The sequence below is a fragment of the Trichomycterus rosablanca genome, chromosome 11, assembly GCF_030014385.1.
Source record: "Trichomycterus rosablanca isolate fTriRos1 chromosome 11, fTriRos1.hap1, whole genome shotgun sequence".
NCBI lineage: Eukaryota > Metazoa > Chordata > Actinopteri > Siluriformes > Trichomycteridae > Trichomycterus > Trichomycterus rosablanca.
This window is the reverse complement of record NC_085998.1, coordinates 25288716-25577073: the sequence shown is the minus strand read 5'-3', so window position 1 is coordinate 25577073 and position 288358 is coordinate 25288716. Positions and strand designations below refer to the sequence as shown.

At 36.9% G+C, this 288358-nt stretch overlaps 1 protein-coding gene across 3 annotated transcripts; it reads right to left on the bottom strand.

The window, feature by feature from the left end:
- Positions 1-95237: 95237 nt before the first annotated feature.
- Positions 95238-259725, bottom strand: si:dkey-119f1.1 (Structural maintenance of chromosomes protein 6-like). 3 transcript variants are annotated; one of them, XM_063004092.1, is made up of 28 exons: positions 259646-259725; positions 257731-257833; positions 255903-256031; positions 254597-254714; positions 248867-248972; positions 248600-248736; positions 246664-246725; positions 246460-246540; positions 228910-229011; positions 213028-213147; positions 206172-206270; positions 205863-206009; positions 195352-195440; positions 195100-195264; positions 191679-191857; positions 176598-176799; positions 172666-172780; positions 172372-172532; positions 171418-171553; positions 171238-171318; positions 169836-170006; positions 155385-155522; positions 144570-144715; positions 141724-141849; positions 114963-115068; positions 112876-113028; positions 112537-112634; positions 95238-95537 (listed from the first exon to the last, which is right to left on the bottom strand). In XM_063004092.1, exons 3-28 carry the CDS (start codon positions 256029-256031, stop codon positions 95426-95428), a joined length of 3279 nt encoding a protein of 1092 aa, XP_062860162.1. In that variant the 5' UTR covers positions 257731-257833; positions 259646-259725; the 3' UTR covers positions 95238-95425. The 3 variants fall into 3 exon arrangements, with proteins under 3 accessions (XP_062860162.1, XP_062860163.1, XP_062860164.1); XM_063004093.1 differs by lacking the exon at positions 257731-257833 and having other exon boundaries at positions 259646-259711; XM_063004094.1 differs by lacking the exons at positions 95238-95537; positions 112537-112634; positions 112876-113028; positions 114963-115068 and adding an exon at positions 132579-132628.
- Positions 259726-288358: the final 28633 nt, after the last annotated feature.

The window sequence follows — 288358 nt, the reverse complement described above, 5'->3', positions numbered from 1 at the left end:
TGTCTTAGGCTTAAAATGTTTTATTAGTATTGTCAATATAAACAAAGTAATGCGATTTAAAAAAACACGTTAAAAGACTAAAGAACTGTGTTTCTAACTCTCCTAAGAGCTTGTCTGATGCTAAAAATTCTTTTTGGAGAGTCACTGTCAACAAAATAATGAGAACATTAAAACACTTTAGAACTGTGTCTAAAGCATGTCTTTGAGCTTTTCTGACGCTGAAAATGCATTTTGCAATTTCCTTACCAACAAAGTATTAGGATGTTAGAAAAATACGAAACCACTACAGAACTGTGTTTAGATAATTTCTTTGTTTGTCTTAGGCTTAAAATGTTTTATTAGTATTGTAAGTATAAACAAAGTAATGCGATTTAAAAAAACACGTTTAGAGACTAAAAAACTGTGTTTCTAACTCTCCTAAGAGCATGTCTGATGATAAAAACGCATTTTGGAATGTCACTATCAACAAAATAATGAGAACATTAAAACACTTAAGAACTATGTCTAAAGCGTGTCTTTGAGCTTTTATGACGCTGAAAGTGCATGTTGCAATGTCTTCATTAGTATTAGGAGTTTAAAAGTTTAAAACACATTAAAAGACTCAATAACTGTGTTTTTAACCCTCCTAAGAACTTCTCTGATGCTGAAAATTGTTTTTGGAGAGTCACCATCAACAAAATAATGAGAACATTAAAACACTTAAGAACTGTGTCTAAGCGTGTCTTTGAGCTTTTCTGACGCTGAAAATGCATTTTGCAATTTCCTTATCAACAAAGTATTAGGATTGTAGAAAAATTCGAAACCACTACAGAACTGTGTTTAGATAATTTCTGTGTTTGTCTTAGGCTTAAAATGTTTTATTAGTATTGTCAGTATAAACAAAGTAATGCGATTTAAAAAAACACGTTAAAAGACTAAAGAACTGTGTTTCTAACTCTCCTAAGAGCTTGTCTGATGCTAAAAATGCATTTTGGAATGTCACTATCAACAAAATATTGAGAACATTAAAACACTTAAGAACTGTGTCTAAAGCGTGTCTTTGAGCTTTTATGACGCTGAAAATGCATTTTTCAATTTCCTTACCAACAAAGTTTTAGGAGTGTAGAAAAACACGACACCACTACAGAACTGTGTTTAGATCATTTCTTTGGTTGTCTTAGGCTTAAAATGTTTTATTAGTATTGTCAGTATAAACAAAGTATTGCGATTTATAAAACACGTTAAAAGACTAAAGAACTGTGTTTCTAACTCTTTTAAGAGCTTGACTGAAGCTAAAAATGCATTTTGGAATGTCACTATCAACAAAATAATGAGAACATTAAAACACTTTAAAACAGTGTCTAAAGCGTGTCTTTGAGCTTTTCTGACGCTGAAAATGCATTATTCAACTTTCTTATCAAAAAAGTTTTAGGAGTGTAGAAAAACACGAAACCACATCAGAACTGTGTTTAAAACGCTCCTATGAACGAACTTACGAAACCACTACAGAACTGTGTTTAAATAATTTCTTTGTTTGTTTGAGGCTTAAAATGTATTACTATTATTGTCAGTATAAACAAAGTATTTGGTTATTAAAAACACAATAAAAGACAAAAAAACTCTGTTTCTATCTCTCCTAAGAGCTTGTCTTATGCTTTTTGTAGAGTCACCATAAACAAACGAACATTAAAAGATTTTAGAGCTTTTTATAAAGCTTTTTTATTAGCCTTTCTTGCGTTTCAAATACATTTTGCAATGTAATGTTCAACAAAGTATTAGGTGTGTAGAAAAACACGAAAACACTACAGCCGTGTGTTTAAAACGCTTCTATGAGCTTGTCTAATGCTGAAAATGCTTTTGGTAGAGTCAATATTATGAAATGAATGAGAATGTTCCAGAACATTAAGAAACCGTTTCTTTGAGCTTCCCTTCTCTGAAAATGATTTTTATAATGTAATTTTGTAATATCAACAAAATAATGAGAACATTAAAACACTTAAGAACAATGTACGCGTCTTTGAGCTTTTATGACGCTAAAAGTGCATGTTGCAATGAAATAATGAGAACATTAAAACACTTTAGAACTGTGTCTAAAGCGTGTCTTTGAGCTTTTCTGACGCTGAAAATGCATTTTGCAATTTCCTTAGCAACAAAGTATTAGGATTGTAGAAAAATACGACACCACTACAGAACTGTGTTCAGATAATTTCTTTGTTTGTCTTAGGCTTAAAATGTTTTATTAGTATTGTCAGTATAAACAAAGTAATGCGATTTAAAAAACACGTTAAAAGACTAAAGAACTGTGTTTCTAACTCTCCTAAGAGCTTGACTGAAGCTAAAAATGCATTTTGGAATGTCACTATCAACAAAATAATGAGAACATTAAAACACTTTAAAACAGTGTCTAAAGCGTGTCTTTGAGCTTTTCTGACGCTGAAAATGCATTATTCAACTTTCTTATCAAAAAAGTTTTAGGAGTGTAGAAAAACACGAAACCACATCAGAACTGTGTTTAAAACGCTCCTATGAACGAACTTACGAAACCACTACAGAACTGTGTTTAAATAATTTCTTTGTTTGTTTGAGGCTTAAAATGTATTACTATTATTGTCAGTATAAACAAAGTATTTGGTTATTAAAAACACAATAAAAGACAAAAAAACTGTGTTTCTATCTCTCCTAAGAGCTTGTCTTATGCTTTTTGTAGAGTCACTAAAAACAAACGAACATTAAAAGAATTTAGAGCTGTTTATAAAGCTTTTTATTAGCCTTTCTGGCGTTTCAAATACATTTTGCAATGTAATGTTCAACAGTATTAGGTGTGTAGAAAAACACGAAAACACTACAGCCGTGTGTTTAAAACGCTTTTTTGAGCATGACTAATGCTGAAAATGCTGTTGGTAGAGTCAATATTATCAAATGAATGAGAATGTTCCCGAACATTAAAAAACCGTTTCTTTGAGCTTCCCTTCTCTGAAAATGATTTTTGTAATGTTACTATCAACAAAATAATGAGAACATTAAAACACTTAAGAACTATGTCTAAAGCGTGTCGTTGAGCTTTTATGACGCTGAAAGTGCATTTTGCAATTTCCTTATCAACAAAGTATTAGGATAGTAGAAAAATACGACACCACTACAGAACTGTGTTTAGATAATTTCCTTGTTTGTCTTAGGCTTAAAATGTTTTATTAGTATTGTCAATATAAACAAAGTAATGCGATTTAAAAAAACACGTTAAAAGACTAAAGAACTGTGTTTCTAACTCTCCTAAGAGCTTGTCTGATGCTAAAAATTCTTTTTGGAGAGTCACTGTCAACAAAATAATGAGAACATTAAAACACTTTAGAACTGTGTCTAAAGCATGTCTTTGAGCTTTTCTGACGCTGAAAATGCATTTTGCAATTTCCTTACCAACAAAGTATTAGGATGTTAGAAAAATACGAAACCACTACAGAACTGTGTTTAGATCATTTCTTTGTTTGTCTTAGGCTTAAAATGTTTTATTAGTATTGTAAGTATAAACAAACTAATGCGATTTAAAAAAACACGTTTAGAGACTAAAAAACTGTGTTTCTAACTCTCCTAAGAGCATGTCTGATGCTAAAAACGCATTTTGGAATGTCACTATCAACAAAATAATGAGAACATTAAAACACTTAAGAACTATGTCTAAAGCGTGTCTTTGAGCTTTTATGACGCTGAAAGTGCATGTTGCAATGTCTTCATTAGTATTAGGAGTTTAAAAGTTTAAAACACATTAAAAGACTAAAGAACTGTGTTTTTAACCCTCCTAAGAACTTGTCTGATGCTGAAAATTCTTTTAAGAACTGTGTCTAAGCGTGTCTTTGAGCTTTTATGACGCTGAAAATGCATTTTTCAATTTCCTTATCAACAAAGTTTTAGGAGTGTAGAAAAACACGACACCACTACAGAACTGTGTTTAGATCATTTCTTTGGTTGTCTTAGGCTTAAAATGTTTTATTAGTATTGTCAGTATAAACAAAGTATTGCGATTTATAAAACACGTTAAAAGACTAAAGAACTGTGTTTCTAACTCTTTTAAGAGCTTGACTGAAGCTAAAAATGCATTTTGGAATGTCACTATCAACAAAATAATGAGAACATTAAAACACTTTAAAACAGTGTCTAAAGCGTGTCTTTGAGCTTTTCTGACGCTGAAAATGCATTATTCAACTTTCTTATCAAAAAAGTTTTAGGAGTGTAGAAAAACACGAAACCACATCAGAACTGTGTTTAAAACGCTCCTATGAACGAACTTACGAAACCACTACAGAACTGTGTTTAAATAATTTCTTTGTTTGTTTGAGGCTTAAAATGTATTACTATTATTGTCAGTATAAACAAAGTATTTGGTTATTAAAAACACAATAAAAGACAAAAAAACTCTGTTTCTATCTCTCCTAAGAGCTTGTCTTATGCTTTTTGTAGAGTCACCATAAACAAACGAACATTAAAAGATTTTAGAGCTGTTTATAAAGCTTTTTTATTAGCCTTTCTTGCGTTTCAAATACATTTTGCAATGTAATGTTCAACAAAGTATTAGGTGTGTAGAAAAACACGAAAACACTACAGCCGTGTGTTTAAAACGCTTCTATGAGCTTGTCTAATGCTGAAAATGCTTTTGGTAGAGTCAATATTATGAAATGAATGAGAATGTTCCAGAACATTAAGAAACCGTTTCTTTGAGCTTCCCTTCTCTGAAAATGATTTTTGTAATGTAATTTTGTAATATCAACAAAATAATGAGAACATTAAAACACTTAAGAACAATGTACGCGTCTTTGAGCTTTTATGACGCTAAAAGTGCATGTTGCAATGAAATAATGAGAACATTAAAACACTTTAGAACTGTGTCTAAAGCGTGTCTTTGAGCTTTTCTGACGCTGAAAATGCATTTTGCAATTTCCTTAGCAACAAAGTATTAGGATTGTAGAAAAATACGACACCACTACAGAACTGTGTTCAGATAATTTCTTTGTTTGTCTTAGGCTTAAAATGTTTTATTAGTATTGTCAGTATAAACAAAGTAATGCGATTTAAAAAACACGTTAAAAGACTATAGAACTGTGTTTCTAACTCTCCTAAGAGCTTGACTGAAGCTAAAAATGCATTTTGGAATGTCACTATCAACAAAATAATGAGAACATTAAAACACTTTAAAACAGTGTCTAAAGCGTGTCTTTGAGCTTTTCTGACGCTGAAAATGCATTATTCAACTTTCTTATCAAAAAAGTTTTAGGAGTGTAGAAAAACACGAAACCACATCAGAACTGTGTTTAAAACGCTCCTATGAACGAACTTACGAAACCACTACAGAACTGTGTTTAAATAATTTCTTTGTTTGTTTGAGGCTTAAAATGTATTACTATTATTGTCAGTATAAACAAAGTATTTGGTTATTAAAAACACAATAAAAGACAAAAAAACTGTGTTTCTATCTCTCCTAAGAGCTTGTCTTATGCTTTTTGTAGAGTCACTAAAAACAAACGAACATTAAAAGAATTTAGAGCTGTTTATAAAGCTTTTTATTAGCCTTTCTGGCGTTTCAAATACATTTTGCAATGTAATGTTCAACAGTATTAGGTGTGTAGAAAAACACGAAAACACTACAGCCGTGTGTTTAAAACGCTTTTTTGAGCATGACTAATGCTGAAAATGCTGTTGGTAGAGTCAATATTATCAAATGAATGAGAATGTTCCCGAACATTAAAAAACCGTTTCTTTGAGCTTCCCTTCTCTGAAAATGATTTTTGTAATGTTACTATCAACAAAATAATGAGAACATTAAAACACTTAAGAACTATGTCTAAAGGGTGTCGTTGAGCTTTTATGACGCTGAAAGTGCATTTTGCAATTTCCTTATCAACAAAGTATTAGGATAGTAGAAAAATACGACACCACTACAGAACTGTGTTTAGATAATTTCCTTGTTTGTCTTAGGCTTAAAATGTTTTATTAGTATTGTCAATATAAACAAAGTAATGCGATTTAAAAAACACGTTAAAAGACTAAAGAACTGTGTTTCTAACTCTCCTAAGAGCTTGTCTGATGCTAAAAATTCTTTTTGGAGAGTCACTGTCAACAAAATAATGAGAACATTAAAACACTTTAGAACTGTGTCTAAAGCATGTCTTTGAGCTTTTCTGACGCTGAAAATGCATTTTGCAATTTCCTTACCAACAAAGTATTAGGATGTTAGAAAAATACGAAACCACTACAGAACTGTGTTTAGATCATTTCTTTGTTTGTCTTAGGCTTAAAATGTTTTATTAGTATTGTAAGTATAAACAAAGTAATGCGATTTAAAAAAACACGTTTAGAGACTAAAAAACTGTGTTTCTAACTCTCCTAAGAGCATGTCTGATGCTAAAAACGCATTTTGGAATGTCACTATCAACAAAATAATGAGAACATTAAAACACTTAAGAACTATGTCTAAAGCGTGTCTTTGAGCTTTTATGACGCTGAAAGTGCATGTTGCAATGTCTTCATTAGTATTAGGAGTTTAAAAGTTTAAAACACATTAAAAGACTCAATAACTGTGTTTTTAATCCTCCTAAGAACTTGTCTGATGCTGAAAATTCTTTTAAGAACTGTGTCTAAGCGTGTCTTTGAGCTTTTATGACGCTGAAAATGCATTTTTCAATTTCCTTATCAACAAAGTTTTAGGAGTGTAGAAAAACACGAAACCACTTCAGAACTGTGTTTAAAACGCTCCTATGAACGAACTTACGAAACCACTACAGAACTGTGTTTAAATAATTTCTTTGTTTGTTTGAGGCTTAAAATGTATTACTATTATTGTCAGTATAAACAAAGTATTTGGTTATTAAAAACACAATAAAAGACAAAAAAACTGTGTTTCTATCTCTCCTAAGAGCTTGTCTTATGCTTTTTGTAGAGTCACTAAAAACAAACGAACATTAAAAGAATTTAGAGCTGTTTATAAAGCTTTTTATTAGCCTTTCTGGCGTTTCAAATACATTTTGCAATGTAATGTTCAACAGTATTAGGTGTGTAGAAAAACACGAAAACACTACAGCCGTGTGTTTAAAACGCTTTTTTGAGCATGACTAATGCTGAAAATGCTGTTGGTAGAGTCAATATTATCAAATGAATGAGAATGTTCCCGAACATTAAAAAACCGTTTCTTTGAGCTTCCCTTCTCTGAAAATGATTTTTGTAATGTTACTATCAACAAAATAATGAGAACATTAAAACACTTAAGAACTATGTCTAAAGCGTGTCGTTGAGCTTTTATGACGCTGAAAGTGCATTTTGCAATTTCCTTATCAACAAAGTATTAGGATAGTAGAAAAATACGACACCACTACAGAACTGTGTTTAGATAATTTCCTTGTTTGTCTTAGGCTTAAAATGTTTTATTAGTATTGTCAATATAAACAAAGTAATGCGATTTAAAAAACACGTTAAAAGACTAAAGAACAGTGTTTCTAACTCTCCTAAGAGCTTGTCTGATGCTAAAAATTCTTTTTGGAGAGTCACTGTCAACAAAATAATGAGAACATTAAAACACTTTAAAACAGTGTCTAAAGCGTGTCTTTGAGCTTTTCTGACGCTGAAAATGCATTATTCAACTTTCTTATCAAAAAAGTTTTAGGAGTGTAGAAAAACACGAAACCACATCAGAACTGTGTTTAAAACGCTCCTATGAACGAACTTACGAAACCACTACAGAACTGTGTTTAAATAATTTCTTTGTTTGTTTGAGGCTTAAAATGTATTACTATTATTGTCAGTATAAACAAAGTATTTGGTTATTAAAAACACAATAAAAGACAAAAAAACTGTGTTTCTATCTCTCCTAAGAGCTTGTCTTATGCTTTTTGTAGAGTCACCATAAACAAACGAACATTAAAAGATTTTAGAGCTGTTTATAAAGCTTTTTTATTAGCCTTTCTTGCGTTTCAAATACATTTTGCAATGTAATGTTCAACAGTATTAGGTGTGTAGAAAAACACGAAAACACTACAGCCGTGTGTTTAAAACGCTTTTTTGAGCATGACTAATGCTGAAAATGCTGTTGGTAGAGTCAATATTATCAAATGAATGAGAATGTTCCAGAACATTAAAAAACCGTTTCTTTGAGCTTCTCTTCTCTGAAAATGATTTTTGTAATGTTACTATCAACAAAATAATGAGAACATTAAAACACTTAAGATCTATGTCTAAAGCGTGTCTTTGAGCTTTTATGACGCTTAAAGTGCATGTTGCAATGTCTTCATTAGTTTTAGGAGTTTAAAAGTTTAACACACATCAAAAGACTGAATAACTGTGTTTCTAAACCTCCTAAGAACTTGTCTGATGCTGAAAATTCTTTTGGGAGAGTCACTGTCAACAAAATAATGAGAACATTAAAACACTTTAGAACTGTGTCTAAAGCGTGTCTTTGAGCTTTTCTGACGCCGAAAAGGCATATTGCAATTTCCTTATCAACAAAGTATTAGGATTGTAGAAAAATACGAAACCACTACAGAACTGTGTTTAGATAATTTCTTTATTTGTCTTAGGCTTAAAATGTTTTATTAGTATTGTCAGTATAAACAAAGAACTGTGTTTCTAACTCTCCTAAGAGCTTGTCTGATGCTAAAAATGCATTTTGGAATGTCACTATCAACAAAATAATGAGAACATTTAAACACTTAAGAACTGTGTCTAAAGCGTGTCTTTGAGCTTTTATGACGCTGAAAATGCATTTTTCAATTTCCTCATCAACAAAGTTTTAGGAGTGTAGAAAAATACAAAACCACTACAGAACTGTGTTTAGATCATTTCTTTGGTTGTCTTAGGCTTAAAATGTTTTATTAGTATTGTCAGTATAAACAAAGTATTGCGATTTATAAAACACGTTAAAAGACTAAAGAACTGTGTTTTTAACCCTCCTAAGAACTTGTCTGATGCTGAAAATTCTTTTAAGAACTGTGTCTAAGCGTGTCTTTGAGCTTTTATGACGCTGAAAATGCATTTTTCAATTTCCTTATCAACAAAGTTTTAGGAGTGTAGAAAAACACGACACCACTACAGAACTGTGTTTAGATCATTTCTTTGGTTGTCTTAGGCTTAAAATGTTTTATTAGTATTGTCAGTATAAACAAAGTATTGCGATTTATAAAACACGTTAAAAGACTAAAGAACTGTGTTTCTAACTCTTTTAAGAGCTTGACTGAAGCTAAAAATGCATTTTGGAATGTCACTATCAACAAAATAATGAGAACATTAAAACACTTTAAAACAGTGTCTAAAGAGCTTTTCTGACGCTGAAAATGCATTATTCAACTTTCTTATCAAAAAAGTTTTAGGAGTGTAGAAAAACACGAAACCACATCAGAACTGTGTTTAAAACGCTCCTATGAACGAACTTACGAAACCACTACAGAACTGTGTTTAAATAATTTCTTTGTTTGTTTGAGGCTTAAAATGTATTACTATTATTGTCAGTATAAACAAAGTATTTGGTTATTAAAAACACAATAAAAGACAAAAAAACTCTGTTTCTATCTCTCCTAAGAGCTTGTCTTATGCTTTTTGTAGAGTCACCATAAACAAACGAACATTAAAAGATTTTAGAGCTGTTTATAAAGCTTTTTTATTAGCCTTTCTTGCGTTTCAAATACATTTTGCAATGTAATGTTCAACAAAGTATTAGGTGTGTAGAAAAACACGAAAACACTACAGCCGTGTGTTTAAAACGCTTCTATGAGCTTGTCTAATGCTGAAAATGCTTTTGGTAGAGTCAATATTATGAAATGAATGAGAATGTTCCAGAACATTAAGAAACCGTTTCTTTGAGCTTCCCTTCTCTGAAAATGATTTTTGTAATGTAATTTTGTAATATCAACAAAATAATGAGAACATTAAAACACTTAAGAACAATGTACGCGTCTTTGAGCTTTTATGACGCTAAAAGTGCATGTTGCAATGAAATAATGAGAACATTAAAACACTTTAGAACTGTGTCTAAAGCGTGTCTTTGAGCTTTTCTGACGCTGAAAATGCATTTTGCAATTTCCTTAGCAACAAAGTATTAGGATTGTAGAAAAATACGACACCACTACAGAACTGTGTTCAGATAATTTCTTTGTTTGTCTTAGGCTTAAAATGTTTTATTAGTATTGTCAGTATAAACAAAGTAATGCGATTTAAAAAACACGTTAAAAGACTATAGAACTGTGTTTCTAACTCTCCTAAGAGCTTGACTGAAGCTAAAAATGCATTTTGGAATGTCACTATCAACAAAATAATGAGAACATTAAAACACTTTAAAACAGTGTCTAAAGCGTGTCTTTGAGCTTTTCTGACGCTGAAAATGCATTATTCAACTTTCTTATCAAAAAAGTTTTAGGAGTGTAGAAAAACACGAAACCACATCAGAACTGTGTTTAAAACGCTCCTATGAACGAACTTACGAAACCACTACAGAACTGTGTTTAAATAATTTCTTTGTTTGTTTGAGGCTTAAAATGTATTACTATTATTGTCAGTATAAACAAAGTATTTGGTTATTAAAAACACAATAAAAGACAAAAAAACTGTGTTTCTATCTCTCCTAAGAGCTTGTCTTATGCTTTTTGTAGAGTCACTAAAAACAAACGAACATTAAAAGAATTTAGAGCTGTTTATAAAGCTTTTTATTAGCCTTTCTGGCGTTTCAAATACATTTTGCAATGTAATGTTCAACAGTATTAGGTGTGTAGAAAAACACGAAAACACTACAGCCGTGTGTTTAAAACGCTTTTTTGAGCATGACTAATGCTGAAAATGCTGTTGGTAGAGTCAATATTATCAAATGAATGAGAATGTTCCCGAACATTAAAAAACCGTTTCTTTGAGCTTCCCTTCTCTGAAAATGATTTTTGTAATGTTACTATCAACAAAATAATGAGAACATTAAAACACTTAAGAACTATGTCTAAAGGGTGTCGTTGAGCTTTTATGACGCTGAAAGTGCATTTTGCAATTTCCTTATCAACAAAGTATTAGGATAGTAGAAAAATACGACACCACTACAGAACTGTGTTTAGATAATTTCCTTGTTTGTCTTAGGCTTAAAATGTTTTATTAGTATTGTCAATATAAACAAAGTAATGCGATTTAAAAAACACGTTAAAAGACTAAAGAACTGTGTTTCTAACTCTCCTAAGAGCTTGTCTGATGCTAAAAATTCTTTTTGGAGAGTCACTGTCAACAAAATAATGAGAACATTAAAACACTTTAGAACTGTGTCTAAAGCATGTCTTTGAGCTTTTCTGACGCTGAAAATGCATTTTGCAATTTCCTTACCAACAAAGTATTAGGATGTTAGAAAAATACGAAACCACTACAGAACTGTGTTTAGATCATTTCTTTGTTTGTCTTAGGCTTAAAATGTTTTATTAGTATTGTAAGTATAAACAAAGTAATGCGATTTAAAAAAACACGTTTAGAGACTAAAAAACTGTGTTTCTAACTCTCCTAAGAGCATGTCTGATGCTAAAAACGCATTTTGGAATGTCACTATCAACAAAATAATGAGAACATTAAAACACTTAAGAACTATGTCTAAAGCGTGTCTTTGAGCTTTTATGACGCTGAAAGTGCATGTTGCAATGTCTTCATTAGTATTAGGAGTTTAAAAGTTTAAAACACATTAAAAGACTCAATAACTGTGTTTTTAACCCTCCTAAGAACTTGTCTGATGCTGAAAATTCTTTTAAGAACTGTGTCTAAGCGTGTCTTTGAGCTTTTATGACGCTGAAAATGCATTTTTCAATTTCCTTATCAACAAAGTTTTAGGAGTGTAGAAAAACACGAAACCACTTCAGAACTGTGTTTAAAACGCTCCTATGAACGAACTTACGAAACCACTACAGAACTGTGTTTAAATAATTTCTTTGTTTGTTTGAGGCTTAAAATGTATTATTATTATTGTCAGTATAAACAAAGTATTGGGATTATAAAAACACAATAAAAGACAAAAGAACTGTGTTTCTAACTCTCCTAAGAGCTTGTCTGATGCTTTTTGTAAAGTCACTATAAACAAACGAACATTAAAAGATTTTAGAGCTGTTTATAAAGCTTTTTTATTAGCCTTTCTGGCGTTTCAAATACATTTTGCAATGTAATGTTCAACAGTATTAGGTGTGTGGAAAAACACGAAAACACTACAGCCGTGTGTTTAAAACGCTTTTTTGAGCATGACTAATGCTGAAAATGCTGTTGGTAGAGACAATATTATCAAATGAATGAGAATGTTCCCGAACATTAAAAAACCGTTTCTTTGAGCTTCCCTTCTCTGAAAATGATTTTTGTAATGTTACTATCAACAAAATAATGAGAACATTAAAACACTTAAGAACTATGTCTAAAGCGTGTCTTTGAGCTTTTATGACGCTGAAAGTGCATGTTGCAATGTCTTCATTAGTATTAGGAGTTTAAAAATTTAAAACACATCAAAAGACTGAATAACTGTGTTTCTAACCCTCCTAAGAACTTCTCTGATGCTGAAAATTGTTTTTGGAGAGTCACTATCAACAAAATAATGAGAACATTAAAACACTTAAGAACTGTGTCTAAGCGTGTCTTTGAGCTTTTCTGACGCTGAAAATGCATTTTGCAATTTCCTTATCAACAAAGTATTAGGATTGTAGAAAAATTCGAAACCACTTCAGAACTGTGTTTAGATAATTTCTGTGTTTGTCTTAGGCTTAAAATGTTTTATTAGTATTGTCAGAATAAACAAAGTAATGCGATTTAAAAAACACGTTAAAAGACTAAAGAACTGTGTTTCTAACTCTCCTAAGAGCTTGTCTGATGCTAAAAATGCATTTTGGAATGTCACTATCAACAAAATAATGAGAACATTAAAACACTTAAGAACTATGTCTAAAGCGTGTCTTTGAGCTTTTATGACGCTGAAAGTGCATTTGGCAATTTCCTTATCAACAAAGTATTAGGATAGTAGAAAAATACGACACCACTACAGAACTGTGTTTAGATAATTTCCTTGTTTGTCTTAGGCTTAAAATGTTTTATTAGTATTGTCAGTATAAACAAAGTAATGCGATTTAAAAAACACGTTAAAAGACTAAAGAACTGTGTTTCTAACTCTCCTAAGAGCTTGTCTGATGCTAAAAATTCTTTTTGGAGAGTCACTGTCAACAAAATAATGAGAACATTAAAACACTTTAGAACTGTGTCTAAAGCATGTCTTTGAGCTTTTCTGACGCTGAAAATGCATTTTGCAATTTCCTTACCAACAAAGTATTAGGATGTTAGAAAAATACGAAACCACTACAAAACTGTGTTTAGATAATTTCTTTGTTTGTCTTAGGCTTAAAATGTTTTATTAGTATTGTAAGTATAAACAAAGTAATGCGATTTAAAAAACACGTTTAGAGACTAAAAAACTGTGTTTCTAACTCTCCTACGAGCTTGTCTGATGCTAAAAACGCATTTTGGAATGTCACTATCAACAAAATAATGAGAACATTAAAACACTTAAGAACTATGTCTAAAGCGTGTCTTTAAGCTTTTATGACGCTGAAAGTGCATGTTGCAATGTCTTCATTAGTATTAGAAGTTTAAAAATTTAAAACACATTAAAAGACTCAATAACTGTGTTTTTAACCCTCCTAAGAACTTGTCTGATGCTGAAAATTCTTTTAAGAACTGTGTCTAAGCGTGTCTTTGAGCTTTTATGACGCTGAAAAGGCATTTTTCAATTTCCTTATCAACAAAGTTTTAGGAGTGTAGAAAAACACGAAACCACTTCAGAACTGTGTTTAAAACGCTCCTATGAACGAACTTACGAAACCACTACAGAACTGTGTTTAAATAATTTCTTTGTTTGTTTGAGGCTTAAAATGTATTATTATTATTGTCAGTATAAACAAAGTATTGGGATTATAAAAACACAATAAAAGACAAAAGAACTGTGTTTCTAACTCTCCTAAGAGCTTGTCTGATGCTTTTTGTAAAGTCACTATAAACAAACGAACATTAAAAGATTTTAGAGCTGTTTATAAAGCTTTTTTATTAGCCTTTCTGGCGTTTCAAATACATTTTGCAATGTAATGTTCAACAAAGTATTAGGTGTGTAGAAAAACACGAAAACACTACATCCGTGTGTTTTAAACGCTTCTTTGAGCTTGTCTAATGCTGAAAATGCTTTTGGTAGAGTCAATATTATGAAATGAATGAGAATGTTCCAGAACATTAAAAAACCGTTTCTTTGAGCTTCCCTTCTCTGAAAATGATTTTTGTAATGTAATTTTGTAATATCAACAAAATAATGAGAACATTAAAACACTTAAGAACAATGTACGCGTCTTTGAGCTTTTATGACGCTGAAAGTGCATGTTGCAATGAAATAATGAGAACATTAAAACACTTTAGAACTGTGTCTAAAGCGTGTCTTTGAGCTTTTCTGACGCTGAAAATGCATTTTGCAATTTCCTTAGCAACAAAGTATTAGGATTGTAGAAAAATACGACACCACTACAGAACTGTGTTCAGATAATTTCTTTGTTTGTCTTAGGCTTAAAATGTTTTATTAGTATTGTCAGTATAAACAAAGTAATGCGATTTAAAAAACACGTTAAAAGACTAAAGAACTGTGTTTCTAACTCTCCTAAGAGCTTGACTGAAGCTAAAAATGCATTTTGGAATGTCACTATCAACAAAATAATGAGAACATTAAAACACTTCAAAACAGTGTCTAAAGCGTGTCTTTGAGCTTTTCTGACGCTGAAAATGCATTATTCAACTTTCTTATCAAAAAAGTTTTAGGAGTGTAGAAAAACACGAAACCACATCAGAACTGTGTTTAAAACGCTCCTATGAACGAACTTACGAAACCACTACAGAACTGTGTTTAAATAATTTCTTTGTTTGTTTGAGGCTTAAAATGTATTACTTTTATTGTCAGTATAAACAAAGTATTTGGTTATTAAAAACACAATAAAAGACAAAAAAACTGTGTTTCTATCTCTCCTAAGAGCTTGTCTTATGCTTTTTGTAGAGTCACTAAAAACAAACGAACATTAAAAGAATTTAGAGGTGTTTATAAAGCTTTTTATTAGCCTTTCTGGCGTTTCAAATACATTTTGCAATGTAATGTTCAACAGTATTAGGTGTGTAGAAAAACACGAAAACACTACAGCCGTGTGTTTAAAACGCTTTTTTGAGCATGACTAATGCTGAAAATGCTGTTGGTAGAGTCAATATTATCAAATGAATGAGAATGTTCCCGAACATTAAAAAACCGTTTCTTTGAGCTTCCCTTCTCTGAAAATGATTTTTGTAATGTTACTATCAACAAAATAATGAGAACATTAAAACACTTAAGATCTATGTCTAAAGCGTGTCTTTGAGCTTTTATGACGCTTAAAGTGCATGTTGCAATGTCTTCATTAGTTTTAGGAGTTTAAAAGTTTAACACACATCAAAAGACTGAATAACTGTGTTTCTAAACCTCCTAAGAACTTGTCTGATGCTGAAAATTCTTTTAAGAACTGTGTCTAAGCGTGTCTTTGAGCTTTTATGACGCTGAAAATGCATTTTTCAATTTCCTTATCAACAAAGTTTTAGGAGTGTAGAAAAACACGAAACCACTTCAGAACTGTGTTTAAAACGCTCCTATGAACGAACTTACGAAACCACTACAGAACTGTGTTTAAATAATTTCTTTGTTTGTTTGAGGCTTAAAATGTATTATTATTATTGTCAGTATAAACAAAGTATTGGGATTATAAAAACACAATAAAAGACAAAAGAACTGTGTTTCTAACTCTCCTAAGAGCTTGTCTGATGCTTTTTGTAAAGTCACTATAAACAAACGAACATTAAAAGATTTTAGAGCTGTTTATAAAGCTTTTTTATTAGCCTTTCTGGCGTTTCAAATACATTTTGCAATGTAATGTTCAACAAAGTATTAGGTGTGTAGAAAAACACGAAAACACTAAAGCCGTGTGTTTAAAACGCTTCTTTGAGCTTGTCTAATGCTGAAAATGCTTTTGGTAGAGTCAATATTATGAAATGAATGAGAATGTTCCAGAACATTAAAAAACCGTTTCTTTGAGCTTCCCTTCTCTGAAAATGATTTTTGTAATGTAATTTTGTAATATCAACAAAATAATGAGAACATTAAAACACTTAAGAACAATGTACGCGTCTTTGAGCTTTTATGACGCTGAAAGTGCATGTTGCAATGAAATAATGAGAACATTAAAACACTTTAGAACTGTGTCTAAAGCGTGTCTTTGAGCTTTTCTGACGCTGAAAATGCATTTTGCAATTTCCTTAGCAACAAAGTATTAGGATTGTAGAAAAATACGACACCACTACAGAACTGTCTTCAGATAATTTCTTTGTTTGTCTTAGGCTTAAAATGTTTTATTAGTATTGTCAGTATAAACAAAGTAATGCGATTTAAAAAACACGTTAAAAGACTAAAGAACTGTGTTTCTAACTCTCCTAAGAGCTTGACTGAAGCTAAAAATGCATTTTGGAATGTCACTATCAACAAAATAAAGAGAACATTAAAACACTTTAAAACAGTGTCTAAAGCGTGTCTTTGAGCTTTTCTGACGCTGAAAATGCATTATTCAACTTTCTTATCAAAAAAGTTTTAGGAGTGTAGAAAAACACGAAACCACATCAGAACTGTGTTTAAAACGCTCCTATGAACGAACTTACGAAACCACTATGTATTACTATTATTGTCAGTATAAACAAAGTATTTGGTTATTAAAAACACAATAAAAGACAAAAAAACTGTGTTTCTATCTCTCCTAAGAGCTTGTCTTATGCTTTTTGTAGAGTCACTAAAAACAAACGAACATTAAAAGAATTTAGAGCTGTTTATAAAGCTTTTTATTAGCCTTTCTGGCGTTTCAAATACATTTTGCAATGTAATGTTCAACAGTATTAGGTGTGTGGAAAAACACGAAAACACTACAGCCGTGTGTTTAAAACGCTTTTTTGAGCATGACTAATGCTGAAAATGCTGTTGGTAGAGACAATATTATCAAATGAATGAGAATGTTCCCGAACATTAAAAAACCGTTTCTTTGAGCTTCCCTTCTCTGAAAATGATTTTTGTAATGTTACTATCAACAAAATAATGAGAACATTAAAACACTTAAGAACTATGTCTAAAGCGTGTCTTTGAGCTTTTATGACGCTGAAAGTGCATGTTGCAATGTCTTCATTAGTATTAGGAGTTTAAAAATTTAAAACACATCAAAAGACTGAATAACTGTGTTTCTAACCCTCCTAAGAACTTCTCTGATGCTGAAAATTGTTTTTGGAGAGTCACTATCAACAAAATAATGAGAACATTAAAACACTTAAGAACTGTGTCTAAGCGTGTCTTTGAGCTTTTCTGACGCTGAAAATGCATTTTGCAATTTCCTTATCAACAAAGTATTAGGATTGTAGAAAAATTCGAAACCACTTCAGAACTGTGTTTAGATAATTTCTGTGTTTGTCTTAGGCTTAAAATGTTTTATTAGTATTGTCAGAATAAACAAAGTAATGCGATTTAAAAAACACGTTAAAAGACTAAAGAACTGTGTTTCTAACTCTCCTAAGAGCTTGTCTGATGCTAAAAATGCATTTTGGAATGTCACTATCAACAAAATAATGAGAACATTAAAACACTTAAGAACTATGTCTAAAGCGTGTCTTTGAGCTTTTATGACGCTGAAAGTGCATTTGGCAATTTCCTTATCAACAAAGTATTAGGATAGTAGAAAAATACGACACCACTACAGAACTGTGTTTAGATAATTTCCTTGTTTGTCTTAGGCTTAAAATGTTTTATTAGTATTGTCAGTATAAACAAAGTAATGCGATTTAAAAAACACGTTAAAAGACTAAAGAACTGTGTTTCTAACTCTCCTAAGAGCTTGTCTGATGCTAAAAATTCTTTTTGGAGAGTCACTGTCAACAAAATAATGAGAACATTAAAACACTTTAGAACTGTGTCTAAAGCATGTCTTTGAGCTTTTCTGACGCTGAAAATGCATTTTGCAATTTCCTTACCAACAAAGTATTAGGATGTTAGAAAAATACGAAACCACTACAAAACTGTGTTTAGATAATTTCTTTGTTTGTCTTAGGCTTAAAATGTTTTATTAGTATTGTAAGTATAAACAAAGTAATGCGATTTAAAAAACACGTTTAGAGACTAAAAAACTGTGTTTCTAACTCTCCTAAGAGCTTGTCTGATGCTAAAAACGCATTTTGGAATGTCACTATCAACAAAATAATGAGAACATTAAAACACTTAAGAACTATGTCTAAAGCGTGTCTTTAAGCTTTTATGACGCTGAAAGTGCATGTTGCAATGTCTTCATTAGTATTAGAAGTTTAAAAATTTAAAACACATTAAAAGACTCAATAACTGTGTTTTTAACCCTCCTAAGAACTTGTCTGATGCTGAAAATTCTTTTAAGAACTGTGTCTAAGCGTGTCTTTGAGCTTTTATGACGCTGAAAAGGCATTTTTCAATTTCCTTATCAACAAAGTTTTAGGAGTGTAGAAAAACACGAAACCACTTCAGAACTGTGTTTAAAACGCTCCTATGAACGAACTTACGAAACCACTACAGAACTGTGTTTAAATAATTTCTTTGTTTGTTTGAGGCTTAAAATGTATTATTATTATTGTCAGTATAAACAAAGTATTGGGATTATAAAAACACAATAAAAGACAAAAGAACTGTGTTTCTAACTCTCCTAAGAGCTTGTCTGATGCTTTTTGTAAAGTCACTATAAACAAACGAACATTAAAAGATTTTAGAGCTGTTTATAAAGCTTTTTTATTAGCCTTTCTGGCGTTTCAAATACATTTTGCAATGTAATGTTCAACAAAGTATTAGGTGTGTAGAAAAACACGAAAACACTACATCCGTGTGTTTAAAACGCTTCTTTGAGCTTGTCTAATGCTGAAAATGCTTTTGGTAGAGTCAATATTATGAAATGAATGAGAATGTTCCAGAACATTAAAAAACCGTTTCTTTGAGCTTCCCTTCTCTGAAAATGATTTTTGTAATGTAATTTTGTAATATCAACAAAATAATGAGAACATTAAAACACTTAAGAACAATGTACGCGTCTTTGAGCTTTTATGACGCTGAAAGTGCATGTTGCAATGAAATAATGAGAACATTAAAACACTTTAGAACTGTGTCTAAAGCGTGTCTTTGAGCTTTTCTGACGCTGAAAATGCATTTTGCAATTTCCTTAGCAACAAAGTATTAGGATTGTAGAAAAATACGACACCACTACAGAACTGTGTTCAGATAATTTCTTTGTTTGTCTTAGGCTTAAAATGTTTTATTAGTATTGTCAGTATAAACAAAGTAATGCGATTTAAAAAACACGTTAAAAGACTAAAGAACTGTGTTTCTAACTCTCCTAAGAGCTTGACTGAAGCTAAAAATGCATTTTGGAATGTCACTATCAACAAAATAATGAGAACATTAAAACACTTCAAAACAGTGTCTAAAGCGTGTCTTTGAGCTTTTCTGACGCTGAAAATGCATTATTCAACTTTCTTATCAAAAAAGTTTTAGGAGTGTAGAAAAACACGAAACCACATCAGAACTGTGTTTAAAACGCTCCTATGAACGAACTTACGAAACCACTACAGAACTGTGTTTAAATAATTTCTTTGTTTGTTTGAGGCTTAAAATGTATTACTTTTATTGTCAGTATAAACAAAGTATTTGGTTATTAAAAACACAATAAAAGACAAAAAAACTGTGTTTCTATCTCTCCTAAGAGCTTGTCTTATGCTTTTTGTAGAGTCACTAAAAACAAACGAACATTAAAAGAATTTAGAGGTGTTTATAAAGCTTTTTATTAGCCTTTCTGGCGTTTCAAATACATTTTGCAATGTAATGTTCAACAGTATTAGGTGTGTAGAAAAACACGAAAACACTACAGCCGTGTGTTTAAAACGCTTTTTTGAGCATGACTAATGCTGAAAATGCTGTTGGTAGAGTCAATATTATCAAATGAATGAGAATGTTCCCGAACATTAAAAAACCGTTTCTTTGAGCTTCCCTTCTCTGAAAATGATTTTTGTAATGTTACTATCAACAAAATAATGAGAACATTAAAACACTTAAGATCTATGTCTAAAGCGTGTCTTTGAGCTTTTATGACGCTGAAAGTGCATGTTGCAATGTCTTCATTAGTATTAGGAGTTTAAAAATTTAAAACACATCAAAAGACTGAATAACTGTGTTTCTAACCCTCCTAAGAACTTCTCTGATGCTGAAAATTGTTTTTGGAGAGTCACTATCAACAAAATAATGAGAACATTAAAACACTTAAGAACTGTGTCTAAGCGTGTCTTTGAGCTTTTCTGACGCTGAAAATGCATTTTGCAATTTCCTTATCAACAAAGTATTAGGATTGTAGAAAAATTCGAAACCACTTCAGAACTGTGTTTAGATAATTTCTGTGTTTGTCTTAGGCTTAAAATGTTTTATTAGTATTGTCAGAATAAACAAAGTAATGCGATTTAAAAAACACGTTAAAAGACTAAAGAACTGTGTTTCTAACTCTCCTAAGAGCTTGTCTGATGCTAAAAATGCATTTTGGAATGTCACTATCAACAAAATAATGAGAACATTAAAACACTTAAGAACTATGTCTAAAGCGTGTCTTTGAGCTTTTATGACGCTGAAAGTGCATTTGGCAATTTCCTTATCAACAAAGTATTAGGATAGTAGAAAAATACGACACCACTACAGAACTGTGTTTAGATAATTTCCTTGTTTGTCTTAGGCTTAAAATGTTTTATTAGTATTGTCAGTATAAACAAAGTAATGCGATTTAAAAAACACGTTAAAAGACTAAAGAACTGTGTTTCTAACTCTCCTAAGAGCTTGTCTGATGCTAAAAATTCTTTTTGGAGAGTCACTGTCAACAAAATAATGAGAACATTAAAACACTTTAGAACTGTGTCTAAAGCATGTCTTTGAGCTTTTCTGACGCTGAAAATGCATTTTGCAATTTCCTTACCAACAAAGTATTAGGATGTTAGAAAAATACGAAACCACTACAAAACTGTGTTTAGATAATTTCTTTGTTTGTCTTAGGCTTAAAATGTTTTATTAGTATTGTAAGTATAAACAAAGTAATGCGATTTAAAAAAACACGTTTAGAGACTAAAAAACTGTGTTTCTAACTCTCCTAAGAGCTTGTCTGATGCTAAAAACGCATTTTGGAATGTCACTATCAACAAAATAATGAGAACATTAAAACACTTAAGAACTATGTCTAAAGCGTGTCTTTAAGCTTTTATGACGCTGAAAGTGCATGTTGCAATGTCTTCATTAGTATTAGAAGTTTAAAAATTTAAAACACATTAAAAGACTCAATAACTGTGTTTTTAACCCTCCTAAGAACTTGTCTGATGCTGAAAATTCTTTTAAGAACTGTGTCTAAGCGTGTCTTTGAGCTTTTATGACGCTGAAAAGGCATTTTTCAATTTCCTTATCAACAAAGTTTTAGGAGTGTAGAAAAACACGAAACCACTTCAGAACTGTGTTTAAAACGCTACTATGAACGAACTTACGAAACCACTACAGAACTGTGTTTAAATAATTTCTTTGTTTGTTTGAGGCTTAAAATGTATTATTATTATTGTCAGTATAAACAAAGTATTGGGATTATAAAAACACAATAAAAGACAAAAGAACTGTGTTTCTAACTCTCCTAAGAGCTTGTCTGATGCTTTTTGTAAAGTCACTATAAACAAACGAACATTAAAAGATTTTAGAGCTGTTTATAAAGCTTTTTTATTAGCCTTTCTGGCGTTTCAAATACATTTTGCAATGTAATGTTCAACAAAGTATTAGGTGTGTAGAAAAACACGAAAACACTACATCCGTGTGTTTAAAACGCTTCTTTGAGCTTGTCTAATGCTGAAAATGCTTTTGGTAGAGTCAATATTATGAAATGAATGAGAATGTTCCAGAACATTAAAAAACCGTTTCTTTGAGCTTCCCTTCTCTGAAAATGATTTTTGTAATGTAATTTTGTAATATCAACAAAATAATGAGAACATTAAAACACTTAAGAACAATGTACGCGTCTTTGAGCTTTTATGACGCTGAAAGTGCATGTTGCAATGAAATAATGAGAACATTAAAACACTTTAGAACTGTGTCTAAAGCGTGTCTTTGAGCTTTTCTGACGCTGAAAATGCATTTTGCAATTTCCTTAGCAACAAAGTATTAGGATTGTAGAAAAATACGACACCACTACAGAACTGTGTTCAGATAATTTCTTTGTTTGTCTTAGGCTTAAAATGTTTTATTAGTATTGTCAGTATAAACAAAGTAATGCGATTTAAAAAACACGTTAAAAGACTAAAGAACTGTGTTTCTAACTCTCCTAAGAGCTTGACTGAAGCTAAAAATGCATTTTGGAATGTCACTATCAACAAAATAATGAGAACATTAAAACACTTCAAAACAGTGTCTAAAGCGTGTCTTTGAGCTTTTCTGACGCTGAAAATGCATTATTCAACTTTCTTATCAAAAAAGTTTTAGGAGTGTAGAAAAACACGAAACTACATCAGAACTGTGTTTAAAACGCTCCTATGAACGAACTTACGAAACCACTACAGAACTGTGTTTAAATAATTTCTTTGTTTGTTTGAGGCTTAAAATGTATTACTTTTATTGTCAGTATAAACAAAGTATTTGGTTATTAAAAACACAATAAAAGACAAAAAAACTGTGTTTCTATCTCTCCTAAGAGCTTGTCTTATGCTTTTTGTAGAGTCACTAAAAACAAACGAACATTAAAAGAATTTAGAGGTGTTTATAAAGCTTTTTATTAGCCTTTCTGGCGTTTCAAATACATTTTGCAATGTAATGTTCAACAGTATTAGGTGTGTAGAAAAACACGAAAACACTACAGCCGTGTGTTTAAAACGCTTTTTTGAGCATGACTAATGCTGAAAATGCTGTTGGTAGAGTCAATATTATCAAATGAATGAGAATGTTCCCGAACATTAAAAAACCGTTTCTTTGAGCTTCCCTTCTCTGAAAATGATTTTTGTAATGTTACTATCAACAAAATAATGAGAACATTAAAACACTTAAGATCTATGTCTAAAGCGTGTCTTTGAGCTTTTATGACGCTGAAAGTGCATGTTGCAATGTCTTCATTAGTATTAGGAGTTTAAAAATTTAAAACACATCAAAAGACTGAATAACTGTGTTTCTAACCCTCCTAAGAACTTCTCTGATGCTGAAAATTGTTTTTGGAGAGTCACTATCAACAAAATAATGAGAACATTAAAACACTTAAGAACTGTGTCTAAAGCGTGTCTTTGAGCTTTTCTGACGCTGAAAATGCATTTTGCAATTTCCTTATCAACAAAGTATTAGGATTGTAGAAAAATTCGAAACCACTACAGAACTGTGTTTAGATAATTTCTGTGTTTGTCTTAGGCTTAAAATGTTTTATTAGTATTGTCAGTATAAACAAAGTAATGCGATTTAAAAAACACGTTAAAAGACTAAAGAACTGTGTTTCTAACTCTCCTAAGAGCTTGTCTGATGCTAAAAATGCATTTTGGAATGTCACTATCAACAAAATAATGAGAACATTAAAACACTTAAGAACTATGTCTAAAGCGTGTCTTTGAGCTTTTATGACGCTGAAAGTGCATTTTGCAATTTCCTTATCAACAAAGTATTAGGATAGTAGAAAAATACGACACCACTACAGAACTGTGTTTAGATAATTTCCTTGTTTGTCTTAGGCTTAAAATGTTTTATTAGTATTGTCAGTATAAACAAAGTAATGCGATTTAAAAAACACGTTAAAAGACTAAAGAACTGTGTTTCTAACTCTCCTAAGAGCTTGTCTGATGCTAAAAATTCTTTTTGGAGAGTCACTGTCAACAAAATAATGAGAACATTAAAACACTTTAGAACTGTGTCTAAAGCATGTCTTTGAGCTTTTCTGACGCTGAAAATGCATTTTGCAATTTCCTTACCAACAAAGTATTAGGATGTTAGAAAAATACGAAACCACTACAGAACTGTGTTTAGATAATTTCTTTGTTTGTCTTAGGCTTAAAATGTTTTATTAGTATTGTAAGTATAAACAAAGTAATGCGATTTAAAAAAACACGTTTAGAGACTAAAAAACTGTGTTTCTAACTCTCCTAAGAGCTTGTCTGATGCTAAAAACGCATTTTGGAATGTCACTATCAACAAAATAATGAGAACATTAAAACACTTAAGAACTATGTCTAAAGCGTGTCTTTAAGCTTTTATGACGCTGAAAGTGCATGTTGCAATGTCTTCATTAGTATTAGAAGTTTAAAAATTTAAAACACATTAAAAGACTCAATAACTGTGTTTTTAACCCTCCTAAGAACTTGTCTGATGCTGAAAATTCTTTTAAGAACTGTGTCTAAGCGTGTCTTTGAGCTTTTATGACGCTGAAAAGGCATTTTTCAATTTCCTTATCAACAAAGTTTTAGGAGTGTAGAAAAACACGAAACCACTTCAGAACTGTGTTTAAAACGCTCCTATGAACGAACTTACGAAACCACTACAGAACTGTGTTTAAATAATTTCTTTGTTTGTTTGAATCTTGAGCGTGTCTTTGAGCTTTTATGACGCTGTAAGTGCATGTTGCAATGTCTTCATTAGTATTAGGAGTTTAAAAATTTAAAACACATCAAAAGACTGAATAACTGTGTTTCTAACCCTCCTAAGAACTTCTCTGATGCTGAAAATTGTTTTTGGAGAGTCACTATCAACAAAATAATGAGAACATTAAAACACTTAAGAACTGTGTCTAAGCGTGTCTTTGAGCTTTTCTGACGCTGAAAATGCATTTTGCAATTTCCTTATCAACAAAGTATTAGGATTGTAGAAAAATTCGAAACCACTACAGAACTGTGTTTAGATAATTTCTGTGTTTGTCTTAGGCTTAAAATGTTTTATTAGTATTGTCAGTATAAACAAAGTAATGCGATTTAAAAAACACGTTAAAAGACTAAAGAACTGTGTTTCTAACTCTCCTAAGAGCTTGTCTGATGCTAAAAATGCATTTTGGAATGTCACTATCAACAAAATATTGAGAACATTAAAACCCTTAAGAACTGTGTCTAAAGCGTGTCTTTGAGCTTTTATGACGCTGAAAATGCATTTTTCAATTTCCTTACCAACAAAGTTTTAGGAGTGTAGAAAAACACGACACCACTACAGAACTGTGTTTAGATCATTTCTTTGGTTGTCTTAGGCTTAAAATGTTTTATTAGTATTGTCAGTATAAACAAAGTATTGCGATTTATAAAACACGTTAAAAGACTAAAGAACTGTGTTTATAACTCTTTTAAGAGCTTGACTGAAGCTAAAAATGCATTTTGGAATGTCACTATCAACAAAATAATGAGAACATTAAAACACTTTAAAACAGTGTCTAAAGCGTGTCTTTGAGCTTTTCTGACGCTGAAAATGCATTATTCAACTTTCTTATCAAAAAAGTTTTAGGAGTGTAGAAAAACACGAAACCACATCAGAACTGTGTTTAAAACGCTCCTATGAACGAACTTACGAAACCACTACAGAACTGTGTTTAAATAATTTCTTTGTTTGTTTGAGGCTTAAAATGTATTACTATTATTGTCAGTATAAACAAAGTATTTGGTTATTAAAAACACAATAAAAGACAAAAAAACTCTGTTTCTATCTCTCCTAAGAGCTTGTCTTATGCTTTTTGTAGAGTCACCATAAACAAACGAACATTAAAAGATTTTAGAGCTGTTTACAAAGCTTTTTTATTAGCCTTTCTTGCGTTTCAAATACATTTTGCAATGTAATGTTCAACAGTATTAGGTGTGTAGAAAAACACGAAAACACTACAGCCGTGTGTTTAAAACGCTTTTTTGAGCATGACTAATGCTGAAAATGCTGTTGGTAGAGTCAATATTATCAAATGAATGAGAATGTTCCCGAACATTAAAAAACCGTTTCTTTGAGCTTCTCTTCTCTGAAAATGATTTTTGTAATGTTACTATCAACAAAATAATGAGAACATTATAACACTTAAGATCTATGTCTAAAGCGTGTCTTTGAGCTTTTATGACGCTGAAAGTGCATGTTGCAAAGTCTTCATTTTAGGAGTGTAGAAAAACACGAAACCACATCAGAACTGTGTTTAAAACGCTCCTATGAACGAACTTACGAAACCACTACAGAACTGTGTTTAAATAATTTCTTTGTTTGTTTGAGGCTTAAAATGTATTACTATTATTGTCAGTATAAACAAAGTATTTGGTTATTAAAAACACAATAAAAGACAAAAAAACTGTGTTTCTATCTCTCCTAAGAGCTTGTCTTATGCTTTTTGTAGAGTCACTAAAAACAAACGAACATTAAAAGAATTTAGAGCTGTTTATAAAGCTTTTTATTAGCCTTTCTGGCGTTTCAAATACATTTTGCAATGTAATGTTCAACAGTATTAGGTGTGTAGAAAAACACGAAAACACTACAGCCGTGTGTTTAAAACGCTTTTTTGAGCATGACTAATGCTGAAAATGCTGTTGGTAGAGTCAATATTATCAAATGAATGAGAATGTTCCCGAACATTAAAAAACCGTTTCTTTGAGCTTCCCTTCTCTGAAAATGATTTTTGTAATGTTACTATCAACAAAATAATGAGAACATTAAAACACTTAAGAACTATGTCTAAAGCGTGTCTTTGAGCTTTTATGACGCTGAAAGTGCATGTTGCAATGTCTTCATTAGTATTAGGAGTAGAAAAGTATTAGGATTGTAGAAAAATTCGAAACCACTACAGAACTGTGTTTAGATAATTTCTGTGTTTGTCTTAGGCTTAAAATGTTTTATTAGTATTGTCAGTATAAACAAAGTAATGCGATTTAAAAAACACGTTAAAAGACTAAAGAACTGTGTTTCTAACTCTCCTAAGAGCTTGTCTGATGCTAAAAATTCTTTTTGGAGAGTCACTGTCAACAAAATAATTAGAACATTAAAACACTTTAGAACTGTGTCTAAAGCATGTCTTTGAGCTTTTCTGACGCTGAAAATGCATTTTGCAATTTCCTTACCAACAAAGTATTAGGATGTTAGAAAAATACGAAACCACTACAGAACTGTGTTTAGATAATTTCTTTGTTTGTCTTAGGCTTAAAATGTTTTATTAGTATTGTAAGTATAAACAAAGTAATGCGATTTAAAAAAACACGTTTAGAGACTAAAAAACTGTGTTTCTAACTCTCCTAAGAGCTTGTCTGATGCTAAAAACGCATTTTGGAATGTCACTATCAACAAAATAATGAGAACATTAAAACACTTAAGAACTATGTCTAAAGCGTGTCTTTAAGCTTTTATGACGCTGAAAGTGCATGTTGCAATGTCTTCATTAGTATTAGAAGTTTAAAAATTTAAAACACATTAAAAGACTCAATAACTGTGTTTTTAACCCTCCTAAGAACTTGTCTGATGCTGAAAATTCTTTTAAGAACTGTGTCTAAGCGTGTCTTTGAGCTTTTATGACGCTGAAAATGCATTTTTCAATTTCCTTATCAACAAAGTTTTAGGAGTGTAGAAAAACACGAAACCACTTCAGAACTGTGTTTAAAACGCTCCTATGAACGAACTTACGAAACCACTACAGAACTGTGTTTAAATAATTTCTTTGTTTGTTTGAGGCTTAAAATGTATTATTATTATTGTCAGTATAAACAAAGTATTGGGATTATAAAAACACAATAAAAGACAAAAGAACTGTGTTTCTAACTCTCCTAAGAGCTTGTCTGATGCTTTTTGTAAAGTCACTATAAACAAACGAACATTAAAAGATTTTAGAGCTGTTTATAAAGCTTTTTTATTAGCCTTTCTGGCGTTTCAAATACATTTTGCAATGTAATGTTCAACAAAGTATTAGGTGTGTAGAAAAACACGAAAACACTACATCCGTGTGTTTAAAACGCTTCTTTGAGCTTGTCTAATGCTGAAAATGCTTTTGGTAGAGTCAATATTATGAAATGAATGAGAATGTTCCAGAACATTAAAAAACCGTTTCTTTGAGCTTCCCTTCTCTGAAAATGATTTTTGTAATGTAATTTTGTAATATCAACAAAATAATGAGAACATTAAAACACTTAAGAACAATGTACGCGTCTTTGAGCTTTTATGACGCTGAAAGTGCATGTTGCAATGAAATAATGAGAACATTAAAACACTTTAGAACTGTGTCTAAAGCGTGTCTTTGAGCTTTTCTGACGCTGAAAATGCATTTTGCAATTTCCTTAGCAACAAAGTATTAGGATTGTAGAAAAATACGACACCACTACAGAACTGTGTTCAGATAATTTCTTTGTTTGTCTTAGGCTTAAAATGTTTTATTAGTATTGTCAGATTAAACAAAGTAATGCGATTTAAAAAACACGTTAAAAGACTAAAGAACTGTGTTTCTAACTCTCCTAAGAGCTTGACTGAAGCTAAAAATGCATTTTGGAATGTCACTATCAACAAAATAATGAGAACATTAAAACACTTTAAAACAGTGTCTAAGGCGTGTCTTTGAGCTTTTCTGACGCTGAAAATGCATTATTCAACTTTCTTATCAAAAAAGTTTTAGGAGTGTAGAAAAACACGAAACCACATCAGAACTGTGTTTAAAACGCTCCTATGAACGAACTTACGAAACCACTACAGAACTGTGTTTAAATAATTTCTTTGTTTGTTTGAGGCTTAAAATGTATTACTATTATTGTCAGTATAAACAAAGTATTTGGTTATTAAAAACACAATAAAAGACAAAAAAACTGTGTTTCTATCTCTCCTAAGAGCTTGTCTGATGCTTTTTGTAGAGTCACTAAATACAAACGAACATTAAAAGAATTTAGAGCTGTTTATAAAGCTTTTTATTAGCCTTTCTGGCGTTTCAAATACATTTTGCAATGTAATGTTCAACAGTATTAGGTGTGTAGAAAAACACGAAAACACTACAGCCGTGTGTTTAAAACGCTTTTTTGAGCATGACTAATGCTGAAAATGCTGTTGGCAGAGTCAATATTATGAAATGAATGAGAATGTTCCCGAACATTAAAAAACCGTTTCTTTGAGCTTCCCTTCTCTGAAAATGATTTTTGTAATGTTACTATCAACAAAATAATGAGAACATTAAAACACTTAAGAACTATGTCTAAAGCGTGTCTTTGAGCTTTTATGACGCTGAAAGTGCATGTTGCAATGTCTTCATTAGTATTAGGAGTTTAAAAATTTAAAACACATCAAAAGACTGAATAACTGTGTTTCTAACCCTCCTAAGAACTTCTCTGATGCTGAAAATTGTTTTTGGAGAGTCACTATCAACAAAATAATGAGAACATTAAAACACTTAAGAACTGTGTCTAAGCGTGTCTTTGAGCTTTTCTGACGCTGAAAATGCATTTTGCAATTTCCTTATCAACAAAGTATTAGGATTGTAGAAAAATTCGAAACCACTACAGAACTGTGTTTAGATAATTTCTGTGTTTGTCTTAGGCTTAAAATGTTTTATTAGTATTGTAAGTATAAACAAAGTAATGCGATTTAAAAAGACACGTTTAGAGACTAAAAAACTGTGTTTCTAACTCTCCTAAGAGATTGTCTGATGCTAAAAACGCATTTTGGAATGTCACTATCAACAAAATAATGAGAACATTAAAACACTTAAGAACTATGTCTAAAGCGTGTCTTTAAGCTTTTATGACGCTGAAAGCGCATGTTGCAATGTCTTCATTGGTATTAGAAGTTTAAAAATTTAAAACACATTAAAAGACTCAATTACTGTGTTTTTAACCCTCCTAAGAACTTGTCTGATGCTGAAAATTCTTTTAAGAACTGTGTCTAAGCGTGTCTTTGAGCTTTTATGACGCTGAAAATGCATTTTTCAATTTCCTTATCAACAAAGTTTTAGGAGTGTAGAAAAACACGAAACCACTTCAGAACTGTGTTTAAAACGCTCCTATGAACGAACTTACGAAACCACTACAGAACTGTGTTTAAATAATTTCTTTGTTTGTTTGAGGCTTAAAATGTATTATTATTATTGTCAGTATAAACAAAGTATTGGGATTATAAAAACACAATAAAAGACAAAAGAACTGTGTTTCTAACTCTCCTAAGAGCTTGTCTGATGCTTTTTGTAAAGTCACTATAAACAAACGAACATTAAAAGATTTTAGAGCTGTTTATAAAGCTTTTTTATTAGCCTTTCTGGCGTTTCAAATACATTTTGCAATGTAATGTTCAACAAAGTATTAGGTGTGTAGAAAAACACGAAAACACTACATCCGTGTGTTTAAAACGCTTCTTTGAGCTTGTCTAATGCTGAAAATGCTTTTGGTAGAGTCAATATTATGAAATGAATGAGAATGTTCCAGAACATTAAAAAACCGTTTCTTTGAGCTTCCCTTCTCTGAAAATGATTTTTGTAATGTAATTTTGTAATATCAACAAAATAATGAGAACATTAAAACACTTAAGAACAATGTACGCGTCTTTGAGCTTTTATGACGCTGAAAGTGCATGTTGCAATGAAATAATGAGAACATTAAAACACTTTAGAACTGTGTCTAAAGCGTGTCTTTGAGCTTTTCTGACGCTGAAAATGCATTTTGCAATTTCCTTAGCAACAAAGTATTAGGATTGTAGAAAAATACGACACCACTACAGAACTGTGTTCAGATAATTTCTTTGTTTGTCTTAGGCTTAAAATGTTTTATTAGTATTGTCAGTATAAACAAAGTAATGCGATTTAAAAAACACGTTAAAAGACTAAAGAACTGTGTTTCTAACTCTCCTAAGAGCTTGACTGAAGCTAAAAATGCATTTTGGAATGTCACTATCAACAAAATAATGAGAACATTAAAACACTTTAAAACAGTGTCTAAAGCGTGTCTTTGAGCTTTTCTGACGCTGAAAATGCATTATTCAACTTTCTTATCAAAAAAGTTTTAGGAGTGTAGAAAAACACGAAACCACATCAGAACTGTGTTTAAAACGCTCCTATGAACGAACTTACGAAACCACTACAGAACTGTGTTTAAACAATTTCTTTGTTTGTTTGAGGCTTAAAATGTATTACTATTATTGTCAGTATAAACAAAGTATTTGGTTATTAAAAACACAATAAAAGACAAAAAAACTGTGTTTCAATCTCTCCTAAGAGCTTGTCTTATGCTTTTTGTAGAGTCACTAAAAACAAACGAACATTAAAAGAATTTAGAGCTGTTTATAAAGCTTTTTATTAGCCTTTCTGGCGTTTCAAATACATTTTGCAATGTAATGTTCAAAAGTATTAGGTGTGTAGAAAAACACGAAAACACTACAGCCGTGTGTTTAAAACGCTTTTTTGAGCATGACTAATGCTAAAAATGCTGTTGGTAGAGTCAATATTATCAAATGAATGAGAATATTCCCGAACATTAAAAAACCGTTTCTTTGAGCTTCCCTTCTCTGAAAAGGATTTTTGTAATGTTACTATCAACAAAATAATGAGAACATTAAAACACTTAAGAACTATGTCTAAAGCGTGTCTTTGAGCTTTTATGACGCTGAAAGTGCATTTTGCAATTTCCTTATCAACAAAGTATTAGGATAGTAGAAAAATACGACACCACTACAGAACTGTGTTTAGATAATTTCCTTTTTTGTCTTAGGCTTAAAATGTTTTATTAGTATTGTCAATATAAACAAAGTAATGCGATTTAAAAAACACGTTAAAAGACTAAAGAACTGTGTTTCTAACTCTCCTAAGAGCTTGTCTGATGCTAAAAATTCTTTTTGGAGAGTCACTGTCAACAAAATAATGAGAACATTAAAACACTTTAGAACTGTGTCTAAAGCATGTCTTTGAGCTTTTCTGACGCTGAAAATGCATTTTGCAATTTCCTTACCAACAAAGTATTAGGATGTTAGAAAAATACGAAACCACTACAGAACTGTGTTTAGATAATTTCTTTGTTTGTCTTAGGCTTAAAATGTTTTATTAGTATTGTAAGTATAAACAAAGTAATGCGATTTAAAAAAACACGTTTAGAGACTAAAAAACTGTGTTTCTAACTCTCCTAAGAGCATGTCTGATGCTAAAAACGCATTTTGGAATGTCACTATCAACAAAATAATGAGAACATTAAAACACTTAAGAATTATGTCTAAAGCGTGTCTTTGAGCTTTTATGACGCTGAAAGTGCATGTTGCAATGTCTTCATTAGTATTAGGAGTTTAAAAGTTTAAAACACATTAAAAGACTCAATAACTGTGTTTTTAACCCTCCTAAGAACTTGTCTGATGCTGAAAATTCTTTTAAGAACTGTGTCTAAGCGTGTCTTTGAGCTTTTATGACGCTGAAAATGCATTTTTCAATTTCCTTATCAACAAAGTTTTAGGAGTGTAGAAAAACACGAAACCACTTCAGAACTGTGTTTAAAACGCTCCTATGAACGAACTTACGAAACCACTACAGAACTGTGTTTAAATAATTTCTTTGTTTGTTTGAGGCTTAAAATGTATTATTATTATTGTCAGTATAAACAAAGTATTGGGATTATAAAAACACAATAAAAGACAAAAGAACTGTGTTTCTAACTCTCCTAAGAGCTTGTCTTATGCTTTTTGTAGAGTCACCATAAACAAACGAACATTAAAAGATTTTAGAGCTGTTTATAAAGCTTTTTTATTAGCCTTTCTTGCATTTTAAATACATTTTGCAATGTAATGTTCAACAGTATTAGGTGTGTAGAAAAACACGAAAACACTACAGACGTGTGTTTAAAACGCTTTTTTGAGCATGACTAATGCTGAAAAGGCTGTTGGTAGAGTCAATATTATCAAATGAATGAGAATGTTCCAGAACATTAAAAAACCGTTTCTTTGAGCTTCTCTTCTCTGAAAATGATTTTTGTAATGTTACTATCAACAAAATAATGAGAACATTAAAACACTTAAGATCTATGTCTAAAGCGTGTCTTTGAGCTTTTATGACGCTTAAAGTGCATGTTGCAATGTCTTCATTAGTTTTAGGAGTTTAAAAGTTTAACACATCAAAAGACTGAATAACTGTGTTTCTAAACCTCCTAAGAACTTGTCTGATGCTGAAAATTCTTTTGGGAGAGTCACTGTCAACAAAATAATGAGAACATTAAAACACTTTAGAACTGTGTCTAAAGCGTGTCTTTGAGCTTTTCGGACGCCGAAAAGGCATATTGCAATTTCCTTATCAACAAAGTATTAGGATTGTAGAAAAATACGAAACCACTACAGAACTGTGTTTAGATAATTTCTTTATTTGTTTTAGGCTTAAAATGTTTTATTAGTATTGTCAGTATAAACAAAGAACTGTGTTTCTAACTCTCCTAAGAGCTTGTCTGATGCTAAAAATGCATTTTGGAATGTCACTATCAACAAAATAATGAGAACATTAAAACACTTTAGAACTGTGTCTAAAGCGTGTCTTTGAGCTTTTCGGACGCCGAAAAGGCATATTGCAATTTCCTTATCAACAAAGTATTAGGATTGTAGAAAAATACGAAACCACTACAGAACTGTGTTTAGATCATTTCTTTGGTTGTCTTAGGCTTAAAATGTTTTATTAGTATTGTCAGTATAAACAAAGTATTGCGATTTATAAAACACGTTAAAAGACTAAAGAACTGTGTTTCTAACTCTTTTAAGAGCTTGACTGAAGCTAAAAATGCATTTTGGAATGTCACTATCAACAAAATAATGAGAACATTAAAACACTTTAAAACAGTGTCTAAAGCGTGTCTTTGAGCTTTTCTGACGCTGAAAATGCATTATTCAACTTTCTTATCAAAAAAGTTTTAGGAGTGTAGAAAAACACGAAACCACATCAGAACTGTGTTTAAAACGCTCCTATGAACGAACTTACGAAACCACTACAGAACTGTGTTTAAATAATTTCTTTGTTTGTTTGAGGCTTAAAATGTATTATTATTATTGTCAGTATAAACAAAGTATTGGGATTATAAAAACACAATAAAAGACAAAAGAACTGTGTTTCTAACTCTCCTAAGAGCTTGTCTGATGCTTTTTGTAAAGTCACTATAAACAAACGAACATTAAAAGATTTTAGAGCTGTTTATAAAGCTTTTTTATTAGCCTTTCTGGCGTTTCAAATACATTTTGCAATGTAATGTTCAACAAAGTATTAGGTGTGTAGAAAAACACGAAAACACTACATCCGTGTGTTTAAAACGCTTCTTTGAGCTTGTCTAATGCTGAAAATGCTTTTGGTAGAGTCAATATTATGAAATGAATGAGAATGTTCCAGAACATTAAAAAACCGTTTCTTTGAGCTTCCATTCTCTGAAAATGATTTTTGTAATGTAATTTTGTAATATCAACAAAATAATGAGAACATTAAAACACTTAAGAACAATGTACGCGTCTTTGAGCTTTTATGACGCTGAAAGTGCATGTTGCAATGAAATAATGAGAACATTAAAACACTTTAGAACTGTGTCTAAAGCGTGTCTTTGAGCTTTTCTGACGCTGAAAATGCATTTTGCAATTTCCTTAGCAACAAAGTATTAGGATTGTAGAAAAATACGACACCACTACAGAACTGTGTTCAGATAATTTCTTTGTTTGTCTTAGGCTTAAAATGTTTTATTAGTATTGTCAGTATAAACAAAGTAATGCGATTTAAAAAACACGTTAAAAGACTAAAGAACTGTGTTTCTAACTCTCCTAAGAGCTTGACTGAAGCTAAAAATGCATTTTGGAATGTCACTATCAACAAAATAATGAGAACATTAAAACACTTTAAAACAGTGTCTAAAGCGTGTCTTTGAGCTTTTCTGACGCTGAAAATGCATTATTCAACTTTCTTATCAAAAAAGTTTTAGGAGTGTAGAAAAACACGAAACCACATCAGAACTGTGTTTAAAACGCTCCTATGAACGAACTTACGAAACCACTACAGAACTGTGTTTAAATAATTTCTTTGTTTGTTTGAGGCTTAAAATGTATTACTATTATTGTCAGTATAAACAAAGTATTTGGTTATTAAAAACACAATAAAAGACAAAAAAACTGTGTTTCTATCTCTCCTAAGAGCTTGTCTTATGCTTTTTGTAGAGTAACTAAAAACAAACGAACATTAAAAGAATTTAGAGCTGTTTATAAAGCTTTTTATTAGCCTTTCTGGCGTTTCAAATACATTTTGCAATGTAATGTTCAACAGTATTAGGTGTGTAGAAAAACACGAAAACACTACAGCCGTGTGTTTAAAACGCTTTTTTGAGCATGACTAATGCTGAAAATGCTGTTGGTAGAGTCAATATTATCAAATGAATGAGAATGTTCCCGAACATTAAAAAACCGTTTCTTTGAGCTTCCCTTCTCTGAAAATGATTTTTGTAATGTTACTATCAACAAAATAATGAGAACATTAAAACACTTAAGAACTATGTCTAAAGCGTGTCTTTGAGCTTTTATGACGCTGAAAGTGCATGTTGCAATGTCTTCATTAGTATTAGAAGTTTAAAAATTTAAAACACATTAAAAGACTCAATAACTGTGTTTTTAACCCTCCTAAGAACTTGTCTGATGCTGAAAATTCTTTTAAGAACTGTGTCTAAGCGTGTCTTTGAGCTTTTATGACGCTGAAAAGGCATTTTTCAATTTCCTTATCAACAAAGTTTTAGGAGTGTAGAAAAACACGAAACCACTTCAGAACTGTGTTTAAAACGCTCCTATGAACGAACTTACGAAACCACTACAGAACTGTGTTTAAATAATTTCTTTGTTTGTTTGAGGCTTAAAATGTATTATTATTATTGTCAGTATAAACAAAGTATTGGGATTATAAAAACACAATAAAAGACAAAAGAACTGTGTTTCTATCTCTCCTAAGAGCTTGTCTTATGCTTTTTGTAGAGTCACTAAAAACAAACGAACATTAAAAGAATTTAGAGCTGTTTATAAAGCTTTTTTATTAGCCTTTCTGGCGTTTCAAATACATTTTGCAATGTAATGTTCAACAGTATTAGGTGTGTAGAAAAACACGAAAACACTACAGCCGTGTGTTTAAAACGCTTTTTTGAGCATGACTAATGCTGAAAATGCTGTTGGTAGAGTCAATATTATCAAATGAATGAGAATGTTCCCGAACATTAAAAAACCGTTTCTTTGAGCTTCCCTTCTCTGAAAATGATTTTTGTAATGTTACTATCAACAAAATAATGAGAACATTAAAACACTTAAGAACTATGTCTAAAGCGTGTCTTTGAGCTTTTATGACGCTGAAAGTGCATGTTGCAATGTCTTCATTAGTATTAGGAGTTTAAAAATTTAAAACACATCAAAAGACTGAATAACTGTGTTTCTAACCCTCCTAAGAACTTCTCTGATGCTGAAAATTGTTTTTGGAGAGTCACTATCAACAAAATAATGAGAACATTAAAACACTTTAGAACTGTGTCTAAAGCGTGTCTTTGAGCTTTTCTGACGCTGAAAATGCATTTTGCAATTTCCTTAGCAACAAAGTATTAGGATTGTAGAAAAATACGACACCACTACAGAACTGTGTTCAGATAATTTCTTTGTTTGTCTTAGGCTTAAAATTTTTTATTAGTATTGTCAGTACTAATAAAAAGTAATGCGATTTAAAAAACACGTTAAAAGACTAAAGAACTGTGTTTCTAACTCTCCTAAGAGCTTGACTGAAGCTAAAAATGCATTTTGGAATGTCACTATCAACAAAATATTGAGAACATTAAAACACTTTAAAACAGTGTCTACAGCGTGTCTTTGAGCTTTTCTGACGCTGAAAATGCATTATTCAACTTTCTTATCAAAAAAGTTTTAGGAGTGTAGAAAAACACGAAACCACATCAGAACTGTGTTTAAAACGCTCCTATGAACGAACTTACGAAACCACTACAGAACTGTGTTTAAATAATTTCTTTGTTTGTTTGAGGCTTAAAATGTATTACTATTATTGTCAGTATAAACAAAGTATTTGGTTATTAAAAACACAATAAAAGACAAAAAAACTGTGTTTCTATCTCTCCTAAGAGCTTGTCTTATGCTTTTTGTAGAGTCACTAAAAACAAACGAACATTAAAAGAATTTAGAGCTGTTTATAAAGCTTTTTATTAGCCTTTCTGGCGTTTCAAATACATTTTGCAATGTAATGTTCAACAGTATTAGGTGTGTAGAAAAACACGAAAACACTACAGCCGTGTGTTTAAAACGCTTTTTTGAGCATGACTAATGCTGAAAATGCTGTTGGTAGAGTCAATATTATCAAATGAATGAGAATGTTCCCGAACATTAAAAAACCGTTTCTTTGAGCTTCCCTTCTCTGAAAATGATTTTTGTAATGTTACTATCAACAAAATAATGAGAACATTAAAACACTTAAGAACTATGTCTAAAGCGTGTCTTTGAGCTTTTATGACGCTTAAAGTGCATGTTGCAATGTCTTCATTAGTTTTAGGAGTTTAAAAGTTTAACACACATCAAAAGACTGAATAACTGTGTTTCTAAACCTCCTAAGAACTTGTCTGATGCTGAAAATTCTTTTGGGAGAGTCACTGTCAACAAAATAATGAGAACATTAAAACACTTTAGAACTGTGTCTAAAGCGTGTCTTTGAGCTTTTCTGACGCCGAAAAGGCATTTTGCAATTTCCTTATCAACAAAGTATTAGGATTGTAGAAAAATACGAAACCACTACAGAACTGTGTTTAGATAATTTCTTTATTTGTCTTAGGCTTAAAATGTTTTATTAGTATTGTCAGTATAAACAAAGAACTGTGTTTCTAACTCTCCTAAGAGCTTGTCTGATGCTAAAAATGCATTTTGGAATGTCACTATCAACAAAATAATGAGAACATTTAAACACTTAAGAACTGTGTCTAAAGCGTGTCTTTGAGCTTTTATGACGCTGAAAATTTATTTTTCAATTTCCTTATCAACAAAGTTTTAGGAGTGTAGAAAAACACAAAACCACTACAGAACGGAGTTTAAAACGCTCCCTCTTTTTGGAGAGTCACTGTCAACAAAATAATGAGAACAATAAAACACTTTAGAACTGTGTCTAAAGCGTGTCTTTTAGCTTTTCTGACACTGAAAATGCATTTTGCAATTTCCTTATCAACAAAGTATTAGGATAGTAGAAAAATACGAAACCACTACAGAACTGTGTTTAGATAATTTCTTTGTTTGTTTGAGGCTTAAAATGTATTATTATTATTGTCAGTATAAACAAAGTATTGGGATTATAAAAACACAATAAAAGACAAAAGAACTGTGTTTCTAACTCTCCTAAGAGCTTGTCTGATGCTTTTTGTAAAGTCACTATAAACAAACGAACATTAAAAGATTTTAGAGCTGTTTATAAAGCTTTTTTATTAGCCTTTCTGGCGTTTCAAATACATTTTGCAATGTAATGTTCAACAAAGTATTAGGTGTGTAGAAAAACACGAAAACACTACAGCCGTGTGTTTAAAACGCTTCTTTGAGCTTGTCTAATGCTGAAAATGCTTTTGGTAGAGTCAATATTATGAAATGAATGAGAATGTTCCAGAACATTAAGAAACCGTTTCTTTGAGCTTCCCTTCTCTGAAAATGATTTTTGTAATGTAATTTTGTAATATCAACAAAATAATGAGAACATTAAAACACTTAAGAACAATGTACGCGTCTTTGAGCTTTTATGACGCTAAAAGTGCATGTTGCAATGAAATAATGAGAACATTAAAACACTTTAGAACTGTGTCTAAAGCGTGTCTTTGAGCTTTTCTGACGCTGAAAATGCATTTTGCAATTTCCTTAGCAACAAAGTATTAGGATTGTAGAAAAATACGACACCACTACAGAACTGTGTTCAGATAATTTCTTTGTTTGTCTTAGGCTTAAAATGTTTTATTAGTATTGTCAGTATAAACAAAGTAATGCGATTTAAAAAACACGTTAAAAGACTAAAGAACTGTGTTTCTAACTCTCCTAAGAGCTTGACTGAAGCTAAAAATGCATTTTGGAATGTCACTATCAACAAAATAATGAGAACATTAAAACACTTTAAAACAGTGTCTAAAGCGTGTCTTTGAGCTTTTCTGACGCTGAAAATGCATTATTCAACTTTCTTATCAAAAAAGTTTTAGGAGTGTAGAAAAACACGAAACCACATCAGAACTGTGTTTAAAACGCTCCTATGAACGAACTTACGAAACCACTACAGAACTGTGTTTAAATAATTTCTTTGTTTGTTTGAGGCTTAAAATGTATTACTATTATTGTCAGTATAAACAAAGTATTTGGTTATTAAAAACACAATAAAAGACAAAAAAACTGTGTTTCTATCTCTCCTAAGAGCTTGTCTTATGCTTTTTGTAGAGTCACTAAAAACAAACGAACATTAAAAGAATTTAGAGCTGTTTATAAAGCTTTTTATTAGCCTTTCTGGCGTTTCAAATACATTTTGCAATGTAATGTTCAACAGTATTAGGTGTGTAGAAAAACACGAAAACACTACAGCCGTATGTTTAAAACGCTTTTTTGAGCATGACTAATGCTGAAAATGCTGTTGGTAGAGTCAATATTATCAAATAAATGAGAATGTTCCCGAACATTAAAAAACCGTTTCTTTGAGCTTCCCTTCTCTGAAAATGATTTTTGTAATGTTACTATCAACAAAATAATGAGAACATTAAAACACTTAAGAACTATGTCTAAAGCGTGTCTTTGAGCTTTTATGACGCTGAAAGTGCATTTTGCAATTTCCTTATCAACAAAGTATTAGGATAGTAGAAAAATACGACACCACTACAGAACTGTGTTTAGATAATTTCCTTGTTTGTCTTAGGCTTAAAATGTTTTATTAGTATTGTCAATATAAACAAAGTAATGCGATTTAAAAAACACGTTAAAAGACTAAAGAACTGTGTTTCTAACTCTCCTAAGAGCTTGTCTGATGCTAAAAATTCTTTTTGGAGAGTCACTGTCAACAAAATAATGAGAACATTAAAACACTTTAGAACTGTGTCTAAAGCGTGTCTTTGAGCTTTTATGACGCTGAAAGTGCATGTTGCAATGTCTTCATTAGTATTAGGAGTTTAAAAGTTTAAAACACATTAAAAGACTCAATAACTGTGTTTTTAACCCTCCTAAGAACTTGTCTGATGCTGAAAATTCTTTTAAGAACTGTGTCTAAGCGTGTCTTTGAGCTTTTATGACGCTGAAAATGCATTTTTCAATTTCCTTATCAACAAAGTTTTAGGAGTGTAGAAAAACACTAAACCACTTCAGAACTGTGTTTAAAACGCTCCTATGAACGAACTTACGAAACCACTACAGAACTGTGTTTAAATAATTTCTTTGTTTGTTTGAGGCTTAAAATGTATTATTATTATTGTCAGTATAAACAAAGTATTGGGATTATAAAAACACAATAAAAGACAAAAGAACTGTGTTTCTAACTCTCCTAAGAGCTTGTCTGATGCTTTTTGTAAAGTCACTATAAACAAACGAACATTAAAAGATTTTAGAGCTGTTTATAAAGCTTTTTTATTAGCCTTTCTGGCGTTCCAAATACATTTTGCAATGTAATGTTCAACAAAGTATTAGGTGTGTAGAAAAACACGAAAACACTACAGCCGTGTGTTTAAAACGCTTCTTTGAGCTTGTCTAATGCTGAAAATGCTTTTGGTAGAGTCAATATTATGAAATGAATGAGAATGTTCCAGAACATTAAAAAACCGTTTCTTTGAGCTTCCCTTCTCTGAAAATGATTTTTGTAATGTAATTTTGTAATATCAACAAAATAATGAGAACATTAAAACACTTAAGAACAATGTACGCGTCTTTGAGCTTTTATGACGCTGAAAGTGCATGTTGCAATGAAATAATGAGAACATTAAAACACTTTAGAACTGTGTCTAAAGCGTGTCTTTGAGCTTTTCTGACGCTGAAAATGCATTTTGCAATTTCCTTAGCAACAAAGTATTAGGATTGTAGAAAAATACGACACCACTACAGAACTGTGTTCAGATAATTTCTTTGTTTGTCTTAGACTTAAAATGTTTTATTAGTATTGTCAGTATAAACAAAGTAATGCGATTTAAAAAACACGTTAAAAGACTAAAGAACTGTGTTTCTAACTCTCCTAAGAGCTTGACTGAAGCTAAAAATGCATTTTGGAATGTCACTATCAACAAAATAATGAGAACATTAAAACACTTTAAAACAGTGTCTAAAGCGTGTCTTTGAGCTTTTCTGACGCTGAAAATGCATTATTCAACTTTCTTATCAAAAAAGTTTTAGGAGTGTAGAAAAACACGAAACCACATCAGAACTGTGTTTAAAACGCTCCTATGAACGAACTTACGAAACCACTACACACTGAAAAAAATAACTTGTAAGATTTACTTGATAAAATCCTCGTAACAATTTGCACTAGCATTTTTTAAGTAAATTTTACTGCTAGAATATAAAGTAAAACTTACTTGCAAAAATCACGTAACATGTACTTACCACTAATCCTAACCTCTCTGAAGACATTAAGTAAATTTTACTTAATTATATAGAATTCAAAAGTTATATGTACTTAAAATGATTATGTAAATCTCATTTAGTTTTTCTTCATAGACAGAAAGGTCATTACAAAAAAAAAAAAGTTAATCTGTTATGAATTAACTACTTAAATTATATGCTTTTTTGTGTTTTACATTTTAAATTATTTGGTTGTATAAATGTATATTAATCAGTATATTTAAGTAAATGTTACCAAATGATGTCTATATACACAATGTAAAACAAATCACCACAAAAATACAATACATTTCAACCATTTATTCAATCAACATTAGAAACACACGACCGATATTTAAAAGTGAATGCAGTAAAAAAATGCAGTCCAATTAAAACATTCAAACACACTGAACCACTCTTACCCCTCTCAACTAAATCTAAATAATAACTTTATCACTTGTAGATGTTCAAAAAGTCAAATTGCATTTTTACAGAGACGGGTAACTGTGCTGGTTAGCAATACTTGAGAATATACTTAATTTGGCTTTTTCTCCCATTATATTTCTCAATATAAGATTTTGACCTTGCTGACTGGAAGCTCCCTTCATGCCTTCCACTGTTAATTTTAAGGTTAACTTGCACATCAATTTTAAACTGTTGAAATCAGAAAAGAAAAATAGAAAACAAATTACCAGACAATCTTTAAAAAGTTCTTCTTCTTTCTCACCAAGGTACAGTACTTATATGTACTCAACTGATTCTAAGGAATAACTATCACTTGTAGATGTTCAAAAATGTTTTAAAGTCAAATGGTTCACTGTAGAGAAACAACTTCTTTACAATTGTAGCAATAGGAACCTGGGCAAAAGTCAGGGCTTAACAATAGAAAAGAGCTTAGAGGCATGACTTGACAAGCAAACTTGAAAGACTGGAGAAAATTGGGCAATGTCCCACAAAACAGTCAAGAAAAGTAACTCAGAATCCTGTTAATTATACACAACAATGCAAACAGTACATCACTGCAGCCATTGGGGCCAAGCACATACTTCAAAATTGAAATTCAAGTCTCTTCGAGGACAATGGAAGTTCCGTGGAAAGACAAACTGCAGTTTGTGAGAGAAAGGTCCAGTGTAGTGTTCAGCAAACTGAACTGAACTGCTGACCAGTAAATCAGAATGTACCATCAGCAGAGTAGTATGTGCCATTGCAGTAGTATTTAAGATAGCAACTTCAACTTTAAAGCTTGTACCTTCGGGGATAGTTTAATTACATCCAGCTCAAGGAAAAGCTTCTGGAACACCTCAAAAGTGTATCGCAGTGCCAGAGGGTATGCCAGATTCAGAGCATAAATTAGCCCCATGAGCAGCGCACAAGCTTTAGCAGTGTTGCAGCATCCCGGCAAGATCTCTACACCATCAAGAAGGATGGAGACATCCACTGGATCCTCTCCATCAGCACCATGGATGACCAATATCTTAAGGATGTGTTCAGTGACGTCACTGCGGTTATCCTCCTGCACAACATTTACAAGAAAACAAAAATGCAATGAGAAACATGCAGAATCATTTGAAATAAAATTTTCCCAGCACAGCTTGCTAAAATTAAAAAAGAAAAAAAAAAAGAGAGAGAGAGAGATTAAATCTATTTTCAGTTAAATTTGTAGAGACTTGGAACAAGATGGCTTAATAGTGAATCTTGTCCACATATTCTGTGTCTGCATTTTTACAGAGACGGGTAACTGTGCTGGTTTGCAATTCTTGAGAATATACTTAATTTGGCTTCTTCTCCCCCCTCAATATAAGATTTTGACCATCGCTGACTGGAAGCTCCCTTCATGCCTTCCACTGTTAATTTTAAAGTTAACTTGCACATCAATTTTAAACTGTACTGTTAAAATCAGAAAAAAAGTTACCAGGCAATCTTTAAAAAGTTCTTCTTCTTTCTCACCAAGGTACAGTATGAGGCTGCGGATAACAGCATCTCGTTTCATTTCAATGCTTTGATCCTGCAAACATATGAAGACAATGATTCATTATTCATGGCTCATACAAGTGAGCACACACGCATTTATTTGCAAGGAGCAGTGATTTAGGAAACACAGAGTACAAGGTCTCAGAAGTTATAGAGCGAGAGGATTTGTGCTGTATGTGCATGCATGGGCTAGTATTTATGTACCTACATGTTAGAGAGACAGTAGGTTTGTCAAGAAAATGAACAAGGACAAATTAGGGGAAAAAAACAAACAAAAAAAAACAACTAAAACACACACACACACACACACCTGACACATTTTGTCCAAGTGTGGCCTCAGCTTGGTCCCTACAACACCGTCCTTGGCCTTCATCAGGACAAGAAGTTTTGGAGTGTAGTAGTCAAGTTTGGACATGAAGGTCTGCTCTAAGGAAACTGTAGTTATTCTCCTGAATTCCTCTTTGATCTGAAATGACAAAAGAGTGAAGAGTACATCAGGAACTGGACCACATGATCTGATACAAAAAGAGAGCGTAAATTCTACATATGCCATTCTAAATCCTACTGCTGAATACTACTGAACTGCTATGTAGATGTTTTAACCTATAATGCTTTAATAGCTCTAAACGTTTTGATGCCCTAAAGTCGCAAATTTTGCAAAACCATAAGATAACATGATCTCATAATACTGGAGGTCTACTATTTCTCTCTGATGACACCAGCGTTCAAACCTGTCAAATTTGTCCTCCTCCTAAGCTGACCTAACACCTGCAACAGGTTGTCCTGAAAGTAAGGAAACGCTGTAAAAAAAAAAAAAAAAAAAAAAAAATTATAACAATCTAAAACACATAGCTACAGTTTTATCATTGTATTATGCAGTGTCAGTGATATAATACTCAAAGGTCCTTACTTGCCAGAACAAGATGAATGTTGGAGTTCTCCACTTGCACAGCCCTCAATTTACACCTCCACTGCCCTGCAGGTATCATGTTAATTGAAACAAATGTTAATATGATTTTGATCAACAAATTACAAATTAACTTACACCAGAGTAATAAAAACTAAATTACAAGACTAAACTGGATAACCAAAATTGTAATATGATAAAAAGCAGCCTAATGCATGAAGCACTCCACATCAACAAATGTTTATGAAAAAATAAGAATGGTTAATATTTTAATTTAAAAACATTTCATTTGTGTATTTTCACTAATCTTATCAATTAGAACCCAATACATACATTTTCTATCTTTACCATGAACCGTGAAGCATTACACCTGTATATATGCACGGTTATTTGGTCAGTCATTTTCACATCTGCAGTGAAACACTTATTATTTAATAACATATTTCATAAAGTATTGTTTAATAATGTTCATTTGGTAACCGTCAAATTCTGTGACACTTGATTTAATTAAGTTACTAAAACAGGGCAATGCATCCAGAGCATTTTCTAGGCTAACAAACAGTTTTAAATATCTTTTTAGTATACTGTTTCCATAACACAGTTAAGGGCACTTTTTCCTGACTGCTCCAACCTTTCCTCCAGGGCAACAGGGTGGTCGACTCTATACACCTGTTACAATACTTTTATGTGCATACATAATAGCAAATGTTCTGTTAAAATTAACTAAATTTCGATACAGCTATATAGCCTTACTTTAAAATGGAGATATATAAACCAACACCAGATAAACAGTGAAATGACTAACCTTAACCCTAAGAAAATAACTTATCAGAAGATAAAATGCTTTAGCCAAAAACGTAAATTTTCTCCCCACTACTTAACAACGGCATTGGCCATGCCTGGTACCTAGCGGGCAGTGCCTGGTAAATAGGGGGCAGAATGCGACTTAAGCCGTGCCTAGAAGCCTGCACAAGGTCATCTTTAAAGAAGCAAAGCAGGAGCTTACCTAACACCCGACAGGATCCAGTCGTGCAGCAGCACCTCTGTGCTAGCTCTAAACAGCTTTGCTTGAAGAAAAAAAAAGAAATTGGCGCGTATCAAGCCTAGTTGAACGCGCATGCGCGGAGTTAAATGCGATGTACTTTTTGATTAAAATTTACTTAGTATTTCTAGGTTTATGTGCAGTGACAAAAAACATGTAAATATAACTACGATGTTTCTAATAAGATTTACTCACACAACACAGTAAATTTATTACATGAATAAATTGTGTATATATTTATATTCTTACTTTTTTTTTTTTAGTTTTCACTGAATATTAATATTACAGTGTAGACTGTATCAAAGTTAATTAAGTATATTTTACTATACCAAAAAGTTAGTTTTTTCAGTGCAGAACTGTGTTTAAATAATTTCTTTGTTTGTTTGAGGCTTAAAATGTTTTACTATTATTGTCAGTATAAACAAAGTATTTGGTTATTAAAAACACAATAAAAGACAAAAAAACTGTGTTTCTATCTCTCCTAAGAGCTTGTCTTATGCTTTTTGTAGAGTCACTAAAAACAAACGAACATTAAAAGAATTTAGAGCTGTTTATAAAGCTTTTTATTAGCCTTTCTGGCGTTTCAAATACATTTTGCAATGTAATGTTCAACAGTATTAGGTGTGTAGAAAAACACGAAAACACTACAGCCGTGTGTTTAAAACGCTTTTTTGAGCATGACTAATGCTGAAAATGCTGTTGGTAGAGTCAATATTATCAAATGAATGAGAATGTTCCCGAACATTAAAAAACCGTTTCTTTGAGCTTCCCTTCTCTGAAAATGATTTTTGTAATGTTACTATCAACAAAATAATGAGAACATTAAAACACTTAAGAACTATGTCTAAAGCGTGTCTTTGAGCTTTTATGACGCTGAAAGTGCATTTTGCAATTTCCTTATCAACAAAGTATTAGGATAGTAGAAAAATACGACACCACTACAGAACTGTGTTTAGATAATTTCCTTGTTTGTCTTAGGCTTAAAATGTTTTATTAGTATTGTCAGTATAAACAAAGTAATGCGATTTAAAAAACACGTTAAAAGACTAAAGAACTGTGTTTCTAACTCTCCTAAGAGCTTGTCTGATGCTAAAAATTCTTTTTGGAGAGTCACTGTCAACAAAATAATGAGAACATTAAAACACTTTAGAACTGTGTCTAAAGCATGTCTTTGAGCTTTTCTGACGCTGAAAATGCATTTTGCAATTTCCTTACCAACAAAGTATTAGGATGTTAGAAAAATACGAAACCACTACAGAACTGTGTTTAGATAATTTCTTTGTTTGTCTTAGGCTTAAAATGTTTTATTAGTATTGTAAGTATAAACAAAGTAATGCGATTTAAAAAAACACGTTTAGAGACTAAAAAACTGTGTTTCTAACTCTCCTAAGAGCTTGTCTGATGCTAAAAACGCATTTTGGAATGTCACTATCAACAAAATAATGAGAACATTAAAACACTTAAGAACTATGTCTAAAGCGTGTCTTTAAGCTTTTATGACGCTGAAAGTGCATGTTGCAATGTCTTCATTAGTATTAGAAGTTTAAAAATTTAAAACACATTAAAAGACTCAATAACTGTGTTTTTAACCCTCCTAAGAACTTGTCTGATGCTGAAAATTCTTTTAAGAACTGTGTCTAAGCGTGTCTTTGAGCTTTTATGACGCTGAAAAGGCATTTTTCAATTTCCTTATCAACAAAGTTTTAGGAGTGTAGAAAAACACGAAACCACTTCAGAACTGTGTTTAAAACGCTACTATGAACGAACTTACGAAACCACTACAGAACTGTGTTTAAATAATTTCTTTGTTTGTTTGAGGCTTAAAATGTATTATTATTATTGTCAGTATAAACAAAGTATTGGGATTATAAAAACACAATAAAAGACAAAAGAACTGTGTTTCTAACTCTCCTAAGAGCTTGTCTGATGCTTTTTGTAAAGTCACTATAAACAAACGAACATTAAAAGATTTTAGAGCTGTTTATAAAGCTTTTTTATTAGCCTTTCTGGCGTTTCAAATACATTTTGCAATGTAATGTTCAACAAAGTATTAGGTGTGTAGAAAAACACGAAAACACTACATCCGTGTGTTTAAAACGCTTCTTTGAGCTTGTCTAATGCTGAAAATGCTTTTGGTAGAGTCAATATTATGAAATGAATGAGAATGTTCCAGAACATTAAAAAACCGTTTCTTTGAGCTTCCCTTCTCTGAAAATGATTTTTGTAATGTAATTTTGTAATATCAACAAAATAATGAGAACATTAAAACACTTAAGAACAATGTACGCGTCTTTGAGCTTTTATGACGCTGAAAGTGCATGTTGCAATGAAATAATGAGAACATTAAAACACTTTAGAACTGTGTCTAAAGCGTGTCTTTGAGCTTTTCTGACGCTGAAAATGCATTTTGCAATTTCCTTAGCAACAAAGTATTAGGATTGTAGAAAAATACGACACCACTACAGAACTGTGTTTAGATACTTTCTGTGTTTGTCTTAGGCTTAAAATGTTTTATTAGTATTGTCAGAATAAACAAAGTAATGCGATTTAAAAAACACGTTAAAAGACTAAAGAACTGTGTTTCTAACTCTCCTAAGAGCTTGTCTGATGCTAAAAATGCATTTTGGAATGTCACTATCAACAAAATATTGAGAACATTAAAACACTTAAGAACTGTGTCTAAAGCGTGTCTTTGAGCTTTTATGACGCTGAAAATGCATTTTTCAATTTCCTTACCAACAAAGTTTTAGGAGTGTAGAAAAACACGACACCACTACAGAACTGTGTTTAGATAATTTCTTTGGTTGTCTTAGGCTTAAAATGTTTTATTAGTATTGTCAGTATAAACAAAGTATTGCGATTTATAAAACACGTTAAAAGACTAAAGAACTGTGTTTCTAACTCTCCTAAGAGCTTGACTGAAGCTAAAAATGCATTTTGGAATGTCACTATCAACAAAATAATGAGAACATTAAAACACTTTAAAACAGTGTCTAAAGCGTGTCTTTGAGCTTTTCTGACGCTGAAAATGCATTATTCAACTTTCTTATCAAAAAAGTTTTAGGAGTGTAGAAAAACACGAAACCACATCAGAACTGTGTTTAAAACGCTCCTATGAACGAACTTACGAAACCACTACAGAACTGTGTTTAAATAATTTCTTTGTTTGTTTGAGGCTTAAAATGTATTACTATTATTGTCAGTATAAACAAAGTATTTGGTTATTAAAAACACAATAAAAGACAAAAAAACTCTGTTTCTATCTCTCCTAAGAGCTTGTCTTATGCTTTTTGTAGAGTCACCATAAACAAACGAACATTAAAAGATTTTAGAGCTGTTTATAAAGCTTTTTTATTAGCCTTTCTTGCGTTTCAAATACATTTTGCAATGTAATGTTCAACAGTATTAGGTGTGTAGAAAAACACGAAAACACTACAGCCGTGTGTTTAAAACGCTTTTTTGAGCATGACTAATGCTGAAAATGCTGTTGGTAGAGTCAATATTATCAAATGAATGAGAATGTTCCCGAACATTAAAAAACCGTTTCTTTGAGCTTCTCTTCTCTGAAAATGATTTTTGTAATGTTACTATCAACAAAATAATGAGAACATTAAAACACTTAAGATCTATGTCTAAAGCGTGTCTTTGAGCTTTTATGACGCTTAAAGTGCATGTTGCAATGTCTTCATTAGTTTTAGGAGTTTAAAAGTTTAACACACATCAAAAGACTGAATAACTGTGTTTCTAAACCTCCTAAGAACTTGTCTGATGCTGAAAATTCTTTTGGGAGAGTCACTGTCAACAAAATAATGAGAACATTAAAACACTTTAGAACTGTGTCTAAAGCGTGTCTTTGAGCTTTTCTGACGCCGAAAAGGCATTTTGCAATTTCCTTATCAACAAAGTATTAGGATTGTAGAAAAATACGAAACCACTACAGAACTGTGTTTAGATAATTTCTTTATTTGTCTTAGGCTTAAAATGTTTTATTAGTATTGTCAGTATAAACAAAGAACTGTGTTTCTAACTCTCCTAAGAGCTTGTCTGATGCTAAAAATGCATTTTGGAATGTCACTATCAACAAAATAATGAGAACATTTAAACACTTAAGAACTGTGTCTAAAGCGTGTCTTTGAGCTTTTATGACGCTGAAAATGCATTTTTCAATTTCCTTACCAACAAAGTTTTAGGAGTGTAGAAAAACACGACACCACTACAGAACTGTGTTTAGATCATTTCTTTGGTTGTCTTAGGCTTAAAATGTTTTATTAGTATTGTCAGTATAAACAAAGTATTGGGATTATAAAAACACAATAAAAGACAAAAGAACTGTGTTTCTAACTCTCCTAAGAGCTTGTCTGATGCTTTTTGTAAAGTCACTATAAACAAACGAACATTAAAAGATTTTAGAGCTGTTTATAAAGCTTTTTTATTAGCCTTTCTGGCGTTTCAAATACATTTTGCAATGTAATGTTCAACAAAGTATTAGGTGTGTAGAAAAACACGAAAACACTACATCCGTGTGTTTAAAACGCTTCTTTGAGCTTGTCTAATGCTGAAAATGCTTTTGGTAGAGTCAATATTATGAAATGAATGAGAATGTTCCAGAACATTAAAAAACCGTTTCTTTGAGCTTCCCTTCTCTGAAAATGATTTTTGTAATGTAATTTTGTAATATCAACAAAATAATGAGAACATTAAAACACTTAAGAACAATGTACGCGTCTTTGAGCTTTTATGACGCTGAAAGTGCATGTTGCAATGAAATAATGAGAACATTAAAACACTTTAGAACTGTGTCTAAAGCGTGTCTTTGAGCTTTTCTGACGCTGAAAATGCATTTTGCAATTTCCTTAGCAACAAAGTATTAGGATTGTAGAAAAATACGACACCACTACAGAACTGTGTTCAGATAATTTCTTTGTTTGTCTTAGGCTTAAAATGTTTTATTAGTATTGTCAGTATAAACAAAGTAATGCGATTTAAAAAACACGTTAAAAGACTAAAAAACTGTGTTTCTAACTCTCCTAAGAGCTTGTCTGATGCTAAAAACGCATTTTGGAATGTCACTATCAACAAAATAATGAGAACATTAAAACACTTAAGAACTATGTCTAAAAGCTGTCTTTAAGCTTTTATGACGCTGAAAGTGCATGTTGCAATGTCTTCATTAGTATTAGGAGTTTAAAATTTTAAAACACATTAAAAGACTCAATAACTGTGTTTTTAACCCTCCTAAGAACTTGTCTGATGCTGAAAATTCTTTTAAGAACTGTGTCTAAGCGTGTCTTTGAGCTTTTATGACGCTGAAAAGGCATTTTTCAATTTCCTTATCAACAAAGTTTTAGGAAAGTAGAAAAACACGAAACCACTTCAGAACTGTGTTTAAAACGCTCCTATGAACGAACTTACGAAACCACTACAGAACTGTGTTTAAATAATTTCTTTGTTTGTTTGAGGCTTAAAATGTATTATTATTATTGTCAGTATAAACAAAGTATTGGGATTATAAAAACACAATAAAAGACAAAAGAACTGTGTTTCTAACTCTCCTAAGAGCTTGTCTGATGCTTTTTGTAAAGTCACTATAAACAAACGAACATTAAAAGATTTTAGAGCTGTTTATAAAGCTTTTTATTAGCCTTTCTGGCGTTTCAAATACATTTTGCAATGTAATGTTCAACAAAGTATTAGGTGTGTAGAAAAACACGAAAACACTACATCCGTGTGTTTAAAACGCTTCTTTGAGCTTGTCTAATGCTGAAAATGCTTTTGGTAGAGTCAATATTATGAAATGAATGAGAATGTTCCAGAACATTAAAAAACCGTTTCTTTGAGCTTCCCTTCTCTGAAAATGATTTTTGTAATGTAATTTTGTAATATCAACAAAATAATGAGAACATTAAAACACTTAAGAACAATGTACGCGTCTTTGAGCTTTTATGACGCTGAAAGTGCATGTTGCAATGTCTTCATTAGTATTAGGAGTTTAAAAATTTAAAACATATCAAAAGACTGAATAACTGTGTTTCTAACCCTCCTAAGAACTTCTCTGATGCTGAAAATTGTTTTTGGAGAGTCACTATCAACAAAATAATGAGAACATTAAAACACTTAAGAACTGTGTCTAAGCGTGTCTTTGAGCTTTTCTGACGCTGAAAATGCATTTTGCAATTTCCTTATCAACAAAGTATTAGGATTGTAGAAAAATTCGAAACCACTACAGAACTGTGTTTAGATAATTTCTGTGTTTGTCTTAGGCTTAAAATGTTTTATTAGTATTGTCAGTATAAACAAAGTAATGCGATTTAAAAAACACGTTAAAAGACTAAAGAACTGTGTTTCTAACTCTCCTAAGAGCTTGTCTGATGCTAAAAATTCTTTTTGGAGAGTCACTGTCAACAAAATAATGAGAACATTAAAACACTTTAGAACTGTGTCTAAAGCATGTCTTTGAGCTTTTCTGACGCTGAAAATGCATTTTGCAATTTCCTTACCAACAAAGTATTAGGATGTTAGAAAAATACGAAACCACTACAGAACTGTGTTTAGATAATTTCTTTGTTTGTCTTAGGCTTAAAATGTTTTATTAGTATTGTAAGTATAAACAAAGTAATGCGATTTAAAAAAACACGTTTAGAGACTAAAAAACTGTGTTTCTAACTCTCCTAAGAGCATGTCTGATGCTAAAAATGCATTTTGGAATGTCACTATCAACAAAATATTGAGAACATTAAAACCCTTAAGAACTGTGTCTAAAGCGTGTCTTTGAGCTTTTATGACGCTGAAAATGCATTTTTCAATTTCCTTACCAACAAAGTTTTAGGAGTGTAGAAACACACGACACCACTACAGAACTGTGTTTAGATCATTTCTTTGGTTGTCTTAGGCTTAAAATGTTTTATTAGTATTGTCAGTATAAACAAAGTATTGCGATTTATAAAACACGTTAAAAGACTAAAGAACTGTGTTTCTAACTCTTTTAAGAGCTTGACTGAAGCTAAAAATGCATTTTGGAATGTCACTATCAACAAAATAATGAGAACATTAAAACACTTTAAAACAGTGTCTAAAGCGTGTCTTTGAGCTTTTCTGACGCTGAAAATGCATTATTCAACTTTCTTATCAAAAAAGTTTTAGGAGTGTAGAAAAACACGAAACCACATCAGAACTGTGTTTAAAACGCTCCTATGAACGAACTTACGAAACCACTACAGAACTGTGTTTAAATAATTTCTTTGTTTGTTTGAGGCTTAAAATGTATTACTATTATTGTCAGTATAAACAAAGTATTTGGTTATTAAAAACACAATAAAAGACAAAAAAACTCTGTTTCTATCTCTCCTAAGAGCTTGTCTTATGCTTTTTGTAAAAACACCATAAACAAACGAACATTAAAAGATTTTAGAGCTGTTTATAAAGCTTTTTTATTAGCCTTTCTTGCGTTTCAAATACATTTTGCAATGTAATGTTCAACAGTATTAGGTGTGTAGAAAAACACGAAAACACTACAGCCGTGTGTTTAAAACGCTTTTTTGAGCATGACTAATGCTGAAAATGCTGTTGGTAGAGTCAATATTATCAAATGAATGAGAATGTTCCAGAACATTAAAAAACCGTTTCTTTGAGCTTCTCTTCTCTGAAAATGATTTTTGTAATGTTACTATCAACAAAATAATGAGAACATTAAAACACTTAAGATCTATGTCTAAAGCGTGTCTTTGAGCTTTTATGACGCTTAAAGTACATGTTGCAATGTCTTCATTAGTTTTAGGAGTTTAAAAGTTTAACACACATCAAAAGACTGAATAACTGTGTTTCTAAACCTCCTAAGAACTTGTCTGATGCTGAAAATTCTTTTGGGAGAGTCACTGTCAACAAAATAATGAGAACATTAAAACACTTTAGAACTGTGTCTAAAGCGTGTCTTTGAGCTTTTCTGACTCCGAAAAGGCATTTTGCAATTTCCTTATCAACAAAGTATTAGGATTGTAGAAAAATACGAAACCACTACAGAACTGTGTTTAGATAATTTCTTTATTTGTCTTAGGCTTAAAATGTTTTATTAGTATTGTCAGTATAAACAAAGAACTGTGTTTCTAACTCTCCTAAGAGCTTGTCTGATGCTAAAAATGCATTTTGGAATGTCACTATCAACAAAATAATGAGAACATTTAAACACTTAAGAACTGTGTCTAAAGCGTGTCTTTGAGCTTTTATGACGCTGAAAATGCATTATTCAACTTTCTTATCAAAAAAGTTTTAGGAGTGTAGAAAAACACGAAACCACATCAAAACTGTGTTTAAAACGCTCCTATGAACGAACTTACGACACCACTACAGAACTGTGTTTAGATCATTTCTTTGGTTGTCTTAGGCTTAAAATGTTTTATTAGTATTGTCAGTATAAACAAAGTATTGGGATTATAAAAACACAATAAAAGACAAAAGAACTGTGTTTCTAACTCTCCTAAGAGCTTGTCTGATGCTTTTTGTAAAGTCACTATAAACAAACGAACATTAAAAGATTTTAGAGCTGTTTATAAAGCTTTTTTATTAGCCTTTCTGGCGTTTCAAATACATTTTGCAATGTAATGTTCAACAAAGTATTAGGTGTGTAGAAAAACACGAAAACACTACATCCGTGTGTTTAAAACGCTTCTTTGAGCTTGTCTAATGCTGAAAATGCTTTTGGTAGAGTCAATATTATGAAATGAATGAGAATGTTCCAGAACATTAAAAAACCGTTTCTTTGAGCTTCCCTTCTCTGAAAATGATTTTTGTAATGTTACTATCAACAAAATAATGAGAACATTAAAACACTTAAGATCTATGTCTAAAGCGTGTCTTTGAGCTTTTATGACGCTTAAAGTGCATGTTGCAATGTCTTCATTAGTTTTAGGAGTTTAAAAGTTTAACACACATCAAAAGACTGAATAACTGTGTTTCTAAACCTCCTAAGAACTTGTCTGATGCTGAAAATTCTTTTGGGAGAGTCACTGTCAACAAAATAATGAGAACATTAAAACACTTTAGAACTGTGTCTAAAGCGTGTCTTTGAGCTTTTCTGACGCCGAAAAGGCATATTGCAATTTCCTTATCAACAAAGTATTAGGATTGTAGAAAAATACGAAACCACTACAGAACTGTGTTTAGATAATTTCTTTATTTGTCTTAGGCTTAAAATGTTTTATTAGTATTGTCAGTATAAACAAAGAACTGTGTTTCTAACTCTCCTAAGAGCTTGTCTGATGCTAAAAATGCATTTTGGAATGTCACTATCAACAAAATAATGAGAACATTTAAACACTTAAGAACTGTGTCTAAAGCGTGTCTTTGAGCTTTTATGACGCTGAAAATGCATTTTTCAATTTCCTTATCAACAAAGTTTTAGGAGTGTAGAAAAACACAAAACCACTACAGAACGGAGTTTAAAACGCTCCCTCTTTTTGGAGAGTCACTGTCAACAAAATAATGAGAACAATAAAACACTTTAGAACTGTGTCTAAAGCGTGTCTTTGAGCTTTTCTGACACTGAAAATGCATTTTGCAATTTCCTTATCAACAAAGTATTAGGATAGTAGAAAAATACGAAACCACTACAGAACTGTGTTTAAATAATTTCTTTGTTTGTTTGAGGCTTAAAATGTATTATTATTATTGTCAGTATAAACAAAGTATTGGGATTATAAAAACACAATAAAAGACAAAAGAACTGTGTTTCTAACTCTCCTAAGAGCTTGTCTGATGCTTTTTGTAAAGTCACTATAAACAAACGAACATTAAAAGATTTTAGAGCTGTTTATAAAGCTTTTTTATTAGCCTTTCTGGCGTTTCAAATACATTTTGCAATGTAATGTTCAACAAAGTATTAGGTGTGTAGAAAAACACGAAAACACTACAGCCGTGTGTTTAAAACGCTTCTTTGAGCTTGTCTAATGCTGAAAATGCTTTTGGTAGAGTCAATATTATGAAATGAATGAGAATGTTCCAGAACATTAAGAAACCGTTTCTTTGAGCTTCCCTTCTCTGAAAATGATTTTTGTAATGTAATTTTGTAATATCAACAAAATAATGAGAACATTAAAACACTTAAGAACAATGTACGCGTCTTTGAGCTTTTATGACGCTGAAAGTGCATGTTGCAATGAAATAATGAGAACATTAAAACACTTTAGAACTGTGTCTAAAGCGTGTCTTTGAGCTTTTCTGACGCTGAAAATGCATTTTGCAATTTCCTTAGCAACAAAGTTTTAGGAGTGTAGAAAAACACGACACCACTACAGAACTGTGTTTAGATCATTTCTTTGGTTGTCTTAGGCTTAAAATGTTTTATTAGTATTGTCAGTATAAACAAAGTATTGCGATTTATAAAACACGTTAAAAGACTAAAGAACTGTGTTTCTAACTCTTTTAAGAGCTTGACTGAAGCTAAAAATGCATTTTGGAATGTCACTATCAACAAAATAATGAGAACATTAAAACACTTTAAAACAGTGTCTAAAGCGTGTCTTTGAGCTTTTCTGACGCTGAAAATGCATTATTCAACTTTCTTATCAAAAAAGTTTTAGGAGTGTAGAAAAACACGAAACCACATCAAAACTGTGTTTAAAACGCTCCTATGAACGAACTTACGACACCACTACAGAACTGTGTTTAGATCATTTCTTTGATTGTCTTAGGCTTAAAATGTTTTATTAGTATTGTCAGTATAAACAAAGTATTGGGATTATAAAAACACAATAAAAGACAAAAGAACTGTGTTTCTAACTCTCCTAAGAGCTTGTCTGATGCTTTTTGTAAAGTCACTATAAACAAACGAACATTAAAAGATTTTAGAGCTGTTTATAAAGCTTTTTTATTAGCCTTTCTGGCGTTTCAAATACATTTTGCAATGTAATGTTCAACAAAGTATTAGGTGTGTAGAAAAACACGAAAACACTACATCCGTGTGTTTAAAACGCTTCTTTGAGCTTGTCTAATGCTGAAAATGCTTTTGGTAGAGTCAATATTATGAAATGAATGAGAATGTTCCAGAACATTAAAAAACCGTTTCTTTGAGCTTCCCTTCTCTGAAAATGATTTTTGTAATGTTACTATCAACAAAATAATGAGAACATTAAAACACTTAAGATCTATGTCTAAAGCGTGTCTTTGAGCTTTTATGACGCTTAAAGTGCATGTTGCAATGTCTTCATTAGTTTTAGGAGTTTAAAAGTTTAACACACATCAAAAGACTGAATAACTGTGTTTCTAAACCTCCTAAGAACTTGTCTGATGCTGAAAATTCTTTTGGGAGAGTCACTGTCAACAAAATAATGAGAACATTAAAACACTTTAGAACTGTGTCTAAAGCGTGTCTTTGAGCTTTTCTGACGCCGAAAAGGCATATTGCAATTTCCTTATCAACAAAGTATTAGGATTGTAGAAAAATACGAAACCACTACAGAACTGTGTTTAGATAATTTCTTTATTTGTCTTAGGCTTAAAATGTTTTATTAGTATTGTCAGTATAAACAAAGAACTGTGTTTCTAACTCTCCTAAGAGCTTGTCTGATGCTAAAAATGCATTTTGGAATGTCACTATCAACAAAATAATGAGAACATTTAAACACTTAAGAACTGTGTCTAAAGCGTGTCTTTGAGCTTTTATGACGCTGAAAATGCATTTTTCAATTTCCTTATCAACAAAGTTTTAGGAGTGTAGAAAAACACAAAACCACTACAGAACGGAGTTTAAAACGCTCCCTCTTTTTGGAGAGTCACTGTCAACAAAATAATGAGAACAATAAAACACTTTAGAACTGTGTCTAAAGCGTGTCTTTGAGCTTTTCTGACACTGAAAATGCATTTTGCAATTTCCTTATCAACAAAGTATTAGGATAGTAGAAAAATACGAAACCACTACAGAACTGTGTTTAAATAATTTCTTTGTTTGTTTGAGGCTTAAAATGTATTATTATTATTGTCAGTATAAACAAAGTATTGGGATTATAAAAACACAATAAAAGACAAAAGAACTGTGTTTCTAACTCTCCTAAGAGCTTGTCTGATGCTTTTTGTAAAGTCACTATAAACAAACGAACATTAAAAGATTTTAGAGCTGTTTATAAAGCTTTTTTATTAGCCTTTCTGGCGTTTCAAATACATTTTGCAATGTAATGTTCAACAAAGTATTAGGTGTGTAGAAAAACACGAAAACACTACAGCCGTGTGTTTAAAACGCTTCTTTGAGCTTGTCTAATGCTGAAAATGCTTTTGGTAGAGTCAATATTATGAAATGAATGAGAATGTTCCAGAACATTAAGAAACCGTTTCTTTGAGCTTCCCTTCTCTGAAAATGATTTTTGTAATGTAATTTTGTAATATCAACAAAATAATGAGAACATTAAAACACTTAAGAACAATGTACGCGTCTTTGAGCTTTTATGACGCTGAAAGTGCATGTTGCAATGAAATAATGAGAACATTAAAACACTTTAGAACTGTGTCTAAAGCGTGTCTTTGAGCTTTTCTGACGCTGAAAATGCATTTTGCAATTTCCTTAGCAACAAAGTTTTAGGAGTGTAGAAAAACACGACACCACTACAGAACTGTGTTTAGATCATTTCTTTGGTTGTCTTAGGCTTAAAATGTTTTATTAGTATTGTCAGTATAAACAAAGTATTGCGATTTATAAAACACGTTAAAAGACTAAAGAACTGTGTTTCTAACTCTTTTAAGAGCTTGACTGAAGCTAAAAATGCATTTTGGAATGTCACTATCAACAAAATAATGAGAACATTAAAACACTTTAAAACAGTGTCTAAAGCGTGTCTTTGAGCTTTTCTGACGCTGAAAATGCATTATTCAACTTTCTTATCAAAAAAGTTTTAGGAGTGTAGAAAAACACGAAACCACATCAAAACTGTGTTTAAAACGCTCCTATGAACGAACTTACGACACCACTACAGAACTGTGTTTAGATCATTTCTTTGGTTGTCTTAGGCTTAAAATGTTTTATTAGTATTGTCAGTATAAACAAAGTATTGGGATTATAAAAACACAATAAAAGACAAAAGAACTGTGTTTCTAACTCTCCTAAGAGCTTGTCTGATGCTTTTTGTAAAGTCACTATAAACAAACGAACATTAAAAGATTTTAGAGCTGTTTATAAAGCTTTTTTATTAGCCTTTCTGGCGTTTCAAATACATTTTGCAATGTAATGTTCAACAAAGTATTAGGTGTGTAGAAAAACACGAAAACACTACATCCGTGTGTTTAAAACGCTTCTTTGAGCTTGTCTAATGCTGAAAATGCTTTTGGTAGAGTCAATATTATGAAATGAATGAGAATGTTCCAGAACATTAAAAAACCGTTTCTTTGAGCTTCCCTTCTCTGAAAATGATTTTTGTAATGTTACTATCAACAAAATAATGAGAACATTAAAACACTTAAGATCTATGTCTAAAGCGTGTCTTTGAGCTTTTATGACGCTTAAAGTGCATGTTGCAATGTCTTCATTAGTTTTAGGAGTTTAAAAGTTTAACACACATCAAAAGACTGAATAACTGTGTTTCTAAACCTCCTAAGAACTTGTCTGATGCTGAAAATTCTTTTGGGAGAGTCACTGTCAACAAAATAATGAGAACATTAAAACACTTTAGAACTGTGTCTAAAGCGTGTCTTTGAGCTTTTCTGACGCCGAAAAGGCATATTGCAATTTCCTTATCAACAAAGTATTAGGATTGTAGAAAAATACGAAACCACTACAGAACTGTGTTTAGATAATTTCTTTATTTGTCTTAGGCTTAAAATGTTTTATTAGTATTGTCAGTATAAACAAAGAACTGTGTTTCTAACTCTCCTAAGAGCTTGTCTGATGCTAAAAATGCATTTTGGAATGTCACTATCAACAAAATAATGAGAACATTTAAACACTTAAGAACTGTGTCTAAAGCGTGTCTTTGAGCTTTTATGACGCTGAAAATGCATTTTTCAATTTCCTTATCAACAAAGTTTTAGGAGTGTAGAAAAACACAAAACCACTACAGAACGGAGTTTAAAACGCTCCCTCTTTTTGGAGAGTCACTGTCAACAAAATAATGAGAACAATAAAACACTTTAGAACTGTGTCTAAAGCGTGTCTTTGAGCTTTTCTGACACTGAAAATGCATTTTGCAATTTCCTTATCAACAAAGTATTAGGATAGTAGAAAAATACGAAACCACTACAGAACTGTGTTTAAATAATTTCTTTGTTTGTTTGAGGCTTAAAATGTATTATTATTATTGTCAGTATAAACAAAGTATTGGGATTATAAAAACACAATAAAAGACAAAAGAACTGTGTTTCTAACTCTCCTAAGAGCTTGTCTGATGCTTTTTGTAAAGTCACTATAAACAAACGAACATTAAAAGATTTTAGAGCTGTTTATAAAGCTTTTTTATTAGCCTTTCTGGCGTTTCAAATACATTTTGCAATGTAATGTTCAACAAAGTATTAGGTGTGTAGAAAAACACGAAAACACTACAGCCGTGTGTTTAAAACGCTTCTTTGAGCTTGTCTAATGCTGAAAATGCTTTTGGTAGAGTCAATATTATGAAATGAATGAGAATGTTCCAGAACATTAAGAAACCGTTTCTTTGAGCTTCCCTTCTCTGAAAATGATTTTTGTAATGTAATTTTGTAATATCAACAAAATAATGAGAACATTAAAACACTTAAGAACAATGTACGCGTCTTTGAGCTTTTATGACGCTGAAAGTGCATGTTGCAATGAAATAATGAGAACATTAAAACACTTTAGAACTGTGTCTAAAGCGTGTCTTTGAGCTTTTCTGACGCTGAAAATGCATTTTGCAATTTCCTTAGCAACAAAGTATTAGGATTGTAGAAAAATACGACACCACTACAGAACTGTGTTCAGATAATTTCTTTGTTTGTCTTAGGCTTAAAATGTTTTATTAGTATTGTCAGTATAAACAAAGTAATGCGATTTAAAAAACACGTTAAAAGACTAAAGAACTGTGTTTCTAACTCTCCTAAGAGCTTGACTGAAGCTAAAAATGCATTTTGGAATGTCACTATCAACAAAATAATGAGAACATTAAAACACTTTAAAACAGTGTCTAAGGCGTGTCTTTGAGCTTTTCTGACGCTGAAAATGCATTATTCAACTTTCTTATCAAAAAAGTTTTAGGAGTGTAGAAAAACACGAAACCACATCAGAACTGTGTTTAAAACGCTCCTATGAACGAACTTACGAAACCACTACAGAACTGTGTTTAAATAATTTCTTTGTTTGTTTGAGGCTTAAAATGTATTACTATTATTGTCAGTATAAACAAAGTATTTGGTTATTAAAAACACAATAAAAGACAAAAAAACTGTGTTTCTATCTCTCCTAAGAGCTTGTCTTATGCTTTTTGTAGAGTCACTAAAAACAAACGAACATTAAAAGAATTTACAGCTGTTTATAAAGCTTTTTATTAGCCTTTCTGGCGTTTCAAATACATTTTGCAATGTAATGTTCAACAGTATTAGGTGTGTAGAAAAACACGAAAACACTACAGCCGTGTGTTTAAAACGCTTTTTTGAGCATGACTAATGCTGAAAATGCTGTTGGTAGAGTCAATATTATCAAATGAATGAGAATGTTCCCGAACATTAAAAAACCGTTTCTTTGAGCTTCCCTTCTCTGAAAATGATTTTTGTAATGTTACTATCAACAAAATAATGAGAACATTAAAACACTTAAGAACTATGTCTAAAGCGTGTCTTTGAGCTTTTATGACGCTGAAAGTGCATGTTGCAATGTCTTCATTAGTATTAGGAGTTTAAAAATTTAAAACACATCAAAAGACTGAATAACTGTGTTTCTAACCCTCCTAAGAACTTCTCTGATGCTGAAAATTGTTTTTGGAGAGTCACTATCAACAAAATAATGAGAACATTAAAACACTTAAGAACTGTGTCTAAGCGTGTCTTTGAGCTTTTCTGACGCTGAAAATGCATTTTGCAATTTCCTTATCAACAAAGTATTAGGATTGTAGAAAAATTCGAAACCACTACAGAACTGTGTTTAGATCATTTCTGTGTTTGTCTTAGGCTTAAAATGTTTTATTAGTATTGTCAGTATAAACAAAGTAATGCGATTTAAAAAACACGTTAAAAGACTAAAGAACTGTGTTTCTAACTCTCCTAAGAGCTTGTCTGATGCTAAAAATGCATTTTGGAATGTCACTATCAACAAAATATTGAGAACATTAAAACACTTAAGAACTGTGTCTAAAGCGTGTCTTTGAGCTTTTATGACGCTGAAAATGCATTTTTCAATTTCCTTACCAACAAAGTTTTAGGAGTGTAGAAAAACACGACACCACTACAGAACTGTGTTTAGATCATTTCTTTGGTTGTCTTAGGCTTAAAATGTTTTATTAGTATTGTCAGTATAAACAAAGTATTGCGATTTATAAAACACGTTAAAAGACTAAAGAACTGTGTTTCTAACTCTTTTAAGAGCTTGACTGAAGCTAAAAATGCATTTTGGAATGTCACTATCAACAAAATAATGATAACATTAAAACACTTTAAAACAGTGTCTAAAGCGTGTCTTTGAGCTTTTCTGACGCTGAAAATGCATTATTCAACTTTCTTATCAAAAAAGTTTTAGGAGTGTAGAAAAACACGAAACCACATCAAAACTGTGTTTAAAACGCTCCTATGAACGAACTTACGAAACCACTACAGAACTGTGTTTAAATAATTTCTTTGTTTGTTTGAGGCTTAAAATGTATTACTATTATTGTCAGTATAAACAAAGTATTTGGTTATTAAAAACACAATAAAAGACAAAAAAACTCTGTTTCTATCTCTCCTAAGAGCTTGTCTTATGCTTTTTGTAGAGTCACCATAAACAAACGAACATTAAAAGATTCTAGAGCTGTTCATAAAGCTTTTTTATTAGCCTTTCTTGCGTTTCAAATACATTTTGCAATGTAATGTTCAACAGTATTAGGTGTGTAGAAAAACACGAAAACACTACAGCCGTGTGTTTAAAACGCTTTTTTGAGCATGACTAATGCTGAAAATGCTGTTGGTAGAGTCAATATTATCAAATGAATGAGAATGTTCCCGAACATTAAAAAAACGTTTCTTTGAGCTTCCCTTCTCTGAAAATGATTTTTGTAATGTTACTATCAACAAAATAATGAGAACATTAAAACACTTAAGAACTATGTCTAAAGCGTGTCTTTGAGCTTTTATGACGCTGAAAGTGCATGTTGCAATGTCTTCATTAGTATTAGGAGTTTAAAAATGTAAAACACATCAAAAGACTGAATAACTGTGTTTCTAACCCTCCTAAGAACTTCTCTGATGCTGAAAATTGTTTTTGGAGAGTCACTATCAACAAAATAATGAGAACATTAAAACACTTTAAAACAGTGTCTAAAGCGTGTCTTTGAGCTTTTCTGACGCTGAAAATGCATTTTGCAATTTCCTTATCAACAAAGTATTAGGATTGTAGAAAAATTCGAAACCACTACAGAACTGTGTTTAGATAATTTCTGTGTTTGTCTTAGGCTTAAAATGTTTTATTAGTATTGTCAGTATAAACAAAGTAATGCGATTTAAAAAACACGTTAAAAGACTAAAGAACTGTGTTTCTAACTCTCCTAAGAGCTTGTCTGATGCTAAAAATGCATTTTGGAATGTCACTATCAACAAAATATTGAGAACATTAAAACACTTAAGAACTGTGTCTAAAGCGTGTCTTTGAGCTTTTATGACGCTGAAAATGCATTTTTCAATTTCCTTACCAACAAAGTTTTAGGAGTGTAGAAAAACACGACACCACTACAGAACTGTGTTTAGATCATTTCTTTGGTTGTCTTAGGCTTAAAATGTTTTATTAGTATTGTCAGTATAAACAAAGTATTGCGATTTATAAAACACGTTAAAAGACTAAAGAACTGTGTTTCTAACTCTTTTAAGAGCTTGACTGAAGCTAAAAATGCATTTTGGAATGTCACTATCAACAAAATAATGAGAACATTAAAACACTTTAAAACACTGTCTAAAGCGTGTCTTTGAGCTTTTCTGACGCTGAAAATGCATTATTCAACTTTCTTATCAAAAAAGTTTTAGGAGTGTAGAAAAACACGAAACCACATCAGAACTGTGTTTAAAACGCTCCTATGAACGAACTTACGAAACCACTACAGAACTGTGTTTAAATAATTTCTTTGTTTGTTTGAGGCTTAAAATGTATTACTATTATTGTCAGTATAAACAAAGTATTTGGTTATTAAAAACACAATAAAAGACAAAAAAACTGTGTTTCTATCTTTCCTAAGAGCTTGTCTTATGCTTTTTGTAGAGTCACTAAAAACAAACGAACATTAAAAGAATTTAGAGCTGTTTATAAAGCTTTTTATTAGCCTTTCTGGCGTTTCAAATACATTTTGCAATGTAATGTTCAACAGTATTAGGTGTGTAGAAAAACACGAAAACACTACAGCCGTGTGTTTAAAACGCTTTTTTGAGCATGACTAATGCTGAAAATGCTGTTGGTAGAGTCAATATTATCAAATGAATGAGAATGTTCCCGAACATTAAAAAACCGTTTCTTTGAGCATCCCTTCTCTGAAAATGATTTTTGTAATGTTACTATCAACAAAATAATGAGAACATTAAAACACTTAAGAACTATGTCTAAAGCGTGTCTTTGAGCTTTTCTGACACTGAAAATGCATTTTGCAATTTCCTTATCAACAAAGTATTAGGATAGTAGAAAAATACGAAACCACTACAGAACTGTGTTTAGATAATTTCTTTGTTTGTTTGAGGCTTAAAATGTATTATTATTATTGTCAGTATAAACAAAGTATTGGGATTATAAAAACACAATAAAAGACAAAAGAACTGTGTTTCTAACTCTCCTAAGAGCTTGTCTGATGCTTTTTGTAAAGTCACTATAAACAAACGAACATTAAAAGATTTTAGAGCTGTTTATAAAGCTTTTTTATTAGCCTTTCTGGCGTTTCAAATACATTTTGCAATGTAATGTTCAACAAAGTATTAGGTGTGTAGAAAAACACGAAAACACTACAGCCTTGTGTTTAAAACGCTTCTTTGAGCTTGTCTAATGCTAAAAAATGCTTTTGGTAGAGTCAATATTATCAAATGAATGAGAATGTTCCAGAACATTCTCGCTCGACTTGAGCCTCCATCCAGGACTAGAGGAAGACAAGCATCAAGGCTCTTCTCTGTTCTAGCGCCCAAATGGTGGAACGAACTTCCTCTGTCTGTCCGAACATCTGAGTCTCTTGCTGTCTTTAAAAAACGATTAAAAACCCACCTTTTTACTAAACACTTAGGCTGACTTGTACTTATTTACTAACAATCTTTTCCATTAAAAAAAAAAAAAACACTTTGGTTCTAACAGGTTTTAGCAGATTTGTGGTCTTCGACTGTTGTTTACCTAAACTTGAGAAATGAAATTTTCACTATAGAAGCACTTCTGTAAGTCGCTCTGGATAAGAGCGTCTGCTAAATGCTGAAAATGTAAATGTAAACATTAAAAAACCGTTTCTTTGAGCTTCCCTTCTCTGAAAATGATTTTTGTAATGTTACTATCAACAAAATAATGAGAACATTAAAACACTTTAGAACTATGTCTAAAGCGTGTCTTTGAGCTTTTATGACGCTGAAAATGCATTTTTCAATTTATTATCAACAAAGTTTTAGGAGTGTAGAAACACACGAAACCACTTCAGAACTGTGTTTAAAACGCTCCTATGAACGAACTTACAAAACCACTACAGAACTGTGTTTAAATAATTTCTTTGTTTGTTTGAGGCTTAAAATTTATTATTATTATATTATTATAGTATAAACTAAATATTGGGATTTTAAAAACACAATAAAAGACAAAAGAACTGTGTTTCTAACTCTCCTAAGAGCTTGTCTGATGCTTTTTGTAGAGTCACTATAAACAAAAGAACATTAAAAGATTTTAGAGCTGTTTATAAAGCTTTTTTTTTTAGCCTTTCTGGCGTATCAAATACATTTTGCAATGTAATGTTTAACAAAGTATTAGGTGTGTAGAAAAACACGAAAACACTGTAGTGTTTAAAACGCTTCTTTGAGCTTGTCTAAAGCTGAAAATGCTTTTGGTAAAGTCAATATTGTAGCGTCAGTGGGAGGAGCCGTGGTATCCAGGCTTACCGTCAGCGTGTATCCCAGTGTGGGAGACTGGGTGGCTGCGGTGAGAGCTGGATAGGTAGCTTATATGTTTGTCTGTTGTATGAATGTATGTGTGTATGTATGAGTGTACGTCCTAAACCACTGAGAGATCTGCCAAGGGCAGCTCACTCGAGGTCCCGACGCTCGCGTTCCTGCTCGCCGGCGCCACAATATTATCAAATGAATGAGTATGTTCCAGAACATTAAAAACCCGTTTCTTTGAGCTTCCCTTCTCTGAAAATGATTTTTGTAATGTTACTATCAACAAAATAATGAGAACATTAAAACACTTAAGAACTGTGTCTAAAGCGTGTCTTCGAGCTTTTATGACGCTGAAAGTGCATGTTGCAATGTCTTCATTAGTATTAAGAGTTTAAAAGTTTAAAACACATTAAAAGACTGAATAACTGTGTTTCTAACCCTCCTAAGAACTTGTCTGATGCTGAAAATTCTTTTTGGAGAGTCACTGTCAACAAAATAATGAGAACATTAAAACACTTTAGAACTGTGTCTAAAGCGTGTCTTTGAGTTTTTCTGACGCTGAAAATGCATTTTGCAATTTTCTTATCAACAAAGTATTAGGATTGTACAAAAATACGAAACCACTTCAGAACTGTTTAAAACGCTCCTAAGAACGAACTTACGAAACCACTACAGAACTCTGTTTAGATAATTTCTTTGTTTGTCTTAGGCTTAAGTGTTTTATTAGTGTTGTCAGTATAAACAAAGTAATGGGATTTAAAAAACACGTTAAAAGACTAAAGAACTGTGTTTCTAACTCTCCTAAGAGCTTGTCTGATGCTAAAAATGCATTTTGGAGAATCAGTATCAACAAAATAATGAGAATGTACAAGAATCTTGAACAAGTTAATATCTGTGTCTAAAGCATTACCTTCCGCTGAAAATGCAGTTTGTATTGTAATTATAAACAAGATATTAGGATTGGACGAAAAGGGTTTATATTTTATCTTTGTTAGTCTGAGGCTTAAATTTTTTTTTTTTTATTGTCTTGTATGAACAACGTAATTAGAATTAAGAAATACAACAAAAGACTAAAGAAATTTTTTTCTAACACTTCTAGGAGCTTGTCTGATGCTTTAAATGCATTTTGTATGAATCATGAAACAACTTTAAAACTGTGTTAATATCATTTCTTTGAGCTCCTGAAAATGCATTCTGTAATGTGTTGATCAACATCATTCCTTTTTTTGTCTGAGGCTTAAAAAGCTTTTTTTGTATTGTCAGTATGAACAATGAATTGAGAATTAAAAAAACACATTCAAAGACTATAGAATTGTGTTTCTATCGCAAGTTCTTACTCTTGCTTGACGTGCTGAAAATGCTTTTTGAAGAGTCACTATTAACAAAATAATGAGAATGTACAAGAACTTTAAACAAGTTAATAACTGCGTTTAAAGCGTTTTTTTGAGCCTGTTTTCAGCTGAAAATTCATTTTGTAATGTAGCTAAATATAAAGTATTAGTAATGAACGAATGCACGAAAACTCCCCATAACTGGGTTTATATCAATTTTTTGTTTGATTAAGGCCTATATTGTTTTTTTTCATTGTCAGTATTAACAAAGTATTGAGAATAAAAAAACGCATTAAAAAACTAAGAACTGTGTTTCTAACCCTCCTAAGAACTTATCTGATGCTGAAAATGCTGTTTGGAATGTGACTATCATCAAAATTATGAGAGCACTTAAGAACTGTGTCTAAAGCGTGTCTTTGAGCTTTCATGACGCTGAAAATGCATTTTGCAATGTCTTTTTCAACAAAGTATTAGGAGTGTAGAAAAAAACAAAAGCACTACAGAACGGTGTTTAAAACGCTCCTATGAGCGAATTTACGAAACCACTACAGAACTGTGTTTAATAAACTTCTTTGTTTGTCTGAAACTTAAATTGTTTTAATTGTATTGTCAGTATGAACAAAGTAATGAGATTTTAAAAACACATTAAGAGACTAAAGAACTGTTTTTCTAACGCTCCTTTGAGCTTATCTGATGCTGAATATGCTTTGTGTAGAGTCACTATAAATAAATTATTGAACGTGTTCAAGAAAATTAAAAGACTTTAGAACAAAGCGTTTCTTTGAGCCTGTCTGGAGCTTCAAATACCATTTGCAATAACATGTTCAACAAAGTATTAGAAGTGTAGAAAAACACAAAGACACAACAGAACTGTGTTTAAAACGCTGCTTTTTGTTGAGTCAATATTAACAAATTAATGAGAATGTACCAGAACATTAAAACACTTTAGAAGTGCGTCTAAAGCTTTTCTTTGAGCTTACCTTCCGTTAAAAATGCAGTTTGTTATGTAATTTATTAACAAAGTATTAGGATTGGACGAAAAGGGTTTATATTTGTTCTTTGTTAGTCTGAGGCATGAAATATATTTTTTTTATTGTCAGTATAAACAAAGTAATAAGAATTAAGAAATACAATAAAAGACTGAAGAAATGTTTTTGTAACACTCCTAAGAGCTTGTCTGATGCTTTAAATGCATTTTGTATGAAATATGAAACAACATTAGAACTGTGTTAATATCATGTCTTTGAGCTCCTGAAAATGCATTCTGTAATGTGTTGATCAACAAAGTATGAGGAATAAACAAAAACACAAAACTACTACAGAACTGGGTTTTATCATTTCGTTGTTTGTCTGAGGCTTAACATTTTTTTTTGGTATTGTCAGTATGAAAAAAAAAATATTTCAAATCACTTTAAAAGATAGTTTGATGCTGAAAATGCATTTTGGAGATTCACTATCAACAAAATAATGAAAATGTACAAGAACATTAAAACACTTCAGAACTGTTTCTAAAAATTTGCTTTGAGCTTGTGTTACGCTGACAATGCATTTTGCAATGTCATGATCAACAAAATTTTAGGAGTGTAGGAAAACACGAAAACATTGCAGAACTGTGTTTAAAACACTCTTATGAGCGAACACACTAAACCAGTACAGAATTGTGTTTATATTATTATTTATTTTGTAATGTAACTATAAACAAAGTATTAGGATTGAACGAAAATACTCCCAAACTGGGTTTGTATTATTTTGTCGTTTGACTGAGACTTAAAATGTTTTCTTTTTTATTGTCAGTATTAACAAAGTAATGAGAATTTTAAAACTGTGTTTCTAACTCTCCTAAGAACTTGTCTGATGCTGAAAATTCTTTTTGGAGAGTCACTGTCAACAAAATAATGAGAACATTAAAACACTTAAGAACTGTGTCTAAAGCATGTCTTTGAGCTTTTATGACGCTGAAAGTACATGTTGCAATGTCCTTATTAGTATTAGAAGTTTTGGGAGTGTAAGAAAAACACGAAATCACTACAGAACGGTGTTTAAAAGGCTCCTATGGCCGAATTTACGAAACCACTACAGAACTGTGTTTAAATAATTTTTTTGTTTGTCTGAGGCTTAAAGTGTTTTAATTGTTTTGTCAGTATGAACAAAGTAATAAGATTTTTAAAACACATTAAAACTGCTTTTCTAACGCTGTTTGAGCTTGTCTGATGCTGAAAATGCTTTTAGTGTAGTCACTATAAACAAATTATTGAAAGTGTTCAAGAAAATTAAAAGACTTTAGAACTATATATTAAGCGTTTCTTTGAGCCTGCCTGGCGCTTCAAATACAATTTGCAATGTCATGTCATTTGCAATGTCAGGAGTGTAGACAAACACTACAGAACTGTTTTAAACGCTCATCTCTGAGCTTGTCTAATTCTTCAAATGCTTTTTGTAGAGTCAGTATTAACAAATTAATGAGAATGTACCAGAACTCTAAAACACTTTGGAATTGCGTCTAAAGTGTTTTAAACGCTCATAGAGCTTCCCTTTAGACCCTTTAGACCAGACCTGGGCATTGTACGGCCCGCGGGCCACATCCGGCCCGCGAGACATCCCTAACCGGCCCGCATGAGGTTCGAGGCAATAAAAAATTAGATGTAAATAAATGTACATCAAACATGCAATACAACAGGATTGATTTTGACGGGAGCGCTGTGTGTCTTTAAATATCCGTAAGTTTCGTTTTGGTGTGTGCGAGTGTATCCAGCTTTCACCGTGATGCGAACAGAACTGAGTGTGACTGACGGTGGAGTTTTTAACAAGACATGAACTTCCGAAGTATTTATTTACTGAAGTCAGGTGTAAAGCTGTTTAACGATCACAATTTAGGCTTTAAATCGCGGTACTAAACAGAGAAATACAAGAACATGAACGATGCAGAGCATCACACCTGAAGCCTCACTAACTAAACTGCAAAAGCAACAAGGACTTTTTATAAAGTTTAACACATCCAGCAGTCAGGACCAGCTTTGTGATTTTAAAAAGAATATCCAACAATAACAAAGGACTGAAAAACAAATGTGGTAATTAGACTCAAAACAAAATAGTTTAAAAACCTGCACATTTGTTCACATTTGTTTTTTTTTGTTTTTTTTGTGCTTTTTATTTGTTTAAAAAGTAAAATAATGTTGATGTTTTTTCTCTGCCTACTTTTAATTTTCTGATTGTAACATCTAAACATTAACAGCTTATTAGAACTGTACAATTTACTGCTTCTCATAAAGAGTGGGCAGTTGTAGTCTAGTGCTTAAGGTACTGGACTAGTAAATACAAGGTCGCTGGTTCAAGTCCCTCCACTGCTTTTGGGCCCTTGAGCAAGGCCCTTAACCCTCAATTGCTCAGACTATAGTGTAACTGTAATGTAAGTCGCTTTGGATAAAGACGTCAACGCTATATGCTGAAAATGTAATGTAAATGTAAATAAAGAGATAAAATTAATATTGAGCAGAATTAAGTTCACCTTATTGGTCCGGCCCTCCACAACAGTCCCAGTTTCTTATGCGGCCCCTTGGAAAATTTAATTTTTCACCCCTGCTTTAGACCCTTGAGCTTCCCTTGAGCTTAAAATGCAGTTTGTTATGTAATTATAAACAAGGTATTAGGATGGGACGATAAGGGTTTATATTGTTTCTTTGTTTGTCTGAGGTTAAAATATATATTTTTTATTGTCAGTATGAACAAAGTAATAAGAATTAAGAAATACAATAAAAGACTGAATAAATGTTTTTGTAACACTCCTAAGAGCTTGTCTGATGCTTTAAATGCATTTTGTATGAAATATGAAACAACATTAGAACTGTGTTAATATCGTTTCTTTGAGCTCCTGCAAATGCATTCTGTAATGTGTTGATCAACAAAGGATGAGGAATTTTCGAAAACACAAAAACACTACAGAACTGGGTTTATATTATTTCGTTGTTTGTCTGAGGCTTAAAATTTTTTTATGGTATTGTCAGTAAAAACAAAAAATAATATTTAAAAGCACTTTAAAAGACTGAAGAACTGTGTTTCTTATGCACATTGAGCTTGTTTGATGCTGGAAATGAAATTTGGAGATTCACTATCAACAAAATAATGAAAATGTACAAGAACATTAAAACACTTCAGAACTGTCTCTAAAAACGTTTCTTTGAGCTTGTCTGACGCTTAAAATGCATTTTGCAATGTCATGATCTACAAAGTTTTAGGAGTGTAGAAAAACACGAAAACATTGCAGAAGTGTGTTTAAAACCCTCCGATGAGCGAACACACTAAACCAGTACAGAATTGTCTTCATGTTATTATTTATTTTGTAATGTAACTATAAACAAAGTATTAGGATTAGACGAAAACACACCAAAACTGGGTTTATATTATTTTTTTATATTATGCATATCATGGATTTTCCCTTCGGCTGAAATTGCATTTTTTAATGTAACTATAAACAAAGTATTAGGATTGGACGAAAGCACGAAAACACTACAGAGCATGGTTTACATTTTTCTTTTTTTGTCTGAGGCTTAAAATATATTTTTTTATTGTCAGTATGATCAAAGTGATAAGAAATACAATAAACAACTGAAGAAATGTTTTTCTAACACTCTTAAGAGCTTTTCTATGCTTTAAATGCATTTTGTTATGTTACTAGAAATATGAAACAACTTTAGAACTATCATTTCCTTGAGGCCTTTAAAATTCTTTTTGTCATGTCTTGAGCAGCAAAGTATGAGGAGTGTACGAAAACACAAAAGCACTACATAACTGCAACTAAGAGCTTGACGTGTTGAAAATGCTTTTTGTAGTCACTATTAACAAAATAATGAGAATGTACAAGAACTTTAAACTAGTTAACTGCGTTTAAAGCGTTTATTGGAGCCTGTCTTCAGCTGAAAATGCATTTTGTAATGTAGCTATACACAAAATATTAGTAATGGACGAAAGCACGAAAACACTCCATAACTGGGTTTATATCCATTTTTTGTTTGACTGAGGCCTATATTGTTTTTTTTTTTCATTATCAGTATTAACAAAATATTGAGAATATAAAAAACCCTTTAAAAGACTAAAGAAATGTGTTTCTAACCCTCTGAACTTGTCTGATGCTGAAAATGCTGTCTGAAATGTCACTATCAACAAAATAATGAGAACATTAAAACACTTAAGAACTGTGTCTAAAGCGTGTTTATGAGCATTTTGCAATGTCCTTATCAACAAAGTATTAGGAGTGTAGAAAAACACGAAACCACTACAGAACTGTGTTAAAATTATTTTTTTGTTTGTCTGAGGTTTAAAATGTTTTATTAATATTGTCAGTATGAACAAAGTAATGGGATTTAAAAAAACACATGAAAAAACTGAAGAACTGTGTTTATTACGCACCTATTAGCTTATTTGATGCTGAAAATTAATTTTGGAGATTCACTATCAACAAAATAATGAAAATGTACAAGAACAATAAAACACTTCATAACTGTTTCTACAAACGTTTCTTTGAGCTTGTCTGACGCTGAAAATGCATTTTGCAATGTCATGATCAACAAAATTTTAAAAGTGTAGGAAAAAAGGAAAACATTGCAGAACTGTGTTTAAAACACTCCTATGAGCAAACACTCTAAACCAGTACATAATTGTTTTTATATTATTATTTATTTTGTAATGTAACTAAAAACAAAGTATTAGGATTGGACGAAACCACTCCAAAACTGGGTTTATATTATTTTTTCGTTTGACTGAGGCTTAAAATATTTTCTTTTTTCATTATCAGTATTAACAAAGTATTGAGAATTAAAAAAACACATTGAAAGACTGTGTTTCTTACCCTCCTAAGAACTTGTCTGATGCTGAAAATTCCTTTTGGAGAGTCAGTGTCAACAAAATAATGAGAACATTAAAACACTTTAGAGCTGTGTCTTTGAGCTAAAGCGTGTCTTTGAGCTTTTCTGACGCTGCAATGATTTTGCAATGTCCTTATTAACAAAGTATTAGGAGTGTAGAAAAACACGAAACCACTACAGAACTGTGTTTAAATAATTTCTTTGTTTGTCTTAGGCTTAAAATGTTTTAATAGTATTGTCAGTATAAACAAAGTAATGGGATTTATACAACACATTAAAAGACTAAAGAACTGTGTTTCTAACTCTCCTAAGAGCTTGTCTGATGATTTTTGTAGAGTCACTATAAACATATATATATAACAATATTGAGAGTGTACAAGAACATTAAAATATTTTAGAACTGTGTATAAGGCTTTTTTTTTAACCTTTCTGGTGCTTCAAATAAATTTTGCTATGTCATGTTTAATAAAGTAAGTAAAGGAGTATAGAAAAACACGAAAACAATACAGATTTGTATTTGTAACGCTCCTTTGAGATTGTCAAATACTAAAAAGGCTTTTTGTAGAGTCACTTTTAACAACATAATGAGAATGTACAATAACATTATAAAACTTTATAACTGTGTCTAAAGTGTTTATTTGAGCTTGTCTGCTGCTGAAAATGCATTTTGTAATGTCATTATAAATAAAGTATTAGGAGTGTGTTAAATTAGAAAACACTAAAGAACTGTATTCACATCATTTTCTTGAGTTGGTCTGACGCTTAAAATGCTTTTTTTTGTATTGTCAGTAATAAGAATTTAGAAATACAATAAAAGAGTGAAGAAATTTTTTTCTAAGATATTTAAAAGCTTGTATGATGCCTATCTTGGAGCTTCCCTGCCGCGCATTTTGTTATGTAACTATAAACAAAGTATTAGGATTGGATGAAAACACGAAAACACTATAAAACTGGGTTTATATTATTTTTTCGTTTTACTGAGGCTTAAAATGTTTTCTTTTTTCATTGTCAGTATTGACAAAGTAATGACAATTAAAAAAAACAAATTAAAATGCTAAAGAACAGTGTTTCTAACCTTCCTAAGAAATTGTCTGATGCTGAAAATGCTGTTTGGAGAGTCTTAATTAACAAATTAATGTGAACAATAAAACACTTTATAACTGTGTCTAAAGCATGTATCTGAGTTTTTCTGACGCTGAAAGTGCATTTTGCAATGTCCTTATTAGTATTAGAAGTTTTGGGAGTCTAGAAAAACCCGAAACCACTTTAGAACTGTGTTTTAAACGCTCATTTGAGCTTGTCTAATGCTGAAAATTCTTTTTGTATAGTCAATATTGTCAAATGAATAAGAATGTACCAGAACATTAAAAAACCTTAGAACTGCGTGAAAAGCGTTTCTTTGAGCTTCCCTTCTCTGAAAATACGTTTTGTAATTTTACTATCAACAAAATAATGAGAACATTAAAACCCTTAAGAACTATGTCATGAAAGTTCATGTTGCAATGCCCTGATTGAAATAAGAAGTTTTGGGAGTGTAGAAAAACACGAAACCACTACAGAACGGTGTTTAATACGCTCATATGAGCGATTTTACGAAACCACTACAGAACTGTGTTTAAATAATTTATTTGTTTGTCTGAGTCTAAAAGTGTTTTAATTGTATTGTCAGTATGATCAAAGTAATGAGAATTCTAAAACACACTAAAAGACTAAAGAACTGCTTTTCAAACGCTCCTTTGAGCTTGTCTGATGCTGAAAATTCTTTTTGTAGAGTCACTATAAAAAAATTATTGAAAGTGTTCAAGAAAATTAAAAGACTTTATAGAAAGCGTTTCTTTGAGCCTGTTTGGCGCTTTAAATACAATTTGCAATGTCAGGAATTTAGAAAAGCACGAAGACACTACAGAACTGTGTTTAAAACGCTGCTTTGAGCTTGTCTAATGCTTCAAATGCTTTTTGTAGAGTCAATATTAACAAATTAATGAGAATGTACCAGAACATTAAAACACTTTAGAACTGCGTCTAAGCGTTTCTTTGAGCTTACCTTCCGCTGAAAATGCAGTTTGTAATGTAATTATCAACAAGGTATTAGGATTGGACAAAAAGGGTTCATATTTTTTCTTTGTTTGTCTGAGGCTTAAATATGTTTTTTCATTGTCTTGTATGAACAACGTAGTAAGAATTAAGAAATACAACAAAAGACTAAAGAAATGTTTTTCTAACTCTCCTAGGAGCTTGTCTGATGCTTTAAATGCATTTTGTATGAAGTATGAAACAACTTTAGAACTGTGTTAATATCATTTCTTTGAGCTCCTGAAAATGCATTCTGTAATGTGTTGATCAACAAAGTATGAGGAATGTTCGAAAACACAAAAACACTACAGAACTGGGTTTATATCATTCTTTTGTTTGTCTGAGGCTTAAAAAGCTTTTTTTGTATTGTCAGTATGAACAATGAATTGAGAATTAAAAAAACACATTCAAAGACTATAGAATTGTGTTTCTATCGCAAGTAAGAGCTTGACGTTCTGAAAATCCTTTTTGAAGAGTCACTATTAACAAAATAATGAGAATGTACAAGAACTTTAAACTAGTTAACTGCGTTTAAAGTGTTTATTGGAGCCTGTCTTCAGCTGAAAATGCATTTTGTAATGTAGCTATACACAAAGTATTAGTAATGGACGAAAGCATGAAAACACTCCATAACTGGGTTTATATCAATTTTTTGTTTGACTGAGGCCTTTATTGTTTTTTTTTTCATTATCAGTATTAACAAAGTATTGAGAATATAAAAAACCCTTTAAAAGACTAAAGATCTGTGTTTCTAACCCTCCTAAGAACTTGTCTGATGCTGAAAATGCTCTTTGGAATGTCACTATCAACAAAATAATGAGAACATTAAAACACTTTGTGTCTAAAGCGTGTCTTTGAGTTTTTATGACAATTAAAATGCATTTTGCAATGTCCTTATCAACAAAGTAGAAAAGTGTAGAAAAACACGAAACAACTTCAGATCTGTGTTTAAATAATTTATTTGTTAGTCTGATGCTTAAAATGTTTAATTTGTATTTTCAATATGATCAAAGTAATTAGATTTTTAAAAACACATTAAAATGCAATCGAACTGTGTTTCTAACGCCTCTATGATCTTGTATGATGCTGAAAATGTTTTTTCTAAAGTCACTATTAACAAATTAATGAGAATGTACCAGAACATTAATCCACTTTAAAACTGCGTCTAAAGCGTTTCTTTGAGCTTCCCTCCCTGTTTGTTATGTAATAATAAACAAAGTATTAGGATTGCACAAAAAGGGTTTATATCTTTTCTATGTTTGTCTGAGGCTTAAATATATTTTTTATTGTCAGTATGAACAAAGTAATAAGAATTAAGAAATACAATAAAAGACGGAAAAAATGTTTTTATATATGAATTTTGTATGAAACATGAATTAACTTTAGAACTGTGGTAATATAATTTTTTTGAGCTCCTGAAAATGCATTCTGTAATGTGTTGATCAACAAAGTATGAAGAATGTCCGAAAACACAAAAACACTACAGAACTGGGTTAATATAATTTCGTTTGTCTGAGGCTTAACATTTCTTTATGGTATTGTCAGAATGAACAAAAAATAATATTTAATAGCACTTTAAAAGACTAAAGAATTGTGTTTCTTACGCACCTATGAGCTTGTTTGATGCTGAAAATGCATTTTGGAGATTCAACAAAATAATGAAAATGTACAAGAACATTAAAACACTTTAGAATTGTTTATAAAAACGTTTCTTTGAGCTTGTCTTAAACTGAAAATGCAGTTTTAATGACAAGATCAACAAAAGTTTAGAAGTGTATTAAAACATTGCAGAACTGTGTTTAAAAACCTCCTATGAGCGAAAACACTAAACAAGTACAGAATTGTCTTCATGTTTTTTTTATTTTGTAATGTAACTATAAACAAAGTAGTAGGATTGGACGAAAACTCTCCAAAACTGGGTTGATATTATTTTTTTGTTTGACTGACGCTTAAAATGGTTTTTTTTTTCATTGTATTTTTCTACAATCCTAATACTTGGTTGATAAGGACATTGCAAAATGCATTTTCAGCGCCAGAAAAGCTCAAAGACACGCTTTAGACACAGTTCTAAAGTGTTTTAATGTTCTCATTATTTTATTGACAGTGACTCTCCAAAATGAATTTTCAGCATCAGACAAGTTCTTAATACAAATATTTAGATATATAAAAGTATTGAGAATTAAAACAACACATTAAAAGACTGAATAACTGTGTTTTTAAGAACTTGTCTGATGCTGAAAATTCATTTTGGAGAGTCACTGTCAATAAAATAATGGGAACATTAAAACACTTTAGAACTGTGTCTAAATCGTGTCTTTGAGCTTTTCTGGCGCTGAAAATGCATTTTGCAATGTCCTTATCAACCAAGTATTAGGAGTGTAGAAAAACACGAAACCACTACAGAACTGTGTTTAAATAATTTCTTTGTTTGTCTGAGGCATAAAATGTTTTAATAGTATTGTCAGTATAAACAAAGTAATGGGATTTATAAAACACATTAAAAGACTAAAGAACTGTGTTTCTAACGCTCCTAAGAGCTTGTCTGATGCTTTTTGTAGAGTCACTATAAACATAATATTGAGAGTGTACAAGAACATTAAAAGATTGTAGAACTGTGTATAAAGTTTTTCTTTAGCCTTTCTGGCGCTTCAAATACATTTTGTTATGTCATGTTCATTAATGTAAGAAAAGGAGTATCGAAAAACACGAAAACACTACAGAACTGTGTTTAAAACGCTCCTTTGAGCTTGTCTAATGCGAAAAAGGCTTTTTGTAGAGTCACTATTAACAACATAATGAGAATGTACAATAATTTTGCATTTTGTAATGTTATTATAAATAAAGCTTTATAACTGTGTCTACAGTATGTCTTTGAGCTTCTCTGCCTGCTGAAAATGCATTTTGTAATGTTATTATAAATAAAGTTTTAGGAGTGTGTTAAATTAGAAAACACTAAAGAACTGTATTCACATCTGTGAAGATGGCGCCGCGAGTGGCAGCTCTCTAGTACTTTCCTTGTTTTTGTTTATTGTTTGTGTTTTTTGTAACCCAAACCCGATCAGTTACACCAGAGACGAACTGTAGAACTTAAGACAGTTCACTTCAAGCGGTTTTTCACCAATTTTTACTGATTCTGGGAGTTTTTTTGAGATCCTTGTTGGTGGAGCAGCGGCTCTGTGGGGAACACGGAGGAGATGCAGGAGAGGGACGCGCGCCGGCAGAGATGTGAAGCTCAGACAGCGGGACTTTCGCACCACGCTCCCATCGATTCATCTCGCGAACCTCCGCTCTCTGCCCATAACTGGACTGAATGACTACAGACCGGTTGCTTTGACATCAGTAGTCATGAAGTCATTTGAACGATTGGTGCTAGCGCAGCTGAAGGAAATCACTGGACACCTACTAGACCCACTGCAGTTTGCATATAGGGCTAACAGGTCAGTGGATAATGCAATCAACATCGACCTTCACTACGTCCTGCAACACCTCGACTGCCCTGGGACTTATGTAAGGATCCTGTTTGTGGACTTCAGCTCAGCTTTCAACACTGTCAACCCTGGAATTCTCTCCCACAAACTCTCTCAGCTCACTGAGCCCCCTGCCATGTGTCAATGGATTACCAGCTTCCTGACAGGCAGAACACAGCAGTGAAGCTAGGAGAAGTCACTTCTCACACTCAGACAGTCAGTACTGGTACTCCTCAGGGAAGTGTTATCTCACCACTACTGCTCTTTTCAATCTACACCAATGACTGCATCTCCAGTGACCCATCTGTGAAACTCTTGAAGTTTGCAGATGATACTGTAATCATTGGTCTGATGTGCGACAAAGACGAATCTGCTTACCGGCGAGAGGTCGACCAGCTGGTACACTGGTGCAGTCAAAACAACCTGGAGCTTAACACGCTCAAGACTGTATGACAGTGGACTTCATGAAACACTCACCAGCACGGCTCCCACTCACAATTTTAAGCAGTCCTGTTTCAACTGTGGAGTCCTTCAAGTTTTTGGGCACTATTATTTCCCAGGACCTGAAGTGGGAGTATAACATCAACTCCACCATCAAAAAAACCCAACAGAGAATGTTCTTTCTGCGGAAAATGTGAAAGCTAGAACTGCCACAGAAGCTGCTAAGACAGCGGCCATCGAATCAGTTCTGTGCACTTCCATCACAGTCTGGTTTGGTGCAGCCTCAACACAACAAAGGAACAGACTGCAGCGACAGGTGAAGTCAGCTGAAAAAATCATTGGTGCTCCTCTGCCCTCTCTCCAGGACTTGTATACTTCAAGAACCAAGAAACGGGCAGAGAAAATTATCACTGACTCCTCACACCCTGGCCATTACTTTAATCAACCCCTCCCCTCCGGCAGGCGCTATAGATCCATCCACATTAAAACCACCAGATTCAAGAGCAGTTTCTTCCCACAGGCCATAAATAAATGACTGATAATACAGACCTTAGCGTAACAATATTCATCTGCTGCCAATTGACTACACTGTAGTACTCATCCTACATGCTGTGCACTTTACTGTTTTGTAAATATTTCACATGCTGCTAAATTACATATCTGTATATTGCCTGTATATACAGGCAATATACAGATATGTAATTTAGCAGCATGTGAAATATTTACAAAACAGTAATCTTATAGTTTGTATATTTTTTGTGTTTTTGTGTTTAATGTTTAATGTATACATTGCCTGTACACTATATTATTACTAGAGAGATACCATCAGCCGGAAACAAATTTCTTGTGTGTATCCACATACTCGGCCAATAAATCTGACTCTGATTCTAATTATTTTCTTGAGTTGGTCTGATGCTTAAAGTGCTTTTTTTGTATTGTCAATATGAACAAAGTTATAAGAATTAAGAAATACATACTTGTCTGATGCCTATTTTGGAGCTTCCCTTCCGCTGAAAATGCATTTTGTTATGTAACTTGTTAGGAAATTAAAATAATAGTGAATTGTTAAGAAATTAAAATTATAGTTGTTGGGAAATTAAAATAATACCCTCTACTTTTAGGCTCTGATTGACCGTGACAGAGAGTGACAAAAGATAGTAGCTGTACGTGCTGAACGCACACAATGTTCCACCACAACCATTGTTTTTTGGCACGTGGTGATTGCTTAACTATCAAGGCCACTAGAGGCAATTGCAGATTGTGAAAAACATCTTCGTATATCATAATAAATTCCGCTCTCCCCTGGACCAAGGGAGGGCTAACTGATAAAAGACACACATGCATTCTGCTCAGGGTGAGTTCTCCTTTTTCACTCGCTGAGACAGGGAAAACTACCCGTGGCCACGTAGAGACTGGGATTGCCGTTTCTGTTTTAAAATTCAGTAAATGACTAAACTAAACTTTTGTGTTGTGTGATCAATCAAACCAAAGATTCGTCGTTAACAAACTATAAACAAAGTATTAGGATTAGACGAAAGCACGAAAACACTACAGAGCAAGGTTTACATTTGTCTTTGTTTGTCTGAGGCTTAAAATATATATTTTTTACTGTCAGTATGAACAAAGTAATAAGAATTAAGAAATACAATAAAAAATAGAAAAGTGTTTTTCTAACACTCTGTAATGTGTTGATCAAGAAAGTATGAGGAGTTTACGAACACACAAAAACACTACAGAACTGTGTTTATATCATTTCTTTGTCTGAGGCTTAAAATGCTTCTTTTTTTTTATCAGTATGAACAATGAAATGAGAATTAAAAAACAAATTCAATTACAATAGAATTGTGTTTCTAACGCTACTAAGAGTTTGACATGCTGAAAATGCTTTTTGTAGAGTCACTATTAACAAAATAATGAGAATGTACAAAAACATTAAACAGGTTAATAACTGTGAGCTTTGCTGACGCTGAAAATGCATTTTGCAACGTTATTAGTATTAGGAGTTTATAAAACAAAACCACTACAGAACTGTGTTTAAACGCACCAATGAGCGAACTTACGAAACCACTAAAGGTCTCTGTTTAAATAATTTCTTTGTTTGTCTGATGCTGAAAATGCTTTTTCTAAAGTCACTATTAACAAATTATTGAGAATGTACAAGAACATTAAAACACTTCAGAACTGCGTCTAAAAACGTTTCTTTGAGCTTGTCTGACGCTGAAAATGCATTTTGCAATCAACAAAATTTTCGAAGTGTAGGAAAACACGAAAACATTGCATAACTCTGTTTAAACCTTTCTAACCTGTTTAAAACGGTCCTAACCTCTACAGAACTGTGTTTATATAATTTCTTTGTTCGTCTGAAGCTTAAAATGTTTTATTTGTATTGTCATTATGAACATAGTAATTCACTATTAACAAATTAATGAGAATGTACCAGAACATTAACTTAATAACTTTGTCTAAAGCGTTTCATTGAGCCTGCCCTTCGCTTAAAAATGCATTTTGTAATGATGTCGTAAACAAAGTATTAGGATTGGACAAAACACTACTGAAGTGGGTTTATATCATTTATTTGTTTTGGTGAGGCTTAAAATGTTTAATTTGTAATTTTAGTATGAACAAAGTAATTAGATTTTTTAAAACACATTAAAAGACTAACGAACTGTGTTTCTATGATCTTGTCTGATGCTGAAAATGCTTTTTCTAAAGTCACTATCAACAAATTAATGAAAATGTACCAGAACATTAAACCACTTAATAACTGTGTCTAAAGTGTTTCATTGAGCCTGCCATCAGCTTAAAACTGCATGATATTGAACTGTAATGATATTGTAAAAAAAAAAAAAATTAGGATTGGACGACAACAGGAAAAACACCACTGAACTGGGTTTATATAATTTCTTTGTTTTGTCTGAGGCTTAAAATGTTTTTTTATTAAATTATCAGTCAAAAAACTAAGAACTCTCTTCCTAAAAATTGGAGAATCACTATTAACAAAATAATGAGAATGTACAAGAACATAAAACATGTTAATAACTGTGTCTAAAGCGTTTCTTTGAGCTTGCCTTCAGCTGAAAATGCATTTTGTAATGTAGCTATATACAAATTATTAGGATTGGATGAAAACTGGGTTTATATTATTTTTTCGTTTGACTGAGGCTTAAAATGTTTTTTTTTATTGTCAGTATTAACAAAGTAATGAGAATTAAAAAAACAAATTATTAGACTAATGAACTGTGTTTCTAACCCTCCTAAGAACTTGTCTGATGCTGAAAATGCTGAACAATAAAACACTTTATAACTGCGTCTTAAGCGTGTCTCTGAGCTTATCTGTCGCTGAAAGTGATGTCCTTATTAGAATTAGAAGTTTTGCGAGAGTAGAAAAACACGAAACCATAGGAGCGTTTTTAAAAACGCTCCTATGAGCGAACTTACGAAACCACTACAGAACTGTGTTTAAATAATTTATTTGTTCGTCTGAGGCTTAAAGTGTTTTAATTGTATTGTCAGTATGAACAAAGTAATGAGATTTTAAAAACACATTAAAAGACTAAAGAACTGTTTCTCTAACGCTCCTTTGAGCTTGTCTGATGCTGAAAATGCTTTTTGAAGAGTCACTTATCAACAAAATAATGAGAAAGTGAAAGAACATTAAAACACTTTTTAACTGTGTCTAAAGAGTTTCTTTGAGCTTGTCTGCCGCTAAAATGCATTTTGTGATGTAACTATAAACAAAGTATTAAGACTGAACGAAAGCACAAAAACACTACAGAACTGGTTTATATCATTTCTTTGTTTGTCTTAGGCTTAAAATGTTTTTTGTACTGTCACAATAAACAGTGTAATGAGAAATAATAAAAAAAAACACATTAAACGACTAAAGAACTGTGTTTCTAACGCTCATATGAGCTTGTCTGATGCTGCTTTTTGTAGAGGGATTATCAACAAAATAATGAAAATGTACCAGAACATTAAACCACTTAATAACTGTGTCTAAAGTGTTTCATTGAGCCTGCCATCAGCTTAAAACTGCATGATATTGAACTGTAATGATATTGTAAAAAAAAAAAAAAATTAGGATTGGACGACAACAGGAAAAACACCACTGAACTGGGTTTATATAATTTCTTTGTTTTGTCTGAGGCTTAAAATGTTTTTTTATTAAATTATCAGTCAAAAAACTAAGAACTCTCTTCCTAAAAATTGGAGAATCACTATTAACAAAATAATGAGAATGTACAAGAACATAAAACATGTTAATAACTGTGTCTAAAGCGTTTCTTTGAGCTTGCCTTCAGCTGAAAATGCATTTTGTAATGTAGCTATATACAAATTATTAGGATTGGATGAAAACACGAAAACTGGGTTTATATTATTTTTTCGTTTGACTGAGGCTTAAAATGTTTTTTTTTTATTGTCAGTATTAACAAAGTAATGAGAATTTAAAAAACAAATTAATAGACTAATGAACTGTGTTTCTAACCCTCCTAAGAACTTGTCTGATGCTGAAAATGCTGTTTGGAGAGTCTCAATCAACAAAATATTGTGAACAATAAAACACTTTATAACTGCGTCTTAAGCGTGTCTCTGAGCTTATCTGTCGCTGAAAGTGATGTCCTTATTAGAATTAGAAGTTTTGCGAGAGTAGAAAAACACGAAACCATAGGAGCGTTTTTAAAAACGCTCCTATGAGCGAACTTACGAAACCACTACAGAACTGTGTTTAAATAATTTATTTGTTCGTCTGAGGCTTAAAGTGTTTTAATTGTATTGTCAGTATGAACAAAGTAATGAGATTTTAAAAACACATTAAAAGACTAAAGAACTGTTTCTCTAACGCTCCTTTGAGCTTGTCTGATGCTGAAAATGCTTTTTGAAGAGTCACTTATCAACAAAATAATGAGAAAGTGAAAGAACATTAAAACACTTTTTAACTGTGTCTAAAGAGTTTCTTTGAGCTTGTCTGCCGCTAAAATGCATTTTGTAATGTAACTATAAACAAAGTATTAAGACTGAACGAAAGCACAAAAACACTACAGAACTGGTTTATATCATTTCTTTGTTTGTCTTAGGCTTAAAATGTTTTTTGTACTGTCACAATAAACAGTGTAATGAGAAATAAAAAAAAAAAACACATTAAACGACTAAAGAACTGTGTTTCTAACGCTCATATGAGCTTGTCTGATGCTGCTTTTTGTAGAGGGATTATCAACAAAATAATGAAAATGTACCAGAACATTAAACCACTTAATAACTGTGTCTAAAGTGTTTCATTGAGCCTGCCATCAGCTTAAAACTGCATGATATTGAACTGTAATGATATTGTAAAAAAAAAAAAAAAATTAGGATTGGACGACAACAGGAAAAACACCACTGAACTGGGTTTATATAATTTCTTTGTTTTGTCTGAGGCTTAAAATGTTTTTTTATTAAATTATCAGTCAAAAAACTAAGAACTCTCTTCCTAAAAATTGGAGAATCACTATTAACAAAATAATGAGAATGTACAAGAACATAAAACATGTTAATAACTGTGTCTAAAGCGTTTCTTTGAGCTTGCCTTCAGCTGAAAATGCATTTTGTAATGTAGCTATATACAAATTATTAGGATTGGATGAAAACACGAAAACTGGGTTTATATTATTTTTTCGTTTGACTGAGGCTTAAAATGTTTTTTTTTTATTGTCAGTATTAACAAAGTAATGAGAATTTAAAAAACAAATTAATAGACTAATGAACTGTGTTTCTAACCCTCCTAAGAACTTGTCTGATGCTGAAAATGCTGTTTGGAGAGTCTCAATCAACAAAATATTGTGAACAATAAAACAGCGTCTTAAGCGTGTCTCTGAGCTTATCTGTCGCTGAAAGTGATGTCCTTATTAGAATTAGAAGTTTTGCGAGAGTAGAAAAACACGAAACCATAGGAGCGTTTTTAAAAACGCTCCTATGAGCGAACTTACGAAACCACTACAGAACTGTGTTTAAATAATTTATTTGTTCGTCTGAGGCTTAAAGTGTTTTAATTGTATTGTCAGTATGAACAAAGTAATGAGATTTTAAAAACACATTAAAAGACTAAAGAACTGTTTCTCTAACGCTCCTTTGAGCTTGTCTGATGCTGAAAATGCTTTTTGAAGAGTCACTTATCAACAAAATAATGAGAAAGTGAAAGAACATTAAAACACTTTTTAACTGTGTCTAAAGAGTTTCTTTGAGCTTGTCTGCCGCTAAAATGCATTTTGTAATGTAACTATAAACAAAGTATTAAGACTGAACGAAAGCACAAAAACACTACAGAACTGGTTTATATCATTTCTTTGTTTGTCTTAGGCTTAAAATGTTTTTTGTACTGTCACAATAAACAGTGTAATGAGAAATAAAAAAAAAAACACATTAAACGACTAAAGAACTGTGTTTCTAACGCTCATATGAGCTTGTCTGATGCTGCTTTTTGTAGAGGGATTATCAACAAAATAATGAAAATGTACCAGAACATTAAACCACTTAATAACTGTGTCTAAAGTGTTTCATTGAGCCTGCCATCAGCTTAAAACTGCATGATATTGAACTGTAATGATATTGTAAAAAAAAAAAAAAAATTAGGATTGGACGACAACAGGAAAAACACCACTGAACTGGGTTTATATAATTTCTTTGTTTTGTCTGAGGCTTAAAATGTTTTTTTATTAAATTATCAGTCAAAAAACTAAGAACTCTCTTCCTAAAAATTGGAGAATCACTATTAACAAAATAATGAGAATGTACAAGAACATAAAACATGTTAATAACTGTGTCTAAAGCGTTTCTTTGAGCTTGCCTTCAGCTGAAAATGCATTTTGTAATGTAGCTATATACAAATTATTAGGATTGGATGAAAACACGAAAACTGGGTTTATATTATTTTTTCGTTTGACTGAGGCTTAAAATGTTTTTTTTTTATTGTCAGTATTAACAAAGTAATGAGAATTTAAAAAACAAATTAATAGACTAATGAACTGTGTTTCTAACCCTCCTAAGAACTTGTCTGATGCTGAAAATGCTGTTTGGAGAGTCTCAATCAACAAAATATTGTGAACAATAAAACACTTTATAACTGCGTCTTAAGCGTGTCTCTGAGCTTATCTGTCGCTGAAAGTGATGTCCTTCTAGAATTAGAAGTTTTGCGAGAGTAGAAAAACACGAAACCATAGGAGCGTTTTTAAAAACGCTCCTATGAGCGAACTTACGAAACCACTACAGAACTGTGTTTAAATAATTTATTTGTTCGTCTGAGGCTTAAAGTGTTTTAATTGTATTGTCAGTATGAACAAAGTAATGAGATTTTAAAAACACATTAAAAGACTAAAGAACTGTTTCTCTAACGCTCCTTTGAGCTTGTCTGATGCTGAAAATGCTTTTTGAAGAGTCACTTATCAACAAAATAATGAGAAAGTGAAAGAACATTAAAACACTTTTTAACTGTGTCTAAAGAGTTTCTTTGAGCTTGTCTGCCGCTAAAATGCATTTTGTAATGTAACTATAAACAAAGTATTAAGACTGAACGAAAGCACAAAAACACTACAGAACTGGTTTATATCATTTCTTTGTTTGTCTTAGGCTTAAAATGTTTTTTGTACTGTCACAATAAACAGTGTAATGAGAAATAAAAAAAAAACACATTAAACGACTAAAGAACTGTGTTTCTAACGCTCATATGAGCTTGTCTGATGCTGCTTTTTGTAGAGGGATTATCAACAAAATAATGAGAATGTACAAGAACATTAAAACACTTTAGAACTGTGTCTTAAGCGTTTCTTTGAGCTTGTCTGCCACTGAAAATGCATTTTGCAATGTTATGATTAACACAGTATTAGGAGTATGGTAAAACACGAAAACACTACAGAAGTGTGTTTAAAACGCTCCTATGAGCGAACACACGAAACCACTACAGAACTGTGTTTATATAATTTCTTTGTTTGTCTGAGGCTTAAAATGTTTTTTGTATTGTCAGTATGAGCAAAGCAATGAGAATTAAAAACACATTAAACGACTAGTGTTTCTAACGCTCTGATGAGCTTGTCTGATGCAGAAAATGCTTTTTGTAGTGTCACTATCAACACTCAAGTTATTGAGAATGTACAAGAACATTAACACACATTAGAACTGCGTCTAGAGCGTTTCTTTGAGCTTGTCTGCCGCTGAAAATGCATTTTGTAATGTCATGATCAAAAAAATATTAAGAGTGAACGAAAAAACATTAAAACAATAAAGGACTGTTTCAAACGCTACTTTAAGCTTGTCTAATGCTGAAAATGCCTCTTGTAGAGTCACTATTAACAAATTAATGAGAACGTACCAGAACAATTAAACACTTTAGAACTGTGCTTAAAGTGTTTCTTTAGGCTTACCTACCGCTGAAAATGCATATTGTAATGAAACTATAAACAAAGTATTAGGATTGGACGAAAACACGAAAACACTACAGAACTGTGTTTATAATTTTTTCCTTGAGCATGAGTGACGCTATAATGCCTTTTTTGTTGTCACTAATAACAAACTAATAGGACATTTAAAAAAAATCAACAACATACTAAGTAGTAGTAATTAAGTTCGTAATGCTCCTATGAGCTTGTCTGCTGCTAAAAATGAATTTTGTAATTTCACTATAAACAAACTATTAGGATTGTGTGAACTATAAACTTCAGAAATGTGTTTATATCATTTCTTTGAGCTGCTAAAAATGCATTTTGTAATGTCATGATCAACAAAGAATTAGGATTGAATTAAAATGCGTTTAATGTCGTCACTATTAATAAAGTAATAAGAAGTTTTTAAAAAATCATAACTGTGTCTAACTCTCCTAAGAGCTTGTCTGCTGCTGTAATTGTTTTTTTTTGTAGCGTCACTATCAACCAATTAATGAGAATGTACAAGGACAGTAAAACATTTTAGAAATGTGCCTTTCTGCAGATGAAAATGCATTTTGTAATGTCATGCTCAGCAAAAGGATTGAACTAAAACATTACAAAACTGTATTTAAAACGCTCCTTTGAGCTTGTCAGATGCTGACAATTCTTTTTGTAGTCACTATGAACGAAGAAAAAGATATTTTAAAAAACAATAAAGTACTTCAGAACTGTGTTTAAAACGCTCCTAAGAGATTGTCTGATGCTGAAAATGCTTTTGTAGTCACTGACAACAAACTAATGAGAATTTACAAGAACGTTAAAAACCCATAGAACTGTGTTTTAATCATTTCTTTGAGCTTGTCAGAGCTTAAAATGCTTTTTTAAAATTTTGAGTATGAACAAAGTAATACAAATTAAGAAATATTTTAAAAGACTGAAGAACTGTGTTTCTAACGATCCTAAGAGCTTGTCTGATGCTGAAAATGCTTTGTGTAGAGTCACTATAAACAAGAGTGTGCTAAATATGAAACCAGTACAGAACTGTATCAACATCCTTTCTTTGAGTTTGTCTAAAGCTTTAAATGCTTTTTTGTCTTGTCAGAATGAACAAAGTAATAAGAATTAAGAAATACATTAAAAGACTGAAGAAATGTTTTTCTAACGCTCCTAAGATCTTGTCTGATGCTTAAAATGCATTTTGTAATTTTACTATAAACAATGTATAAATATTGTGCGAAAAATGAATTAATTTTAGAACTGTGTTTATATCATTTCTTTGAGCCCTTAAAAATGCATGAAAATAATTAAAATAATTGTTTGTATTGTAAGTATGAACAAAGTAATGAGAATTAAAAAACACATTAAAAACCCTTCACTTTAACTTCAACTCATCTTCTAAAACTAAGTACATTTCTCTATTATAATGGCCCCAGCAGGAGCTTTATATCCCCGTTCCGAGTGCAACATGTTCAGTTATTCCTTCTCCGTGTTTAGTGATAACTTTATATGTGATAAGTGTAGATTAGTTGTTAGTCTGATGGAGAAGAGCTCAGTGTTAGAAGGGCACATTCGGGTGTTATAACAGACTACTACTAGTGAGGGCTTAGATTTAGCTGTAGCAGTCCCGAACGGCAGCAGTTCAGATACAGAACCCCAGACTCCGGCATTAGAGCCCTCGCAGCGGGGCGACTGGGTGACGTCTCAGCGACATAGTCGTAGGGCAAAGCACCGACCATTTGAGTTGCACGTGTCCAACAGGTTTTCCCCACTTAGTGACCCACCCGCTGAGAAGCCTGTTAATGTAAGTGCTCTAGTTATAGGAGATTCTCAGCTCCGACACGTGCGTATTGCAACCCCCATAGAGACACCAGCAACCATAGTCACTTGTATTCCGGGGGCCAGGGCGCCTGACATCAGAGCAAATCTGAAAGTGCTGGCTAATGCTAATCGTAGATTTTCGAAGATTGTTATCCACGTCGGCACTAATGATGTTCGTTTACGGCAGTCTGAGGTTACTAAGAATAATGTTAAAGAGGTGTGTGAGTTAGCTAGGTCGATGTCTGATGCAGTAGTGTGCTCTTGCCCCTTATCGATTCGACCCAGTGGCGAAACCTACAGCAGGTTGTTGTCGCTGAACCGCTGGATGTATAAATGGTGCTCAGAAAACTGCATTGATTTTGTAGATAATTGGTCCCACTTTTGAGGGAAGGCCTGGTCTTTTGAAGCGGGATGGTGTCCACCCCACGTGGGAGGGTGCTGCTCGCATTTCTTGCAGCATAGGTGACAGGCTTCACCACCGTGTTAGTGTAGCGACAGATAGTGTTAAATGACTACCCAGAGCCAAGACCAGGCAGCAGACAAACAGGCCTAACCGACTGTCTGCGAGTCGCCATCGGACGTCACCTGGAATCCTTAGGTCACAAACCATTGAGACTGTGTCTGTTTACTGTGGCAGGTGTAAGCCAAAACTACTAAATCAAAAAGTATGGTAGCGTCGCCACTGGGGGGCCGGCACAGGCTTTACCCAGAAAGTCTGGCGGCCGTGGTATCCAGGCTTACCGTAGCCGTGTAGCCCAGTGTTGGGGATGGGTTGGCTGCGGTAAGGGCTGGATAAGCAGCTATTTGTTTGTCTGTCTGTTGTGTGAATGTCTATGTGTATGAATGGTTGTCTTCAAATAACCGTCTGGCGGCCCCGACGCCGGCGCCACATTGGTGTCAGAAGTGGGATCGAGAAGTTTCTCCAGCCGAGAAACTGCATCGAGCCCTGAACGAAGTGGAGCAAGCCTTGGAGGAACAGGAGGCGCAGTTGCAAGGTACTCTCGCAAGTTTCGGTGCAGAGCATCGTGCCTGCTCAGTCCCCAGGGATGTCCGCGGGACGCGAGGGCACCGAGACCCATTCTCTATAGCAGTGGTTCTCAAACTTTTTAGACCGAGTACCACCCATTGTCAAATCAAAACTTCCAAGTACCACCTATGTCTCTCATCACAGAACCACATATAGCACACATTAATTAGGTGTGTGTGTGTGTATGTATATGTATATATATATATATATATTAGGGCTGTCGAAGTTAACGCGATAATAACGCATTAACGCAATCTCAATTTAACGCGATTATAAAAATTAGTGCCGTTAACGCAAATTCTAGTTCATGTTGAGACTTGACTGGTAGAACAAACGTTTTAATGTCGGACTTGCCACCGTTTTTTATTTGCGGTTTGTTAACATAATGTTACCGAGCGTGGTAGTGTCGTAGTAATGCACTTGCATAATAAAGAAGCTGCCAGTCCTCCATTCACGTAACGCTAGGACGGACACTTAAAAATCCTCCTTTTGGAGTGAACTGGTTTCATTTTTGATCAATATTATTTACCATTGGCTCAGGTACATGTCGAAACAAATGCTTTGTATTTCATTGGTTTAACAGCCTCATTTGACTCCTTATAGAGCTACCACTGGCCAATCGGAGAAGGTCCGCCCTCTAAATGCTAGTCTGTGATTGGGTGGTTGAATTTCGCCCGCCCTCTTTGTTTTGTAAACACCGCGCTACCTGAGTCAATCACTCAGCTCTCATGATCAGGAACGCGGTGAAAATGCCAAAAAGTAAACTTTTGAGGCAGCGATGAACGGACCTAAATATGAAAAGACACAACATTTAGTGAGTAAAACAGTCATTTGTTATATAATTCTTGCTTAAATTGGTCAAAAACTGTTATATGGGTTCTGGATTCATTCTGTGTGTTGCAGTAGCATGTCCCCCTGTTCCTAATAAGATGTCCGGCTTTTTGGGGTGTAATGTCCTCCTTTTTGTTACTATGAATCTGGCCACCCTAGTCTAAACACACTCAGTTCGTGTAGAAACGTCCATTAAACCACTGGATAGTATTACTGCCTAGTATGTGAGTGAATAAAACTCCCTTACAGTTTTCTCTTGTCCCAGCAGTTTTTAACATTAGTACATTTAGCATAAAATGTGTTCACCATTGTAATTGTAACATTTCACTTAAAAATCCTTGTTTTCTATAACATTTACACAGATTTTTTTAAATGCGATTAATCGCGATTAACTATATGAAATTCTGAGATTAATCGCGATTAAAAATATTAATCGTTTGACAGCCCTAATATATATATATATATATATATATATATATATATATATATATATATATATATATATATATATATATATATATATATACAGGGGTTGGACAAAATAACTGAAACACCTGGTTTTAGACCACAATCATTTATTAGTATGGTGTAGGGCCTCCTTTTGCGGCCAATACAGCGTCAATTCGTCTTGGAAATGACATATACAAGTCCTGCACAGTGGTCAGAGGGATTTTAAGCCATTCTTCTTGCAGGATAGTGGCCAGGTCACTACGTGATGCTGGTGGAGGAAAACGTTTCCTGACTCGCTTCTCCAAAACACCCCAAAGTGGCTCAATAATATTTAGATCTGGTGACTGTGCAGGCCATGGGAGATGTTCAACTTCACTTTCATGTTCATCAAACCAATCTTTCACCAGTCTTGCTGTGTGTATTGGTGCATTGTCATCCTGATACACGGCACCGCCATTGGATGCACATGGTCCTCCAGAATGGTTCAGTAGTCCTTGGCAGTGACGCGCCCATCTAGCACAAGTATTGGGCCAAGGGAATGCCATGATATGGCAGCCCAAACCATCACTGATCCACCCCCATGCTTCACTCTGGGCATGCAACAGTCTGGGTGGTACGCTTCTTTGGGGTTTCTCCACACCGTAACTCTCCCGGATGTGGGGAAAACAGTAAAGGTGGAAGCATCAGAGAACAATACATGTTTCACATTGTCCACAGCCCAAGATTTGCGCTCCTTGCACCATTGAAACCGACGTTTGGCATTGGCACGAGTGACCAAAGGTTTGGCTATAGCAGCCCGGCCGTGTATATTGACCCTGTGGAGCTCCCGACGGACAGTTCTGGTGGAAACAGGAGAGTTGAGGTGCACATTTAATTCTGCCGTGATTTGGGCAGCCGTGGTTTTATGTTTTTTGGATACAATCCGGGTTAGCACCCGAACATCCCTTTCAGACAGCTTCCTCTTGCGTCCACAGTTAATCCTGTTGGATGTGGTTTGTCCTTCTTGGTGGTATGCTGACATTACCCTGGATACCGTGGCTCTTGATACATCACAAAGACTTGCTGTCTTGGTCACAGATGCGCCAGCAAGACGTGCACCAACAATTTGTCCTCTTTTGAACTCTGGTATGTCACCCATAATGTTGTGTGCATTGCAATATTTTGAGCAAAACTGTGCTCTTACCCTGCTAATTGAACCTTCACACTCTGCTCTTACTGGTGCAATGTGCAATTAATGAAGATTGGCCACCAGACTGGTCCAATTTAGCCATGAAACCTCCCACACTAAAATGACAGGTGTTTCAGTTTCATTGTCCAACCCCTGTATATACAGGCAGTGATGGGAATTATGGCTTCTTGACAGGAGCCGGATATTTTGGCTTGGTTCCTTTTAAAGAGCCATTCAAAAAGTGAATCTTCGCGCTGCTAGGTAAACTATAAGACATCCCCGATATTAACATCAAATTTGCATTAAATGTAGGCCTAATTCAAACATCATTTAAATAAGAACGATTAATTTCAAAAGGCAAAAAACTACAGGGAAGAGACAGACTGTGGTTGCATTTCATTAAGTTTTAGAAAAATCCTTTCTTGTACAAAGATGTGACTGAGTTTGATTCTGCTTTAAAACATAAGCACAAAAAAATAATCAGATTTAACCTAATTAAACAAGTTTATAGTTTATTTCTGAATTATTTGTCATTATACTACTAGCTCTCTCTCTCTCTCTCTCTCTGTGTGTGTGTGTGTGTGTGTGCGTGCATGTGTGTGTGTGTGTCGCTCGCTCATTCTCCGCGATACTGAAAGTGTTTTCGGATTTGAGTGAGTGCGCGTGTTTAGCGGAGCAGCCTGGTGATGTCAGGAACGAGATCAGTGAGATTCAAACACAGATCTGCTCTGACAAAAGCGAGAGAGCTACTGATAACGTTACTGATAACTTTACTGATAACTTTACTAATAACGTTTCGGAAATTTCGAGATGGAAACTGCGAACGTGAAGTATAGACTTAATGAAGTACGGTGTCTGCGTAGCCCCGAATATTTTTTAAAAACACATTAGTTTAAATACAACTTGTTTTAATTAAACTGATTTTATTAAAACAGAATTATAAGAACTTTGAATTAGATTTTATTAGTAATTTACACATTTTGTTTCATATTATTTTTTATTTATAATTATTAAATGATTTATTTTTTCGGTACATGTAATTACTTTTCCGAGATTATCTGGCGTACCACCTCATGCTGCTTCACGTACCACCAGTGGTACGCGTACCACAGTTTGAGAACCACTGGCTTAGACAATATACTGTCACAGTGCTGTAAGTCGCTTTGAATAAAAGTGTCTGCTAAATGCTGAAAATGTAATTGTAATTCGAAATTTGTTCGTACGTTATATTGAAAAAGATCACTCGTAACCCGAAATATTCATATGATAAACCGTTCGTAACTCAAGGGTCTACTGTATTATGTTTAACCGCTGATTTAACTTACAAGTGCAGATTCGCTAATCCTACTTGCTTGCAGCCTGTCACAGATCTTACATCATTTAGCTACCAAATTTCTTGCCATTTTATTTTGAGTATAGGAGTAAAAGTATACAGTCCACTAAATACAGGAAATTTAGTGGACTAAAAGTTGCCAAAAAAGTAAAGTACAGATACTTGTTACATTACACCACTGACACAGCTGCATGATTACCAGGCTCTTAGTGTTCCTCTACTACTTGTGTCACACCAGACATCATAGAAGTCACGGTTGCAATGTCAGGAAGCTGATGTTGTCTGACACAGCCAATTATATCTGTAGAGTACATGACTGTTAACACCAGTGAGACTTGAATGTCTACTCTTAGTCTCAAGAGTAATTTGTGTGAGATTAGGAGCTTAATGAATGATTTAAGACCCAAGTGAGGGAACTGGTTGATTGAGTGCCAAAGGGGGTAATTACTTGTTCACACAGGGCTAGTTATTGTGTTGTTATAACCTTTTCCTTTAATAATTAAAATAAAATAAAAAAAACGTGGTGTACATAAGAAGTGTGTCAATTGCATTGTATAACATCCAAAACCCAGTTCTGGCTGGTTTAGAACAGTTCCTATGTTGTAGCTAAGAATTCTCTGTTAACTGTGGAATCTTTCACTGTCCTACAAGGACACTGAAGAGAGTATATAAGGATGTTTTCTTTTTCCTCTGTTATCGCAATCACAGAGTCTCTGTGTGAGACTGTGTAGGTGTGATCGTTCTCTGCAGACTATTAGATTAGATTAAGATTAAAACACTTTTCTACTCACAATCCAGTCTTTGAGGTATTTCATTTCACCTCTTTTTACATTAGACATTGTTTTAAAGCGACTTCATACCATCCAGGACTGACAAACCAAAAACCTCTGTTTCTTGACAGTAGGGGAGGTAGGCTCCTTGTTCTTCCTTTAATAGTTTTGATGTAATGATTAGGGGCGCAGAAGTCTTTTGGTTCTCTCTGCAAAACTGACATTTTACCATCAATTATTTCATATCACATTTTAATGACATCTTCAGATTTTTACCCCAAGGTGACTAAATGATACTTATTAAAAATGTATTCCCCATTCCAATACAAAATAGGCTTACTGTTTACATTTTTGTAGTCATGATAAATTCAGCTTTACAAACATTTTAGGCCATACATTAGGGTGCAACTTTCCTTAAACCAAGATATAGATTTATTGTCGGTGCTAAACAATTACAATTGACTTTAGCTGTTCAGAAACACAACTTCTGTGACATTTTATAGCTGTTAAAAACAACACACTGTGACGACTTATGTAGATATAATTGACAATTTTAATAGATTTTTTAATTGGTAGGTGGTCAAGTATTTTATTGATTTTTTTCCCTAACAAAAAATAGTTTACATTATACAGAACAGAAAGAATATACTTTAGCATATAAAAGATATTTAATATGCTAAAAAAAGTATACATTATAAAAACATATACTGCTATATTGGACACTTTTGAGAAAATGTTACTGTGATAAATGAGGCAAACATTTACACTTTAGTCACACTGCATAATTCCAGGGTTAATCTGACCAAATGGCAGAACAGACTGGCTGCGGTCTGGGTCATTTAAACGCAGGATACGGATGAGATTATTTATTGGAAGAGAGCTGTAAAAAGAAAGAAAAACAACAATTAAATAAATTATTTTGACATTCAGCAATAAATTATGTGCTAATAAACATTCCTTTGTATATATGGTGTTTTGTGTTATTTGTATGTGATACTACACACAGAGGCCTTGTGTTAAAGATATAAAGTAATTTAAAGAACTAAACAAATTCAGCATATTATCAGAGGCTTCAGGTTTATCTATAAAACATTTTCATTAAAGTAAATGTTCAATAAAAAAACTGAAGATATGATGTACAAACTAAAAGCAACAAAGTGAAATAAGCTTTGATGTTAAATAATAACCCACTGTGGAGGACGTTTTTAAAAAAATGTTATTGTATTTGGCTGCATTGATCTTTTCTTCAGTTGGCATTAGTTTCCCTGTCCCTGCTGTTAAGATTCACCTCACAGCATGATGTTTAGCCAGGTGAGGTGCCGTGCTCGTTTTTCACCAGATTCAGTGCTAACTGCTCTTCCCAAATAGTCCAATTTTATTCTCACCAGACCAGAGAATCTTTTTGCTTATAATGCATGCATATGAAATCCTTTACATGATGTTTAACAAAAATGCCTTTTACTTAACATCGACCACTTTGCAATTCAGGCATGAAGTCTTGATTCATGGAGTGCTGCAGAGATGGTCGTCACCAATCTCTGCACAGGATATTTTGAGCCGTTTTAGAGTGACCATAGGGTGTATAACTGTGAGCCCTTGTAGACCCACGTGTGTGTATCTTTCCAAACCATGTTCATTCCATTCAAATTGCCACAGGTGAACTAATTATTTTGAAGCTGCAATTGAGGTGCTAGAACTCAATTTAAGCAAACAGGAAGTAGCTGGGTTCGATCCCCAAGTGGGGCAGTCCGGGTCCTTTCTATGTGGAGTTTGAATGTTTTCCCCATTTCTGCATGGGTTTACTCTGGGTGCTCCAGTTTTCTTCCCACAGTTTAAAGACATGCAAGTGAGGTGAATTGGAGACACTAAATTGTCCATGACTGTGTTCGATATAACCTTGTGAATTAATGAACCTTGTGTAATGAGTAACTACCATTCCTGTCATGAATGTAACCAAAGTGTAAGACATGATGTTAAAATCCTAATAAACAAACAAACAATCCTTTTATCAGTAAACAGTATCTAATCACAGAATGCTGCTGTCTTTATAGTTTTGGTTGAAAAAATTTTTTCCTCGAAGCATTAAGATGTTTTAAAAATTCCAACTTGTGTAGGTGCAGTGATGAGAATCATGAAATATCTTATTTATTAAAGAAAAAAAGGTATATAATACCAAATGTGTTTTATATGCTCAATAAATTATTGATTAGGTTTAATACCTAAGCACACCCAGATCTAATTACTTTTAGCCCTTTTGAAGCTAAAGACATGTTAAAAACATGTTCAGCAATGTGAAGTAAGCTGAACATTCTTCAAAATCGTCAGAACTTCAAGAATACTGTACTTCAAGAGAGGCTTTATTTTAATTTCAGCTATGTACAATTACATATTGAAACTAAACAATTCCTCCAGGACCAGAGTGGAACACAACAAAAAGTGCCAGACACCACAAAAAAAAAAACAGTGCATGATAAATACAATAAATACAAAATACATTTCTAATCTAAAAAGTAATTAAAGAAGACAAGACTAGAGACAAGTGTAGTGTTGGCCAGTACATGGTACTGAGTAAATGATACAGTCAAGCCGGAAAGTCTGCACACCCCTTTCACCTTCTCCATGTTTTATTATGTTACAGACTCATTCTATAATAGATTGAGTTCTTTTTTTGCCTCAAACACCTACACACAATCGTCAACAATTACGAAGTGAAAACAGGGTTTCGAAAATATGCAATTTTATTTTACTTACAAAAATCGTTTATTTAGGGGTTACATGTGTGTACAAACCCTTAGCCTAATACTTGGTTGATGCACCTTTGGCAGCAATTACAGCTACGAGCTTGTCACACTTGTTTCTGGACATTTTTGCCCATTCCTCTTGGCATATCTTTGCAAGCTCCGTCAGGTTGGACAGCCATTTTCATCTTACAGATGTTCGATGGAATTTAGGTCTGGGCTCTGGCTGGGCCACTCAAGGACATTCACACTTTCACCAAAGCCATTCCATTGTTCTCTTGGCTGTGCGCTTCGGGTCGTTGTCATGTTGGAAGGTAAACCTTTGCCCCAGTCCAAGGTCCAGAGCGCTCTGGCGCAGGTTTTCTTCAGGAACTCGGTGTACTTAGATGCATTCATCTTTCCCTCTATCAGGACTAGCTGCCTGGTCCCACATCATGATGCTGCCACCACCATGCTTCACTGTAGGGATGGCATTAGCCAGGTGATGAGCGGGGCCTGGTTTCCTACAGACGTGACGCTTGGTATTAAGGCCAAAAAGTTCAATTTTGGTTTCGTCAGACCAGAGAATCTTGTTTCTCATGGTTTGAGAGTCCTCTAAGTGCCTTTTGGCAAACTCCAAGCGGGCTGTCATGTAGAGCTGGGCGATATGGCCAAAAATGTTATCATGATAAATGTTTCTATATTGATCAATATCGATAATTATCACAATAACAATTTTGGTAACATTGTAACAGTTTTTAAAGAATATCCTTAAAACACAAACTAAATAAATCAAATAGTAATGTTTTAAAATATTTTAGTATTTATTATAAGAACAAAACATACATGCAACATAGTATGCAAATTAAAATTGTAACACTTTGGTCTTACTATATATTTTTTTGAACAAACAAATAAACGAATGTGTCAAACTTTTACAATGAGGTAGAATTCTTAGTAAGTTATTTTAATTAATTTACAATGCCCCATTTTAGAATAAATTCATCAGGTTTTAAAATTCTGCCTCTGTTCTCTGGAATAAACGCTGTTTACAAGCATCTGTTTTGCAAATTCTATTCCTCATCAATGTATTGCACGGTAATAATGGATGGTTCACACGTCCGACTTGACCACATATCGGCTGTGGTAGCAAAGTGTTTTACAAGTTTTAAATCAGTTGCCCGACATTCCTCATAAAGTAGCGGCAGCGCAGTCTGTGAGAAGTATTTTCTACCAGGTAGTTCATACCTTGATTCAAGTACTTTTAGGAGGTTTTTGAAGCCCTCTTTTCCACCGTACTAATAGGCATCATGTCTTCAGCCATGAAATAAATGCCAGCTGCTGTTATGTCATCGTGCCCTTCTGTCACAATCTGGCCCTTGTCAAACTTGCTCAAATTCTTACACTTTTTTCCTGCTTCTAACACATTAACTTTGAGGATAAAATGTTCACTTGCTGCCTAATATATCCTACCCACTAACAGGTACCGTTATGAAGAGATAATCAGTATTATTTACTTCACCTGTCAGTGGTCATAATATTATGGCTGGTCTGTGTAAATTGGTAGTTTCCCCGGCTTAGTTAGTACTGAATGGCGACACTTGTGTACATATGATATTTTACATTTTGATTTTTAATAAATTAGCACAAATGTCTAAAAACCTGCTTTTACTTTGTCATTGTGGGCTTTTTTTGTGTACAACTGTCCCAAAATGGCTGCAGAAAAAGAGGGTATGGGTACTGGACTGGCCTGCCTGCAGTCCTGACCTGTCCCCAATAAAGAATGTGCGGAGAATTTGTAAACGAAAAATGTGACAACAACGACCCTGCACTGTTGCATATCTTAAGACGTGTTTGCAGAAAGAATGGAACAAAATATAACCTGAAACACTAAATCGCATGGTATCCACAGTGCCAAAATGCCTTTTAAGCGTGGTGAAAAGGAATGGCAACATTACAAAGTGGTAAATGATTTACTGTCCCAACCTTTTTAGGAATGTGTTGCAGGCCTGAAATGCAAGAATGGATGTTTATTAATAAAAGTTAATAAAAAGTTAATAAAATAAATAAAGTTGACCAGACAAAACATGAAATATCTCAGTTTCATACTGTCTGCAATAAAATAAAAGTCAAAGTAAATGTAAGAAACACAAATGAACTCAATCTATTATAGAACGAGTCGAGTGTAACGTAATAAAACATGGACAAGGTGAAAGGGGTGTGCAGACTTTCCGGCTTGACTGTAAGGTAAATAATATTCTGATATACAGTTAGCAGCATAGGGTTTTTATAGCAGCAGAGATAAAAAATGAATAAGCTCAGTGAATTCCAGCGTAGTACTGTAATAGGATGCCACCTATGCAACAAGTCCAGTCAATAAATTTCCTTGCGACTAAATATTCCACAGTCAACTGTCAGTGGTATTAAACAAAGTGGAAGCAATTGGGAACGACAGCAAATCAGCCACAAAGTGGTAGGCTACGTAAAATGACAGAGTGGGGTCAGCAGATCCTGAGGCGCATAGTGCGCAGAGGTCACCAACTTTCTGCAGAGCTGATCGCTACAGACCTCCAAACTTCATGTGAGTTTCAGATTAGCTCAAGAACAGTGCGTAGGGAGCTTCATGGAATGGGTTTCCATGGCCGAGCAGCTGCATCCAAGTTTTACATCACCAAGTGCAATGCAAAGCGTCGGATGCAGTGGTGTAAAGCACGCCGCCACTGGACTCTAGAGCAATAGAGACGTGTTCTCTGGAGTGATGAATCACGCTTTTCCGTCTGGCAATCCGATGGACAAATCTGGGTTTGGCGGTTGCCAGGAGAACAGTACTTGTCTGACTGCATTGTGCAAAATGTAAAGTTTGGTGGAGGGGGGATTATGGTGTGGGGTTGCTTTGCAGGAGTTGGGCTCAGCCCCTTAGTTCCAGTGAAAGGAACTCGTAATGCTTCAGCATACCAAGAGATTTTGAACAATTTTATGCTCCCAACTTTGTGGGAACAGTTTGGGGATGGCCCCTTCCTGTTCCAACATGACTCCAAGCAAGGTCCATAAAGACATGGATGAGTGAGTTTGGTGTGGAAGAACTTGACTGGCCTGCACAGAGTCCTGACCTCAACACGATAGAACACGATAGAATAGGCCTTCTCGTCCAACATCAGTGTCTGACCTCACAAATGCGCTTCTGGAAGAATGGTCAAAAATTCCCATAAACACACTCCTAAACCTTGTGGAAAGCCTTCCCAGAAGAGTTGAAGCTGTTGTTATAGACTGTGTGTATGGAGTTTTATTTAAACCTCAGACATTAGCTTGGTTTGCTCTTGATTGTTGAAGCGAGTGTTATCACCATGGTGAGATCTAAAGAGCTCTCTGAGGCCTTCAGAAAGGAGGTTGTAGATGCATAAGAGTCTGGGAAGGGATTTAAAAAGATCTCAAAACAATTAGAAATCAGCCATTCCACTGTCCGGAAAATAATTTAAAGTGGAGAACATTTAAAACAACTGTAAACATGGCCAGGTCAGTCCTTCCTAGCAAGTTCAGCCAAAGACAGGACCGCAAGATGCGTAAAGAAGTCTCCAATAATCCTACAATGTCATCACAGGACCTACAGGTAGCTCTCGCCAAAGTTAATGTCAAGGTACATGCATCTACCATCAGAAAGAGACTGCACAAGTTTGATTTTTATGGGAGGTGTGGAACTTCTGGAACAATGTGAATTGAGTTGTTGTGAACAGGTGAATCCAAAGTTGAATTATTTGGGCACAGTAACAGCAGACATGTTTGGCGCAAACCAAACACAGCATTTGAACACAAGAACCTCATACCAGCTGTGAAGCATGGAGGTGGAAATGTCATGGTTTGGGGCTGCTTTGCAGCAGCAGGGCCTGGCAAGCTCTTTATTATAGAATTCTTCACTGTATCAGAGGGTGCTTGAGGAAAATGTAAGACCATCTGTCCAAAAACTGAAGCTGAAGCGGAGTTGGACCATGCAAAATGACAACGACCCAAAACATTCCAGTAAATCCACCAAGGAATGGCTCAAAAGAAAGAAATGGAGAGTTCTGGAATGGTCCGAATCTTGAGATGCTGTGGGGTGATTTGAAACGGGCTGTGCATGCAAAAAAAAAAAACCTTAAACAGCTGAAAGAAGTCTGCATGGAGGAGTGGGAAAAACTTCCTCCCAGTTGATGTCAGAGACGGGAAGATGGTTATAGAAAACAGCTAATTGAGAATATTTCAGCCGAAGGGGGAAATACCAGCTATTAGGGCATAGGGTGTCTTAACTTTTTCCTCACAATGAATTTCCATTTTTGTTCATTACATTGTACAACTTGTGTTTAAAAGTAATTTTTCAGTTTTATATGTTTAGTTATATAAGCTCCATCTCTCAGTACTGTTCAAATGAAGCTCAAATGACCATGTTTAAATATGTTCAAAAAGACAAAGGTTCTCCTGGGGAGTAATTATGTGTCACAGTGTAAGTATGTGTGCAATTAAGTATGTGAGTGTGTGCTAGTTTGTGGATGTGCGTGTACTTGTGTGAGCATGTGTATATATGCATGTGTGTATGTACAGTGTATCACAAAAATGAGTACACCCCTCACATTTCTGCAGATATTTAAGTATATCTTTTCATGGGACAACACTGACAAAATGACACTTTGACACAATGAAAAGTAGTCTGTGTGCAGCTTATATAACAGTGTAAATTTATTCTTCCCTCAAAATAACTCAATATACAGCCATTAATGTCTAAACCACCGGCAACAAAAGTGAGTACACCCCTAAGAGACTACACCCCTAAATGTCCAAATTGAGCACTGCTTGTCATTTTCCCTCCAAAATGTCATGTGATTTGTTAGTGTTACTAGGTCTCAGGTGTGCATAGGGAGCAGTTGTGTTCAATTTAGTAGTACAGCTCTCACACTCTCTCATACTGGTCACTGAAAGTTCCAACATGGCACCTCATGGCAAAGAACTCTCTGAGGATCTTAAAAGACGAATTGTTGCGCTACATGAAGATGGAACGTGGCTGGGTCTTCCAGCATGACAATGATCCTAAACACACCGCTCGGGCAACGAAGGAGTGGCTCCGTAAAAAGCATTTCAAGGTCCTGGAGTGGCCTAGCCAGTCTCCAGACCTCAACCCCATAGAAAATTTGTGGAGTCCGTGTTGCCCAGCGACAGCCCCAAAACATCACTGCTGTAGAGGAGATCTGCATGGAGGAATGGGCCAAAATACCAGCTACAGTGTGTGCAAACCTGGTGAAGACTTACAGGAAACGTTTGACCTCTGTCATTGCCAACAAAGTTCATGTTACAAAGTATTGAGTTGAACTTTTGTTATTGACCAAATACTTATTTTCCACCACAATTTACAAATAAATTCTTTAAAAATCCTACAGTGTGATTTCCTGGATTTTTTTTTCTCATTTTGTCTCTCATAGTTGAAGTGTACCTATGATGAAAATGACAGACCTCTCTCATCTGACCCCACTGTATATATGTATATGTATATATATATATATATATATATATATATATATATATATATATATATATACAGTGTATCACAAAAGTGAGTACACCCCTCACATTTCTGCAAATATTTAAGTATATCTTTTCATGGGACAACACTGACAAAATGACACTTTGACACAATGAAAAGTAGTCTGTGTGCAGCTTATATAACAGTGTAAATTTATTTTTCCCTCAAAATAACTCAATATACAGCCATTAATGTCTAAACCACCGGCAACAAAAGTGAGTACACCCCTTAGTGAAAGTTCCTGAAGTGTCAATATTTTGTGTGGCCACCATTATTTCCCAGAACTGCCTTAACTCTCCTGGGCATGGAGTTTACCAGAGCTTCACAGGTTGCCACTGGAATGCTTTTCCACTCCTCCATGACGACATCACGGAGCTGGCGGATATTCGAGACTTTGCGCTCCTCCACCTTCCGCTTGAGGATGCCCCAAAGATGTTCTATTGGGTTTAGGTCGGGAGACATGCTTGGCCAGTCCATCACCTTTACCCTCAGCCTCTTCAATAAAGCAGTGGTCGTCTTAGAGGTGTGTTTGGGGTCATTATCATGCTGGAACACTGCCCTGTGACCCAGTTTCCGGAGGGAGGGGATCATGCTCTGCTTCAGTATTTCACAGTACATATTGGAGTTCATGTGTCCCTCAATGAAATGTAACTCCCCAACACCTGCTGCACTCATGCAGCCCCAGACCATGGCATTCCCACCACCATGCTTGACTGTAGGCATGACACACTTATCTTTGTACTCCTCACCTGATTGCCGCCACACATGCTTGAGACCATCTGAACCAAACAAATTAATCTTGGTCTCATCAGACCATAGGACATGGTTCCAGTAATCCATGTCCTTTGTTGACATGTCTTCAGCAAACTGTTTGCGGGCTTTCTTGTGTAGAGACTTCAGAAGAGGCTTCCTTCTGGGGTGACAGCCATGCAGACCAATTTGATGTAGTGTGCGGCGTATGGTCTGAGCACTGACAGGCTGACCCCCCACCTTTTCAATCTCTGCAGCAATGCTGACAGCACTCCTGCGCCTATCTTTCAAAGACAGCAGTTGGATGTGACGCTGAGCACGTGCACATTCTTTGGACGACCAACGCGAGGTCTGTTCTGAGTGGACCCTGCTCTTTTAAAACGCTGGATGATCTTGGCCACTGTGCTGCAGCTCAGTTTCAGGGTGTTGGCAATCTTCTTGTAGCCTTGGCCATCTTCATGTAGCGCAACAATTCGTCTTTTAAGATCCTCAGAGAGTTCTTTGCCATGAGGTGCCATGTTGGAACTTTCAGTGACCAGTATGAGAGAGTGTGAGAGCTGTACTACTAAATTGAACACACCTGCTCCCTATGCACACCTGAGACCTAGTAACACTAACAAATCACATGACATTTTGGAGGGAAAATGACAAGCAGTGCTCAATTTGGACATTTAGGGGTGTAGTCTCTTAGGGGTGTACTCACTTTTGTTGCCGGTGGTTTAGACATTAATGGCTGTATATTGAGTTATTTTGAGGGAAGAATAAATTTACACTGTTATATAAGCTGCACACAGACTACTTTTCATTGTGTCAAAGTGTCATTTTGTCAGTGTTGTACCATGAAAAGATATACTTAAATATCTGCAGAAATGTGAGGGGTGTACTCACTTTTGTGATACACTGTATATATATATATATATATGTGAGTATAATTGTGTCAGTGTGTGTGTGTCTGAGTCCATCAGTTTAGACTCGAGTTCAGGAGTCTGATGGCTTGTGGAATGAAGCTGTTAATGAAGCTATTAAGAGATGAAAGAGAGACCCCAATGACCTTTTCAGCTGTCCTCACTACTAGCCAGAGAGTCTTGTAGTTGGATGCAGTGCAGTTCCCAAACCAGACAGTGATGCAGCTACTCAGGATGCTCCTCTGTAGAATGTAGGTGGCAGGTGAGCTTTTCTCAATCTTCTCAGAAAGTAGAAACACTGTTATAGCTTGGTTATGGCGCTGGTGTTGAGGGTCCAGGTGAGGTTCTCCGCCAGGTGAACACCAAGGAATTTGGTGCTCTTGATGATAATAATAATAATAAGTTCAATTTATATAGCACCTTTCAAGAACCCAAGGACGCTTTACAATCATAGCGTAACACAACAAAGAATCAAAAAAATGCAGGGAGAACAGGTAAGATTTTAATTAAGATTTGAATGAGGACAGAGAAGAACAGTCATGGAGAGATTAAGGTAGAGAGTTCCAGAGATGAGGGGCAGCAAAACTGAGATATCTGCCTCCAACAGTTTTTAGTTTTACTCGAGGAGCAGCCAAGAAGCCAGAAATGGAGGATCTGAGAGACCGAGATGGGCGGTACAGGATAATGAGATCTGTCATATATAGAGGGGTGAAGCCGTGAAGAGCTTTGTCCGTCGTAAGGATTATTTTATATTTAATGTGAGAGGCAACTGGTAGCCAGTGTAGTTGTCTAAGAATGGGAGTGATATGAGCAGAACAATTTGAATGAGTGAGGACACTGGCAGCAGAATTTTGAATGTATTGTAGATAATTAAGTAAGGTAGCTCAAAGACCAAAGAGAAGAGAATTACAGTCGTCAAGGTGAGAAAAGACAATAGCATGAACCAGTGTTTTGGCGTCAGTTTGATCGAGGAATGGATGTGAACGAGCAAGGACCTCAGTCTTTCTAGCATTTAACTGCAGGCACTAAATGCTTCGTTAGTTGCTGAAAAAGGGTCAGTGCTAATGTAAATCTGAATATCGTCTGCATAACAATGAAAATGTAACCCATGTCTCCTGATAATTTTACCAAGTGGAGTGATGTAAAGAATAAATAATAGCTGTCCAAAGACAGAGCCCTGGGAAACACCGTGGTCAACAGAAACATTAGGGGATTTGTGTTGACCAATGGCAACAAAATGTTGTCTGTTAGTAAGGTATGACCTTAACCAAGAAAGGGCAGAGTCTGCGATTCCAATGGAAGTCAATCTATGGATAAAAATGTCGTGATTGACAGTGTCAAAAGCCACAGTAAGATCTAACAGAACCAGAACACTGAGAAAGCGAGCATCGGCTGAGAAAAGAAGATCATTGGTGACTTTCAGGAGGGAAGACTCAGTGCTATGTAAAAAAGCAAAATCCAGATTGAAATGGTTTAAATAAGTTGTTACCATAAAAAAGGGATAAAGTTGAGAAGCGGCCACCTTTTCCATTACTTTGGCTAGGAATGGGAGGTTTGATATAGGATGGGTGTTAGATAGAGAGTTTGGGTCCAAACCAGGTTTCTTTAAAATGGGAATGACTGCAGCAGTTTTAAGGGAATGAGGAAAAACGCCCATAATAAAGGATTGACTGATCAATTTGGCTATAAGTTCAGAAATTACAGATCCACAAAATTTGAGAAAAGCCAAGGGAGCAGGGTCAAGCTGACATGTAGAGGAGGAGGACTTGGAAATGATGTCAGACACTGCAGAGGAATCAACCGGTGAGAAGGCAGGGTGAATGGGATATGAGAGAAGGAGAGACAGGTGGAAAATCTTGATAGATGACATCAATTTTAGATTTGAAATAGTCTAAAAAAGCCTGGCATCAGCAACATTATTGATCCCATGGGTACAAAACAAATCCAACGTGTGGCCAGGAAGGTGAGTGGGAAAATCAACATGTTGAGTTACACCGAAACATTCAAAAACTGACATGAGTTCTGTAGAAAAAGAACAGCTGGTATCAACATGAATGTTGAAGTCACCAAGTACAATGACAGCAGAGCCAACCGACAAAATACAGGTTAGGAGTTCAATTAGATCAGACAGAAACTGGAGAGACGATTTGGGCGGGCGGTATATAAGCAGCAGGACCAGAGTAGTCTGTAAAGAGATCTTCAAAGCCAGATATTCACAAGAAGTCACTTCATGAAGAGCAATCTTTACAGGACTGGTAGTGGAAATAGCGTTGTCGACTTTTTTTTGCTGACGGAGAAAGTCAAAGTTGATGCCAGAAGATGATCTCAAGGTCCTAGTAGCCCGAGTATGTGACCAGATGACTGGAATGGAGAAATCTGAGGTATAATGTACAGTAGGTGAGACCGGTGAATATAACGAGGATGGCGCACCAAGCCGAGTTATAAACGTAGTTTATAGAGGGATGGTTCCATGAGGTGAGGAAAATTCAGTCTTTTTAAATCATTAATAGAGTAGGTATACATCGTCCAGCAAAGATACAGTAGCCAAAACCACCAGTTAGCATAACACCTTAGCATACGTTAGCCAAGACAGCCTAACAACGCGTTAGCCATGAACTACACACAGCTCACACAGCTCACACAACTCACTAAGTCAAACGTAGGAGAAAGATTTAACAATCAAACCCTACCAAGACAAACAAACAACAACCAGAGAGTGGTTGAGCACACTCACCGCAGCTGAGTCCAGCAGTGTGGGCAGATGCAACGGGTCGGGTGACTAGCTTAGCAAGTTAGCTACAGGATGATTGCCGGTGGCGGACAGAGAGAGAGTTCACCAAAAAGTAGATATAGCCTTAAAAAGCATATGTAGAAAGCAAAACCAAGAAGCAAGAGGAACAAACAATCAGAGAAATAAAAAATAGAAAAATACGCCGGAGAGAAGAGGCTGCAATACAAGCGCACTACGTACTCTCACACCGGAAGTGCGATCTCCACGGAGGAGCCGTCGATGTTCAGTGGAGATTGGTCACTCCCTGTACTTCACAACAACCATCTCTTTAGTTTTGTCAACATTCAGAGACAGGTTGTTGACTCTACACCAATCTGTTAACTGTTACACCTCTTCTCTGTAAGCTGACTCGTTGTTTTCACTGATGAGGCCCACTGCGGTCGTCTCATCTGCGAACTTGGTGGTTGCCTTGAAGCATGTTGGAACAACGGCGCTGCTCAGAGAGATGTTGAAGATGTCTGTGAGGACATTTGCTAGCTGGTCTGCACATTCTTTGAGCACTCTGTCAGGAGTGTTGTCTGGTCCGGCAGCTTTGCGCAGGTTGACTTTGCGTAGAGTTTTCCTCACATCAGCTGTGGTGAGACGAAGCACCTGGTCACTGGGAGGTGGGATGGTCTTCCTCACCACCATGTCGTTCTGTGTCTTGAACCGAGGGTAGAAGTCGTTCAGCGCATCTGGAAGGGAGGTATCACTGTCACAGGCGGGTGGTGTAGTCCTGTAGTTGGTGATGTCACCTGCTTTGAAAGCAGAGTCTCGGGCCCTCAGAAGAGCACGCATCTCTGAAGTCATCCACGGCTTCTGGTTGAGTCGTGTGGTGATTGTTTTGATGATGGGTCTAGATCGGTGAAGTCCTGATCTAGGCTCCTGCTGGCCAGGATTTCACCTGTTTCAGTTTCGGTTTGGAGTGTCTGATGAGCGGTCTATAAGCTGGAATCAGCATAACAGAGATATGGGTCTGAGTAGCCGAGGTTGGGGCTCTGCCCTGATAATAAGCAGTCCGTCTGGAGTGTTCTGCAGTTCGCTGATGGCTCTACACAATGCCTCCTTCGCGTTCACGCTGGGCAGAAGATACACCGTGATAATAAGCACGCTGGTGAATTCCCCTGGCAAATAAAAAAGTCTGCATCTAACAACAACAAACTCCACCACTGGAGAACAGTACGTCGCAACAAGCACAGAGTTCTTGCACCATTCGGTGTTAATGTAAACACAAATACCTCCTCCTCGTGTATTTCCGGACTGAGCTGTGCTCCTATCAGCGCGATACGAGGCTAACCCGTCTAGCTGAATGGCACTGTCTGTAATGTTGCTGCTAAGCCATGTTTCAGTAAAAACTAAAACACAACAGTCTCTGTACTCATGTTGGGTAGTTCGCTGGAGTCTGATGCACTCCAGAGAGCAAGCATTAGCGAGGAATAACGATGGTAGAGCTGTCCGGCTTGGGTTAACTTTTAGCCTAGCACGGACCCCGGCTCGCTTCCCATGCTTCTGCTTCCTCGCGCACCATTTGCGGTGCCCACTCCCCTGGTCTCCGGCATCAGGCAACCCCAAGGACTGCAGGTCTGGCTCACGAAGTAGGCAGAGTTTGAAGCAGATCATCTTGCAGGTTGGTTTCTGGCTGTTTTAATAACTGTAGCAGTGTCTGGAGGTTGTAAACTTTGGTGGTTGTGATTTCCATACAGTTACAGATACGGTAATCACAAACAAAGATGCAAACTTGATGATAAATGTACAAAATAGCAAAATTTTTAGGAGCCGAAGAGGCCGCTGTGTGTTAACGTGCCGCCATCTTGGATCTTTTACACATTAACTGGATAAAAAATAATTCTGAAAGAACTAAGAAAGTAAGTTACTTAAAAACTGTATATCAGTCTGGGTTTTATATCAAGCTTTATAAAGACATTTCTAGGGATCCAAAACTCCAGCAAACCACACTGAGAGCTAAATAAAGAGGGAAAATCTGGAATAGTGAGAACTCCTCCCAAAAGTGACCTCCGATACTGCAAAAATGACTCATAAATAAAGTCACAAAGAAAGTCAGTTAAATATTCAAGAAAAAAGCATTTGAAAGGCAAACACCCTAGGTTACCCCTAGTTCTTTTGTGAGAACGTTCTAAAGATTAAATTTGAAGGGGGAACACAAAGCTAACACCGCATTCCACAGCAATAACATCATACTAACATTAAAGCAAGGTAGTGGTAATATGATTGTGTGGATGCTTTTCTGTTTTACGTCAGGGTTTCTAGCCACAGTTGACAGAACTTTGAATTTTGTTCTACATTATGGACTGTTAATGCTTAAAAACCCATCATTTAAAGAATTTCTAGAAAAAAAGTGAGCCAAAATTGATTAACAGTGATGTGAAAGACTGATCTTCAGTTATCATAAGCATTTGATTGTGGTTTCTGCTGCTAATAGTGGAATGTGAAGAGAAAATCTATTTCAAAGCGCATGCTTTCAAATACAAATGACAGAACATGGTTGTTAGAAAGGATTGACGAATCTGGTGGTGCTTTGTCATGAGGCTCACTAGGTCCATGCCCTCTTTGTTCTCTGAGACACTGACAACTCTCAAGTTGGAGAGACGGAATCCCCTTTACAACATCATCTAAGGTGTAATTGCAGGAGTTGGATGTAATAATAGCTTGTCACCATAAGTTGAAGAACAAAAATAGGTCTGGCTTTCAAAACACTTTTCTCTCTTTTAGATGTGTGACATTTGCCCAGACCACATTTAAATAACAAAACTATTGGGGATTTACTTTAGTTGCTAAAAATATAATTATTAATGTGTGGCTATAAGAGTGGTCAAAGACTGGTAGTGTCAACGATTACACACAGAACTGGTTACACTTTACCCTATGCTACCTCACCACTTATGCTACCTATGTAGAATAGGTAAAAAAAGTAACAATTAGTAGACATAGTTAATTGTAGAATACCACAATGTCATTCAAAGTCATTCCATTTATTATCATCAGGCTTGCTCAGCGTATCTTTATTCACAACTGCACTTTTAACAGGACTTGTGAGCAATTTTAAGATGCTTTATAAATTCCAGCTTAGATCTTTTAATATCCTGGGTACATACTACTTTGGCTACAGCAGACCACTTTTCTATAGATACATGTATAGTTGTACATGTTCCATAGTTCACCATAGTTGAAACTGTTCAACTTTTGTCCTGAGCAACTCACACAAGCTACCAGAAGAGATTGTATCAGATGAATGAGTTCAGTTCATACTGCATATCTGGTGAGCATTTTAGCAGCTTTTCACTTCTTAAATTAATCTTACATTCGTGCTATTCACAATGAACACACAATTTTATTTGTTAATTTTAAGTAGGTGTTTGAATCCTTAATGTTTTTGTTTTCTTTTTTGCTGTACTAATATGATCTTCTGTCTGGGATTAAAGTCATTTCTGGCATTACCAGCAGAAACTCCAGATGGGGCAGTCCCTTCAACAGCACTTCAACATATCATTGCACTATCTTATTTTTATCATGGCTCATGTCTTTGCTTTGTTTCCTGGTGCCGAGTGTGGCATGTTTAGTTGTTCTCTCTTTGTCATAAGTGATAACTTTATGTAGTTGTAGGGTAGTTGTTGGTGTAATGGAGAAGATCTCAACATAAGAAGGGTGCATTTAGGGGGCTTTAGAAACAAGTAATAGTGAGGAATGCTTAAAAACAGTGTAAGCAGACCTGAATGCCTCTACTACAGCAGGTAAAGCAGTACAGTAGGTTGTCATCACTGAACTGCCTGATGTCCAAATGGTGCTCAGAAAACAATATTGCTTTTGTAGATAACAAACAGAAGATCATGTTAATGCAGTCAGATTGGGGAATAGCTGCAATCACTGCTATGTAAGATGGTGAAAGATGTACAACTTTTACTTGGCTGGATAAGGTGGATAAGGTGAAGGGCGTCAATATGGAGATGGATAAAACAATGGTCTCGTATGATGTTACGTCCCTCTTCACCTTTTGTTCCGGTTGCTGAGGCAGTGGAAATAGTCCATAGCAAATTACAAGGCGACCCCACACCGAGCAAGAGAACCACCCTTATTACCAACTAGGTGTGCTTACTCTAGGAACTGTGTCTTCTGTCCACCTTCTTTACATACAGAAGGCACATACATGGGGCAGAACCAGGGCCCTTCAACAGGCCAGCTGAATCAAAATGATGCAGGAGTCGGATGCAATATTAGCTTGTCGCCCTGAGTTAGCTCCAGCTGCTAACAACTGCTACAAAGTTGAGGAGCAATTATAGGTCTGGCTTTCAAAAGACTTCTCTCTCTCAGGTTGAACTGATTTAACTTTGACTGAACATAACGTCAGATTAAAGTTAGGACTAACATTACATCACTTGCATCTAATGCCTCAATTGTAAATGAAATGGTCACAAATAACCATCTTAATTATTATTAATACAATTATGTACATAAGCCTCATCCTAACAATTTGTATAACTTTATTACATAAAAAACATGTATAAGCTAATTACTATTTACTGCCCCCCCCTTCTTAGTCTGAGTTCTTTAATAATTTGTTAATTTTCTTTGCAATTTAGTACTATTAACTGTTAAAGCTTTAATAGTTGGACATGTTCATTATAAAATTAAGCATGATCCACTCAAGCTAAAATATCCTCTTAGAATCTATAAGTATTACCCAGAGTGTAATGGGACCAATTACCACTGTAAACATACATTAGACTTAATATTAACCCTTGCTATTTTCATAGATAACCTTGTTGTTCTACCACAAAATTCCTTAATTTCAGACCACTATCTCAACAACATATTAACTGTTTAACTAATACTATTTATCTAGCACATAATTATCAATTAAAGCACACAATTTCAGCTGCTACTGCAGCTGCATTCATTAATCACCTACCAACTACTACTACTACTACTACTGTGTCACCATCAGAGCTCAAACAGGGAACCCAACACCAAATCCATGTTATAAGGGTACAGAGCAACAGTTGGGCTACTATCAGTAACTACTTTATAAGCTACACCTACCATAAAGATGAACTTTGTAGGTAATCAATAAATTCAGACAGATGTACTTAATACAAAGTGATTGGCAAGTGTGATTTGCAGTATATTTCTAAGTACATATTTAGTGTCTAAAACAAATGATACAATTTGGTAAATACCTCATGCTTTGTGGAGTAAGGAAAATGAACTGCCTATAGCGCTGGCTAGCTGCAATCTTTAACATCATGTCCATGGAAATCCTCCGGTTCACCATGTCCTGAATGGAAAGTAAAAAAAGTAAAATGAAGACCCTTTAATTTAGTGGAGTATCCTTATCAATATTGACTATTTACAAATTGTGAAATCAGCAAAGTATTCCAGATTAACATAGATTCAGTACAAGTGCTTGTGATTTCATTTTCTGTAGTATTGCAGCAGAAAATACTTAGGTTACATACACTTTTATTCTGAAATAATTAAAACTCAATGAATATATGTTACTGTCACTAATATTTTACCATGTACACATCAAATTCATCCAGGCAGCGGAATGGAGCTTCAGCTATGGCCCAGAGTGACAAAACAAAGCACACAGTGGAAAATGAACGCTCTCCTCCTGACAGAGAACGCATGTCATTAAGAGCAGCTTTATCACTTTCTCTTGGCTGCACCTAAAAGAAACATAAAAAAAAAACCGATAAATATTTAAATGCCCCCTTTAAAAAAAAACTCATCAAATCTACAAAACAAAGTACATAACCCATTTGCCAGTGTCATACTTAATATTATATTATTTTGTTTTTAAAAAAATATGAAGCAGACTGGATTTAAACACTCGGCTTTAGTCACCAGTGGGCAACCACCCTGTAAGTGCATCAGAAAACAGCTCAATGCATTTTAATGGTTAATGTGGAGTATTATTATCCAGTAAAGTTTAATATAGATCACTTAAAAGCTAATTTAAAACAATATGTAACAACATGTACAGTATTTCGTGGCAGAAAGCATGGTCTAACACAGTAATACAAAATCCTAACTGAGCTGTTAAGTTCAATTCTCAGCTCTGCTATTGGCAGGCCTGCCACCTGCACAGACATGACTGGCTGTGTTTACAGAAGGGTGGGCCAAAAGGATTCCTCATTGCTGCTGCAACTGCAGCCTCTGCTGGCTGGTCAATGGCGCCTACACAGATGGAGAATAATAGAGATGAATGTGTGACACTTTGTACTCGATACTGCACTCTGTGTGAACCCGCCTCAAATAAGTAAAATAAAGTGGTTGGCTACTACACACGGAGGAGGCGTTTGTTGGGCCTCTTCTTGGTCAGGGTAAGAGTCTGCAGCAGTGGAGGAGATACAACTGGGTATTTTAATACAACTTACGGAAATGAAAATACAATTCTTAAAAATTCAAGCTGCTCAGCTTTGCTTGATGGTTTGTGACTAACTATCTTTCTGATTACAATACAGAGGATTCCAAAGGAATTCATGTCAGATGTTGTCAGATGTCCTTTATTCACATTTTGATTAACCTGGCTGTGTGTCATGGATCCTTGTCTTGCTGGAAAAAAATCCTCAGAGTTGGAAAACACTGTTAGAGTAGGAGTAAAGTTCTCTTTCTGAATAACCTTGTACGTGGCTTGATTCATGTGTCCTGTGATTCATGTGTCCTTCACAAATCTGCCCAATTCCAGCCTTGCTTGAACACACCATATAATTACTGATTCTTCACCAAGTTTGACAGTGGGTGCAATACACTGTGGCTTGTAGGGCTCTTAAAGTCTCAGTCTAAAGCTAAAAAACTAGGCTCACCAGTGAAGATCACCTTATTTCAGTGCTCTACAGTGTAAAGCTTACAACAGCTGTGTCTTCTTCGCTTCTCACTGATAAAGGGCTTTTTCCTAACTTTGCACTACTTTAGTGCTGCCACTAAGAGCATGTCCCCATTATGATTCAGCACCCAAATGTACCTACTATACATAACCAAGCATGCAGAGTAACAGATGGACTACAGTCAGTATTTGTAGAACTACAAAGTGCCTCTTTATGGTAAGTGGAGCTGATACAATGGACAGTGAGTGTAGAAACAAGGAGGTGATTTTACTGTTATGGCTGATCAGTACATAGTAGCAACCTGTGCAGCTCTGGTGAATTCCATGCCCAGGAGGGTTAAGGCAGTGCTGGATAATAATGGTGGTCACACAAAATATTGACACTTTGGGCACAATTTGGACATGTTCACTGTGGGGTGTACTCACTTATGTTGCCAGCTATTTAGACATTAATGGCTGTGTGTTGAGTTATTTTCAGAAGACAGTAAATCTACACTGCTATACAAGTTGTACACTGACTACTCTAAGTTATATCCAAGTTTCATGTCTATAGTGTTGTCCCATGAAAAGATATAATGAAATATTTGCAGAAATGTGAGGGGTGTACTCACTTTTGTGATACACTGTATATATATATATATATATATATATATATATATATATATATATATATATATATATATATATATATATATATATATATAATATACGTACATACAAACAATTGAAACTCAAATCTGTTCAAAATGTTAAATCTTGTTAGAAGATTCTTACTGAAATAGAAAGAGTCTCATTCTTGTGGTTAAAAGTCATCTTGCCTGTGTATCCTCTTTGGGACAGCATGGAGTCAAAGTAGTACTTACAACGGACAGAAAGATACCTGCAACAACATAAAAATAATTTTTTTTAGATTATTTGAAATATGGATAAACATTAAGACTTAATGTACTCTAGCACATGAATTGTTGGGAAAAACAAAATGTTAGGGACCTTTCACCCAGTGTTGTTCTAGGAGACACACAGAATCCATAAAGCACTATTTTAATTTCTGGACCCTTTCTCTTCATTGTACAAAAAACAGTTCCTTGTTCCAGTTTCATGTTCCTTGTGTATGGAAAATTTTAACATCTTAAGTGATACAAAATACATAAGTACATCAAGGTCACTTGTGGTTTCAAAACAAAATCTCATCCACTGACCTATTGTCTTGGTGAGTGCGTTGAAAGAGCAAACTCCTACATGCCACATAAATATTGTAAAAGAGAGCCAAGACAGTGTAACAGTGTGTAACAACACTAAAAATTATTATTAAATTAAAAAAAATTAATTAAAAATTTTGTTTTTGTTAAAATTAAGATTTGCTTGTGTGTCTAACTAATAATAACAACAATAATGATAAGTGGAAATTACAATAATGTTAATAATTATCTATTGCACATGACCAGGTTTATTGAGAGGTATACGCAAGCAAACTTGTAATGGTGTGCTTAAAGAGTTACAATCTACAGGGGTTGGACAAAATAACTGAAACACCTGGTTTTAGACCACAATAATTTATTAGTATGGTGTAGGGCCTCCTTTTGCGGTCAATACAGCATCAGTTCGTCTTGGGTGGTACGCTTCTTTGGGGCTTCTCCACACCGTAACTCTCCCGGATGTGGGGAAAACAGTAAAGGTGGACTCATCAGAGAACAATACATGTTTCACATTGTCCACAGCCCAAGATTTGCGCTCCTTGCACCATTGAAACCGACGTTTGGCATTGGCACGAGTGACCAAAGGTTTGGCTATAGCAGCCCGGCCGTGTATATTGACCCTGTGGAGCTCCCGACGGACAGTTCTGGTGGAAACAGGAGAGTTGAGGTGCACATTTAATTCTGCCGTGATTTGGGCAGCCGTGGTTTTATGTTTTTTTGGATACAATCCGGGTTAGCACCCGAACATCCCTTTCAGACAGCTTCCTCTTGCGTCCACAGTTAATCCTGTTGGATGTTGTTTGTCCTTCTTGGTGGTATGCTGACATTACCCTGGATACCGTGGCTCTTGATACATCACAAAGACTTGCTGTCTTGGTCACAGATGCGCCAGCAAGACGTGCACCAACAATTTGTCCTCTTTTGAACTCTGGTATGTCACCCATAATGTTGTGTGCATTGCAATATTTTGAGCAAAACTGCTCTTACCCTGCTAATTGAACCTTCACACTCTGCTCTTACTGGTGCAATGTGCAATTAATGAAGATTGGCCACCAGACTGGTCCAATTTAGCCATGAAACCTCCCACACTAAAATGACAGGTGTTTCAGTTATTTTGTCCAACCCCTGTATATGTACACTGCAACATTTACATAGTGCAACGGTAAATGAGCCTTCTCATAGTGCTTGCAAATGAGAGAGAGCGCTGGTTTAAATATTACATATAACTGGAAATAAAAGTATATATATATACACACACACACACACACTGACTAGGCATAACATTATGACCACTGACAGGTGAAGTGAATAACACTGATTATCTGGCAGCAAGTGAACATTTTATTCTCAAAGTTGATGTGTTAGAAGCAGGAAAAATGGGCAAGCGTAAGGATTTGAGCAAGTTTGACAAGGGCCAAATTGTGATGGCATCTCCAAAACCCGGTCTGCAGTGGTGAAAATCTATCAAAAGTTGTCCAAGGGGCGCCCAGGTGGCGCAGCGGGATATTCTGCTGACGCACCAGCACCGAGTTTCTGAACCTCCCGGTTCGAGGCTCGGTGTTGCCACCGGTCGGCTGGGCGCCATCTGGCGGGCATAATTGGCAGTGCCTGCAGGGTGGGGGACCGGACTATATGTGGGTGGGTGGGTCTTCATGCGCTGTGTAAGGACCCTGATTTGCAGAAGAGACGCCCGTGCAGAATGCACGGACGAGAAGAGGAGGGCTGTACACGTGTAAAGAAGGCGTGGGGCAGCGGCGTGCTCTCCTTGGATGCAGGTCTGGTGTGCCTGTTAGCAGCGGAAGACAGATTGGAAGCGCTAAAAATTGGGAGAAAAATTGGGGAGAAAATTCGGAGAAAAAAAAGAAAAAAAAAGAAAAGAAAAAAAAAGTGGTCCAAGGAAGGAACAGTGGTAAACCGGCGACAGGGTCATGGGCAACCAAGGCTCATTGTTGCACATAGGGAGCAAAGGCTGGCCTGTGTGGTCCAATCCAACAGATGCGCTACTGTAGCTCAAATTGCTGAAGAAGTTCTGATAGAAAGGGTCAGAATACACAGTGCATCGCAGTTTGTTGCAGGGTACCCATGCTGACCCCTGTCCACCGCAAAAAGCGCCAACTATGGGCACGAGAGCATCGGAACTGGTCAACGGAGCAATGGACGAAGGTGGCCTGGTCTGATGAATCACGTTTTCTTTTACATCACATGGATGGCCGAATGCATGTACTTACCTGGAGAACACATGGCAGCAGGATGCACTATGGGAAGAAGGCAAGCCGGTGGAGGCAGTGTGATGCTTTGGGCAATGTTCTGCTGGGAAACCTTGGGTCCTGCCATCCATGTGGATGTTACTTTGACACATACCACCTACCTAAGCATTGCCCTGCCACAGAGCAAAAATGGTTCAGGGATGATTTGAGGAGAACAACAACAAATTTTAGGTGTTGACTTGGCCTTCAAATTCCCAAGATCTCAATAAAATCGAGCATCTGTGGGATGTGCTGGACAAACAAGTCTAATCCACAAAGGTCCCGTCTCACAAATTTCCTCGCTACTAAATATTCCAGTCGACTGTCTGGGTATTATAAAAAAGTGGAAGCGATTGGGAACGACAGCAACTCAGCCATGAAGTGGTAGGCCATGTAAAATGACAGAGCGGGGTCAGCAGATGCTGAGGCGCATAGTGCGCAGAGGTCGCCAACTTTCTGCAGAGTCAGTCGCTACAGACCTCCAAACTTCATGTGGCCTTCACATTAGCTGGAGTGACGAATAACGCTTTTCCGTCTGGCAATCCAATGGATGAGTCTGAGATTGGTGGTTGCCAGGAGAACGGTACTTGTCTGACTGCATTGTGCCAAATGTAAAGTTTGGTGGAGGGGGGATTATGGTGTGGGGTTGCTTTTCAGGAGTTGGGCTCAGCCCCTTAGTTCCAGTAAAAGGAGATTTTGGACAATTTCATGCTCCCAACTTTGTGGGAACAGTTTGGGGATGGCCGCTTCCAGTTCACAAAGCAGAGTCCATGAAGACATGGATGAGCGAGTTTGGTGTGGAAGAACTTCACTGGTCTGCACAGAGACCTGACCTCAACCCGATAGAACACCTTTGGGATAAATTAGAGCGGAGAAGGCCAGGCCTTCTCGTCCAACATCAGTGTCTGACCTCACAAATGCGCTTCTGGAAGAATGGTCAAAAAGTCCCATAAACACACTCCTAAACCCTTCCCAGAAGAGTTGAAGCTGTTGTAGCTGCAAAAGGTGGGCCAACATCATATTAAACCGTATGGATTAAGAATGGCATGTCACTCAAGTTCATATGCATGTGAAGGCAGAGCAAATACTTTTGGTAATATAGTGTACATACAGCTATGAAAGCTGTTTGTATCAAATGGGTCACAGGCATATGCATATAAAATATATATATCAAATATATGCATATGCCTGTGACCCATTTGATACAGTTTTCATAACACAATAGTGCCTATATTCCCAAAGGTCACCAATTACAATACCACCAAGCTTTTATCAGTGATTGCTTACTGTGGTGCTGTTGTATTTTGTACATTGTTTTTGATCAGTAGCTTACTAGTTGTAGACCAAATCTCCTTACAGCTGCTTTTAAATGTATCTGGCATTGACATGCCTGCATATGCCTTCAATAACACCTCTCCAGGCCATTACCTTCCAATTTACCAAGCTTACCCTCCTTCCTCCTCTACTTTTACAGCAGACAGCACTGTTTCTGTAGGTGATGTTAATTGTGCTGAATCAGCCAGATGAATGAGAGAACACAAATTTGAATTCTGCTCGATACTAAATATATATAGTCCAAACCTTTTATTGATCACTTCTACATGACAAACATTTTATAAACACACTTTTGCAGAAGACAGTATAAAAGCATCAAGAGTTCACATTTCTCTCTTTCTCTCTCACACACACCATGTATCACTGTTACACATTTACCTAACAAAAGTTGACTAATGGAGTTAAAGCCCAATAACTCAACATTTATTTTATTTACATTTGGTAATTGAAATGAAATTATGGTTTAATCTTTCTGAGAATGCAATCTTTCTTTACATGTTTGACTTTTGGCATTTAAATTTTAGCTTTATTCCTCTCAGCACCAAGTGTTTAACCTACCAATTAGCCTACTGATTCACACACACACACTTATACCTATGGAGACTTATTAGTATCTCCAATTAACATGACTGCATGTCTTTGGACTAAGAGAGGAAACAGAAGCACCTAGAGGAAACCCACACAGACACCGTAAAAACATGCAAACTCAACACAGAACCTGGAGCGCTTCACCTGAAAATCAAACCCCACTCTTGCTGTGAGGCGACAGTGCTACCCACCAAGCCACAGTGTCACCCTATATATTTTATTATTATCATATATGTTTTCTTTCACTCAAATTTCTTTTTTTTTTTTAAAGATACACATCTGGACATTTTTTTTCTTAAATCAGCATCTTGACATGTAGGGCAGCCAATCTAGAGTCTGTTAAATTCCAACACTGGCACTCAAACAGAACTACATGGACACCTAAAAAACTTTAGTCTCAATTACCCCACAGCCATTTACCCCTCAACCATTATAACCTGAACATCTAAATGACCTCTCAGCCTTAACTACCCCAAAGCCATTTACTCATCAAATCTAATTACCCCAACAGCTAAATAACCCCTCAGGTAAATAACTACCACACAGCCAATTAACCCTCAACTCTAATTACTTCTCATTCTACCTAATAATGTGAATCAAATGATTTACTGAACCAAATTTTAATTAATAAGCTGGGTGGCAAAACAGTGCTAGTAGTACCTCAAAAGTAACTGACATATTTATTTATTAGGATTTTAACGTAAATGTTACATTTGGTTACATTCAGACAGGACAGGTAGTTACACAAGATTCATCAGTTCAAGTCTTTAATGTCAAACACAGTCATGGACAATTTTGTATCTCCAATTTACCTCACTAGCATGTCTTTGGACTGTGGGAGGAAACCAGAGCACCTGGAGGAAACCCATGCAGACACGAGGAGAACATGCAAACTCCACACAGAAAGGACCCGAACCGCTTCACCTGGGATTCGAACCCAAGACTTTTTTGCTGTGAGGCAACAGTGGCAAGCCACCATACCGCCCCGTAGCTAAAATAAAAAAAACTACAATAAGTGACCAACAAAAATTGCGAAATGGACGCTGAGGCAAAGTCCACACTGTTCTAAACAGCCTCCAAGGGCCAGGCTGAAGTCATGGAAAGCTTAAAAAAGCCCTATATCGATGAGAAGCAAATAATAGCCATGCTGAGCTTTGCAAAATACTATAAGGTGTGGATTATAGAGGACTGAAATAATGTCGTCATCTCTGATAAAGTTTTTAGCCTGGCCCAATACATAATGGTTAGATGGAGACATGGAAAGGGCTGCAACAGTGTCATGATCCCACTGTGAAATTTGGTGGAGTATTTATCTGTGACTTTATTGATGATCTAAGAATGCTTCAGCAAAGCTAGAATCAGTCAGACTTGTCCTTGAGAAGTATGCATAAATCAAGCCATGTACAAGTTTATGCTAACAGATCCTTTATTCATACCAAAATATTTTTTTTTAAATGCAGGAAGAACACTAGCTTCCCTCTGCTTGTAAATTGTTCTCTAACTCTGAGGACATTTTTTTTCAATTTAACAAGACAATGCTCTATGCCACACAGCCAGATCAATCAAGAATAGAAGACCACCAGACGTTGTCACGATTAGCTCAATCTTAACACATAAAAACCTTTTAAATGTGATCAAGAAAAAGATGGTCATAAGGAATGAAACAAAGCATAAAAAGCTGTGATTGTCAGAATGGGGGGGGGGGGGGGGGGGGGTTACTATTCATATTCTTATCCCTATTCTTATTATTATGGTGTGACAAAGGCAACATTCTGTTCTTTTTTTCCTACTATTATTACTACTACTACTACTGCCAGCCTTTTTCCACACAGGGAATTATTATTGGAATAATTGTAAATGCAAGATTCACACTCTCTTCATTCTCTCATTACCTCAACTAGAAATCCATGGACAGCTAAACAACCCTAAAACAACTACCTTACAGCCTTAATTTCCCCCCAACAGCTAATACTTCCTCAGCCTCAACTACCCCACAATTACCTCTAGCCCTAATAACCCCAACAACTAATTAACCCCTCAGCCTCAACTACCCCAAAGCTGATTACATTACCACATACATGCTTGCACACACAATTAGAACACCTTGGCAACCACCTAGCTACAGTTTACACTTTCAATTGTAGATGGAATTTAAAATTAACTACACATTACCAATTAACCAGTTACCATATCAACTACCTAGGAAGCCTATAGCGATCACCCCATATATCCTATTATCCACCTAGCAACAACTTAGAAACCACCTAGTTACAGCTTAGCAACCACTTAGCAATAAACCAGCTTACATAGAAACTGACTAGCAACAACTTTGCAATCAAAATAAATCTTGTTAACTTCATAGAAAATTCTTATTATCCCAAAAACACCACAGCAAAAGCTTAACAACAAGTTAGCATCTAACCCACTACATTAGCAACCGCCTAACAACACCTTAGCAACCATTTGGCTCATCTTAGTAACTGCCTAGCACTTCTTTTACATGTTACCATAGCAACTGTCTAGCTATAGTTTAGCACAATCTAAGAAAACCTTAACACCACAGGATTTTCAGGATTTTAGTTTTACATTTAAACAGCATTTAACATGATTTCAGGATTACAACATTTCAGTGTACTTGTGCGTTTGGGAAAGATCTGATCTCTGCTTTTCTAATTTTCAAAGCTGACTTTTTCCCATAGAAAATGAGTGGTGGAATGTTCCTAAATGCAAGACACTTCCACCGAACACACGCACAGACCATTCACCCTCCCTCATTTCCTCAACCAAAACTACATGGAGCTAAACAACCCTCCAGCCTCAACTACCTCACAGTCAGTTGTCCATAAACCCAATTACTCATCTTAGTAATTGTTCACCCGCCATGTTTACTTTCATTTATTTTTTGAAAGGCAGGTTGATCTACTGTACTATTTCTTCAGGAAACGCACCTCTCTAGTTGTTGTCCGTTAGCCTGGTTATTATTAGTGTGATTGCAGTAGGCAATAACTTTACTGTTATTTGATAGTTTAATTATTATTATTATTATTAGTGTGATTGCAGTAGGCAATAACACTTGTTATTTGCTAGTTTTATTATTATTATTATTATTATTATTAGTGTGATTGCAGTAGGCAATAACACTATTGTTATTGGTTAGTTTTATAATTATTATTAAAGTGATTGCAGTAGGCAATCACACTATTGTTATTTATTAGTCTTATTGTATTATTATTTACTTTACCACTGCTAAGCTGCAATCCCACTCGCATTTTCCTCAGGAAATGGACCTCTATAATTATTATTATCAGTGTGACAGCAGACCGCTGGTCAGATGCTCCAAACCGGAACTGAAACAGGTGAAAACCTGGACAACAGGAGCCATCTCTGCTCTTCAGGATTGTTTTGAGAGCACAGACTGGGACATGTTTAAAGAGGCTGCGACATACAGCAACTTCACCAACCTAGAGGAGTACACTACATCAGTGAATGCATTGTTGACGTCACCATCATCAAAACAATCACCACATGACCCAACCAGAAGCCATGGAAGACTTTAGAGGTGCATGCACTGCTATGGGCCCGAGACTCCGCTTTCAAAGCAGGTGACAAGACGGCCCTGAGAACAGCGAGGGCCAAGCTGTCCCAGGCAATCAGAGAAGCAAAGCGCACACACGGTCAGAGCATCCACAGCCACTTCTAGAACAGCCACAGGTCTACACCACCCGCCTGTGACAGTGATACCTCCCTTCCAGGGCGAGGCACAGAATGACATGGCACAGAATGACAAGGTACTTCGTCTCACCACAGCCGATGTGAGGAAAACTCTACTCAGAGTCCACAAGCCAAAAGCTGCTAGACCAGACAACAACATTTCTGGCAAAGTGCTCAAAGAATGTGCAGACCAGTCTCTGAGCAGCGCTGTAGTTCCAACATGCTTTAAGACAACCACCATCATGCCTGTGCCAAAGAAGTCGTCTGTGTCATGCCTCAACAACTATACACCAAATTCCTTGGTGTTCACCTGGAGGAGAACCTCACCTGGAACCTTAACACCAGCGCCATAACCAAGAAAGCCCAACAGCGTCTCTACTTTCTGAGAAGACTGAGGAAAGCTCACCTGCCACCTCTCATCCTCACCACATTCTACAGAGAAACCATCAAGAGCATCTGATGGTTCTGCATCCGACCGCAAGACTCTCCAGCAAGTAGTGAGGAAAGCTGAAAAGGTCATCAGGGTCTCTCTTCCATCTCTCACAGACATTTTTAACAAATGCTGCATCTGCAAAGCTCTCAGCATTGTGGAAGATCAATCACACCCATCACATGGACTTTTTACTCTCCTGCCGTCTGGGAAAAGGTACCACAACATTCGAACAAACACAACTAGACTGTGCAACAGCTTCATTCCACAAGCCATCAGACTCCTCATCTTAAGTCTGAACTGAAGGACTCGGACACACACATGTATGTACATACACACACCAACACAATTACACTCACACATATATACACTCATACAAACACACTCACGCAGACACTAACACTAAATAATATGCACACTACAAACAAACAAACACACACACACAGAAACACACACAAACACACACATAAACCCACACACAGAGAAACACACACATAACCACACACACACACACACACCAACACTAAATCATACGCACACTACACACACACAGAAACACTCGCACACTTACACATGCCCATTTAGATCCTGACACATATTACGCTTACACATATATACACACAATTGCACACACAAACTAACATTCAACTCTTACATACATACACAACTCTTACATTACATACTTTGTGACACATAATTACTCACATATACTGTATACACACTCTTACATTACGTACTTTGTGACACATAATTACTCACATATATACACACTCACATAAACAAACACACACAAACTTACATGCACATACTCAAACTCAAAGGAAACTTTATTGGCATGACAAATAAGGACATTTGTATTGCTAAAGCTCAGTTACAGAGAAAAGAAAAAATAACAATAAGAACAAATATATACAAAACATAAAATAAAATAAAATAGAATAAAATAATAATAAAAACAGCGCAAATAACAACAATAAAAATAGTAACATTAACAGTAATGAGGTAGTAATAAAAATTAGTTTAAATTAAATTAAATTAAATTAGTTTAAAACTCTAAATTAGTTAGAGACAAATTATGAGAGGCCAATTGAGAGATAATTCATTCTTGCTCACACTTAAACCACTATACTCTACACCAGGGGTGGGCAATTAAATTTTCCAAGGGGCCACATAAGAAACTGGGACTGTTGTGGAGGGCCGGACCAATAAGGTGAACTTAATTCTGCTCAATATTAATTGATATTTACATTTACATTACATTTTCAGCATTTAGCGTTTACGTCTTTATCCAAAGCGACTTACATTACAGTTACACTATACAGTCTGAGCAATTGAGGGTTAAGGGCCTTGCTCAAGGGCCCAAAAGCAGCAACCTGGCAGTGGAGGGGCTTGAACCAGCGACCTTGTATTTACTAGTCCAGTACCTTAAGCACTAGGCTACAACTGCCCACTCTTTATGAGAAGCAGTAAATTGTGCAGTTCTAATAAGCTGTTAATGTTTAGATGTTACAATCAGAAAATTAGAAGTAGGCAGAGAAAAAACATCAACATTATTTTACTTTTTAAACAAATAAAAAGCAAAAAAACTAATGTGAACAAATGTGCAGATTTTTAAACTATTTAGTTTGGAGTCTAATTACCACATTTGTTTTTCAGTCCTTTGTTATTGTTGGATATTCTTTTTAAAATCACAAAGCTGGTGCTGACTGCTTCAGTTCTGGATGTGTTAAACTTTATAAAAAGTATTTGTTGCTTTTGCAGTTTAGATAGTGAAGCTTCAGGTGTGACGCTCTGCATCGTTCATATTGTTGTATTTCTCTGTTTAGTACCGCAACAGCGATTTAGAGCCTAAATTGTGATCGTTAAACAGCTTTACATCTGACTTCAGTAAATAAATACTTCGGAAGTTCATGTCTTGTTAAAAACTCCACCGTCAATCACACTCAGTTCTGTTCGCATTACGGTGAAGCTGATACACTCGCGCACACGAAAACGAAATTTACGGATATTTAAAGACACAGCGCTCCCGTCAAAATCAATCCTGTTATACTGCATGTTTGATGTACATTTATTTACATCTAATTTTTAATTGCCTCGAACCTCATGCGGGCCGGTTGGAGATGTCTCGCGGGCCGGATGTGGCCCGCGGGCCGTACAATGCCCAGGTCTGCTCTACACAAACACTACTATAGGTCACCTTCATACAAGCACTATCATACTCTCACATATGAATTACTATACTCTTTCACATATACTACTATACCCTCTTACAAATATAATCACACTTTCTTTTATTTACTATCATACTCTCATACACACAGCAATATTCTCTCTTGTACAGATAACTATAGCTACTTAAACACGCATTATGTGCTTCCATGATAATCTGTGTAACAGAGAATACAGTGTATCCCAAAAGTGAGTACACCCCTCACATTTCTGCAAATATTTTATTATATCTTTTCATGGGACAACACTATAGAAATAAAACTTGGATATAACTTAGAGTAGTCAGTGTACAACTTGTATAGCAGTGTAGATTTACTGTCTTCTGAAAATAACTCAACACACAGCCATTAATGTCTAAATGGCTGGCAACATAAGTGAGTACACCCCACAGTGAACATGTCCAAATTGTGCCCAAAGTGTCAATATTTTGTGTGACCACCATTATTATCCAGCACTGCCTTAACCCTCCTGGGCATGGAATTCACCAGAGCTGCACAGGTTGCTACTGGAATCCTCTTCCACTCCTCCATGATGACATCACGGAGCTGGTGGATGTTAGACACCTTGAACTCCTCCACCTTCCAGTTGTCATCTTGGAGGTTGTGTTTGGGGTCGTTATCCTTTTGGAAAACTGCCATGAGGCCCAGTTTTCGAAGGGAGGGGATCATGCTCTGTTTCAGAATGTCACAGTACATGTTGGAATTCATGTTTCCCTCAATGAACTGCAGCTCCCCAGTGCCAGCAACACTCATGCAGCCCAAGACCATGATGCTACCACCACCATGCTTGACTGTAGGCAAGATACAGTTGTCTTGGTACTTCTCACCAGGGCGCCGCCACACATGCTGGACACCATCTGAGCCAAACAAGTTTATCTTGGTCTCGTCAGACCACAGGGCATTCCAGTAATCCATGTTCTTGGACTGCTTGTCTTCAGCAAACTGTTTGCGGGCTTTCTTGTGCGTCAGCTTCCTTCTGGGATGACGACCATGCAGACCGAGTTGATGCAGTGTGCGGCGTATGGTCTGAGCACTGACAGGCTGACCTCCCACGTCTTCACTCATGTGTCTATTTTTTAAAGCCAACCTCTGGATATGACGCCGAACACGTGGACTCAACTTCTTTGGTCGACCCTGGCGAAGCCTGTTCCGAGTGGAACCTGTCCTGGAAAACCGCTGTATGACCTTGGCCACCATGCTGTAGCTCAGTTTCAGGGTGTTAGCAATCTTCTTATAGCCCAGGCCATCTTTGTGTAGAGCAACAATTCTATTTCTCACATCCTCAGAGAGTTCTTTGCCATGAGGTGCCATGTTGAATATCCAGTGGCCAGTATGAGAGAATTGTACCCAAAACACCAAATTTAACAGCCCTGCTCCCCATTTACACCTGGGACCTTGACACATGACACCAGGGAGGGACAACGACACATTTGGGCACAATTTGGACATGTTCACTATTTAGACATTAATGGCTGTGTGTTGAGTTATTTTCAGAAGACAGTAAATCTACACTGCTATACAAGCTGTACACTGACTACTCTAAGTTATATCCAAGTTTCATGTCTATAGTGTTGTCCCATGAAAAGATATAATGAAATATTTGCAGAAATGTGAGGGGTGTACTCACTTTTGTGATACACTGTAATAGTAAATGTATGTAAGTTTGGTAGTCTATGTAAGGGAAGTTAATACTGTATGTAAAACAAAGATATGTATGAGAGAATACTATTATATGCAAAACAGAATAATAGCATAGGTAAGCGTAATAAATAGTGTACGTGAATGCAAATAATTATATTTAAGGAACAAAATGACAGTGAATGCAAGACAGAATGATAGGGCATGTACAGTCATGGCTGGATTACTGACCGGGCCAGTGGGGCCAGCGCCCAGGGGCCCTTGAGGTCAGGGGGCCCCGGGGGGGCCATGGCCCAAAACATGTTGCGATGCCTATCAACATTTATGATACAATATATTTTTATTTCCGAGGGCCCTCCATTTTAAGGATCCTCTGACTATTAGGGACTTTGACCCCAGGGCCTCTTGGGGCCCCTAGCCATGCTTTTGGGCCCTAGCCATGCTTTTGGGCCCCTTATGAAAATGGATGAGGCGTTGTGGCACTGCTCTGACTTCGACTTCTGGCTATTAGGGGTCCTAGGAAAGAGGGGGGCATATTTTTAGAGGGCCCTGGTTATGAGAGCCCCTACCAGGGGCCCTAGAGAAGAGCAGGGCATACCATTAGAGGGCCCTTGATCACGAGGGCCCCTGCTATGGGGCCCTTGACTTCCATAGAAGTCGTTTACCATGGCTCCTTGACTTTCTAGGGACCTACAAATTGCCAGGCAAGCTACCATATTTCAGGCCCTTACTTAATGTTTCTGAATTTGTATTGTTTGGAGATGATGAGCTATTAGGATCAGCCCACAATGGTAATTTTTTGGGCATCATAGAACTCTTAGCCAAATTTGACCCATTCCTAGCTGAGCACCTCCAAAGGTTTGGAGGTAAGGGAAAAGGTTCTGTGTCCTACTTATCATCGACAGTGTGTGAAGAATTTATCCATTTGATGGGACAGAGAACAAAGCAGGCAATTGTTAATGAGATCAAATAATCAAAATACTTCTCTGTTATAGTTGACTCCAGTCCAGACCTTGCTCATGTGGACCAACTTACTTTTATTTTCAGGTTTGTTAATAATGACGGACATGTAGTTGAGCATTTTCTAGCTTTTGAGCCTATTGAAAACCATAGTGGGGACAGTTTGGCAGAGTGTGTCGTTGCTATGGTGGAGAATCTGGGCCTAGACTTATCCAACTGTAGGGGACAGTCATATGATAATGCAAGTAACATGTCGGGAAAGTACAATGGAGTCCAAGCTCATCTTAAACAAAGAAACCCTTTGATTTGTTATGTCCCCTGTGCAGCACATTCACTGAATTTAGTTGGTGTCAATGCTGTTGACAGTAGCCCAGAAGCTGGACGTTTTTTTGACTTTGTACAGGCAATGTACACATTTTGTGTATCATCTACACACAGGTGGGGAAAGGTTTTCCGTGATACTGATATCAAACTCACACTGGAGCGCACGAGCTGAGTCAACTAAGGCTCTTTGGAAATATTATGCATAACTGAGAGAGGCATTGAATGATATGTCTAAAGATATGGAGGAGAAATGTGTAACTCGAAGTGAAGCCTCTGCACTCTGTGACAAATTGGACATGTTGGAGATGGCCTTCATGGCATACTTCTGGGACACAATACTACAGAGGTTCCAAGCCACAAGCCTGCAGCTGCAGAAGCATGATATTGACATATGTACAGCTACACAACTTCTCTTGTCTTTACGAGACTTTGTGGCAGCACAGAGAGATAACTTTGAGGTGTTTGAAGGGGCAGCTTTAAATGTCACCACTGCTGTCTCCCAAGAGTACAGGCATGACCTCCAGCGTACAAAGAAGCGCAAAATTATGTCTGATGATAGTGCAGAGCCAGGTGTAGCATTTAACGGAAAGGACAAGTTTCGGATCGAAACTTTCAATGTTGTCATTGACAAACTTGTGTCCTGTCTCAACCACCATTTGAATGCATACACACACTTAACTGAGCTATTTGATGTTCTTTTCATGCCTGACAATATGTCCAACAGTGAGCTCACTTTAAAGGCTAACTCACTCGCTGCAGCATATCCTTCAGATCTGAACATGAGCCTGGCAGATGAATTGATACAATACAAATCATTCATAACAGAAAAAGAAAAATGTCCTAGTAAAATGCTCAAAACCATGATAAATTTGAATTTACAGTCAACCTTTCCAAATGTCTACATAGCACTTAAACTTTTTTTGACTGTGCCTATCACAAATTGTGAAGGGGAGCGTTCATTCTCCAAACTGGCTCATATTAAGAATGAACTCAGGATTAGGATGCGCCAAAACCGCCTGAACTCACTGTCACTTCTGGCCATTGAATCAGATTTGGTCAGACAGCTTAATTTTGATGAATTAGTGGATGACTTTGCAAGAGTAGAAAGAAACTTATATAAAATAGATTCTTGTGTTAGGGTTAGTTATTGACAGGTTGTTTAATGTATTAATTTATTTATGGGTTTTTTTTTGGGGGGGGGGGGCCTTAATCCATCCTTGTGTACAGTATCTCACAAAAGTGAGTACACCCCTCACATTTTTGCAAATATTTTATTATATCTTTTCATGGGACAACACTATAGAAATGAAACTTGGATATAACAGAGTAGTCAGTGTACAGCTTGTATAGCAGTGTAGATTTACTGTCTTCTGAAAATAACTCAACACACAGCCATTAATGTCTAAATAGCTGGCAACATAAGTGAGTACACCCCACAGCGAACATGTCCAAATTGTGCCCAATTGTGTCATGTGTCAAGGTCCCAGGTGTGAATGGGGAGCAGGGCTGTTAAATTTGGTGTTTTGGGTACAATTCTCTCATACTGGCCACTGGATATTCAACATGGCTCCTCATGGCAAAGAACTCTCTGAAGATGTGAGAAATAGAATTGTTGCTCTCCACAAAGATGGCCTAGGCTATAAGAAGATTGCTAACACCCTGAAACTGAGCTACAGCATGGTGGCCAAGGTCATACAGCAGTTTTCCAGTACAGGTTCCACTCGGAACAGGCTTCGCCAGGGTCGACCAAAGAAGTTGAGTCCACGTGTTCAGTGTCATATCCAGAGGTTGGCTTTAAAAAATAGACACATGAGTGCTGCCAGCATTGCTGCAGAGGTTGAAGATGTGGGAGGTCAGCCTGTCAGTGCTCAGACCATACGCCGCACACTGCATCAACTCGGTCTGCATGGTCGTCATCCCAGAAGGAAGGTGACGCACAAGAAAGCCCGCAAACAGTTTGCTGAAGACAAACAGTCCAAGAACATGGATTACTGGAATGCCCTGTGGTCTGACGAGACCAAGATAAACTTGTTTGGCTCAGATGGTGTCCAGCATGTGTGGCGGCACCCTGGTGAGGAGTACCAAGACAACTGTCTCTTGCCTACAGTCAAGCATGGTGGTGGTAGCATCATGGTCTTGGGCTGCATGAGTGATGCATGCCGGCACTGGTGAGCTGCAGTTCGTTGAGGGAAACATGAATTCCAACATGTACTGTGACATTCTGAAACAGAGCATGATCCCCTCCCTTCAAAAAAACTGGGCCGCATGGCAGATTTCCAACACGATAACGACCACAAACACACCTCCAAGATGACAACTGCCTTGCTGAGGAAGCTGAAGGTAAAGGTGATGGACTAAACCCAATTGAGCACCTGTGGGGCATCCTCAAGTGGAAGGTGGAGGAGTTCAAGGTGTCTAACATCCACCAGCTCCATGATGTCATCATAGAAGAGTAAAAGAGGATTCCAGTAGTAACCTGTGCAGCTCTGGTGAATTCCATGCCCAAGAGGGTTAAGGCAGTGCTAGATAATAATGGTGGTCACACAAAATATTGACACTTTGGGCACAATTTGGACATGTTCACTGTGGGGTGTACTCACTTATGTTGCCAGCCATTTAGATGGCTGTGTGTTGAGTTATTTTCAGAAGACAGTAAATCTATACTGCTATACAAGCTGTACACTGACTACTCTAAGTTATATCCAAGTTTCATTTCTATAGTGTTGTCTAATGAAAATAAATAATGAAATATTTGCAGAAATGTGAGGGGTGTACTCACTTTTGTGAGATACTGTAAATAAGAATAGTTGTTTGTGTGAGAGAGTTTGATTGAAACGGAAATAATATTAAATTATCAGAACCTGATTGGTAGAAGACGCAGGATTTCACGTACATGTCCCGCCTTCCCAATTATTACTGACAGGAGAGGATAGTTGCCACATCAATGTCAGAAGTGTGGGTTCAAACCAGAGGTGGAAAGTAACGAATTACATTTACTGTAATTGAGTAGTTTTTTTGTCTATTTGTGTATAGAATCCACAATTTATGCCAACTTCAGTGGTTATACAGTTTGAAAATGTTTTATGGGATGGTCTGTACTAAAATGACACATTACACATCCCTAAATGTTTTAAATGTTGTATCAACATGTTTTTTCTATTAGATTTTAAATAAAAATAACTATTGTGTGTCCACTTGTCTTGTGTGCATTACACAGGAGAGACACCCCTTCCTTCTGTTAAAAAAGTAACTAAGTAACGTTTAATTTGAGTAAATTTTAAATGACTTTTTACTTTTTACTTGAGTAGATTTTAAGACTAGTAATTTTACTTAAGTACAATATTTTAGTATTCTTCCCACCTCTAGTTCAAACCCGACAGCCACCCACAGAAGTCTAAACGCAGCCGTTGAGGAAGAAATGCGGCAAATCTTTATATCCGAATCATCAGCCGTACCAAGGAGCGCCAGCGGCACCTTAAAAAGTGAGCCAAGTGATGCGACCTTGATATCAGACTCAACAACAGAGAACAGAGGCTTCAGAGTCAAGGAAGAGGTGAGTTCACTGACTATGATTAAACAATTAATTTAGCTTGTGGTAGATTTGGTTTTAGATTGGGATATTTTATGAATATTCTTCTTTGTAAGGGACCGTCTGCAAATTACACTTTTTAAACGTTCTAGTAATGCCAGTTTTTTGTTTTTTTTTAAGAAAAAAAAAATCACTGAAACAGCTACATGTTTTTATTTCTGATTCTGATTGCTAACTTCATGAGTTGTCTCACACCTGTGGGAGAAGAATAAGGTGTGAGAGTACACTTAGCACTGTGGGTATTCTGTAACATCACTTGGTATACCTACTTACATAGACTCTTACCTATGTAGGTTATCTTGATAAGTAAATTAAAATATATAGATATATTTTATACACACAATCAGAAACAAACTGGACAGTCTAACATTTCAAAAACTGTTTCAGTGGTCACTCTAACTTAGTCACTTGCACCATTAAAGTTTGTTATATTCCTCTTTACATGGGTGAGCAGGCATTTTTATTACAGAAACGTTATGTAATTCATTATAGATTGAGACAAACCTCTTTTGAGTAACTGTTCTCTAAACATTTGATTGTATTGGGTTGATTGCTATAGACTGGTTTTGAAAATAAATTTAATTTTTATGTTTCTTATTTTTCAGTATTGAACTTTTGATGGCATGTGGAAACAAACTGGTTTCACCAAAGTTGCATGAGGGCCAGAAACTAAATGGCTTTATGATTCACAAGATATTTACATCAAAGGCAGATTAGACCATTAAGCAGTCTTCCATTTCCGGTAAGTTATTTAAAAATAATGTAAGCAGTATGTTTATACTGCAATTGTAGCATATAGTTTTCATGGTTTGGCAATGGGCTAAACACCAACATTTTCTAAATGCATTGTGTATGTGTGTGTGTGTGTGTGTGTGTTTGTTTGTTTTGTTTGTTTTTAGTTTGACACCACAGATTTAGAGGACAGTTGTGTGGAGGTTGACACAACAGCATCTAGTGACCACAGAACTACCACTGGCAGTCACACCAGTCATTGTATGACTACAAGGGCTAACCTGGTAATAAATAACTAAATATTACAGTTTTTCTCAATCGCTAAAACACTAAACCCCGTTCTTGGAACACAACTGTCAACTGGGAAAACTTATCTAATTAATGAATCACTTTTCACTTCTTTTCGTTTCATATCTGATTCAACCTTTTTGCAAAACTCTAAACACATTCTCACTGACTAACACACATTTCTCATTGTAGTGCACTTTGATGCAAAACTGTGCACGTGTCATATCAGCAAAAAGTAGGAATGTAACGATTCACCGCAATACAGTTAATAACCGATTAAAAAATTCCAAGATTTAAATCGATTTCACATGTAAAATGAATCGATATTCACTTTAAACAGCAGAGGGCGCTGGCGCTATTCACCTCACCTTGATGACGTCACTGGCGCTATACGCCTGGTTGCCAAATTTGGGGTTTTTCAGCCAATTCAGGGCTTAATTCAAAATTGTTTTGCATAGTTTGTACCTACCTCAGAAATAAAAGGGCATTTATTATTTAGATGAATAAAAGATAAGCACAAATACGGTATTTTATTTTCTTTTTTTAAGAGAAATAATAAAAGGAAACTTTCTTCAATTTCAGTACAAAGAATCGGGAAAAAATCGTATCGTGAACCCAGTATCGTGAATCGCATCATATCGTGGTAGAGTGTATCGTTACATCCCTAGTTAAAAGGGTTAAAATTAGTAGGTAAACAAGATAAAAGTCAGTTCAAATGAATGTGGCATTTGTCAGCTGTATTGTGACTTTAGCAATGGAGGGTAACAATAGATGAAGAAGAGGAAAGCGTGTCAGAGGTGGTGGGCAAGGAGGAAGATGAGGATGACCAAGAACAAGAGCAGTCATATCAAATACTGTATTCTGTGTAAAGCAGCACATGTATACAACGACATGAGGTCTGTCATGATGTGTCACATTTAAACTGAAACCCATGAAGACGCCATATTTGGACAAAGCTGGATTTGGTCTCACAAAGAGGTGGAGAAGAGGTCTAAACATAACTGGTCAACATGCAGTTATAGAAATGCCTGTCCATCATAGTGGCAATGTGACCATGTAGCCTAGTGGTTAAGGTACTGGACTAGTAAACAGGTTGCAGGTTTAAACCCCACCACTGCCAGGTTGCCACTGTTGGGCCCTTGAGCAATGCCCTTAACCCTCAATTGATTAGACTGTATACTGTAAGTTGCTTTGGATAAAAGCGTCTGCTAAATGCTGAAAATGTAAATGTAAAATGTATGTGTGGCCATCAACAGCAATGGGGTACTGCATCGCAATGTTACATTAGGGACCTACAACACAGAACATCTAACATTTCTTGATTGTCTACAAGACGCTTTGCTTGGACTTGAGCAGGGGGAATCCTGAGCTGAGAAAGCATCCTGTGTGCGTTGTTGTTTGGGACAATATGAGCTTTCACCGTTGTCAAAACATATGTGAGGATTAATCAATAACCTCCGTTTTATAAATCTAAGCCTTCCACCATACTCTCTCTTTCTAAACCCAATTGAGGAATTCTTTTCAGCATACCCAGGAAAATCTACTCCAGTCAATGGATGCAGCATGTGATGACATTAGAGTGGATTCTTTTCAAGCCTGGATTCTGCATGCAAAAGGATTTTATTTCCAGTGTCTAGATAGGGAGAATATTGCCTGTGATGTAGATGAAGTGGCCAGTGGTCTGACCGAGCCGAGAGGCATGATTCTGAGGCAGAATAAATGATTGATATTGCAAACTGTATGTACTGTACAATAAATAAATATATTGCAGATCATATACTGTATTTCTTTGTTGGTTCTCTAGTATATAAATACATAAACACATCAGTAAATATGTTTTCATGTATACAAACAAAATCCAGAATTCCTGAATAAAGATTTTTGGTTTGGCTATGATAAAAGCGCAGTGTTTTGTATTGTTTTATGTAGTGTGTAATAACTGCTGTGTAGTGTTCATGCATTGGCTGGATTTGTGTGTATTTTGACAGCAGTGTTTGATTTTGAGCAAAGATAAAATAGTTTTGAGTTGATAGTTTGATTTTGCAAGACAAGTCAGAGGTTTTGTGAAAGTAGCTTGTGTTTTGTGAAAGTAGCTTGTGTTTACTGTTTTGAGAAAAGGAGAGGAAATTTCAGGAAATGTGTTTTAGCAACTCAAAAAACTGTAAATGGGGTGTCCTAATTTTTTTTCACATGACTGCATTGTTCCATTTATTATATTAAATATATATTATTATATACTTATACTATACATTTTTAATTACTATCACAAATAACGTCATACTGTATACGTCAGTTAACCAATTTGAAGTTGCTGTTTGTGCCTGTACAATGTCAACAGTAGGTAAATTGTTTATGTAGTATATTGTACTGAAGGCGACCAGGATGACCAGTTCTGATTGTTGGAGGTACTTTTGGAGTAAATATATCCCTATGTCTAATTTACACCAATCTTGAGTTTTCATATGAATTTATTAGGGAACAAAAACATGCATAAAGTGCCTCCAGTGCACCCAAACTTCCTTGACTGTCACCTCCTTCTAACTGCTGGCTAATTAAAAGAAAGTAAAAAATTGTCAGTGTTTATTCATTAATAATATTTCCAAAATCATGCTGTGATGTCCCATGCTGTCAGTTTTCCTTTCAGCGTTCTGAATGCATCTCATTGTAATAATGAAAAAAACAGTAAAACATGTCCTCCTCATTCCCATTTATTTCCACAAACCAAAGTGACCTTGTAAAAGAAGGTAAATAAGTAGAAATATCATGGCTAGCTCACCAAAGCTCAACAAAGGTGTAAAGTCATTGTTAAAAGCTCTGCTGCCAGATTTAAATGTTATTAATGAATGTTAGATTTTAATGTTACATGTGATAGTGTGTGAGAGGGAGTATGATAGTGTGTGAGAGGGAGTATAATAGTGTGTGAGAGGGAATATGATAGTGTGTGAGGGAGAATAATAGTGTGTGAGAGGGAGTATGATAGTGTGTGAGAGGAAGTATAATAGTGTGTGAGAGGGAGTATGATAGTGTGTGAGAGAGAGTATAATAGTGTTTGAGAGGGAGTATGATATTGTGTGAGAGGGAGTATGATAGTGTGTGAGAGGGAGAATAATAGTGTGTCAGTGAGTTTGGTAGTGCATGCAAGAGGATTTGAAAGTGTGTAAGAGAGAATGCAGCTAAGAATTATGGCCTATGACCATTCGTGATCCGTCTCCACTGCAGTCCAGTGGTGGTGTGCTTTACACCACTGCATCCGCTGCTTTGCATTGCACTTGGTGATGTAAGGCTTGGATGCAGCTGCTCGGCCACGAAAACCCATTCCATGAAGCTCTCTATGCACTGTTATTGAGCTAATCTGAAAGCCACATGAAGTTTGGAGATCTGTAGTGATTGACTCTGCAGAAACTTGGCGACCTCTGCGCACTATGCGCCTCAGCATCCGCTGACCCCGCTCTGTCATTTTACGTGGCCTACCACTTTGTTGCCGAGTTGCTGTCGTTCCCAATCGCTTCCACTTTGTTAAAATACCACTGACAGTTGACTGTGAAATATTTATTAGCAAGGAAATTTCATGACTGGACTTGTTGCACAGGTGGCATCCTATCACGGTACCACGCTGGAATTCACTGAGCTCCTGAGAGCGACCCATTCTTTCACAAATGTTTGTAGAAGCAGTCTGCATGCCTAGGTGCTTGGTTTTACAGACCTGTAACCATGGAAGTGATTGGAACACCTGAATTCAATGATTTAAATGGGTGAGTGAATACTTTCGGCAATATAGTGTATATCTTTAAATATATCTCACTCTGCTGCTATAAAACCCTACGCTGCTAACTGTATATCAGAATATGTGTTATGTTGGCCAGTACATGGTTACTCTAAATTACTTTAAATTAGAAATGTCTTTTGTATTTATTGTAAGCCTTTTTGTATTTATTGTGGTGTTGTTTATCTGCACTGTGCATATTGTATTGTCTTGCACTTTTTTTTCTATGTTGCACCCTGGTCCTGGAGGAACATTGTTTTGTTTCAATATGTACTTGAATACAGCTGAAATGACAATAAGCCTCTCTTGAACTCTTGAGACACACACAGTCACCTGCTGTAAGACCAAAAGTGTTCGGATACCATCAACGTCATGCTTGCACAAACACACGCAGTCACCTGCCTGAGGAAAAGTATTCAGACCCCCACCGACTGCATAAACAAAAGTATATGGACATCACCAACTGTATGACCAAAAGTATTTGGACACCACTAACTGCTTGACAAAAAGTATGACCAAAAGTTTTCGGATGCCACCAACTGCATGCTTGCACAGCCACAAACAGTAAACTGCCTGAGCAAAAGTATTCGCACCCCTACCAATTAAATGCTTGCACGCACATACACACAGACACACACACACAGACACACACACACTTACCTGCATGACCAAATGTACTTGAACGCCACCAAATGTATGACCGAAAGTATTTGGATGCCACCAACTGCATGCTTGCACAGCCACAAACAGTCAACTGCCTGAGCAAAAGTGTTTACACCACAAAAACTGCATGCTTTTCCACACACACAGTGGCCTGAATAACCAAATATATTTAGACGCCACCCACTGCATGACCAAAAGTATTCGGACGCCACCAACTGCATGCTTGCTCAGACACACACACGCTCACCTGCCTAAACAAAAGTATTTACACTCCACAAACTACAATCCCAAATCAGAAAACGTTGGGACAGCATGGAAACACTAAATAATAAAAAACAGAGTTTCTTACATCTACTTTAATTTCATTGCAGACATTATGAACCTGAGATATTTCATGTTTTGTCAACTTAATTTCATTTATTAATAAACAGCAATTCCTGCATTTCAGGCCTGCAACACATTCCAAAAAATTTGGGACAGTAAAGCATTTAGGACTTTGTAATGTTGCCGTTCCTTTTCACCACACTTAAGAGTTTTGGCACCGAGAATACCAAGCGATTTAGTGTTTCAGGTTTTATTTTGTCCCATTCTTCCTGCAAACCCATCTTAAGATGTGCAACAGTATGGGGTTGTCGTTGTTGCATTTTTTGTTTCAAAATTCTCCACACATTCTCTATTGGGGACAGGACAGGACTGCAGGCAGGCCAGTCCAGTACCCTCTTCTTCTGCAACCATGCCTTTGTAATGTGTGCAGCATGTGGTTTTGCACTGTCTTTTTGAAAAATGCATGGATGTCCCTGGAAAAGATGACAGCTTGAAGGCAGCATATGTTGCTCAAAGATCTCAATTTACTTTTCTACATTAATGCTGCCATAACAAACATGGCGTCCATTTTTTCCAAAAAAGGCCTGGAATGCTGATTCATCTGACCACAATACACGTTTCCACTGTGTGATGGTCCATCCTAGATGTCTTCGAGCTCAGAGAAGTTGACGTCGCTTCTGGACATGGTTAACATAAGGCTTCTTTTTTGCACAGTACAGTTTTAAGTGGCATTTGTGCATGTATTGTAGTGCTTGACAAAGGTTTGCCAAAGTAATCCCTTGCCCATGAAATATTTCGGGTTCAAACTGTCTGCAATCAAATAAAAGTCAAAGTAAATGTAAGGAACGCTGCATTATTATTTTATTTGCATTTTCCATACTGTCTCAACTTTCTCTGATTTGGGGTTGTACAAGTTTGCACACACAGTAACCTGAATGACCAAAAGTATTCGGAGGCCACCAGCTGAATGATCAAAAGTATTCGGACGTCACCAAATGCATGCAGACACACACACACACACCTGCCTAAACAAAGTTATTCAAACCCCTACCAACTACATGCTTGAACACACAGTCACCTGCATGACCAAAAGTGTTCAGATGCTACCAACAGCATGCTTGCACAGACACACACTTACCTTAAACACACAATATTATTATTATTATTATTAATAGTATTTAATCTCCACATACTCTGCTGAGCTTCAGGGAATGCACCTCCTTAGTTTTTTTTATGACCTGCACTCACTCACCCACCCTCCTCCATTAGTCCTTTTATTCATTAATTTTCTTTCCAGTCACATTCATTCACCCTAGCAAAAACCAATTACATCTTTGCATTCATCTATATAAGCAAAGGTATTCACACCCCTTCCCCTCACATACATACTTGCACACACCCAAACTACCATTTAAAACACAACAGCAAACACCCACCATCCCCATAGCAACCACTTACCAACCACCTAGCAACAGCTTAGTAACCTCGGTACACCCTGGCAACCACCTATCTACACCTTAGCAGCCACAAATCTACACTCAAGCAATCAATTACCATAGCAACTACCTGTCCCACTACTAACACCCCCACTAAATACATGGACACACACAATCAAGTAGCTGAGCAAACGTATTCACACCCCTCACCAAATGCATACTTGCATACACACAATCACATATGTAAGCAACACTATTCACTCATATTTCTCACATACAGACATTCCCAATCTCACCAAAAGTACAGTATATTGCCAAAAGTATTCACTCACCCATTCAAATCATTGAATTCAGGTGTGCCAATCACTTCCATGGTTACAGGTCTGTAAAAACCAAGCACCTAGGCATGCAGACTGCTTTTACAAACATTCGTGAAAGAATGGGTCGCTCTCAGGAGCTCAGTGAATTCCAGCGTGGTACCGTGATAGGATGCCAGTTGTAAAATTTCCTTGCTACTACATATTCCACAGTCAACTCTCAGTGGTATTATAACAAAGTGGAAGCGCAACTCAGCCATGAAGTGGTAGGCCACGTAAAATGACAGAGCGGGGTCAGCGGATGCTGAGGCGCATAGTGCGCAGAGGTTGCCAACTTTCTGCAGAGTCAACCTTCAAAGGCTTTCAGATTAGCTCAATAACAGTGCATGGAGAGCTTCATGGAATGGGTTTCCATGGCCGAGCAGCTGCATCCAAGCCTTACATCACCAAGCGCAATGCAAAGCAGCGGATGCAGTGGTGTAAAGCACGCCGCCACTGGGCTCTAGAGTAGTGGAGATGTGTTCTCTGGAGTGATGAATCACGCTTCTCCATCTGGCAATCCGATGGACGAGTCTGGGTTTGGCGGTTGCCAGGAGAACGGCATAGACATAAAGACATGGATGAGCGAGTTTGGTGTGAAAGAACTTGACTGGCCTGCATAAAGTCCTGACCTCAAACCGATAGAACACCTTTGGGATGAATTAGAGTGGAGACTGCAAGCCAGGCCTTCTCGTCCAACATCAGTGTCTGACCACAAATACGCTTCTGGAAGAATGGTCAAAAATTCCCATAAACACACTCCTAAACCTTGTGAAAAGCTTTCCCAGAAGAGTTGAAGCTGTTATAGCTGCAAAGGGTGGGCTGACATCTTATTAAACTCTATGGATTAAAAATGGGATGTCACTCAAGTTTATATGCGTGTGAAGGCAGACGAGCGATACTTTTGGCAATATAGTACACCATTGCTGAACTGCAATCTCACTGCAATTTTCTTCGACAAATGCCTCTCTCCAGTTATTATTCAGTCCATTCATCCCATTGATAGCTCTTTGGCTTGTATACAGTTTTTGAATAAGCACACTTATTTACCTGCAATGCACCGGTTTTAATTCCATTCAGTTCCATTCATTTTTTAAAAGGCACATCAATCTACTATACTTCTGCTCAACTGATAGACACAGTTTTAGATATACTATCTCAGGGCAGGCCCACCAGCGCAAATTTAAAGTAGTTTTGAGCAGCATTCATTTCTCTTTTTTCCTCCTGATCCCTCATTTCTCCCAGTTAGTCCATGCATTTAAACCTTTTGAATGTGTATGTGTTCTCCTGTAGTAAAGTGATTAAGCATTTGAGTATGGTGATCATGTAGCCATCTTAAATTTGAATAAAGGCTCATTTAAGTCAATAAAATATATATTTATTGGTTCAATGACGATTGGGTGATGCAGTGGTCCATTACGCTAACCCACCAATGCTGAGATCCTGGTTCAAAAATCAGCTGTGCTATATCAGTCAGATGAGGGTCCACATATACAGGATGTATGTTGCTGACTAAAGCAATGCCATGGATTGGCACCTTGTTTGGAATATTCCTACCTTGTGCCAAGTGATTCCTAGGCAACAGGACCTGCCACGACCATTACCAGTATAAAGCGGTTGATAAAAATAAAAAATTTGAACGTTTCAGCACTGGATTGGAAATAAAAGTTATCTTTAATAAAAACAAATAATAAACAAAAATAACAATATTAGCAGTAATGATCTTACCTTCTTAATTCAGTGTAGCCATTATGTCTCATGTTCATAATGTTGCTTAGTAGATGGATAAAGCGATTTAGACTCTTCACTTGTTGGGAAATCCTGTTATAGTTCTCCAAAGCCTCCTGGTACTCCCTGTAAATAAACCATAAAAATGCACAACCATTTAAAAAATAATTGTAATGTAAATAAAAAATAGATGAACCACTATAAGTGGAACAACTGATGACCCTATGAACACTGCTATTTTTAGTATTCTGAACACGACCCCCCCCCCCCCCCCACACTTAAATTAGAGATGTAGCTATATTCAAAAATCTTATTTCCTATATTGACTTTTTATACTAAACAATCAATGGTGCCAAATGTAAGTCACACCTGCACACCATACCAGTTTAAAGATCGTCCCTTACAAGTGGACTAGTTATCCACAAAGTCAGTACTGTTTACTGAGCAACATTTAGACATTATTCCCAGATACCATGAATATTTTCTTTACTGGTCACACACGGTTCTTGTAATAATCAAGTCATGGTCATAACATCTAGGCCTGTTTTGACAGATCCAGACATTTGAGTCCAGATATGCTTTTAACAAACACAGAAAAAAACCTACAGTGAGCAGTGCTAGTACATCTTTGTGGAATTTGAAGCAGATTAATGTTGGTGAGTAAATTATTTCTTGTTGTCTGTCAAAGTCCAGATGTCTCCAGACTCTGGAGGGAATGATGCTTGATTTGCATGCACAAAGGAAGAAGTAGATTGGGGTTCTGTTTCTCTTGTACTAGTTGGTGAACAGACCCTAGTGAATTTGAGATGTCACTTTGAGCTCTGACCCTTATCGCTTTTAGTCCTTGTGGGCCCATAAATGGGGAAGAGCTTTGTAGTGTGAAGATTACGTGTTGGGTGGTTGCAAAACACGCATGGGATGCTTGTGAGTGTGGGGGAGAAAGCTTGGGATTCTCTTTTGGGGTCATAAAATCTTAAGATTAAACAGAACTAAAGCACGAGGGGCCCTTTGAATGCATATTTTAGAGACAAAGTTCTATTGAATAATGAACCAAAACTGAAACTGTTTAGTTATGTGGATCAGTGGTTTGTCTGGTGCAAGAAAAGTAAGGCTTATGACCAGAAAAATACTATTATTATAGTCAAGCATTTCTGCGACAGGAACTGGCAATCTTGACCATGTGACAGGCATCATGGATTCACAGAAATACTAAGGCATTAAAAGAAAATGTTAAACCAAAGGTATCGGTTCTGGAATATCCTTGTTAGGTTTACGCAGAAGTGTGTGTTCCTGTACCTTGAGCTCATATAAAACAACTTGACCAAGATTTGTAACGGACCCTGACCAGGAGAAGAATCATTTGCTGAATCTCGTGCACAAGGAGAGTGTGTGTGAGAGAGAAATGGCTAAGCTACATGTGACCGTTTCAGAGAGAAGAAGAGTTTTGATATAAACAAAACTAATTAACCCAGTTCTACTGTTAGCCTATAATTAGAAAACAAGGGTGCATGCTCAACTCTAAAGCTGTGCAAAATGGAAAAAATAGTAGAGCAGAAGCAAAGCTTCGATTTGCATTTATATGTACAAAATCATAAGTAAAACTAACATCAAACAACTCTAGAATGGCCCTCATAGTCTCTAAATTGTATATACAAGTTACCAAATTGTTTAAATGCATGTATTTTTTTTATATCCCCACTTACACCTGCAATAAGCTACTGCAATACCGGCATGGAGCATCTGCTTATATACCTGAGGAGTTAGGTCTCTTGGTAACAAGGCGGATGAACAAGGTGGTGAACAACCACCGTCTACTGTGCTTCATGGAAACATGGCTTCATGAGAATGTACCGGATAGACTAACTGGCTTCTCTAGCTGGTTTCTCGCTAGTTCGTACAGAGGGAATTCAGAGGGGACTGGTAAGAAGAGAGGAGGTGGTCTTGCGACAAATAAGCTGCGACAAAGAGTGCTAGTGACATTATTTATTTTGTCACCGCAGGACTTCAGACACAACATCTTAGCGCTCTTAATTATCTGTTTTGTCTCCCTCTCTCCTGTCCTGACCAACTTTAAACAGTATGTCAGCTGTGTGTAGTGGAATTTAAGAATATTCCATGAATTATTCCTAAAAATTCTTTCTTCATCTGTCTATTTTTCCTGAGGCCGTCATACATTCAAATGACCTCTCATGCCAGGGTCTGTTTAATCTTAGGATTTTACAACCCCAAAAGAGAACCTCAAGTTGATTCCCCCACATTCACAAGAACCATAAGGGTCACAGCTTGGAACAACTCTGTTCTTTCATCTCAAGTGATAACTTCTTTCACAATCTATCTTGGGAAAAGAGACACCAGAGAAGGAACAAGAGAGTACAAGAAGGAACAGAACCCCACTTCCACTACTTCCTCGCTTGGGCATGTAAATTAAGTGTACTTTACTTCAGAATCCCAAATCTGGAGTTTCAAAGGCCAGGGGCCAAGACAATTTACTCCCCTCAAACCAAACTCCCACACACTCATCTGGAATTCCAGTGACTTCCAGTGAAATCATCATTTAATATTTGTTGTGTGTGTAATAGTTTGATGATCTGAAACATGTAACAAACGGGTGACAAACATGCAAAAAATTAAAGAAATTGAAAAGAAGGCAAATACTTTTCCCAGAACTGTATTTATTCTAAATTTAAAGGTTTTGTAACAGGTTATTTAACAATGGTAAACCTGCCCCTGCCCCATTGTTTTGTTGGTGTCAAAATTAAAATTTCTTTGTATTTACAAAAATACAAGTTGGTCAATGAAGGCCAAGATTGAAATCATAGACACACACACACACACACAAAACATACCTGATGATGCTGTCTCTGTCTCCTTGTTGGTCTTGCTGTACGCTAATTTTGTGTTTTAAACGGTTGATCTCGCTGTCAAGACTTTTGGCTGTTCTCCTTACATTTGGACACACTGGGCAGATTTCTGAAGCTTTTTCCATGGAAGCCTGATACATAAAAGCTAAACATGCTTAAAAAGCAGACAATGCATTAAACATTTACATTACAAATAAAACTGCCTGCTTATAGCCATCAGTAAACAACAACAAAACGTATAATTACACTTATAATTCAATTTATTAGCATTTGTTAGAAAATTATATTATTACCCCGAACAAAAGGAAATGCTATAAAACTAAGCATACACCATATTTGTAAGAAATGGATTTAAAATGTGTTCCCATATTTCTTATGGTAAAATGTACCACTCATTTCTTTATCAACATGCTTTTCATTTTAATTTATGCACCATTTCTAAAGATCACCTAAGCATCAATAATAAATGTTTTACTAATGTTTTTTGTGAAACATGCCTTTACACATCACATATTTTGTTGCTTATTCATTTGCCTTTGTTACCTCTCATAAATACTGTTCCTGATGGCCAAAAGCTACAACATTTCCAATCCTGATGCTAGAAAATTCCTACTTCTGCCATGATGTTTACCCTTATTTCCAAAAAATTGAAAATGGTATGGTCTATCTTTGACACAAAAAATATCTAAACTGAACATTTGTCCTATGTAGCAGGGCACACCTGGGGCAGAGGAGAGCTGCTGTATCCCAAATGTCACACCATTTGCTGAATACAATACAACATGAAAATCAGAAAAAAAACCCCCACTAAAAACATCTTCCTGCACACGGTCACTGAAACTGTCAGCAATAACCACAAATGCACTTTAGAAAATGTCACTGAGACCATCAACAATACCCACAAATAATATTGCATTTATCCACAAACCAGTGTTGCACAGAACTAGTCTGTGCTCTTAAATGTAAATGTGGTTGTCAAAATGTTGTCTTCTGCAGATAATGCTAGTATCTCAAAATGCTCCAGAAAAAAAAGTGTACAGAGTGCTTTATTTGTTCAAATTTCTTTAAGTGCAAAAGTAATGACTAGGTTTTATATGGCTGTTCAGTGAGCAGTCCACATACAGTACATGGCACAGTTTCTTGCATTGTAAATCCTCTTAATAACAGTTGCAAGGACTTAGTGAACAACCATTAATATGACCATGGATCATTTTTTTCTTAGTAAAAACAAAATGGTGTCTATTGCAGAAAAAAAGTCAAATACATAAAATCGGCACTATTAACTCTCACTCAGCTGGGAATAAAAAACTATACAAGATTAATAACAGTATAATTATTAATGTTATATTATTATATTAATCATATAATATTTAGGATTTGGTAAAGTAGTTTAAAAAAGTAAAAACATTTAAAATTAACAAAAAATATTTGTTACATTCACCACTTCAAGAGGCTTCAGCTTTCAAGTTCCAGGACTACACTGCAGAGAGAATCTGTGTAATACTGATGAAATCCGGCTTAAGCAACTGCAAACCTAGTCCATGTAACAACATGTAAGTTACCTCATACAAAAGGTTTAGAGTAAAATGTGTTAAATAACACTTGTCATATAACAGATATAACAGTCATATAAAAGCTCCTTTAAGCCATCTGAGGAGCTCTGCTATTGGTTTTTTTCCTCATAGCTTGCACCTCAGTATAAATGTATTCTCTCTACAAACCCATAATCACATGTGTAATCACATCGCATGTTCTTATGTATTAAAGTTTCTTGATAACCTCAATAAAGAAGTCATACTTGTCAGTTCTCACACTGTATTAGGCTGGCAAGTACATCCAGCTGTTGACCAATAATATATGCAAGCAACTCTGTTAGGGATGAATATTGTCCAATCATGCATTTGCAGCAGGTTTAGGATGATTTCCAGAAACAAATCTGTGACAGCATATAACATACAGTGTATCACAAAAGTGAGTACACCCCTCACATTTCTGCAAATATTTCATTATATCTTTTCATGGGACAACACTATAGACATGAAACTTGGATATAACTTAGAGTAGTCAGTGTACAGCTTGTATAGCAGTGTAGATTTACTGTCTTCTGAAAATAACTCAACACACAGCCATTAATGTCTAAATGGCTGGCAACATAAGTGAGTACACCCCACAGTGAACATGTCCAAATTGTGCCCAAATGTGTCGTTGTCCCTCCCTGGTGTCATGTGTCAAGGTCCCAGATGTAAATGGGGAGCAGGGCTGTTAAATCTGGTGTTTTGGGTACAATTCTCTCATACTGGCCACTGGATATTCAACATGGCACCTCATGGCAAAGAACTCTCTGAGGATGTGAGAAATAGAATTGTTGCTCTCCACAAAGATGGCCTGGGCTATAAGAAGATTGCTAACACCCTGAAACTGAGCTACAGCATGGTGGCCAAGGTCATACAGCGGTTTTTCAGGACAGGTTCCACTCGGAACAGGCTTCGCCAGGGTCGACCAAAGAAGTTGAGTCCACGTGTTCGGCGTCATATCCAGAGGTTGGCTTTAAAAAATAGACACATGAGTGCTGCCAGCATTGCTGCAGAGGTTGAAGACGTGGGAGGTCAGCCTGTCAGTGCTCAGACCATACGCCGCACACTGCATCAACTCGGTCTGCATGGTCGTCATCCCAGAAGGAAGCTGACGCACAAGAAAGCCCGCAAACAGTTTGCTGAAGACAAGCAGTCCAAGAACATGGATTACTGGAATGCCCTGTGGTCTGACGAGACCAAGATAAACTTGTTTGGCTCAGATGGTGTCCAGCATGTGTGGCGGCGCCCTGGTGAGAAGTACCAAGACAACTGTATCTTGCCTACAGTCAAGCATGGTGGTGGTAGCATCATGGTCTTGGGCTGCATGAGTGTTGCTGGCACTGGGGAGCTGCAGTTCATTGAGGGAAACATGAATTCCAACATGTACTGTGACATTCTGAAACAGAGCATGATCCCCTCCCTTCGAAAACTGGGCCTCATGGCAGTTTTCCAACAGGATAACGACCCCAAACACAACCTCCAAGATGACAACTGCCTTGCTGAGGAAGCTGAAGGTAAAGGTGATGGACTAAACCCAATTGAGCACCTGTGGCGCATCCTCAAGTGGAAGGTGGAGGAGTTCAAGGTGTCTAACATCCACCAGCTCCGTGATGTCATCATGGAGGAGTGGAAGAGGATTCCAGTAGCAACCTGTGCAGCTCTGGTGAATTCCATGCCCAGGAGGGTTAAGGCAGTGCTGGATAATAATGGTGGTCACACAAAATATTGACACTTTGGGCACAATTTGGACATGTTCACTGTGGGGTGTACTCACTTATGTTGCCAGCCATTTAGACATTAATGGCTGTGTGTTGAGTTATTTTCAGAAGACAGTAAATCTACACTGCTATACAAGTTGTACACTGACTACTCTAAGTTATATCCAAGTTTTATTTCTATAGTGTTGTCCCATGAAAAGATATAATGAAATATTTGCAGAAATGTGAGGGGTGTACTCACTTTTGTGATACACTGTATGTACTAATTTCCTAATTCATATTAGACCAATAACTATCTGCCCTGAGGGCTTAAGGACAAAAGCATCTGGTCTGGACCAAGATTTTTGGGAGCAGTTTAGGACGCAGTGTACCAAGTCCACCCAAACTGCACCAAACTTCGAAAAATCAGGTTGCTTTTCCCCCAGAATCGGAAAGACTTTTGGAGTGCATTTGTATAACCCCAGTGGTGTTGTGAAAACTGTGCACTTACCTAGACACATAACTATATTATAAAAAGACTAAGCAATGAAAGTGCTGTGGTAGCAAATGGGTATCCATCTGGCATTTAGTTAACTGAAATCAGTGCATTTCCAAACCCTTACATTTCTCTTCTATAGCATCCCCAGTGGAGATACAGTATGTACTCATTTGAAGATTTAAATATCACCTTTTTACCAGTGTCAGTATTTAAAATGAGATGGAGGCACTGTAATATAAAGTATTAAGTGTAGACCCTTTTATGTTCCACAAGAGTTTTCCTGCATTGTTGCTGCTGCAGTTTATATTCCTTCGGATGCTAATGCTAATGTAGCTATGACAGATCTTTGTGCTGCTGTTAGCAAACTTCAAACTATGCACCCAGATGAGAGCCTTTATTGTTACCGGGGACTTTAATCACTGCAGTTTGAGATCTGGACTTCCAAAGGCCTCGAAGCTCAGTCAGCTTGGTATCAGCACATCACTATGTAACTGGATTCTGGACTTCCTAACTAATAGACCCCAGTCTGTTAAGTTAGGCAACCTTTACTCATCTTCCATCACTGAGTACTAGAGTGCCGCAAGACTGTGTGCAGAGTTCCCTTTTATACTCCCTGTTCACCTAAGACTGTGTTCCTGTTTATGATTCCAATTTCATTATCAGGTTCGGGCACCACCACAGTGATAGGTCTTATCAAAAACAACAGAAATGAAACAGTCTACAAAAAGGAGGTTCAGCAGCTGGTTGCATGGTGTGAGGACAACAACCAGGAGCTGAATACAGTGAAACCTAAAGAGATTACCGTCGACACATCAATCCAAGTCAAGCATCACTACTTCCTACAAAACTTTAAGAAAGCCCACTTGTGCCCCAAAATACTTGTGGACTTCTACCGCTGTACTATTTATAGCACTCTAACAAACTGCATCTCTTTGTCATACGGCAATTGCTCCGCAGCTGACCGAAAAGCTCTCTAGCGGGTGGTTAAAACTGCCCAACGCATCACCAGCACCCAGTTACCCACCATACAGGACACTTATTACAAACATTCCCTAGGCAGGGCGAGAAACATCTGCTTTCATCTGGCAGGCGTTACGGGTGCTCTTGCACCAGAACACTCAGGAAGAGCTTCTTCCCCAAAGCCGTAACCCTCCTGAACTACACTACATCACTTTAAAAAGAATCACTGCACCCCCACCAATATGTCTGACAAACTTGGCTGAACATGTTGGACAGCTACAGAAAAAAGTGTTAGTGTGCTGTTTCTCTCAGGTGATCTGTTCACTTTACTTGTCGCCATCGGACGTCACCCGGAATCCTTAGGTCACAAACCATTGAGACTGTGTCTGTTTACCGTGGCAGGTGTAAGCCAAAACAATATCAAAAAGTATGTCATAATAACTTAATTAAAATTAATCTAAATGAGCATCATGAAAACCATAGTAGAGCTAAACTAAAGATAGGACTTCTAAACATCAGGTCACTTGCATGCAAAACAGTAATTGTAAATGAAATAATTACAGATAATTGTCTTAGTGCACTTTGTTTAACCGAGACCTGGGCTAGACCTGATGAGTATCTAGGTTTAAATGAAGCATCTCCTCCGGGTTACAGTTATGAACATATGCCACGTCTTAGTGGTCGTGGTGGAGGAATAGCCACAATTTATGATAAAGACATACAGGGGTTGGACAAAATAACTGAAACACCTGTCATTTTAGTGTGGGAGGTTTCATGGCTAAATTGGACCAGTCTGGTGGCCAATCTTCATTAATTGCACATTGCACCAGTAAGAGCAGAGTGTGAAGGTTCAATTAGCAGGGTAAGAGCACAGTTTTGCTCAAAATATTGCAATGCACACAACATTATGGGTGACATACCAGAGTTCAAAAGAGGACAAATTGTTGGTGCACGTCTTGCTGGCGCATCTGTGACCAAGACAGCAAGTCTTTGTGATGTATCAAGAGCCACGGTATCCAGGGTAATGTCAGCATACCACCAAGAAGGACAAACCACATCCAACAGGCTGTCTGAAAGGGATGTTCGGGTGCTAACCCGGATTGTATCCAAAAAACATAAAACCACGGCTGCCCAAATCACGGCAGAATTAAATGTGCACCTCAACTCTCCTGTTTCCACCAGAACTGTCCGTCGGGAGCTCCACAGGGTCAATATACACGGCCGGGCTGCTATAGCCAAACCTTTGGTCACTCGTGCCAATGCCAAACGTCGGTTTCAATGGTGCAAGGAGCGCAAATCTTGGGCTGTGGACAATGTGAAACATGTATTGTTCTCTGATGAGTCCACCTTTACTGTTTTCCCCACATCCGGGAGAGTTACGGTGTGGAGAAGCCCCAAAGAAGCGTACCACCCAGACTGTTGCATGCCCAGAGTGAAGCATGGGGGTGGATCAGTGATGGTTTGGGCTGCCATATCATGGCATTCCCTTGGCCCAATACTTGTGCTAGATGGGCGCGTCACTGCCAAGGACTACCGAACCATTCTGGAGGACCATGTGCATCCAATGGCGGTGCCGTGTATCAGGATGACAATGCACCAATACACACAGCAAGACTGGTGAAAGATTGGTTTGATGAACATGAAAGTGAAGTTGAACATCTCCCATGGCCTGCACAGTCACCAGATCTAAATATTATTGAGCCACTTTGGGGTGTTTTGGAGAAGCGAGTCAGGAAACGTTTTCCTCCACCAGCATCACGTAGTGACCTGGCCACTATCCTGCAAGAAGAATGGCTTAAAATCCCTCTGACCACTGTGCAGGACTTGTATATGTCATTTCCAAGACGAATTGACACTGTATTGGCCGCAAAAGGAGGCCCTACACCATACTAATAAATTATTGTGGTCTAAAACCAGGTGTTTCAGTTATTTTGTCCAACCCCTGTAGGTCTTACTGTAAAATCATCTCCCACAACAAACTTGTTTGAAGTTCTTATCTCTGACATAGCCAATAAATGTTCATCTGATAAAACTAGTATGTTTAAGCTGGTTACTGTTTATCGACCCCCTGGTCCTTACTCAGAATTTCTTAACGAATTTGCAGATTTTCTTTCTAAATTAGTCTTATCAACTAAAAATGCTTTAATTGTTGGTGACTTTAATATTCATTATGAGGATAAGTGTAATCCACTCAAAATTGCGTTTGATTCTATTTTAGAATCCTTAGGCATCACCCAAAATGTAACAGGACCCACTCACTGCTGTAAACATACCTTAGATTTAATACTTACTTATGGTATAAACATAGACAACCTGGTAATCGTACCACAGAATGACTTAATTTCTGATCACTCGCTACAAATTTATGAAGTGTCCCTGTCCAGTAATATACAGCAACCACATCGTTTTAAATGTAAGCGCACTATTACATCTGCAACTGCAGCATCGTTCATAAACTGCCTACCAGAATTACCAAATATATCAGCATCAGAACCTAAAGAACTAGATCAGGCAACTCAAAACCTAGAGACCGTACTGCGCACAACCTTAGATAACGTAGCCCCACTCAAAACTAAACTGATTAGGGAGAAAAAACTTGCTCCTTGATACAATGACCACACATGCGCACTTAAACAAGCAGCACGGAAATTAGAACGCAAGTGGCATCACACTACACTGGAAGTGTATAAGATTGCTTGGAAAGATGCTCTAACTGAGTATAAACATGCCCTTATAAAAGCTAAATCTTTATATTATTCGTCCCTAATAGAGAAAAATAAAAACAATCCTAGATTCCTTTTCAAGACAGTGTCCAAATTAACTAAAAACGTCAATGAAACTGAATCTAATATACCACCTGACTGTACCAGCGATGATTTTTTAAAATTCTTTAATGACAAGATAGAAAAAATACGACTTCAGAGTCAAAGTGTGTCACTTGCCAATGTTAAGTATGGACTCACTCTGAGCAGAAGTGGTGATAATAGTAACGAGTTAATCCAACTAAATTCCTTTAATCCAATCTCCCAAAATGAACTAACTGTGTTGATTAAATCATCGAAGTCATCATCGTGTATACTCGATCCTGTTCCAACTCGTTTACTTAAAGATTTACTCCCAGCTATTGTACAGCCCCTGCTTACATTAATCAATGCATCCCTTAGCCTTGGGTATGTTCCTAAATTGTTTAAAAGTGCCGTTATTAAACCCCTGATTGAAAAAACCTAATCTTGATCCACATGTTTTATCTAATTATAGGCCAATTTCAAACCTTCCTTTTGTCTCTAAGATATTAGAAAAAGCCGTTTCCAAACAATTATGTTCTTATTTGAATGAAAATTGTATTCATGAAAAATTTCAATCAGGATTTAGACCCAACCATAGTACCGAAACCGCATTAATTAGAGTAGTTAACGAGTTGTTAATGTCTTCTGATAATGGATGTGTATCTTTTTTGGTTCTATTAGATCTTAGTGCAGCGTTTGATACGGTCGATCATAACATTTTACTGGAGAGGCTAGAAAATACAGTAGGTGTTAAAGGACTCGCACTCTCTTGGTTTCAATCATATCTGACTGACCGCTTGCAATTTGTTTATGTAAATAATAAATGCTCGGAAACTACAAAAGTAAAGTGTGGTGTTCCACAGGGGTCGGTACTGGGACCGCTATTATTTACACTATATGCTTCCACTAGGTGAAATTATTCATAAACATGGCATAAAATTTCACTGCTATGCAGATGACACACAGCTGTATATATCAGCCAAACCAAATGATACTGACACAATCAGTAAGATAGAAGATTGTGTAAACGACATAAAAAACTGGATGTAGTGTAATTTTCTTTTACTTAATTCAGGTAAAACTGAGGTTTTACTTGTTGGCTCTAAAGCTGCAAGAGACAAGTTGTCCAACCTGGTGCTAAACCTAAACACTTTCTCTGTTACTCCCAGCCCAGATGTAAAAAACTTGGGTGTCACAATAGATTCAGATCTCTCCTTTGATACACACGTTAATAATATTACTAGAGTTGCTTTCTATCATTTGCGTAATATTTCTAAAATAAGAAATATACTATGTTAATGACGCTGAAAAACTGATCCATGCGTTTATAACTTCTCGGTTAGATTATTGTAATGCTCTTCTAACTGGATGCTCTGGTAGATCCATAAACAAACTCCAGTTAGTTCAAAATGCAGCAGCTCGAGTGCTAACTAGAACTAAAAAATTTGATCATATTACTCCTGTTCTATCATCTCTACACTGGCTGCCAGTTAAATTCCGCATTGATTACAAAATACTTTTACTAACCTATAAAGCGCTACATGGTCTGGCTCCACAGTATCTGAGTGAAATAATTAATCACTACAACCCAGCGCGTCCACTTCGCTCACAAGATGCAGGGTTACTTATAGTTCCTAAAATTAAAAAGACCATAGCTGGTGGAAGAGCATTTTCTTACAAAGCTCCACAACTTTGGAATAATCTTCCTGCCTCTGTTCGGGATTCGGACACAGTCTCAATGTTTAAGTCTAGACTGAAAACATATTTATTTTCTCAGGCTTTTGATCAGTATAGACAAAGGCGCAGAGCTTGGGGGTTCTTGGTCATAGAAACTTGTGGTGATCAGGGACGGGTTGCTGTCGTTCTGCCTCTCCTGTCCGATCACTCCGGTTTGGGTAGGAGAGGTGGGCGCTGATGTCCTGTGAAAGCCTTCATATGACCTTGTTACCCGCTTGCTCTCCCTTTTAGTTATGCTGTAATATTTAGGGCTGCCGGAGTCTAAAACTCTCTGTAAAACTGTTTTACTCAACTAGCATTGTACATTATTAACTACATTCTTTGTTGTTTTACTCCAAAGGCATTCTGATGGAAACCTGTTTACCCGTCGAGGTTAACGATTAAAGTCGAGACTGCAGTGACAACGATGCTGCTCCTGCCGGATGTGACGGGTCTGGAGTAATTGCACCAAGAATGACAAGAAATCACTACAGACTTTATTGAAGACTAGAGCGAATAACAACTCTATTATTATTTATCTATTTATTACCAGTTATAACTTTTAGATAATTTAATTCTGTGTTTGTATGCTTTGTGTAAATCGTGCATTTATTTAAAGTATCCTCCAGACCACCCAAGAAGGATGGGCCCTGCTGAGTCTGGTTCCTCTCAAGGTTTCTTCCTGTAATTTTCAGGGAATTTTTCCTTGCCACAGTCGCCCTCGGCTTGCTCAACAGGGGTTTTTGTATCTGTTGGTCCTGGATTTTGTAAAGTTGCTTTGATACAATGTCTATTGTAAAAAGCGCTATATAAATAAAGTTGACTTGACTTGCTAAACACAGAGACACATCAGCTATCTTTTAATTTCCTTTTAGGTTTAGAGCTTTGTATGATGGGCTTACAACAGTCATATGTCTTATTGCTGTGACAACCAACAAATAGTAAGGTTTTGGACTGGTCCACAACCAAACTGCTTTCAGGGGCTCTAGAACAGGTGGGTACATTTAGGTAAAAGCATGACTTCTTTAGTGAGTTTGACTACATAATCAGGATCTACAACCCTATGTCATTAAGATGAATCGATATTCACTTTAAACAGCAGAGGGCACTGGCGCTATATTTTTTTATGTGCAGCATTATTATGCATAGTTTGTGCCTACCTCGGAAATAAAATGACATCATTATGTAGATAAATTAAATATAAGCACAAATAGAAGTAATAAATGGAAACTTTGTCATAACTTGTCTTCAATTTAATTTTGTTTTAAAAAATCGGAAAAAATCGTATCGTGATCCCAGTATCGTGAATCGTATCGTATCGTGGGTAGAGTGTATCGTTACATCCCTACTAAGGATGCTAGCTAGAAACCTGGGCAGTGTTTGATAAATATCATACTGAGCTCATGGCTTGAATCACCAATGCTACAACCCTTTCTTTTTATTCACATTCACAAATTATTGACCTTTCAAGAATTCGTCTGAAAATAGACATCAGCTTGATAAAGTAATTGTTACTTTTTGTACTTTAATATTAGATTTTTACATTTTTTTATTTTATTTAATAATACCTTAATTTCTTGCTCCTTATCTCCCAAGATATTCCGTAAAGACTGGATGTTGTTGATATGGGCTTTACGTTTATCCTCATAATGTTTATGATGGTGCTTGCTCTTCTCTACTTCCTGGTCACTCAGACTCAACAACTCCTGGGTGCAAAAATAAATTAAACATTTGAATGAATTTGACTTAATGTAAAAATAAATCTCACACACACACACACACACACACACACACACACACACACACACACACACACACACACACACAGAGAGAGAGATGTATATACAAGGTGAGTCAAAAGTCGCAGGACACTTTCATTTACAGTGTATCACAAAAGTGAGTACACCCCTCACATTTCTGCAAATATTTCATTATATCTTTTCATGGGACAACACTATAGAAATAAAACTTGGATATAACTTAGAGTAGTCAGTGTACAACTTGTATAGCAGTGTAGATTTACTGTCTTCTGAAAATAACTCAACACACAGCCATTAATGTCTAAATAGCTGGCAACATAAGTGAGTACACCCCACAGTGAACATGTCCAAATTGTGCCCAAAGTGTCAATATTTTGTGTGACCACCATTATTATCCAGCACTGCCTTAACCCTCCTGGGCATGGAATTCACCAGAGCTGAACAGGTTGCTACTGGAATCCTCTTCCACTCCTCCATGATGACATCACGGAGCTGGTGGATGTTAGACACCTTGAACTCCTCCACCTTCCACTTGAGGATGCGCCACAGGTGCTCAATTGGGTTTAGTCCATCACCTTTACCTTCAGCTTCCTCAGCAAGGCAGTTGTCATCTTGGAGGTTGTGTTTGGGGTCGTTATCCTGTTGGAAAACTGCCATGAGGCCCAGTTTTCGAAGGGAGGGGATCATGCTCTGTTTCAGAATGTCACAGTACATGTTGGAATTCATGTTTCCCTCAATGAACTGCAGCTCCCCAGTGCCAGCAACACTCATGCAGCCCAAGACCATGATGCTACCACCACCATGCTTGACTGTAGGCAAGATACAGTTGTCTTGGTACTTCTCACCAGGGCGCCGCCACACATGCTGGACACCATCTGAGCCAAACAAGCTTATCTTGGTCTCGTCAGACCACAGGGCGTTCCAGTAATCCATGTTCTTGGACTGCTTGTCTTCAGCAAACTGTTTGCGGGCTTTCTTGTGCGTCAGCTTCCTTCTGGGATGACGACCATGCAGACCGAGTTGATGCAGTGTGCGGCGTATGGTCTGAGCACTGACAGGCTGACCTCCCACGTCTTCAACCTCTGCAGCAATGCTGGCAGCACTCATGTGTCTATTTTTTAAAGCCAACCTCTGGATATGACGCCGAACACGTGGACTCGACTTCTTTGGTCGACCCTGGCGAAGCCTGTTCCGAGTGGAACCTGTCCTGGAAAACGGCTGTATGACCTTGGCCACCATGCTGTAGCTCAGTTTCAGGGTGTTAGCAATCTTCTTATAGCCCAGGCCATCTTTGTGGAGAGCAACAATTCTATTTCTCACATCCTCAGAGAGTTCTTTGCCATGAGGTGCCATGTTGAATGGCACCTCATGGCAGTGGCCAGTATGAGAGAATTGTACCCAAAACACCAAATTTAACAGCCCTGCTCCCCATTTACACCTGGGACCTTGACACATGACACCAGGGAGGGACAACGACACATTTGGGCACAATTTGGACATGTTCACTGTGGGGTGTACTCACTTATGTTGCCAGCTATTTAGACATTAATGGCTGTGTGTTGAGTTATTTTCAGAAGACAGTAAATCTACACTGCTATACAAGCTGTACACTGACTACTCTAAGTTATATCCAAGTTTCATGTCTATAGTGTTGTCCCATGAAAAGATATAATGAAATATTTGCAGAAATGTGAGGGGTGTACTCACTTTTGTGATACACTGTATATGTATATACTATGGCTGTCAAACGATTAAATTTTTTAATCGCGATTAATCTCAGAACTTCATATAGTTAATCGCATTTTTTTTTTTTTTTTACATTTACATTTTCAGCATTTAGCAGACGCTTTTATCCAAAGCGACTTACACAATGAGCAATTGAGGGTTAAGGGCCTTGCTCAAGGACCCAACAGTGGCAACTTGGTGGTGGCGGGGCTTGAACCGGCAACCTTCTGTTTACTAGTCCAGTACCTTAACCACTGAGCTATCACTGGCCTTTTTTAAAAGGAGGTGGTTTTAATGTTATGGCTGATCGGTGTACATACACTAACATACACAAAAACTCATTCACAATCGACACAGTCTTGTTCCCTGGGTTCTGACAACTCATACTAGTGACTATATTACTTGCATCTTTGCACAATATTGCATTGTTTTTGCACCTTATTCTCACCTTATTCTACCTGCTGCTATATAAACCCTACACTGCTAACTGGACATCAGAATACGTTTTTATTAGGGCTGTCGAAGTTAACGCGATAATAATAACGCGTTCCAGTGTTGCCAGATTGGGCGGTTATCCGATTTTGTTAGAAAACAATTTAATAGCATTGAAATAACACTTCTGTTTAAAAGAAAATATTCAGTTTTAAGAAGCACCAGCATTGTAGAAGGCTATTAAAAGTAAAGTCAATTTTCAATGCTGATTTGGCTTAATAGTGTTGGTCAGTCTGTATCATATTCTTGAAATGATAAAGTATTGCAAAGGAATATTTTTGAAATTCTTCCTCATAATGTTAAGGTTGCTATATTTTGGTTTTTCACTTGTCAGGGAAAATTAAGAGAGAAAAAAGCTTATTATTATCATGCGTGTGATATATATCATTTACGTGATCTGCGTATCACATTACCACTGTACGTCACTGAGCTGATATGTCTATCAGGTGACCAGCGGGTAACGGCGTGTTATGTTTAAGTGTGATGCTCCAAGTTGTGGATTAAGCAATAAAGACAACACGTTCTCCACATAACTAGTGTCATTTGTATTTCGTGGTTAAATACCAAATATAACAATGCGGGTCTTCGTGATGTAATTCTACATGGCACTCACTGCCTGTATAGGTAAATTTTTCCTGTACAGAACGGCACTATTTTTTAAAATCGCGTTAAATTGAGATCGCGTTAATGCGTTATTATCGCGTTAACTTTGACAGCCCTAATATATAATGATTAGCAACAACATTAAAACCACCTCACTCACTGTCAATTTTATCAGCTCTACTTACCATATAGAAGCACTTTGTAGTTCTACAATTACTGACTGTAGTCTATCTGTTTTTCTGCACGCTTTTTTAACTTGCTTTCACCCTGTTCTTCAATGGTCAGGACCCCCAGAGGACCACCACAGAGCAGGTATTATTTAGGTGGTGGATCATTCTCAGCACTGCAGTGACACTGACATGGTGGTGGTGTGTTAGTGTGTGTTGTGCTGGTGGATGAGTGGATCAGACACAGCAGTGCTGCTGGAGTTTTTAAATACCGTGTTTACTCACTGTCCACTCTATTTCACACTCCTACCTAGTTGGTCCACCTTGTAGATGTAAAGTCAGAGACGATCGCTCAACTATTGCTGCTGTTTGAGTTGGTCATCTTCTAGACCTTCATCAGTGGTCACAGGATGCTGCCCACGAGGTGCTGTTGGCTGGTTGGTGGACTATTCTTAATCAAGCAGTGATTGTGAGGGGTTTAAAAACTCCATTAGCATTGCTGTGTCTTATCCACTCATACCAGCACAATACACACTATATACACTATATTGCCAAAAGTATTCACTCACCCATCCAAATCATTGAATTCAGGTGTTCGAATCACTTCCATGGTTACAGGTGTATAAAACCAAGCACCTAGGCATGCAGACTGCTTCTACAAACATTTGTGAAAGAATGGGTTGCTCTCAGGAGCTCAGTGAATTCCAGCGTGGTACTGTGAAAAGTCCAGTCGTGAAATTTCCTCGCTAATACATATTCCACAGTCAACTGTCAGTGGTATTATAACAAAGTGGAAGCTCTACATCACCAAGCGCAATGCAAAGTGTCGGATGCAGTGGTGTAACGCACGCCACCACTGGACTGTAGAGCAGTGGAGACGTGTTCTCTGGAGTGACGAATAACGCTTTTCCGTCTGGCAATCCAATGGACGAGTCTGGCAATCCGATGGACGAGCCAGGAGAACGGTACTTGTCTGACTGCATTGTGCCAAGTGTAAAGTTTGGTGGAGGGGGGATTATGGTGTGGGGTTGTTTTTCAGGAGATAGGCTCAGCCCCTTAGTTTCAGTGAAGGGAACTCCTAATGCTTCAGCATACCAAGAGATTTTGGACAATTTCATGCTCCTAACTTTGTGAGAACAGTTTGGGGATGGCCCCTTCCTGTTCCAACATGACTGCGCACCAGTGCACAAAGCAAGGTCCATAAAGACATGGATGAGTGAGTTTGGTGTGGAAGAACTTGACTGGCCTGCCTGAGTCCTGACCTCAAACCGATAGAACACCTTTGGGACGAATTACAGTGGAGACTGCGTGCCAGTCCAACATCAGTGTCTGACCTCACAAATGTGCTTCTGGATGAATGGTCAAAAATTCCCATACACACACTCCTAAACCTTGTGGAAAGCCTTCCCAGAAGAGTTGAAGCTGTTATAGCTGCGAAAGGTGGGGCGACATCATATTAAACCCTATGGATTAAGAATGGGATGTCACTCAAGTCCTATGCGTGTCAAGGCAGACGAGCGAATACTTTTGGCAATATAGTATATAGTAGTGGTTAGGGCTGGGCGATATATCGAGATTTTATAAAATATCGATATATTTTATATTTTATATTTTATACGCCATATAAGATAAGACAATATCGCTTATATCAATATAGATGTTGCGTTCCAATTAGATCCGACAGTTCGTCTTTCTGGAGATGGTTCGGATGTTGTAATAGTTACACAGTAACATGAACGATTAGCTCTGAGTTCTATACGGTAAATAAAAAAATAATAATGCAAATGTTAATGTTATGGCGACTGATGTAAAATAATGTATAAAGTCCAAACATGTGAGTGGGGGTTTAATGAGAACGCTACTTTTAATGTCACACAAGCTCAGTGCAAAACAACAGAAGAACATAAGCACAGCCGGAAACATTTCTGATATCTTCCCTACACACTCGCTCCCTGCGCCCTATAGTGCACTTAACATTCTTAAAGGGCCAGACAATATATTTGTAATTCACATTACATGACAGGTGAGACGTTAAAAAACAACAAACTTTTTCTTTAAAAATAGTTAAAGCTTCCCCAGCATGAATGTTAATAAAAGTGCCTGTAAAAAATTTGGAACATGTAGCTTTGTCTCAGAAGTGTCTTTTTGTTATTACCTTATGGGATGAAAAAATATTGAGATATATATCGTATATCGTTGTTCAGCAAAAAAATATCGAGATATTATTTTTGATCCATATCGCCCAGTCCTAGTAGTGGTAGTGGTCCTGGGAGAGTCCTGATCATTGAAGAACAGCATGAAAGGGGGCTAACAAAGCATGCAGAAAAACAGATAGACTACAGTCAGTAATTGTAGAACTACAAAGTGCTTCTATATGGTAAGTGGAGCTGATAAAATGAACAGTGAGTGTAGAAACAAGGAGGTGGTTTTAATGTTATGGTTGATCGGTGTATATACTGTATATATACTGTGTGTGTATATACTGTATATATATATATATATATATATATATATATATATATATATATATATATATATATATATATATAGAGAGAGAGAGAGAGAGAGAGAGAGAGAGAGAGAGAGAGAGAGAGAGGATTCTAAACAACAGCAAGGAATATGAGCTCCTGAAATTTTAAGCTTTTTTTGGACATATACGACGGTTAGCAGTAATCTAAACTCTGGATGAATATATCAGGCACATTTAGAGCAATTTTTGGATCAATCAACTAAAAAGAAGAAGAAGAAATACAACTAACAAGTTTTACCTATCAACTCAGGCCCACTCAGTCAAATCAAAACAACAGAGACTGACTAACAGAGTGGAGAAATCTGGAAAAAAACAAGAAAATCACAGGAAAACAACAACCAATCAACAAACCAGGCTGAGTTGGCTAATAAGAAAGGGGGTAAGCTTATTTTTGTGTATATTTTTATGTATTTGAAACATGTATAAGGACTGTTAGCTGTAACTCAGTTAGACAGAATCTTCAACTGCCACCAACTGCCATTAGAATCTGTCAGTTTGAAAATGAACACAATACTGAGCCAGCAAACTGAGCACAGCCTCAGCTCTCTAACTATCAGCTACCCTGAAGAGGCCAACAGTGAGAGTAAAAAGAAAAAATACAAGGCAGAAATACTGAGAGAACACCCTGAGACACTCCGAGCTGATTTCACTCTGATCAATGGAAGAGAAGTTAAATTTGACCTGGTGTTCTACACTGATCACCCAGATATTTGGCACACTACTCTTCTAGCTGACCAGAGGAACTATAAAATGTGTGGAAACAAAACAATTAGACAGCTGTACCTTGACACCACACCTAAATTTAACATACATTTTTATAAAACTGGAACCATTATGATCCAGGGACCTGAAATACAACTTCAGAACTTTGAAAAGGACTTCCAAAGACTGAGGTCACTTGTTGAAAGAAACAAACCCATTCAGGCCCCTACATCCAGTGCTGTGCTGTCTACCTCACCCCCACACTCAGCTTCCAGCCCTCTTCTAGCAGCCTGTTCCAACACAGCCTCAACTACCACCAGCCCTGCAGCACCCAGATCACCCGCTACAGTCAAGCGCATTCAGGACTGCCTCTCACTCCTAGAGATGGAGTTAATAGAGATGAAGGAAAATAAACTTCATGAGGAGGATCTTCTGCAGCAACTGAAAGCTGAAATGAACCAACACAAAATCGAGGCAAATGTGAAAATGGGACAGATAGAAGAAACTGTGAATCTGCTCCAGAGAGAAAATACGATTCTCAAAACGGAAATAATAAGAATTAAAGAGGAACTGGAGCAGAAGGACAGACGGATCTCCACCCTCACAGACCAGCTGCTAAAGGTGACTACAAAACACCACACAGATGCGAACAGCAAACCTAACAGCAGCCAGAAAGAGGCGGAGCTCCGCCCCTACAGCGCTACTCAGAGAGAGTCGGAGCTCCGCCCCTCCAGCGCTACACAGAATGAGTCAGAGCTCCGCCCCTCCAGCGCTACTCAGAGAGAGTCGGAGCTCCGCCCCTCCAGCGCTACTCAGAGAGAGTCGGAGCTCCGCCCCTCCAGCGCTACACAGAATGAGCCAGAGCTCCGCCCCTCCAGCGCTACTCAGAGAGAGTCGGAGCTCCGCCCCTCCAGCAGTACACAGAATGAGCCAGAGCCCCGCCCCTCCAGCGGTGCTCAGAAAGAACCCGAGCCCCGCCCCTCCAGCGCTACACAGAATGAGCCAGAGCCCCGCCCCTCCAGCGGTGCTCAGAAAGAACCCGAGCCCCGCCCCTCCAGCGCTACACAGAATGAGCCAGAACCCCGCCCCTCCAGCGGTGCTCAGAATGAGTCGGGGCTCTGCCCATCTTCAGCCTCACTTTGTCCTCCTAAAACAGCCATTCTCATCGACTCTAATGGGAAATTTCTGAGACACAAGCAGATGTTCCCAACACACAGAGTGGGGAAATTCTGGTGTCCCACAACCCAGGCAGCACATAATCTGCTTCATCATACACAGATAGGTGCACCTGATAACATCATCATACACACAGGAACAAACCAGCTTCACTCTTGTGGGAAAAGTCTGTCACTGATGGTGGTACAAATGGCTCAAAAAGCTCGTAAAGAATTCCCAAAAGCCAACATCACCATCTCTACCTTACTCCCACGACGAGACATTCCCTGTGAGATGATCAAGGACATTAATGATGCTGTCAGCAGAGAATGTGCCAAGATCACGGGCATTACAATTGCCCATCACCCAGCGCTAACTCCAGAACACCTACATGACCATGTGCATGTGGACAAAAACAACATCTGGATGTTAGCATATGATCTGGGAGGAGCCGTACAAAGCCCCGGCCTAAGAGTACAGTGCAACCCAAGAGAGGCAGACCAAACAGAGCCACTCCCAGTAATGCAGGACACAGTAGAGCCACATCCAGCAACACAGCGCCCACCAAACCCCAGCGTCCCACTGCAGCATCGACCAGATCCCAGCATCTCACTGCAGCACCAACCAGATTCCAGCATCTCACTGCAGCACCAACCAGATCCCAGCATCTCACTGCAGGATCCAGCAGATCCCAGCATCTCACTGCAGAATCCAGCAGATCCTGGTGCATCACTGCAGCAGAGGCTCTACCACCAACCTGCCAACAACCCTCCTATGCACAGGTTGTATCTGGTATTAAACAACCAGACCATCCAGCCCTTGAGGAAGTGAGGCAGCTTGCTCCAGCTCGTCTGCAGACTTGTTGGATAATTACACAAAACAATATATCCTTTTTATATTTATATACTTAATATACTTAATTAACTTAATTATTACTGTTGCTTTCTGTTGTATATGGCTAATAATCAATATTTAATAATTTACTTAGAATGAAATCTCTTACAATCTCTTCCTGGAACATTCAAGGACTATATTCCTCAACATTTGGTTTTAAAACCACAAATTTAGATTTTTTAACATGCATTTCTGGCCAAGACATTATCATACTAATTGAAACATGGTGTAAAGATAACACCAACACTCACTGTCCCCCAAATTACAGGGAAATTCTGCTGCCCTCTATAAAACACAGCAATATAAAACATGGTAGAGACTGCGGGGGGGTTAAAATATGGTATAAGGACAATTTATCATCATATTTGTCAGAATCCAAAAGACATTCAACATATATTTGGCTAAAATTAAATAAAAACATAACTGAATGTGAAAATGACTTGTACATATGTGCAGCTTACACCCCCCCTCTAGAGTCTCCGTACTATCAGGATTGTTTCTTTGAGAACCTTCAGCAGGAAATCAGACATTTTCAGGCCCAGGGGAATGTCATGCTTGTTGGAGATTTAAATGCCAGAACAGGCAATGAGAACGATATCATCGATTCTGCTGGTAACAAATACAACCCCTGGCAAAAATTATGGAATAACCACTCTTGGAAGATGTTCTGTCAATTGTTTAATTTTGTAGAAAAAAAATAAATCACAGACATGCCACAAAACTATCATTTTTCAAAATGTCAACCTTCTGGCATTAAGAAACAATAAAAAAAAAGAAACAAATATAATAGTTGTGGTCAGTCACAATTGCTTTTTTTAGATCAAGTAGAGGAAAAAAATATGGAATCACTCAAATCTGAGGAAAAAATTATGGAATCACTCTGTAATTTGCAGTTTAAAAACAAAACATCTACAGCAGATTAGATTTGCTAATTATTCTTCAGTTTAAAAAGAGTGCTTACACCTCGGAGAGCTGTTGCACAAAGCAGATTGTCATGAATCATGGTTCCAACACAAGATATGTCAGTTGAAACAAATGAGAGGATTATAAAACTCCTTCAAGAAGATAAATCATTGTGGAATGTCGCAAAAGATGTTGGTTGTTCCCAGTAAGCTGTGTTTAAAATCTGGACCAAGTACAAACAAAATGGGAAGGTTGTAAAAGGGAAGCATACTGGTAGACCAAGTAAGACATCAAAGCATCAAGATAGAAAACTTAAAGCAATATGTCTTGAAAACAGAAAATGCACAACAAAACAAATGAGAAACAAGTGGCCGGAAAGTGGAGTCAATGTCTGTGACTGAACTGTAAGAAATCACCTAAAAGAAATGGGATTTACATACAGAAAAGCCAAACAAAAGCCATCATTAACACCTAAAAAGAAAAGAACAAGGTTAAAGTAGGCTAAAGAAAAGCAATCGTGGACTGTGGGTGACTGGATAAAAGTGATCTTCAGTGATGAATCGCGAATCTGCACTGGGCAAGGTGATGATGCTGGAACTTTTGTTTGGTGTCTGTCCAATGAAATTTATGAAGATAACTGCCTAAAGAAAACATGTTAATTTCCACAGTTGTTGATGATATGGGCCTGCATGTCGGGTAAAGGCACAGGGGAGATGGTCTTCAATAAATGCCAAAGTCCACATTGAAATTTTGGACGCTTTTCTTATTCCATCAGTTGAAAGGATGTTTGGTGATGATGACTTCATTTTTCAAGATGATAATGCATCTTGCCATAGGGCAAAGGACGTGAAAACTTTCCTTCAAGAAAACATATAATGTCAATGGCATGGCCTGCAAATAGTCCGGATCTCAATCCATTTGAAAATCTCTGGTGGAAATTGAAGAAAATGGTCAATGACAAGGTTCCAACCTGCAAAGCTGATCTGGCAACAGCAAGAGACAGTTGAAGGCAGATTGATGAAGAATACTGTTTGTCATTATAACTAATGACAAACAGTATTCTTCATCAATCTGCCTTCAACTGTCTCAACTCCATGCCTCAGAGAGTTTAAACCATTATAAAAGCCAGAGGTGGTGCAACAAAGTAATAATGGTGCAGTGTTTTCTAATGATTCCATAATTTTTTCCTCAGATTTGAGTGATTCCATATTTTTTTCCTCTACTTGATCTAAAAAAAAGCAATTGTGACTGACCACAACTATTATATTTGTTTCTTTTTTTTATTGTTTCTTAATGCCAGAGGGTTGACAGTTTGAGAAATGATAGTTTTGTGGCATGTCTGTGATTTATTTTTTTTCTACAAAATTAAACATTTGAAAGAACATCTTCCAAGAGTGGTGATTCCATAATTTTTGCCAGGGGTTGTATATATTTAAACAAACATCCATCAACTTCAGCACTATCTGCTCTCAAAGAAACAGTCCTGACCACGCCCTGAACAGGAATGGTAAAGAGCTAGTGCACCTCTGTCGATCCTCAGGTCTGTATATTCTTAACGGTAGGATCCGAGGGGACTCTTTAGGGAGGTTTACATACTGTTCAGCTCTTGGAGCTAGTGTAGTCGACTATGCGATCACTGACATGGACCCCTCCACTATTAGTGCGTTCACTGTCAGACCACAACTCCCACTTTCTGATCACTGTCAAATCAATGTTTACCTTAAACGACTCAGTCAGCATCGAACCATGAAATATGAGCCCTGCAAAACATCTCAGTTAAACCGAACATTCAGATGGAATCATGACAGCGAAGCTAAATTTAAATCTGCTGTTGGTTCCTCAGAAATCATTAATCATATTAACAATTTTTTATCAGAATCATTTGAATTAAACCAATCAGGTGTTGATAGAGCTTTTTCAAAAATTAATGGAATATATTATAAATCCGCTAAAATTGCAGGTCTCAATTTTATAAACACCAAACTAAACCAAAAACCACAAAATGAAGAATGGTTTGATGAAGACTGTAAAATAATCAGGCAGAAATTAAGACATCTATCAAACCAAAGACACAGAGAACCAAACAATCATCAAATTCGATCAAATTATGCTACAAATCTAAGGGAATATAAAAAGATTTTACGACATAAAAAACACATCTATTATACTCAGTATCTACAAAAAATTGAAAACTCTATTGACCAAAATCAATTCTGGGAACTGTGGAACAACCTGAGCAACAAAAACCCACATCATCTGGCCATAGAAAATCCAAATACCTGGAAAAATCACTTTGAACAATTATATGAGCAATTACCACCAGATGATTTTAATTCAGAACAGCAAAAAATCATAGAAAATCTAAATATATTAGAATCTACCATAAAAAACTATCAGAACCCAATTGATTACCAAATTTCACAGGAAGAATTGAATACCCAAATTAAAAAACTCAAATCCAGAAAAGCCTGCGGACCTGACAGCATCAGGACTGAGATGCTGAAGTGCAGCAGTCCTCAGCTACAGCAGGCTCTGCTCAGGTTGTTCAATATCGTTCTCCAATCCGGCTGCTTTCCTGGGATCTGGAACAGGGGGCTTATTTCCCCAATCTACAAGAGTGGAGACAAATTCGACCCCAACAACTACAGAGGCATCTGTGTGAGCAGTAACCTGGGGAAGGTGTTCTGCTGTATCATTAACGCCCGGATACAGGCCTTCCTTACCGAGCACAGTGTCCTGAGTAATGGACAGATCGGCTTTTTACCAAATCATCGCACTACTGACCATATTTACACCCTACACACCCTAATCCACCAACATCTACACAAACAAAATCATGCTAAAGTTTTTGCATGTTTTATAGATTTTAGAAAAGCATTTGATTCAATCTGGCAAGAAGGATTATATTATAAAATTGGTGTAGGGGGTAAAGTCTATGACATCATTAAATCAATGTATGTCAATAATAAATGTGGAGTAAAAATTGGCAATAAAATGACTGAGGTCTTCACTCAGGGGCGTGGTGTCAGGCAGGGTTGCAGCTTGTCTCCTACTCTATTTAATATCTATATCAATGATTTAGCGGTGTTATTGGAGCAATCTGCAAATCCCGGCCTGACACTAAATAAAACGGAAGTAAAATTTCTCCTCTACGCGGATGACCTGGTGCTGCTGTCGCCCACAGAAAAGGGGCTTCAGCAGCACCTGGATCTGCTGGAGAAGTTCTGTCAGACCTGGGCCCTGACAGTAAATCCTGATAAATATAAAATTATGATCTTCCAAAAGAAAGCCAGATCTCAGGAGAGCAGGTACACTTTCAATCTAGGAAACACCGCCCTAGACCACACCCTTTCTTATGATTACCTGGGGCTCAAAATCAGTGCCTCAGGAGGCTTCGGTCTGGCAGTGGATGCACAAAGAGAAGGCCTGCAGAGCCCTCTATTCAATTAAAAACAAATTCATTAAGATTGACATCCCAATTGGAATCTGGTTAAAGATCTTCGACAGTATAATCCTGCCCATTGCGCTATACGGTAGTGAAGTATGGGGTCCACTCAGTCATCATGACTACACTAGATGGGACAAGCATCCCACTGAAGTCCTGCATGCAGAATTCTGCAGAATGATTTTACATGTACAAAGAAAAACCCCAACCAATGCATGCAGGGCTGAATTAGGCCGATACCCATTAGTCATTAATATTAAAAAAAGAGCCCTTAAATTCTGGATGCACCTAAAATCCAGTCCCACAACAAGCCTGCAGTTTCAGGCACTCCAATCCCAAGAGCTCTACCCTGAAAAGAGTCCCCTGTGTCAGCTGGTCCAGAGACTGACCAACACACTGACCCCTAACAACCCTAACTCTCTGACCAGCACTGCTTCCCAAACACCAATCAGAATCACCCAAATTATCAAACACCTCAAAAACACTTATCTGGAACATTGGAGAACCCAAACTCAATCCCAAAACAGACTAAACTGCTATCTGACCCTAAAACATGAATACAACCTGGCCACGTATCTCCTCACTGTCCGAGATACGAAGCAGAGACAGATCCTCACCAAATACAGACTGAGTGACCACAGCCTGGCCATCGAGAGAGGCAGGTTAAAAAAGTCCTGGATCCCCAGAGAGGAGAGACTGTGTGGTCACTGCAGGACAGGTGAGGTTGAGACAGAGGTGCACTTCCTTCTAAGCTGCCCAAAATACACAACAATTAGACACAAATATTTTGATCAGTTTGGAAGAGAGGTGAGCGGCTTCAGAACACTGACAGACAGTGAAAAACTGGCCATTATTTTAGGAGAGGGACCATCAGCCTCCACTGCAGCCAGATATGTACAGGAGTGTCACACACTCCGGGACAGTGAGTGAAACACCAAATAATATCCCCACCCACCCCCCGAACACCCCCCCCCCCCCGCACACCCACCACACACCCACCACACACATCGCACACCCACCACACACACAGTAATATTTTCTCTCTTTTTGTGTGAACAATTGTTTTACTACATATTAAATATTTTCTTACCATTTTTTTCTATGTATATACTTGTTCTTTTTTCAAATATTTATATATACTAATGTAAGCTTTGACAATACAAATATGTAAATTTGTCATGTCAATAAAGCAAATTGAATTGAGAGAGAGAGAGAGAGAGAGAGAGAGAGAGAGAGAGAGAGGGAGGAGAGAGAGAGACCTTGTGAGGATGCATGTACAAGGTTTTCTTGGATCCTACTGCTCCACAGGACAATGCAATGCTTTATGCAATATAGCCAGGTTGTACAAGGTTATCCTGGGTCCTGGACCAAAACTTCCCACAACTTTGTGGATTCCAGCAGGACAATGCTTTACACAATATAGCCAGGCCAGGGTGTGGAGGACCATAATACATGGTCACAAGTCATCAAACAACGTCGAGCTGCTTGAATCTTTGTCCCAGAAATGGCATACATTCATCTAACAGCAACGTAAAAAATTGGTGGAGAGAGCATGCCAAAATGCATAAAGGTTGACTGAAAATCCGGGTTGATAACAAGTTCAGTACTTGAAACCTGATTAATTTTATTAAGCCATGTCTGACCTTAATGGGTTCTGCCTTCTCAGCCACACTATGTATTGCTTCTCTTTGCTGACGGTAGAGAAATTCTGCTTCCTCATATGCAATTTTAAGCGTCAACATCTGTTGCTGTTGTGTTTTATATGTCTCACGACACATAGATAACCTGGTACTCAACTCGTCCAGCTCATCTTCCTTAAAAAACAAAAACAAAACAGAAAAATAAACAACAATGCATATACAAATGGTTATGCTGTACATGACACCAGACTCCTTATCACCACATTTTCACTATTAAACTTAAAAATAATAAACCCACCGTCACCAAATCTTGTGACTTATAATACCAAGCCTGTCAGATTAAATGCAATGTAGCTTAAATGACCTTTTTTAATGAAGTTCATAAAACATTTGAGTTGAGTTGGATTTTATTATTGTGAAGCCTCCTTTTTTTATAACAAACAGGTTATAACAAACAAACCTTCACTCAGTGCTGATTTCAAGTCTGGATAAAAATAAAATGGTAGTATCAGTTAGGGCCTACTTGAGGAAAACCTCATTTAAAGCACATACAAACTCAGACTGTATTCACAGTTCATCTTTTAACAAAGCATTTGCTTGACCCAAAGCAAATAAGCAAAACCACACTGGGTTTCAGGTTGAGTGGCCTAGTCTTAAAGCATATCAAACATCTGTGGAGAAACCTGAAGATAACAATTCTCAGATGCTTGCCATTCAAGTTGACAGATTTAATAAAGGATATAATATACTGCCAAAATCACATATAAGAAGACTTGCAGCTGTAAAAGCAGCCAAAAGAGCTTCTACAGAACAATGAATAAAGGGTTTGAATACTTTTTTGAATGAACAATCAGTTTTTGATTTTTAAATAATTTTCAAAAAACTTATTCCCTTTATCATTAAATACAAAACCCATTGAAAAAAGTTATGACTATGCAATAAAATGCAGTAAAAACAAGAACCTGTGAATTTATGTAAATGTCAAAGATACAAAGAAACGATTTTAGTACTTTCACTGACCAACTAAACTGTATTTTGTATATATTGATAATTTAAAAATTTTATGCCTGCAACACACTCAAAAAATGAGGCATTTTTATCAACTTCACACATATGCAAGTCACCTATGCTATTGGCTTTGATGAACCCCTATACCATGACAATAATGATTTTTTTCACTGTTTGTTGTTAACATTTAAATCACCTGCCTAAACCCAGACTTAGGACCTTTTCTATTATGGTAACTGTACACCCATAAAGTGCATATATGTAGGTGTAGCTAATAAAATAACCATACACAAGCTCCAAAAACTTTGCCATCTCGCAGAGCTTTTATAGCAGCAAAATAATAATAATAAATAAGGCCAATAAAACAGAGAAGATACTGGAAAATGGAAAACTCTACCAGAGGTTTTAGGTCCTCTGACTGTGGTTCATCTAAATTTTGCAGATCATTTATCTCCAACTGAAGTTTCCGCCGATGTTCCTATAAGATTCAGTTACAGTTAAATTTCACATTGCATCATCATATATTCCAATACCACCAAAATTGTACAAAACATTACTTGAATAGGAAAAAAAAAACCTTAATTTTTTTGCAGTCATCCAGGGTTCTTTTCATAAGAGCTTCATTCTGATGCAAATCATCAACAACTTGTTGAACTTCTTGCTTAAAAGTGCCTAAATGTGCCTCCTGTATCTGCATAGCTGCTTGTAAATCCCTAAAATGTGGAAAAAGATAATTGAATTTAATACATACATTGATCAGTCAAAAAAATTAGGACCTAGGTTAAGTCTCTCATCAACAGCAAGGGGTGCTCACAGGCAGCCATGGTTATGTTTTGGCTAATCAGAATATCTAGCCAATTTAAGCAGTGATGGGAGATGATAACTGAAAAATATAAAAAAGATTATTTTTAACCAGTTGCAATTTAGAGAGGTAATTGATTTTTGCACAACATTAAACAATTGTGGGCTATTTATCCCAAAGGTTATAGGTTTTGTTGTATAGTAAAAGTGTACAGCAAATATGAGTTCTACACAAAACTCCATATATCGTTTAAACCAGATCTTTAAGAGAATTAACAAATCACAGATACTTGGTTTTATTGAATTAAATAAAACGTCCCAACTTTTTCAGCAGCAAGGTTTATACTTTAACTACACTGTCAGCTGTCAGACTGCCTTGCTAAGCTATTACATTATTTGATTCAATTTTGTATTTAGCATTGGGTAACTAATGGATAGCAACGTTTAGTATTTCATTTTCATTATAAAGAAGACTATGATAAACACCAGGTAATTGAATAAAGTAATTTGTGCAATCATTAGATTTATCAATAAATAGTAACATAAGTTTTTATCATATCATTAAGATTTAAAAGTAACTGTTAACTTTTGTATTATTTAGAAAGCTTAAGAAATATTTTGAGGCTTCTTCTCACATGCATAGGCTCCATCGATAGACTTTACATTTGGACAGTGACAGACATAAATGAATTATATTAAACCAATAAATAATCATAATAAAAATAATAACCTGATTTCCTGCTCCAGATCATGCTTTAGGTAGCGTGCCCTTTGTCTTTCTGAGGAGTAGTAGCGATTGCAATACACCTGGTCCCCTTCACACGTAAATGCCTCTTTGCAGTTATGAGGAGGGTGTCCCCCCTGCATCACTCTTCGTGCATCCTTATTATTCTAAAAACAAAAACAAAATATTAGATTTAAATACCAGCCAAGCTATACAACTGTTTCATAAAATAAAAAAAAATAATAATTTGTACAGCTTGATATGATTAAATTAAGTAATAATACATATTTGCTTACTTACCTTAATAAGAAGAATAGTCTCAACACCCCTCATGTCCACAAGACAATTAGCCACAACTGGATTATCAATATCAAGGGCCTGAAGAACTGTGGGGTATTTGGAATGATTGACAGCTCTGTCAAGATTAAAAGATAATACCTTAATGTTAAGAGTAAATACTTTAAGTTATTATAACCATCACAGCCAAATCTGATTTTTTATTAGACATGATATAAGTTGTGGTACAGTTAAGTGGGAATATAGTATATACAACAGGGTAAATTCACCTTGCATTAACACATCTCAGCCCAAAGATGTCCAATAACACTGTTACTGATTTAATTATGATACTCACACATTGTCATTGGGTCAAGATGAAATGAAAAAGAAGTTTCATTGTAGATCAGTAAATCGATGATTTCAGGTAACCGACTGTTTATAGGCATTACTTTATGTTAGAGGTTCAGCACTTCATGCTCAGGTCCTTACCAGATTAAGAAAAGGAGTAAAAACAGGACAAAAAGCTGGTGCTTTATTATATGAGAAACGCTAGTCACTTGTTGACAATTGTGCCAGAGAGAGATGAGCAGAGCCTGAAGCAACCAAAATTGAGTTCCACTTGATTATCCTTGAAATGCAAGGCTTTTACACCTCAAAAAAGTTAAGTTGCTAAATTGCAAGCCAATTTTTGACCCCACAAAACTCCTATTAATTACACTTTTTAATGGTTTGGGAAGTGAATACTTATTGTTGCAGTTTTGGAGTTTAGTTTTTGCTGCAGTTGTCTTATTTTCCTCTTAATGATGATACATACAAACTCAATAGGAGAGTTTGGTCAAGAATACACACTGTGTTTATCAAAGGTTACACTGCTGTAGCATGTGCAAAATGAGGCATGGAATGATAACAGTCTAAATGATCCTCTTTGGCACAGAGAATTCAACGTTTGTTTTATTTACAAACAAGCTAAATGTTGAATTATCGGACCACAGCAAATATGGCCACTGTGTTTAATCTGAGATGAGCTTGGGCCAAGAGAACTCAGCTGTGTTTCAACATAGAAATGATGTATGGCTTTTTTCTAGAATTTAAGTTTGCATTTCTTGATGCAGCGACGTATGTGGCTAGAGTCTATGTGGCTCTTATTATCCACAAGACAGTTCCTCATGCAATGCCCTCTGAGGGCTTAAGTGTCACATACATTGAACAGATTTCCCCCCAGATTTCCTGAATTTATTCACAGTATTATTTTTTTCAAAGATGGTAAAAGGTAAAAAGACCTACATTTGCAATCTTGTTTTTTAAATTCATTGACAACTCTCACAAAGTTTGTAAGAAAGTGGTAAACCATGACCCATCATTGCTTGCAAAGACATAACCATGATACCCTTACCTGTTACCAAATCACCTTCTTACTGTGCAATGTTTCAAACTTGTATAAATTGAATGTTCTATCAACCTATTACTTTAATTTGACTGGCCACCATTTTTTTGGTGTGTTGAAGGCATAAGTTAAACATAAGACAAAACACCAAAACATTAAAATCATACTTTTGTCAGTTGAATAAAGATATAACAAAATTCAAAAAACTAAGATTTTTTTTATTTTACTGTTTCTTATACAATGTCCAAGCTTTTCAGAAAATTTTGCAGTGGTCTCTAATTTTTCCCCAGTGTGCGTGTGACATACACACCTTGTAACTCAACATATTTCAACAGATTTATACTCTTGGACTGTTGTCTACTTAAACTAGAGTAAGGTAATGTCTACTACTGAAGCACTTCTGTTAGTCGCTCTGGATAAGAGCGTCTGCTAAACGTATATGTAACTCGAAACTCGAAACTCAAAATCTTCGAAACTTGATGACCTGTGTGCGACTGTCGCTTTGTTCTTTGCTTGGCTTGAGCAGTGTGGTAAAACTTGGGTGAAAGCAGGTTAAAAAAAGTATGTAGAGAAACAGTTGGACTACAGTAAGTAATTGTAGAACTACAAAGTGCTTCTATATGGTAAGTGCAGCTGATAATATATATATATATATATATATATATATATATATATATATACAGTGTATCACAAAAGTGAGTACACCCCTCACATTTCTGCAAATATTTCATTATATCTTTTCATGGGACAACACTATAGAAATAAAACTTGGATATAACTTAGAGTAGTCAGTGTACAACTTGTATAGCAGTGTAGATTTACTGTCTTCTGAAAATAACTCAACACACAGCCATTAATGTCTAAATAGCTGGCAACATAAGTGAGTACACCCCACAGTGAACATGTACAAATTGTGCCCAAAGTGTCAATATTTTGTGTGATCACCATTATTTTCCAGCACTGCCTTAACCCTCCTGGGCATGGAATTCACCAGAGCTACACAGGTTGCTACTGGAATCCTCTTCCACTCCTCCGTGATGACATCACGGAGCTGGTGGATGTTAGACACCTTGAACTCCTCCACCTTCCACTTGAGGATGCGCCACAGGTGCTCAATTGGGTTTAGTCCATCACCTTTACCTTCAGCTTCCTCAGCAAGGCAGTTGTCATCTTGGAGGTTGTGTTTGGGGTCGTTGTCCTGTTGGAAAACTGCCATGAGGCCCAGTTTTCGAAGGGAGGGGATCATGCTCTGTTTCAGAATGTCACAGTACATGTTGGAATTCATGTTTCCCTCAATGAACTGCAGCTCCCCAGTGCCAGCAACACTCATGCAGCCCAAGACCATGATGCTACCACCACCATGCTTGACTGTAGGCAAGATACAGTTGTCTTGGTACTTCTCACCAGGGCGCCGCCACACATGCTGGACACCATCTGAGCCAAACAAGTTTATCTTGGTCTCGTCAGACCACAGGGCATTCCAGTAATCCATGTTCTTGGACTGCTTGTCTTCAGCAAACTGTTTGCTGGCTTTCTTGTGCGTCAGCTTCCTTCTGGGATGACGACCATGCAGACCGAGTTGATGCAGTGTGCGGCGTATGGTCTGAGCACTGACAGGCTGACCTCCCACGTCTTCAACCTCTGCAGCAATGCTGGCAGCACTCATGTGTCTATTTTTTAAAGCCAACCTCTGGATATGACGCCGAACACGTGGACTCAACTTCTTTGGTCGACCCTGGCGAAGCCTGTTCCGAGTGGAACCTGTCCTGGAAAACCGCTGTATGACCTTGGCCACCATGCTGTAGCTCAGTTTCAGGGTGTTAGCAATCTTCTTATAGCCCAGGCCATCTTTGTGGAGTGCAACAATTCTATTTCTCACATCCTCAGAGAGTTCTTTGCCATGAGGTGCCATGTTGAATATCCAGTGGCCAGTATGAGAGAATTGTACCCAAAACACCAAATTTAACAGCCCTGCTCCCCATTTACACCTGGGACCTTGACACATGACACCAGGGAGGGACAACGACACATTTGGGCACAATTTGGACATATTCACTGTGGGGTGTACTCACTTATGTTGCCAGCTATTTAGACATTAATGGCTGTGTGTTGAGTTATTTTCAGAAGACAGTAAATCTACACTGCTATACAAGCTGTACACTGACTACTCTAAGTTATATCCAAGTTTCATGTCTATAGTGTTGTCCCATGAAAAGATATAATGAAACATTTGCAGAAATGTGAGGGGTGTACTCACTTTTGTGATACACTGTATATATATATATATATATATATATATGCAAGACCCTCCTGCAAATCCTGCAACCTTAGTGAAAAAGTAGCACATTTTTCTACTTATTTTTTATGAATGTTACATGATAAAGCCCATTTCAGATTTAAATCTGGTTTAACACTATTGGTTCAAATGCACGTTTTCTACCTTTTTTGCTTTTATGGGATTTTTCCCTTTTAAGCCTTAATACCCTTTTTTTTTTTTTTTTTTTTTACAATGTTTTAGTTTCCCACCACTGCATTTAAATAACAAGGAAGACGAAAATCATTTGAGTACCTGCTACTGATATCGTAAGGTGTGTCGGTGAATTCACTAACAATAATTTGAGGCCTGGATCCAGGTGGAAAGTTTTGGATCATGAGAGCTTGTAACACTTTTTCATCTGTGTAGTTATCACAGCAGAAAGCCAGCATCAAAGACTTTAGGCAGCTTTCCACAGCAAGGCCCAGGTCTGCATCACGCAACCGAATACAGAATCCTAGAAACAAAAGATTAACTAGTGTAAGTCAATATCCTTTTTAAACAGGATTAGTGTATAACAATTTACTTTTTTTTTTTCATTTTTTATAATTGCAAAACTATAAAAGTAAACCCTACTGCCAAACATCTCAAATAATTTATACATATTACAAACTTCCCTAAAAAGCCCCAAAAAGGTTTTCTGTATGTGATGGCATATGTTGCTTCAAGTTTAAGTTTCCCATGTGCAAGATACCCAAGCCATTGCAACTAACAACTAACTAACAACTAACCACACAGCTGGCTTTTTGTTGGTAACAACTTTTCTCTTTTGCCCAAAAAACTGTTGCTTATTTCCAGATGTTTATTATTTCCAGACACAACTGAAAATGTATCAGTGTGGACTGCTTGTTACTGAGTTGGCAGGTATAGCCCTGTAACTGTGAAAAAGAGGTAAATGAATATGCAGGTTGCGTAACCATGGCAGAACAATGGTGTAGCTAAAGGGCCACAAACAAAAAGGAAACCACAAAATATGGCCAAAAAAGAAAAATGAAACCAAATTTTAAAAACTTGGACACACATGAGGACCACTGCTGACAGACAACCAGGTTGTGGAGAAACGGTAAAACAGAGTCAAGCTTATAAGTGGAATAGTGGACATCACACTCAATGCTTGTTCACAAAAGAAAAGGGATGTTCGCCCCACAGGAACAAAAACCTATGTTGTTCCCAGCACAATGGTGAAAACCTAAAGTAGATCAAAAAGATGCTGGCAAAAGAACTGACAGTAAGGAAAGCTGAGCCTAGGCCAGCATACCAGCCTCACAGATTGTGCAGATGAGTACCACAACAAGCTGTTCTGCAATGCATCAACTCTTAATGTTGCTTATCGCCTCTCAGCTCCCTGCCTATGCTAATGCAGAGGAGGTGAACCTAATTTGTGTCCCCTGCCACTATACGGCAATCAAAAAAAATGAAAAAACTGACTTGCCCTAAATAGAAAATGAGCAGCTAGATGGTTAAGCTCTGCTGGGTTCATCTATCAACTGGTGCATTCTGTAATGAGGCAGATCATGTCTTATCACTGAAGTAGCAGGTGTAGCCCCGTACCTGCATGAAGACGGATGATGTACCTAATATGTAGAATGATTAACCAAAATAGAACAATACTGTCTGAAGAGCCACAAACAAAACAGTACCTTCACATACAGTGTATCAAAAAAGTGAGTACACCCCTCACATTTCTGCAGATATTTAAGTATATCTTTTCATGGGACAACACTGACAAAATGACACTTTGACACAATGAAAAGTAGTCTGTGTGCAGCTTATATAACAGTGTAAATTTATTCTTCCCTCAAAATAACTCAATGTACAGCTATTAATGTCTAAACCACCGGCAACAAAAGTGAGTACACCCCTTAGTGAAAGTTCCTGAAGTGTCAATATTTTGTGTGGCCACCATTATTTCCCAGAACTGCCTTAACTCTCCTGGGCATGGAGTTTACCAGAGCTTCACAGGTTGCCACTGGAATGCTTTTCCACTCCTCCATGACGACATCACGGAGCTGGCGGATATTCGAGACTTTGTGCTCCTCCACCTTCCGCTTGAGGATGCCCCAAAGATGTTTTATTGGGTTTAGGTCTGGAGACATGCTTGGCCAGTCCATCACCTTTAGCCTCAGCCTCTTCAATAAAGCAGTGGTCGTCTTAGAGGTGTGTTTGGGGTCATTATCATGCTGGAACACTGCCCTGCAACCCAGTTTCCGGAGGGAGGGGATCATGCTCTGCTTCAGTATTTCACAGTACATATTGGAGTTCATGTGTCCCTCAATGAAATGTAACTCCCCAACACCTGCTGCACTCATGCAGCCCCAGACCATGGCATTCCCACCACCATGCTTGACTGTAGGCATGACACACTTATCTTTGTACTCCTCACCTGATTGCCGCCACACATGCTTGAGACCATCTGAACCAAACAAATTAATCTTGGTCTCATCAGACAATAGGACATGGTTCCAGTAATCCATGTCCTTTGTTGACATGTCTTCAGCAAACTGTTTGCGGGCTTTCTTGTGTAGAGGCTTCCTTCTGGGGTGAAAGCCATGCAGACCAATTTGATGTAGTGTGCGGCGTATGGTCTGAGCACTGACAGGCTGACCCCCCACCTTTTCAATCTCTGCAGCAATGCTGACAGCACTCCTGCGCCTATCTTTCAAAGACAGCAGTTGGATGTGACGCTGAGCACGTGCACTCAGCTTCTTTGGACGACCAACGCGAGGTCTGTTCTGAGTGGACCCTGCTCTTTTAAAATGCTGGATGATCTTGGCCACTGTGCTGCAGCTCAGTTTCAGGGTGTTGGCAATCTTCTTGTAGCCTTGGCCATCTTCATGTAGCACAACAATTCGTCTTTTAAGATCCTCAGAGAGTTCTTTGCCATGAGGTGCCATGTTGGAACTTTCAGTGACCAGTATGAGAGAGTGTGAGAGCTGTACTACTAAATTGAACACACCTGCTTCCTATGCACACCTGAGACCTAGTAACACTAACAAGTCACATGACATTTTGGAGGGAAAATGACAAGCAGTGCTCAATTTGGACATTTAGGGGTGTAGTCTCTTAGGGGTGTACTCACTTTTGTTGCCGGTGGTTTAGACATTAATGGCTGTATATTGAGTTATTTTGAGGGAAGAATAAATTTACACTGTTATATAAGCTGCACACAGACTACTTTTCATTGTGTCAAAGTGTCATTTTGTCAGTGTTGTCCCATGAAAAGATATACTTAAATATCTGCAGAAATGTGAGGGGTGTACTCACTTTTGTGATACACTGTATATGCAAGCCACCCATGCCATGGGCACTAATGCACCCCCATACCATAAAAGATGTTGGCTTTTGCACCCATCACTGATAATAGTCTGGATGGCCCTTTTCATTTTTGGCACTCAACATCAATTTTTCCTAAAACCAAGCTAAACTGTGGACTAGATGTACATTTTCTGATGCATTGTTTTAAGAGATAATGGGTTTTTTTTTCACAGTAGCATAATTTCTTATCTGTGAGCCCAAACGTCACACAAATCCAACAGTGGTTTTCAGCTTTCTCCTACATAGACTAAGATCATTTCACAATTTATTTACAGTAGATGGTAAAAGACTAAATTATTTGCAATGTTACATTGAGAAATATTATTGATGAACTGATTTGACAGTTCTCTCCTGAAGTTTGGCACTGGTGAGCCACAATCCTTGTCTACAAGTTCTTGTACTTCTCTGTGTGTTTAGTACCATAATAGTAATTTAAATTGCAATCCTTAAAGACAGCGGCCTGTTTTCCACTAACTAAACAAACAGCTTTACATCTGATTTCAGTAAATAAATACTTGTCCATGTCTTGTTAAAAACTCATACAATTTGTATCAATTACACTCACAGTTCTGTTCACCAACACATTACGGTAAAGCAAGATACACTCGTACACAAGCACAAATGTAAATTGAAAAATAACAATCGCTTCAAAATAAAAACAATGCTATTGTACTGCATGTAAGAATGTGGCCTAGGGGGTGTACAATACCCAGGTGTGCTCTAAGCAAACCAGTTAACCTTGGGTTCGGTCTCCCTCTAAATTAATTCAAAATGACTGAAATACATATTTCATACTGTATACTAATATAGGACAATTGGCCTGGTTGTTTTTGGATTTAAAAAAAGAATAAAAAAAATACCTAAAACTAAAAATCGAATAAAAAAGCTGTTAGTTATGGTACATAACACCAATTTACAAGCAACGTTGTGTATCAGCATCTTCTGATTTTTGAGCTTTATGATAAGATTGCTCTGACCTGTAACTAAATCTGTGCAAGTATTTGTGATTAGCAGCCATTCAAAAAGCTGATTAAATCTTTTACCAAAATGTAGGCTATTTTGGAATAATATATAATTCATTTGAAGGAAAAAGAATGATAAGTTGACTGCTGCTATAATTAAATATGCTTCCAAGAGGATATTAAGTGGAATCACAAAAATGCCATCTTTTGTCATTGAAAACAACACTAAGACTGAGCAATAAATTACTTTAATATTATGTGATCAGTTTTTGATAGTGATTATAAAATGGTTGTAAATGTTAAGCATACAATTTGCTCACTTAAGCAGATATCATGACAAACTGTAAAGTACTTCTACTCAAATTAACAAATCCACTGTTCAAAGAAAACGTATACAAAAATTTTAAATGAGATTATCATTTAAAAGGTAGTTTGATATTGACCTTCACTTCACCATGTATTCAAATGCAGATATCATTATATACTGGTGCCAATACTAAAAATCCTTTTTTTGTATTGGTCTTAAGTAATATTCTAATTTTCTGAGATACTGAATTTGGGGTTTTCATTAATTGTCAGTTATAATCATCAACATTAAAAGAAATAAACATTCGAAATATATCAGTCTGTGTGTAATGAATGAATATAATATACAAGTTTCACTTTTTGAATGGAATTACTGAAATAAATCAACTTTTTCATGATAATCTAATTTTATGACCAGCACCAGTATATATACTCTAACTCTATCATTTGTGAATAGTTTCTATTCAAAATGAGAAAGCCACTGTAACTAGACTGATGCTTACGCAAATGTCCTGAAATTAACACTTTTTTATGCTTATTTATTTGAAGCAAAATGGTTAGCAAAAATGTGACCATGAGATTATGCTCGTTTGTTTGGTTAAAAAAAGTATCAATATTGATACAAAGGGTAACTTGTTTATAGACTTAGATTTGCATATAGACCAATATACAGCAACAGAAAAGAAATTCAAACTTAACAAAAGAATTCTGATGCTAAATATAATATTTAGCCCAATGCTTTGGTAAAAGTTCATCAAAAATAGGAGAAAAAAATAGTTGTAACACTTGAAAATGGCATTATAAAAACACTGCCATCACACATACATACAACACCCCAAGTATACACCTCAAGTATTCACCCCTCCCCCATCCCCCCGCTGACATTTACACTGTCACACATACTATATGGCCCAAATTATTTGGACACCTAATCATGAGCTTGTTGGACATCCCATATCAAAAACAAATGGTATTGAAAATAGAGTGATTTTGTGCCCATTTAGTAAAAAAAAAAGAAACCCATGGTTGCCACACACCAACACCAACCAAAAAGTATTCAACCCCACATTTGTGAACTTACTAGCAACCACCTAGCCATACATTAGCAGCAACCTGAAACACCATAACAACCATGGTGTCATGGTTTCAATCACTGTTGTAGTTCCTTCAGGGAATAAATGTCTAGTTTTTATTCTGCTACGACCTGTGCTATATACGTAGTTCTGGAGTCAGTGTGATGTATTTTTTAATAGAATTAATTTTAAAACCTCTCACACTTGCAGAAACCATGAAAAAGAAATGGCTGTTTTATTTTATTTAGGTACACTGACTGACACATAAGACAACATATTGGCACCCCAAACCACCTGAGGAGCAATGATCCTAAACTTGGTCCCTGCAGGGTTCTGGTCCCAAACTTGGTCGCACACTACCCAAAGTGTGAAGGGTGGTCAGTAGGGCTTGGGCTGACATGGCCAAGGGCACCATGGGCACCAAGGTCCCCTTAGGAGCATCCACCCCTAAGTTAGTCCATTGGGGGTCACTGGCCCCTAACTTGGTCCAGTCTGGTCAAAAGTAGGTAGGCCACAGTTTTCAAGTACTTTTGTACTTTTTTTTTAAGGAAATTCAGGTCTAGGTATTTTATCTGTCTTCTTACTCCACACATTTGAGCGATTAGTACAGCCCTATTAACTTAACATACAGACACCGTTCAAACACCAATGTGTAGATAATCATAGCGTGATCTGATGTTGAATAAATCAAGCTTTTTCATTAACTTTCTGGGCTGTCCTCCCAAACTGAATGACCAAGCCAGGACGATACTGATCAGGGATCCTAAAAAGTGCCATGCAGAAAAATTTAGAACATTCTAATGCCATGTGGCAAAAAGGTTTTATAGTCAGATTAAACCAAGAGTGAACTTTTGGACTGAACTTGGTTTGGAGTAAGCCAAACCACTAAAAATACACCATACCTACTGTGAAGCACAGAAGTGGCAACATTATGTTTTGGGGACAATTCTGCAAGGAAGAAACGGATAAATATTAAAAGCTGGTGTGCAACATTTTCACTAATTTTCTGAACACTTACCTTTTATTTCAATTGCTTGATTTGTGTAAAGCATAATATGTAAATAAAGTTGAAAAAAGAGATTTGTTTTCTGAGTTCTGATTTATGGCTGTAAGACAAAAGTCTCAAAGTGTCAAAAGTATTCGTCTTCATATTATTGCTCCACACATTTGTGATTAGTACATTGACACAGAGATCATTCAAAGTTGCATAGATAATCGTGCCATGACCAATCCTATCTATTTTTGGAGATTATAAAATATACACTTTCCTAAAGATTTTAATGTGAAATGTTTACAAATACAATGCTATTACACATTCATAAATATATTTACAAATACTTACCTAACCAAAAGTACTAAACCTTACACATACATGCTTACATACAATCAACCAAAATATTCCATCAAACACATACATACATATACAATCACATAACCAATCAAAAGTACTCTAACCCGCTCACAGATACTAACCAACACACAATCCCATACCTAACCAAAAATATTTAACCCCACAAATACATACTTGCATACACACAATCACATACATATCTATTGAAAAGTATTCAACTGCAAAAATACATACACTATATTGCCAAAAGTATTCATTGCCTTCACACGCATGAACTTGAGTGACATCCCATTCTTAATCCATAAGGTTTAATATGATGTTGGCCCAGCTTCAACTCTCCTGGGAAGGCTTTCCACAAGGTTTAGGAGTATGTTTATGGGAATTTTTTACCATTCTTCCAGAAGCGCATTTGTGAGGTCAGACACTGATGTTGGACGAGAAGGCCTGGCTTGCAGTCTCCGCTCTAATTCATCCCAAAGGTGTTCTATCGGGATGGGGCCAGGACTCTGAGCAGGCCAGTCAAGTTCTTCCACACCAAACTCGCTCATTCATGTCTTGCTTTGTGCACTGGTGCGCAGTCATGTTAGAACAGGAAGAGGCTATCCCTAAACTGTTCCCACAAAGTTGGGAGCATAAAATTATCCAAAATCTCTTGGTATGCTGAAACATTAAGAGTTCCATTTACTGGAACTAGGGGGCCGAGCCCAACTCCTGAAAAACAACCCCACACCATAATCCCCCCTCCACCAAACTTTACACTTGGCACAATGCAGTCAGACAAGTACCGTTCTCTTTGCAACCGCCAAACCCAGATTCATCCATCGGATTGCCAGACGGAGAAGCGTGATTCGTCACTCCAGAGAACACGTCTCCACTGCTCTACAGTCCAGTGGTGGCGTGCTTTACACCACTGCATCCGCTACTTTGCATGTGCTTGGTGATGTAAGGCTTGGATGCAGCTGCTCTACACACTGTTTTTGAGCTAATCTGAAGGCCACATGAAGTTTGGAGGTCTGTAGCGATTGACTCTGCAGAAAGTTGGCAACCTCTGCGCACTATGCACCCTAGCATTCGCTGACTCTGCTCTGTCATTTTACGTGGCCTACCACTTCGTGGCTGAGTTGCTGTCGTTCCCAATCGCTTCCACTTTGTTATAATACCACTGACGGTTGACTGTGGAATATTTAGTAGCGAGGAAATTTCACGACTGGACTGCACAGGTGGCATTCTATCACGGTACCACGCTGGAATTCACTGAGCTCCTGAGAGCAACCCATTCTTTCACAAATGTTTGTAGAAGCAGTCTGCATGCCCAGGTGCTTGGTTTTATACACCTGTGGCCATGGAAGTGATTCGAACACCTGAATTAAATGATTTGGATGGGTGAGTGAATACGTTTGGCAATATAGTGTACTTGGACACACATCAGATCTAACCAAAAGTATTTAATCCCACATACACTGCCTGGCCAAAAAAAGGTCACACACTCTAATATTCCGTTGGACCGCCTTTAGCTTTGATTATGGCACGCATTCGCTGTGGCATCATTTCCACAAGCTTCTGCAATGTCACAACATTTATTTCTGTCCAGAGTTGCACTAATTTTTCCCCAAGATCTTGTATTGATGAGGGGAGATTTGGACCACTGCGCAAAGTCTTCTCCAGCACATCCCAAAGATTCAGGTCTGGACTCTGTGGTGGCCAATCCATGTGTGAAAATGATGTCTTATGCTCCCTTATATTCCTCTTTCACAATTTGAGCCCGATGAATCCTGGCATTGTCATCTTGGAATATGCCTGTGCCATCAGGGAAGAAAAAATCCATTGATGGAATAACCTGGTCGTTCAGTATATTCAGGTAGTCAGCTGACCTCATTCTTTGGGCACATAATGTTGCTAAACCTAGACTTGACCAACTGCAGCAACCCCAGATCATAGCACTGCCCCCACAGGCCTGTACGGTAGGCACTAGGCATGATGGGTGCACCACTTCAGCCGCTTCTCTTCTTATCCTGATGCGCCCATCACTCTGGAACAGGGTAAATCTGGACTCATCAGACCACATGACCTTCTTCCATTGCTCCAGAGTCCAATCTTTATGCTCCCTAGCAAATTGAAGCCGTTTTTGCCGGTTAGCCTCAGTGGGCTTAAGGCTACACAGCTGTTTAGTCCCAATCCCTTGAGTTCCCTTCACATTGTGCATGTGGAAATGCTCTTACTTTCACTATTAAACATATCCCTGAGTTCTACTGTAGTTTTTCTACGATTTGATTTCACCAAACGTTTAAGTGATCGCCGATCACGATCATTCAAGATTTTTTTCCAACCACATTCCTTCCTCGAAGATGATGTTTCCCCACTGTCCTTCCACTTTTTAATAATGCGTTGGACAGTTCTTAACCCAGTTTTAGTAGTTTCAGCAGCAATCTCCTTAGATGTTTTCTCTGCTTGATGCATGCCAATAATTTGACCCTTCTGAAACAGATTAACATCTTTTCCACAACCACAGGATGTGTCTTTCGACATGGTTGTTTAACAAATGAGAAGCTACTCACTGCATCAGTTAGGGTAAAATAACTAATCACCAATGCAGTAATTATCCAATGAGAGGCTCTTACCTATTTGCTTAGTTAAATCCAGGTGACCTTTTTTTGGCCAGGCAGTGTATATACATATACACTTATACACAAATTCATAAATGCAAACAAAAGTATGTAACCTAACAAATACAGTGGATATAAAAAGCCTAAACACCCTGGTTACAATGCAAGGTTTTTGTTATAATTAATGAGACCAAGATGAATAATTTCAGAACTTTTTCAACACAATTTCAACACAATATTTCCTGAAAACATAAAAACTGATCTTCAGTCCATCAGATAAATAACCTTAGAGAAGATCACTTACCTGGTCAGGATGCCCTCATTCTACACCATTTGTTACAACAAACCCAGTCTTACATTTTCCCTGTTTCAACTTTCCATTTCTTTTCCTTGCCAACTTAACAAGCTCAAATTTGAAATTACCACAAAATGCAGATGTGCAATTATGATAACCTAAACAAGGCCAAGGCACTTAAGCTATCTTATGGATGAAATGTAGACCTCAAGTAAAAACAAAAGAGGGGAGTTTTTACATGTATAAACTTTTTACTATACATAAGAGTTGCCTCGCTGCCTGTCATGCTTAATGACTTATCTGCTTAATTTAATAGATCAAGCAAGTACACACTGCATAGAATTAACATAAAAAAAGCAGTAGGACCAGATGGTGTGCCTGGATAAACTGGCAGTTGCCTTCACACAGATTTTCAACCTCTTTTTGTTAGCTTGGTAATTCCAACCTGCTTTAAACTGGCTGTCACTGTGCTATTAAACAAGACAGTCATTGCAAAGTAATTGAAAAAAAAATTATATCAAATCAATATTTAGTGTGAACACCATTTGTGGAAGTGTACCTAGAAGGTATGGTGCTGTTTTGAAGGCAAAGTCAGGGAATGTGTAGGATTATAGTCTGGTGTATGATTAAAAAATAATATCAGATTGTTACGTGGGTGGAGAAAGGACTCAAGCGCGGGGGTTAAATGAAATAATGATTTTAGTTACTTAAACAAAACAATAAAATCAAAAGACAAAACAGAAACAAAAACAAAATAGAAACCACAATGGACGGCGCTGGGCGCTGCCGGCAACAAAAAACCAAAAGGGAAAAAAATAAAAGATGCTGGACGCAAACCCCGGTCGTTGCGCGAGGAACCGGGCGCGTTACCAGCGCGCCAATGCAGCACGGATGAGGGGGTGAGTGTAAACGCTGAAGGCGCTTCGGTGAGCTGACGCAAGGGTAGCAAATCTCCGCTAATAGCCTAGCCCCAGCACAGCGGTTGGCTAGGGTTTGTTCGCTATCGGCGGACACCTCGCTTAAGGAACCACACCGATCTGAAAGCAGAGAGAAAAGCATATTTGGTTAGTCAAGTTCACAAATGCGGATACGAATCGGGTGATGGCGTGATAGCCGAGCGCTTGACGGCATCACCATCAGGCAGTACGAAACCCACTCGAACTCAGTATAAACCAGTTGGATTCGAACCGGGTAGTGGCGTTTTAGCCGAGCGCTTGACGGCATCGCCACCAGGCAGTTACAGAATCCAATGGGCCACTAGAAAGTGAACGCCCCCGAAATCACCTATGGTGCGGTTCGGGGGGAACAGAAGGCTCCTTCTTTAGCCGCAGCTGGAGACAGTCTGTCCGAGAAAATAGGTAAAGAAAACCAGTTAGTGATAAAGGTAATCAAGCTCCTAATGCGGATTCGAACCGGGGTTGCTGGCGGACCAACCGAACGTTTTACGGAGTCACCACCCAAGGGTTGCAGAATCCAATAGCTAGATTCAATAAGCGAACTATAGCGGTGCGAGATCCAGCGCCGTGTCTTGGGGCTGGCTTCACCCGCTAAAGCTAAATGCTAAGCCAATAATATCGATTAAGCGAACCGGTTATTGACTAAGGTAATCAAGCTCCTAATGTGGATTCGAACCGGGGTTGCTGGCGGACCAACCGAACGTTTTACGGAGTCGCCACCCAACGGTTGCAGAATCCAATAGCTTGGTCACACGGGGCTGGCTTTAACCGCTAATGCTAAATGCTAACGAGGAAATAAAAAGCAGTTCGAGGACTGCACGGCATCGCACCACGCTACTTCTAAGAAAGGTAAAGCAAAGCTAATTACCTCAACCTTGCGGTCTACACACCCTAATGGCCTTATGCCACCAGGGGTACCTCTAAGGCTAAAAAGAAGCGTGGGGGAGCCGTCAGCAGTCCCCACGGACACCGCAGTGCCCAAAACAAAAAAGGAAATGAAGGCAGAAGGTGCGACGCCGGCAGCCTGGCGGCGTGCCCTTAAATAAGGGAACCGCAGCTGCAGGTCGTTCGCCCTAACGAGCTGGCCTATTACTTAAGGCCTAGCTCAGAACTGCTCTGTAAGGCTTGTGACGTCGGGGAAGAGTGGTAAGTCCCACAGACGCCACAGAACCTTACACAGATGATATTGATCAGGTGATGATGATAACAGGTGATGATGATCATCATTCTCATATGTAGGTTGAAACAGTCTAGGAGGCTTAAAACTGGGTAAGGAACAGCCAAACTCTGCTACAAAGGTGAAGTTGTGAAAGACAGTTTTATGTTACAGGTCATACACCATGGCAAGGCACATTGAGCACAGCAACAAGACACAAAATGAGAAAGGTCTCTCCCAGGCAAATATTTCAAAGCAGACTGGGGTTTCAAGATGTGCTGTTCAAGCTCTTTTAAAAAATCATGAAAAAACAGGCAACAATAAGGACTGTACATGCAGTGGTCTGCCAAGGAAACTAAGTATGGCTGGTAAGACACACCATGCTTACATTCTGTCAAAATCGAAAGATGTCCAGCAGTGCCATCAGCTCAGAACTGACAGAAACCAGTGGGACCCAGGTACATCCATCTACTGTTCAGAGAAGTCTGGCCAGAAGAGGTCTTCATTGAAGAATTGTGGCCAAAAAGTCATACCACTGACGTGCCTTAATGTGTGTCATTTTATATTATTAATCTGATAGCATTAATTCTTTGTAACCTATAGGACAGGGGTCACCAACCTTTTCGAAACAGAGGGCTACTTTAGGAGTACTGAGTAAGCCGAAGGGCTACTTGTAGGACACAAACTTCCTGAATCCCATAAAGTTGCATGGTTCACCTTTAATGATAATATTATGATAATGATAATAATAAATATTATATATATTTATTATATAATAAATAAACACATATTTGTGTAAATATTGTTCTTGACAGTTTTGTATGAATGAGCAAATTTGTAGCATTTTGATCAAAATCACACCTTTTTTTTCCACAAATGATCACTTCTGTAGCACTTTTAAGGAAATCATTAAGTCACATCTTCCAATCATGTCCCGTTTGTATCCTGTTTGTACAAATCATGTCCCGTTTGTACTTATCACTACCTTTGTAATGTTTTAGAACAAATCATGAACTCTGTCCCATGTTTGTACAAATTATCAGTTAAGTAAGATTTTTTTAAAAGCTACGATTTAAATGGACGTTTTTGTCACACGTACTGACTGAAGCCTCTCTCCACATTGTGCCGCTCTCTGCCATCGCCCCACGAATGAAACACTTTTCCTCCAAATCATTGTGAAAATATTAAGTTTTCTTTCGCTTTTCTGACGTTTTATTATTATTATTATTATTATTATTATTATAAACCGCATCTCAGTCCCCGTCGTAGCTGCGCAAGCATAGCTTGCTTGTCTCAGCGTTATGCGCACGATATAAAACCCTGCACCCAGACAAGAGCTCATATAAACATACAACATTTCTGTTTTTAAAATGTTATATTCACTATTGTCATTTTCAAATCTACATCAATACAAGTGTTATTGATTCAAAAAGAGCAGCAACACAAATACAATTTTTAGACGGAGCTCTCTAGTCACTAGTACTATTTTAGAACATGTCCTGCTGGGTTGGTGACCCCTGCTATAGGCTTATACATATTTATTTACCACTGTACGAAAGTTTCACCTAAAGGTTTCACCTAAAAACTCACAATGTGACATTACTTGGCTTCGCCATATTTAAAGCACGAGGAGGGACCAAACAAGTGGTATGGAAGTTCTCGTGAAAGTTTGTTGTTAACACTGATGTTTGCTTATATCTTACAGGCCTTACAGACATTACAAGTCACATCATAGGAACAGCCATGCCAGTAACCTCATCTACCCCCAACTGCTGCAGCAATCTCAAACAGTGGTGGTAGGTGGGCTCTGGAACTGTCAACCAGCTGTCCAAAAAGCTGACTTCATCTCAGCTTTTGCATTATGTCACTCCCTCGACTTCCTGGAACTGACTGAGACATGGATCACCACTGAAAACACCAGCAGCCTTATACGCATTCCTACACCTTCTCTCATACACCGAGCGGATCCGGTAGGGCTGGCGGTACAAGTTTGCTCTTGACCAAGAAATGGCACTTTACTCCTGTTAACCTTTCTCATCTTTACTAAATTTTATGCTGTTACTGTTACCTTTCCAATAACCCTTCATATTATTGTTGTCTATAGGTTACTTGGCTCATTGGGAGCCTTCATAGAAGAGCTGGATATTCTTCTGAGTTTCCTCCCTTCAGATAGGACTCCTCTGACTCTTCTAGGAGACTTTAATCTTGCTACTGACAAACTTCAATCTTCTTGTCTTCTTCCTCTCCTTTCATGTTTCGACCTCCTCTTTAAACACAGCCCTCTGAAAAAGGCAATCTTCTGGACCTGGTCTTCAGCCGTCCATCCTCTGAGCTTGATCTCACCGTCACCCCACTTCACCTCTCTGACCATACTTTTTCAAGAATAGTCCTGTACTAGTAATAGTCCTGAATAAGTCTTGGGCCACATTGGGCTGATTTGTGCTTGGACACCAGAAATCCCAGCTTGTGGCTAATTTTTTAACAATTATTTTTATTTTTTACTACTACTACTATTATTGGGGATCTAAGCTTAGATTGGTGTGTAAAGCCAATCATTCTCTGTGATTTCAAAATGCAAAAATGACCTTTAATGTTCCAGAAAAAAAACACAATGTAAGCTGTACCAAAAGTACTACCATAGATCATGCATTTCATACCAGTGAGCAATAATGTAAAAAATAGGAAAGGACAACAAAAGAAAAAAGGACTAAAAGACTAGACTATATCTACCTTACCTAGACTATATAAACCATCACCTAACCATTATAAACCATGTTGGCAAATTTTATTTGGTTAGCTTTTGGTATAAATTACTGATTTAGTCATTTTATATTTTATCATTTATTTCCACTAATACTAATACTCATGCTTGGTTACAGTCAGAAAAAATATTGGCAAACAAATAAACATTAAGTGGATAAAAAGACTTGGGTGTGACTTTAGGTTGGATATGGATAAATTAATACTTTCAAACAATACACTAAAATAGGTAGAAAGTTAACAATTTCTGTAGCTGTACTGATTTAAAAGACTGCACTAAAGAACCGGAGTAAGCTACAGTATTATGTTATTTTAAAGGTGATGTCATAAAGATTTTAAACATTTAGCACTTCTTTAAAAAAATCAGCACATTAAGTCAACAAGGTGCAGGATTTTTCTCTATTTCAGCAGCCTACTGATTAATTTCTAGGAATAAATATCACATCCATGAAACCTGCTTGCCCTGGGCACCCAGACTAGTGATATGTCTACCCTTACATCCTAATCTTTATACAGTATAGTTTATATGTACTGTGTATATAAAGTTATTTACTCTTACCAATTGGTCCAACTGGTTTTCTTTTGAACTCTCTCCGATTGTAGGCTTCTTCTACAGCCATTAAAAATGCAGGCATTTGCTCACCAAAACGCCGGACTTCATCCTTTTTGCTACAGTTCATGGCAGTAAGTTCACGCCGTTTTAATTCAAGTGCATGCTGAAACTCCTGCTCTTCTTGCCTAAAAAAATCAAATAGTGCTCAACTATTCTAACTTAAAATTGCTTAAAAAAACTAAAATACACAGTAAGTATAGTACACATATAAACAAATGCATAAGGTGCAATAGAATTCATATACATAATAAATGACTGCTTAACAGTATTTACCATAGGCAGCTTAGACTACTATAACTAATAGCTGTTATATAACTCATTAAATCTTATTATTTAACCATAATAATCACTTCAGATAAATGTTGAGATGTTTGGCCTATTGAGGCTGCAAGCTTTACATGGAGTCATATTATTACTGCTATGAGTATAGACCTAAAGTTTTAGATTACGTTTTAATACAGGCTAAGAGTATTGCTTCATACATTATGGGTGGCTTCCTAGGATTTGTGTATAGAAATGCATATAGTTTGGTTTTAATTTGGCTGTTATTAAGTAAAGCTACCACTAAATACATCGTTTTGTTGAGAGTAATTTGCAAACAAATGTTTTCTATATTCTAATGTGGCACATCATTATCCATTTTTTCTGTTGTCGTTAATAAATTTAAGCTGTTATTATTTTAATAGGGCAAGCTGCTAAAAACCTTACACTTTTCATGCTTTTCTTATGCAACAGGAAATAGATACAATTTATTAGTTAAATATTTTTAAAGATTTTCCAAAAGATTTTCCAAACTCCGTAAACAAAACAGATATCGATGCTGCTATGCAACACCAGCAATTTAAATTGAACTGTATGTCATATAAACAAATCCCTTTTACAAGATACCTTTATCTTTGATTGGGGCTTGTTTGTCCAACATCTGATTAATGTGAAGATGAGATTTAAAATTAAGCTTAAACCCAAAACTTTAGACTTATTTGAAATCGTTTTGAATTATGTTTGAATGATGACAATTTCAAATGCTCTTTAAGCAACTTTAATTCTTTAAACAAAATTAAAAATTCATACTGATTCTAAAAGAAACATAACTATACAAATTTAATTGGTTTAAAAAAAGTATAGCAGTGTAACTAATAAACTCAATATATAAATTATTTTAAGCCACTGTTAGACCCATTAAGTTTAGCAGGATAATGTTATAAGAAATGTGTGTATAAGATGCTGGTTGCTTTAGTTTTGGTAGTAGTAAGGTTACAATGTTCAGGAATTTCAAGTCATAACGTAATGGTTTCAACTGAAATTAGATCAACTGCATTTGCAATTTCAAAATGTGGGTCATTCCTACAATTCGGTAAATGTAAGTAAATTTTAAACAATACAATTTCTAAACATCTTACTGAAATAACTAACACTTTCAAATACTAAACACAATGTTTTCTACACCCCAAAATAAAATTACTGTATAGATACTGTTTTTATCTCTTAGATACCAGAGGTTTTCCCATGTCCCCAGTGCTACACATTCTGATTTAGTGATGGATATATAAGGTTTAATCATGAAAATATCTCAGTCTTTCAATACTGTTTAAAAAGTTTGCTTAAGTCCCTCTAAACCTTGGATTTTTTTTTCTTTATGAGTTTCATTTTATTGCTGATTGTAAGGGTTTTTCACATGTCCCTCATGTTGCTGTCCACCCTGTTATTTCTTACTACTGTCTCTTAAAATAAATAGCTGTTTTGCATCATTTCCTGGAGCTCACATGATCTTTTTGGAGGGAAAACAACTGTGGAAGATGAGTGGCTAATTCCTCATTTTATCCTAAAAGTCTTATATGGTCAACCATAACATGTCCACCCTGTTATGGGATATATTAGAAAAAGCAATACGATTTGATAAACATACTAAAAACCAGAGAATTCTTTGTCTGAATTCACTTTTATGCTAGCATGGTTTTGCTCACTCGCTAGCTAATGGCTAATTTTATGTCAGAATGTCCACCCTGTTATGGTTCACCCTGTTACAACCTAATATGTATAAAAGGGTGGACGTCACAGTGTATATGAGGTGCATGTGTAATTTATATAGCTTTATTATTCAGTTTGGTTATAATAATAACAGAAATATTGATATTATGTGTGCATAAAGAATGGCCTTAAGTGCAGCTGAAAGACAGAAACACAACAGTTATGCATTTGTCCGTAACAGGGTGGACATCCCGGGTCAGAGACTGCATTAAAAATGTTTTAATAAAACCTACAGCTTGTGTGCTTGCTTGAGCTTGACCAGTATTAGTTTGGAAAAGTATAACGTCCTTTTTATAATAAAACATGAAAAACAAATAAAAAGTGTTTCATTTTCAAAATGTCTTAAGGTCCAAAAGGCAACCAATCCCAGGAATGACCCATGTCTGTTTTTATTGTATATAAAGCTGTATTTCGTCCTGTTTATTTGTTAAGCACAGTCATGTGAAAAAGTTAGGACACCCCACAAGAACCTTTGTCTTTTTGAACATATGGACATTTGAGCTTCATTTGAACAGTACTGAGAGATGGCACTTATATAACTAAACAAATAAAACTGAAAAAATTACTTTTAAACTCAAGTTGTAAAACGTAATGAACAAAAATTTAAATTTATTGTGAGGAAAAAGTTAGGACGTCCTATGCCCTTATAGCTGGTATTTCCCCCTTTGGCTGAAATAACCATTTGACGTTTCCTATTACCACCTACCAGTCCCTGACATCGACTGGGAGAAAGTTTTTCCCACTCCTCCATGCAGAATTCTTTCAGCCGTGTGAGGTTTGAAGGGTTTCTTGAATGCACAGCCCGTTTCAAATCACCCCACAGCATCTCAATAGGATTAAAATCCAGGCTTTGACTTGGCCATTCCTGAACTCTACATTTCTTTCTTTTGAGCCATTCCTTAGTGGATTTACAGGAATATTTGGGGTTGTTGGCATGTTGCATGGTCCACCTCCGCTTCAGTCTTACATTTTCCTCAAGCACCCTCTGATACAGTGAAGAATTCATCATGGATTGCACCTGATGTGGTGCATCTGATTTAAATTTTAGACATTTTAAGTAGTAATAAATGTGGAGGTGTCCTAACTTTTTCCTCACAATAAATTTCAAGTTTTGTTTATTACATTTTACAACTTGTGTTTAAAAGTAATTTTTAAAATTTTTTAAATGTTCATATGTGTAAATATGTTTAAAAAGACAAAGGTTTTTATGGGGTGTCCTAACTTTTTCACATGATTGCAGATTGACTTATTTTGTCATTTACTATTTTTCAGTAAGGACAACTACACACTACACTCTAACTCTAACTACACATCAGTATTTATTTTTTATATTACTGACCTCATCTTACTGAGCTTCTCCTTGACAGTGACACGAGCCATCTGAAATTGATCGATCTGGTGAGTCAGAGAAGACTCCTGGAAAGTCAGAGCATCCAACTCAGCCTGAATGAATTTCATCTGTTCCATACGGGTCTGATTTGCAGTTGCATTTGACTGATGGATACTTGGGGAAAAAAATACATGTCAGTGTCATGTGCTATCATATTAAAATGTAGTAGTAGTTAATGTATTCATAATTGTGTGCACATACTTCTGCTTTAGTTCACTGATGCGCTTTGTGAGCTGTTCTTTGTCCCTCTCCAAGTCTCTTAAATTGCTCTTTTGTTTATGAAACCCAGTCTAGGTAAAAAAAGAAAGTGTCTTAACAACAAACAATATATTTGTCTTGGACGTTGTGTGGAAATAAGTTATATGAAACTACTAAAGTAAACCATCATTCACAATCAACAGGAAATAAAAAATAAAAACATCAAAAATAGACTTGGGCCATATAGATTAATATGATTTAGTATGCACAACGTATGTCCCTTTTTTAAATTTGTGCGAACCTTTCTCACAGTCCACATTTTACAGAACATGAGTTCTTGAACACTTTAAAATAGGCAAACTTAATTCCAAGACAAACAACCTTCTCCAAAACATTTACTATATAGTTTGATGGGCCCACTGATTGGCCCACTGTATTTTTACTTTTCTCAAAAATCTAATTTTGCAAATAAACCTAAATTAACAACACTGTTAAAAAATATTGATGGAACCTAGACCTCAAAACAAAAAGAAAAGTAGGACAAAGAAGACCACTTTAATCTGCGACAGCACAAATTTTACTGTGCCTTCGGACCCATTTAATGGACAATACCTCTTGATTCAGTGCTATGTGTACATGCACACTATCAATCTAAATAATATCAGGTTCTGGCAGAATTCTGATTATTCAAATGGTCATGAAAACAGCATACTTTGATTATCTATGTGATTGAACAGTCATTTCAGTTTAAGGTAACCCTATGTCTACATTGCTTTTAAGTAGGGATGCACCGATCCAACTTTTTCAGTTCCGATACCGATCCGATACATATACTTTGCATATCGGTCGATACCCGATACCGATCTGATACCATTGTTGAATTAATAAACCGTATACTTTATCATGTGGGAAAGACTTAAGGCATCAGGATTGACTTAAACATTACTAAGTTTGCAAAACAAAATATAATTAACACAGATATAAATGTACTGAACTGCTATTTATTTGTCAACAAAATAATAAACAATTGTGTGTCACACTTGAACCCTCTGTGTGCTCCTGTGTGCCACGCCCCTCACCAGCACACACTGTCTCCTGCCACACCCTGATTGGTTCATGTGGACTAATTATCTCCAGCTGCTCCTTATTTAAGGAGGCAGCTTTTGTGCAGACCTTGGGAACTATTGTACTATTCTGGCTCAGGTCTGGCTCAGGTCTGGCTCAGGTCTGGCTCAGGTCTGGCTCAGGTCTGGCTCAGGTCTGGCTCACACACTGTCTCCTGCCACACCCTGATTGGTTCATGTGGACTAATTATCTCCAGCTGCTCCTTATTTAAGGAGGCAGCTTTTGTGCAGACCTTGGGAACTATTGTACTATTCTGGCTCAGGTCTGGCTCAGGTCTGGCTCAGGTCTGGCTCGTCAGGTTAACTCATGTTTCGTTTCTAAGTCATGTTTCTAAGTCATGTTCCTTGCTATTGTTCCTAGTCATGTTCTTAGTTATTGTTCCTAGTCATGTTCCTTGCTATTGTTCCTAGCTCCAGTTTGTTCCTAGCTCCAGGTTATTCCTAGCTCCAGGTTATTCCTAGCTCCAGTTTGTTCCTTGCTATTATTCCTAGCTCCAGGTCGTTACTCACTCTTGTGTTTAGCTCTCGTTCCTAGCTCTGTTACTAGCTCTTGTGTTTAGCTCTCGTTCCTAGCTATGTTACTAGCTCTTGTGTTTAGCTCTCGTTACTCGCTGTTACTAGCTCTTGTGTTTAGCTCTCGTTACTAGCTATGTTACTAGCTCTTGTGTTTAGCTCTCGTTACTCGCTATGTTACTAGCTCTTGTGTTTAGCTCTCGTTACTCGCTATGTTACTAGCTCTTGTGTTTAGCTCTCGTTACTCGCTATGTTACTAGCTCTTGTGTTTAGCTCTTGTGATTATCTTTTGTTACTAATAAATTATTAGTTTTTTGCATCTCTGCGTGTGTCCGCCCCTTCTGTCTCGCCACTTAGCCCCGAGTGACATAATAGTTTTTACATTTACATTTAGCAGACGCTTTTATCCAAAGCGACTTACACAATGAGCTGAACACGATGAGCAATTGAGGGTTAAGGGCCTTGCTCAGGGACCCAACAGTGGCAACTTGGTGGTGGCGGGGCTTGAACCGGCAACCTTCTGCTTACTAGTCCATACCTTAACCACTGAGCTATCACTGCCCATAATAGTTACCCATCATAGGACACAGCGAGATGTTTTTGTTGTATACATTCCCGGAGTTTAACTCCATGAGGTTTCCTCAGACCTTACCGCTAAGTAGGCCAGCTCCATATGATGGAAGCGACTCATTTGTCGAAGGCTTCCTTCTGCAGAGCTAGATCTACCTGCAGAACCTTCAGGACCCCCAGCCAGCTGAAATCGACCAGGTACGGTTCTTGATGTCCAGACTGAGGGGTGCCGCTCGTGAGTGGGCCAGGCAGCTGTGGTCTGACAGGGGAGCTGTGCTGAACTCGGTTAAGGTGTTCGAGGGCCTCATGAGAGCCAAATTTACAGGAGAAAACTCCTATGATTTTAGTATAGGGAAGTTCGCTAAACCTCCTGTACCCATTGGTGACGCTCCACACAGCAAAGCGCCCACTGCAGCTTATACCCGGCATCCAGTGCCCACTGGGGAGGTTTAATTTCCCTCAGTGCCCACTGCTGATGTGGTTCGGGTGCCAGTGCCCACTTCTAATGCTCGTGACCATCCCACGTCCTTGTTAGGAGCCAGTCAGGATCCTTTGTTTAGTCTTGCTCCTTGTAATGACCCCAAGGGCTCCAGGGGTCTTTTTGTTTGTTCACTGGCTCCAGTTTCAGGTACTCAAGTTCGGGTGAGTCCTTTGCCGGTTCCGTCTGTTTTAACGACTCCTAATCAGTCTGAAACTTTGTATAGTCCAGTTAATTCTGTCAGTCCGTCGATCTTGCCTGTTTCTAGTCCATCTGCCCAGATCTGTCCTGGGTCTAAGTCAGGTTCAGTAAGTCCTAGTTTGTCTGGTCATGCCTGTTTAGTCAGCCAGTCTGTCATGTCTTGTCCGTCTGTCCAGGTCAGTCATGTCTCTAAGTCAGGTTCCATGAGTTCTAGTTTGTCTAGTCCTGTTCCGTGTTCATCTGTCTCTGTCGGTTCTAGGTGTCAGTCAGCAGGTCAGGGTTTCAAAAATGGTCTGTTTGTACGTTTGGGCCCTCCTGCCACCCAGACAGAGTCGAAAAGTTCCAAGTCCTCTCCAGTTTTGTTTCCTGTCAAAGTTCCAAGTTTTATGTTCCAGCCTGCAGAGTTCAAGCCACAGTCTACTACAGACAATTCTCCTTCAGCTCTGCTGCTGCCGGCTTCAGGTTCCAAGCAGCTGACTCAAGAAGCTTCTCCAGGTTCCAAGCAGCTGATTCAAGAAGCTTCTCCAGGTTCCAAGCAGCTGAGTCAAGAAGCCTCTTCAGGTTCCAAGCAGCTGAATCAAGAAACCTCTTCAGGTTCAATTCAAGGAGTTTCTCAAGGGTGTTCCCGAGTTGGCGCCCCCCGATGGTGCTCCTGTTCCCGAGTCGACGCCCATGATGGCGCTTATGCTCTCAGGCCGGCACCTCCAGAGGATGCTTCTGAACTCTCGTTGGCGCCCCAGATGGCGCTTCTGCTCTCAAGTTGGCGCCCCCAATGGCGCTTCTGCTCTCAAGTCAGCAACCCCAGAGGGTGCTTTTGAACTCTCGTTGGTGCCCTCCGACGGCATTTCTGAACTCTCGTTAGCACCCCTAGATGGTGCTCCTGGCTCCTCATCAGCGTCCCACAACGGCACTTCTGTTCCCTTGTTGGCGTCCCAAGATGGCACTTCTGGACTCTCGTTGGTGCCCCCCGACGGCACATCTGGATTTCCGTCGGCAGTCCACGTCACAGCCCTTTTGTCACACCTGCCTCAGGACTATTTAATGACTTCAAATTTGCCCCGCAGGGCCCAGGACCTCCTGGTTTTTGTTTTTTTGTATGAAAGGCTCTCCAGGAGTAGAGCCTTTGGGGGGGGGGGGGGGGGGGGCATCTGTCACACTTGAACCCTCTGTGTGCTCCTGTGTGCCACGCCCCTTACCAGCACACACTCTGTCTCCTGCCACACCCTGATTGGTTCATGTGGACTAATTATCTCCAGCTGCTCCTTATTTAAGGAGGCAGCTTTTGTGCAGACTTTGGGAACTATTGAACTATTTTGGCTAGGTTTGGCTCAGGTCTCTGGTCTTGCTCATCAGGTTAACTTGTGTTTCGTCATGTTTCTAAGTCATGTTTCTAAGTCATGTTTCTAAGTCATGTTTCTAAGTCATGTTTCTAGCTATTGTTCCTAGTCATGTTCTTAGTTATTGTTCCTAGTCATGTTCCTTGCTATTGTTCCTAGCTCCAGGTTATTCCTAGCTCCAGGTTATTCCTAGCTCCAGTTTGTTCCTAGCTCCAGTTTGTTCCTAGCTCCAGGTTATTCCTAGCTCCAGGTTATTCTTAGCTCCAGGTTATTCCTAGCTCCAGTTTGTTCTTAGTTATGTTCCTTGCTATTATTCCTAGCTCCAGGTCGTTACTAGCTCTTGTGTTTAACTCTCGTTCCTAGCTCTGTTACTAGCTCTTGTGTTTAGCTCTCGTTACTAGCTCTTGTGTTTAGCTCTCATTACTCGCTATGTTACTAGCTCTTGTGTTTAGCTCTCGTTACTAGCTATGTTACTAGCTCTTGTGTTTAGCTCTCGTTACTCGCTATGTTACTAGCTCTTGTGTTTAGCTCTCGTTACTCGCTATGTTACTAGCTCTTGTGTTTAGCTCTTGTGATTATCTTTTGTTACTAATAAATTCTTAGTTTTTTTGCATCTCTGCGTGTGTCCGCCCCTTCTGTCTCGCCACTTAGCCCCCGTGACATTGTGCAGGACCTTGGCACAGCATTCAAATTCAAAATAAAAAAGTTTAAATATTTTCTTAAATATTTCTTCTTAAAATTTTTAAATAAATTAAATGTATCAGCTGAAACTGAAGTAGTTACACAAACAGTAATCAATCTTATTTTTTAAATATGTAGTGTAAACAGTAATTCAAAATAAAATCTAGCAGCGGAAGAACCTAAGAATAAACGAATATCTTGGTACAATACAATCAGTAATCAAACACTGTAAACAAGCAAACATCTAGTGCAATTCAACATAAAGGGTGTGTTGGAGAAGCTAGCGATCTCTCTACATATACAGCATTTTACGTCATCCTGTGTGCGCCGATAATGAGACTGTTAGAAATCCTAGATGCCTTAAATTCCTCACTTCTGAGGTATCTTAATATTTCAATGTTATTTTGGTTTAAGAACGAGTGAGCGTCCGACGCTGCCTTGGTGATCAAGGCAATCTTAGCATTCATTGCGGGTCGGGTGCTCTTCTCTCACAGAAAAATAAACATGGCTGACGGGGCGGAGAAACGAATGGAGTTATTATCAAACGTAAATAAAATATTACTGATTTTTAACCTGTATAAAGTGTTTTTATTTGCAAGTTCGAGCTTGTCAGGAAATGTAACCGTTATGGGTACATGAAGGGAGGTGTTATATTGATGTTAGCGTGCTGTGCTACCTCAATTCATTGGTTTTAATGGCAAGATGCTAAATGCTAAACGTGAAACCCGATGGAAGCGCTGTCTAAGTAGCGCGTTCGAATAATATTGACTTATTAGAATCCTCTCTACTGAGGCAGCGTATCGGCCCCATGGATCGGCCTAATTATCCGATACCCGATCTATCTCATTTTGGTAATATCGGGACCGATATCTGATCTTAATATCGGATCGGTGCATCCCTACTTTTAAGTTTCAAAAAGGATCCATATTTTAAGCTATGTGTGCTGAATAAATAATGGAAATGTGAGAGCTCCTTAAATATGTACTCTTATGATGACTTGCTTCTTGTACTTAACTCTTGCAGCTAATAACTGCAGCTAAAACAGCTCTTTTCAGGTTTAATCTAGCGAAAGTAGTTCCCTAAGAAATTCCAACTATAGCTGTCTCAAATTAAAAAGTTATAATCAGTATAAAAACAACTGTTTTAAAAGCATAATCACATTAAACACCATGTGTTGCCTTCCATTGTATATTATATAATTCATCTTGTTGTGTATTTATACATGACATTTAGCAGACAATTATCCAAAGTGACAGTTGTGACCATGTACAATCCAGACAATTGAGAGTTAGGGGTTTTATATAAACCCTCAGCCTTTGCATCATGCCATTCTCTAGACTTCCTGGCACTGACAGACATGGATGTCTGAAGAGAACTCAACTACCCCACTTATTGATAGAATCTGGCAGGGGTGGTGGTACAGATTTGCTCTTGATCAAGAAATTGCATTGACCCCATTAGTCTTTTACATCTTAACATGTATGTCACATTGTTTCTGTTACCTACCCAATAACCCTTCACATTATTGTTGTCTATAGGCCACCTGAATCATTAGAAGACTTCTGGGCGATTATCTTCCCTGCATATGGGACTCCTCTACTACTGGGATACTTTAACCTCCCTGATGACAAGCTCCAGTCTTCTCCCTCTCCTGTCTTCCCTCATTATTATCTTCCCTGCATATGGGACTCCTCTACTACTGGGATACTTTAACCTCCCTGATGACAAGCTCCAGTCTTCTCCCTCTCCTGTCTTCCCTCAGCCCTCCAACACAAAAATAATTCAATCTGCTGAACCTGGTCTTCAGCAGATCCTCCTTGGCTATTAACCTCACCATGACCCCACTTCACACCTCTAACCATCATTTTGTGTCCTTTTCTTCTCATCTCCTAAACCTATATACAGTTTTCCTACTGAACAAAAACTTCACTCCCTATCTCCTTCTTATCTGATCTCCAACATCCTAACTTCCCTGCCACATGCTAATGCATTTTCTATCCTCACACACAACTCTGCTACTTGATACCGTCCTCTCCTCACTTTCAATCCACCATATCTTTCCTCTATATCCCAAACCAGGAAAACCTACCCACCGTGCTCCTTGGCTTTCAGATGAACTGCAAAGCGACAGAGAAAAATTAAAAGCAGCTTCATTCTACAAGATAAAGCTTGAACAGTATGCTACAGATCCACGTAAGCTTAATGCAATCTTCTATTTACTCTTGAATCCTCCTCTCTCCCTCTGTCCATCGTCCCTACTGCTGCTGACTTTGGTGGAATGAACTCCCCCTGTCTGTTCAAACATCTGAGTCTCTTGTCATCTCTAAAAGATGATTAAAGACCCACCTTTTTACTAATCACTTAATATGAAACTAACATGCACTTACTAATCGGCTACACTAGTAATAATAATAACAATAACTTTTTCCTTTATTTTTGTTTTAACAGGGTTTTAGCAGTTTTGTATTCTTAAACCATTGTCTACTTAAGCTAGAGTAAGGAAATTTTTACTAAGTAGGAACTTCTGTAAGTAAGCTGAATCCCGAAAATGTATTACTAACCCCTTTATAGAAACTTTATAAAAATGCAGTTTGTAAAAGCCAGGCAGACTTTCCTCACAAAATCCATAGCAATCAGCTTTATATAAAAAGTATTGGTACCGCTTCTGCTGCCAAAACAGCCCTGACCCATCGAGGCATGGACTCCACTAGACCCCTGAAGGTGTGCTGTGATATCTGGCACCAAGATGTTAGCAGCAGATCCTTTAACTCCTGTAAGTTGCAAGGTGGGCCTCCATGGATCAGACTTGTTTGTCCAACACATCCCACAGATGCTCGACTGGATTAAGATCTGGGGAATTTGAAGGCCAAGTTAACACCTCAAACTCGTTGTGCTCCTAAAACCATTCCTGAACGATTTTTGCTTTGTGGCAGGGCGCATTGCTCCGTGGTCCAGTTCCGATGCTCATGTGCCCATTGTTGCCGATTTCGGTGGTGGACAGGGGTCAACATGGGCACCATGACTGGTCTGCGGCTATGCAGCCCCATACGCAACAAACGGACACTTTTCTATCAGAACCAGCATTAACTTCTTTAGCAATTTGAGCTACAGTAGTTCGTCGTACAGTAGCTTGGCCACCCATGACCCTGTCGCCGGTTTTGCACTGTTCCTTCCTTGGACCACTTTTGATAGATACTGACCACTGCTGACCCAGTCGTCCAGCCATCACAATTTGGCCTTTGTCAAACTCGCTCAAACCCTACGCTTGCCCATTTTCCCTGCTTCTAACACATCAAATTTAATAAAATGTTCACTTGCAGCCTAATGTATCCCACCCACTAACAGGTGCCGTGATGAAGAGATGATCAGTGTTATTCACTTCACATGCCTGGTCGGTGTGTACACTGATCAGCCATAAAAACCATCTCCTTGTTTCTACACTCACTGTCCTTTTATTAGCTCCACTTACCATACAGAAGCACTTTGTAGTTCTAAAATTACTGACTGTAGTCCATCTGTTTGTCTGCATGCTTTGTTAGCCCCTTTTTATGCTGTTCTTTAATGGTCAGGACTCTTCCAGGACCACTACAGAGTAGGTATTATTTGGGTGGTGGATCTCAGCACTGCAGTGACACTGACATGGTGGTGGTGTGTTAGTATGTGTTGTGCTGGTATGAGTGGATAAGACACAGCAATGCTGATGGAGTTTTTATGTGCCCATGAGGCACACAAATTAGTCCTATCCCTTTAAGAAAGTACTCTTAATCTCACCTCGTTATGTTTATAAAAGACACCTGTCACAGAATCAGTTTCTTACATTCAAACCTCTCGACCACCATGGGCATGACCAAAGAGCTGTCAAAGGCCGTCAGGGACAAGATTGTAGACCTGCACAAGGCTGGAATGGGCTACAAGACCATCAGCAAAAAGCTTGGTGAGAAAGAGACCACTGTTGGCGCGATAAATCGCTCTAGAGCTCCATGCAAAATCTCACCTCGTGGGTTGATTCTGAGAAAGGTGAGGTGTCAGGCCAGAATTACACAGGAGGAGCTTGTTAATGATCTCAAGGAAGCTGGGAGCACAGTCACCAAGGAAACCATTAGTAACACACTTCGCCGTAATGGATTGAGATCCTGCAATGCCCGCAAAGTCCCTCTGCTCAAGAAGGCTCATGTACAGGCCCGTCTGAAGTTTGCCAATGAACACCTGAATGATTCAGAAAAGGCTTGGGAGAATGTGATGTGGTCAGATGAGACCAAAATTTAGCTCTTTGGCATCAACTCGACTCGCCGTGTTTGGAGGCAGAGAAATGCTGGATATGACCCCAAGAACACCATCCCCACTGTCAAACATGGAGGTGGAAACATTCTGTTTTGGGGATGTTTCTCTGCTAAGGGTACAGGAAGACTTCACCGCATTGAGGGGCTGATGAATGGGGCCATGTACCGTAGAATCTTGAATGAGAACCTCCTGTCCTAAGCCAGAACACTGAAGATGGGTCTTCCAGCATGACAATGACCCAAAACATACGGCCAAGGCAACAAAGGAGTGGCTTAAGAAGAAGCACATTAAGATCCTGGAATGGCCTCGCCAGTTTCCGAACCATAATCCCACAGAAAATCTGTGGAGGGAGTTTAAACTTTGAGTTGCCAAGTGACAGCCTCGAAACCTTCAGGATTTGGAGAGTTTCTGTAAAGAGGAGTGAGCCAAAATCCCCGCTGAGATGTGCGCAAACCTGGTGACCAACTACAACAAATGTCTGACCTCTGTGCTTGCCAACAAGGGTTTCTCCACCAAGTACTAAGTCACGTTTTGCTTGGGGATCAAATACTTATTTCACTTCATCAAATACAAATTCATTTATAACCTTTATTTAATGTTTTTTTCTGGATTTTTAGTTGATATTATGTCTCTCTTTGTTAAAATAAACCTACCATAAAAATTATAGACTGTTCATGTCTTTGTAATATATATATTTACACACACACACAAAAATTACTGTGCATGTAAACACATGTCATTACAAACATGACAAAGAAAAAAGGAGAAATAGAGAAAGGGAGACAAACAGACAGGGATGGGAATAATGATTCTTTCCCTGGTTCAGCACCAAAAATGTTAAAAGTATATTAGTCTAGAAAAGTTCAATTCAGTAGAAAAGTAATTAAAGGATTTCACTGTTTTACATCGTTACAAATACATTTTGGCAACATTTTCTTGGCAGAAAAACTTTCAAACATAAACTGGCCAAGGTTTTGCCAAAACAACTCAAGGGAATTTAATTCATAATTTTTGACTAGGCCACTACATCAACATACCAACAATCAACTGTTGGTATGATGTTATTGTTGTGGAATGCTGTGTTAACTTTATGCAAGCTGTGACAGACCCATGCATTTTAAAATGTTTGAACAAAAATATAAAACAAAAAGGGGCAAAAACTTCTAAACTGAACGGTATGTTCGCACCCAACGATTCACAACTGATTTTACTACCACATGGTAGTAGTAGTTGTGCACATTTTATTTGCCCATTGCATTCGGTAGTAATAGTTGTGCACATTTTATTTGCCCATAGACCAAATATGTACAGATACATACAGATTTGTACCTCTGCTGCTTTAAAAACTTGGTTGCATTCTTGTACTTGGTTTTTAAGCAGACCGCATTCAGGCTGCAGCCTTTGCATCTGCTCAGTAACATGCTCCAATTGATCATGAAACTGCTTGTACCTCTGCTCTGCTTCTGCTACTTTGTCCTGCACACAAACAAAAGACCTCTTTGAAAAATATAACCCCAGTGTCATTTTTATTACATGACTCATAGGTGTAAATTACCAACTTTAAATTTAGTCTACTTGACCAAGTTTAATTTAACATAAGACAAGAACTTGATAAAAGAGCCACAATTGTTACATCACCTTCCACTCTACCACTTTTTGGTCATATTTATTAGTAGATTTTTCCTCCACTGCAATCGATTCTTTAATGTGCTTAGCTTCCTGCTCCATTTCAGTCACCTTATTACACAAAGCATAGAAAGTGTCACTTTGTAATGTTTACACAGGCCATACAACATTTATTAAACTTATAAGAAGAGTAGTTTAAAAACAATCTAGATTGTATTTCTTAAAAAATACCTTAGTAGGTATAAATACAACCCCAAATTAGAAAAAGTTGGGACAGTCTGGAAAATGCAAATGAAATAAAAATGCAGTGTTCCTTACATTTACCTTTTTTTGATTGCAGACAGTTTGATAGTTCATGTTTTGTCTGCTCAACTTCATTTTATTTGTTAATATACCTCCATTTCTGCATTTCAGGGGCAAGTTAGGGCTAGTAATGAGGTAAAAAACTAAAAAATTATGTGATTCCAAATAGGTGATGTCAACAGGTGATTGTAATCATGTCCAGAAGCGGTGTCGACTTCTCTGGGCTCAGAGGCATCTAAGATGGACCATCGCACAGTGGAAACGTGTATTGTGGTCAGATGAATCAGTATTCCTGGTCTTTTTTTTTTTAAATGGACGCCGTGTCTGTCATGGTATGGGGCTCTGTCAGTGCCCTTGGCAAAGGTAATTTACACTTCTGTGATGACAGCATTAATGCAAAAAAGTACATTGAGATCTCAGAGCAACATATGCTGCCTTCAAGCTGTCATCTTTTCCAGGGACGTCCATGCATTTTTCAACAAGACAATGCAAAACCACATGCTGCACACATGACAAAGGCATAGCTGCAGAAGAAGAGGATACGGGTACTGGACTGGCCTGCCTGCAGTCCTGATCTGTCCCCAATAGAGAATGTGTGGAGAATATTGAACTAAAAATGCGTACTGTATCTTAAGATGTGTTTGCAGGAAGAATGGGACAAAATTGAATGAAACACTAACATGAAACACTAAATCGCTTGGTATCCTCAGTGCCAAAACGTCTATTAAGTGTGGTGAAAAAGAATGGCAACATTACAAAGTGGTAAATTGCTTTACTGTCCCAACTTTTTTTGGAATTTGTTGCAGGCCTGAAATGCAGGAATGGATGTTTATTAATAAATGAAATGAAGTTGAGCAGACAAAACATGAAATATCTCAAATTCATAATGGAGGAATAGCCACAATTTGGAGGAATAGCCACAATTTATGACAAAGACATAGGTCTTACTGTAAAATCATCTCCCATAACAAAGTCGTTTGAGGTTCTTATCTCTGACATAGCCAATAAATGTTCCTCTGATAAAACTAGTATGTTTAAGCTGGTTACTGTTTATCGACCCCATGGTCCTTACTCAAAATTTCTTAACGAATTTGCCGATTTTCTTTCTAAATTAGTTTTATCAACTAAAAAAGCTTTAATTGTTGGTGACTTTAATATTCATTATGAGGATAAGTGTAATCCACTCAAAATTGTGTTTGATTCTATTTTAGAATCTTTAGGTATTACCCAAAATGTAACAGGACCCACTCACTGCTGTAAACATACCTTAGATTTAATACTTACTTATGGTATGAACATAGACAACCTGGTAATCGTACCACAGAATGACTTAATTTCTGACCACTCATTACTAATTGATGAAGTCTCCCTATCCAATAATATACAGCAACCACATCGTTTTAAATGTAAGCGCACTATTACATCTGCAACTGCAGCAGCGTTCATAAACTGCCTACCAGAATTACCAAATATATCAGCATCAGAACCTAAAGAACTAGATCAGGCAACTCAACACCTAGAGACCGTACTGCGCACGACCTTAGATAACGTAGCCCCACTCAAAACTAAACTGATTAGGGAGAAAAAACTTGGTACAATGACCACACATGCACACTTAAACAAGTAGCACGGAAATTAGAACGCAAGTGGCGTCACACTACACTGGAAGTGTATAAAATTGCTTGGAAAGATGCTCTAACTGTGTATAAACATGCCCTTATAAAAGCTAAATCTTCATATTATTCGTCCCTCCTTTTCGAGAGTGTCCAAATTAACTAAAAACGTCAATGAAACTGAATCTAATATACCACCCGACTGTACCAGCCATGATTTTTAATCGATAAGATAGAAAAAATACGACTTGAGAGTCAGAGTGTGTCACTTCCCAATGTTAAGTATGGACTCACTCTGAGCAGCATTGGTGAGAATAGTGATGATAATAGTAACGAGACAAAAGCCCCTGCTTACATTAATCAATGCATCCCTTAGCCTTGGGTATGTACCTAAATTTTTTAAAAGTGCTTTTATTAAACCCCTGATTAAAAAACCTAATCTTGATCCACATGTTCTAGCTAATTATAGGCCAATTTCAAATCTTCCTTTCAAATCCAATTAAATTCCTTTAATCCAATCTCCCAAAATTAACTAACTGCGTTGATTAAATCATCAAAGTCATCATCGTGTATACTCGATCCTGTTCCAACTCGTTTACTTAAAGATTTACTCCCAGCTATTGTAGAGCGCCCCTGCTTACATGAATCAATGCATCCCTTAGCCTTGGGTATGTACCTAAATTTTTTTAAAGTGCTTTTATTAAACCCCTGATTAAAAAACCTAATCTTGATCCACATGTTCTAGCTAATTATAGGCCAATTTCAAATCTTCCTTTTGTCTCTAAGATATTAGATAAAAGTAGTTTCCAACCAGTTATGCTCTTATTTGAATGAAAATTGTATTCACGAAAAATTTCAATCTGGATTTAGATCCAACCATAGTACCGAAACCGCATTAATTAGATAGATACAGTGGGGGAAATAAGTATTTGATCCCCTAAACAACCAGCAAGAATTCTGACCCCCACAGACCGGTTATGTGCACAAAAGGCACACAAATTAGTCCTGTCCCTGTATAAAAGACTCATGCAATGGGCTACAAGACCATCAGCAAGAAGCTTGTTGAGAAAGAGACCACTTGGTGCAAGATCTCACCTCGTGGAGTAAAAATGATTCTGAGAAAGGTGAGGTCAGCCCAGAATTACACGGGAGGAGCTTGTCAATGATCTCAAGGGAGCTGGGAGAAGAGAAATGCTGGATATGACCACAAGAACACCATCCCCACTGGGCATTTCTCTGCCTCCAAACACGGCAAGTGGAGTTGATGCCAAAGAGCTCAATTTCGGTCTCATCTGACCATATCACATTCTCCCAAGCTTTCTCTGAATCATTCAGGTGTTCATTGGCAAACTTCAGACGGGCCTGTACATGAGCCTTCTTGAGCAGAGGGACTTTGCGGGCACTGCAGGATCACAATCCATTACGGCGAAGTGTGTTACTAATGGTTTTCTTGGTGACTGTGCTCCCAGCTCCCTTGAGATCATTGACAAGCTCCTCCCGTGTAATTCTGGGCTGACCTCACCTTTCTCAGAATCATTCTTACCCCACCAGGTGAGATCTTGCATGGAGCTCCAGAGCGAGGGCGATTGACTGTGATCTTGTATTTCTTCCATTTTCGTATGATCGCACCAACAGTGGTCTCTTTCTCACCAAACTTCTTGCTGATGGTCTTGTAGCCCATTCCAGCCTTGTGCAGGTCTACAATCTTGTCCCTGATGTCCTTTGATAGCTCTTTGGTCTTGCCCATGGTGGTCGAGAGATTTGAACGGAAGAAACTGATTCTGTGACAGGAGTCTTTTATACAGGGACAGAACTAATTTGTGTGCCTTTTGTGCACATAACCGGTCTGTGGGGGTCAGAATTCTTGCTGGTTGGTAGGGGATCAAATACTTATTTCCCTTAATTAAAAACAAATTAATTTATAACTTTTATTTAATGTTTTTTTCTGGATTGTTTGTTGATATTCTGTCTCTCTCTTTTAAAATAAACCTTGCATAAAAATTATAGACTGTTCAAGTCTTTGTAAGGGGGTAAACTTACAAAATCAGCAGGGGATCAAATACTTATTTACTCCACTGTAGATAGATAGATAGATAGATAGATAGATAGATAGATAGATAGATAGATAGATAGATAGATAGATAGATAGATAGATAGATAGATAGATAGATAGATAGATAGATAGATAGATAGATAGATAGATAGATAGATAGATAGATAGATACTTCATTGATCCCGAAGGAAATTAGAGTAGTTAACGATTTGTTAATGTCTTCTGATAATGGATGTGTCTCTTTTCTTGTTCTACTAGATGTTAGTGCAGCATTTGATATGGTCGATCATAACATTTTACTGGAGAGGCTAGAAAATACAGTAGGTGTTAAAGGACTCGCACTCTCTTGGTTCAAATCATATTTGACTGACCGCTCGCAATTTGTTTATGTAAATAATAAATGCTCAGAAACAACAAAAGTAAAGTGTGGTGTTCCACAGGGGTCAGTACTGGGACCGCTATTATTTACACTCTATATGCTTCCACTAGGAGAAATTATTCATAAACATGGCATAAAATTTCACTGCTATGCAGATGACACACAGCTGTATATATCAGCCAAACCAAATGATACTGACAAAATCAGTAAGATAGAAGATTGTGTAAACGACATAAAAAACTGGATGTCAGGTCATTTTCTTTTACTTAATTCAGATAAAACAGAGGTTTTACTTGTTGGCTCTAAAGCTGCAAGAGACAAGTTGTCTAACCTGGTGCTAAACCTAAACACTTTCTCCGTTACACCTAGCTCTAATGTAAAAAACGTAGGTGTCACAATAGATTCAGATCTCTCCTTTGATACACACGTTAATAATATTACTAGAGTTGCTTTCTGTCATTTGCGTAATATTTCTAAAATAAGAAATATACTATCTGTTAATGACGCTGACAAACTGATCCATGCATTTATAACTTCTCGGTTAGATTATTGTAATGCTCTTCTAACTGGATGCTCTGGTAGATCCATAAACAAACTCCAGTTAGTTCAAAATGCAGCAGCTCGAGTGCTAACTAGAACTAAAAAATTTGATCATATTAGTCCTGTTCTATCATCTCTTCACTGGCTGCCAGTTAAATTCCGCATTGATTACAAAATACTTTTACTAACCTATAAAGCGCTACATGGTCTGGCTCCACAGTATCTGAGTGAAATAATTAATCACTACAACCCAGCGCGTCCACCTCGCTTACAAGATGCAGGGTTACTCACAGTTCCTAGAATTAAAAAGATCACGGCTGGTGGAAGAGCATTTTCTTACAAAGCTCCACAACTTTGGAATAATCTTCCTGCCTCTGTTCGGGATTCTGACACAGTCTCAATGTTTAAGTCTAGACTGAAAACATATTTATTTTCTCAGGCTTTTGATTAGTATAGACAAAGGCGCAGAGCTTGAAGGTTCTTGGTCATAGAAACTTGTGGTGATCAGGGATGTTGGGTTGCTGTCGTTCTGCCTCTCCTGTCCGATCACTCTGGTTTGGGTAGGGGAGGTGGGCGCTGATGTCCTGTGAAAGCCTTCATGACATTGTTACCTGCTTGCTCTCCCTTTTAGTTATGCTGTAATAATTAGGGCTGCCGGAGTCTAAAACTCTCTGTAAAACTGTTTTACTTAACTAGCATTGTACATTATTAACTACATTCTCTATTGTTTTACCCCAAGGGCATTCTGATGGAAACCTGTTTACCCGCCGAGGTTAAGGATTAAAGTCGAGACTGCAGTGCCAACGATGCTGCTTCTGCCAGATGTGACAAGTCGGGAGTAACTGCACCAAGAATGACAAGAACTAACTACAGACTTTATTAAAGACTAGACCGAATAATAACTCCATTATTATTTATTTCTTTATTTATTGCCAGCTATAACTTTTAGTTCATTTAAATCTGTGTTTGTATGATTTGTGTAAATCCTATTTATTTAAAGTATCCTCCAGACCACCCAAGAAGGATGGGCCCTACTGAGTCTGGTTCCTCTCAAGGTTTCTTCCTGTAATTTTCAGGGAGTTTTTCCTTGCCACAGTCGCCCTCGGCTTGCTCAACAGGGGTTTTTGTATCTGTTGGTCCTGGATTTTGTAAAGTTGCTTTGAGACAATGTCTATTGTAAAAAGTGCTATATAAATAAAGTTAACTTGACTTGACTTGAATAATGTCTGCAATGAAATAAAAGTCAAAGTAAATGTAAGAAACTCTTTGTTTGTTTATTATTTGCATGTTCCATGCTGTCCCAACTTTTTCTGATTTGGGGTTGTAGTTTTATTTTATAAATATTTTACATATGCATGTTTTAACATGGGCGGCATGGTGGCTTGGTGGGTAGCACTGTCGCCTCACAGCAAGACAGTCCTGGGTTTGATTTGGTCTGGGTCATTTCTTTGTGGAGTTTGCATGTTCTCTTCGTGTCCATGTGGGTTTCCTCCAGGAGCTCTGGTTTCCTCCCACAGTCCAAAGACATGCAGTCAGGCCAACTGGAGATACTAAACTGCCCTGGGTGAGAATGTGTGTGTGTTTGTGTAAGTGTGTGTGTTGTCCTGTGATAAGACTTTCACCCAGTGAATTGCACCCACAAAAACCCTGAATGGAATAAAAAAAATTGGTTGTAAAACAGACAATGAATGAAAGAATGTTTTAACATCCTACAAAACAGATAACAACATGTACCTTTTGTTTTACTGCTAAAATATGATTTAAAAAAATTACTCTTCATCTAAATTTATATCACAGACTCATTTACTGATTTAATACTTTAAAACTCAATTTCAACATTCATTTTTAAGTGTATTTTAATTGTATTAGAATCTTTGCCCCAAAAATCCAAATTCACATTTTATGTATAACATTTAGGGATAATTACAACTAGTAATAAACATCACTATTTAAATGCTAAGGTAAAAAAACATTTTTCACCAGTGCCCAGGCCATCTGATTCTTTAGCTCGTCCAGCTTCTCTCGCATTTCATCCAGTGAGGTAAGATTCTTATAACGGTCCTCCTTCTCCTTGTATTTACGTCGCATTTCTTGAAGATTCTGCATACAAAAAGGAATGTAAACAAGGTAAAGAAAATGAATACAGACCAGTGGAGATGTGCAACCGCTACAATTTCTTGGTAAATTGTTTGTGTTAAGTTAAAAAAAAAAAAAAAAAAGAGCGGTTTTAGCTTCAGTTTTGAAGCAAGGGCAGTTCAACACAAGTACACATTCAGTTACCAAGCCTCCATAATTGCACACCTAATGAACATATAGCTTATAGCTCTTGAGACCAAATGTAAGTAAAAGGCATTAATTACCAATCACTCATATCCTTACCTTATTGATTCAGCAAACATACCTTAGAATCTATCAGTCAATGCTGGATGACCAGATAATGCTGGATAACCAAAAATTATGAAGGACTGCCTAAAAGCCACTGCCTTGGATAAAATGAAAAAATGGTGTAGCACAACTACTGGGTATACTGATACGGTCACATCCTACATCTCTTTCTAAAAATACTGCTCTGCAGGTTAGGGTAAGGATCTGGAAAAAATACCACTTTGCAAAACCATTCGTTAATATGAGGCAGACAGCATCAAGGACCAGAAACACCTGCAAAATTAATTTACTTTAAAAAGGGACTGAGCAACAAAAACTGGGCAGCCAACTTAACATACAACGCAAATGTTTAAATAATACATGTAATAATACTTGTTATATAATTAAACCAATTAACTTACTAATAAGTTGTTAATTAGCTAATTAACTAAAACTAATATTAAAATAGTATTAATGCTAAAAAAACAAACGTGTTTTAGAGATTTACATTGCATGAACATGGCTCAGTGGTTAAGGAACTGGATTAGCAATCAGAAGATTGCTAGTTCAAGATAGACTGTTGATTGTCACCGGTTTTATTTTTATTTATTTTATTTGAATTTTAACGTCATATTTAACACACTTTAAATTCATGACAGAAATGGTGGATTCATCAGTTTACAAGGTGCCGGAATCTCATGCTACTCTCTGTAAAACTGACAATTTACTCTTAATAATTTCACATTTTAACTACATCTTCTGTTGTTTTACCCCAAGGTGGTTCTGACGGAAACCTGTTTAGCCACCGAAGACTGCAAGTCGAGACTGCTGTGCCAACAATGCTGTTCTTGCTAGTTGTGAAGGGGACCTGGTTTGTTTGCACCAAAAATGTCAAGAACTCACTACGGACTTTATCACAGACAAATAATGAAGAACTCTCATTATTTTTTGCTAGTTTTAACTTTTAGTTTAATTTAATTTTGTGTTTGTATGATGTGTAAATCCCATTTATTGAAATTATTCTCCAGGCCACCCAAAAAGGATGGGTCCCTGCTGAGTCCGGTTCCTCTCAAGGTTTCTTCCTGTAATTTTAAAGGAGTTTTTCCTTGCCACTGTTGCCCTCAGCTTGCTCAACAGGGGTTTTTGGTCTGTAGATCCTGGATTCTGTAAAGTTGCTTTGAGACAATGTATATTGTAAAAAACGCTATACAAATAAAATTGACTTGACTTTACTTATCAAACATCTCTGATGATGGATTATTCTGTGGATGCACTGTCCCCACCTCAAACTTTCAGACCACATGTATGTAATACTGATTCTAGCATACAGACCTCTAATCAGATGCAACAAAAACAAAGAAAACTTGCAGGGCTCTAGACTAGCTTTTTGCACTGGTTGCACTGGTGCGCCTAACTTTTTTTCTTAGGCGCTCCAGCACAAAAGTTAGGTGCACCCAAATTTTCGACAGCATCGCATTTAACACCGCAGTTTTACAGGTTCACTTTTTTTTTTAAATCGCAGTCCATATAGGCAATATTGACTTGTAAATGATTAACTAACAATCTGGTCAACATAAAGTTCTTTATTTGAAGCACAATTCTACAAGAAAGGTAACTTACTGAAGAAGTGTTGGTGCTTAAAGTGCTTCACTGAGCTGAAATTTAAACTTAAAACATCTCAAGATAAATGAAATAAAAAGAAAATCTAAATTAAAAGTGCAAGTGTTTTAAGGGCTTCAAACTGAACATCTCATGGCTCAATGTCTTATGGACTATCCTCCACTGCAGTCATTATATCACATTAATATTATATATTATATTAATATTATATTATTATAATACATTATATTATCGGCTTTACTGTATCTTAGCCAGGGAAACTGGTCAAGCCACTCTCTTCGAAATGTAAACACTTTCCCCCTTTTAATTTCAGTGGGCTCTGGCTCGGAGTCGATTGTATGTGGCTCATTATCTGATGCCGTCTCCGGACCAGGGCTTGACATAACCTGGGAGGTTGATGACTCCGCGTCAGAGCATTGGTTATGATTTTCGGACGGATCAGGCCTTAACTTAACATTCTTAACAAAAAAGTTGTCAATCGTTCTTTCCATCTTCTCTCATCATCCGCGGCTACATCCACTCTGTTTATCGGACGGGCCTAGGCTACTCACAATTCTCTGACTGCAGCACACGCATTTTCAAACGTACACACACGTACAGGAATATCTGGACCACGGCCAATCAGAGGGGGGGCCCTTCACTATCTCTGATTGGTTTAGACCACAATATGGGTCTAATGTGTGTCTGTTGTTGAACCACAGGGAGACTTTTAGAGTAGTGATGGGAATTATGGCTCCTTGAAGGGTGCTGGATCTTTCGGCTCCGTTCATTTTAAAGAGCCGTTCAAAAAATTTTATTTTCGTTCTTCGGGAGGCACTACTGGGTAAACTATAAGACGATATTAATATCAATGATGAACAATCATGCAAATTTTGCTACCCTGCCTTAAATGTAGGCCTGATTCAAACAACACTTAAATGAGAAAAAAAGATTTATTTTAAAAGGAAAAAAAACTACAGGAAAGAGACATACTGTGGTTGCATTGCATTAAGTTTCAGAAAAATCCTCTCTTGTGCAGAGATGTGCCTGTGTTTGTTTCTACTTTAAAACATGCACCATGAAATAATCAGATTTAACATAATTAAACAAGTTTATAGTTTATTTCTCAATTATTTGTCATCATACTCGCGCTCTGTGTGTGTGTGTGTGTCTCGCTCGCTCTCCGCAAAACTGAAAGCGTTTTCGGATTTGAATTTCGACAATAAACAGCTCTTATTATGACTGATTGATTCCCTCGACTGATGTGAAGCTGAATGCGTGGATTACAGCCAATAAGAACTGCGCAAAAATAAAAATATATATGGAACGGCTCCCAGAGGCGCGACTCGGTTCCTTTCGTTCATTTCAGAGAGCCGTTCAATAGAATCAATATTAAGAAGTATACAGCAACAGTGACCAACCAGAAGTTGTGGATGACTGCTGAGATGCATGTGCTACTAAGTACCCATGACTCAGCCTTTAGAACTGGTGACAGGGTGACCTTAAAAACAGCAAGGGCCAAACTGTTACAGGCTATAAGGGACGCGAGGTGTGCATACGTTCAAAGAAACTGTGGATATTTTCAGAACACTAGGGACATTGAGGCCATCACCAACTACAGAACAACAACATATTTCTGTGACAATGATGCATTCCTACCAAATGAGCTGAATGACCAAAAAATTACAAGGCATGAGAAAGATTACCCCTGCGCCTAACAACCAGGTGCTGTGTCTGACTTGGACCGACATGAAAAAAACTCTGTACAGAGTCAACCCACGGAAGTCTACAACATTCCTGGTTGAGTGATCAGAGAATGTGCAGACCAGAGCTAGCTAGTGGATGTTTGCATGGACATCTTAAACATCTCTCAGGCAGCACCATCGTTCCAATGTGCTTTATGCCCCACCATCAACATTCCCAAGCCAAAGAAGTCCCCAATAATGCCAATCATTATGAAGTGCTACAAGAGGCTTGTTATAAGGCACATCAAGACCCAGCTGTCCCTTCAACTCCCTGCAGTTTGCATGTCACCACAACCACTTCACAGACAATAGCATTGTCAACACATTTCATCTGGCCCACATCAACCTGAACAAAAAGGACACAAATGTTAGAAAGCTGTTTACAGTTTTTCGGTTCAGCACCAAGTCATTCTATAGCATCTGATTGGAAAGCTGAGTCTGAACAACACCCTCTTCACCTGTATCTTGGACTTTCTACTGGAAGACCTCAGTCGGTCCAGACTGGAACAGCAACTCCAACACAACCTCACTAGGTGCTAGAATCCAAGGGCAGTGTACTGCTGTTCACTCTGCACTGGGTCACAACTCCCTCAGAGTATCCTATTAAGCGGTGCTCAAAACCACTGGTCAAAATCTAATTTATCACACTTCTTAGAATACAGGATGTTGGCTCTTTTCTGCTCTGTGCACAGTCTGATGGAGTGATTGCTTTAATGTGGCAAGCATTGTGTCCATCACCAAGAAGGACAAGATCTTAGGTCTGTAAACCCTGTTAGATCAGGCAGTCTAACATCAGTTGTTGGTCTAAAATTAAGTGAAAACCTTTAGCTAATATTAGCCCATCCAATGTCCATTTTGGTCATCATCCCACTACAGTCTACTTATGGCACAAACTGTTTAGTCAGAGAACTTGTGCCCTAACCACATCCTGGAACCTGTGGACAACCCAAAAACCTATGTCAGGATTTAAGCTCTGGTATCAAATGACTTGTAAAAATGGCTTCAAATGACTTTCTGTCATTATATTTGTAATCTGTTAGACTCTCCTGTTTCATAGTAATAGTATATCTCACCACATTAATAATCAAAGTTCAAATTAAAACATTTAGTTTCACAAAGTGAAACACAAAACGCTATACTGGGCACTGAGGTGTTATTTCTACCATTTCCTTTGTGTTAGTGTAAAAGTGGAATGGTTCTACCATATACCATTTGCTTTCCTACACTCTACGTCCATGGCCTACATATTGGCTTATACAAGCATTATTAACTGCACTATACAGTCGATACAAAATCATTATGGATTTTTCCTGGCTGCTGGGTTTGTTAGCAAATAACATTTATTTTAGCAGACATTTTTTTCCAAAGCAAGTTCATATTTTGACTGAATAAAATTTGAGCAACTAAAGGTTAAGGGCTTTGCTCAGGGGCCCACCAGTGGTGAAGGGGCTTGAACAAGCAACCTTCTGATATTCTGAACTTAAATGCTGAGCTACCAGTGACCACTATAATAAACTATTTTTATTACAGTTAATAAATGTTTATCCTTGTTTAAATATAAATTTATAATAAAAAATTATGTGCAAATTATCCAGCATATTAACTTTTAATATTACATATGAATGGAATTACAGGTGCTGATTTTAATGAGCCAAATATTTGACAATGTGTGTGTCTGTGTCCAAGACAGCTGAGAACCAGTGGAAGGTAGAAGGATAATCCAGCAGCCATCAAGTGGTCCAACTGGCTGGGGATCAACAAGCAGCGTTTTTCTGGTCCTACAGTACTTTAAACTATATTTGTCCTTTTGCTCCATGTGTCTCTTATGGTGCCACCACTGTTTTTCAGAAAGCTACAGATTTTCTGTAAAGAAAGGGCTGTAAAGAACTAAGGCTTCTTTGAGGTAAGTGCCCCCCAAAGAAAGTGAACCAGGGAATCTTGGGCACTCTTTATCACAATGGTATCTCAGCATTTCAGAAACTTTCTGCAGTCACAATGCTTTAGGACACCAAGTAGTATAGTTAGCAAAAAGCATGGTGAGAGCACTGCATAGTGTAATTACCCAAATCAAGACCCAGAAAGAGATCTTGACTTACTAGGTCACATCGTTTGCGTCATGTACTCTATGAGACCTAAAAACACTGTGAGTTTAGAGATTTTGACTGTTGGGTAGTGCATTCAGACATTAAAAATGTCACGCCACAGCACAACAAAGAGGACGCTCTTTAGGAGTTATGGCAACGGAGTAGTGAGAGGCAAGATTCAAGAAATGGCAGAGGCGAGCTGGTTTAGTTTATTGGACTTATGCAGTGGACACTGGCTTGAGATCTGAATGCCAGGATGAATGCCGTACACAAGATCTGTTGGCAGCAGCAGAGGGGTGCCAGCATACGTCAAAAGAGGGCCTACGGTGTCAGGGAGAACCAGGTATGGCTGTTTAACCCCAAACGATATAAAGGCCTCAACCCCAAGCATCAAAGCTAAATAATAGAGCTTCCTCCTACAGTAAAAGAGCGTATGTTTCTTTACATCTCACCAACGGCACAGTATTGTAAAATACAGTCACCCAAGAAACTGCTGGGTGACTGTTGTCACTGGTGCATCATCAATCACTGGAGAACACCAATAAAAAAAGTAACATAAGCTATTTAGCAAACAGGCTTATACCAGACATAAATGTAGCAGTAACTGAGGTAGTAAAGATTGACAAAGGATTAGGAATACAATATGAGTTTGCCTGAGAGGTGGGTGAGGTCATCCACAAAGCTGGTAGCCATCTTCTTAATGAGTTTAACATAAGCACCCTATACTTAGTGGAATACAAAATTTTTCCAAGCAACCCATTAAAGCATGAAAATGTAAAAGACAACACATATGCACAGTATAGCAACATCATAAGATGTTTTATTTCAAGGTTTTCTCATGCACACATTTTTAATAGTGTACCAAAAAGAGAACCTACCAACTTGTATACATGCTTCACTGTAGGGATGGCATTAGTCTGGTTTCCTCCAGACCAGTGTTAATTTTGACAGCACATTTCGATTTAGTATTAGTCATAGTCTTTTGACTAAAATGTCATTTAGTTTTAGTTTTAGTCTAGTTTTAGTCGACTAATCATAAGAATATAGTCGACTAAATCTACAGTCGATTCAATCGACTACAATATAAAGGGTGTAAAATGTAAATGCTTTTTCATCAGTTCCCTTGAATTATTTAAGTCATTATATACACTTACACAAAATTAAAAAATTTTTAACCAGTTATGGAATATTATTAATGTTTGAATGTGCAATACACACAAAAACAGATTTAACTTATTTCAAACAACATCTTTATTTACCTCACCTTGCTTATTGAGCATAACAATAACAAAATATTAATGACCAGTAGACCTGCTCTGCCTGAAAAATATATGCATTGTTCATAACAAATTGCATATTACATTCTTTATAAAACTGGGTACCGTAAAAGCAGGAGTGCCATTATGTTGCCATTATACTGCCAGCAGTGCCAGATGTCGTTTCAGATTTGTTGTGTTTTTACCCGAGATCGTGTTTTTCACGACGTCAAATGAGAAATGTGTCCATATATCGGCTCTCCTCTTTCTCCCTGTTGACATTGTGGAGTTAACCTAGCTCCATGAGTAAAGCCAGTTTACAGGCTAGTCTGGTCTTCCCGGGTTTAGATCAAATTTGTGCAAGTGTGGTCTTACCGCGGTACTGCAAAAGAGATTAGTACTGACTGGATGGCTACCCGGCTTGTCCCGCCTCTCCACATACGCTAAAGTAGTTATGATTGGATCTCTTCCTAACTTGTCCCTACCTTCCACAAAACTAAATCAGTTATTGGATGTCATCCCTGCCAAACATTTTCGTCTTGTTTTTATTCGTTGACGAAAGTGTCAATTCATTTCGTCATAGTTTTTATCCTTTATGTAGTTTCTATTTAGTTATCGTCTCGTTTTTGTCATGAAAAAAAGGTTCGTTGACGAAAACTATGACGAAAATCATTCGTCAACGAAATTAACACTGCTCCAGACATGACGCTTGGTATTCAGGCCAATTTTGGTCAAGTTCAATTTTGGTGTCATCAGACCAGAGAATCTTGTTTTTCATGGTTTTAGAAGTCCTCTAGGTGCCTTTTGACAAACTCCAAGCAAGTTGTCATGTGTCGTCTGGCCACTCTACCACAAAGGCATGATTTGTGGAGTGCTGCCCGGATGGTTGATCATCTGGAGCTCTGTCAGAGTGACCCTCGGGTTCCTGCTCACCTCCCTGGCCAAGGCCCGTCTTACACGATCGCTCAGTTTGGCTGGGCGGCCAGATTTAGAAAGATTTTTGGTGGTTCCAAACTTCTTCCATTTACGAATGATGGTGTCCACTGTGCTCTTTGGGACCTGTAAAGCTGCAGCAATTTTTCTGTACCCTTTTCCAGATCTGTGCCTTGACACAATCCTGTTTCTGAGGTCTGCAGATAATTCCTTTGACCCCATGGCTTGGAGTTTGCTCTGATATGCACTGTCAACTGTGGGACCTTATACAGGCAGGTGTTGGCAATCCCCAGTCATGTCCAATCAATTGAATTTACCACAGGTGGACTCCACTTAAATTGTAGAAACATCTCAAGCAGTATCAGCGAAAACAAATTGCACCTCAGGTCACTTTTAGGTGTCATATCAAAGGGCATGCAGACTTATATATGATATGATATGTACATATGATATTTTACATTTAGATTTTTAATAAATTGGCACAAATGTCTAAAAACCTGCTTTTACTTTGTCATTGTGGGCTATTTTGTGTAGAATTTTGTGACAACAAATGAACTCTATAACTCTAATCTATCATAGAATAAGTCTGTAATGTAATAAAATGTGGAGGTGAAAGGGGTGTGCAGACTTTCCGGCTTGACTGTAAATTCATTTTTTCTGTTGAAAGTAAAATTGCTCTCTGATTAATAAAGATTTAAAACAAATGTCTTTTTATTTGTTGTTTATTTTTTGTGTTAAATTGTGTTATGTCCATACATAACACTGACACTTACAAGGAACAATCTTGAGCTATGCAGCAGTGTAAACATATTTCAAGGCATTTAATACACTAGTAAAACTACTGTGTATCTAAAGTTTGGTTTCTGCAAAAACTATGCTGGTTCTTTTGTCTTTGATTGTCTTTGACTTACAGTTACAGTATAAGGCAGGGGTGTCAAACTCACGGCCTGCGGGCCAGATCCGGCCCGCCATGTCATTTTATGTGGCCCGCGACAGCTTAAACGACTGTACGATTGTTGTGATGGTTCGAGTCGTTACAGAGACACGCTTATAATTTAATGGGACACCTGCGCCTTTAAGCGGCAACCGGTGGCATCATAGTCATGGCTAACTTTGACCTTCGCTGAGAAGTCATGTGACTTTTTACGGCAAAAGAACGCGGGTAGTAATGTAAACAATAATAATAAATATAAATAATTATATTGCAGTATAATACCAAAGCATCGTCTGTAAGTAGTGGCGTTTATATTCTCAGTTGTTTGTAAATGTTTAGTGAGTATATCACAGCGTTTTAGTTACAAATTTACCGTACTATATCAATTAGTATCTTTACACAAAATGCTAACTCGTTAGCGCTATTTTACGTTTGGTTAAATCTTATATTGTACCAGATGTAACACTTGACTACAGCTGTGTGCTTGTACTGTATTAAGTTCTTAATTGGTTTTTTTTGTTTGCATTTTTGTTTGCACATTCTGGTGCACACAGTGTATCACACAGCTAGGAAGCAAATAAAACCCACTGTATTCTGAAGAGAGCTGTCTGTCTGTCTAGCCGAGCAAGGGGGATAAACTATTAGTGAGGGCAGAACAATTGTCTTAAAATACACTGTAAAATCCTACATTAACTGCATCTCTCAAAATGCATGCTGATTTTGTGACCTGCAAAGTGACACATCCCGCCAGTAGATGATGTTAAGAAATATTTACACATAATCCCAAAATGTACAAGAAGATAAGTAAGAAAATTAAGCAGAAGGAGGAAATTTAATGAAAATGAAAACAAGTTTGTGCTTCAGGAAGAGAAAACGGTGCGTCTCTTGTGTTATGAGGCTGTGTCTGTGGTACAGGAGGACAATATAAATGTAGAATTTAGCCTCCAATAAGGAGATGTATTAATATAATACTTAGGGCTAGCCTATTTGCTTGTTTCTGACATGTCTACATTGAGCAAAGTACTCCTTAAAAAAATTATATTACAGTTTATTTTTACACGTTATCATTTAAATTATTCATAATTTTCATGACATAATATTGAAATGTGTACAAACATTATATACACTGTATCACAAAAGTGAGTACACCCCTCACATTTCTGCAAATATTTTATTATATCTTTTCATGGGACAACACTATAGAAATAAAACTTGGATATAACTTAGAGTAGTCAGTGTACAGCTTGTATAGCAGTGTAGATTTACTGTCTTCTGAAAATAACTCAACACACAGCCATTAATGTCTAAATAGCTGGCAACGTAAGTGAGTACACCCCACAGTGAACATGTCCAAATTGTGCCCAAAGTGTCAATATTTTGTGTGACCACCATTATTATCCAGCACTGCCTTAACCCTCCTGGGCATGGAATTCACCAGAGCTGCACAGGTTGCTACTGGAATCCTCTTCCACTCCTCCATGATGACATCACGGAGCTGGTGGATGTTAGACACCTTGAACTCCTCCACCTTCCACTTGAGGATGCGCCACAGGTGCTCAATTGGGTTTAGTCCATCACCTTTACCTTCAGCTTCCTCAGCAAGGCAGTTGTCATCTTGGAGGTTGTGTTTGGGGTCATTATCCTGTTGGAAAACTGCCATGAGGCCCAGTTTTCGAAGGGAGGGGATCATGCTCTGTTTCAGAATGTCACAGTACATGTTGGAATTCATGTTTCCCTCAATGAACTGCAGCTCCCCAGTGCCAGCAACACTCATGCAGCCCAAGACCATGATGCTACCACCACCATGCTTGACTGTAGGCAAGATACAGTTGTCTTGGTACTTCTCACCAGGGCGCCGCCACACATGCTGGACACCATCTGAGCCAAACAAGTTTGTCTTGGTCTCGTCAGACCACAGGGCATTCCAGTAATCCATGTTCTTGGACTGCTTGTCTTCAGCAAACTGTTTGCGGGCTTTCTTGTGCGTCAGCTCCCTTCTGGGATGACGACCATGCAGACCGAGTTGATGCAGTGTGCGGCGTATGGTCTGAGCACTGACAGGCTGACCTCCCACGTCTTCAACCTCTGCAGCAATGCTGGCAGCACTCATGTGTCTATTTTGTAAAGCCAACCTCTGGATATGACGCCGAACACGTGGACTCAACTTCTTTGGTCAACCCTGGCGAAGCCTGTTCCGAGTGGAACCTGTCCTGGAAAACCGCTGTATGACCTTGGCCACCATGCTGTAGCTCAGTTTCAGGGTGTTAGCAATCTTCTTATAGCCCAGGCCATCTTTGTGGAGAGCAACAATTCTATTTCTCACATCCTCAGAGAGTTCTTTGCCATGAGGTGCCATGTTGAATATCCAGTGGCCAGTATGAGAGAATTGTACCCAAAACACTAAATTTAACAGCCCTGCTCCCCATTTACACCTGGGACCTTGACACATGACACCAGGGAGGGACAACGACACATTTGGGCACAATTTGGACATGTTCACTGTGGGGTGTACTCACTTATGTTGCCAGCTATTTAGACATTAATGGCTGTGTGTTGAGTTATTTTCAGAAGACAGTAAATCTACACTGCTATACAAGCTGTACACTGACTAGTCTAAGTTATATCCAAGTTTCATGTCTATAGTGTTGTCCCATGAAAAGATATAATGAAATATTTGCAGAAATGTGAGGGGTGTACTCACTTTTGTGATACACTGTATATATACAGTGTATCACAAAAGTGAGTACACCCCTCACATTTCTGCAGATATTTAAGTATATCTTTTCATGGGACAACACTGACAAAATGACACTTTGACGCAATGAAAAGTAGTCTGTGTGCAGCTTATATAACAGTGTAAATTTATTCTTCCCTCAAAATAACTCAATATACAGCCATTAATGTCTAAACCACCGGCAACAAAAGTGAGTACACCCCTTAGTGAAAGTTCCTGAAGTGTCAATATTTTGTGTGGCCACCATTATCTCCCAGAACTGCCTTAACTCTCCTGGGCATGGAGTTTACCAGAGCTTCACAGGTTGCCACTGGAATGCTTTTCCACTCCTCCATGACGACATCACGGAGCTGGCGGATATTCGAGACTTTGCGCTCCTCCACCTTCCGCTTGAGGATGCCCCAAAGATGTTCTATTGGGTTTAGGTCTGGAGACATGCTTGGCCAGTCCATCACCTTTACGCTCAGCCTCTTCAATAAAGCAGTGGTCGTCTTAGAGGTGTGTTTGGGGTCATTATCATGCTGGAACACTGCCCTGCGACCCAGTTTCCGGAGGGAGGGGATCATGCTCTGCTTCAGTATTTCACAGTACATATTGGAGTTCATGCGTCCCTCAATGAAATGTAACTCCCCAACACCTGCTGCACTCATGCAGCCCCAGACCATGGCATTCCCACCACCATGCTTGACTGTAGGCATGACACACTTATCTTTGTACTCCTCACCTGATTGCCGCCACACATGCTTGAGAACATCTGAACCAAACAAATTAATCTTGGTCTCATCAGACCATAGGACATGGTTCCAGTAATCCATGTCCTTTGTTGACATGTCTTCAGCAAACTGTTTGCGGGCTTTCTTGTGTAGAGACTTCAGAAGAGGCTTCCTTCTGGGGTGACAGCCATGCAGACCAATTTGATGTAGTGTGCGGCGTATGGTCTGAGCACTGACAGGCTGACCCCCCACCTTTTCAATCTCTGCAGCAATGCTGACAGCACTCCTGCGCCTATCTTTCAAAGACAGCAGTTGGATGTGACGCTGAGCACGTGCACTCAGCTTCTTTGGACGACCAACGCGAGGTCTGTTCTGAGTGGACCCTGCTCTTTTAAAATGCTGGATGACCTTGGCCACTGTGCTGCAGCTCAGTTTCAGGGTGTTGGCAATCTTCTTGTAGCCTTGGCCATCTTCATGTAGCGCAACAATTCGTCTTTTAAGATCCTCAGAGAGTTCTTTGCCATGAGGTGCCATGTTGGAACTTTCAGTGACCAGTATGAGAGAGTGTGAGAGCTGTACTACTAAATTGAACACACCTGCTCCCTATGCACACCTGAGACCTAGTAACACTAACAAATCACATGACATTTTGGAGGGAAAATGACAAGCAGTGCTCAATTTGGACATTTAGGGGTGTAGTCTCTTAGGGGTGTACTGACTTTTGTTGCCGGTGGTTTAGACATTAATGGCTGTATATTGAGTTATTTTGAGGGAAGAATAAATTTACACTGTTATATAAGCTGCACACAGACTACTTTTCATTGTGTCAAAGTGTCATTTTGTCAGTGTTGTCCCATGAAAAGATATACTTAAATATCTGCAGAAATGTGAGGGGTGTACTCACTTTTGTGATACACTGTATATATATATACACACACACACACACACACACACACACACACACACACATATATATATATATATATATATACTGGTGCTGGTCATAAAATTAGAATATCATGAAAAAGTTGATTTATTTCAGTAATTCCATTCAAAAAGTGAAACTTGTACATTATATTCATTCATTACACACAGACTGATATATTTCAAATGTTTATTTCTTTTAATGTTGATGATTATAACTTACAACTAATGAAAACCCCAAATTCATTATCTCAGAAAATTAGAATTATTACTTAAGACCGATACAAAAAAAGGATTTCTAGAAATGTTGGCCAACTGAAAAGTATGAACATGAAAAGTATGAGCATGTACAGCACTCAATACTTAGTTGGGGCTCCTTTTGCCTGGATTACTGCAGCAATGCGGCGTGGCATGGAGTCCATCAGTCTGTGGCACTGCTCAGGTGTTATGAGAGCCCAGGTTGCTCTGATAGTGGCCTTCAGCTCTTCTGAATTGTTGGGTCTGGCATATCGCATCTTCCTCTTCACAATACCCCATAGGTCAGGCGAGTTTGCTGGCCAATTAAGAACAGGGATACCATGGTCCTTAAACCAGGTACTGGTAGCTTTGGCACTGTGTGCAGGTGCCAAGTCCTGTTGGAAAATGAAATCTGCATCTCCATAAATTTGGTCAGCAGCAGGAAGCATGAAGTGCTCTAAAACTTCCTGGTAGACGGCTGCGTTGACCTTGGACCTCAGAAAACACAGTGGACCAACACCAGCAGATGACATGGCACTCCAAACCATCACTGACTGTGGAAACTTTACACTGGACCTCAAGCAACGTGGATTCTGTGCCTCTCCTCTCTTCCTCCAGACTCTGGGACCTTGATTTCCAAAGGTAATGCAAAATTTACTTTCATCAGAGAACATAACTTTGGACCACTCAGCAGTCCTTTTTGTCTTTAGCCCAGGCGAGACGCTTCTGGCGCTGTCTCTTGTTCAAGAGTGGCTTGACACAAGGAATGCAACAGCTGAAACCCATGTCTTGCATACGTCTGTGCGTGGTGGTTCTTGAAGCACTGACTCCAGCTGCAGTCCACTCTTTGTGAATCTCCCCCACATTTTTGAATGGGTTTTGTTTCACAATCCTCTCCAGGGTGCGGTTATCCCTATTGCTTGTACACTTTTTTTCTACCACATCTTTTCCTTCCCTTCGCCTCTCTATTAATGTGCTTGGACACAGAGCTCTGTGAACAGCCAGCCTCTTTAGCAATGAACTTTTGTGTCTTGCCCTCCTTGTGCAAGGTGTCAATGGTCGTCTTTTGAACAACTGTCAAGTCAGCAGTCTTCCCCATGATTGTGTAGCCTACAGAACTAGACTGAGAGACCATTTAAAGGCCTTTCCAGGTGTTTTGAGTTAATTAGCTGATTAGAGTGTGGCACCAGGTGTCTTCAATATTGTACCTTGTCACAATATTCTAATTTTCTGAGATACTGAATTTGGGGTTTTCATTAGTTGTCAGTTATAATCATCAACATTAAAAGAAATAAACATTTGAAATATATCAGTCTGTGTGTAATGAATGAATATAATATACAAGTTTCACTTTTTGAATGGAATTACTGAAATAAATCAACTTTTTCATGATATTCAAATTTTATGACCAGCACCAGTATACTGTATATATAAGAGAAAAGAAGCATTTAACCCTTTTGTATTCTGACACAACAATGCCTTAATATTAGTATTATCTTAAAAAGTCATTGTAACAACTTTAATATATCTATAGCAATAAATAATAGTCTTTAGTACAGTTGTGGTATTTTTAAGTTTTGAATTCAGGCTGTAAGACAAAAAGTGGCAACTGTACAAACTGAGTGTTTGCTATGTCTCTGTAGCTTCTTCCAAACACTTTTTAACATTGACATTGTCCCTGATTATTTTAAAAAGCTGACCATGCTGGCCATAATTTATACTAATTGTGTAAAATAATACCAAAAAGTATTTAGAATTAAATTGTGCAGTTTGCACAAGGATTTTCTTTATTACCAGAAAAATCTACAACTTTTTTAAATGCATTTTAACATTAACATTTAAAGTGCATGATTTTTTATTTTCGTAATTTACTACTAAATGACTACTGAGTGTTTTATTAATTTTTATCTTAAATATTTCAAAAACTGTTTTGATTTCAAATTGCTCATATTGAACATAAATTACAACTTAAAGTAAAAATAGCATTAAATTTGATCTTGCCCTTTGTAGACCTAGATCAAATTTGTATATAACATTTGAGTACTATAATCAAATTGGTTTTAGGAATCAAATCAAATTTGTTTTGTGCTGTTTTTACTGTCATGAAAAAGTGTCTTATAAGAGAAAAGAACAGTCCTCTTTACAAAAAAAAACACATTGAGCGAGTTCTGCATTAACCTACGTTTCCAGTGACTAGGATATTTCTTTAAAATGTTGCACAAACAATAAAACAATAGTTAATATTTGTTTTGTTTTATTTGTACTTGCTTCAACATAAATCCTATTGCAGTTGAAATCACCAATAATTAAGTGTTCTTTACCATTTGTACAGTACTTACCTCCTCATGTTTCTCCAATGTATTTTGGGTTAAGGCCTTTGTTTCCATTATGTAGCTGTAGTCTTCTTTCATCTGTTCCAGTTGAGTTGCTTTCATAAAGAACTGCACAAGGAACAACAAAAAACACTTAGTGACACTTAATGATGTCAAATTAATGATGCCTTACCAAAATACTGTCAATAATATTTTATAAATACATACATATACAGTTGCAGTTGAAAATATTAATTCCCTATCACCTCAAAAGATATTATGGCAAAGTGTATAAATTTTTATCAAATTTAACATGAAATTACAAATTCAAACATAAGTTGACAAAATTTTGATTTTAAATGAAAAACAACTAGTTCTTATGACAAATGTCTATTGCCTTAAATAACTAATGAGTAATTTCAGTAAACAGTAACTTCATACACTTCTCTTGTGGAATATTCATATATTCTTCTCATGCAAATGCTTTATGGAAATGATCTGACCCAGCTATGTAGCAATCACAATTTGGCTTAGGTCCTTATGCTTGCTTTCAACACATAACATTAAAAAAACTAAGTCCTAATTATAACTATAAATAAGTCTTTATTGTCTGTTGAATAATACAGAATCTGATTGAAAATGAGATAATGTGGTATTTTAGAATAGTAGGATATTTTGTTAATACTACCATGTCAAGGGCACTATGATGATATAACCCAACACTGCTGCAGGACCACTGACTGGGAGTTGATCAAAGTGGGGTGATCTTAAAAACGGAGTGTCTATTTGCACCCGGGTACACATAGCATTTCCCACACAGTACAGCTATTCGTACCCCAAAAAGAAAAAGAGCATACTGCGTATGTCTACCAACGACTGCTCCGCTGTAGGGCGGAGTTGCAGAAAAGGCGCCACTTCGAAGTTCGAACACTTCCAACCAAAGCTCTTTGGTGAACGGTGAGTAAAATTTTCTCAAAATGTTGGATGTAAAATAGTTTGAAGCCTAAACAAGTGCATTAACAGTACAGTTTAGACCACTAAGTGACATCTGCAACACATTAAAGTAGTTAGCTAAGAAATGTTGACAAACTGTCAAATGTCTGCCAATAAAAACCGAAGGCAAAGTGCTAACACCTATCGAGCTAACCTATCTAAACTTAACCTTAACTTGCAGACTGGCTAACTTAGCAATTTTTTTTACAGACAATGAAGAAATCCCTCCTGAAACGACAATCAGAGGTAATTGGTGTGTGGAAATATGCAGACATTTGGGTTTTTTAGGGGGGGTGGGGGGAGTTGAGTTGTTAGTTATGTATAACAACAAACAGGGTTTATGTGGTTCAACTGGTAAAACGTGTGATTCCAACTGAAATAGTGAAACGCGGGTTCAAGTTGGTGGTATTAATGGTGTTTACGTGAACTAAGATGGTAGTTTGAACCATAATGTTACATTTTCGCTAGCATCAGCTAGCAAAAATAGTCAATAGCATGCTGACGTTATATTTGTTGTGGTTCTGGCAAACGGAGCTGGAATGAGCTCATGTTTGAGGTCTGCACAGGGCAGTCAACCTGTAACTGACCGGCAGGATTTATTCGCAGCACCGTGGTCATAGGAAGTAAGTTACACAACTGCGCTTTAGCCAGCTCAAACACAGTTAAACTATCCGCACATCAGATTTGTGTGCACAGCTACTAGTGCCTTGGTGGAGTCACTAAACATTTAACACAATCATTTTACACATACAAATAGCTCCCCGTTTTATATGGTAATTTCTCATAAATAGTCCATAAACAAGCAGATGTCAATTCAGTGTTATCATACTATGTACTTATCAGTTATGAACTCATTCTACTCTACAGTTTAAGTAAATTGCTTCCAAATCAAAACTGTGTATTGTATTTTAATGATTTGTGAAGTAAAATACATTATAAAATGGTAATTTCTCAAAAGTAGTCAATAAAACCAAACAATATCAGTAGTGTTGATCATGTTATGTAGATTTGAATTCGAAAGTGATTCTATTGTATCGTTTTTAAGTAAGTGGCATCCCAAGCCATCATAAATGTCAACTGTATTTGAATGAATTTCATAAAACCAACATATTTGCATATTCATATATATAGTAGGTAGGTATTATGAAGTGATCCTACTGTTCAGTTTTAATGTAAATGGTAAATGACACCCAGAATCACCATAATTGTCTATTGTATTTTAATTAGTTTAAACACATTATAAAGTGGTTATTTCTCATAAGGTAGTTCATAAAAACAGTATAGAACTACATAGTATACAGTGGGGCCAAAAAGTATTTAGTCAGCCACTGATTGTGCAAGTTCTCCTACTTAGAAAGATGAGAGAGGTCTGTAATTTTCATCATAGGTACACTTCAACTATGAGAGACAAAATGAGAAAAAAACAATCCAGGAAATCACATTGTAAGATTTTTAAAGAATTAATTTGTATATTATAGTGGAAAATAAGTATTTGGTCAATAACAAACAAGCAAGATTTCTGGCTCTCACAGACCTGTAACTTCTTCTTTAAGAAGCTCTTCTGTCCTCCACTCGTTACCTGTATTAATGGCACCTGTTTGACCTCGTTATCTGTATAAAAGACACCTGTCCACAGCCTCAAACAGTCAGACTCCAAACTCAACCATGGCCAAGACCAAAGAGCTGTCGAAGGACACCAGGAAGAAAATTGTAGACCTGCACCAGGCTGGGAAGAGTAAATCTACAATAGGCAAGCAGGTTGGTGTGAATAAATCAACTGTGGGAACAATTGTAAGAAAATGGACCATTGATAATCTCCCTTGGGGTCAAGATCTCATCCCGTGGGGTCAAAATGATCATGAGAACGGTGAGCAAAAATCCCAGAACTACACGGAGGGACCTGATGAATGACCTGCAGAGAGCTGGGACCAAAGTAACAAAGGCTACCATCAGTAACACACTACGCCGAGAGGGACTCAAATCCTGCAGTGCCAGGCGTGTCCCCCTGCTTAAGCCAGTACATGTCCAGGCCCGTCTGAAGTTTGCCAGAGAGCATATGGATGATCCAGAAGAGGATTGGGAAAATATCATGTGGTCAGATGAAACCAAAATGGAACTTTTTGGTAAAAACTCAATTCGTCGTGTTTGGAGGAAGAAGAAGAACCCAAGAACACCATACCTACTGTGAAGCATGGGGGTGGAAACATCATGCTTTGGGGCTGTTTTTCTGCAAAGGGGACAGGACGACTGATCCGTGTTAAGGGAAGAATGAACGGGGCCATGTATCGTGAGATTTTAAGCCAAAACCTCCTTCCATCAGTGAAAGCATTGAAGATGGAACGTGGCTGGGTCTTCCAGCATGACAATGATCCCAAACACACCGCTCTGGCAACAAAGGAGTGGCTCCATAAAAAGCATTTCAAGGTCCTGGAGTGGCCTAGCCAGTCTCCAGACCTCAACCCCATAGAAAATTTGTGGAGTCCGTGTTGCCCAGCGACAGCCCCAAAACATCACTGCTCTAGAGGAGATCTGCATGGAGGAATGGGCCAAAATACCAGCTACAGTGTGTGCAAACCTGGTGAAGACTTACAGGAAACATTTGACCTCTGTCATTGCCAAAAAAGGTTATGTTACAAAGTGTTAAGTTGAACTTTTGTTATTGACCAAATACTTATTTTCCACCATAATTTACAAATAAATTCTTTAAAAATACTACAATGTGATTTCCTGGATTTTTTTTCTCATTTTGTCTCTCATAGTTGAAGTGTACCTATGATGAAAATTACAGACCTCTCTCATCTTTCTAAGTAGGAGAACCTGCACAATCAGTGGCTGACTAAATACTTTTTGACCCCACTGTGTATATATATATATATTAAAAAAAACTTACCTGAACATGTTGGTTTTATGGACTACTTAAAAAAAACGACAATTGTATACTATATTTAATTTCACGCCATTGCAATACAATTGCCAATAATGATTTTGGAAGCCATTTACTAAAACACTGTACAGTAGAATGAGCATGATAAACACTGAACTGACATCTGATTATTTATGGACTACTTATGAGAAATTACCATTTTATAAAGTGGTGAGTTGTATGTGTAATTTGAAGTCTTTTATTCATGTTTTCATGTACTGTGACTAGTCACTGGTAGCTGTGCACACAAATCTGACATGCGGCCAGTTTGGGCAAATGGCCGCTGGCTTGACCTCCATGTTAAACATCCAGCAGGCTGCGATTCAAAGCGGGCGTGTATAAACACCTTGTTAAAAGAATAGGTATGCTGCTAAATATAGATGTACTATAAAAAAAGAAAAAATAATAATCTATGTTTATTATATAAAAAATAATAATAATGTCTGTTTGTATTTGGTGTATTTACTATTATTTACTTAAGTCTGTTTTACAAGGCGTTTTTACGGTGGCAAACTATTGTCTGTTTGAATTTTCAATTTGGAATTTTTGTTTGAAGTTTCATCTCAAATAGTAGAGAACTTTTATTCAAGCAACTTGTGGGGATGCTGTAACTTTTGCTGCTTAAGGTGGAATGGACAATTAGAATAACCAACATTTTGAAGCAGTCATCTTTTTAAGATTTGAGGGCGATAATGAATGAAGCAGAATGGGTTTATGTATGACAGTTGGAACTTGTGTGGAGAAAGGTTCATAGCCTAGGCATAGTTTGGGGGGGGGGGGGATGTGAGTGTGTCCCCCTCAAAGTTCAGAGGGGTGTATAAAATCCTTTTAACATAATAACAGCATTCTTTTAACATAAAACACTACTTGTACAATGTGTTAGGTTAGGTGGTGTGAACAGTGTGTCCCACCCAAAGTTGAAATGAAACCTACGCTTCTGGTTCATGGGGATCCTGTGCACGGTTTACACAATGTTCTGTATACTGTATTTGTTAAAGCTGTGAGTTTACTTTATATCCATGGGGGAAGACTCAAAGTTTGAAGATGATGAAAACTGAGTAAGGATAATGTCACATAAAATCATAAAAATTTAAAGAAATTGCATGGGACCCCTCCAATTCCATTTTTTTCTCATGCCATCCCCCAATCCTGCCTCAGTTCAAACCCTGATTAAAAAATTCAAGCCCTTGCAGACCTCAAACTGAAATTACAACTGCTGAGTTTTTTTACTCATTAGCCCAAACTCATGGTTTTTTTAAGTGCTGGCTGTTTTTGTACCTAAATTGTTCAAACTGTTGAGAGCGTCAGTGATTTAAAGTTAATATTCGCTAATTTTAAGAAGCAGTGTTGGCTCATCCAAAAAAACTTAACTGCTTGTTAGTATGTTCACATCAATTCTTCAGAACAGTAAAGTACCTTTGTATGGCAAACTGTTTTCACACATATATCATGTCAGGCTTGTAATGATGTTAATATTTGTGTTCTCTCCTAAATAAGGAAGAGTTTGTGTAGGAAAGTCCTTCGACAGTTATGAGGAATTCCAGAGAGCAGTGAGGTTATGGAGTGCAGAGGGCCACCATCCAATGCACAAAGAAAGATCAGAAAAGATAAATGATAGCAATCCAGCTCTTGCAGAAAAGTTCAAGTACTCTAGATTGACTCTGTCATGTGTCCACTATGGTTCCAAAAGAACTTGCAAAAGTTAGAACAGTTGCTGCACCTTTTTGACACTTGCAGAGAGTGACCCAAATAATTTGGCATGCACTATAGCATTAGCTCTGCTGTTCAATTGTGTAAGCTTAATATCAGACTAGCTGGAATGGAATGTGCTAGAGCTTCTCCGACAGATTGTTGAAATGGTTTTCCTATAGACATTTATGACATTTAATATATATATATACAGTGTATCACAAAAGTGAGTACACCCCTCACATTTCTGCAGATATTTAAGTATATCTTTTCATGGGACAACACTGACAAAATGACACTTTGACACAATGAAAAGTAGTCTGTGTGCAGCTTATATAAGAGTGTAAATTTATTCTTCCCTCAAAATAACTCAATATACAGCCATTAATGTCTAAACCACCGGCAACAAAAGTGAGTACACCCCTTAGTAAAAGTTCTTGAAGTGTCAATATTTTGTGTGGCCACCATTATTTCCCAGAACTTCCTTAACTCTCCTGGGCATGGAGTTTACCAGAGCTTCACAGGTTGCCACTGGAATGCTTTTCCACTCCTCCATGACGACATCACGGAGCTGGCGGATATTCGAGACTTTGCGCTCCTCCACCTTCCGCTTGAGGATGCCCCAAAGATGTTCTATTGGGTTTAGGTCTGGAGACATGCTTGGCCAGTCCATCACCTTCACCATCAGCCTCTTCAATAAAGCAGTGGTCGTCTTAGAGGTGTGTTTGGGGTCATTATCATGCTGTAACACTGCCCTGCGACTCAGTTTCCGGAGGGAGGGGATCATGCTCTGCTTCAGTATTTCACAGTACATATTGGAGTTCATGTGTCCCTCAATGAAATGTAACTCCCCAACACCTGCTGCACTCATGCAGCCCCAGACCATGGCATTCCCACCACCATGCTTGACTGTAGGCATGACACACTTATCTTTGTACTCCTCACCTGATTGCCGCCACACATGCTTGAGACCATCTGAACCAAACAAATTAATCTTGGTCTCATCAGACCATAGGACATGGTTCCAGTAATCCATGTCCTTTGTTGACATGTCTTCAGCAAACTGTTTGCGGGCTTTCTTGTGTAGAGACTTCAGAAGAGGCTTCCTTCTGGGGTGACAGCCATGCAGACCAATTTGATGTAGTGTGCGGTGTATGGTCTGAGCACTGACAGGCTGACCCCCCACCTTTTCAATCTCTGCAGCAATGCTGACAGCACTCCTGCGCCTATCTTTCAAAGACAGCAGTTGGATGTGACGCTGAGCACGTGCACTCAGCTTCTTTGGACGACCAACGCGAGGTCTGTTCTGAGTGGACCCTGCTCTTTTAAAACGCTGGATGATCTTGGCCACTGTGCTGCAGCTCAGTTTCAGGGTGTTGGCAATCTTCTTGTAGCCATGGCCATCTTCATGTAGCGCAACAATTCGTCTTTTAAGATCCTCAGAGAGTTCTTTGCCATGAGGTGCCATGTTGGACCAGTATGAGAGAGTGTGAGAGCTATACTACTAAATTGAACACACCTGCTCCCTATGCACACCTGAGACCTAGTAACACTAACAAATCACATGACATTTTGGAGGGAAAATGACAAGCAGTGCTCAATTTGGACATTTAGGGGTGTAGTCTCTTAGGGGTGTACTCACTTTTGTTGCCGGTGGTTTAGACATTAATGGCTGTATATTGAGTTATTTTGAGGGAAGAATAAATTTATGCTGTTATATAAGCTGCACACAGACTACTTTTCATTGTGTCAAAGTGTCATTTTGTCAGTGTTGTCCCATGAAAAGATATACTTAAATATCTGCAGAAATGTGAGGGGTGTACTCACTTTTGTGATACACTGTATATATAATTGTTTTCAATTTCTTTACTGCTGTACTTTGTGCAATATTTCTAATAACTGCAATATTTGGTTTAACTTCCTCTATAAATACTGTTTATATTTTTGTAATTTTTACATATTCTTACTATTTAGTATATGTGTACATACATGTAAACATTTTGTAATTTTCTATTTTTTGTATTCTTGAAAGCTGCTGTAACACTACAAATTTCCCCCTGTGGGATAATAAAAGGCTATCTTATCTTATCATTGTTCCTATTTATTGCAGGCAAGAATGACCTTTTCAGCACTATTTACGGATGGGATGCCCTGTGATCATTAAATTATGCTATGACAGGAAAGTGGGCAAACTTATTGTTTCTAAGGTGGTGGAGAAACATAATCACCCTGTATCTGCCAAGCTTTTCCAGAAATACGCACAAAACAGAAGGCCTAACATAGAAGAAAGGCAAGAAATTGAAAGATTGGTGCAGCTAAAGGCAAGTATACATTTAATATAGTTATGAATAAGATGTATTTTAATTTCATATTTGCAGTTAATTCATTGTTAATTGATCATTGTCAGGTCAGTGCATTAATATTGAAAGGGTTTGTGAAAGATAGATTTGGAAAGCAAATGAAATTGAAGGATCTGCATAATATAAAGCAGCAAGTTAAGAAAGCAGAGCAGAGTGACCACACAGATGCAGAGCAGATTGTCAAAGTTATAAAACATTTGAAAGATCAAGGCCATACAGCTGAGATTGGGGCAGATGAGAGTGGAAGCATTCAAATGATTTTTATTCAGACCCAGAAGATGGGACAGGCATTCAAAAAAAATCCAGACATAACATGCAGGGTTACACTCTTCAGTGTTTTGCAGTAATGAATGAACAGGGCTTAGGAGAACATGTCGCATATGCCTTTCTGCGAGGTGAAACTGAACAGCACCTGTCTCAAATGTGTGCTCTTTTCAAGGCGAGAAATGCTGACTGGAGCAGAATCAGAATGTTTATGGTGGACAAAGATGCAACCCAAATGAAAGTGTTACATGAATACTTTGAAGGCGCTCTTATCTTTCTGTGCTCTTTCCATGTAATAAAACACTGGAAGAAAAGAATAGCAGAGCTGCTTCTCACAAGACAAGCAAAGAAAGCTCTTCTGACCACATTAATTTTGTACAGTGACACCAATGCGCAATATCAGCAAGGTTTGGAAAAACTGAAACGTGAATGCCCAGATCAAAAGTTTGTTGATTACTTTTTGACACAATGGGATGCTCAGAAAGAAAAATGGGCCCATTTCTACAGGAAGAAGTTACCCACCATGGGCAACAACACAAATAATAGAATTGAAAGCCACTTCCAGAAACTGAAAAAGGTGTTGCACCAAAATTTGTCAATATGTGCAGCTCTACAAGAAGAATTGATTAAATTCATTGAAATACAGGAATGTGAAAGAAATTTTCAAGAATGTTCAGAGATTACTACACACTTCTTTGACACACGGGAAGGTTCACAAACAGCAATGGAACTATCAAAGATTCTGACAGACAAAGCCTACAGAATGGTAATGGAGGAGTTACAAAAATCAGAAAGTCAAAGTTTTACTATTTTAAAAGAGGAGGAAGGGTACTTTGTACAATGGCAAGGGAAAGGTAGACACAAGAAAAACAAAGTGGACACAGCTATGAAAACATGTTCTTGCACCTTTTCTGTAACATTTGGTTGAAATACTTGAAATTGCGTCCAGCACTGAAGACTGTAGCCACAGTGAAGACAAACAAATGTTTGAGTCTGGAGATAGCCAGAAATAGCCGTTACACCAGGGTGCAAATAGTACATTTACATAGTAAAGTAAATAGTATCTGCTGGCTGTATGCACCCAGGTGAAAATACAGTAGTATGTAATGCTGTTTTCAAACCTGGGTGTAAATAGTATACAATGCTGTTTACACCAGGGTGCAAATAGTATCTGCAGGTAAAAATAGTGAAAATAGTATGTAATGCTGTTTTCACACCTGGGTGTAAATAGTATACATTGCTGCTTACACCAGTGTGCAAATAGCATCTGCCTCTTAAAAATGAACTTGACCGCTTAGACTTGAATCTAGAACCAAACCATGTTCCAGCTTGGGTTCCACTCAGGTGTTCTATAATCAGAAAAAAGTGTCATTGCTGTCATACAATAAATAATTTTAAGCGACTTGTAAGATACAGGCAGAAAATCAGCAGGAAGTCTGGAGGACTTCACACAGGGAAAATCAGCAAGAAAATTCTTTCCAAGGAATATCACAGGACAAGTTGGCTATGATAATCAAAGCAGTGCAAGGATGCACAGGAGTGTCAACAAACCCATCTGCTCCAGCTGATTTGCCAGCCACTTCAGCCTATATGTGTGCTATTGGTACGGTATTTGAGAACCTCAGAACAAATAAACACATCGCAGCTGGGGGAGCAGGTACTGGTGGTATTTCCTTAGCACTATCTTCACCCATATACAGTATGTTAAACTAAGACCTAAAACAGTGGTTCTCAAACTGTGGTACGCGTACCACTGGTGGTACGTGAAGCAGCATGAGGTGGTACGCCAGATAATCTCGGAAAAGTAATTACATGTACCGAAAAAATAAATCATTTAATAATTATAAATAAAAAATAATATGAAACAAAATGTGTAAATTACTAATAAAATCTAATTCAAAGTTCTTATAATTCTGTTTTAATAAAATCAGTTTAATTAAAACAAGTTGTATTTAAACTAATGTGTTTTTAAAAAATATTCGGGGCTACGCAGACACCGTACTTCATTAAGTCTATACTTCACGTTCGCAGTTTCCATCTCGAAATTTCCGAAACGTTATTAGTAAAGTTATCAGTAAAGTTATCAGTAACGTTATCAGTAGCTCTCTCGCTTTTGTCAGAGCAGATCTGTGTTTGAATCTCACTGATCTCGTTCCTGACATCACCAGGCTGCTCCGCTAAACACGCGCACTCACTCAAATCCGAAAACACTTTCAGTATCGCGGAGAATGAGCGAGCGACACACACACACACATGCACGCACACACACACACACACACACAGAGAGAGAGAGAGAGAGAGAGAGAGAGCTAGTAGTATAATGACAAATAATTCAGAAATAAACTATAAACTTGTTTAATTAGGTTAAATCTGATTATTTTTTTGTGCTTATGTTTTAAAGCAGAATCAAACTCAGTCACATCTTTGTACAAGAAAGGATTTTTCTAAAACTTAATGAAATGCAACCACAGTCTGTCTCTTCCCTGTAGTTTTTTGCCTTTTGAAATTAATCGTTCTTATTTAAATGATGTTTGAATTAGGCCTACATTTAATGCAAATTTGATGTTAATATCGGGGATGTCTTATAGTTTACCTAGCAGCGCGAAGATTCACTTTTTGAATGGCTCTTTAAAAGGAACCAAGCCAAAATATCCGGCTCCTGTCAAGAAGCCATAATTCCCATCACTGCCTGTATATACAGGGGTTGGACAATGAAACTGAAACACCTGTCATTTTAGTGTGGGAGGTTTCATGGCTAAATTGGACCAGTCTGGTGGCCAATCTTCATTAATTGCACATTGCACCAGTAAGAGCAGAGTGTGAAGGTTCAATTAGCAGGGTAAGAGCACAGTTTTGCTCAAAATATTGCAATGCACACAACATTATGGGTGACATACCAGAGTTCAAAAGAGGACAAATTGTTGGTGCACGTCTTGCTGGCGCATCTGTGACCAAGACAGCAAGTCTTTGTGATGTATCAAGAGCCACGGTATCCAGGGTAATGTCAGCATACCACCAAGAAGGACAAACCACATCCAACAGGATTAACTGTGGACGCAAGAGGAAGCTGTCTGAAAGGGATGTTCGGGTGCTAACCCGGATTGTATCCAAAAAACATAAAACCACGGCTGCCCAAATCACGGCAGAATTAAATGTGCACCTCAACTCTCCTGTTTCCACCAGAACTGTCCGTCGGGAGCTCCACAGGGTCAATATACACGGCCGGGCTGCTATAGCCAAACCTTTGGTCACTCGTGCCAATGCCAAACGTCGGTTTCAATGGTGCAAGGAGCGCAAATCTTGGGCTGTGGACAATGTGAAACATGTATTGTTCTCTGATGAGTCCACCTTTACTGTTTTCCCCACATCCGGGAGAGTTACGGTGTGGAGAAGCCCCAAAGAAGCGTACCACCCAGACTGTTGCATGCCCAGAGTGAAGCATGGGGGTGGATCAGTGATGGTTTGGGCTGCCATATCATGGCATTCCCTTGGCCCAATACTTGTGTTAGATGGGCGCGTCACTGCCAAGGACTACCGAACCATTCTGGAGGACCATGTGCATCCAATGGCGGTGCCGTGTATCAGGATGACAATGCACCAATACACACAGCAAGACTGGTGAAAGATTGGTTTGATGAACATGAAAGTGAAGTTGAACATCTCCCATGGCCTGCACAGTCACCAGATCTAAATATTATTGAGCCACTTTGGGGTGTTTTGGAGAAGCGAGTCAGGAAACATTTTCCTCCACCAGCATCACGTAGTGACCTGGCCACTATCCTGCAAGAAGAATGGCTTAAAATCCCTCTGACCACTGTGCAGGACTTGTATATGTCATTTCCAAGACGAATTGACGCTGTATTGGCCGCAAAAGGAGGCCCTACACCATACTAATAAATTATTGTGGTCTAAAACCAGGTGTTTCAGTTATTTTGTCCAACCCCTGTATATAGTATATAGGATTCAGAAAGCATTAAGACCTTTTGCTGATGTACTCCATGCCAATCACAATTGTGGCAAGACATAGATCACGGCAAAAATATAAGACTATAAATATATATATACACACACATTTGAAATAGTATGTTTGTAGGTGAGGGGGATCCTTTTAGCCCAGAATGATTGTATGATAGTATGTTTAAATTGGGTATGTATGTGTCTGTAAATACATGATGAATGTTAGTGAACGGGAGAAAGAGGGGATAAAAAGGAGAAATAATGGACTGCAGGCTATGGCTGTGGTCTTAATAAGAGCAAAAATAGAAATTAGATGTTATTTCCGAAATTTTGTCTACCAGTCAAGCAGAAATAGAGTAGATTGATGCACCTTTTAAAAAATTAATGAAATCCTATGTCAGTGTGGATGTGAATTAGAGCTTGCTGACCTGCACTGAAGGACTAAATACAGTTTGGTGGCTGTAGGGATTCGGATTGGATAAATATGAATAGAAGTGAATGGGATGACAAATTTAATTCTGAATGCAAAAGTGAAATGTAAAAATGTATAAACATTTGCCAAGGTTACGGGCAAAGTTCATTTTTTGAATCACAGTGTATGTACGTCAAATGAATACTTTTGCTCACATGATTGTATGTACAGTGTATCACAAAAGTGAGTACACCCCTCACATTTCTGCAGATATTTAAGTATATCTTTTCATGGGACAACACTGACAAAATGACACTTTGACACAATGAAAAGTAGTCTGTGTGCAGCTTATATAACAGTGTAAATTTATTCTTTCCTCAAAATAACTCAATATACAGCCATTAATGTCTAAACCACCGGCAACAAAAGTAAGTACACCCCTTAGAGACTACACCCCTAAATGTCAAAATTGAGCACTGCTTGTCATTTTCCCTCCAAAATGTCATGTGATTTGTTAGTGTTACTAGGTCTCAGGTGTGCATAGGGAGCAGGTGTGTTCAATTTAGTAGTACAGCTCTCACACTCTCTCATACTGGTCACTGAAAGTTCCAACATGGCACCTCATGGCAAAGAACTCTCTGAGGATCTTAAAAGACGAGTTGTTGCGCTACATGAAGATGGCTAAGGCTACAAGAAGATTGCCAACACCCTGAAACTGAGCTGCAGCACAGTGGCCAAGATCATCCAGCGTTTTAAAAGAGCAGGGTCCACTCAGAACAGACCTCGCGTTGGTCGTCCAAAGAAGCTGAGTGCACGTGCTCAGCGTCACATCCAACTGCTGTCTTTGAAAGATAGGCGCAGGAGTGCTGTCAGCATTGCTGCAGAGATTGAAAAGGTGGGGGCTCAGCCTGTCAGTGCTCAGACCATACGCCGCACACTACATCAAATTGGTCTGCATGGCTGTCACCCCAGAAGGAAGCCTCTTCTGAAGTCTCTACACAAGAAAGCCCGCAAACAGTTTGCTGAAGACATGTCAACAAAGGACATGGATTACTGGAACCATGTCCTATGGTCTGATGAGACCAAGATTAATTTGTTTGGTTCAGATGGTCTCAAGCATGTGTGGCGGCAATCAGGTGAGGAGTACAAAGATAAGTGTGTCATGCCTACAGTCAAGCATGGTGGTGGGAATGCCATGGTCTTGGGCTGCATGAGTGCAGCAGGTGTTGGGGAGTTACATTTCATTGAGGGACACATGAACTCCAATATGTACTGTGAAATACTGAAGCAGAGCATGATCCCCTCCCTCCGGAAACTGGGTCGCAGGGCAGTGTTCCAGCATGATAATGACCTTAAACACACCTCTAAGACGACCACTGCTTTATTGAAGAGGCTGAGGGTAAAGGTGATGGAATGGCCAAGCATGTCTCCAGTCCTAAACCCAATAGAACATCTTTGGGGCATCCTCAAGCGGAAGGTGGAGGAGCGCAAAGTCTCGAATATCCACCAGCTCTGTGATGTCGTCATGGAGGAGTGGAAAAGCATTCCAGTGGCAACCTGTGAAGCTCTGGTAAACTCCATGCCCAGGAGAGTTAAGGCAGTTCTGGGAAATAATGGTGGCCACACAAAATATTGACACTTCAGGAACTTTCACTAAGGGGTGTACTCACTTTTGTTGCCGGTGGTTTAGACATTAATGGCTGTATATTGAGTTATTTTGAGGGAAGAATAAATTTACACTGTTATATAAGCTGCACACAGACTACTTTTCAATGTGTCAAAGTGTCATTTTGTCAGTGTTGTCCCATGAAAAGATATACTTAAATATCTGCAGAAATGTGAGGGGTGTACTCACTTTTGTGATACACTGTATGTATGTATGTGTGTGTTGCCTATCCACATATGCCTCCAAATTTCCCTGTTTTGTCTAGGCATTCCATTGCCAACAATATACTAATGTGTTTATGTAATTGGGAATATTGCAATGTATTTGGAGGTCTATGATCAAATTTGATGCTCTGCACATACTGTATCACAAAATGTGTGTCTTTTAAGTCTTACATCACTATAGTCCATACTTCCTGAAGTGTTTTGCATGCATCAAATTAGTAATCAGCATTTAAAAAAAAACTGAAAACAAAATGAATAAAGTATGAAAAATGCAAATAGAATGTGTTTCTTACATTTACTTCAACTTTTATTTCATTGCATACAGTATGAACCCAGGATATGCATTTCTTACTTTGTAATGTTCCCATTCCTTCTCACAACACTTGAAAGATGCTTTGGCAACAAGGATACCAAGTGTCAGTCTTAAGGTGTGCATCAGTTGTGGTTGTTGTCGCATTTTCATTTCAAATTCTCCACACATTTTTTTTTTTGAAAATAGGTCAGGATGGACCCTCTTCTTTCACAGCCATGCCTTTGTCATGTGTGCAGCATGTGGTTTTGCATTGTCTTGTTGAAAAATGCATGGACGTCCCTGGAAAAAACGACGTCTTGAAGGCAGCATATGTTGCTCTAAGATCTCAATGTACTTTTCTGCATTAATGCTGCCATCACAGAAGTGTAAATTACCTTTGCCAAGGGCACTGACACAGCCCCATACCTTGACAGACCCAGGCTTATTTTTTGCACAGCAAAGTTTCAAGTGGCATTTGTGCATGTAACTCTGTATTGTAGTGCTTGACAAAGATTTGCCAATGTAATCCCTTGCCCATGTGGTTATATCAGCTACTGTTGAGTGGTGGTTCTTGATGCAGTGCTGTTTAAGGAATCAAAGATCACGGGTGTTCAGCTTAACCTTGCGCCCTTGGCCTTTACACACTGAAATTCCTCCCGATGCACTGTAGAGGAAAAAATATGCAAATCCCTTCCAATCTTTTTTTGAGATACATTGTTTTTTAAAATTTCAATAATTTTCTCATGCATTTGTTGACAAACTGGAGATCCTCTGGCCATCTTTGCTCATCAAAGACTCAGCCTTTCCTGGATGCTGCTTTTGTACTAAACCTATTTGGAATCACATTATTATTTAGTTTTTTCACCTCATTACCAGCCCTAAATTGCCCCTGTCCCAACTTTTTTTGGAATGTGTTGCAGGCCTGAAATGCAGGAATGGAGGTATATTAACAAATGAAATAAAGTTGAGCAGACAAAACAAGAAATATCTTGGGTTCAAACTGTCTGCAATCAAATAAAAGTCAAAGTAAATGTAAGAAACACTGCATTTTTATTTTATTTGCATTTTCCATACTGTCATCAATATGACCTAAGTCGTATTTGGTCTAGTCACGGGTTGCCGGCATTAAGCGCAGTTTTAATGTCAGAGGCCGATTTTAAAGAGCTTTCAAAGAAAAGCTAAAAGCATTCCAAGACCCAAATCATCAAAATTATGGGAATACTTAAAACTGGCACAAAACAAAAAAGCTGGTTTGTACACTGCCTTGATGGTACTTTCTTAGCGAGTTCAGTTAGGGCGCATTCACACGTGCCGTCACTTTGCTGCGTTGGGCTCGCGATTTTTGCGGTTGCAGCAGCAATCAAAGCACAAAAAGCTCAAAAAGCTTCTCATGTCAATTAACACTTACCACTTTGTTTACATTGCTTAGAATTTGAAGTACATTTTGAGTGAATGTGTAGGTTATAATCTGGGCTCATTCTGTCTTTACTGTACGTTGGACTTAATGAGACATGACTACCTCTATTTTGTTTCTGCTATAAGTTTAAGCACTTTGCTTTGTGTATGAAATGCCATAAACACATGTTGCACTTTGTTTAATATGGAGCACTTTAGAATTTGATAATATGGACATAAACCCTGTTTGCATTTAGTTTTGTGCCATATTATTATGCCATACAGTTTGTTGTTAAAAGAAGCTTAAATGAGATTGTAAATACAATTTTTTGAAGGAAAAAATCGATAAAATAGTCTATAGATTAATCGATAGAAAAATAGTCGTTAGTGGTAGCCCTACCACCGAGCCCCCATGCCACCTTGTAAGAAACATTGGGAGGTTTGGTTTTATTGCATTTCTTTTGTATTTTTCATGCTGTCCCATTTCTGTGTGCTTTTTTTCAATTAAATACACAAAAACAAAAAGTCACTGGTTACTGTTTTAGTTGTTTTACCAACTGTTTCTACTTTTATTACAATTGAGTCTGCATATTAATTGAAAAAGTGTTTAAACCATGGTTACACTGAGGTTGTATTCATGGCGAATACATTACTGACATACATTACTCTATTTCATTTTTTTTGGACTGTCTTAACTTTAGATTTTAAATATGTTGTTTCAGCCCTGTGTTTGTAAAGAACCTGAGCATTTACTTTAAAATGTTTCTTTCATGGATTTGGTTATTTGAAATATTTGTCGGGGTGTGTTTGTATCTGGGGCATTTGATTAAAAGATGTTGGATGGACAGGGGTGTGTGGCATGTCTCACATTAAGAAAGGGGTTCACCTTTCATTAAATGCAGGCGTGTGCATTTTGTGTTGTCTGGTTATAATTGCTGCTGTTACTCAGTGGATCTCTCTTATGTGTTCGGATTAGTGGTTAAAAGACTTCTATGTAAAGCAGAAAAATCTGCAAATTGCATGAAACTGCATGCTTTGGGTAAAAAATACAGGATCACACCAAATACACAAGGTTTTTATGGAGAACATGGTGAACAAGCTTGGTAAATTTGTGAATGTTAAAAACAATGTAAAATAATCCCTACAGATTCACATTTCAGTCAGCAAATCAGCAACAATTCAACATGCACAACTGTTTGCTAGCACTAGCCTAAATTATCCTTGCCCTTCTACAATCATAGCATTTATTTAACAAAAACTTTCAAACAAGTGCACAGGGTAGCAAGTCTCAATATTTCTTCTACTGTGTGGGCTGACCATGACACATACAGCAAAGATCATAATTCACACATTAACAAAACACCTACCACACAAAACTGAACACCAGACACTACAAACTCACCTTGTATTTTTCTCCTTCTCCTTTGGAGTGAAGGAAATGTTTGCTCATTTCTTGTGTCAGGACAGAAACAGGATTGTCCACCTGAACCAAATGGGGGGGGGGGTTCAGGATTATTATCAAAAATTCAATAATAATATAATAATATCATAATAAAATACAATATTATAATTGAACATTTTGTATATAATGTATTTATAAATTTACCTGTATATTGAAGTGATCAAGGATTGATATCAGTTCCTCCTTTTTAAACGGCACAAGTTGTCCTATGCAAAGAAAAACATTTTGTTGGTTATGCAGTGGGGGTCAAGAATTAAAGCACTTTTGTATTTGTTCATTATCATATCAAAAAATACACACAATGTATTTTAACCCACAGCAGTATTTTTCTACACAAAGCGATGTAATGCAACCACCCTGGGTATCTTGACAAATGATTCCTATGCATAGTGAAATAAATAACTTGGCAGAAGATAATGGCAAAACATTCATGTGAGATAAAACAGGATTGACATTAAATCAACATGTGTGTGCACACATGACTTTACAAACTTTATTAGTGACCTAAGATTATGGAATATTCAATATTCTTAAACACTGCTGGTGCTGCATTAGCTCAACTGGATGATCAAGCTAAGTAAGCTGTTTTATATTTTAGTTTTTAAATGTAAAAAAAAAAAAGAAGCATTGCTAGCCTCAGTCTAACCAATTCTTTTTGCGAGGAAAGGAAGATGGTAATTTAATGTATATACATGCAAACTCCACACAGAAGGACCCAGCCCCACCTGGGAATCAAACTCAGGACCTTGCTGTGAGGTCACAGTGCTACCCACCGAGCCACCTTGCTGTGAGGTCACAGTGCTACCCACCAGCTAATAAATGGACTCATCTGACCACAGCTACACAAGATGTAACATAAAGCCTCCACAAGGGGGAGTTTATTTAATTATTAAAAGTTTTCTCTGCGACCCACCTAAGGGTTGCGACCCAGGGTTTAAAAAACCCTGTTCTAGAATGTAGTGCAGTCTCATGTTGACTGCATCATCCACTGACCTGTTTGCACAATAGGCAAACTGCAGAGGTTCTAGCAGGGGGCCTGTAATATTCTTCAGATGCGTCAAAACCAGTCTTTTAAAGAACTTAATGACCACAGATTTCAGAGCAACAGGTCTGTAGTCATTTAGTGCTGTGATGAAGGGTTTCTTGGGGATTAGAATTATGGTAGAGCGTTTGAAGTAGGATGGGACTTCACACAGCTCCAGTGACTTGTTGAAGATCTTTGTAGAAGATAGGAGTCAGTTGGTCAGCAAAAGCTTTGAGACATAAGGATAAGACCCCATCTGGGCCTGGTGCCATCTTGGTTATTTGTCTCTGGAGGAGCCACCTCACATCCATTTCACATATCTTCATAGCATCATGGTATATGGGTGCTTCATTGCCCAGGGCATGGGTGACTTACATATTTGTAAAAGTACTATTAACATAAAGTTATTGGGATTGCCAATGTTTGAAATTTTTTGCCTGGAAAGGACATGGTTATTTCAGCAAATCAGCAAATGTGATACAACAGTGTGGCTTCCTAAATATGTTGTGCTAGACTCTTGCGCTGTGACTTGTAAGGTTATGGGCCAAGCTGAAAATTGGACTCACCATAGAAAATTACCTTATTCCCGTTCTCTACAGCCCAATATTTATGGTCTTTTGCAAACCTCCGCCTGGATTTTGCATCTTATAAATGAAGGGCTGGTTCTCCCCAATGTCTGCTACTTTAGCTTGATGAACTGACATCTTTGAAAATTTAAGGAAGAAAGCAACCTGACGCTCACTGAATCCCTCTGCCAGTTAGACCAGAACAAAACCCGTATCTTCACTTAAAACCTTTCAATTGTTCAGCATGGTCTATAATTATATTTTCTTATACCAGTTATTTTTGAGGTACACCTAGCACTGTTTTTGCCACAAAGCTGGTCCTATTTCAAGAGGATAGTGATAACCAGAGCAGTGTTTTTTATCGTTAACTTTAATAAATATGATTTGGTTCAGGGTTTTTTTTTTACTACAAAAATATAAGAACTTTTTATTAAAACTTAAAATTCGTAATGGGGTAAATTTTTACTATGGACAATTTTACAGTGTTTACCTGTTTTACTTTTTAGCTTGTAGGTTCTCAGTCCTTCACTGGAAATGCGAAGATCAATGATTATAGACTGCCCAAACACATCTGGTTTGTATGCATCCTGGCCTCTGTTCCTTAGAGTAATTGAGATTTCTGCAGAGCTAATCATAAGCCAAGCAACCACAAACACAAAGTAAGTGTGGGAGAAAATATATTAAAAAAAAAAAGTAACACTTAAAAATGAATCAAATAGAACTAACAGTAAATTAGGAATATAAGGGAGAATAATACCTCTCGCCTTCTTTGATAAAACATTTGAGTGAAGAGCCCCTGTTGGTGTTCTGTGCTTTGCCTCCCAGACCCACGATCAAAGCTGTCAATATAGCACTCTTTCCACCTTACAAAAAAAAATTTCAAACATGTGTACAATCATGGTTAGTCTTAAAATAATTTTACTACTGTTAAGATATTCAATTTGATTTTATTGCAATAAACAAGACATGTATGGAACAGATTCCAGGACAAAGTTATAATGAGGTCAATTATTCCCAGCATCACAATCAAATGGCATAGGGCATGTTAGCAGAAAGCCAGGGCATAGAAAAACCCCAGGTGGAACAAAGTTAACATAACAGAAAAAAAAGTGCTACGTTTTGGGCCAGGAACAGCACACATCTCAGGGTAGCAGGAGGGTCCATTCATAATAAGTGACCAAAACAACCTAAATTAACCATACACACTTTTATATTTAGGTTGTATTATCATTATTTGAGTCGGTGGATTTTTTTTACTTTTTGCACACTATATTGTCAACAAAGGGTCTGAAACGTATTCAGACCCTTTGTTGTGGCACTCCAAATTGTGGGCAGGTGTATCCTGTTCACTTTTATCATCATTGAGATGTGTCTTAAACTCGATTAGAGTCCACCTGTTGCATTTTGAATTGATTGGACATACTTTAAAAAGGCAGTTTAAATGAATCCACAATTTGCATTGCATCGTCAAGTAACTGTCTGTTGATCTTCACAATAGAATTGTGGCAAAGAATTCAAGTTTACCAAATACTTTATTAGACTACTAAAAACTCCACGTTGACCAAAGAAACATATACACATTTATAAACACAATTAAATGAAAGCATGATGCAGATTATAAGGGAGGTGATATGCAATGTAAAGTAAATGCTCTAATTAAAATGGGATTAAGCAATAGAGGGTATATGACAATTTGTAGTTGGCACAGACTGAGCCGAGTTGGAAGGAAAAAAACTCCCAGACGTAAGCCAGTGGGTGGGAAAACAGGTATAAAAACAGGTGTAAAAAAGTTGGGACATCAACTATGTTCACACTTACAAAAATGGAAGTTACACAAAAACAGATGAATCAGCATGTAACATACATGAATCACATCATCTCTGTCTAAAGTTTACGGTGATACAGCTCTTTTCAAAATTAGTTACTTTAACACAGAATCATTCAGGTTTTTGTCCACCCGTTTTTGCCGATGGCACACTGCCCTTTAGGTAGACCGCGCTGCCCAGCCACCCTGAGCGGACCTGAATGCACCCTGGGAAACAATATTGCATTTTGTATACATCAGTGGAGTGCACTAGGTAAGCAGGATTGCTAAAATAATTAAGATGTAGGCTCCTTACAGGAAAACAAAAAACATAACCTGGATATAAACGCATATAGCTTAGATATGTTTGTTTGTTTATTGGGATTTTAACGTCATGTTTTACACTTTAGCTACCATTCCTGTCATTAATGTAACCACTCAATACACAGGTAATAAAAAGGTTTATTAGTTCACAAGTTTAATGTCAAATACAGTAATTGACAATTCTGTATCTCCAATTCACCTCAGTTGCATGTCTTTGGACTGTGGGAGGAAACTGGAACTACCGGAAGAAACCCACGCAGACACGGGAAGAACATGCAAACTCCACACAGAAAGGACCTGGACCCCACCTGGGGATCGAACCCAGGACCTTCTTGCTGTTAGGCAACAGCGCTACCCACTAAGCCCGCTTAGATATAAATAAGCAGTAGAATAATACTCAATTATATGGAAAATGCATAAGAGTTCAAATGAGTCTAAACATCAATAAGCAGAAAATACAGGGTCCTAAATGAGAGACTAAGAGGCCAGGCGGTGGTGTCAGTTGGAGTTTACTTCATCCAAGAACCGCAAATAATGTCCTATGACAGTGAGGTTTCAGAGATTGCATACATTCTTTATCGTCTGACAATGGAACCAAAATTGATGAAAGTCAATCAGAAACATGACAAATTCAATACACAACTCATCGGTGAGTCTGAGATGTTTAATTTTATTCATTCATTCAATCTTTGTGTGGTTCATAGCTTCTCATTAGACAGACCTGACAGAGGAAACCAGAGGTGAAAGTTCTTTCATTTACTTGGTGAAGAGAAGTAATGACAAACTTATCCATTTTCAGAGCTGTGAAAATGGGCCAGGTGGTCTCTGGCCTAAAACGTTCAGTGAACCATGATAGTCTCACTGTTGTATTTTTATCCTTGGTACACTAAGGGCGCAGGTCTCTAAAGCAGTGGAAAGTGGCGATTTGGTATTTGTGATGATTTTAAGCTGATCTACATAGTTAAAAGGTGCAAGGTGCAGGGCGCTGCTTGAGGCCTGATTAATATTTTTTCTGCATAGTTCCTACACCATCTGGCCAAATGAACATCCATGCAAGACAGGACTTGGCCAGGAATGTAAAAAAAAACAACACAATGGCCACTAATAGATTTTCAAGTACAACCTGTTATAACAGACAACCATCACTGCAAAATTCCATAAATCAGGCCTTTATGACAGAGTACCGAGAAAGTTGCCACTGTTAAATAAAAGGCATATGAAAGCATATACAAGAATCTGGCAACACAAGGAAAAGGATGATTTGATGAGATAAAACTCGAACACTGTGGGCAGAACACCATGTCTGGCAAACACAGGCAATATGCTTCTGTGAATTGTCAATAAATCCTTTAAAACTTTAAAAACACCTTCACATCATTATTATGGGCAATTAATTGTGGAGTAATAACACAAAATGTGCAAAAAAAGTCAAGAGGTTTGAATACTCTTTATCCACTTTGTATTCATAGAGCTGTTTATGTGTATTATTAGGACAGTAACCTATAGACTTCCTATGTAGCCCGTAATTAGAAGGTCCATCCACAGCTCTTAACAGTTAAACACTGGGAGCACACTGAGCTCTGAAGTGAAAACCAAAATAAAACATATTGACATAATCAACTTCAGTCTTGCAACCTTCTGTACACCATGGCACTGCAAGATATGATTTAATTTTAAATTATTGAAATTTAGTTAATGGCATAAACGAATAAGTGTCCTGAAAAAATGGCAGTAAACAGGCACTAAAATGGATCCCAAAACTAATAAATAATAATTAAGCAGGAAAATAAAGTGTGACGTATTGTATGTGGATGGGGCTGCAAGAAAACAAGTTAGTAATTGATGAATCTGTCTGTATTTAAGATTAGTTAATATTAATTAGCTATATATGAGAAAGTTGTTGATCCCGGCCTGAAAAGGGCCACAAACCATTTCTAAGATTTTAGGACTTCTACAAACCCCAGTATGAGTTATTGTGTTTAAATAAAAATAAATTCATCCTGAATGAATCCAGACAAACTTTAGGCATATGCAGGCTTTGCCTGCCTGTTATTTAATTATTACTTATAATTATTAATTAATATTTATTAACAATATTTTTAAATGAGGCACCAGTCATACAAACAAAATATCTCAAAATCAGATAAATTTGATTGCTGAACATCAAGAACATATGAAATAGTAATAATTTGCCTGATATCTGAAGGAAATCTGATTACTCAAATTTAATGAATTTTTTGTTAGTTTTAGAATTCCTTTGTCACAACTGAGAAATACACACAAGTAAAACAAATACAATGTTTAATGATATTAGTAAAATAAATAAAATATACTGAATAAAAAATTGTGAAAATGAAAGCTATGAACAATTGTACGGCTAGACGATAAGTTATGACCAATTGTATGGCTAGCTGAATTAACTTAAATGGTAAAAGTACAACAATGTAGTACATTTAGGAACATACAGTTGCAATAAAAAATATTCAACCCCCATTGGAAATTAGGTTTATTGGAAACGTTTACAAACTTTTAGCTGTATGCAATAAACCAAATAAACAAAAACAATTTAAATAGCACAATACAAACTAATATAAAACTTGGTTTCTCCAAATTCAACACAATGCTACTTTTAATAACTACTACAGTCTCAGAATTATTAAAACTTCATAGAATCCTTCATAAAAGCACACATTTGCAAATCAAGTGTTGTTTCAAGCACACCTGATGCAACTGTTCCAGGGCCTTACTAGTTACACCAGGTGTGCTTGGGATAAAACACATCAAATACTTGACTGGCTAGGGGTTTGTTGACTGTGTCAGTTGACTGTATGTTAGAAATATGACAAGAAAGTTGTCCAACAAGTTAAATGCCAAGTTTGTTTAAAAATGTTTTACCAGTTTTTGGATAAGAAATAAGGGCTACTATGTGATTAGTCACATTAAAGCTAAACAAATGATTATTGATTAACCTGCTTATTAAGTCTTTACCCTAATTATTCCAGTAGCTCTGTTGGATTTGATTTCAAATGTCCTCAACATGTTTTCTAACTAGTAACTTAAACCCAAGAACAAAAAGAACATACCAAAATATCAGTTTCAGTTAAGCTTTGAATTATGCTACGCCCCTTAACTTATCCATTAAAGAACTCCTGCAAAAATGTTAAGCTTGGTAAGATGCTATAAAATGAGATACATTAAAAGACAGGGGTATTCTAAATAATATAAGCTTTCTACATGAATACATTGATTACCAGGAGGATAAGTTAGCGCCACATGAGTCAGAACGTATGTGTTTGAGACTGTTACAGTTTACATGCAGGAAACTAGAATTAAGCACTGCAGAGATTTGTTTGAGAAAAGAAAAGCAATTATGCAAAAGGATGTTCCACCAAGTACTAAGGCTGGAGGCCAAGTACTAAGGCTGGAGGTTATATAGTGGACATTTGTGAAGAGAACTTTATTTAAACTCAATATCATCAACTTATGTTTTAAAACTTGATGCAATGTGGAGGGTTAAGGTGAGGTGACACCACATCAGTGTATGTTTTCAAAGTTTAAATAACATATTACTCACCTTTTTTAATTTAGATTAATTATTCTTAGTTATTCTGTATGCTTTTTACTCGTATTATATTGTCATTTTAACACTTTACACATGCACAATTTACTTGAGTGTATTTCTTCATTGTGAAAGTGGTTCCACAAAGTGGATACCAGTCAAATTATTACTATTTCTACTTGATCTACTAACATTTGATTAATTTTACAAAAATCTGGTGCCCCATTTTATAAAAATAATATCAATAATAGCAGTAATATTGCATGATAATTAATAGTAATAATTTACCTGACATTTACTAAAAGTGCATTTATATTACAACCCAATTAGAAGATACAACAAAAAAATAAAATACAACCCAAACTTGGGACAGTATAAAAAATGAACAAAAAAAAAGTTACATATAACATTTTCTTTTACTTATTTAACTGCAGACAGTATGAACCAAAGATAATTTGTTTTGTCTGGTCAACTTCGAGGATACTGCTTTAGTACCAAATCAAGATTAATATCACCTATTACCATTACCTGTTTAAAAATCACATCATTATTTAGTGTGTTTTTTTTCCTAGCCCTAAATTCGCTGGTCCTAACTTTTTTGGAATGTGCTGCAGGCCTGAAATGCAGGAATGGACGTGTATTAACAAATTAAATTAAATTTGACCAAACAAAACAAGAATTATCATACTGTCTGCAATGAAATACACATCTGAAACATTGTGTTTTCGAGCATTTTTCATAGTCACAACTTTTTTTTTTCAAAAACGTGACAATGCAGAGAACCTAAAAAAAGAACTTACTTCCATTGTTCCCAACAACAAAGTTGACATTTGGTCCGAATGTAAAGGGACCAAGCAGAGAATGGCACATGAAGTTCTTCAGAAAGATACTCTCTATAATACCAACCTCCCCTGAGGCCTGTGGGTGGAATAAAGGAATTTTAGATTTACTTAAACTATCATTTAAATTTAATGCAAATCCAAGCAATGTTTTTTGTGACCTTGTTTAGCAAAAAAAATTTAATCAGTAAAACTACATAATACAAACCCAAATCAGAAAAAGATGGGACAGTATGGAAAATGCAAATAAAAAAAAGCAGTGTTTCTTACATTTACTTTATCAGTATGAACCCAATATATTTAATGTTTCATCTGGTCAACTCAATTTTGTTTGTTAATATACATCCATTCCTACATTTCAGGCCTGCAACACATTCCAAAAAACATTGGGATGGTAAAGCATGTACCACTTGGTAATGTCCCACTGGTATCCTTGTTTGATGAAGTGATGAAGTGTTTCAGATGTTATTTTGTCGCATTCTTATGCAAACACGTCTGAGGGTGTGCAACAGTATAGGGTTGTCAAGGCATTTTTCATTTTAAAATTATCCACACGTTCTCTGTTGAGGGCAGGTCAGAACTGCAGGCATGACAGTCCAGTACCTCTTGTTTTGCAGCCATGCCTTTGTATTGTGTGCAGCATGTGGTTTTTACATTGTCTTAATAAATGAGGTTGTCTTGAAGGCATTATCAGTTGCTCTAAAATGTAATGCTGCCATCACAGAAGTTTAAATTACTTTTACCAAGGGTACTAGCACAACCCCATACCCTGAAAGACCCAGGCTTTTAAACTTGTTGCTGAAATCAGCCTGGAATGCTGATTTGTCTGACCCAGAGAAGTCCAGAGAACTTAACACACTCAAAGACTAGTGGATACTGCTTTTGCACCAAATCATGATTACCTTTTAACAATACCTGTTCAAAATAAAATTATTTGTATTTTTGACTCCGTTACTAGCCCTAAACTGCACTCTTCCAACTTTTTGTGTTGCCAGCCTGAAATGCAGGAATGGAGGTATAATAACAAATAAAATAAAGTTGATCAGACAAAACATGAAATATAATGGCTTCATACTATCTGCAATAAAATAATTCTAAAGAAAGGAAAATATTTTAATTAGCATTTTCCATACTGTCACAACTTTCAGATTAAGGGTTATATTTTTTACTTGCTGGTTGTGTATTTTACCAACAAGTGCTTTGCAGATAAAAAAAAAAACTTGTTTATAAAAAAGTACAACCACACTGCACAAGTGTACATTTTTACATTGTGTGATGTATGATGAGAACTACTGTCTTGAATAGTACAGATCTCTTCTTCCAGTGACTCTGCCTGTAATGATTTTACTCTTTTATGAGGCACTTCCACTGCATCAGCTTTCTTCCTTTTAGACATCTGCACAAAACAAATACAGCATGTGTCAAAAACCCTACAAGACATTTTAGACATGTGAACCACTTATTTATTTATTATTTTATGACCTGCCATGATGACAACTGCTTTTTCCATGTACAAAATCGAACGTTTAACAATTAATTATTCAATCCCTGTGTACAGGTTTAAAAACAATGTACTGTAACCACTTTAAACCCAGGCAAAGTGTCTAAAAATGTATCAGACTTAGGCAACAAATTAGCTATCTGTTATTCCAAATTATTAGTGTGTACACATAGCTCTTGCCATGTGATGATGTCAAAGTACATGCATCTACCATCAGAAAGAGACTGCACAAGTTTGATTTTTATGAAAGGTCTGCAAAGAGGAAACCCTTGCTGTTAAAAAAAACATCAGGGCAAGACTAAAGTTTGCCAAGAACACCTAGACAAAGACCAGGACTTCTGGAACAATGTGCTGTGGACAGATTAATTTAAAGTTTAATTATTTGGGCACAGTAACAACACAGTGCAACCCAAACACAGCATTTGAGCACAAGAACCTCATACCAACTGTGAAGCATAGATGTGGAAATGTCATGGTTAGGGGCTGCTTTGCAGCAGCAGGGCCTGGCAAGCTCTCCTTTATAGAATTCACGATGAATTCTTCACTGTATCAGAGGGTGCTTGAGGAAAATGTAAGACCATCTCTCCAAAAACTGAAGCTGAAGCGGACCATGCAGCATGACAACAACCCCAAACATTCTAGTAAATCCACCAAGGAATGGCTCAAAAGAAAGAAATGGAGAGTTCTGGAATGGCCAACTCAAAGCCCGGACCTTAATCCTATTGAGACACTGTGGGGTGATTTGAAACTGGCTGTAAATGCAAGAAACCCCTCAAACCTCACACAGCAGAAGAAGTTCTGCATGGAGCAGTGGAAAAAACTTTCTCTCAGTCGATGTCAGAGACTAACAGATGGTTATAGGAAACGTCTAATTGAGGTTATTTCAGCCAAAGGGGGAAATACCAGCTATTAGGGCATAGGGTGTCCTAACTTTTTCCTCACAATGAATTTTCAATTCTGTTCATTACATTTTACAACTTGAGTTTAAAAGTATTTTTTTCAGTTTCATTTGTTTAGTTATATACACTCAAACTCAAACTCAAAAGAAGCTTTATTGGCATGACAAATAAGGACATTCGTATTGCCAAAGCAAGTTACAGGGAAATATAAACAATAAAAATAAGAAAGAACAAAAATATACAGAACAGTTACACAGTTATATACACTCCATCTCTCAATACTGTTCAAATAAAGCTCAAATGTCCATATGTTTAAATATGTTCATAAAGACAAAGGTTCTCATGGGGTGTCCTAACTTTTTCACATGACTGTAGTCATATTCACCCATGTTGGATTTATTAAACTCTAAACTTCTACTAGATATGGACTGCACTACATAGGTTTCAGTGAGTCCCATAGCCAAAGCAGACCATGTTGTCATGTTGCCATTTGGGATCTGACATAATTGCTAGGTAAATCTGTATTCCTGCATGTACAGTAACAATCATCCTTAAATTACCCAAGGACCAAATTCTTAAGGAAAACATTCAGCCCTCTGCTGGCCACCCAACAATAGGCAAATGTTTCACCATCCAGACATGGAGGTGCACTCATGTCAAAACAAGTTTTTAACAAAGACAGCATTGTGACTTACAGTTTAGCAAAGGAAGCATTCACACGCATGGTAGAGGGGGGGAATACTGGTGATAATTTTGTAAATTCTCTTCTGGAACAGATCAAGGTTCTAAAACAGCAGACTGCAAAGATAATGAGAGAATACAAACTCTAGTCAAAGCGTCAGGCATTCCAGCATGATAAGCACGGTCTTTTGGTAATTTTAAGTAATGCTGAAAACAGTGATGTGAGACAGATAACTATCAAACTTCCTACCTGTATGGTATTGATACTTAAGAGGATAGTGCTAAAAGCATTAAAAAAAACAGCAATTGGGTCAGGGCACCTATTAATGGGAACTACCGAACTTAAACAATTCAAAATAGCTATCCAATTAAAGTTACTACTTGTAAATGTTATTGGAAATACGATCAAGAAGGGCAAAGAAACGCTTTTTAGTGTTTAACCAGCTAGGACAGGAGTAGCTGTCCTATATAAATTTACATTTAGCAGATGCCTTTATCCAAAGTGACTTGTGACACTGTGACATTATAAAGATTGAGCAACTGAAAGTTAAGGGCCTTGCTTAAAGGCCCAACAGCAGCAATCTGGCAGTGGTGGGGCTTGAACCAGCAACCTTCTAATTACTAGTCCAGTATCTTAACCGCTAGGCTACAACTATCTAACAAATATTTAAATTAATAACCCTAGAGGCTCTAGAAAGTTAGGAAAGTAACTAGCTAGCACACCAGAGCTGGGATTTCGAATACATCGTATCCAATCTCAGCTCTGCCATTAGGCTGTGTGGCTATATGATCAACATTTGGCTGTTGTTCCATGGAGGGAGCCAGATAGTGACCTCATAACTGATGCAATTATGACCTCTGCTGGCTGATTGATGGCGTCTGCACAGAGTAGAGAAATAATGCGATCAGGGTGTGGCTCTCCGTGCACTAGGCTGGTCTGCATATGAACTCGCCTCGTGCAGGTGAAAAGATGCAGTTGGCTACTGCTCACATGTCGGAGGGGGCATGTGTCAGTTCGCTCTCCACAATCGGGGCGGAGGTCAGAAAAAAGGGAGAAAATACATAAATAAAAAATAAAAAAAGATTTCACAACCTTCATCTGGTAAGCAAAAGGGAAGGACTTCCACTAAAGGACTACTACCAGGACTTTCCTGTCTAAAGAAAACTACAAAGCAGCCCAATTATCCGGTAAAAACCCAGTTTGAGTCAGGCTAGGATATAAAAAACCAAAAGAAAAAAAAAGTGGCCTGGAGAAAGTTATAATAAACAGAGCCGAAACAAGTGGTTTGTGTGTGTCTAATAAAATCATTTAAGAAAATCTCTTTACAGCAATGTGAAAGTGTTGGTCAGCTGCAGTCACGGCTGCTGTAGTAGTACTAATAGTTATTTAGTACGTACACAAAGTTTATGTAGCATTAAGTTAAAGGGAGAGTGATATGTTTGTAAAAGACTTTGTGATTAGTAGTACTAATAGTTATTTAGTACGTACACAAAGTTTATGTAGCATTAAGTTAAAGGGAGAGTGATATGTTTGTAAAAGACTTTGTGATTCGTTTTGTTAAATACGTTGGCATCCATTTGTTTCCAGTTCTGCATAAAATCGAAAGCAACAAAAGTGCTTAAAGTGCAGACCGAGTCATTTGGCATGTTCGGTCGTCTTGCAATTATCTAAACTGAATAAAAGTCATATCGCAGACCCTCTACACCACAATAGATATATCTCAATAAAATTTAATTTGCAGATAGGTTAACGGTGTATTTTTAAAATGCACATGGCCAACTATGCTTTAGTAAAACTTAATCAGAACGAGTATTACTTAAAATAAAGATTTTACGCTGGCTTTTTCCTCTAAAACGTTTCCTTTTTTTTTAGAGAAATCACATAAATGTTTTTTAATCAACACTTAGTCAAGACCAATATTTCCGTACCTTTATGCTTCGTTTGGCGCCTCTCTGTTGAGCTTCACGTTTAGACCAATACGGGATTTTTGCTGATATAATAGTGTCTGCTTGGTCGTTTATTGAATATATTGGCGCTTGGTAAAGCAGCATTATGATGGCGCCACCAACTGGTCTGGAGTACACGGCATCGCTTAAGGGCTAAAAAAAAATCTTGATTTATGTTTTAGTCAAGACCAATTTTCCGTACCTCTATTATTTATTTAGCGCTTCTACGTTGAGCTTTATGTCTGGAAGAACACGGGATTTTTGCTGATTGGATGGTGTCTGCTTGGTCGCTTATTAGATATATAGGCGGTTGGCAAAGCAGCGTTATGATGCGCCATCAACTGGTCTGGAGTACAAAGCATCGCTTAAACCAGTGGTGTCCAAACCTTTTTTCTAGGAGGGCCAGATTTGATAATGTAAAAGTGCCCGAGGGCCAACAGTCCCTGATGACATTATTTTAAACCAGTGGCGGAGCCAGACAATTTTCATAGGGGTGGCCAGACTGAGACCATTGCTCACACAGGGGTGGCACAGAAACTGATACCTTTTTTTATGTGGTCACTCACTCATTTACCTATACAGACAGTGAGTGTCATGTAGAATTACATCACGAAGACCCACATAATCAGCTTTTTTTTCTCTTAATTTTCCCTGACAAGTGAAAAACCAAAATATAGCAACCTTAACATTATGAGGAAGAATTTCAAAGATATTCCTTTGCAATACTTTATCATTTGGCTGCCAACTTGTGTGTAATGATGACACTTAATTGAACCCCAGAACATGCTAGCGTGAATGCATGGAAAATAAAGCAATAAGCCACGAGAGACCGTGCGTTACTGCGATTTTATCACGGGGAAGGTTGTTTAAACGCCTAAAACGTCTTTCCCAGTGATAAAATCATAGCAGTAACGCACGGCCTCAAATGGCTTATTGCTTTTATAAAACGGCGGTCAACATAAAATATAATAAAATACAACAATGTTCATTTATAAATGTTTTTATTTACAAAAACACTTACAAAAAGCATTCTTCCGCGACCCCAGGTAGTTCGTTAAGTGTTTCTAGGCAACATGAGGGCGAACATAACATTAACTTTTTCTTTTCAGTGGCGTATTAATATGGTATGATGTGAGGTGGTCCTAGGTGTGCGTTTATCGGGGATTTTACAACGGCTTCGAACGTGGCTCAGCCAATCAGATTTTAGAACCGGAACTATCCGTTTTATAACAAATTTTAATTTTCTTTCAAGAATATGATACAGACTGACCAACACTATTAAGCCAAATCAGCATTGAAAATTGACTTTAATAGCCTTCTACAATGCTGGAGCTTCTTAAAACGGAATATTTTCTTTTAAAGAGAAGTGTTATTTAACTGCTATTAAATTGTTTTCCAACAAAATCCGCCCAATTTGGCGGAAAACCGCCAAATCTGACAACACTGGAACGCGCAGAGCCCGTTGGCGCCTTCACTCGTAGTGCGCCACAACTACGTACTAAGTACAGTAGAAGTAGTACTAAGTAGTAGTAGTACTAAGTAGTACTACTTCTTCTGTAATTGTGTTGGTGGTTGACATTCAAGTTGAGTGTATTACTGCACTGTTTTGGTGGAGAACTACTTGTTTGAGGTGCGCTGTTGAATTGCGTCCCTGTGGGAACACCTGCGTGCAGAAATGCTACCGCAAAAAAGTAACACCGGCAAAGCGGTGGTGGTGGGGGGCTGAGGGGGGGGGGGATTAATTTATGGTGGCCTTGGCCACCACTGGCCACCCCCTGGCTCCGCCGCTGTTTTAAATGATAAAATATGCATATAATACGCTGTTATTTAATCATTTTATTTTCACACAGCAAACAACCAAATGTAAGCATTCAGGTGCCAAACATGGTTTGGGTTTAAACTATAACAATGCATGGAGTATTTCCTGGCATACATAACCATAAGACAAAAGAGAAAAAAAGACGTTCATATTGAACAATTCTTGACACTGTGCATAAGTTATCTGGCAAACTCAGAAATCATGCTTTTCAAAATATTTTGATCAAATATTGTGCATCAATAAAGCATCAAAACACACATACGATTATTTCATAAATCTATTAAGAAAACATTTTAATACTGTAATGTGCAGAAGCAAGACTGGGAAATATTGTTCTAAATTACCATTTAAACACCTATAAATACCTGAAACAGTCATGTTACCAGACAATATATTTACTTTGTAATCAAGTTATTGACTGTAGCTATGAAAAAGTTCAATTGTGTTAATTAATACAGTCCATGTAAACGCTTAGTCCATATAAATATCAAATACAGATGTGTTTTTAAAAAGCTACAAACATCACAAATATAAGTCATGTTTACAACCATGTGATTGAATAGCCTGAATAAACTGTAGTTATAAAACATGACGCAGCAAACGAGTTTCACTTCTTTCTCAAACAGTAGCGGAGGGGAAGGAGGCGGAGATATGCGGTTAGATGGACAAGTCTAGCAGACAATGGAGATACTCGTTACAGAGAACGCGTGATTTTATTCATCTTTTCATTGGTCATTTTGATATTCGCTGCTATGGACAGACCAGAGCGGTAGATAGAGAGAGTTGCGACACTCCTTGATCTCGCCGCTACGCGGTCACGTGGTTCATGTAACCCTCAATAGTTCCAAACAAACCCGGCGCTGTCATGTTCTCATATGGGACAGGCAGCAGTAAATGAAATATTAAACGGCAAATAATAAACATTTGTACAATTTCTGGGTATTTTCAACTGCGTTTACATTTACTGTATCTGCTTTAATGTCAATTTGGTATATAAAGTGGAAGATTGATGTTTATAATGACTTGTTAATAGGTCGTTCTTGTTAACACAGTACATTATATTAGCATACATTACATAATGCGATATCATCAAGTAGTAGAGACAATATACAGTAGAGATTAAAGTTTTTTATGTTTTGTTTTTTACATAAACTAATCTCCCTTAACTTTTCTGAGGATTCATAATAATAATCATTTTGGCTAAACACTAAGCCATGTGGCTAGATTAATAAGGTTTACCTGCACTGAATGAAAAGATTGATAAACACACTACCGTACCAAAAACATTATAGTGCAGGTACATGAAAAAGCATTCATTCATCTCTTATTTCATGAGTGATTAATAATTGATTCCTACATGTAATACATTAATGAATTCATTATTAATATGCACTAGTTCATTTTGTCTAATGTAAGTGGTGGACAAGGTACACAAACCATGTAGTTGAGTTAAAGTAGAGATATCCAAGGTAACATATTACTCCAGTAAAAGTAGTAGTAAAAGTAAAAATACTCTTTACCTCCACTAAAGTACTAAACTAAATTTACCTTCAAATGTACTTAAGTATGAAAGTAAAAGTATAATGATTTATTGTGGTTCTAATGTTTTATGATCATTTCTGTAACAAGACTCTTGATTAATCAACTCATTTTAGGTAAAAAGACTCTAGTGTCATTAATTAAGCTTAACTGACTAAGCTAAATTCAGTTATACCTATTAATTAAGATAAACATGTAACATTTAGTGCTGAGCAAATGCTAAACAATAACAGTATTAAGTATATTAATGACATTAAATTCATAATTTTTTAAAAACAAAGCAACATACAGCTAAAAATGCTTGATAAGTAGTGGAAATGAATGGGGCTCTATGGGTTGTTTGGAACTACAGAGCTCCACAACCCGGAAGCTGCGCAGAAAAAATGTCCCGCCTCCTTTCCAACGGTTCCCTATGGGAGTGTCGCCACTCTGTTCTCTTTACCGCTCTGGGACAGACTTATACCCACAATCAACACATGATCAGATTTATACCCACAATCAACACATGTAAAAAAGTGAAAACCGCTAAAAGTGTTTTTTATCAGACAGCGACGATAATTTTTTTTTCTGTTTGACTGTGCTGGCGGGCCACAAGTAATGCAATTTAAGACAGAAGACACGGGCCACTTTGGACATGCCTGTATTAAGCCTTAATCTTTAAGGGTTAAAAATCTAGATTTATGTTTTAGTAAATGATCTAAAAAAAAAATGTATCTGACAATTTAGACAAACCAGTCCATCTTTTGCATGTTTGGGGACTGGCAGAACACACAGACGTGGAGAGAGATATGGGGAGAGCACAAGTCTTTAAATGAAAACAACTGCTAAATGTAATCTACACTGTAATGTGCAAAGCACATTTGGCTACCCTTTCTGCCCCATGGGCCAATCGTACTGGATTGGGCTTAATGGGTGGTAACATTTCTGTAAAATAAACTCTAGTTCTCTGGAGAATGCCATTGGAGCCTTTAGTGAACTATTAATACTTTTATGGGTACCCTGCTGTATGTATTTTCACATGAAATACATAAATTTTTTTCTTCATCCCTTGTTCCTTCATTCTTATATGGGCTTTGCATTCCCACCTCACCTCATGAACCTTGAACCTCTTTCTCATTTTGTGTCTTTTTGCCAGGGCCGGAGTGGGACCCAAACCCGGCCCACTTTTTCCACGGAGGAGGAATTTGAATAAATAAAACAGCAGCTAGCTCTTACAATGCCTTTTTATTGGGTATAAGTTCAGGTATATGTTGGTAAGTTAACAGAAAACACTTGACTTAAACATGTTTAATTTAAATCAGATAAAGATTTAAAAGGTAAAAAATGTTATAAAGATGAAAACGTATTTACATTTGTACAGGAGCAAATAAGTTGAAATAAAAATAATTTGAAATTAAAATTGCATGTCTTCCCCACAGAGAGGTGCTCTATTGTTAGGTTTACACTAAACTCTTAAGTAGCTTCACTACTCGCATATTTAGTAGGCTACCTACAGCATCAAAAGCCTCCTAAACAGTGCACTGGTTTCTGCAACTTTATTAATAACGGTGTGATTGTCTATAGACATGAGAATTTCCTTCTCTGTGTACAAGAGTTCCTGTTTACCTATTTCATTTGGGCTGATTTTAATGCATTTTCAGCATTCTGAATATCTGGGTACTGGGTATCATTTAGAATCTATCCATCACATCTGTTCTGTGTGCAACTTGTTACATAAAATAGTTTTTTTAGTTCATTTTTATCCTCTCTACCTGTCTCTGTAGTCCTGGTCTCTCCATGCTCGGTTCACCAGCAGGATCAGACTGGCTTATCTGCTGCTCTGAGGCTAAAAAAAAATTCATTAAGGGTTAGCTTATTTTGCTGAATAACATAACATGCTTGAAGTTTTTTTTTTTTTTTTTAGCCTATATTATGATGGTGTAAAATTGATAGTGATTTAGGCTATTTGTCTCCATTTGTTAAAATAAATTAGGCTATCATGCTGACATCTTTCTGAATGTCTGAACAATTTAACATATATTATGTATATTCTCTACGTTATATTTTACATTACAAATAACTATGTTAGTTTAAATAACTCTGTTAGACTACCTGTCCCTTCAGTAGTCATGGATCATCAGTACAGCAGCATCGGAACAAAAACATTCCATTAATGAGTTAGGCTATTTATTATAAAACAGATAGTTCCGGTCCTAAAATCTGATTGGCTGAGCCGCGTTCGAAGCCGTTGTAAAATCCCCGATAAACGCACACCTAGGACCACCTCACATCATTCCATATTAATACGCCACTGAATAGAGAAAGTTAATGTTATTTTCGCCCTCACGTTGCCTAGCAACACTGTTAATCGGATTACCTTGCGTCGCGGAAGAATGCTTTATTGTAAGTTTATACACAATAAATACATTTATGATTAAACATTGTTGTATTTATTATATTTTATGTTGACCGCCGTTTTATAAAAGCAATAAGCCACTCGAGACCGTACGTTACTGTTACGATTTTAGCACGGGGAAAGAAGTTTTTTTCAAAAACGTCATCCCCGTGCTAAAATCACAGTAACGTACGGCCTCTCGTGGCTTATTGCTTTAATATATTACACTTCAAATTATGTTTATTATTTTCAGCTTGAAACTGGATATTTGTGATTAATGCTGTGTATTGGGTTCTAAAAAACCACCTACTGATGATTTGCGAAAATCACCACTGACTGTTGGTTTGTGCTATTCTGTTGTAAGTTTACTTTTACCGGCGCTCAAGAAAAGACGACTCGTGGGCCAAACCAACTGAAACATTTGGGAGGGGGGGATTCCCTCAGATGGTAGAACCCATCTGATCTACTGCAATGTACTGTAGGTAGGGGCTGCGCTGTCAGATGAATGAATGTAAGAAGAAGATTAGATAAGTGACAGATAAATGTCAAAATTATTTTTTCCATCCAACCGGCCCAAACTCGAGACTGACATGAGCCGGCCCATCGGGAATCCTCCCGAATCTCCCGATTAGCCACTCCGGGCCTGCTTTTTGCACAATATACTGCACAATTGCATCTTATAATGACTGCTGCTACTTGCACAAAAATACTTTTATTTATTCTTTTCATCTTGTACAATAACTAGTTTAAGCTTTTTTTTAGTAATTTAGTTTAATTTAGTTTTAGTGCTTAATTCTAGTTTGTCTTAGTTTCTATTTTTCTTATTTTATTGATGTTTTAGTTAATTTTTATATTTTTGTATATAAAAGATTTTATATTCAAAAAGTATTTTAATCAAGTTTTTTTTCATTTATATATACAGTATATTAGGGCTGTCACGCGATTAAACATTTTAATCGAGATTAATCGCGATTAAAGAACAAAATTAATCGCGATTAATCTCAATTAATCGCACACTGATAACTAAGCAAAATTTGAACAGTTATGCACATTTTTTTTGCAAAAATATGTTTACCAATACAAACATTCATAAAATATGATAAAATTTATTTTAGAAAGCACATTATTTGACAAAAGTGAGAATCTTTTCCTGTTCATAACCCTGACACTGAAAACAGGTGCACCAACCATACACCCCGTCCCTCCCAAAGTTATGCCCCTGTGCATCTCGTATAACGTCATGTAGACCCACATCGTTAACTGTGTTAAAGCGTTTATACCAGTGGTGTCCAAACTTTTTTCGAGGAGGGCCAGATTTGATCATGTGAAAGTGCCTGAGGGCCAACAGTCCATGGCATACATAACCATAACACAAACGAGAAAAAAGAAATTCATATTAAACAATCCTTGACATTTTGCTTAAGTTTTTTTGAATAACTCATGCTTTTCAAAATATTATGATCTAATATTAGACATCAATAAAGCATCAAAACACAGATTATTTCATAGATCTATTAAGAAAACCTTTTAATACTGTAATGTGCAGAAACAAGACGGGGAAATACTGTTCTACATTACCATTAAAACACCTATAAATACCTGAAACAATCAAGTTACAAGACATTATCTATAAGTTATTGACTGTAGCTATTAAAAAAAGTGTTAATTAATACAGTCCATGCAGTCCATGTAAACGCTTAGTCCACATATATATCAGACACAAATGTGTTTTTAAAAAACTACAAACATCACAAATATAAATTATGTATATAACCATGTGATAGAATAACCTGAATAAACTGTAGAGATGAAATATCACGCAGAGTTTCACTTCTTACAGGAGGGAGAGGAGGCGGAGATATGCGGTTTTGATGGACAGCTCTAGCAGCCAATGGAGATACTCGTTACAAAGATTGCGTGATTTCATTCATCTTTTCATCAACACGTAAAAAAAGTGAAACCCGCTTAAAGTAGTTTTTCATCGGACAGCGACGATAATTGATTACTTTTTTTGTTTGAACAATTTAAGACAGAAGATGCGGGCCGTATAAAACCCGATCGCGGACCTGCCTGCTTTATACAGTATATTGTGATCCATTTAACAGCAGTGTTTGTAAAGTTCCGTGTACAGTTCATCCGCTTTACATCCTAATTCATCTGAAATATAATTAATTACCACAGAGACACATACAGTATGTATTTGGCACAAACAGCCAAATAAAAATAGTTAGATTAAAAATTTTAATCACGATTAATTCACGCGATTAACGACAGCCCTAATATATATATATATATATTAGGGCTGTCAAACGATTAAAAATTTTAATCGCGATTAATCTCAGAATTTCATATAGTTAATCGCGATTAATCGCATTTAAAAAAATCTGTGTAAATGTTATAGAAAACAAGGATTTTTAAGTGAAATGTTACAATTAAAATGGTGAACACATTTTATGCTAAATGTACTGATGTTAAAAACTGCTGGGACAAGAGAAAACTGTAAGGGAGTTTTATTCACTCACATATTAGGCAGTAAATGTCAGATTGTAGGTTAGAATTTCTCCATCAGCAAACACTGTAGATCAGCGGTGCTTTAGATGGGATAAGGCGTAGTTATTGTAACAGACTTTTCTGTGGTTGTATCGTGACAATGGTTTGATGGACGTTTCTACACGAAGTGAGTGTGTTTTGACCCTTTGGGGCTTCCATAGTTCATGAACTAACGTGCTTGACTCAGCTTTCCGGTATTCGGTACAGAAGAAGAAGTTAATTAAGTGTAATAAAGTGTTCTGCTCCCGACAACTTGTGAATATAGCGTGTATTTATTTCTTTATTAAGCAAGTACATCACTACGACGATCGGTTACATTATGTTAACAAACCGCAAATGAACAACGGTGGCAAGTCCGACATTAAAATGTTTGTTCTACCAGTCAAGTGTCAACATGAACTAGAATCTGCGTTAACGGCACTATTTTTTTTAATCGCGTTAAATTGAGGTCGCGTTAATGCGTTATTATCGCGTTAACTTCGACAGCCCTAATATATATATATATATATGTATATATGTATACTCACAATTGGCGTTTGGAGGACAAGCAAAGTAAGAATTTCATAAGCAAGAAACATTAAAAGGAATGTAGTAGAACAAAATCAAACCAATAAGCCATAGACTGAATCAAAACTTGAGAACAGGAAAGGCAGAGTTGAAACTAGACTTTGGAAAGGAGGGACAATGTCAAAAAAAGTCATAATAAAATATGTTTCCTTTAATTTATATGTTAAATTATCTTCACTTTAATCAACGAAACAAAGAATTTGACCAGAAGTGTCCAAAATTGCACATTATTATTACATTGTTGTTGATGTTGTTGTTGTAATTGTCAGTTTTAAAGTTTAAGTACGATTGTTATAGTATCTTTCTTACTTTTTTTAATGCATTTTCTCCCCATTTTCCTCCCGATTTAGCGCACTCAATTTGTCTTCCGCTGCTGAGGGATGCCCGATTGCATCCGAGGAGAGCACGTCACTGTACACGCCTCTTCCAACACAGCCCTCATCTTCTCGCCCCTGCATTCTACACAGGCGTCTCTTCCACCAATCAGGGTCCTTACACAGCGTATGAAGATCCTACCCACACATAGTCCGGTCCCTACCCTACAGATACGGTGGCCAATTAGTATCTGCTGCAGATACTATTAAACAATCCTTGACATTTTGCTTAAGTTTTCTGAATAACTCAGAAATCATGCTTTTCAAAATATTATGATCTAATATTAGGCATCAATAAAGCATCAAAACACAGATTATTTCATAGATCTATTAAGAAAACCTTTTAATACTATAATGTGCAGAAACAAGACGGGGAAATACTGTTCTACATTACTATTAAAACACCTATAAATACCTGAAACAATCAAGTTACAAGACATTATCTATAAGTACACAGGCGTCTCTTCCACCAATCAGGGTCCTTACACAGCGTATGAAGATCCTACCCACACATCCGGTCCCTACCCTACAGATACGGTGGCCAATTAGTATCTGCTGCAGGCACTGGCAATCATGCCCAAACAGACCTTTCTTCCTTTCTGTCTGTCTGTCTATCTATCTAATTTACCAGTTCCATAGCAATTAGCCTTGCACATGTAAAGAAGAAAAAGCAACCAAAAAAACTAAAATTCCAGTACAAATTCCAAACCAATACACTACACACCAAGCAAGGCCGGACAGTGGAATTGTACACTTCCAAACTCACTAAAACTACAGAATACTAATCACATTAACATAGCAATCCATATCCAGAAAAACAAAGAATGGCCTGCAGACAACCAGGCCTCAATCCACTGTGAGCATGCACTGTAATTAAGCGTGCTTGTACAAGGAACCTGCCAACACTGCAGTTACACACTCATACATGCTGCACTCCACAGGTAGCCTGAACCCTGAAGTCAATTTCAGGAACGCAAGCACCATACTCATAACATGCAGGCTGGAGATCTGTTGCCAATTCCAATGAAACTAATACTCAGTTTGTTAACCAAACCAATTATCTTGTTCTTCCAGCAACAACTGCAACCCACACCAAACAATTCAACTTTCCTTAATGCAGCAAAAGCAGAAGTCAAGTCCGTACAAACACCTGGGCTTTTATCTTCCCACCAAATGTGCCACCTAATTACTAATTAATCCTGAGAACCAATAGATCCCTGCAAAAGCAAACAACTAAATGCTTAAACTCTCCTGCAGAAAGGATTAGCCACCGGCAGTATATAGAAAGAGAAATAAATATCCCCACCTATTTAAATACCCCCCAATTTCACCAGGTGGAAACAATAGCTTCATCCACTCTCTCCATCGCCATACCACACGTTTAGTAGGATTAACTCTATATGGATGTTGTTTTATAGGTAGATGGTCGGCTACATTAATAATGAGGCACAAATAACGTCCAAAACAAAGGTTATCTGACTCAGGTAAATATTCATAATTTATGGGTTTGGGCACAACAGACGCTACTGTGTCTGAAATGGATGGGCATGATACAGCTTTAACAAATAATGTGACACACAATAATTTTCTTTTTATACTTCAACAGTTGAGGTTTACAAATGAGGAATAATTTTGCTAGGTAATTAACATTACAAATTAATATATGTAGAAGGCTAATTATAATGCTCTATGATGAATAAATAGGAATATGTTATTTAGCTGTCTATTTGATTTTATTGGCATAATAATAGGCCCATTGTTAACATTAAATACCCAAAGTTTTTTGGTGATTATTTAATATATTGTTTGGTTAAAAAGCGTGCACAATATGGCCTTGTTTTTGCCTGGTTTTTTTTCATTTATTCAATTTGATAATTTGAGTTATTTGATTAGATGTGTATTGATTGTGTTAACAAAAATAAACATATAAGTTAAATATCCTACTGTGTTTTTATTTTATTTTTTAATAATTTTAGCGATGGGTGCCCTTTTTCTTGGCTTGAGCACCTGCCCCCAAAAATGTCTGTGCACGTGCCTGTGGGTGGCCTGGAGGATACTTTAAATAAATAGGATTTACACAAATCATACAAACACAGAATTAAATGAACTAAAAGTTATAACTGGCAATAAGTAAATAAATAATAATAGAGTTATTAATAATAATAGAGTTATTATTCAGTTCAGAATGTAATGAAGTCTGTAGTAAGTTCTTGTCATTCTTGGTGCAAATACTCCAGGCTCGTCACATCCGGCAGGAGCAGCATTATTTGCACGGTCGTCTCGACTTCAATCCTTAACCTCGGGCGGTTAAACAGGTTTCCATCAGAACCACCTTGGGGTAAAACAACAGAAACTGTAGTTAAAAATGCTAGTTGAAAAAAAATAAGTTTTACAGAGTTTTAGACTCCGGCAGCCCTAATTATTAAAGCATAACTAAAAGGGAGAGCGAGCAGGTAACAAGGTCATGAAGGCTTTCACAGGACATCAGCACCCACCTCCCCACCATCATCAAACCTGAGTGATCGGATAAGAGAGGCAAAACGACAGCAACCCAACATCCCTGATCACCACAAGTCTCTATGACCAAGAACCCCTAAGCTCTGTGCCTTTGTCTATACTAATCAAAAGCCTGAGAAAACAAACTTTTTAGACCGAGTACCACCCATTGTCAAACCAAAACTTCCAAGTACCACCTATGTCTCTCATCACAGAACCACATATAGCACACATTAATTAGGTGTGTGTGTGTATGTATATATATATACTGTATATAGAGGCAGTGATGGGAATTATGGCTTCTTGACAGGAGCCGGATATTTTGGCTTGGTTCCTTTTAAAGAGCCATTCAAATTTGCATTAAATGTAGGCCTAATTCAAACATCACTTAAATAAGAAAGATTAATTTCAAAAGGCAAAAAACTACAGGGAAGAGACAGACTGTGGTTGCATTTCATTAAGTTTTAGAAAAATCCTTTCTTGTACAAAGATGTGACTGAGTTTGATTCTGCTGTAAAACATAAGCACAATAAAATAATCAGATTTAACCTAATTAAACAAGTTTATAGTTTATTTCTGAATTATTTGTCATTATACTACTAGCTCTCTCTCTCTCTCTCTGTGTGTGTGTGTGTGTGTGTGTGTGTGTGCGTGCATGTGTGTGTGTGTGTCACTCGCTCATTCTCCGCGATACTGAAAGTGTTTTCGGATTTGAGTGAGTGCGCGTGTTTAGCGGAGCAGCCTGGTGATGTCAGGAACGAGATCAGTGAGATTCAAACACAGATCTGCTCTGACAAAAGCGAGAGAGCTACTGATAACGTTACTGATAACTTTACTGATAACTTTACTGATAACTTTACTAATAACGTTTCGGAAATTTTGAGATGGAAACTGCGAACGTGAAGTATAGACTTAATGAAGTACGGTGTCTGTGTAGCCCCGAATATTTTTAAAAACACATTAGTTTAAATACAACTTGTTTTAATTAAACTGATTTTATTAAAACAGAATTATAAGAACTTTGAAACAGATTTTATTAGTAATTTACACATTTTTTTTCATATTATTTTTTATTTATAATTATTAAATGATTTATTTTTTCGGTCCATGTAATTACTTTTCCGAGATTATCTGGCGTACCACCAGTGGTATGCGTACCACAGTTTGAGAACCACTGGTCTAGACTTAAACATTGAGACTGTGTCCAAATCCCAAACAGAGGCAGGAAGATTATTCCAAAGTTGTGGAGCTTTGTAAGAAAATGCTCTTCCACCAGCCATGGTCTTTTTAATTTTAGGAACTACAAGTAACCCTGCATCTTGTGAGCGAAGTGGACGTGCTGGGTTGAAGTGATTAATAAGTGTATAGATGATAGAACAGGAGTAATATGATCAGATTTTTTAGTTCTAGTTAGCACTCGAGCTGCTGCATTTTGAACCAACTGAAGTTAGTTTATGGATCTACCAGAGCATTCAGTTAGAAGAGCATTACAATAATCTAACCGAGAAGTTATAAACGCATGGATCAGTTTTTCGGCGTCATTAACAGATTATTTTAGATATTATATAAATATTATGCAGATGAAAGAAAGCAACTCTAGTAATATTATTGACGTGTGTATCAAAGGAAAGATCTGAATCTAGTGTGACACCCAAGTTTTTTACATTTGAGCTGGGAGTAACAGAGAAAGTGTTTAGGTTTAGCACCAGGTTAGACAACTTGTCTCTTGCAGCTTTAGATCCAACAAGTAAGACCTCTGTTTTATCTGAATTTAGTAAAATAAATTTACACGACATCCAGTTTTTTATGTCGTTTACACAATCTTCAATCTTACTGATTGTGTCAGTATCATTTGGTTTGGCTGATATATACAGCTGTGTGTCATCTGCATAGCAGTGAAAATTTATACCATGTTTATGAATAATTTTTCCTAATGGAAGCATATAGAATGTAAATAATAGCGGTCCCAGTACTGAGCCCTGTGGAACACTCTTTACTCTTGTAGTTTCTGAGCATTTATTATTTACATACACAAATTAAGAGCGGTCAGTCAAATAGGATTTAAACCAACAGGGTGCGAGTCCTTTAACACCTACTTATTTTCTAGCCTATCCAGTAAAATGTTATGATCTACAGTAAGAAACACTGCACTAAGATCTAACAGAACATGAAAAGAGACACATCCATTATCAGAGGACATTAGTAAATTATTAACTACCCTAATTAATGTGGTTTCGGTACTATAGTTGGATCTTAATCCTATTAAAATTTTTCATGAATACTGTTTTTATTCAAATAAGAACATAACTGTTTAGAAATTGATTGATTTGAAGGAAAATTTAAAATTGGCCTATAATTAGAAAGAATGTGTGGATCGAGATTAGGTTTTTTAATCAGGAGTTTAATAACAGCACATTTGAACAATTTGGGTACATATTCAAGACTAAGTGGTGCATTTATCAAAGTAAACAAGGGTTTTACAATGGCTGGGAGTAAATCTTTAGGTAAAAGAGTTGGAAGTATACAAGATCATGATCAGTGCACTTAGTTCAGTTTGAGAGATTGGATTAAAGAAATTTAGTTGGATTATCTTGTTGGATAAGTCATTATTACCGCCCATGCTGCTCAAAGTTCATTTAATTGTTTTGTATCAAAAACCACATTAGAGTTGAATTTTTTCTCAATTACATTGCAAGTTCCCCTTAAATGAAGTTTTACAGTAATCATCAGTGAAGTTCATCTGTTTTAATGAAATGATGAACAATGATAACTGAAAGTAGTGCAAATGCATTGCTTGCTCTCAACTAAATGAGAGGTAGCATACTGATGGCATTCACAGGAGGTAATTTTGTGTCCATCTCAGGTGTAGATTAGTACTACCAAACAAATTGTCTACATTTTCAGTTACTGATATCAAGTACAATCAGACATATGTTTCTGGTACTTTGTTCCTTGCTTCCTCTTATTACAACCAGAAAAGTTTAACACTGCTTTCTTTATGTTGAAAATAAAAATAACCCAAACTGGTATTTCTAATGAAAGAGCAGGGGTAAGCTCATGACTCCTATGTCCTGTTAAGCTCTGGATTTGGCAGGAATCACCACAATTACAGTATTTCTGTTTATATAGTAGCAAACAAGCCACTTTTTTGTTTTATGTGCCCATCATTCTTGGTGTCTTAGTGTTGAAAGTCTGACTTACACATCGTTTTTTATTTAGATGAATCAGGCATTTCAAGAATGAGCTCAGATTAGTATTATCCCTCCCTCCCATAATTTCTTATTATTTCTAGCAACATAACATTACGACCACCTTCCTAATATTGTGTTTGTCCCCCTTTTGCTGCCAAAACAGCCCTGACCTGTCAAGGCATGGACTCCACTAGACCCCTGAAGGTGTATATGGCACCAAGATGTTAGCAGCAGATCCTTTAAGTTGCGAAATGGGGCCTCCATGGATCGGACTTGTTTGTCCAGCACATCCCACAGATGCTCAGTTGCCCAAAGCATCACACTGCCTCCGCCGGCTTGCCTTCCTCCCACAGTGCATTCTGGTGCCATGTGTTCCCGAGGTAAACGACGCACACGCACCAGCCATCCACGTGATGTAAAAGAAACGTAATTCATCAGACCAGGCCACCTTCTTCCATTGCTTCGTGGTCCAGTTCCGATGCTCACATGCTCATTGTTGGCTCTTTTGGCAGGGGACAGGGGTCAGCATGGGCATTCTGACTGGTCTGCGGCTATGCAGCCCCATACGCAACAAATTGCAATGCACTGTGTATTCTGACACCTTTCTATCAGAACCAGCATTAACTTCTTCAGCAATTTGAGCTACAGTAGCTCATCTAACCACACAGGCCAGCCTTCGCTCCCCACGTGCATCAATGAGCCTTGGCCACCCATAACCCTGTCGCTGGTTTACCACTGTTTTTTTTTTGGACCACTTTTGATAGATACTGACCACTGCAGACCGGGAACACAAAAGCTGCAGTTTTGGAGATGATCTGACCCAGTTGTCTAGCTATCACAATTTGGCCGTTGTCAAAGCGCTCAAATCCTTATGCTTGCCCATTTTTCCTGCTTCTAACACTTCAACTTTGAGGATAAAATGTTCACTTGCTGCCTAATATTTCCCACCCACTAACAGGTGCCATGATGGAGAGATAATCAGTGTTATTCACTTCACCCGTCAGTGGTCAAAATGTTATGCCTAGCCGGTGTATGCTACGGTGGCCGAGAAGTGCAAAACAAATTAACATTTCAGAAAACAAAATTACAAAAAAAACTAAAACAAATTTACAACGAAAACAAAACAAATTTACAAGTGCTTGGGTACCCAGTGTTTGTAAATTTGTTTTGGCATATGTAAAAGTGTTTCAGCACTTGTAAATTTGTTTTCGGCATATGTAATTTTGTTTTCTAAAATGTTAATTTGTTTTGCACTTCTCGGCCGCTGATTTCTGACGGAAAGGGTAGGGACAATACACCGGAAGTGCGTGTTGCTTACCTGCTGTCAATCAAACTGTTTCTCAGCGGTAAAGTGAACGGAGTTTGTGATGGTGACGATAAACAAGGTTTTGTCTAGTTTGTGGAAATCATTTTATCCAGTTGACCCGCTATTGTTTTTCTTGTGGAAAGTTATTAGATTGTTTGTGCAGACGTTTAGACGAGGCGTGTGCATCTCTATCTATCGTCCGCTCTTCTAAACATCTAAGGAATTCCCACAAGAAAAACAAAAGTGGTGTGCACGCTGGTTATAGCAGCATGACCTGTTTAATACACCGCTGTATGAGTAGCACAGTGGGTGGGGGCACACCTTACACAGTCATGAGAACAAATGTTTTATTTATGGTGTTTAACATTTATTATTTTCATTCTTTATTATAATAAGTCAGAACCATATTTTAGGCAAAACAACGCACTCTGCCCACTGTGCTACTCATACAGCGGTGTATTAAACAGGTTATGCTGCTATAACCAGCGCACACACTGCATTACTAAGAATAAAAGTGAATACTACTTAATATAATAACCTAACGCTTTCTAATTCCCATAGCAGCAGTTTCCTTCTGTTTCATACACACCACCCGTCTCCCATTGATAAAAATACGGAACAAAGCGCGTCCTGTATCAGTTCAATACGGAACACCACGTTTAGTCTCCAAATAAAGAAGGATTCTGTATTTTACAGGATGGTTGGTAACCCTGGTTTGATTGTCTCTTATATAGTGAGTGAAATAAAACACACCACCAAAGCTTTAAATCAGTCCCGCACATTCTGGTTTAATATAAGCTCCGATACACTGAGTCCAGTGTTACAAAAGTGAAACAAGCTTCAAAGCCTCGGTATCAAATGTTCCATCCCTAATAAACAATGTTTTGTCCCTTTTGTGTTAATTATTTTCATTATTTCGCTTATTACTTATTATAATTATTTGTTTTTCTTGTGGGAATTCCTTAGATGTTTAGAAGAGCGGACGATATATAGAGATGCACACGCCTCGTCTAAACGTCTGCACAAACAATCTAATAACTTTCCACAAGAAAAACAATAGCGGGTCAACTGGATAAAATGATTTCCACAAACTAGACAAAACCTTGTTTATCGTCACCATCACAAACTCCGTTCACTTTACCGCTGAGAAACAGTTTGATTGACAGCAGGTAAGCAACACGCACTTCCGGTGTATTGTCCCTACCCTTTCCGTCAGAAATCAGCGGCCGAGAAGTGCAAAACAAATTTTTTTTTGTTTTCGTTGTAAATTTGTCTTTGTTTTTTTTGTAATTTTGTTTTCTGAAATGTTAATTTGTTTTGCACTTCTCGGCCACCGTAGTATGCTGTACATTTCTTACAACAGTCTAAGACAGAGATCTGTGGACTAATACATTAGTAAGGCCCTACCTAATTCACAAGCGTGAAAATCGTGTCACTGACCATGAAATGAGTTTCCCATTAAATATGCAATTTGCTCTAAAATTCAAAATTTAAGGTTTGTGTTTACCATTTTTCATTCGTGTAGCATATGAAATATGAACTGCAATATGAGGCAGTTTTAGCAATCATACAGCATTACAATTAAGTGTAACAGACTTTTCTGTGGTGTACGGTTGGCCTCAGGCCATTCAAACCAATGGGCTGAGGCAGCACAACCTGCTAGCATGCAAGCTAACATCTCCCTCTGTTTACCGAAAACGGTTAAATTGTCACTGACAAGCCAGAATTTGCAAATAAATTACACTTGTACACCTTTATACAAATTAAAAATCAATGAGAATTTATTTACAACCACAAATAAAAAAAAGTTGGGACGGTATGGACAATGCAAATATAAAAATATTAAATAAAAAAACAGTTTCTTACATTAACTTTTTATTTCATTGCAGACAGTATGAACCTGAGATATTTCATGTTTTGTCTGGTCAACTTAATTTTATTTATTAATAAACATCCATTCCTGCATTTCAGGCCTGCAACACATTCCAAAAAAGTAAAGCATTTACCACTTTGTAATGTTGCCATTCCTTTTCACCACACTTAAAAGAGTTTTGGTACGGAGGATACCAAGCAATTTAGTGTTTCATGTTTTATTTTGTCCCCTTCTTCGTGCAAACACGTCTTAACCCTTTGATGCACAAGCTAAGCAAACCCCTTCTAATGCACAACATGGGTCAAAAATGACCCATATTCATCCATTTAAGAATATTTTCATATGCACATTTGTCAGTTATTCATGTATTTGCTGTCTTAGCTAATAAAAGCTATCTATACTAGAATACAGCTAGCAAGCAAATAGTATTGGACATATTCAAGATTCAAGAGCCTAATCTTTGGTTGTCTTTCAAAAGATCAGTAAATATGTTTTTGACTACAAAAACTTACAAATGTCAGTAGTTTCTGTCAAATTCCATAGTAAATACATAAGGGTCATTTTTGACCCATGTTGTGCATTAGAAGAGTAGTGATACAAAAATGATTTTTATTAAAAAAGCAAAAAATATAAAACTGAAATAAGGATTTGTGATGATCAAAAACAAGTTAATTGAAAAATTCATGGAAGCTTGAATGACGAAATTAATTTATTGCAAAGATATAGAAAATAAAAACTCAGTTGGGTCATTTTTGACACAGGTTGTGCATCAAAGGGTTAAGATGTGCAAGAGTCTGGGGTCGTTGTTGTCGCATTTATCGCTTCAAAATTCTCCACACATTCTCTATTGGGGACAGGTCAGGACTGCAGGCGACCAGTCCAGTACCAGTACCCTCTTCTTCCACAGCCATGCCTTTGTAATGTGTGCAGCATGTGGTTTTGCATTGTTTTGTTAAAAAATGCATGGATGTCCCTGGAAAAGATGACGTCTTAAAGGCAGCATACGTTGCTCTAAGATCTCAATGTACTTTTTTGCATTAATGCTGTCATTACAGAAGTGTAAATTACCTTTGCCAGGGGCACTGACAGAGCCCCATACCATGACAGATGGTCCTGGATGGTCCTTTTCGTCTTTGGTCCGTCTTTGGTAATTTTTTCCAAAAAAGACCTTAAATGCTGATTCATCTGACCACAATACACGTTTCCACTGTATGATGGTCCATCCTAAATGCCTCTGAGCCGAGAGAAGTCGACGCCACTTCTGGACATAGTTAACATCGTTTTTGCACAGTAAAGTTTTAAGTGACATTTGTGCATGTAGCTCTGTATTGTAGTGGTTGACAAAGGTTTGCCAAAGTAATCCCTTGCCCATGTGGTTATATTAACTATTATACAATCACTTGTTGACATCACCGGTTTGGAATCATATCATTATTTAGTTCTTTCACTTTATTACTAGCCCTAAATTGCCCCCATCCCAACTTTATTGGAATGTGTTCCAGGCCTGAAATGCAGGAATGGATATACAGTATATTAACAAATGATAAAGTGCTCCAAATGATAAAGTGCTCCAAATGGTGGTTACGTCACAACTGGAGGTTTAACAAATGAAATGAAGTTGAGCAGACAAAACATGAAATATCTTGGGTTCAAACTGTCTGCAATCAAATAAAAGTCAAAGTAAATGTAGGGAACACTGCATTTTTATTTTATGTGCATCTTCCATATTGTCCCAACCTGATTAGGGGTTGTCCATTTGAAAAGAACTCCGATTTAATCTGTGCTAGAGTAAACACCACTGCAGGCAGCAAACATGATTCCTTGCCACCACCTGAGCAAGCTTTTACACACCTACAGATTGACTTTTCACATATGCCACCCTGCGGTCATATAAAATATCTGCTGGTTGTAGTAGATAGATTTTCGAAATGGGTTGAAGCTTTCCCAACAGCTACTGAAAAGGCCGAAACTGTGGTCAAGATTTTGGCCCAGGAGATCTTCCCCAGGTATGGTCTTCCTCAGTGTATTGACAGTGATCAAGGTACACCGTTTACTTCCAGAGTTACTCAAAAACTGTGTAAGTACTTGCAGGTCAATTGGCATTTTCATATTCCTCATCATCCACAATCATCAGGTGTGGTAGAAAGAATGAATCGGACCCTCAAGGAGAGATGATTGAAACTGGAAAAAAGGGGGTTGATCTACTGCCAGCCATTTTGGCAGAAATTAGGATGACCCCCAGTGCAACTACAAAACTCTCTCCTTTTGAGGTGATTTTTGGGAAACCATTTCCTTGTCCATGGGTGAAGGGTACTAACCAATTTCATTCCTCAGGTGACCTGGAGATGGCGATTTCAGACTATGCGGTGGCATTAATTGAGAAATTGAGTGAAATTTGTGCTAAAGTCTCTGTTTCTCTCCCTCTACCCTCAGATAAACCTACACACCCATTTGAGCCTGGTGATCTTGTTTTGCTGAAATCTTTGAATCCTAGGAAGGTTGGTGATGCTGCCTATGGAAAATCCACAACAAATCACGAGGAGTGGAGTTCTGACGGATTCGCAACCACAGTGGATCCACGCATCACGTCTCAAGAAATGCCCAACTGACCAGAGGGCCCCCCTCTGCCATGGGCCCCAGTGCACCTGCCGACAAATAATTTCAAATAATTTTTTACATTTCTTCAGGTAACTTTATTACAGAGGAAAGAATCATGGTAATTATGAAAATGCATGTCTTGAAAAGTGCTATAATTAACCACCATCTCAATCCAGCAGCTTCACAGACATCATATGCGCTGTCCTCCCCTTCACAATACATAATACATAACTAAGATTACTGCATGCCAAAACAATTACTTAATCATTTAACAATATAACACGCAGAATCATACTTAATAAAACATGAACTCTTGCAAACCATTACCATTCCACAATGTAAAACCTCAATGACAATGTGTGACAAACCTCAATGTCTTGCAACATCAGAATACAGCAATGGCATGTGAGACGTTGCCTGCAACTGCTTGACCCAAATGGACATGCCTTCCGTCACAGGTGTTCAATTGGCCAAAGAATTTACAATGTTCAAACTCCCAATTAGTTATAGTTATTAGAGTTATTAGTGATAGTAATTAAAATTTTATAAAGTACGTATATCTAATAAATGCAGTCATGTTCAGTCATGTGAAAAAATGCAGTAATGTGAAAAAATTAGGACACCCCATTTACATAATATTTAGTTATTTATTACCAGGTTACGGACAGGTCAGGAAATCACTATTAGACTGGTTAACAACGATCTTGTCCCAGGCAAACAAATGTTTCTTATATATTGTTGCATGCAGAAACCAAATATTTCAGAACAGTCTGAACAGCAAATAATCTGTCACTCAGGTGGATTTAGGTATCCTTAGCCCTTGTAGTCATACAATGACTGGTGTGACTGCCAGTGGTAGTTCTGTGGTCACTAGATTCTGTTGTGTCAACCTCCACACAACATAGGTCACAAGGCAACAATTAAGTTAAAAAAAATGGCACCCCAATATTTATTTATTTTCTAATTCTATTGGGTTAATTAAAAACAAATGTGGACGTCTATTTATATAGTATAATAATAAGGTGCTGCATTATTTGGAACTGCTAGCAATGTTGGTGTGGAGTAAATAGAAAGTAAACGGAATTGAAATAGTTGGTCATTGCTGAGTAGTAAGCAATGTGACAGAGAAAAAGCAATGAAAATGCTAATGACACACAAAATGGAGTTGTTGTATGTTAACAAATGTGAACCATTGTTGATATGTTTTATTGGTAAATTTGCTTGTTATTTAGATCAGAGAAGATAATCTGGGTCTGACAAACATTAAATGTTCTAGTTAATTCACAAGAGTGTGTCATTGTAATATGTATTTTTGTTTCTGAGTGATGCAAGTGACAACATAAGAACTGATGAGTTTGTAAGGTTTTGATATTGATCAGTAAGTGAGAGACTAACAGCTGGATGAAGAACATCCATGTAATTATATACACTGGTGTATTTTTGTTTGCAAAGACAATGGTATATTGAAACATGATGTAAACAGATTTATTATTTGAGTTATATCTGCAGTCGGTTAAAAATGTTTCATATTTTTGTATTTTTGGAAAAGAGAATAAACCCTGCAGCCAAGTTAAGCACACGTTAAGTGTTCTGCCTCTTTGTTCTCCATAGGGTTTATGGACACCCTCCTTCCTGACACCTGCCAGATTAGAAGGGTAATACTACAATGGCAATATAAACATACTGCTTACATTATTTTTAAATAACTTACCGGAAATGGAAGACTGCTTAATGGTCTAATGTACACTGCCTTTGATGTAAATATCTTGTGAATCATAAAGTCATTTAGTTTCTGGCCCTCTAGCAATCGGAATGAGAAATAAAAACATGTAGCTGTTTCAGTGATTTTTTTTTCTCTAATATCTTAGTTATATGTATTTTATATATGAGAATTTATGAATTTATTGTTTTTTAAGAAAGCTTCCAAAATGGAGTTAAATTTGCTTTATGAGAACTCACTTACTTAGTTTGGCATTACTAGAACGTTTAAAAAGTGTCCCTTACAAAGATGAATATTCATCAAATATCCCAATCTAAAACCAAATCTACCACAAGCTAAATGAAATGTTTAATCATATTCAGCGAACTCACCTCTTCCTTGACTCCGAAGCCTCTGTTCTCTGTTGTTGAGTCTGATATCAAGGTCGCATCACTTGGCTCACATTTAAGGTGCCGCTGGCGCTCTTTGGTACGGCTGATGATTCGGATATAAAGATTCGCCGCATTTCTTCCTCAACGGCCGCGTTTACACTCCTGTGGGTGGCTGTCGGGTTTGAACTAGAGGTGGAAAATAATATTGTACTTAAGTAAACCCCTCAGTCAACCATCCACAGGGCCGGAGTGGGACCCAAACCCGGCCCACTTTTTCCACGGAGGAGGAATTTGAATAAATAAAACAGCAGCTAGCTCTTACAATGCCTTTTTATTGGGTATAAGTTCAGGTATATGTTGGTAAGTTAACAGAAAACACTTGACTTAAACATGTTTAATTTAAATCAGATAAAGATTTAAAAGGTAAAAAATGTTATAAAGATGAAAACGTATTTACATTTGTACAGGAGCAAATAAGTTGAAATAAAAATAATTTGAAATTAAAATTGCATGTCTTCCCCACAGAGAGGTGCTCTATTGTTAGGTTTACACTAAACTCTTAAGTAGCTTCACTACTCGCATATTTAGTAGGCTACCTACAGCATCAAAAGCCTCCTAAACAGTGCACTGGTTTCTGCAACTTTATTAATAACGGTGTGATTGTCTATAGACATGAGAATTTCCTTCTCTGTGTACAAGAGTTCCTGTTTACCTATTTCATTTGGGCTGATTTTAATGCATTTTCAGCATTCTGAATATCTGGGTACTGGGTATCATTTAGAATCTATCCATCACATCTGTTCTGTGTGCAACTTGTTACATAAAATAGTTTTTTTAGTTCATTTTTATCCTCTCTACCTGTCTCTGTAGTCCTGGTCTCTCCATGCTCGGTTCACCAGCAGGATCAGACTGGCTTATCTGCTGCTCTGAGGCTAAAAAAAAATTCATTAAGGGTTAGCTTATTTTGCTGAATAACATAACATGCTTGAAGTTTTTTTTTTTTTTTTAGCCTATATTATGATGGTGTAAAATTGATAGTGATTTAGGCTATTTGTCTCCATTTGTTAAAATAAATTAGGCTATCATGCTGACATCTTTCTGAATGTCTGAACAATTTAACATATATTATGTATATTCTCTACGTTATATTTTACATTACAAATAACTATGTTAGTTTAAATAACTCTGTTAGACTACCTGTCCCTTCAGTAGTCATGGATCATCAGTACAGCAGCATCGGAACAAAAACATTCCATTAATGAGTTAGGCTATTTATTATAAAACAGATAGTTCCGGTCCTAAAATCTGATTGGCTGAGCCGCGTTCGAAGCCGTTGTAAAATCCCCGATAAACGCACACCTAGGACCACCTCACATCATTCCATATTAATACGCCACTGAATAGAGAAAGTTAATGTTATTTTCGCCCTCACGTTGCCTAGCAACACTGTTAATCGGATTACCTTGCGTCGCGGAAGAATGCTTTATTGTAAGTTTATACACAATAAATACATTTATGATTTAACATTGTTGTATTTATTATATTTTATGTTGACCGCCGTTTTATAAAAGCAATAAGCCACTCGAGACCGTACGTTACTGTTACGATTTTAGCACGGGGAAAGAAGTTTTTTTCAAAAACGTCATCCCCGTGCTAAAATCACAGTAACGTACGGCCTCTCGTGGCTTATTGCTTTAATATATTACACTTCAAATTATGTTTATTATTTTCAGCTTGAAACTGGATATTTGTGATTAATGCTGTGTATTGGGTTCTAAAAAACCACCTACTGATGATTTGCGAAAATCACCACTGACTGTTGGTTTGTGCTATTCTGTTGTAAGTTTACTTTTACCGGCGCTCAAGAAAAGACGACTCGTGGGCCAAACCAACTGAAACATTTGGGAGGGGGGGATTCCCTCAGATGGTAGAACCCATCTGATCTACTGCAATGTACTGTAGGTAGGGGCTGCGCTGTCAGATGAATGAATGTAAGAAGAAGATTAGATAAGTGACAGATAAATGTCAAAATTATTTTTTCCATCCAACCGGCCCAAACTCGAGACTGACATGAGCCGGCCCATCGGGAATCCTCCCGAATCTCCCGATTAGCCACTCCGGGCCTGACCATCCACGAATATGAAACTAAGGACTCGCATACGAAAATAAATAAAACAAAAATGAAACAAGAAAGACTATGATTTGGAAAATAAATAGATAAATAAAAAACTTCAATGTTCCTGCCATGAATATAACCAATGTGTTAACATGGCGTTAAACAATAAAACAAACAAACAAACAAGTAAACTAAGTAACTCATTTAAAATTTACTCAAATTAAACGTTACTTACTTACTTTTTTCAACAGGAGGAGGGGGTGTCTCTCCTGTGTAATGTACACAAAACAAGTGGACACACAATAGTTGTTTTTAATTAAAATCTATGTTGATACAACATTTAAAACATTTAGTGATGTGTAATGTTTCATTTTAGTACAGAACATCCTATATACATACCTTTGGTCATGGTGATGGTGGATGCTGGCGCATTTGGCTGCCGCTACCGCTACCGTATTTTATCGTATTTTTATTGTATTTTTCATTCTTTTTCATATTTTTATACACTCCTGTGATCACTACCGCTCCTGTCGCTCTATTTATTTATTTTTAATCAGAAAATATCTGCGCCTTGTTGGATAATAGCACTATACCTTGAGTTAGCATTGGAGTTATCATCTGCTACCGGTACTTTTGTTTATGTCCTGCTTCATCGCCCTTCTTCACTCTGCTCTGCCCCCACTGTGGACATCTCTCGTCTGGCTTTCGCTTTTTGCTCCCATCTTACAACAAACGATGTCCACTCTAAAATATACAGCTATGGAACTTCTCCAACTCCGTTACCGGATCCCGTCCCTCAAGCCGTCATCATCTTTGTTTTCACACCTGGATATTGCTCACCTTCCACGCAAGGACGGATGAAGGATAGTCTGGGCCCCTGGGCAAAGAGTGCTATGTAGACATTTGGAAAGGTTGACTGTAAATTCTGACCATTTTACTAGGACATTTTTCTTTTTCTGTTATGAATGATTTGTATTGTATCAATTCATCTGCCAGGCTCATGTTCAGATCTGAAGGATATGCTGCAGCGAGTGAGTTAGCCTTTAAAGTGAGCTCACTGTTGGACATATTGTCAGGCATGAAAAGAACATCAAATAGCTCAGTGTGTGAAGTGTGAAAAATGCATAGTGTGTGTATGCATTCAAACTGCTTGAAATTGCTTGTCTTAAACTTAAATAATTGCAAAATTAATTTGTGTCTCTGCGCTTAAGAGAAATTGAACATAATAATTTTGAAACAATACAAATTCAGAAACATTAAGTAAGGGCCTGAATCGCATATTTGCAACAAAATGTCTGTTATGAAATATGGTAGCTTGCCTGGCAATTTGTAGGTCCCTAGAAAGTCAAGGAGCCATGGTAAACGACTTCTATGGAAGTCAAGGGCCCCATAGCAGGGGCCCTCGTGATCAAGGGCCCTCTAATGGTATGCCCTGCTCTTCTCTAGGGCCCCCTGGTAGGGGCTCTCATAACCATGGCCCTCTAAAAATATGCCCCCCTCTTTCCTAGGACCCCTAATAGCCAGAAGTCGAAGTCAGAGCAGTGCCACAACGCCTCATCCATTTTCATAAGGGGCCCAAAAGCATGGCTAGGGCCCAAAAGCAAGGCTAGGGCCCCCAAAAGCATGGCTAGGGGCCCCAAGAGGCCCTGGGGTCAAAGTCCCTAATAGTCAGAGGATCCTTAAAATGGAGGGCCCTCGGAAATAAAAATATATTGTATCATAAATGTTGATAGGCATCGCAAAATGTTTTGGGCCAGGGCCCCCCGGGGCCCCCTGACCTCAAGGGCGCTGGCCCCACTGGCCCGGTCAGTAATCCAGCCATGCTTCCACGTCGTAAATATATCCATCGTGGCTCTCATCGAAATTACAAATTTGACGATAGCAAACCGATAAGGTCTCTTTGGTCAACTCTACCCCGTTCACCCAGCAGACGCCGTACTCGGTCTGTTAACCGGGATGTGCTGGCTACCTTGGCTAGGTCGCCAAGCACCGTACACAGTCTGAACTCTCTTCACATTGGTCTACTGAATATCCGTTCGCTCTCTGACAAGAGTTCTTTGGCCTATGATTTACTAACCGATCATAAATTTGATTTTCTCTGCCTGACCGAGACATGGCAACAACCTGGTGAGTTTTCTCAATTAAATCAATGCATTCCACCCGGGTTTGCCTTTACCTGTGAACCTCGCACCACTGGGCGAGGAGGCGGTATTGCTACCCTCTACAGTAAGAAATGGAAAGTGACCTCAGTGTCTGTTCCTCCTCATATTTCATTTGAATCAACTATTATCCAAATTAATGGACCAATACTTACTATTTTGGCCACAATCTACCGACCACCTAAGCATAATACTGATTTTATAAATGATTTTTCCACTTTCCTAACTTCACTCTGCTCTATGTCACCGAACACAATAGTTCTCGGAGACTTCAACATCCACATTGACAACAAAAACAATACATTTACAAAAGATTTCTTGTCATGCATCGATGGTTTTGGCCTGCAGCAACATGTGGACTTTCCAACCCACTGCAAGGGGCATACTCTAGATCTCATCTGCTGTTCTGGAGTAACCCCTCTGAATTGTACTGCTTCAGATCTTCCTATCTCTGATCATCACCTGATTTCTTTTACTGTGACACTGCCATCAGCTAAAACGAGTCCTCGGGCCATCTCATTCCGTAATATCAAGAACATCGATCATACCGCCCTATCATCGGGAGTCAGTGCTCTCCATTGGAACTATGGATCTGCTTCTACCCAAGACCTCATCTCTCATTACAACACAGAGCTGCATAATCTCTTGGATAATCTTGCCCCATTAAAAACACGAACTGTTTCATTTACTCGCACTGCACCATGGTACACTACTGAACTACGACAACTAAAATCAAGGGCACGACAGCTCGAACGCCTGTATAGGAAAAGTGGACTTACTGTGCACAAGGAAATGTATAATAGCCACCTACTGCATTATAAAGATGCTATCTCGGCTTCCAAATCTACCTACTATGGATCACTATTTAGGGCGTTTGAGGGTAACACCCGTGCACTTTTTTCTACTGTGAATAACATTTTGCAGCCACCGGACACTTTACACACATGTACTCAACTGAACTGTGTGACAAGTTTATGTCATTCAAAATCCAAAATATTCACCAGCAGCTGTACTCTCCACCTGTTAATACTATAAGCTATGACTGTACAACTGCTCATGTACTATGTTCTTGTTCCCTATCTACTTTTGAACTTCCTACTATAACTGAAATAACCCGCCTTATCCAAAAATCTAAACCTTCAACCTGCATTCTTGATCCTCTCCCTACAAACCTTGTCAAATCTTGCGTTTCCTGTGTACTCCTATTACTGCCATTGTTCAATCATCTCTTCTTTCTGGTTCTCTTCCTGCCCCTCTCAAGATGGCAACTATTACACCCATACTTAAGAAACCTGGCTTGGATCCCAATGACCTAAATAACTTTCGTCCTATTTCTAATCTACCTTTTATTTCGAAAGTTATTGAGAAAGTTGTTTTTGCTCAAGTTCATAGATATCTAATAGACAACGATTTATATGAGGCTTTCCAGTCTGGTTTTCGCCATCTACATAGCACAGAAACGGCACTTCTTAAAATAACTAATGACCTTCTAGTGGCAGCTGACTCTAGTTTGCTAACCATTCTCATTCTTCTAGATCTGAATGCGGCCTTCGATACTATCTCACACAAAATCTTGCTGGACCTCCTCAAATCAATTGGACTTACTGATACTGTTTTTGCATGGTTTTTCTCCTATATTAAT

Excerpts from the sequence above, each read along its gene's own strand:
- si:dkey-119f1.1 (XM_063004092.1), bottom strand. The coding sequence starts at position 256,031 with ATGTCTAAAAGGAAGAAAGCTGATGCAGTGGAAGTGCCTCATAAAAGA. Across the intron at positions 254,715-255,902 it reads CTCATCATACATCACACAAT|GCCTCAGGGGAGGTTGGTAT; the intron begins GTAAAAATGTAC and ends TTCCACCCACAG. Across the intron at positions 113,029-114,962 it reads ATGAGACTCTTTCTATTTCA|GTGCAGCCAAGAGAAAGTGA; the intron begins GTAAGAATCTTC and ends TGTTTCTTTTAG.